This window comes from Cornus florida, unplaced genomic scaffold (assembly GCF_030987335.1).
Source record: "Cornus florida cultivar Cherokee Brave unplaced genomic scaffold, ASM3098733v1 CherokeeBrave_3.0.0_Hap2_Chr06, whole genome shotgun sequence".
Taxonomy (NCBI): Eukaryota; Viridiplantae; Streptophyta; class Magnoliopsida; order Cornales; family Cornaceae; genus Cornus; species Cornus florida.
The window spans coordinates 74,823,557-75,111,914 of NW_026775576.1; the positions used below are offsets into that span (position 1 = coordinate 74,823,557).

General features: G+C 35.5%; 15 protein-coding genes across 26 annotated transcripts; 9 read left to right on the forward strand and 6 right to left on the reverse strand.

The window, feature by feature from the left end:
• Positions 1-15,588: 15,588 nt before the first annotated feature.
• Positions 15,589-18,623, forward strand: LOC132312081 (tropinone reductase homolog At5g06060-like). Its single transcript, XM_059810324.1, has 5 exons — positions 15,589-15,758; positions 15,875-16,082; positions 16,336-16,552; positions 16,654-16,760; positions 17,877-18,623. The coding sequence occupies exons 1-5, from the start codon at positions 15,670-15,672 to the stop codon at positions 18,054-18,056; spliced, it is 801 nt and encodes a 266-aa protein (XP_059666307.1). The 5' UTR covers positions 15,589-15,669; the 3' UTR covers positions 18,057-18,623.
• Positions 18,624-91,151: 72,528 nt separating this feature from the next.
• LOC132314357 (protein IQ-domain 26-like) lies at positions 91,152-92,025 on the reverse strand. The gene is made up of 2 exons (XM_059813234.1): positions 91,793-92,025; positions 91,152-91,587 (listed from the first exon to the last, which is right to left on the reverse strand). Exons 1-2 carry the CDS (start codon positions 92,023-92,025, stop codon positions 91,152-91,154), a joined length of 669 nt encoding a protein of 222 aa, XP_059669217.1.
• A 448-nt stretch (positions 92,026-92,473) lies between these two features.
• Positions 92,474-99,574, forward strand: LOC132312085 (tropinone reductase homolog At5g06060-like). Its single transcript, XM_059810330.1, has 5 exons — positions 92,474-92,656; positions 92,772-92,979; positions 97,251-97,467; positions 97,569-97,675; positions 99,151-99,574. The coding sequence occupies exons 1-5, from the start codon at positions 92,508-92,510 to the stop codon at positions 99,328-99,330; spliced, it is 861 nt and encodes a 286-aa protein (XP_059666313.1). The 5' UTR covers positions 92,474-92,507; the 3' UTR covers positions 99,331-99,574.
• A 6,390-nt stretch (positions 99,575-105,964) lies between these two features.
• LOC132312082 (probable methyltransferase PMT11) lies at positions 105,965-119,704 on the reverse strand. Of its 2 annotated transcripts, none has more exons than XM_059810326.1 (9): positions 118,728-119,704; positions 118,345-118,494; positions 117,967-118,237; positions 117,221-117,331; positions 116,511-116,670; positions 115,070-115,327; positions 114,794-114,916; positions 114,285-114,362; positions 105,965-106,266 (listed from the first exon to the last, which is right to left on the reverse strand). In XM_059810326.1, the coding sequence occupies exons 1-9, from the start codon at positions 119,430-119,432 to the stop codon at positions 106,218-106,220; spliced, it is 1,905 nt and encodes a 634-aa protein (XP_059666309.1). In that variant the 5' UTR covers positions 119,433-119,704; the 3' UTR covers positions 105,965-106,217. The 2 variants fall into 2 exon arrangements, with proteins under 2 accessions (XP_059666309.1, XP_059666308.1); XM_059810325.1 differs by lacking the exon at positions 105,965-106,266 and adding an exon at positions 113,228-113,875 and having other exon boundaries at positions 118,728-119,702.
• Positions 107,492-112,713, forward strand: LOC132312086 (tropinone reductase homolog At5g06060-like). The gene is made up of 6 exons (XM_059810331.1): positions 107,492-107,564; positions 108,091-108,204; positions 108,324-108,531; positions 110,688-110,904; positions 111,015-111,121; positions 112,283-112,713. Exons 1-6 carry the CDS (start codon positions 107,551-107,553, stop codon positions 112,460-112,462), a joined length of 840 nt encoding a protein of 279 aa, XP_059666314.1. The 5' UTR covers positions 107,492-107,550; the 3' UTR covers positions 112,463-112,713.
• A 2,299-nt stretch (positions 119,705-122,003) lies between the features above and the next one.
• Positions 122,004-130,486, forward strand: LOC132312083 (BTB/POZ and MATH domain-containing protein 3). 3 transcript variants are annotated; one of them, XM_059810328.1, is made up of 5 exons: positions 122,004-122,821; positions 123,802-124,153; positions 124,814-125,084; positions 125,165-125,246; positions 130,087-130,290. In XM_059810328.1, the coding sequence occupies exons 1-5, from the start codon at positions 122,448-122,450 to the stop codon at positions 130,145-130,147; spliced, it is 1,140 nt and encodes a 379-aa protein (XP_059666311.1). In that variant the 5' UTR covers positions 122,004-122,447; the 3' UTR covers positions 130,148-130,290. The 3 variants fall into 3 exon arrangements, with proteins under 3 accessions (XP_059666311.1, XP_059666312.1, XP_059666310.1); XM_059810329.1 differs by lacking the exon at positions 125,165-125,246 and having other exon boundaries at positions 122,005-122,821; positions 124,814-125,125; positions 130,087-130,224; XM_059810327.1 differs by lacking the exon at positions 125,165-125,246 and having other exon boundaries at positions 122,006-122,821; positions 130,087-130,486.
• Positions 130,487-131,697: 1,211 nt separating this feature from the next.
• LOC132312087 (uncharacterized) lies at positions 131,698-165,962 on the reverse strand. Its single transcript, XM_059810332.1, has 31 exons — positions 165,662-165,962; positions 164,958-165,080; positions 163,115-163,272; positions 162,258-162,302; positions 161,322-161,400; positions 161,126-161,199; positions 157,996-158,102; positions 154,492-154,674; positions 153,278-153,481; positions 152,953-153,151; positions 152,765-152,839; positions 152,326-152,675; positions 151,708-151,900; positions 151,267-151,513; positions 150,842-151,181; positions 150,380-150,560; positions 150,116-150,256; positions 149,705-149,966; positions 149,158-149,595; positions 148,201-148,664; positions 146,208-146,344; positions 145,881-146,062; positions 145,396-145,755; positions 142,295-142,420; positions 141,890-141,955; positions 139,976-141,801; positions 139,617-139,896; positions 138,596-138,829; positions 133,495-134,019; positions 132,985-133,144; positions 131,698-132,512 (listed from the first exon to the last, which is right to left on the reverse strand). Exons 1-31 carry the CDS (start codon positions 165,728-165,730, stop codon positions 132,256-132,258), a joined length of 8,085 nt encoding a protein of 2,694 aa, XP_059666315.1. The 5' UTR covers positions 165,731-165,962; the 3' UTR covers positions 131,698-132,255.
• Positions 165,963-168,318: 2,356 nt separating this feature from the next.
• LOC132312088 (mannose-1-phosphate guanylyltransferase 1-like) lies at positions 168,319-172,470 on the forward strand. 2 transcript variants are annotated; one of them, XM_059810333.1, is made up of 5 exons: positions 168,319-168,553; positions 170,228-170,359; positions 170,935-170,997; positions 171,105-171,344; positions 171,465-172,470. In XM_059810333.1, the coding sequence occupies exons 2-5, from the start codon at positions 170,249-170,251 to the stop codon at positions 172,134-172,136; spliced, it is 1,086 nt and encodes a 361-aa protein (XP_059666316.1). In that variant the 5' UTR covers positions 168,319-168,553; positions 170,228-170,248; the 3' UTR covers positions 172,137-172,470. The 2 variants fall into 2 exon arrangements, with proteins under 2 accessions (XP_059666316.1, XP_059666317.1); XM_059810334.1 differs by lacking the exons at positions 168,319-168,553; positions 170,228-170,359 and having other exon boundaries at positions 171,094-171,344.
• A 3,587-nt stretch (positions 172,471-176,057) lies between these two features.
• Positions 176,058-178,813, forward strand: LOC132312089 (uncharacterized protein At2g39795, mitochondrial-like). The gene is made up of 3 exons (XM_059810335.1): positions 176,058-176,377; positions 177,933-178,270; positions 178,389-178,813. The coding sequence occupies exons 1-3, from the start codon at positions 176,114-176,116 to the stop codon at positions 178,546-178,548; spliced, it is 762 nt and encodes a 253-aa protein (XP_059666318.1). The 5' UTR covers positions 176,058-176,113; the 3' UTR covers positions 178,549-178,813.
• A 12,564-nt stretch (positions 178,814-191,377) lies between these two features.
• Positions 191,378-192,751, forward strand: LOC132312091 (probable glycosyltransferase At5g03795). The gene has a single exon (XM_059810336.1). It carries the CDS (start codon positions 191,555-191,557, stop codon positions 192,593-192,595), a length of 1,041 nt encoding a protein of 346 aa, XP_059666319.1. The 5' UTR covers positions 191,378-191,554; the 3' UTR covers positions 192,596-192,751.
• A 5,487-nt stretch (positions 192,752-198,238) lies between these two features.
• LOC132312093 (protein NRT1/ PTR FAMILY 5.6-like) lies at positions 198,239-202,012 on the forward strand. The gene is made up of 4 exons (XM_059810338.1): positions 198,239-198,619; positions 199,766-199,983; positions 200,097-200,641; positions 200,841-202,012. Exons 1-4 carry the CDS (start codon positions 198,469-198,471, stop codon positions 201,691-201,693), a joined length of 1,767 nt encoding a protein of 588 aa, XP_059666321.1. The 5' UTR covers positions 198,239-198,468; the 3' UTR covers positions 201,694-202,012.
• LOC132312092 (protein NEDD1-like) lies at positions 200,479-213,715 on the reverse strand. Its single transcript, XM_059810337.1, has 11 exons — positions 211,719-213,715; positions 211,459-211,568; positions 210,171-210,431; positions 209,942-210,046; positions 209,280-209,345; positions 208,850-209,071; positions 206,938-207,510; positions 204,248-204,874; positions 203,810-203,989; positions 203,625-203,728; positions 200,479-200,618 (listed from the first exon to the last, which is right to left on the reverse strand). The coding sequence occupies exons 1-11, from the start codon at positions 211,852-211,854 to the stop codon at positions 200,588-200,590; spliced, it is 2,415 nt and encodes an 804-aa protein (XP_059666320.1). The 5' UTR covers positions 211,855-213,715; the 3' UTR covers positions 200,479-200,587.
• Positions 213,716-216,793: 3,078 nt separating this feature from the next.
• Positions 216,794-222,705, reverse strand: LOC132312094 (serine/threonine-protein phosphatase PP1 isozyme 3). Its single transcript, XM_059810340.1, has 4 exons — positions 222,290-222,705; positions 218,951-219,519; positions 218,660-218,880; positions 216,794-217,193 (listed from the first exon to the last, which is right to left on the reverse strand). Exons 1-3 carry the CDS (start codon positions 222,465-222,467, stop codon positions 218,692-218,694), a joined length of 936 nt encoding a protein of 311 aa, XP_059666323.1. The 5' UTR covers positions 222,468-222,705; the 3' UTR covers positions 216,794-217,193; positions 218,660-218,691.
• Positions 222,706-232,863: 10,158 nt separating this feature from the next.
• Positions 232,864-241,950, forward strand: LOC132312095 (protein DA1-related 2-like). Of its 2 annotated transcripts, none has more exons than XM_059810341.1 (12): positions 232,864-233,302; positions 233,507-233,664; positions 235,303-235,390; positions 235,556-235,670; positions 236,409-236,529; positions 236,721-236,804; positions 239,685-239,804; positions 239,968-240,180; positions 240,259-240,321; positions 240,427-240,542; positions 241,128-241,186; positions 241,418-241,950. In XM_059810341.1, exons 1-12 carry the CDS (start codon positions 233,257-233,259, stop codon positions 241,741-241,743), a joined length of 1,509 nt encoding a protein of 502 aa, XP_059666324.1. In that variant the 5' UTR covers positions 232,864-233,256; the 3' UTR covers positions 241,744-241,950. The 2 variants fall into 2 exon arrangements, with proteins under 2 accessions (XP_059666324.1, XP_059666325.1); XM_059810342.1 differs by having other exon boundaries at positions 232,865-233,302; positions 241,408-241,583.
• Positions 241,951-242,197: 247 nt separating this feature from the next.
• On the reverse strand, positions 242,198-250,774 carry LOC132312096 (uncharacterized). 7 transcript variants are annotated; one of them, XR_009483183.1, is made up of 8 exons: positions 250,038-250,763; positions 248,374-248,550; positions 248,109-248,258; positions 245,478-245,579; positions 245,324-245,394; positions 245,045-245,112; positions 242,742-243,078; positions 242,198-242,415 (listed from the first exon to the last, which is right to left on the reverse strand). XR_009483183.1 is itself a non-coding variant. In XM_059810344.1 (7 exons), the coding sequence occupies exons 1-7, from the start codon at positions 250,269-250,271 to the stop codon at positions 242,840-242,842; spliced, it is 975 nt and encodes a 324-aa protein (XP_059666327.1). In that variant the 5' UTR covers positions 250,272-250,766; the 3' UTR covers positions 242,420-242,839. The 7 variants fall into 7 exon arrangements, 5 of the variants coding, with proteins under 5 accessions (XP_059666327.1, XP_059666326.1, XP_059666329.1 ...); XR_009483184.1 differs by lacking the exon at positions 242,198-242,415 and adding an exon at positions 244,273-244,381 and having other exon boundaries at positions 242,939-243,078; positions 250,038-250,773; XM_059810344.1 differs by lacking the exon at positions 242,198-242,415 and having other exon boundaries at positions 242,420-243,078; positions 248,440-248,550; positions 250,038-250,766.
• Positions 250,775-288,358: the final 37,584 nt, after the last annotated feature.

The window sequence follows — 288,358 nt, forward strand, 5'->3', positions numbered from 1 at the left end:
GTGGAGAGCAAATCGGTACAAGAAACACACCACTTCTAATCTTTTTACTAAGAGAACAATCCTCTCTTAGACTTCTGCTAGATCACACCAATCCTTACAATTGATTGTAGATACAAATTTGTTGTACAAGAATATATCTTTCAAATATTGATATGCAAATCAAAGCTCACAACTAGAGTATAAATTAATATAAATGAAGCTCAATACTCTATGAATGATATGTATGAGAGGATGAATAAGATGAAGAACAAAAACTCTCTGATACTCAAGAAAGTTTTTCTATTTCTCTCCAATACATCCCCACAATGTCCAAAACATTGTGTATTTATAACCCCTTGAAAAATATAGCCTTTAGGGGTAAATTAATTTTCCAAATTTGAAATTTTAGTCCATTTGATCAGTTACATGAGTTATATATCTATTGGTTTAAAGTGATCGGATATATGTTATATATGTTTGGGCAGTTGGAGCATCTGATCTGTTAGATTATAGAAGTGATCGGTAGGATCAGATTTTGTTTCATCGCGCTTCCTAAAATTTGATTCATCTAATTGGTTACATAAAGCATCTGATCGGCCACTTAGACACATCTGATCGGTCAATTGATAAACGATAAAAGATGCGAGTTCATTGGTTTTGGCATCCTATCAATCATCTGACTGATCTGATCGGTCAAATAAAAAATAAATAAATTTTCTGGTTTAGTCATCTAATAGACAGCATGGGCTGTTACTTCTACATACCTTATTTCCATTGAAAACATTTAAGTAAATAAATAAATACCCCCTATTTGAATTCAATAAAAAATATAAGAAAATTAAAATCTAACTAAATCAAAAAAATTCAGTTTTAGTACAAATTAGGGTTCCCGAAAGTTTTAGTAAAACTTGATCCTCCATGTAAGCCTATATAGAATTGATGAAAAATCCCATAAAATCAATTTAAGCTATTTAAAGTGTAAGAAGTAATTACTAAAAAAAATTATTTTTAAAATATCTTTATTTCAAAAAAATCATATTTTCCATACTCAGCCAAAAAACCAAGAAACAGTTTTTTATGAGAAATGTCCAGATTGTAAAGTCATTTACCAAGTCATGGTAACAAAGGCTTTGTGGATGAAAAAGAAAGTTCAATGCCTTAGACTCTACTTTCTAGAGACCAAAATAAAACATATGATCAATTGTTGTGCATGGTCTTAGCATTTCTAGCTCAAGCATCGACTTCTTTAATTCAAAACTTATGCAAACTTGAACTAACTTATTCTTGTAGCAATGACTTCATGTGTCTATTGCTAGTGGAAATAGGAACATGCATGTGAATAATGATATGATGTGCATAGTCTTATAAAGATGAGCTTCAAATGGATTCATAAATACTTTGACATTGAATCCTACACACTTACTATACTATCTACCCATTTCTTCAAGCTTTGTTCATATATGATTGTTTAGACTTTGAGGTATTCTTGCTTTTTTGTAATTTCTTTGAGTTGCTTGTTTGCTCATTAATTGTAGTCCAAGCTATTTTTAGATGGACTTGCATTTGGTTTCTTACAATTTAATTCACGTCTCTTTGTATCCATTCTTTTTCATTGATGTGATCGCTTCATTGAGGTCATTTTTTGAAGACGAATCATCTATAACACCCAATGTATATAATTAAACATTAGTCCACAAACACCATTAATAGTTTGTAATCACCAAAATCACTAGATTGTCCTTGGTTAAAGGCTTTGTGCCAACAAAATCCTATGTACTTCTAAGATCTTTTATTCCATTTAATTCCCAAATCACTAAATCTTTTATTTATACCCTTACTAAATATAAGTAAAATTTTGTATTTGTAAATTTATTCAAGATTTGATATATGATCTATATTTTTTATTATATTTTTAATTTTTAATTACTTATAAATATTGCATTATGGATTTATATATATATATATATATATATATATATATATGATTAATTTAAATTCAATATAAGAATGTTTGGTATAATTTTTTTTTTTTTAATCTTTTGTGTATGACAAGTACATGAGTGGTATTTAAAAAGGATCAAATTTAAAGGAAATGCCATTTTGAATTTTTATTAACAATTAATTAATTTGCTTAGGAATTCGGTATTCTAGGCCTCTTATTTAAGGAATTACAAAAACCAAATAAATAAATAAATAATAGTCAATAAAGAAATCCTAATTGCCACGAAAACAAATTTGTTGCAAAAATGGCATTTCACCACAAGAATTGAAAATTTGTGCAAAATAGTTCCTAATTGCCATGAAAACAAATTCGTTGTAAAAATGACATTTCGCCACAACGATTGGAAATTCGTGACAAAAGAGATTATTTGCCACGAATAAAGCATCGTTGTGAATAACTAATAGATTTGGCACGAAAATATATACGTGACAATAAAGCATATCATAGCCACAACTGATAACTCGTGGCAAGATCCATCTTTTAGCCATGAGAAAAAAACTTCGTGCCAAAAAATTATATTTGCCACGAGAATTACATCATGGCAAATTGTAAAGTGATTTGCCACGAAAATATATATGTGGCAAAAGAAACATACAATTACCACAAACAAAAAATCGTGGCACAAATAGCATTTTGCCACAACTTTGTATGTCGTCCCTAATTCATCGTGGCAAAATTGACATTTTACCACAAATTTTTAGGTCGTCCCTAATATTCGTGGCAAGAACTAGTATTTGTCACGAAAAATTTACTCTGTGGCAAACACTCATATATTAGCCACAAGAAGTTAATTTTGTGGCCAAAAGATACTTTTTGCCACAAAATTTTACGCGTGGCAAAAAATTTCGTGGCAAGAGCCCAAATTTGTTGTAGTGTTGAATTATACGCAGAATTCTACACTATAGACATTACTTAAGCTATCTTTTATGGTGGACTTGCAATTTTCACGATTCATTGTACAAAAAAACTTCTCCCTGACTTTGAATATTCTATTCCTTGCAGACGCTAGAAAACAAGGAGCTCCTAGAAAAAATTATATCTAAAACCCCTCTTATGCGGGTTGGAGAACCAAAGGAAGTCTCGTCCCTGGTGGCATTCCTTTATCTAGCTGCTTCTTCTTACATCACAGGGCAGGTCATCTCTGTGGATGGAGGAATGACTATGAATGGCTTTGAACTGTGAGTGGTTTCTTACCGAACTACTTTACTAGAAAAGAAGAGTGCAAATAAGCAAGCCATTTCCCCCCACTCCACGCACAGTGGAACAATCCTAAAACACTATACTTCGTTGTAAAATGTTCCTAGTGTTTTTAGTAAAATGTTATTTCAGTAATGCATTGTTCCTGACTGCTGAGTGGCAATGATGTATTTCAAAGTTCTAAGATTTTTTACTTTGAATATTGTCAGTAAACGAATAAAGATGCCCCGTTTTTCCTTTATTTTTTATGTGTTTGTGTGTGTGTGTGTTGGGGTTGGGGATGGGGGTTGAGGAATTGGCCTTTATTTTTTATGTGTGCGCATGTGTTGGGGTGAGAAATTAGAGGAAGTTTAGTTCAAATTTTCTGATTGATTGGATTATCTGGTTATAACTTATAAGGTTAGATTTGGTTATCATGGATTTTTATTTTTTATTCTTTTTACATATGTGTAACTCTGTTATTTTCTTTTTCATATCATTGAATATGATTTTTTTATAGTATATTTAATTGTATGAACTCAATTTTGAAATAACAATGAATAATCTAAAGAATTATTATGAATATACTGAATAGAAATATTGTAAATCAATGTTTTAATTTTTACATATATATATTGTTTTGGTTCAAATTATATATATATATATATATATATATATATATATATATATTATTGTTATTAAAGATGCCCCACAAAAGGAAATTCCCGGCTACGCCACTCGTCTCTTTCTTCCTTCCGTCCAATATTTTTTTTCGTACGGAACAAAGAGCTTTAGTTTTAGTCAATTAATTTTTTTGTTGATGTGTGCTTATTTTTTATTCGGTTTCTTAACCTACCTTGTTGGATTATTGCCTTGTTTGTAAATGATGTAGCTGACCTTTGTGCCCATATTTTCACTTTTATTCTTTTTTTTTTTTTTTAAAAAAAAAAAAACCTTTTATTTTGGAAAATTAAGCTTTTTTTACTATATAAAAAAAAAAAACTAGGAAAATTGAGCATATACTACTTAGATTCCTTTGCAACGATTAAAACATTTGAAAATTTCAATCAAATAATGTGATTTATGTTTTACTTCAATCATTTCATACCAAGATATTGGATATCGCAATTTATAATCTCTTTTATTTTTTATTTTTAATGGTCGCCATATATTTTATTGGACCAATTTTTATCTTTGCAAAATGCTCCCCTAAAGGTTACCGGAAGCTAATTTCTGATAAACCAAAAGAACAATTACTAATTTACCCTTACTTATTAGTTTATTATAATAAATCAAAATATCTGCTATCAAGAAAATGGCCACTTTGCCCTTATCTTTTTTCCCCTTTCCCTTTTTTTGTTTTTTTGTTTGTTTTTTTTTTTTTTTTCCTGCCTTTTTTTTTCAATCTCTCTGCTTGCTCTTTCTCTCTCTCTGTCTCTCTCTCTTTCACTTACTTTGCCACCCACCATTGCCACCACTCCTCTTCTCTCCTCTCCACTGATGACGCTGCCCATCATCTCCACCACCAATTCTCTCTCTCTGTTCTCCACCTCATCCATGTCCGTATGTGCCTTTGTATATGTATATGTATTTATATTTATATATAGGCGTGGACCATGACCAAATTTATCCCTTCGTCATTGAAATTTCTGTGTGATGGGAGAGAATAAGGATCACTGCTCTTAAAGTCCCTGACTACCAAGTGTTCCCCTTGCACAACAATCGATCACTTTTTAACAGCCCCAAAGGTTCTCCCATAGTCCACTCCTACAAAGGCATCAACTTCATAAATTAATAAGTAAGGGTAAATTAGTAATTATGCTTTTCTGTTGGTCGAAAATTAGCTTTCAGTGACCTTTAAGGAGACATTTTGCTTGCTTTTGATAGTTGAAGGTGGCAACTTGCTTCAAAAAATAATTCAGAGAGTATTATACAACATTGGTATAGTATAGGGAGATATTTTGCTCTTTTGCCTTAAAAAAAATTAAATAAATAAATAAACTTTTATTTAAATATTACACTTTGCTCTCTCTCTCTCTCTCTCTCTCTCTATATATATATATATATATATATATATCATTCTTCCACGCATTCCATTTGTCTCTATTAAAAAAGACCATAAAATCTCAAACATCTATCAATCACAAAATAAAACAATCATTCCCTATGGTAAAGTTAACACTATACTGTAAAACATAACCTTAATACCCTTTTCACTCCTAATAAACCAAACACACAACCTTGATCAAACTTATTTCCAACTTGGCCCAAATTCTCTCTGTCCAATAGGCCCAAATGGCGATGTGGATCTGGATGGGACTTATTTTGAACTTGAGTCCGGTCCAAATCCAGCCAGGTCCTAGTCTATTGACACTTCTGCAATGTACTTGTTTACTTACACTCACACACTATAATTGAATAAGTTGAATAACTAAAAAAGAGGAATTAAAAAAAAAATGAAAAATTGAGCCTATACTACTTATATTGTTCACACTCACAATCCGAAAAATTATTAAATGGTCCTAGTCCATAGATCAATTCAATTCAAATTCTCCGATTAAGAAAATTGTCCTACAAGAGCATATTAATATATTACAAAAAAAATTCAACAACAGTCTAGATTGAACTGGTCCACCACGTATCAAATGGACTAGAACCATCTAATATTTAGTCCATCCCACTTCGGAGGAAATAATTTTGGTAATTTAGTTACTAAATTTTATTTATTTTTAATTTTTAACAAACCAAAATCCTTTGAACCTAGTTACTTTTTAGCACACAAAGTTGCAAAACAACACAATTTTTACTTCTATATATGCAATCACTCCCAAGAGAGAGTATCTTGTAGTGCATCAGGTGAATCAAATGTCACCGATTTGGTACAGAGCTCAATATGTTATGGAGTCTAAAATGTGGAATGTATTGGGAAATTTTTTTACACGATTTTGGACTACATGATCCTGACAAATTACAATCGATTATATTAGAAAAAATACTAAATAAAATTGACACATTTATTTGCATGACATTATGTAATTAATCAAGGCCATATAATATTTTTTGGGTAAATTACACTTACCTCCCCTGAAGTTTGGACAAATCTCGCATGAGTGAAGATTTTGAGGTTTATTACTCTTACCTCTCTTAAGACTATAAAAAGTCAATTATACCCTTATATGTAATATAGTTTTATAATACAAAATATATTATAAAATCTAAAAAAAATAAAATCAATTTTTCATCTCATCTCTCTTATTACTTTCTCTTTCCTCTCAAACACCGTTACCCAAATAAAAAAATTTGAGTGTAAAGATAACTTGTTCATTTTATAATTTTTTTTTACAATTTTTGATGGAGAAAAGGAGTTGTTGAGTTAACACCCAAACTTCAAGCGAGGTCAAAACAATGAATTTACCCTACTTTACCGTTGTCATTTGGTGCATCGTATCCGACCTGGATTTCCTGGTCCCACCCCCACACATTTAACAGGTGTAATTAAAAGAAAATGTGGTGGGTTTGGTCATGGTAATCCAATCAATCAAAAAATGATAATCAAAAATCAATCAACAAAGCTGCGAATGCCACCAAAAGCCAAAAGCGTCACCTTCTAAAAAAATTCAATAACGTAACGTATTCTCCTACTTGCAGTTATAGAGAAGAGAGAGAAGAAGATGGTGAAGGTAGAGAGCAGCTGCGGATCTTCATGGTGGTCTCTCACCTAAATGAACGCTCTTATCACTGGTGGCACTCGTGGAATCGGGTCTCTCTCTTAATTTATAAATAATTTTTCAATCTGATTAATGATTCTTGATCTAATCGCTCTCGAAATTCTCTCTAGGGTTTTGATTAATTGATTTGATTTGATTTTGATGTGTCCAGGCGTGCGATTGTTGAGGAACTAGCTAAATTAGGGGCTATGGTACTGAAGATGCAAGAAATTCTCCTTCTGAAATTAGAAAGAACAATTCTACACTTCAAAAATTTTCAACCCCTTTTCCCTCTATTTTTAGTCTATTTATAAACTGTTACAAAACAGCTTTCGACGCCACTTTTGGTAGGTGTGGGGGAGGCTTGGTGCTTAGAAATGCAAAAGGAGATGCTATCAAGGTGGCATCCGTGTTTTTTGATACGGTTTTCAGTGCAGAGGCTGCGGAAGCTCTGGTCTTAAGAGAAGGTCTGCAGTTGTAATACCCCTAATTTTAAAAGGATAGTCTCGGTAGTCTATTTTATGGTTTTATTGTAATTTGTGCATTGATATATGTTTATTTGGCTATTTGCTTATTTGTTTTATTTATTGTTAATTAATTAATTAATTAAGTTAATTTCAGTTATTGTTTTATTTAATTGTTGTATTTCTTTGAATTGTTGTATTTAATTGGTTTTGTTTTTTTTTTTTTTCTTTAGTTGGATTAATTTAGTAATTATTAACTTTAATGTCAAATACGTTATATGAGTTTTAAATTACATTAATTAACTAGGGTCTCTAGGAAGTCAGTATATGTAGCTGATATGGATAAATTTTAGACTACACGGATGGGCCGACAAGGATTGGAAGTAAGGCTTAGTCTCTAATTATACATGGACTAGGGTTATTGTTAAAAACCTATAAATATAAACATTACGGTGGTTTAGGGTCGGAGAACAGTAAGCGTAATTCTGTAAAACAGAGAGACAGAGAGATACAGGGAGAAATAGAGAGAGATAAAGAAAGAAAGGTTAGGGTTTTGGCTTAGGCTAAGACTGAATCAAGGAAGGGAGTTTGGCGTGTGCTTGTGGGTTGAACTAGGAGCAGTAGAGGTTGATAAACAACAACCGACGTTGCCGGAGTTGTTATAGACGACAGTTTAAGATTTCTAACTGGAAATCAAAGGCAAGTTTCTGTTCTATTCTTTCTCATGAACCTGTGTTCTGTGCATGCTTAGGTGGACTCTAGGGATTTAATGAATGCTTTAGTAATCTGTTATGCATGCTTGATATGTATTTAATCTTGTTTACTAAAACTGTGTTGCAAATTCTTTAAGTTTCTGTTAATTGGTTCATTCTGTATGTGTTTAAGATTGCTTGTTTGAGAACAGCGATGCATATGGTTGCCTTGTAATTAATTTGGAATGTTAAATGAACACTAGAACAAGGATTTAGACACATTACAGAGGTCTGGAAATCACCGGAGTCGAAGAAGACAAAGGGAAAACGGACGACGGCATCTACGGGAGTGAGAGTAGGCTCCAACAGAGGAGGGAGCCGGCTCCCAAACCCTTAGAGCCGGCTCCCAAGGAAGGGGAGCCGGCTCTGGATGCTCTGGAGCCGGCCCTTAGAGCCCTAGAGCCGGCTCTAGTTGTAACAGAGCAGGCTCTCAATTTTGAAAGAGCTTGCTCTCTCCTTAAACTGCTACAGGGTTGGTTTTAGGGACTGTTTGGGCTATACTGGGTGTCTGCACTTCGTTTAAATTGTTTTAAGTGATGCTCAAGACTGTATCAGACTGGTATTATGATGGAAAAACATTAATTCATAATTGGACTAAGGATTGGAACAAGTTGAAGTTAAGGAAAAACTGTAGATTTCACACTGTATCAAATATTTCAATTACCTGCAGATACTTGCAACTTTTGATATATATAATCTATTACTATCTAATTATAATTAAACAGAGTTACAAGTATAGTAAATTAGTGAAATCATCTATGCTTGGTTTGGAACAAAATTGTTATGTATGTTGTATTAATTGTATCAATATATGGATTTTATGGAGGATTTAAATGCTATAACTCGTGGTAGCAATTTAGATAATTGGAATGTGATTTTTAGGATCTGTAATGATTGTCTAATATCATGATATATGTATTAAACTGTATGATACATATCCTGGATAGTAGTAGATAAATAACAATTATTGTTTTAACAATTATGTTATGTGGAGGTTTGTATGCACCAGTATGGGACGGTGGCATACTAGGAATGGCTTAGTTCAAAACACTAAAACCTACCTATTCTAGGGATGGATTAGTTCTAATACTAAGTCCTACCTATATTGGAACAAGATGGATTAACTACAAAAGTTAAGTTCTACTTATAACTAGATGTCAGGTCAATAAACCTTTTAAATGACACACCTGGAACGGACTTTATATATCTATGTTATGGTGCCATGGTATGAGCTTGAGTCTCAGGACCATGGTTAGGGTGCATATATCGCCTAGGATAGATAGCTGGACAGAGGTGTTATTCCCTCGTAGGTCTAAATACACATGACCACATTATGTGCGATTTGCATGGTATCTTTACTCAGGCTGAGACAGACCTATTGGATTAGTGAGCATCCTACAGTGTGTACTTATACATATATGGACTACTCTAGATATTGTTGAGTTTATTTAGGATGTATCTGCATATCGGGTTTATGTATGGATCGTAGTAGAATAGGACTTGCATGTGGGTCTGACCCACTTTCTTATTTTTCAGGTGCTCGTCAGTTCCAGGGTTAGAACTTGATCGTGCACAGCAAATACAGACATTCATTCTACCGACTACGTAGGACTATTTTCTTTATTTAGCTTTGGATTATGATTTCAGTTTGTTTACTTTACAGTTTGGGATATTGTTAGGGGTCCATTTGAGGGTCCATTTGAGGGATTCCCGAGTTTTTAACCTTATGAAGTTATTTTGGAGTTTTGGATTGTAATAATTATATTTTGAGGATTTTCAATTACAATTCGTTTCAACCATTTATTATTTATTTTTTATTATTTCAATTTGTATTATGTGTTCATTAAATATTAATTGTTTGATATTTCCCTCGAGTTTGGGCCTGGGCCTGATCAACCCATATCTCGAATTCGAGGGGTATTACAGCAGTTACTCTGTCAGTGGGGTTACGCTTATGTTGACGTTGAAGTGAATTGTCAATCCGTGACAAATTTGCAGCCATCTAACTCTTTTTGTATAGCTATTACTCAAGATATTGAGTCTTTGTTACTTAATAATTTGGGATTTAAGCTCTTGTGGTATTCTAGATTATGTAACAAAGTTGCTCATCAAGTGGGTAAGTGAGCTTTTCATCAAGGGGAGGAAGACTTGCATTGACAAGTTTGGCCGTCATCGCTTCTTTATGCACTTAATGAGGATTTTCCTCTCGTGCTTGAGGTTTAGTATTTGAAAGAGAAAGAGAAAGAGACAGAGAAAGAGAAAGAGCAAAAAAAAAAAACAAAAAGTCTTTGGTGGGACCCGCCACCATAATCACCATTATAATTTCTATCTTTACTCTTTTCTCATTCCTTCTGCCAGCTGCCCTTATGCTTATTTCCTTTATCTCACCAAATATATTATATATCATATATATATATATATAACAAATCAAAACTCATTTCTCTTGGTGGGGCCCACAGAAAAATCATCGCAATACCAATCCTCTTCCTCAAATTTTCGGCCGCCACCTGCTACTTCTTCTTCAACATATTACGTACGTACATACATACATACATATATAAATTGTAACTCTCTAATTAAATAATTAATAACCGAATCTCCAATTAAATAAATTTTCCATTTAAAATTTAAATATTCAATCTTAACAACCAAAAATCATGAAATGAAATGAAATTATATATTAAATCTTTAAATTTTGAATTGTCACACAAAAGTTATCTCTTTTGACAGGACTGGAAAAAAAAAATAATAATAAAAAAATAAATAGTGAACTTTGTTGAATAAATTATTTATTTTAATTGCACCAAAAAAAAGTCACTATTAAATAAATTATCTCTTTTAAGTGCCAAAAATAAAATAATCAATATGAAATAAATTATCTTCTTTGAGAGGATCTCCGAAAAGAAAAGAAAGTATAGAATGGAAAAAAAATAATAATAAAGGAACTAAAGAAGGTAAAAAAAAAAAAAAAATTAAGTTGTATAAAGAGTAGTTATTGCATAATAAAATAAGGCATAGTACATTAATAAATTCAAGAATCTTCTTGTCATTTTATATATATATATATATATATATATATATATATATAAATAAAGTATAATATAATATAATATAAGTTATATAAAGAGTAGTTATGACAAGTTTGGCCATCATGGCTTTTTTCTAGTACTCAATGAGGATTTTTCTTTTTGTACTTGAGGTTTAGGGTCAGTTTGGTGCAATGGAAAAGAGAGGAAAGGGAAGGAAAGGTGATGGAGGGAGATTAAAAATTTATGTTTGGCAAAAAATGATGGAAGGAAAGGGAAAGTTTTGGAAGGTTATGTCAAAACTTGAACAGTGTTTTGCTTATCCTCCCAAAAATGGAAGGAAATGGAAGGAAAGGGAAGGCTAGGATTGATGAATTAGTTCTGATTCCAAATTTATCCTTCACAAAATCAAAATTACACTTGATTTTAGGATTTAGTTTGCAAAACAAGAATTACAGACCTTGATTAATTGATTTAGAAAAAAAAAAAAAAAAAAGTTGAGAGACAGCGGCTGAAGCTTGCGAACGGCGAACCCGAACTGGAACAACGGGCAACGGAAACTGAAAGATATGGGTTTTGATTTTTTGAACATGGGTTTTGATTTTTTGAACAATCTGAAATGATATGCCGATATGAGTTTTGAACTTTTGATTCTTGATAGATAAACTGAAATATATGGATTTTGAACTTCTAATACTTATAGTGCAAAGAGAGAGAAAGATGGCAAGTTCAGAGTTAAGAACGAGAATAGAGATGGAGACAGAGAGATTGGGGAGGCTGAAATGATTTGCCCTAAATCTTGTGGCTATTTTACTTTTTATTATTATTTTTATTTTTGGTAGAAGTTGTTGAAATTTTGTTATTGCATTATTTTTAGTACTAAATACATAAATATAAAAAGGTATGTACCTATTTGTGTGTGTTAAATTTATAGGAGGCAATATATATATATATATATATATATATCTTTTAAAATGGAAAATGGTATAATAATAAATTTTCTTTCTTACCTTTCTTTTTCTAAACATAATTATTATACTTTCCTTTCTTTTCCTTCATTAATCAACCAAATATGATGGGGGCTAAAGTTATCCTTTCCTTTCCTTTTCCTTCCCTTATAATTAATGTTATCTTTTCATTCCCTTATAATTAATGTTATCTTTTCATTTCAAATTCAATGTCCCAAACATAATTTTAGTGTTTGCAAAAAAAAAAAACCAAATTTCTTTGGTGGGACCCGCTACCATAATCACCTTTACAATTTCTATCTTCACTCTTTTTCTCAATCCTTCTGCCAGCCGCCTCGTGCTTCTTTCCTTTATCTAACCAAATATATTATACATCACACACACACACACACACACACACACACACACACACACAACAAATCAAAACTCATTTCTCTTAGTGGGCCCACAGAAAAATCATCACAATATCAACCCTCTTCCTCAAATTTTCGGCCACCACCTGCTACTTTTGCTTCAACAGATCACACGCGCGCGCGCGCGCGTAACACAAAAAATGTAAACTGTAACTCTCTAGTTAAATAATCAATAATCGAATCTCCAATCGAGTAAATATCCTATTTAAAATTTAAATACCTAATTTTAACAACAAAAAATCATGAAATGAAATGAAATGAAATTATAAATTAAATCTTAAAAATCTGAATTGTCATAAAAAAGTTATCTCTTTTGACATGATTGAAAAAAAAGAATTAATTTTGTTGAATAAATTATTTATTTTAATTGTAACAAAAAAAAAAGTCATTATTGAATAAATTATTTCTTTTAAGTGTCAAAAATAAAATAATCAATATAGAATAAATTATTTCCTTTGAGAGGACTGACAAAAATTCCATTTGTATACAATAATCGGATTATATTGGGTATAGTTTAGTGGTAAAAGTGTGATTCGTTTTATTAACCCCCTTAATAGTTAAGGGGTTCTTTGGTTTGATTCCTATTCCGAACAAAAACTTTATTTCTTAAAAGAATTTAATCCTTTACCTCTCAATAAAAGATTCGAGGAAAAATCTAAATTCTCGTAATTTATATTCAAGGATCCATTAAAAATGGAAAAATTGGATTATGAAATTTCGAAACATAATTTTTGAATTGGATCAATACTTCCAATTGAATGAGTATAAGGAAAGGATCCATGGATGTGGTTCCTCTATGCCTAGAACACCAGAATATCGAACTATGAACAAAGAAAGGCATGAGAGAAAAGCATGTTGGCTAGTGATTGTGAGGCCCCAATTCTTGACTGGAGGGGACACCAAAGGCCTCTGCCCTTCCATCCCTTGGATAGATAGAGAGGGAGGGCAGAGCTTTTGGTTTTTTCATGTTGTCAAAGAGTTAAACAATGGTTTTTTCGTGTTGTCAAAGAGTTAAACAATGGTTTTTTCGTGTTGTCAAAGAGTGAACAATGAAAATAGATGGCGAGTGCCTGATCGAATTGATCAGTTTTAACTCAGTGGTAGAGTAATACCATGGTAAGGCGTAAGTCATCGGTTCAAATCCAATAAGGGGCTTTTACTTTTTTTCCATAAAAACCCAGTCGTCGTATTCATATTTGAAAGGGGAATGTCAATATTGTTTATATTTGTAATAAAAAAAGTAACCAACTGTAGAAAATAAGTTATTATTCTAATGAGTTATAGTATAGTATAGTAGTTATAAAGTTAAGCATTTGTTCAGTAAAAAAATACAATTATCATGAATAATGATAAGTCGTCTCTTGAATCGCCACCTATTTCGATTTTCCATTATGATAAAAAAAAAAAAAGAAAGTACATAATGAAAAAAAAAAATAGTAAAGAAACTAAAAAAGGTAAAAAAATAAAAATAAGTTGTATAAAGGGTAATTATGGTATAATAAAATAAGGCATGGTATATTAATAAATTCAAGAACCTTATTATTATTATTATTATTTTTTAAATAAGCATAATATAATTAGAGAAAAACATAATACAAATATCCCTCTAAATGAAAATTAATTTTTCATCTCATTTCTATTATTACTTTCTCTCAACACTCTAAGGCGGTTACCCGCCCCAAAAAAATATATATATATTGTGAATAAATAAAAAAATTGACTGTAAAGGCAATTTGGTTATTTTATCACATTTTTACAATTTTTGACTGAGGGGGAGTTGTTGAGCTGACAGCCTGACACCCAAACCTCAAAACAATGAATTTACCCTAATTTAGTGTTGTCAGTTGGTGCATCAGTCCGACTTGGACAGCCGGACACCCACACCTCAAAACAATGAATTTACCCTAATTTAGTGTTGTCAGTTGGTGCATCAGTCCGACTTGGACAGCCGGACACCCACACCTCAAAACAATGAATTTACCCTAATTTAGTGTTGTCAGTTGGTGCATCAATCCGACTTGGATTTCCTGGTCCCACCCTAAAAGAAAATGTGGTGGGTTTGGTAATGGTAATTTAATCAATCAGCACAATTGCTGTTACGAAATATGAATTGAGCAGGAGTTTACGCGAACCAAAAAAAAATAATAATAATAAAAATAATGTATATATAAATGATATAAAAATTTAGGTGATTCGGTTGTGTCTATATTTATAAGGAAAAGATAGAATAATATTTTATTATAAAAATAAAAAAATACAAAGTTAAATGACTCAAACCTAAAATTTAAATTACACCCAAACTCTCTCACTCTCCCATTGATATTACAAGCTCACTCTAAATTGATGATTTGAATGATCAAACATCGTGAGAGCAAGAGTATTTATAGCCAAAATATCACAAACTTGAGCTTGCTGATCACTCAAGTATATTTGTTATCGACGCATGCCAGAGCTTGTTGATCATGGTTCTTGGCTGCCAAGTTGTTGATGGAATGGATGATGTAAATGGGTGACCTCAATGCTGAGTTGGCAATTTGCTTTTGAGCCAGAATATTCAATAGTTGTGAATGCCGCCAAAAGCGTGAATCTTTTAAAATTCTCTCCCTTAATAGGACCTCCGAAAAGAAAAGAAAGTATAGAATGGAAAAAAGAATAGTAAAAAAACTAAAGAAGGTAAAAAATAAAAAAATAAAAATAAATTGTATAAAGAGTAATTATGGCATAATAAAATAAGGCATAGTGCATTAATAAATTTAAGAACCTTCTTATTATTATTTTTTTTTTAAAAAAAATAAGTATAGTATAATTAAAGAAAAATAAAATGCAAACATCCCACTAAAATAAAAATCAATTTTTCATCTCATCTCTATTAAAAAATATTGTAAATAAATAAAAAAATTCGGTTATTTTATTACATTTTTACAATTTTTGACTGAGGGGGAGTTGTTGAGCTGACAGCCTGACACCCAAACCTCAAAACAACGAATTTACCCTAATTTATTGTTGTCATTTGGTGCATCAATCCGACTTGGATTTCCTGGTCGCACCCCTAAAACAAAATGTGGTGGGTCTGGTAGCTAATCCAATCAATCAACAAAGCTGCGAATGCCGCCAAAAGCGTGAACCTTTTAAAAAATACACCCCTACTAGTGGTTGCAGCAGCAGAGAAGAGAGAGAAGAAGATGGCGAAGGTAGAGAGCAGCTGCGGATCTTCGCGATGGGCTCTCATCGGAATGAAGGCTCTTGTCACTGGTGGCACTCGTGGAATCGGGTCTCTCTCTCAATCTATATATATAAATTTTCAATCTGATTAATGATTCTTGATCTAATCGCTCTTGAAATTCTCTCTAGGGTTTTGATTGATTTGATTTGATTCGATGTGTTCAGGCATGCGATTGTGGAGGAACTAGCTGAATTAGGGGCTACGGTACACACCTGTTCTCGCAACGAAGCTGAGCTCAACCATTGCTTGCAAGAATGGACCGGTAAGGGTTTCGCAGTCACCGGTTCGCTCTGTGATGTATCGTCTCAAGACCAACGCCTACAGCTCATGGAAAAGGTGTCTTCTCTTTTCACTGGCAAGCTCAACATCCTTGTAAGTCACAACACAGTCTCCAGTTTTATACATACATTAGATTAGCCCCATTCAATTGTTACACACATATACGTTTATAACTTTTTTTATATACACACACAAGCTTTTTATTTGATACAATTTGCTTTTCATAGTCAATTTTCAAAATGTTCTCTACAGAGATCTTTGATAAATTTTCTATGCTCTAATCAGATAGCATCACTTTAAATCATATACTCAACCATTTTGAATGTCACCTATCTTCTGGCTGTAGATAAACAATGTTGGGACAAACATAATGAAGAAAACCGCTGAGTATACAGCTGAAGAATATTCGCAACTGATGGCTACCAACTTTGAATCTACTTACCATTTATGTCAACTTGCATATCCTCTTCTAAAAGCATCTGGAGTTGGAAGCATTGTCTTCATTTCCTCTGTTGCTGGTCTGGTGCACACTTCTTCTGGATCCATATATGGAGCAACTAAAGGTAACCATCGTGACTGGTCCCTTTCTGTTGCATTAGTATGGAAATGTGAACCTGGATGGATGTGAATTTACAGGCTTTCTGCTTCTCTTTGCTGCTTGCAGGTGCAATAAATCAACTGGCAAAGAATTTGGCTTGTGAGTGGGCTAAGGACAACATCCGATGTAATTCTGTTGCACCCTGGTATATCAGAACGTCACTCGTGGGGGATGTAATATTCTTTTATCTTGTGCATGGTCTCTTGAATTTTGTTAATTTTCTTTTCCAAATGAATTCATGTTCCAGATACTTTAGAAATTATACCTGGGAGGTTATCCCAGATAACTGCACTCTCCATGTTCATCGAAACCAATGCATTCTTGAATTAACACTAGTGTGTTCTCTGGAAAATAGACTGGTTTATGCATTTAAACAATAGCTTGTTGACCACCACAGTGACACAGCTCATATAACAATTAACAACTAATAGATGCATCTTTCTTCATTGTGTAATTTGAGACCTGGTATACATATAAGAGAACATCTCAATGATTATTATGCTCACGCTATTAGATAAATAAAACATATTTACGTCAATAATAAATCTAACTCAAATGATAATTAAAAATGAAATATGCCAATTGATGTATCATGACTATAGTTCAATGTAATCAGTCGATGAGTTACATCATTTCGAACCTTGCTATCTCTTTCTATTTGCAACAGATTCTTCAAATTACCTTATGAGTCGAGACAAAATAAATTCAGTTCTTTTGTTATGGAGTAGCATACTTAAGTTAATTATCTGGATTTTGTACAATACCTCAAGTTGATATCTCATGAGTTATAGGAGCCCACGGCTGACCTACCTGTACCCCATATCCGTGTGTGTGTGTTTGCTGCCACGGAACCGAGGAACCTTAGGATTGCATGTGTATCCAATTATGATATGGCAAGGCTTAGTTTTAAGATTGATGTTGCCCCTCATTAAATGAATGCCCGTAATCATGGGATGAGCTGTTTGACTAATTAATGATCTGTTTTATAAGAAGAAGGTAGTTTCTGTATTGGGAAACGGGGATGGTTTTTGGACAATTCCATTTGTAATGGGGTAGCATCACAAAATCCTGTGAATTATATGAGTCCAGAACTCGAGATCCTGTTGAAAAATTCTCAGGATTTTCCTATGGAAGAAAATACTGCAAAATTAACACTTCCTAATTGAATTATACGCAGAATTCTATGCTATAGACATTATTTAAGCTATCTTTTATGGTGGACTTAATATTTTCACGATTCATTGTACAGAAAAACTTCTCCCTGACTCTGAATATTCTATTCCTTGCAGACGCTAGATAACAAGGAGCTCCTAGAAAAAATTATATCTAAAACCCCTCTTATGCGGGTTGGAGAACCAAAGGAAGTCTCGTCCCTGGTGGCATTCCTTTGTCTACCTGCTGCTTCTTACATCACAGGGCAGGTCATTTCTGTGGATGGAGGAATGACTGTGAATGGCTTTGAACTGTGAGTGGTTTCTTACGGAACTACTTTACTAGAAAAGAAGAGTGCCAATAAGCAAGCCATTTCCCCCACTCCACGCACAGTGGAACAATCCTAAAACACTTTACTTTGTTGTAAAATGTTCCTAGTGTTTTTAGTAAAATGTTCCTAGTGTTTTTAGTAAAATTTTATTTCAGTAATGCACTGTTCCTGACTGGTGAGTGGCAATGATGCACTGTTTTTAGTGAAATGTTATTTCAGTAATGTGTGTGTGTGTTTTTAGTAAAATGTTATTTCAGTAATGCACTGTTCCTGACTGGTGAGTGGCAATGATGCACTGTTTTTAGTAAAATGTTATTTCAGTAATGTGTGTGTGTGTGGGGTTGGGGGTTGAGGAATTGGTCTTAGATTTGGTTATCATGGATTTTTATTTTTTATTTTTTTTAACATATGTAACTGTGTTATTTTCTTTTTCATATTATTGAATATGATTTTTTTTTTTAGTATATTTAATTATATGAACTCAATTTTGAAATAAGAATGAATAATCTAAAGAATTATTGTGAATATTCTATTTAGAATCAATTTTTTCCATATATATATTGTTTTGGTTCAAATTATATATATATACATATTATTGTTATTAAAGATGCCCCCCAAAAGGACTCTTCTCTTTCTTCCTTTTATCCAATTATTTTCTTTCATACGGAACAGAGAGCATTAGTCTTAGTCAATTAATTTTTTTTTGTTGATGTGTGCTTATTTTTTATCAGGTTTCTTAACCTGCCTTGTTGGATTATTGCCTTGTTTGTACCTTTGTGCCCATATTTTTACTTGTATTCTTTATTTTAAGAAAAAAAAAAAACTTTTATTTTAGAAAATTGAGCTTTTTTTACTTTAAAAAAAAAAAAGCACCCCAGGAAAATTGAGCATGTACTACTTAGATTCTATGCAACGATTAAAACATTTGAAAATTTCAATCAAATAATGTGATTTATGTTTTACTTCAATCATTTTATACCAAGATATTGGATATTGCAATTTATAATCTTTTTATTTTTAATTTTAATGGTCTTCACATATTTTATTAGAACAACTTTTATCTTTACAAAATGCTCCCCTAAAGATTACCGGAAGCTAATTTATGATAAATCGAAAAGCACAATTACTAACTTACCCTTACTTATTAATTTATTATAATAAATCAAAATATCTGCTATCAAGAAAATGACCACTTTGCCCCTATCTTTTTTTCCCTTTCCTTTTTTTTTTTTTTCTGCCTTTTTTTTCAATCTCTCAGCTTGCTCTCTTTCTCTCTCTCTCTCTCTCTCTCTTTCACTTACTTCGCCAACCACCATCGCCACCACTCCTCTTCTCTCTTCTCCACTGATGACGCTACCCATCATCTCCACCACCAATTCTCTCTCTCTGTTCTCCACCTCATCCATGTCCGTATGTGCATGCGTATATGTATGTGCATGTGTATATGAATATGTATTTATATTTATATATTGGCGTGGACCATGACCAAATTTATCCCTTCGTCATTGAAATTTCTGTGTGATGGGAGAGAATAAGGATCACTGCTCTTGAAGTCCCTGACTACCAATTTTTCCCCTTGCACAACAATCGATCACTTTTAACAGCCCCAAAGGTTCTCCCATAGTCCACTCCTACAAAGGCATCAACTTCATAAATAAATAAATTAATAAGTAAGGGCAAATTAATAATTGTGCTTTTCTGTTGGTCGGAAATTAGCTTTCGGTGACCTTTAAAGGGCATTTTGCTTGCTTTTGATAGTTGAATGTGGCAACTTGCTTCAAAAAATAATTCAGAGAGCATTATGCAACATTGGTATAATACGGGGAGATATTTTGCTCTTTTGCCTTAAAAAAAAAAAAAAAGTAAACTTTTATTTAAATATTACACTTTGCTCTCTCTCTCTCTCTCTCTCTCTCTCTCTCTCTCTCTCTGTGTGTGTATATAATAGATATCATTCTTCCACGCATTCCATTTGTCTCTATTAAAAAGACCATAAAATCTCGAACATCTATCAATCACAAAATAAAACAATCATTCCCTAAGGTAAAGTTAACACTATACTGTAAAACACAACCTTAACACCCTTTTCACTCCTAATAAACCAAACACACAACCTTGATCAAACTTATTTCCAACTTGGCCCAAATTCTCTCTGTCCAATAGGCCCAAATGGCGATGTGGATCTGGATGAGACTTATTTCGAACTTGAATCCGGTCCAAATCCAGCCAGGTCCTAGTCTATTGACACTCCCACACTGTAATTGTTTACTTACACTCACACACTATAATTGAATAAGTTAAGTAACTAAAAAAGAGGAAATAAAAAAAAAAATGAAAAATTGAGCCTATACTACTTATATTGTGCACACTCACAATCCGAGAAATTATTAAATGGTCCTAGTCCACAGATCAATTCAATTCAGATTCTCCGATTAAGAAAATTGTCCCACAAGAGCATATTAATATATTACAAAAAAAAATCAACAAGTCTTGATTGAATTGGTCCACTACGTTTCAAATGGACTAGAAACATCTAATATTTAGTCCATCCCACTTGGGAGGAAATAATTTTGGTAATTTATTTACTAAATTTTATTTATTTTAAATTTTTAACAAACCAAAATCCTTTGAACCTAGTTACCTTTTAGCACACAAAGTTGCAAAACAACACCATTTTTACTTCTATATATGCAATCACTCCCAAGAGAGAGTATCTTGTAGTGCATCTGGTGAATCAAATGTCACCGATTTGGTACAGAGCTCAATATGTTATCGAGTCTAAAATGTGAAATGTATTGGAAAATTTTTTTACATGATTTTGGACTACATGATCCCGACAAATTACAATCGATTATATTAGAAAAAATACTGAATAAAATTGACACATTTATTTGGATGACATTATGTAATTTATCAAGGCCATATAATAATTTTTGGGTAAATTACACTTACCTCCCTTGAAGTTTGGACAAATCTCGCATGAGTGGAGATTTTGTGGTTTATTACTCTTACCTCTCTTAAGACTATAAAAAGTCAATTATACCCATATATGTTATATAGTTTTATAATACAAAATATATTATAAAATCTAAAAAAAAAAAAAAATTAATTTTCCATCTCATCTCTCTTATTACTTTCTCTTTCTTCTCAAACGCCGTTACCCCTTCCTAAAAAACTTATTGTAAATAAATAAAAAAAATTTGAGTGTAAAGATAACTTGTTCATTTAATAAATTTTTTTTACAAATTTTGATGGAGAATAGGAGTTGTTGAGTTAACACCCAAACTTCAAAGGAGGTCAAAACAATGAATTTACCCTAATTTACCGTTGTCATTTGGTGCATCGTATCCGACCTGGATTTCCTGGTCCCACCCCCACACATTTAACACGTATAATTAAAAGAAAATGTGGTGGGTTTGGTCACGGTAATCCAATCAATCAACAAAGGAAAATCAAAAATCAATTAACAAAGCTGTGAATGCCGCCAAAAGCCAAAAGCGTCACCTTTTAAAAAAATTCAATAACGTAACGTATTCTCCTACTTGCAGTTGCAGTTACAGAGAAGAGAGAGAAGAAGATGGCGAAGGTAGAGAGCAGCTGTGGATCTTCACGGTGGTCTCTCACTGGAATGAACGCTCTTGTCACTGGTGGCACTCGTGGAATTGGGTCTCTCTCTCAATCTATAAATAATTTTTCAATCTGATTAATGATTCTTAATCTAATCGCTCTCGAAATTCTCTCTAGGGTTTTGATTAATTGATTTGATTTGATTTTGATATGTCTAGGCATGCGACTGTTGAGGAACTAACTGAATTAGGGGCTACGGTACTGAAGATGCAAGAAATTCTCCCTCTGAAATTAGAAAGAACAATTCTACACTTCAAAATTTTCCAACCCCTTTTCCCTCTATTTTTAGTTTATTTATAGACTGTTACAAACCTTCTAGATATTTTCTCACTAACTTCTTGAGCTGGGCTGTTCTTCTGGGTTTTTCTTCATTATGGGTTCAGTTCCTTTCATCAAAAACCGGGCCTCCAACCTAATTTCATAATCCTGGGCTTGATTAATGAAGACTCGGTCCAAAACGGTAGTCTTTATCCGACCCACTCACAACCACCTGGATTGTCCCCGGCCCAAGTTATTTTAGGTATCCTCATTTGCCCCCATAATCTATCCCTAATTAACTAGGGTGGGATTATCGAAAAGATATACTCATAACATGACGGCTCGAAGTGGTGACGTGGGGAATTGAACGGTCGGCTCAAAGATTGATGTTTTGAGATCTGTTGCACCATTTTCAACACAGCCCCTTGAAGGTTGAACCACTTTTACTTTAAAAAATCTTAACTCATTATTTCTTGTCTTTCTTCAACTCTTCTCACCTCTATCCTTTTCGATTATTTCTGTCGCCCACTTGCACTTTCCGGCGAGCTTTCGTGATTTGATTTTTTCTTTGCTACAAGGTATTTTGTAAATTCTCTTTACAAGGTTAGTCCCTTCCTCTTGCTGCTTTCCTTAAAAGAAAGGAATTTTATATTTAAAAACCTCTCCCTTTTATGGCTCCCCTCAATTTGGACGCCATTCGTTCGAGGAACATATTCCTAATGATGTCTTTCTTAGGGTTTACCCTGAGAGTCTGGATGAGAGTACCGGTGAGGGTCTCCTTCCTAGGGAAATTCTCCTCTCGGCACTTCATTTGAATGTACTCAGATTTCCTTTACACCCGTTCTTCTGCTTTGTCTTCAATAAATTAGGGCTTTCCCCTCTTCAGGTTAACCCTAACTTCCTTAGTGTAATATTAGTCCTTCTAATTTTGAATCGTGATAAGGGTCTCGAATTAGACATAATAGACCTTCTCATTTGCTATAGAATCGTCAAAAACAAAAGCAACGAAATGTATTTTCACTTCTATCCCATCGAGAAGCGATTTATCTGTATGGGCAAGCTCTCATTTGAAAAGGGGTGGAAGAAAAACTTGATTGGGGTTACTGGAAATTGGGGAACTCCACTTGCTCAAACCTTCCCTATCCCAACTACTTTTGGGGAGTGCTCTGTTTTCTAATATAAAAAATTTAGGACGCATCCCTTTAATTGCCATTGTGAATCATGTCTTCCTCATTTCTGTACTTTTCTTTGTAGTTGCCTTCAAATAAATCATGATGAGTTGGTTTACAGCATTTGCAGGATAAGGCTTGACATTTTGAAGGAGAGAATCCTGAATAACATCCCCTCAGCCACTGACTTGCTCACGTCTACCAACCTCTCTGACATATCCTTCCTTGGGTCCACCATGAATAATATCAGAATTCCTTTTTTCAGCAGGAACGGGCGTCTTGCCCCTACTCTTTCAGCTGTTCCAGCCACCACTGCAGCCACTTTACCAGTTCCAGTCGTAACCCAATCTAACGAGCATCTAAACGCTGGGCCCTCTATCTCAGCTGAAGTTCATCCTACTGCGCTGAACAATGACCCTTCTGACACCATAGCTGAAACTTCCCCACATGGTGCTCATAATGTTGGGGGTTCTTCTCCAATTGCTGAAGGGTCCTCTCCTGCCTGGGTTAATGCTTCAAAGAAAAGATTGGGAAAAAGGTCCATACATGAAGGTGGTTCTAACCAGAATGACCTCCCGTCGACCCGAAGGGCTCGAACTTCCTTCAGGGTCACCAATCCTGTCTTATCCCCTCGGCTGTCCATTCCAGAGGGTGAGTCAGCCAGAACCTCCAGCTCTTCTCCCAATTTGATTCCATGGCGTCTCTGGCTTAGCCATGAGGATAGGTCAGTCATTGCCCCCAAAGATTCCTTGTTCAAAGACCCACTCACATCATTTGCCTTCTACAAGGGCTTCTGGACCCCCAGAGACATTGAAATTTATAACAGAATGACCTTCACTGAAATGTATCAACGCTTTCCAGCAGTGTGATACTCCTCGGATCCGAGATACGGTTTGATCAGGCCCAAGCCCAAACCCGAGGGAAACATCAAACAATTAATATTTAAATACGAACACAGATTACAAAATGAAATAAAAAATAAATAATAAAGCTGAAAGAAATACTAGAATATAATCCTTTAGAATTTAATACTTAAATCTGGTAATCCAAAACCTTCAATAGTTTAAACAACTCGGGAATCCATCTCTAGTGGATCAATAATCCAAATTGAAATGAAACTACTCAAAGAACATCCAGAGAAAACCATGGAGAGAAATTCTACGTCGTCGGAAGAGTGAGTAGTAATCTCTGCTCAGCACAGTCAGGTCTAAGTCTGGAACTGACGAGTACCTAAAAAATAGAAGTGGGTCAGGCCCACGAATAAGTTCTATCCTACTACAATCCAAGCAGAGACTCGATACGCATATACATTCTAACCAACTCTACAATAGCCATATAATCCGTATATATATATCCACACTATGGAACTCTCACTGGACTATGATGAGGGTCTCAACCTGAGTAAAAGGCAACATGCAAAATGCACATGAGTGGGCATGACTACCTAAGCCTAACAGGGTATACCTCAACCAACATAGCTAGCTACGCATCCTATTGCATATACGCTCCCTAACCGTCGACTCTGAGATTGAAGCTCATATCGCGGTACCATAAAAATATATTTAAAGTCCTATCCTATCCATCAATAAGAAATCCAGTTAGTCATTCAGCTTGTGCAGCTTCTTTGACTTAACATAGATAACAAGCAATCTAGTTAGTCATTCAGCTTGTGCAGCTTCTTTGACTTAAGTATAAGTAGGATTTATTTTAGAATCTATTCCCTTATTCCGTGTAGGTAGGATTTAGTATTTTGAAACTAATCTAAACCTAGGCATGCCACCGTCCCATACCGGTGCATGTAATCCAACATCCAGTAGTTGATAATACTAATAACGAAAGTAAATACCAACTAGTCCATAACAGATATAACAAGAATCCATCATAAGTATGATAAGAATATACATATGACATGCTTGTTCTGTACTACTGATACATGATTCTCCAATAAGTTTAAAACACAGAGAATAGGTATACTCCATCCTATAATCCACCATGAGCATAATAATAACAATATCATAATTAACATGCTCACTTTAAACCATTCCAGATATCCAGTAAGTTGATAAGATACAATACTGTATAGTTAGCAACTAAGTTCCCATTAAGCATAACAGAGAATTATCATAATTGGCATGCTTATTTTTATAACACTGTAACATGATTTAAACCATGAATTCCTTAAGTCAATTGCTAATTTAAACATGAGCAACTTGAATCATTCACATCCAAGCCAACACTTAAACTTCCTATTGAATTTCCTACTGTTTTCTATATTAGCTTCCTATGGTATCTTACGTATTACCATGCCTTCTGAAGCTTTAGTAAGGGTTTAGACATCATTGTACTCCCCTAGAACAACTCTTTTATCAACCTGGAACTTTAAAAATCCAACCACAGTAGCCCAGAACTCGCAGAAAACCAAGAAAAACTGAAAAACCCTAAAGGAACAGGCTCCAACCAAGTTGGAGCCGCCTCCAAACAAGATGGAGCCGCCTCCAAGGCATTTAAAGCCAGCTCCATAATTCCATGGAGCTGCCTCTTTCCTCCTCTCTTCCTATCTGCTTGTTTTCTTCAACTGTGTCCTCTCCAGTGACGTCCAGTTCGTCCGTCTTAAATTGCTAAGGCTGCTACTAGTTTAAGTTATGTCCTAGTGTGATCTAGAAACAGTTTAATGCCTTAGTCATTCACCGGCAACAATCGAAACAAGAATTATGCAGCAAGAAGTTAGAACGAGCAATTTACCATTCAAGAACACGCACTGTTCTAAGTAAATCAATCATGCGAACCAGAGTAATATTAAGGCTTCCCAGAGTGTTATAAACTAATTTAACTCTTTATACATTAGTTTACATGAATATACATGAATATTAATGCATGGAAGAATTTAAAACAACATTATGAAATTTGTGAACACATTCAGTTTTAAACATCACAAACCACAACCGAGATTAATTTTTAAATCTTTCAACATTCCTGGAATTGTGTTAGACATGCAAAGAACACGAGACAAAGGAAAAGAGTTAGGATTAGAACTTGCCTGTAAGATCATGAATTAAAATATTTACGCTGTCTTCCTAGATTTTTCGGCGGTTCCTACAGTTCCCGACCCTTCTGTTGCCCTCTGTTTCTCTCAGTCTCACTATATACGTGAATAGGGTTTTGATGTGTAAAACCCTAAGCCAACGTCCAATGATATATTTATATAAGTTTAAGGAAACCCTAATTCTATTATATTAGGATATAGAGACCCTCAACTAAATATAACCCTAGTCAACTAAACCGTGAAACATAAAAACCCTAGAGTTATAATGAATACGAAAACCCTAAATAACAATTTAATAATTAATAAAACTAATTAAATCAATTAAAACAATCAAGACATTTAAATAAAAGAAAAACTATAATTCCCATGAAACAATTAAATCAAATTTCCACGCAAGGATATATTGAAGACAGAAAATAATCAAAACAAATACGCACTTAAATAATTCAAATAAATACCACAATTAAAACAAATAAACAACCAGCCAAATAAACACATAAAAATGCAAAAATTACATTAAAACCATAAGATAAACTACCGAGACTATCCTTTTAAAATTAGGGGTATTACATTCTTCCCCCCTAACAAAAGGAATTCCGTCCTCGGAATTCCGTCCTCGGAATTCACTCTTACCTTTTTCCAATATTTCAAGAAACTGCGAGCGAACTACCTTCTTCCATTCCCAAGTAGACTCAGCCTCATCGTGATGACTCCACCGAACACTAACCAAAGGAATAACCTTATTATGAAGGATTTGATCCCGACGATCGACAACACGACACGGTGGCTCCAAATATGTTGTATCCGGCTACAACCCAATCTCCCCAACATAGATATGTTGATATCAATCCTCATCTCGCAGAAATTCCTGCAACATGGAAACATGAAACACGTTGTGTACGCGATCCAAATTATCCGAAAGTGCCAACCGATAAGTAACAGCTCCAACTCGATCCGTAATCATGAATGGACCGAAAAACCGCGGAGACAACTTCCCTTTCTTCCCAAAGCGCATTACACCCTTCATAAGCAACACTTTGAGTAGAACCTGATCCCCAACCTGAAACTCCAGTGCTCGTGTGCGACGATCCGCATATCTCTTCTGCCTACTCTGGGCAGTGCGCATGCGATCCCTAATAAGAGCTATCTTCTCAGAAGTTTCCTTGATGAACTCAGGACCCAAGAATCTGCTCTGGCCAACCTCCATCCAACAAATAGGCGATCGACACGGTCGGCCGTATAACGCCTCAAATGGTGCCATCCTAATAGTTTTCTGGAAACTATTGTTATCAACAAACTCTACAAGCGGTAAATAATCCTCCCAGTGGCCCTTGAAATCAAAAAACACACGACCGAAGCATATCCCCCATAATCTGATTAACCCTCTAAGTCTGTCCATCAGTCTGAGGATGATAAGCAGTACTAAGGTGTAATCTGTACCCAAAGCTTGCGGAAAACTCTTCCAGAATCTTGACACAAAGCTCGAATCCCTGTCCGCTATAATAGACAATAGAATGCCATGCAGCTTTACGATCTCTGTAATGTAAAGTCTCGCTAACTGTTCCGAAGTGAAGGCAGTGCGAATAGGCAAGAAATGAGCTGATTTCGTTAATCTGTCCACAATGACCCAAATGGAATTGTGATCCTTGAAGGAATTTGGCAACCCTTCCACAAAATCCATATAAATGCTCTCCCATTTCCACTCCGATATTAGCAGTGGCTGTAGAGCTCTTGGCGGCCGCTGATGATCAATCTTGACCATCTGACAAGTACTACATCGAGAGACAAAAATAACAATGTCTTTCCTCATACCTGCCCACCAAAATTGCTACTTCATATCCTGATACATCTTGTCTTCTCCTGGATGAACAGAAAACTTAGAATGGTGAGTCTCCGTCGTCATATCCTTCCTCAACTCGTCAGCAGAAGGTACCACTAACCGTCCCTTGTACCTCACACCTCCATCAGTCCCAACATAATAAAATGGAACCTCCCCGGAAGCTATCTCTGCAACTTTGTCAATGCACTACTGATCCGTGAGTTGCACTTTCAAAACCTTGTGAATGATAGAAGGTGTAACTACCATGCAAGCCATGAAAACATTCGATAACTCATCCACCGTCCTTAAAGCATTCCACTCAGTGGTGAATAAAGCAAAAAGACTACCAACAGGTCGGCGATTAAGTACATCCGCCACCACATTCGTGTCCCTTGGATGGTACTGTATGGAAAAATGATAGTCTTTCACAAACCCCAACTATCTGCGCTGTCTCACATTCAGATCCCGCTGAGTGAACAGATACTGCAGACTCTTGTGATTGCTAAATAATCTGAAGGTCTCACCCAATAGATAATGCTGTCAAATACGTAAGGCAAAGACCACAACTGCCAATTCCAAATCATGTGTTGGATAATTAAGCTCGTAAGGTTTAAGCTTCCGAGATCCATACGAAATCGGTCGCTCCTCCTGTATCAAAACACAACTAAGCCCCTACAAAAAAGCATCTGTGTAGACAAGATACTCTATCCCACTCTGTGGGGTAGATAAAACCGGTGCAGATGTCAACTTAGTCTTCAACTCCTCAAAAGCTTTCTGACAATGTTCATCCCACACAAACCGTACACCCTTTTTAGTCAAATGAATGAGTGATCCGGCTATCTTTGAGAACCCCTAGATGAACCTATGATAATATCCTGCCAATCCGAGAAAACTCCGAATCTCGATAGGTGAAGTAGGCTGTCCCCACTCAACCACTACTGACACTTTGGCTGGATCCACCGCTATTCCTCTTTCTAACTCCACGTGACCCAGAAATTTCACCTCCCGCTACCAAAATTCACACTTCTCGAACTTGGCATATAACTGGTGTTCACGAAGTGTCTGTAAGACAATCCGTAGATGTCTAGCATGATCGTCCTCAGACCTAGAATAGATCAAGATATCATCAATGAAAATAATGACAAACTGATCCAAATAAGCCCTGAAGACTCTATTCATCAAATCCATGAAAATCGCTAGTGCATTAGTTAACCCAAAAGGCATCACCCGAAACTCATAAGATCCGTATCTTGTGAGAAGCGCCGTCCTCAGAACATCCTGCTCCCGAACCCGAAGTTGATGATATCCGGACCGCAGATCAATCTTAAAGAAGTACGTAACTCCCTTCAACTGATCAAAAAGATCATCGATCCTGGGTAACGGATACTTGTTACGAATAGTAACCTTGTTTAACTCCCTGTAATCTATACACAGACAAAATGAACTTTCCTTCTTCTTCATAAATAGTACTGGTGCTCCCCAGGGTGACGTACTCCTATGAATAAAACCCTGGCTGAGTAACTGCTGGATCTGATCCCTCAGCTCTCGCATCTCCACTGGTGTCATCCTGTATGGTGCCCTAGCAATATGAGTAGTGCTTGGAGCTAAGACTATCACAAAGTCGATCTCGCGACTAGGCGGCAACCCTGGAATCTCCTGAAATACATCCGGAAATCTCGTACAATTGGTATACTATCCAAATATACAGTAATCCCTTCATCCGTTTCCTCTTCCATATAGAACAAATAAGTGCTAGTGACCCCGTTAGAACGTGGCATAGCGACGACGTACATATCCTGACCAGGTATGGTAAAAACAACAGATATATCGTAACAATCAACTTGGGCATGGTAATGAAATAACCAACCTACCCTAAGTAACACAGCATAACTGTGTATGTCCAGGACCACTAGATTCGCTAGAAATCTAAGCCTGCAACATCTAGTGTCACCAACTAAACTATCCACCCCAGAATGTTGAATACTCCGTAGAGCAAAACACGTAAAGTAGCTAAAATACTCTGAAGCTACTCCCGTTTAGATTATTGTGCTATCCTAGGAATTCATCCTTCGGAAACAAACCTGCTATATTGATTTACACAAGTTCTATTATAAGCTTCTTGGTAATCACCCAGTCTCAACACAACGTCCATACAAGCAAATATTTGTTTGCCTGCCCAAAAACCAATCATTCCACTATGATAATCATTTATTATCATGACAATTACATTCCAAACCAGTTTCCTAAAACCATTAATATAACTATCACTAAAATGATCTCATGCAACATAAAAGAAACCAAAACCACCAGTTCACTTTATTAAGAACTTCTTTAAATCACTAACTTCCAAAAGAAAAAATTGTCAAATATCCTTTAAAATACTAATGTGTGTAGTTAAAATAGTACTATTCTTTAAATAATACTTCCACTCCTACTTGTACTAAATACCACTCTAAAAAGAGAGAATCATTCTTGTGATTCGGTACCCTTCTGCTAGGACGGCCCGATATCTCCTCGTCTACGACACTGCCTCCATGTGTGTCCAAACTCGCCACAAGTATAGCAAGTACCCATAAAAATACCAGTCGGCCTCCTCTGCTGGTTAGCCTGTAGCTGACCCTGTCCTGCCTGTGGTTCCCCATTCTGCTGTCTCTGAGCTAATCCAGGACATTGTCTGGCTATATGACCATAATCACCGCAGACAAAGCAATGTCCTTTAAACACATTCTACACCACCGGTACTGCTTTTAGTGTCTGTTGAACGTGTAGCTGATTCTGAAATGCAGTTGTTATGCCTGCTGCTACAGCTTGAACTATGGTCTAAACTAACTGAGGAGTATACTCTGGTTTCATGCCTTGATTGTAGCCTCGGTCCTAAGAATCCTGAGTCAGTCGTTCATCCTCTTACTCGATATGCAACTGACCACCTTCCTTCTGCTCCTCCTCCTAAAACCTAGGCAATTGCTGCTCTTCTTCCATTAGTTAACGCCGCAGGCGTTCCTGTTGCCTACGTGCCACTCTCCTCTGTCGACTGTTGTAATACCCCTAATTTTTAAAAGGATAGTCTCGGTAATTTGTTTAATTGTTTTCTGTTCATTAATTATTTTTGGTTCATTAATGGTCGGTAATTTGTTTAATTGTTTTCTGTTCATTAATTATTTTTGGTTCATTAATGGTTTTGAATTATATTTTAATTGACTTTTTAATGATTTGATTTAGTTGACTTATTTGTGTTATTTGAGTTAATGAGTTAGTTTATTTGTTTTCTTTGGGTTAATTAATTCTTTGAATTATTTACAGTAATTGTGATTATTTAAGTTAATTGTTTTAATTATTTATTTGGCTTTAATTCTCTGTAAATTGTATGTTATTTTCTGTTTTACGGTTAACTGGGAATTTTTATTTGTTTCGTTAATTGAATTAGTAGTTAACTTGGAATTTTTATTGTTGACTTAGTAATTACATGTTTTAATTTGTGACTAGGTATAAAAGTGTGGTTAGGGTTTTAGTTCTGTTTAGGTTTAGGTTTATTTAAGGAGCCGACAAGGTTTATAACCTAGGTTGAGTTATGGGCCTCGTTTCAGACTGTAGGTATAATTGGACTTAGGGTTTTGGTTGCCTATAAATATATAAGATAAGTCTGCTTAGGGAACAAAATAATACAACCAAAACACGTCTGTGGAATTAGAAACGAGGAACAGAGGAAGTTGCAGTAGGAGTCGCCGGCGAGTGTAGACGACAACGTAGAGATTTTAACAAAAATCTCACAAGGCAAGTTCTAACCTTACTCTCTCCCTTATACTCGTGTTCTTTGCATACTCAATGGTTCCAGGATGAATTACATGTTTAAAAATAAAACAAACGTTATCTGTTTCATGCTTAGAGTGTATCTGAAACTGAATTTGGTTTAAAACTTGTAAACTGTTTAATTTTGAACTGTCTTATTTAATTCATGGTTTAGTCCATATTAGTAGCATAATAAGGACTGAGTTAAGGACTGGAATCTTCTAGGATTAAGTGAAACTCTCTGTAAACCTCTACTGTGAAGTGTCGGAGGCGTAAACGGCGACCGGAGAGGAGAACACGAAGAAGAGGAGGGGGAGAGCCGGCGCCTATTGGATTGGAGCCGGCTCCCCTTGGACTGGAGGCGGCTCCAATGGTCTAGGAGCCGGCTCCAGGGCCATTGGAGGCGGCTCCAATATTCTGGAGCCGGCTCCCGGTTGTTTATGCGTGAGTTTTGATTCTGTGGGTTGTTTTTTCAAATTTTTTCAGTGATTAGGCTTCCTAGTGATTGTTTTAATGTGTTTATTGGTGAATGAATACTGTAATGGGTGATTTAGGAGTGGTCTAGGGTAAACATAAATATGCAAAGACCAGATTATATAAAATTGGACACAAAGCGTTAACCATTAGGATTACATGGAGTTAATTACGAAGGTCTTGTAGACTGTGTAGATTTGGAGTTTCTAATTTCTTAATTATATTAGAAATTTTCTGTGAGAGCTTGTCCACTCGAATTATATGTTCATGACAATAGAAACTATGCTAAAAATTTATATTTCACTGAAAATTAGTTGATGATTAAATTTAACGGTTGGTGCGGCAAGTTGTTGGACAGGAAACTATAAGTATAATAGATTACTTATATTTATTCTGCATGCTATGGATGTGAGTGGGAAAATATCTATTTAGGCTCTGTTAATTCTATGAAAACTGGGAATAGGTTATCATTATAAAGAAAGCCCTGTATGATCAAATTATGGATTCTGAATTGGCTTACTTAAGCATGTTTGTTAATCTGTTCTAACATGTTTAGTTTGGACTGTTGGTATTGACATTTATATGGTCATTATTTTGTCAACTGTGCATGTAAATAAGCATGTTGATTATCTATTTCAATATGCATAGTAAGGAGTAGTTGACATTGATATTTATATTTTCAATGTGAATCAATTATTGGTATTTTTAAGAATGGTTGCTAATGCATTCTATTATGTTTAGTATGGAATTGTTGATATTGTTGTTATAATTATCGATGCTTTATCAACTATTGGACGGATTGGATTGTATGTACCGGTATGGGACGGTGACATACTGGGTTGGATTAGCTCAAATTGCTAAGTCCTACCTATTTTGGAGTAAGGGCACGGGTTATAAACTACAATCCTCCTTATATATATAAGTCGGTACGGTTGACTACGCCGAGTGACTTACTGGATTTCTGGTGGATGGATAGAAACGGAGTTTAGATATATTTTTATGTTACCGTGTCATGAGCTTGAGTCTCAGGGTCGACGGTTAGGGTGCGTATATGCAGTTGGATGTGTAGCTGACTGTGAAGGTTGAGGTATACCCTGTTTAGGTTTAGGTACTCATACCCACTCAGGTGCGTATTGTGTGATGCCTTCTATCCAGGTTGAGACCCCCTTCATGGCCTAGCGAGAGTCCAGTAGTGTGGATATATTTATGTACGGATTATTAGTTATTGTTGAACTATTTAGTATGTACATGCGTATCGAGTCTCTGCTTGGATTGTAGTAGGTTAGAACTTGTTCGTGGGCCTAACCCACTCCTATTTTTCAGGTGTACGTCAGTTCCAGGCTTGAGCTTGTTCGTGCTGAGCAGAGATGATCTTCCATTCTACCGAGGATGTAGGGTTTCTTTCCAGATCTTGGATTTGGGTTTTATCTTTTATTTTACTTTCATTTAGTATGAGACTTTTATTAGGGGTCCACTAGAGATGGATTCCCGAGTTGTTCAAATTATGGATATTTAGTTTATCAAATTTAAGTATTTAATTATTTAAGGATTATCTTTTAGTTTCTTTTCAGCTTTAAACTTTCATTTCTTAATTCATTTTGTATTCTGTGTTCGCTATAAAATATTAATTGTTTGATACTCCCTCGGGTTTGGGCCTGGGCCTGATCAACCCGTGTCTCAGATCCGAGGGGTATCACAGTTGGTATCAGAGCACTCCAGGTTCAAGTGTCTCTAGGATGTTTTCATATTAAGTCTTCCGCATAGCGTTCTCTTGAATAGAGCTTAAGTTAGGATTCATTGTATTCCTTATGGTTCGTATAGAAATAGTACTGATGTCTGTCTTTTCGTGTTAACAGATGGTTAACGCTAGAAATGGACAGAACATGCAAGGAACTAGGAAGGAAAGGAGAGCGGCACGTAGGCAACAATATCTCCTACAGCGTCAGCAAATGGAAGAAGAGCAGCAAATGCCAGGGTTTCAGGAGGAGCAGGAGGAAGTTCAACAGACTCAGGGTCGGGACAGAGATCCAGAGATTCCTCCTCACCTCAATGACCTCGTTGCTCGGGCTATAGAGGCTGGGGTAACAGCTGCACTCCGAAACCAACCACAGGTTCAGCAGGCACCTGTACCAGCACCAGTGGTTCAGACGGATTCTTGGGGAAAGCCTAGGAGCGCTTTCACAAAGGGGAGTCCACCTGTGTTCTCAGGCTCAACCGATGCGAGAGCAGCTCACCAGTGGAAACAGGACATTGAGCGTCATCTTCGTTTGGTTCAGTGCACGGAGGTTCAGAAGCAGATGCTTGCTACTTTCAAGTTAGTTGGGGATGCACTACAGTGGTGGGAGTCAGTTACCACCTCAGATGAGAGGATGACATTGTCTTATGATGAGTTCAGTGCTCGCTTTGATGAGAAATATTTTCCCTATGCAGTCAGGGCAGCTATGAAGACCGAGTTTCTAAGTCTGCAGCAGGGAAACATGACAGTGGCGGAGTATGAGCAGCAATTCACACGCTTGTCTCTCTTTGCACCGGAGGAGGTGGATACAGAGGAAAAGAAGCGCAACAGTTTTGTCAAAGGACTGATGTGGTCTATCAAGAGAGCTATTACAGGTAGTCCAGCCTATACTACCTATGCTCAAGTGGTAGATGCTGCTCTACAACAGTATCAGTTGACTGTGGACATCAGACATGCTCGTGGTGAGAAGCGAGGAGATAAAGACTCTACTAATCAGTCAGCTGAAAAGGGGAATGGCAATGGTCACCGGCAGAATGACAAAGGCAAGTTCCAAGGGCAACAGCCTTGGAAGAAGCACAAGGGTGGTTCAGATGCTCATCGGAATGGGGCACCTATTTAGAGGCAACAGAATGGGGGACCACAGGCAGGACGGGGTCAGCCACAGGCTAATCGACAGAGGAGGCCATTTGGTACGTTCCAGGGTAGTTGTTACACTTGTAGAGAGTATGGTCATACCACCAGGCAGTGTCCTAAAGCAGGACAGGGACAGGGACAGGGACAGGGACAGTATGTGCAGCAGGGACAGAGGGCGCCAGTGCCTCTACCAGCTCCACAGGTTCCACGGATTCAGGGACAGACACATCTGGCTTTACCGGCACCGCCACAAACTCAGGGACAGGCGCCACAGCAGTTGCATTATGGCAGGGTGTATAACCCCAAGCCACAGGATGTTCAGGCACCTCAGATTATTGAGGGTAAGTTTCCTATTCATGGTTTACATGGACGTGTTTTATTTAATACGGGTGCTACACACTCATTTGTAGCTAGGACTTTTGTTGCTTTATCTAGGATAAGGACGAGGGTATGCACTAGACCTCAGGGTATTTCTACACCATTGGGTGATACAGCTATTATATATGAGAGTGATGGGCCTGTGACACTAGATATTGGCAGACTCAGATTTCTAGCCAATCTATTGGTCCTGGACATGCACACTTATGACGTGATACTTGGGATGGATTGGTTGTCTCACCACCATGCCCAAGTTGATTGTTTTGATAGATCTATTATTTTTACCATACCTGGTCAGGATATGTACGTAGTAGTTATGCCACGTTCTAAAGGAGGCGGTAGCACCTATTTGTTCCATGTGGAGGAGGAAAAGGATGAGGGGATTACTGTGTCATTGGATAACATACCAATTGTACAGGATTTCCCGGATGTATTTCAGGAGATTCCAGGGTTGCCACCTAGTCGCGAGATCAATTTTGTGATAGACCTAGCTCCAGGCACTGCGCCTATTGCTAGGGCACCCTATAGGATGGCACCGGTGGAGATGAGAGAGCTGAGGGATCAGATTCAGCAGTTACTCAGCCAGGGTTTTATTCGTAGGAGTACATCACCTTGGGGAGCATCGGTTCTGTTTGTAAAGAAGAAGGATGGTTCGCTTCGTCTATGTATAGATTACAGGGAGTTGAACAAGGTTACGATTCGTAACAAGTATCCTTTGCCAAGGATTGATGACTTATTTGATCAGTTAAAGGGAGCCACATACTTCTCCAAAATTGATCTGCGTTCTGGGTATCATCAGCTGAGGGTTAGGGAGCAAGATGTTCCTAAGACAGCGTTTCTCACGAGATATGGTTCTTATGAGTTTCGTGTTATGCCGTTTGGGACGACTAATGCACCTGCAGTGTTCATGGACTTAATGAATAGAGTCTTCCGGGCTTATTTGGATCAATTTGTTATTGTCTTTATTGATAACATCTTGATCTATTCTCGGTCGGAGGACGATCATGCTAGACATCTTCGCATAATCTTGCAGACGCTTCGTGAACACCAGTTGTATGCCAAGTTCGAGAAGTGTGAATTTTGGCAGCGGGAGGTGAAATTTCTGGGTCACGTGGTGTCAGAAAAGGGGATCGCAGTGGATCCGGCCAAGGTTTCGGCGGTGGTTGAGTGGGGACAGCCTACATCACCTACAGAGATTCGGAGTTTTCTCGGTCTGGCAGGATATTACAGGAGATTCATCCAGGGGTTCTCCAAGATAGCAGGACCACTCACTCATCTGACCAAGAAGGGTGTACAGTTCGTGTGGGATGAGCACTGTCAGCGGGCTTTTGATGAGCTGAAAAGGAAGTTGACTTCTGCACCGGTTCTGGCTACTCCGCAGAGCGGGATAGAGTATCTTGTTTACACGGATGCATCGTTACAGGGTCTTGGATGTGTATTGATGCAGGAGGAGCGACCGATTTCTTATGGATCTCGGAAACTTAAGCCTCATGAGCTTAATTATCCGACACATGATTTGGAATTGGCAGCAGTGGTCTTTGCCTTGCGTATTTGGAGGCATTATCTGTTGGGTGAGTCTTTCAGATTATTCAGTGATCACAAGAGTCTGCAGTACTTGTTCACTCAGCGGGAGCTGAATATGAGACAGCGCAGATGGTTGGAGTTTGTAAAAGACTATCATTTCTCTATACAGTACCATCCAGGGAAAGCGAATGTGGTGGCGGATGCACTCAGTCGCCGACCCGTTGGTAGTCTTTCTGCTCTATTCACTACTGAGTGGAATGCTTTGAAGAATGTAGATGAGTTGTCAGATGCTTTTATGGCTTACATGGTGGTTACACCTTCCATCATTCGCAAGATTTTACAAGCACAACTCACTGATCAGCAATGTGTCGACAAGGTCACAGAGATAGCTTCCGGAGAGGTTCCATTCTACCATGTTGGGGCTGATGGAGGTTTAAGGTACAAGGGACGGTTAGTGGTACCTTCTGCTGATAATTTGAGGAAGGATGTGATGACTGAGACTCATCACTCTGAGTTCTCTGTTCATCCAGGAGGCGATAAGATGTATCAAGATATGAAGCGGCAATTTTGGTGGGCAGGTATGAAGAGGGACATTGCTCTTTTTGTTTCTCAGTGTAGTACTTGTCAGATGGTTAAGATTGATCATCAGAGGCCGCCAGGAGCTCTACAGTCACTACCAATTCCGGAGTGGAAATGGGAGAGCATATCTATGGATTTTGTGGAAGGGTTGCCAAATTCTTTCAAGGGGCATAATTCCATATGGGTCATTGTGGATAGGTTGACCAAGTCAGCTCATTTCTTGCCTATTTGCACTGACTACACTTCGGAGCAGTTGGCGAGGCTTTACATTTCAGAGATTGTGAAGCTACATGGCATTCCATTGTCTATTATATCGGACAGGGATTCGAGCTTTGTATCTGGATTTTGGAAGAGTTTTCAGCAGGCTTTAGGTACGGAGTTACACCTTAGTACTGCTTATCATCCTCAGACTGACGGACAGACTGAGAGGGTGAATCAGATTATGGAAGATATGCTTCGGTCGTGTGTTCTGGATTTCAAGGGCCACTGGGAGGAATATTTGCCACTTGTGGAGTTTGCTTATAACAATAGTTTCCAGAAGACTATTGGGATGGCACCTTTTGAGGCGTTATACGGTAGACCGTGTCGATCACCTGTTTGTTGGATGGAGGTTGGAGAGAATCGATTCTTAGGTCTTGAGTTCATCGAGGATACCTCTGAAAAGATTGCTCTTATTCGAGATCGCATGCGTACTGCCCAAAGTAGGCAGAAGAGCTATGCTGATCGTCGCACTCGTGCTTTGGAGTTTCAGGTTGGGGATCAGGTTCTTCTTAAAGTATCTCCTATGAAGGGTGTTATGCGTTTTGGGAAGAAAGGGAAGTTGTCTCCGCGGTTTGTCGGTCCATTCATGATTATGGATCGCGTTGGAGCTGTCGCTTATCGGTTGGCACTTCCAGATACTTTGGATCGCGTTCACAACGTGTTTCATGTTTCCATGTTGCGGAAATTTCTGCGAGATGAGGATCGATATCAGCATATCGATGTTGGGGAAATTGAGTTGCAACCCGATGCAACTTATTTAGAGCCACCGTGTCGTATTGTCGACCGACGAGTTCAGATTCTTCGTAATAAGGTTATTCCTTTGGTTCGTGTTCAGTGGAGTCATCACAATGAGGCTGAGTCTACTTGGGAACGGGCAGATGTCATTCGCTCGCAGTTTCCTGAAATTTTGGAAGAAGGTAAGAGTGAATTCCGAGGACGGAATTCCTTTTGTTAGGGGGGAAGAATGTAATACCCCTAATTTTTAAAAGGATAGTCTCGGTAATTTGTTTAATTGTTTTCTGTTCATTAATTATTTTTGGTTCATTAATGGTCGGTAATTTGTTTAATTGTTTTCTGTTCATTAATTATTTTTGGTTCATTAATGGTTTTGAATTATATTTTAATTGACTTTTTAATGATTTGATTTTGTTGACTTATTTGTGTTATTTGAGTTAATGAGTTAGTTTATTTGTTTTCTTTGGGTTAATTAATTATTTGAATTATTTACAGTAATTGTGATTATTTAAGTTAATTGTTTTAATTATTTATTTGGCTTTAATTCTCTGTAAATTGTATGTTATTTTCTGTTTTACGGTTAACTTGGAATTTTTATTTGTTTCGTTAATTGAATTAGTAGTTAACTTGGAATTTTTATTGTTGACTTAGTAATTACATGTTTTAATTTGTGACTAGGTATAAAAGTGTGGTTAGGGTTTTAGTTCTGTTTAGGTTTAGGTTTATTTAAGGAGCCGACAAGGTTTATAACTTAGGTTGAGTTATGGGCCTCGTTTCAGACTGTAGGTATAATTGGACTTAGGGTTTTGGTTGCCTATAAATATATAAGATAAGTCTGCTTAGGGAACAAAATAATACAACCAAAACACGTCTGTGGAATTAGAAACGAGGAACAGAGGAAGTTGCAGTAGGAGTCGCCGGCGAGTGTAGACGACAACGTAGAGATTTTAACAAAAATCTCACAAGGCAAGTTCTAACCTTACTCTCTCCCTTATACTCGTGTTCTTTGCATACTCAATGGTTCCAGGATGAATTACATGTTTAAAAATAAAACAAACGTTATCTGTTTCATGCTTAGAGTGTATCTGAAACTGAATTTGGTTTAAAACTTGTAAACTGTTTAATTTTGAACTGTCTTATTTAATTCATGGTTTAGTCCATATTAGTAGCATAATAAGGACTGAGTTAAGGACTGGAATCTTCTAGGATTAAGTGAAACTCTCTGTAAACCTCTACTGTGAAGTGTCGGAGGCGTAAACGGCGACCGGAGAGGAGAACACGAAGAAGAGGAGGGGGAGAGCCGGCTCCTATTGGATTGGAGCCGGCTCCCCTTGGACTGGAGGCGGCTCCAATGGTCTAGGAGCCGGCTCCAGGGCCATTGGAGGCGGCTCCAATATTCTGGAGCCGGCTCCCGGTTGTTTATGCGTGAGTTTTGATTCTGTGGGTTGTTTTTTCAAATTTTTTCAGTGATTAGGCTTCCTAGTGATTGTTTTAATGTGTTTATTGGTGAATGAATACTGTAATGGGTGATTTAGGAGTGGTTTAGGGTAAACATAAATATGCAAAGACCAGATTATATAAAATTGGACACAAAGCGTTAACCATTAGGATTACATGGAGTTAATTACGAAGGTCTTGTAGACTGTGTAGATTTGGAGTTTCTAATTTCTTAATTATATTAGAAATTTTCTGTGAGAGCTTGTCCACTCGAATTATATGTTCATGACAATAGAAACTATGCTAAAAATTTATATTTCACTAAAAATTAGTTGATGATTAAATTTAACGGTTGGTGCGGCAAGTTGTTGGACAGGAAACTATAAGTATAATAGATTACTTATATTTATTCTGCATGCTATGGATGTGAGTGGGAAAATATCTATTTAGGCTCTGTTAATTCTATGGAAACTGGGAATAGGTTATCATTATAAAGAAAGCCCTGTATGATCAAATTATGGATTCTGAATTGGCTTACTTAAGCATGTTTGTTAATCTGTTCTAACATGTTTAGTTTGGACTGTTGGTATTGACATTTATATGGTCATTATTTTGTCAACTGTGCATGTAAATAAGCATGTTGATTATCTATTTCAATATGCATAGTAAGGAGTAGTTGACATTGATATTTATATTTTCAATGTGAATCAATTATTGGTATTTTTAAGAATAGTTGCTAATGCATTCTATTATGTTTAGTATGGAATTGTTGATATTGTTGTTATAATTATCGATGCTTTATCAACTATTGGACGGATTGGATTGTATATACCGGTATGGGACGGTGACATACTAGGTTGGATTAGCTCAAATTGCTAAGTCCTACCTATTTTGGAGTAAGGGCACGGGTTATAAACTACAATCCTCCTTATATATATAAGTCGGTACGGTTGACTACGCCGAGTGACTTACTGGATTTCTGGTGGATGGATAGAAACGGAGTTTAGATATATTTTTATGTTACCGTGTCATGAGCTTGAGTCTCAGGGTCGACGGTTAGGGTGCGTATATGCAGTTGGATGTGTAGCTGACTGTGAAGGTTGAGGTATACCCTGTTTAGGTTTAGGTACTTATACCCACTCAGGTGCGTATTGTGTGATGCCTTCTATCCAGGTTGAGACCCCCTTCATGGCCTAGCGAGAGTCCAGTAGTGTGGATATATTTATGTACGGATTATTAGTTATTGTTGAACTATTTAGTATGTACATGCGTATCGAGTCTCTGCTTGGATTGTAGTAGGTTAGAACTTGTTCGTGGGCCTGACCCACTCCTATTTTTCAGGTGTACGTCAGTTCCAGGCTTGAGCTTGTTCGTGCTGAGCAGAGATGATCTTCCATTCTACCGAGGATGTAGGGTTTCTTTCCAGATCTTGGATTTGGGTTTTATCTTTTATTTTACTTTCATTTAGTATGAGACTTTTATTAGGGGTCCACTAGAGATGGATTCCCCGAGTTGTTCAAATTATGGATATTTAGTTTATCAAATTTAAGTATTTAATTATTTAAGGATTATCTTTTAGTTTCTTTTCAGCTTTAAACTTTCATTTCTTAATTCATTTTGTATTCTGTGTTCGCTATAAAATATTAATTGTTTGATACTCCCTCGGGTTTGGGCCTGGGCCTGATCAACCCGTGTCTCGGATCCGAGGGGTATCACAACTGTTCATCTGTCCTCTTCTAGCGTTAACCATGCTATTAACATAGAATGACAGATATCAGTACTAGTTTAAATGACCTGTAAAGGAATACAATGAATCCTACACTTAAGCTCTAAACAATAGAGTACGCTACGCGGAAGTCTTATACGATAAAATCCTAGAGACACTTGAACCTATAGTGCTCTGATACCAACTGCGATACCCCTCGGATCCTAGACATGGGTTGATCAAGCCCAAGGCCAAACCCGAGGAAAATATTAAAGAATTAATATTTAAATACGAACACAGATTACAAAATGAAATAAGAAATAAACAATAAAGCTGAAAGAAATACTAGAATATAATCCTTTAGAAATTAATACTTAAATCTGGTAATCCAAAACCTTCAATAGTTTAAACAACTCGGGAATCCATCTCTAGTGGACCCCTAAAAACAATCCAAATTGAAATGAAACTACTCAAAGAACATCCAGAGTAAACCATGGAGAGAAGTTCTATGTCGTCGGAAGAGTGAGTAGTAATCTCTGCTCAGCACGGTCAGGTCTAAGTCTGGAACTGACGAGTACCTGAAAAATAGAAGTGGGTCAAGCCCACGAACAAGTTCTATCCTATTACAATCCAAACAGAGACTCGATACGCATATACATTCTAACCAACTCAACAATAGCTATATAATCCATATATATATATATATATATATATATATATATATCCATACTATGGAACTCTCACTGGACTATGATGAGGGTCTCAACCTAAATAGAAGGCAACATGCAAAATGCACTTGAGTGGGCATGACTACTTAAGCCTAACAGGGTATACCTCAACCAACATAGCCAGCTACGCATCCTACTGCATATAAGCTCCCTAACCGTCGACTCTGAGACTCAAGCTCATATCGCGGTACCATAAAAATATATTTAAAGTCATATCCTATCCATCCACAAGCAATCCAGTTAGTCATTCAGTTTATGCAGCTTCTTTGACTTAAGTATAAGTAGGATTTATTTTAGAATCCATTCCCTAGCTTATTCCGTGTAGGTAGGATTTAGTATTTTGAAACTAGTCCAAACCTAGGCATGCCACCGTCCCATATCGGTGAATGTAATCCAATATCCAGCAGTTGATAATACTAATAACGAAAGTAAATACCAACTAGTCCATAACAGATATAACAAGAATCATCACATGTATGATAAGAATATGCATATGACATGCTTGTTCTATACTACCGATACATGATTCTCCAATAAGTTTAAAACACAGAGAATATGTATACTCCATCCTATAATCCACCATGAACATAATAATAACAATATCAGAATTAACATGCTCACTTTAAACCATTCCAGATATCCAGTAAGTTGATAAGATACAATACTATATAGTTAGCAACTAAGTTCCCATTAAGCATAACAGAGAATTATCATAATTGGCATGCTTATTTTTATAACACTGTAACATAATTTAAACCATGAATTTTTAAGTCAATTGCTAATTTAAACATGTGCAACTTGAATCATTCACATCCAAGCCAACACTTAAACTTCCTGTTGAATTTCCTACTGTTTTCTATATTAGCTTCCTATGGTATCTTACGTATTACCATGCCTTCTGAAGCTTTAGTAAGGGTTTAGACATCACTGTACTCCCCTAGACTAACTCCTTTATCAACCTGGAACTTTAAAAATCCAACCACAGCAGCCCAGAACTCACAAAAAACCAAGAAAAACTGAAAAACCCTGAAGGAGCCAGTTCCAACCAAGTTGGAGCTGCCTCCAAACAAGATGGAGCCAGCTTTAAACATGTTAGAGCCGCCTCCAAGGCATTTCAAGCCGGCTCCATAATTCCATGGAGCCGCCTCTTTCCTCCTCTCTTCCTATCTGCTTATTTTCTTCAACTGTGTCCTCTCCGGTGACGTCCAGTTCATCCGTCCTAAATTGCTAAGGCTGCTACTAGTTTAAGTTATGTCCCAGTGTGATCCAGAAACAGTTTATTGCCTTAGTCATTCACCAGCAACAATCGAAACAAGAATTATGCAACAAGAAGTTAGAACGAGCAGTTTACCATTCAAGAATATGCATTGTTCTAAGTAAATCAATCATGCAAACTAGAGTAATATTAAGGCTTCCCAGAGTGTTATAAACTAATTCAACTCTTTATACATCAGTTTACATGAATATACATGAATATTAACGCAAGGAAGAATTTAAAACAACATTATGAAATTTGTGAACACATTCAGTTTTAAACATCACAGACCACAACCGAGATTAATTTTTAAATCTTTCGACATTCTTAGAATTGTGTTAGACATGCAAAGAACACGAGCCAATGGAAAAGAGTTAGGATTAGAACTTGCCTGTAAGATCGTGAATTAAAATCTTTACGCCGTCTTCCTAGATTTCCCGGTGGTTCCTACAGTTCCCGACCGTTCTGTTGCCCTCTGTTTCTCTCAGTCTCACTATATACGTGAATAGGGTTTTGATGTGTAAAACCCTAAGCCAACGTCCAATGATATATTTATATAAGTTTAAGGAAACCCTAATTCTATTATATTAGGATATAGAGACCCTCAACTAAATATAACCCTAGTCAACTAAACCGTGAAACATAAAAACCCTAGAGTTATAATGAATACGAAAACCCTAAATAACAATTTAATAATTAATAAAACTAATTAAATCAATTAAAACAATCAAGACATTTAAATAAAAGAAAAACTATAATTCCCATGAAACAATTAAATCAAATTTCCACGCAAGGATATATTGAAGACAGAAAATAATCAAAACAAATACGCACTTAAATAATTCAAATAAATACCACAATTAAAACAAATAAGCAACCAGCCAAATAAACACATAAAAATGCAAAAATTACATTAAAACCATAAGATAAACTACCGAGACTATCCTTTTAAAATTAGGGGTATTACATTCTTCCCCCCTAACAAAAGGAATTCCGTCCTCGGAATTCACTCTTACCTTTTTCTAATATTTCAAGAAACTGTGAGCGAACTACCTCCTTCCATTCCTAAGTAGACTCAGCCTCATCGTGATGACTCCACCGAACACTAACCAAAGGAATAACCTTATTATGAAACCCTAATCCAATGATATATTTATATAAGCTTAAGGAAACCCTAATTCTATTATATTAGGATACAAAACCCTCAACTAAATATAACCCTAGTCAACTAAACTGTGAAACATAAAAACCCTAGAGTTATAATGAATACGAAAACCCTAAATAACAATTTAATAATTAATAAAACTAATTAAATCAATTAAAACAATCAAGACATTTAAATAAAAGAAAAACTACAATTCCCATGAAACAATTAAATCAAATTTCCACGTAAGCACATATTTAAGACAGAAAATAATCAAAACAAATACGCACTTGAATAATTCAAATAAATACCATAATTAAAACAAATAGGCAACCAGCCAAATAAACACATAAAAATGCAAAAATTACAATAAAACCATAAAATAAACTACTGAGACTATCCTTTTAAAATTAGGGGTATTACAAGCAGCTGCCGTTAAGGTAACTCCTTCTTCCTCTCTTTACTTTACTATCTCTCCTATGATTATTTGATATTCGTACTTATCAGAACAACTTTAACTCTATGCAGACTCTATTTGGAATGTTTATTTTCCAGAAGAATATTGAGACTCTGAACAAGAAGCTGAGGTTCGTCTCTGAAGGTTTGAAGAATTCTGTTGAATCAGAGAGGGTAACCGAAGCCAAGAACTCAGAGTTGCTGGTGAAGCTGAATGAATCAGAGACGGAGATTGATGCTCTGAAGGTTGAAGGGACACTTTGAGAGCTGAGAGGGACACTTTAAGGGCTCAGATGGACACCTTGAAGGCTGAGTGGGACTCCCTTCAAGATGAAGTTGACGTTCTGAAGACAGAGAGGAATGTCGCCCAGATTGAAAGTGTGATACCCCTCGATTCTAGAGCCACGGGTGATGAAGTCCGAGTACAGATCCAAGGGATATCAAACAATTAATATTTAAACAAACATTTGAATACAAAAAGAATAATAAATAATTAAATAAATAATTAGCTGAATGAAAATAAATAATAAATCCTTATTTTAAAATCCTTAAATAAAAATAATTAAAAATCCCATACTAAAATCCTCCAATCCTCTGATACCAGTAATTAATTAAAACTACAACTCGGGAATCCATATTGTGGACCCCTAATAATCTCCTAACTGAAATAACTAAACTGAAATAAAACTAATAATTAAACCATGAAGAAGAGTCCTACGTAGAGTCGGAAGAGTGTATGACTGTTTCTGTTCAGCACGAACAATCTCTAAGAATGGAACTGACGAATACCTAAAAAATAATGGTGGGTCAGGCCCACATACAAGTTCTAAATCTACTACATCCCAAATAGAGACCCAATACACGTACACATCCTAATTAATTCAACAATAACTAAATAGTCCATATATAGATATACACACACTAAAGGAACCTCACCAGACTATAGAGTTGTCTCAACCTGAATAGTAGGCAACATGCAAAACGCACATATAGTGGGCATGAGTACCTAGACCTACCAGGGTACACAACTGCACTACATCTAGCTATACATCCCTGGCAATATATGCACCCTAACCACTGATCCTGAGACTGAAGCTCATATCATGACGTATAATTATATATGTAAAATCCGTCCTATCCAACCATCAAAATAAACTATCCAATTATTATTTTAATAATATGTCATCCAACTGTTCCGTTGACCTGACACGAATAAGTAGGACTTAACACTGTGGTTAATCCGTCCCTTTATTAAAAATAGGTAGGACTTAACTTTTAAGTTAATCCGTCCCTAATATACCCCCATCCCATAATGGTGCATTAATCCATATCAAAATCAAATAAAAGTTTCCAATCCAAGAATAATGTAAATAATATTTACATTTAATAATCCAAATAAACATGATATAAATCTTAAACACATCATTTGCATTTACTTGAGCAAAAATATCAATTCTAAGTAGCATGCATTTAATTTACATCATAAGAAATTAACATGCATCTCAATTAAATTGTACATCTCCAAGTTCTAATTAAATTACTTTAAATCTAAATAATTGATTAAAATAATTTAATCCAACAATATTTAATTAATTTAACCTTTTTAAATTAATTAAATTCCATACTTAGCATGTAAACTTAAATCATGCATTCTAATTCTTAATGAATCTATTTATTTTAATTAAATATTTAATATAGATCCATCAATCCAAAAATAACAAAATAATAATACTAATTTAATATTTCAGCATTAAACAGATTTACATACAAATTTATTCAATGCCAAACCCATTATGTACCAAACTGATGCATTCCTAAAACAATTGTCCTTTCTTCTCATATAGTGTGCACAATATATTGATTTTAATTACAATTGCATTACAAATTGATTCATTCAAATCAGTATGTTTCTATTCCTCGTTCGGCGTGCATTTATAAAGGAAACAATGGCAAAATTTGATTTCATATACATATGGTATACAAATTGATTCGGGCAAACATTAGCCTCGTTCGGCGTGCATTCATAAAGGAAACAAATTCAAATTTTGACTTCATATATTATACTATACAAACTGATTCATGTAAACCATCACTACCCTCGTTCGGCGCGCACCCAAACTGATTCATGCTATAACTAACTCATGTGTGAAAAAAAAATAGATAAATTAAAATAAAAACTAAGGCCATCAACAGTGTTAAGTTCGGCAGAAAAAGAAGAATTAAATCTCATTATTAAAACATGAATTTAAATTTTCAAATTAATCAATAAATTTGATTCAATTAATTCATTTAAAAAACCTATAATTAATCTAGCATGCATAGAGTACGAATCAAAGGAGAAGAGAAGAATTAAAACTTGCCTTTAGGGATTTGATAAAAACCCTAGCCTCCTTCTTCCTTTTTCTCTTCCTTCCTCTTTTTTCTTTCTCTCTCTAAACTATAGTACGTGATATATTTTCTAACCTCTTTCACAACTCTATAGTTATATATTTATAGGCAACTAAAATAGCCCTAATCCTTTTTCCATTCCAAGACAAACTAAAATAAAATAAAAAATAAAATAAAATAAAATTTAAATACTAAAAAGGTAACTTAAATATATGTTACGTATAATCTATGTGTACTCCTTTTTATATATAATATATAATATATAAATATATATCAGATTATTATTTAAGGACTTTCCTTATATATATATATTTATTTATTTATTTATTAAATATATATATACATGAGTAATTATCCGTACCCATTAAACCGCTTATCCAAGTAGTCCATGTCAGTCCAATTGATTGGTCAATTACTACTATCCCTATCCAATTCCTTAAAAATATAAAAATAAAATAAATAAAATAAAAATAAAAATAAACAATTAAATTCCTAAATAAATACACATCATCACATACAATTCAATTTAAACAAATAATTAAATTAACACATTTAAACAAATAATTAAATCAATTAAACCAATAAACAATTAGCCAAGAAATCAACTAAATAATTAAATGCAATTAAAATAATTTTAAAAAAAATACCGAGAATATCCTTTTAAAATTAGGGGTATTATAGAAAGAGATGCGCTAAGGGCTAACAAGGGGGACCTTCAGCGCACCCTGATTGCTGAAAGGTTAACCCATTCTAATTCTGAGGAGAGGTTCTTAAATGAACGTTTTGCTCTGCTGGACGTTATAGGCAGAGTTGATGGTGGCATGAAGGCTTTCCATGCTCGCTTCACCAGGATAGGGGCTCTTAGGTACGCTGAAGGGTACAGGGACGGTTTTACTAACCGTTCTCCCCCTGAAGGCGAGTCAAGTTCTTGTGCTGGTTCGGATGAGCTGGATGTCTCCTTGGACATCAATCCGCTAAACACCTACCAAGACCCAGACTTCACTCTTGCATAAAATATTTTTATTGAGTGCAAGGAGATTGCAGCTTCAAGGGTGGTCCCAACTATTCGCCCTACTCCTTTAAGTGTTCCTCCCATCACTGCTATTATTCCTTCAACCTCTGTTGCTGCCCCTGACAGAATTTTACTAACTGAGGAGATCATCCATCTTGACTCTCCCTCTAGAAATGGTGAGGGAGCCAATGACGGAGGGGAGAACAGTGGGCCAGCTGGTGATGATGGGGCAGGCAATGGATCTGGCACAGGAGAGGATGTTGCAGGATAACATTTTGCTAGCTTTTGTAATTCTTTTTTTTTTAAAATGAAAAAGAATCAACTCATGTACTTCAAGAACCTTTTTGTAATGAAATGACAGTTCTATTTTGCCATACTTTTATTCTTCAACTCGTCCTTGAATGATCTGATAATTTAATTTTTTCATTTTGGTTCTCATTTCGCCAAAGTGTCTGGCAATCGGCTAAAATGCCATTTGCCACTTAGCCTATCATTTTACGCAAGTGTTTGGCATTCGGTTCACAGTGCCAGATGCCACTTACTCTGCTAAGTGCTTGGCGCTCGGACTGGATGCCACTTGCCACTTGGTGTAATTTTGTGCGAGTTTTTAGTGTTCGGCTCATAGTGCCAGCTGCCACTTACTCTGCTAAGTGTCTGGCGCTCGGCTGTAGTGTCATTTGCCATATGGCAAAATTTTCTGGAGTGTTTGTCATTCGGCTCGTAGTGCTAGCTGCCACTTACTCTGTTAAGTGCATGGCGCTCGGCTATAGTGCCATTTGCCATTTGGCATAATTTAGTGCCCGTGTTTGGCGTTCGGCTTATAGTGCTAGCTGCCACTCACTCGGCTAAATGCCTGGCGCTCAGCTATAGTGCCATTTGCCACTTGGCATAATTTTGTGGAATGTTTGGCGTTTAGCTCGTAGTGCCAGCTGCCACTTACTCTGCTAAGTGTCTAACGCTCAGCTATAGTGCCATTTGCCACTTGGCATAATTTAGTGCGAGTGTTTGGCATTCGGCTTGTAGTGCCAGCTGCCACTTATTCTGCTAAGTGCCGGCGCTCGGCTACAGTGCCATTTGCCACTTGGCATAATTTTGTAAAGTGTTTGGCGTTTGGCTCGTAGTGCCAACTGCCACTTACTTTACTAAGTGTTTGGCACTCGGCTATAGTGCTATTTGCCACTTGGCATAATTTAGTGCGAGTGTTTAGCGTTCGGCTCGTAGTGCTATTTGCCACTTACTCTGCTAGAATGCCGCTTGCCACTTAGCACACATATTTTTTTTGCAAGTGTTTGGTTCAATCAAATTTTGAAACTTAATGAACTCTTCTTATAAATTTTTGAAAAGTTTGTACACTTGCAGGAACGTAACTTCAAATGAGTATTGCTCAAAATAAAATTCAATTTCTACTAATAGTACCTTTTTAGAGATGTGGCGTTCCATGGTTTACTGACCAATCTTCTAGCCATAGTCTCTAAAACATATGCCTCATTTTCTATGACTTCTGTCATTCTGTATGGACTTTCCCATGGGGACATCATTTTTTGGACAATCCCCACCTTCTTTTTCAGAACCAGGTCACCAAGTGCAAAGTCTCTGTACTTCACCCTTTTGTTGTGGCTATTCATAAGTGTCTGCTGATAAGACATAAGCCTTATTGCCGCTGCATCTCTTTTTTCTTCCAACAGATCAAGGTTGAACTTCAGCATGCTATCATTCTGCTTTTGATCCCATGCTAAACTTCGAACAGTGAACTAAGTGCTCGACCCGTATTACTGCCTCAGTGTCGTACGCCATAGCGAATGGACTTTCCCCGATCGGCCGTCTCGGGGTTGTTCTATAAGCCCACAAGACGTTTGAAAGCTCATCCAACCATTTTCCTTTTTCATCCTCAAGTTTCTTCTTAATACAAGCAAATATTATTCTGTTCGTGATCTTAGCTTGACCGTTTGCCTGCGGATGGCTGACTGCTGCCAACTTTTGATTAATTCCATACTCTTCAAACAACTCTCTCACTTGCTTGCTGTTAAGATTAGTCCCGTTGTCCATGATGATCGACGTACGCCAAAGCGGCAAATAATATTGCTCCAGATGAAGCGTCTTACATGAGTTTGGGTTACGCTAGGATACGGCTCTGCCTCTACTCATTTGATAAAGTAGTCTGTCGCTAGTAGAACATACTTATTCTACGACCTAGCAATCAGCAGAAGGCCAACCACATCCATCCCCCACTGCGCGAAAGGCCATGGTTTGGCCATTACGTGCAGGTCTTCAGGTGGTTGGTGGATCAAAGGTCCAAACCTCTGACACTTATCATATCTTCTAGAGAATTCTTCTGTATCTCACGACATGTTCGGCCAGAAATGTCCTTGTGCCATCGCTTTATGCGCTAGAGGTCTTCCTCCTGAGTGATTGCCACACACTCCTTCATGAATTGTGCGCAAGATATCTTTAGTTTCTGAGGGAGTAACACATTTCAAGTACGGACCTGAGAAAGACCATCTGTACAACTGATTATAAACAATAACATACTTAGCAGCATTTAACCTAATCTTCCTCGCTTTATCTTTTTGCTCGGGCAGCACACCGTCCCTTATAAAAATCAGAATTGGATCAATCCAGCTCGGCTCATATGGTATGACATTGATTTGCCGAGGGTCTGAGCCGAACGGTTCCTTAAAAATGGATGACTGTGACAACACATCAACCGGTATTACCTTAGCCAATGTCTTTCCAGAACTTGATGCACTACAAGCCAATCGATCGACATCTTCATTGAACTCCCTCGGCAACTGAACGAATTTAATCTGATTGAAGTTTTTTGCCTCACGCAGAACGGCAAATCAGTATGTTTCCATTGTCTCATCTTTGGTTTCATACTCTCCATTCACCTGCCGAATGATCAACTGTGAATCACTAAAAGTAGCTAGCCTTTTGATCTTCAATTCTTTGGCCAGCTTCGGCCCAACCAGTAACGCTTCGTATTCAGCCTCATTATTGGTTGTGTTGAACTCAAGTCTGATCGCTTGGCTCAACGTGGTGCCCTCCGGCGTTTGGAGTTTGATCCCAATCCCTGTTCCCATTTGATTTAAAGAGCCATCAACAAAGAACTTCCATGAAGAGTCTCCATAATCTTCTTCCAAGTCTTCTGCATCATATTCTAGCAGGAAATCAGCTACTACTTGATGATAGCCGTTTTGGGTTCGTATGCTATGTCAAATGAGCTCAACTCTATGGCCCACTTTGTCATTCTGCCCGACAGATCTAGCTTATGCAGAATCATCCTTATAGGAAAGGTGGTCAGAACAACAATAGGATAGGATTCAAAATAATGCCTAAGTTTCCTCTTTGCATTCACCAGTGACAGGATCATTCATTCGGCCTTTGAATACCTTCTTTCTGGCTCGGCCATAGTTTTGCTAACATAGAACACTGGGAATTACTTTCTTTCTTTACAATGGATCAAAATGGCACTTGTTGCAATACTGGACACACCAAGGTACATAAAAAAGCTTTTCACCTTGCTCAGGAGCAGATAAGACTGGAGGGTTCCACATATATTCTTTCAAGCTGGTCACTGCCTATCGTTGCTCATCCCCCCAGGCCTGCCTTCCATGGCTTCGTATTGTATCAAAAAACAGCTTACAGCTATCTGACAGCTTAGAAATGAACCGACTTAGTGCTACTATTCGACCTATGAGTGCTTGCACCTTTTTAACCATTTTTAGTTTTGCATTTTTTATCAGAGCATGTGCTTGGGCTGGGCTAGCCTCTATTCCTCTGTGATTGACCACGTGCCCCAAGAATTGACCCGAACGAGCATTTAGTTGGATTAAGCTTCATTCCATACTTCCTCAACACACCGAATACGTCTTGTAAGTGTTCTAAGTGATCATCCTTCTTCTTACTCTTTACCACCATGTCATCAATGTAAGCCTTTACAGTCTTCCCTATTTGATTTTTAAAAATCTTGCTTATCAGCCTCTGATAAGTTGCTCCAACATTCTTTAGCCCGAACGACATGACTTTGTAGTAGTAGGTTCCTCGCTCAGTGACAAAAGAGGTTTTCTCTTCATCAATCGGGTCCATAGGGATTTGATTGTATCTTGAGTAAGCATCCAGGAAGGTTAACCGTTCGTATCCAGTAGTAGCATCCACCATTTGATCAATCTTTGGCAGCGGGAAACTATCCTTCGGGCAGGCTTTGTTCAGATTAGTAAAGTCAAAACACACTCTCCATTTCCCATTTTTCTTTTGCACCACAACGACATTGGATAGCCAGAACGGGTACTGAACTTCTCTAATGAACCCTGCATCTAGCAAACGATCAATCTCCCCAGCTATGATTTGGTTGCACTTTGGGGTAAACCTTCTCTGCTTCTGCCTTACAGGTTTGGCGTTTGGGTCCACATTGAGGGAATGACAGGACACGGAAGGGCTGATTCTTGGCATGTCTGAATGGCTCCAAGCGAACACATCTTCGTTCTGAGTCAGGAAATCAATTAACCCTTGTTTCTCCCCTTCTGTAAGTATGGATCCCACTCGTGTAGTTCAGTCTGACTTCTCATGATCAATCTGCACGTCAACGAGAGGTTCTTCGATCGGGTCCAAAAGCTCATCCTCCCTATTCTTGTTAGGTGGAGGCCTCTGTAATTGTTATCTTAGACTAGCAGACCTGATGGGTGCTTTTCCCTTTCCAGCAGACCTTAAGGTTACAGAATATCAATCACTCTATTCCCATCTGGTCCCAAACATCTCATCACTTGATACAGAGTTGATGGAACACTTTGGACCATGTGGATCCACCCTCTTCCTATCAAAAGGTTGTAAGATGGATAGATCTCAACAACTACAAAGTTCTTTGTCAGAACTCTTTTAGCAACCTGCACTGTCAATTCCACCATACCAATGGGCTCCACCCGTTTCCAATCGAACCCCAGCAATGGATTTCCTGTAGGTTTTAACTTTTCCGGCTTGATCTCAAGCCGGTCGAATGTTACTCTAGGCATGACATTCACATTGCTCCCTGGATCAATCAGAACTCTTCGTACTGGGCACTCTGCAAAGTTAAATTGACAACCAATGGATCTTCGTGAGGGGTCTGAATGCGCAATAAGTCTGTTCTGTTAAACTTTATATGTACGGATGTGTTTTGCTGGTGCAGAGCGTGCACACTGCCAATCCTCTTCTTCATTTACGCTTGGCGGAGACGTATTCTGAGCAACTCAGGTCGGCCATGAATTGCATTAATAATCCGAACGGGCTGAGTGCTATGGTAACTCGACTTATGATTCTTCTTGACTTGCTCAGCCGGTCGGCTCTGCTCCTGTGCTGGCCCTTGAACATATCCTGCAAACTCTCCCCTTGCGATCAGTATCTCTACTTGCCTCCTTAAATTCCTGCATTCATTAGTCTGATGACCAAAGTCACTATAGAAAATACAATGTTTAGATTAATCTCTCTACTCGAAAGGTTGCCTAATTGGTAATGAAAGGCGAAACTTATCTCTGTTCTCTTGATACAGCCTTGCCAGAGTGACTTTAAGTGGAGTAACCAGCTCCTCCTCTTTAGGCCTCCCCTCTGCCTTCCAAGAGGTCTGACGCTGTGGTGGAACTTGTTTTTGCCGGATCTTGGTTTTGGACTTCTTTTCTGTTGAAATTATCGACGTCTTCTGTAATACCCTTAATTTTAAAAGGATAGTCCTGGTATTTAATTAATTATTTAATTGCGTTTTTAATTGTTTAATTGTGTATTTGCCTGTTTATTTGCCTATTTTTGTTTATTTAATTGATGACTTGTTTTATTTAAATGAATTATTTTATTTAATTGTCTTTTGATATTTCTTTAATTAAATTAATTGTAGGATTTTTATTTTCTTTCATTGACGTAATTTTTTTATTTATTTAACTAAGTTAATTGGATTAAATTGGGGTTTTATTTTTCTTTTATGATCCACGTTGTGGCTGACTAGATTTTAATTAGGGTTTTTCTATCTCCAGTTTTAAGTGGACTAAGATTTTATATTAGCCTTTATAAATACTTGTATAGTCTATTAAGGATTTTTAGATTTTCACGAATAGTGGAGGTAGAGAGAACAAAAAGATAAAAGTTAGGGTTTGGTTAGGGTCAAGGGCTGAACCAAGGAGGAGTATTTGACACATGCTCGTGGGTTGAACTAGGAGCAATAGAGGTCAGTAGAAGTAATTAAGGTTGCCGAAGTTACTAGAGAAGACAGTTTAAGATTTCTAAACTAAAATCAGAGGCAAGTCTCTATTCTAACTCCTTACCTTAAACCTGTGTTCTGTGCATGCCTAGTTAGACTCCAGGGATTTAATTGATGCTAAAACAGATATTTTATGCATGTTTAAACTATATCTAATCTCGTTGAATTAAACTGGTTTGTGAATTCTTAAAGTTCTTAACTGAATCCTACTGTCTTTAAGTTTGAGCTTGGTTTAATTGATATCGTTGATGCATGTCGATGTCTTATATATATTCTGGGACATTTATTAAACACTAGAACAAGTATTAAAAGAATTTCAGAGGCCCTGGGTATCACCGGAGGTGAAGAAGACAAAGTAGAAACGCAGAACGGCTTCAGGGAGTGAGAGAGTAGGCTCCCAAAAGGAGGGAGCCAGCTCCCTCATTAATGGAGCCAGCTCCCAAGGGTAGGGAGCTGGCTCCCATGTTAATGGAGCAGGCTCTCAATTTGTGAAAGCCTGCTCTCGCCCAAAATTACTATTAACTATTTTTAAGGCGTTTGGACTGTATAGGGTATTTTTATTCCGTTTAAACTGCTTTAAATGATGTATGGGATTGTTATAGAACTGTTACATTATGGGGAAACATTAATTCATAATTGGACTAAGGAATGGAGCAAGATGAATTTAAGGAAAAACCTGTAGGTTGCACACTGTTTTGGTTAATTAAATTACTTGCTGGAACTTGGAGCTTCTGTTATATATAATTTAATATTGTTTAATCATAATTCAACAGAGTTATAAGTTGCAAGTAACTATGCTTGGTTTGGAATAAATTAGTATTTAACTTGCTTTTAACTGTATCAATTTATGGATGATTTGGAGGATTTAAATGCTTTGATTTATTTTAGCAATTTAAATAGTTGGAACATGATTTTTACGTTCTATAATGAATGCCTAATATCGTTATATATGTATTAAACTATATTGATGCATATCGTTATTTAAGATTATCTTTTGGGGATTTTATAATTAGAATTTTTTTCAGCTTATCATTTTATTCTTATTTCATTTTTGTATTCTGTGCTTATTTACATATTAATTAGTTGGTATCCCTCGGATCTATACTCGGACTTGATCACCCATGGCTCTAGAATCGAGGGGTATCACAGTTGGTATCAAAGCACTCTAGGTTCAAGTGTCTCTAGGGTATTTCATATTAAGACTTCTGCTTAGCATTTTCTCTTGATTAGAGCTTAAGTTTAGGATTCATTGTATTCCTTTACAGTTCGGTTTAAATCGTACTGATGTCTGTCTTCCTATGTTAACAGAATGGTTAACGCTAGAACCAGATGGAACAATCAACGACGAAAGGAAGCGGCCTATAGGTAACTTCAGGAGGATGATGATCAGTTCTACGAGGAGCAGAGCAAACTCAGGATCAAGGAGGAGATCAAAAGTATCCTCCTCATATCAATGACCTCATTACTTAGGCTATAGAAGCAGGTGTGATAGCTGCACTTCGGAATCAACCACCAATTTAGCAGGCGCCTATACTAGCACCAGTTGTTCAGGTTGATACTTAGGAAAAGGCTAAAAGTTCTTGCACAAAAGAGAACCCACCTGAGTTCTCAGGCTCCACCGATGCGAAAGCAGCTCACCAATGGAAATAGGACATCGAGCGATATCTTCGTCTGGTTCAGTGCTCGGAAGTTCAGAAGCAGATGCTTGTTACCTTCAAACTGGTCGAAGATGCATTGCAGTGGTGGGAGTCAGTTACCACCACAGAGGAGAGGATGTCATTGACTTATGACCAGTTCAGTGCTTACTTTAATGAGAAGTACTTTCTTTATGCAGTCAGGGCAGCTATGAAGACAGAGTTCCTTAATCTGCTGCAGGGAAACACGACAGTGGTAGAGTACGAGCAGCAGTTCACGCGCTTATCTCTTTTTGCTCCAGAGGAGGTAGATACAGAGGAAAAGAAGCGAAATAGTTTCGTTAAGGGGCTTAGGTGGTGGACGCCGCTTTACAGCAGTATCAGTTGACCATGGATTTCAGACAGGTTAAGGGTGAGAAGTGGGGTAACAGAGACTCTGCTAATCAGTCAGCTGAGAAAGGAAATGGCAATGGACACCGACATAATGACAAAGGCAAATTTCAGGGACAGCAGTCTTGAAAAAAGCACAAGGGTGGGCACTATTCAGAGGCAACAAAATGGGGGACCACAGGCAGGACAAGGTCAGCCACCAGCTAACCGATAGAGAAGGCTATTTGGCACTTTCCAGGGTAGTTATTACACTTGTGGAGAGTATGGTCATACTTTTAAGCAGTGTCCTAAAGTAGGTCAGGGACAGGGATAGCATGTGCGGTAGGGACATAGGGCACTAGTACCTTTACCCGTTCCACAGTTTCCACGGATTCAGGGACAGACATATCTGGCTTTACCAGTACTACCACAGCCTCAGGAACAGGCACCGCAGCAGTTGCATTATGGCAAAATGTATAACCCTATGCTACAGGATATTTAGGCACCTCAGGCTGTTGAGGGTATGTTTCTAATTAATGGTTCATTGGGGCATATTTTATTTTATACGAGTGCTACACACTCATTTGTATCTAGATCTTTTGTTGTTTTATCTGGGATGACGACACGGGTATGCAGTAGACCTCAGGGTATTTCTACACCTTTAGGCAATACAGCCATTTTACATGAGAGTGATGGGCCTGTGACACTATATATTGGTAGACTCAGATTCCTAGCCAATTTATCGGTCCTGGACTTGCACACTTATGATATAATACTTGGGATGGATTGGTTATCGCACTACCATGCCCAAGTTAATTGTTATGACAGATCTGTTGTCTTTATCATACCTAGTCAGGATTTGTACGTCATCGCTATGCCACGTTCTAACGGGGTTACTAGCACTTATTTATTCTATATGGAGGAGGAAAAAGAGGAAAATGAGGAGGGGATTACTGTGTCATTGGATAGCATACCAATTGTACAGGATTTTTCGGATGTTTTTCAGGAGATTCAAGGGTTGCCACCTAGTCGTGAGATCGACTTTGTGATTAACTTAGCTCTAGGCACTACGCCTATTGCAAGGGCACCATACAGAATGGCACCAGTGGAGATGAGAGAACTGAGGGATCAGATTCAATAATTACTCAGCCAGGGTTTTATTCGTAGAAGTACTTCACCCTAAGGAGCACCAGTTCTATTTGTGAAGAAGAAGGATGGTTCGCTTCGCCTGTGTGTAGATTACAGGGAGTTGAACAAGGTTACTATTCGTAACAAGTACCCTTTGCCCAGGATTGATGATCTTTTTGATCAGTTGAAGAGAGCTACATACTTCTCTAAGATTGATCTGCGTTCTAGGTATCATCAACTTATGGTACGGGAGCAAGATGTTCCTAGGATAGCGTTTCTCACTAGATATGGTTCTTATGAGTTTCGTGTTATGCCGTTTGGACGGACTAACTCACCTGCAGTTTTTATGGACTTAATGAACAGAGTTTTTAAGGCTTACTTAGATCAATTTGTCATTGTCTTCATTGATGACATTTTGATTTATTCAAAATTAGAGGACGATCATGCTAGACATCTATGCATAGTCTTGCAGACGCTTTGTGAGCACCAGTTATATGCCAAGTTCAAGAAGTGTGAATTTTGGTAGCGAGAAGTGAAGTTTCTGGGTCACGTGGTGTCAGAAAGGGGAATAACAGTAGATCCAGCCAAGGTTTCAATAGTGGTTGAGTGGGGACAGCCTACCTCACCTACCGAGATTCAGAGTTTCCTCGGATTAACATGATATTATCGTAAGTTCATCCAGGGGTTCTCGAAGATAGTGGGACCGCTCACTCATCTGACTAAAAAGGGTGTACGGTTCATGTGGGATGAACATTGTCAGAAAGCTTTTGATGAGCTAAAGCGCAAGTTGGCTTCTGCACCGGTTTTGTCTACTCTACAGATCGGGATAGAGTATCTTGTCTACACAGATGCTTTTTTGCAAGGTTTTGGGTGTGTTTTGATGCAGGAGGAGGGACTAATTTCTTATGAATCTCAAAAGCTTAAGCCTCATAAGCTTAATTATCCAACACATGATTTGGAGTTAGCAGTTGTGGTCTTTGCCTTACGCATTTGGAGGCATTATCTGTTGGGAGAATCCTTCAGATTATTTAGCGATCACAAGAGTTTGTAGTATTTGTTCACTCAGCGGGAGCTGAATATGAGATAGTGCCGATGGTTAAAGTTTATGAAAGACTATCATTTCTCTATACAGTATCATCCCGGAAAAACGAATGTGGTGGTAGATGCACTCAGTCGCCTACCCGCTGCTAGTGTTTATGCTCTATTCACTACTGAGTGGAATGCTTTGAAGACAGTGGATGAGTTGTCAGATGCTTTTATGGCTTGCATGGTAGTTACACCTTCTACTATTCACAAAGTTTTGAAGGCGCAACTCACGAATCAGCAGTGCATTGACAAAATTACAGAGATAACTTCTGGGGAGGTCCCATTTTACTATGTTGGGACTGATAGAGGTTTGAGGTACAAGGGGCGGTTGGTGGTACCTTCTGTTGATGATTTGAGGAAAGATGTGATGACTGAGACTCACCACTCTGAGTTTTTTGTTCATCTAGGAGGAGACAAGATGTATCAGGATATGAATCGGCAGTTTTGGTGGGCAGGTATAAAAAAGGACATTGCTATTTTTGTCTCTTGGTGTAGTACTTGTCAGATGGTCAAGATTGATCATCAGCGGCAGTCATGAGCTCTACAGCCACTACCTATACCGAAGTGGAAATGGGAGAGCATTTCTATGGATTTCGTGGAGGGATTGCCTACTTCCTATAAGGATCATAATTCCATTTGGGTCATCGTGGATAGGTTGACTAAATCAGCTCATTTCTTGCCTATTCGCACTGACTCTACTTCGGAGCAATTGGCGAGACTTTACAATATAGAGATTGTGAAGTTGCATGGTATTCCGTTGTCTATTATATCGGACAGGGATTCGAGCTTTGTGTTAGGATTTTAGAAGAGTTTTCAGCAGGCTTTGGGTATAGAGTTACATCTTAGCATTGCTTATCATCCTCAGACTGATGGACAGACTAAAAGGGTTAATCAAATCATGGAGGATATGCTTCGTTCATGTGTTCTTGATTTCAAGCACCACTGGGAGAATTATTTGCCACTTGTGGAGTTTGCATATAACAATAGTTTCCAGAAGACTATTAGGATGGAACCATTTGAGGCATTGTATGGCTGACCATGTCGATCACCTGTTTGTTAGATGGAGGTTGGCAAAAGTAGATTTTTAGGTCCTGAGTTCATTAAGGATACCTCTGAGAAGATTGCTCTTATGAGGGATCCTACTACCCAGAGTCGGCAGAAGAGTTACGCAGATCGTCGTACTCGTACATTGGAGTTTCAGATTGGGGATCAAGTTTTACTCAAGGTATCTCCTATGAAAGGAGTAATGCGCTTTGGGAAGAAAGAGAAGTTATCACCGTGGTTTGTCGGTCCATTCATGATTACGGATCGAGTTGGCGCTGTAGCTTATCGATTAGCATTTCCAGATAATTTGGATCGGGTGCACAATGTGTTCCTTGTTTGCATGTTGTAAAAATTTCTACGAGATGAAGATCGGTTTCAGCATATCGATGTTGGGGAGATTGAGTTGCAGCCGGATGTAACATATTTGGAGCCACCGTGTCGTATTGTCGACCGTCGGGATCAAATCCTTTGTAATAAGGTTATCCCTTTGGTACGTGTTCAGTGGAGTCATCACAATGAGGCTGAGTCTACTTGGGAACGGAAGGATGTCATTCGCTCGCAGTTTCATCAAATATTAGAAAAAAGTAAGAGCGAATTCCGAGGACGGAATTCCTTTTGTTAGGGAAGGAGAATATAATACCCCTAATTTTAAAAGGATAGACCTAATATTTAATTAATTATTTAATTGCATTTTTTATTGTTTAATTGTGTATTTGCCTGTTTATTTGCCTATTTTTGTTTATTTAATTGATGACTTGTTTTCTTTAAATGAATTGTTTTATTTAATTGTCTTTTGATTTTTCTTTAATTAAATTAATTGTAGTATTTTTATTTTCTTTCATTGACGTAATTGTTTTATTTATTTAACTAAGTTAATTGGATTAAATTAGGGTTTTATTTTTCTTTTATGATCTACGTTGTGGCCGACTAGATTTTAATTAGGGTTTTTCTATCTCTAGTTTTAAGTGGACTAGGGTTTTATATTAGCCTTTATAAATACTTGTATAGTCTGCTAAAGGTTTTTAGAACCCTTTTCACGAACAGTGGAGGCAAAGAGAACAGAGAGATAAAAGTTAAGGTTTGGTTAGGGTCAAGGGCTGAACCAAGGAGGAGTATTTGACGCATGCTCGTGGGTTGAACTAGGAGCAATAGAGGTTAGTAGAAGTAATTAAGGTCGCCGGAGTTACTAGAGAAGACAGTTCAAGATTTCTACACTAAAATCAGAGGCAAGTCTCTATTCTAACTCCTTCCTTTAAACCTGTGTTCTGTGCATGCCTAGTTAGACTCCAAGGATTTAATTGATGCTAAAATAGATATTTTATGCATGTTTAAACTATATCTAATCTCGTTGAATTAAACTGGTTTGCGAATTCTTAAAGTTCTTAACTAAATCCTACTGTCTTTAAGTTTAAGCTTGGTTTAATTGACATCGTTGATGCATGTCGATGTCTTATATATTCTAGGACATTTATTAAACACTGGAACAAGTGTTAATAGAATTTTAGAGGCCCTGGGTATCACCGGAGGCGAGGAAGACGAAGTAGAAACGCAGAACGGCTTCAGGGAGTGAGAGAGCAGGCTCCCAAAAGGAGGGAGCCAGCTCCCTCATTAATGGAGCCGACTCCAAGGGGTGTGGAGCAGGCTCCCAAGGGTAGGGAGCCGGCTCTCATATTAATGGAGCAGGCTCTCAATTTGTAAGAGCCTGCTCTCGCCCAGAATTACTATTAACTATTTTTAGGGCATTGTTTAAACTGTACAGGGTATTTTTACTCCATTTAAACTGCTTTAAATGATTTATGGGATTATTATAAACCTGTAACATTATGGGGAAACATTAATTCATAATTTGACTAAGGAATGGAGCAAGATGAATTTAAGGAAAAACTTGTAGGTTAGGAGGATACAAATGCTTTGATTTATTTTAGCAATTTAAATAGTTGAAACATGATTTTTAGGTTCTCTAATGAATGCCTAATATCGTTATATATGTATTAAACTATATTGATGCATATTTTGGAGAATGGTTGATGAACTCCTAATGCTGTTTTATCAATTATGCTATTTGGAGGATTATATGCACCGGTATAGGACGATGGCATACTAGGTATAGATTAGTTCAAACACTAAGTCCTAACTAATCTGGATTGAGGTATGGATTAACCATAAGGTTAAGTCCTACTCATATTTGTGTCATGTCAACAAACAATTGAATGACCTACTTTGGTTTCTGGATGGATTGTTATACATATATCAGGCCACTACACCAAATGGATGATATATTGTATTAGACTTATACGGACTTTATATATTTATGTTATGGTGCCATAGTATGAGCTTGAGTCTCAGGACCATGGTTAGGGTGCGTATATCACCTAAGATGGATAACTAGACAATAGTTGCTATTCCCTGGTAGGTCTAGGTACACATGACCACATTATGTGCAATTTGCATGGTATCTCTACTCAAGCTAAGACAGGTCTATTGGGCTAGTGAACGTCCTATAGTGTGTCTTGATACATATATGGACTATTCTAGTTATTGTTGAGCTATCTAGGATGTATCTGCGTATTGGGTTTCGGTATAGATCGTAGTAGGATAGGACTTGCATGCGGGCCTGACCCACTCTCTTATTTTTCAGGTGTTCGTTAGTTCCAGGGTTAGAGCTTGGTCGTGCAGAGCAAATATAGTGACTCACTCCTCCGACTACGTATGACTGCTTTCTATGTTTAGCTTTGGATTTCTATTTCAGTTGTTTCTGTTTCTGTTTGGGATATTATTAGGGGTCTACTAGATGGATTCCCGAGTTGTTAATTAATGGAAAGTTTGGATTTTATTTAAGATTATCTTTTGGGGATTTTATAATTAGAATTCTTTTCAGCTTATCATTTTATTTTTATTTCATTTTTGTATTCTGTGCTTATTTACATATTAATTGGTTGGTATCCCTCGGATCTGTGCTCGGACTTGATCATCCGTGGCTCTATAATCGAGGGGTATCACATCTTCCTTGCATTAGCTGCTTCTTCTTCCTCCAAATGCACAAAACTGTCAACTCTCTCGTTCAGCTCGTCCATAGTCTTCGGCGTATCCACCACCAGGCTTGTATGGAACGGTGTCCCTAGGTTCATTGCAAGTTTGAACACTTGAACCACTGTGGATGGATGACATTCCATTACCATGCTCTTAACAAGGTTGAACCTGGTGAGAAAAGCTTGGAGTCATTCGTCTTCGTGCTGCTTCATTGTAAATAGGCTCGAAACATCTTTAGCTAGACGTTTTTTCCTATAATACTAGCTTATAAACTTGTCACATAAGTCTTGGAAGCTAGCGATTGAACCTTGAGCCAGATTCTTAAACCAGTTGAGGGCTGGCCCAGCCAAACTCTTAGGGAAGCACTTGCACATCAAAGGATCATTGTTTATGTTTAGAGCCATTTTCAACTGAATGTGATAAATGTGATCGATCGGGTCAATTGTTCCATCAAACAGAATGAAAATCGACATGTAAAACTTCTTCGGATTCGGAGCATTCAGGATTTCGTCAGTGAATAGAGATGCAACCGTTCTCGCTGATGAACGGAGTGCTTCATTCTCCCTTGAAAACCGTGGTGGAATTCTCTGATCTGTAGATCTCCTTTCTGAACTCCTATAGTCATACGTTGCCATTAAAGGCCTGTAGGGTGGATCAAACGATCTCTCATCCGTAAACTCTCTTTGCCACGGTGACGCAGCTCCATGATGACCAAACTCCATAGCTTTATCATGCCTCAATCTTCCCTAACTTAGGTCAAACGCTGTAGCTTCTTCTCGCACGATCCACTCGCAATGCAGTTCCAAGTGGATAGATCCCTCTTGATCCTCCATCTAACGGACATTTGGAGGTAAATCGCCTGACCCAATCTCCTCGCGATGAAGATCCACGCGATTGTTTCCTTTTGGATCTCCTTGATGAACAGCATTGAACTGTAAAGCTCCCTACCCCACTAAAGGTGGTCGTGGAATGGCCGAAGCCTCCCGATGCTCCATTCCAGCTTGCAATTCTGCATCCTTTTTTCTCAGGGCCTCTATCATGCTCATCAATTCATTGAGCTTCGACTGTTGGCCATTCTCCAGTGGATTTGAGATCTCTTCTCCGATCATCATTCCTAATTGGAACAAAGTCATTAACGGCAAATTTGTGATCAAATCCGAGCTTCGCTAATGCGAACGCACTAGATCTAGACACCAAGCTGAATTTCGATCTCAATTGGCTGGATTCGTACCGCTCCTGCAGCAAGCTTGTCCAATTCAGCAATCTAAATAAACTTCAACTGTGTAAATCAACTAAACAAGCACAGATCAGAACTGCGTAGATCGGACGCCAATTCCTCAAAATCAACTAGAATCAAAGCTCTGTAAAACGAATCATGACCTCTCCGATCTAGATTCGACTTTCAGTGATCAAGCTTCTTCTTCACGAACTATCCTTGATCGGATCAATCTTGATCAAATACAGATCAATCTTCATTATTCCCACGGACGGCGCCATTGAAGATGCAAGAAATTCACCTTCTGAAATTAGAAAGAACAATTCTACACTTTAAAATTTTTTAACCCCTTTTCCCTCTATTTTTAGTCTATTTATAGACTGTTACAAACCTTCTAGATATTTTCTCACTAACTTCTTGAGCTGGGCTGTTCTTCTAGGCTTTTCTTCATTATGGGTTCAGTTCCTTCCATCCAAAAATGGGCCTCCAACCTAATTTCATGATCCTAGGCTTGATTAATGAAGACTCAGTCCAAAACGGTAGCTTTATCCGACCCACTCACAACCACCTGGATTGTACCCGGCCCAAGTTATTTTAGGTGTCCTCAAGTACACACCTGTTCTCGCAACGAAGCTAAGCTCAACCATTGCTTGCAAGAATGGACCGGTAAAGGTTTTGCAGTCACCGGTTCGGTCTGTGATGCATCGTCTCAAGACCAACACCTACAGCTCATGGAAAAGGTCTCCTTTCTTTTCACTGGCAAGCTCAACATCCTTGTAAGTCACAATACAGTCTCCAATTTTATACATGCATTAGATTAGCCCCATTCAATTGTTACACACATATATGTTTAATTGTGTATAACTTTATATATATATGTGCACAATCTCTAGTTGATACCATTTGCTTTTCCCAGTCAATTTTTAAATTGTTCTCTACAGAGATCTTTGTTTCTATGAGGTGTCAAAGCTAATTCATTCCTATTTACTAAAGAGGGAAAAGAAGAAAAAAGCTAATTCATTCCTTCATTTGTTGCAAGTATTAGGATTTAGGGCCAATTTGAAATTGGTTTGTGGAGAAAAAAAAAAAAAAAAAAAAAGGTTACAATAATTAAAAAAGGGTGGCGCTTTCCAAAAATTGGACACCCTGATCATTCACATGGATTGAAGAAGAAAAACTTAAATTTATAGCAGAGATGAGTGTCCCATCTATGAGATAGATGAAAATCATTTCTTTTACGGCACCCCATACAATTTCAATTAAAAATCACTATTTTCTTATAAAATAACAACATTAAAACATATCTATGTATTTAAATGCATAGAGACCTAAATTTCCATTCAATGCATTCCTAAGCTTGCTTTGTTGTAGTAAGATGATCTGTCTGAAAGTCCTGGAGTTAATGGGTCTATATACCCGTATCAAACTTTTGGACACATATTCTCGTATTATAAGATTCGGAATTCGAGGAGGTCCAAAACACTTAGACACACCCACACACCTGATACAGTTACTGTAGTATTGGCAATTAAGTAGATCCAAACATTAATAAAATTCACTATGTTGAACGTGACACTATGCTTACTGTTGATGTTTCCACCTCCATCTTTTTTAGTGTTTTTATTAGGACCTGATTAAACCTGAGGAAAATTTATATTAACGAAAAAAAAAAAAACCCTAGTCCAAGGAAATGAATAGCTGTCTTCTTAGTGATATTGGTTTTCAGTTCTAGTTGGAGTACATCAATTTCAAAAAGCTTGTCTTTTTCTTTTTCTTTTTTGTTTTCCAATTTTGAATAGGTAATAGGTAAGGTATGTATCATTTCTTGCAAGTACAGGATACAAAAAGTTTATTGGCATGACCCTCTAACTCTTGGTAACTTTTCTATTCTCTAATCATATAGCATCACTTCAAATCATATGCTCAACCATTTTGAATGTCACCCCGCATGATCTTCTGGTTGTAGATAAACAATGTTGGGACAAACATAAGGAAGAAAACCATCGAGTATACAGCTGATTGAAGAATATTCGAAGCTGATGGCTACCAACTTTGAATCTAGCTACTTACTATTTATGTCAACTTGCATATCCTCTTCTAAAATCATCTGGAGTTGGAAGCATTGTCTTCATTTCCTCTGTTGTTGGTCTGGTGCACGCTTCTTCTAGATCCATATACGTACGGAACAACTAAAGGTGACCATCGTGACTCGTCCCTTTCTGTTACATTAGTATGGAAATGTGAACCTAGATGGATGTGAATTTACAGTTTTTTTGTTCCTCTTTGCTACTTGCAAGCGCAATAAATCAAATGACAAATATTTTGGCTTGTGAGTGGGCGAAGGACAACATCCGACGTAATTTTGTTGCACCTGGTATATCAGAACGTCACTCGTAGAGCATGTAATATTGTTTTATCTTGTGCAAGGTCTCTTGAATTCTTTTAATTTTCTTTTCTAAAGGAATTCATGTTTCAGATTGTAGAACCCTGTTTCTTGTTGGTCCTAGAAAAGTCAAAAGGGGTCTGGGAATATACCACTAAACAATATGAAGAATGCAGAAGGATGGAAGAAGGGAGAGAAAACCAGTCCAGTGAGAGAATTTGAGCAATGGTAGGGAAAAAGCTGCCGTCAGTTCTCTTTTTTGCCCTTTTATCCTTGCCTCATTTTATAGCTCTGGGTTATTTTAGGTGATACGCTGTTGGGCCTCCAGTTTGGAAACGGGTCAAGACCATACCTCTCTCTGGTCATGTTACCCTAATCCCTATATTTCTGGGGCTGTTGCCAAATGTACCATTGCTGTTAAATAATCCAAAAGTGGCAGGCTATAAAGGTGGTTGTACTATTCCAGCTGTTTTTTGCTCTTATCCTCAAATTGGGTCTTACCTTAGTGAGCAAGACATTACTAATCTTCTATCCTATATTCTAAAATCCCTTCTGCATCCCATCGACCTTGAAGAGTCCTACTATAACCCTTCATTACTTTTGCATAAGATAGATTCTCTCATTTGTGACTTCCAAGTCTTCCAATTGGTAAGCCAAGGTCATATCGATGTTCATGGCTCGCCGATCGATAGTTTATGGTCAGGTCGGATCGAGGTTCAAAGCCCGTCGATCAACAGTTTGTGGCCGGGTTGGATCAAGGTTCAAGGCCCGTCGATCGAAATTATACCAGCTGGGAGGTTATCCCAAATAACTGCACTTTTCTTGTGTAATATCCCTAATTTTAAAAGGATAGTCTTGGCATTTTAATTAATGGTTTATTTCATTTTTGTTTGTTTAATTGAATTATTTGCGCATTTGTTTTATTTGTTTAATTAAATTATTTGCGTATTTGTTTTATTTGTAATTTATGTGTTTATTTGAGTAATTGTTTCGTCTAACTATTTAATTGCTTTAATTGTTTTATTATTATATGCTTATGTGGAAATTTATGTAATTTTATATTAGAATTAAATGGTTTACATTCTTGTTATTAGTTTTTATGTGTAACTATAGGTTTAAGGTTTTTTATTGTTGTTTATGTAAGCACGTGGGTTAGGTTAGCCGACATAATTAATTTGGTATTAGAATTTGGTTTTCATAAAAGCCTATATATATATGAGTTATATGTCTGCAAGGGTTTTAAAACCCTATTCACGAACATTGGAGGCAGAGAGAAAGAAATGAGAGAGGTTTGAGAGGAAAACGGAGAGAGACTTGAGAGAAACCAGGGAGGCTCAAGGAGGAAGGAGGGGATTGCTTTTGGATTGAACCAAGAGCAACAGAGGCATTGAACTGCAGTCTAGGAATCTGTTGGAAAACTCAGAGACGGTGGTTTAAGGTTTCAAAACTGAAACCGAAGGCAAGTTTTATTCTAACTCCTTCTCTTAGACCTGTGTTCTATGCATGCTTAGATAGTCTCCAGGACTTAATCACACTTTAAAATGGATGATTTTATGCATGTTAATTTAGTCTGTGAACTGTTTTGTATCTTGTTTAAACTGAAATTATTTTATTGCATAAACTGTACCGATTATGTTTAATATTCTTGTTAGCAATTCGTACTGGAATTTGAAGAGTTTCTGGAACCTTTGGGACTTAGATTGAATCCTAAAAATCTTAATTAAATCAATACAGAGGGTTTTGATCATTGCCGGAGGCAAAGAAGATGAACATGAAAAAGTATACGGCTCTTAGGGAGAGAGAGCCAACTCCCTGAATGAGGGAGCCAGCTCCCTCAAGGACAGAGCCGGCTCCCACATGGAGGGAGCCGGCTCCCAGCCTTTTGAGAGCCGGCTCCTACATATGGGGAGCCGGCTCCCATGAGTAGAGAGCTTGAAAGCCTGTTCTTGCCCTGGAACGCGCATAAATTGATTTTTAGGGTTCTGTTTGGCCATCTGAGGTATTCTTAAGTTGTTTAAATTGGAAAAAATGATTTAAATAACTGTTATGGACCTATAAAAATAATGGGAAGCATTATTACATTAATATGCTAAGGAATGGAACATCATGAAGTTAAACAATAAATTTGCATGTGGAGTATTGGATAGTTGATTTAATTGCTTACTGAAATTTAACAATTCTTCTATATATGATTTAATAGCATTTAATCATGTTTCAGCAGTGTTATAAGTGTAGTTGATTATCTGGAAGTAACTATGCTTAGACTGGATTAATTGATGTTTTAATTTATTGTATATTGCATCAATTATTGGACTATTTGAAGGATTTAAATGTTTAGTCTTATTTTAACAATTTAAAGGACTGGAACATGTTTTCTAAATCTTGTAATGGATGCATAATATGGTCATATACATATTAAACTTTATTTATGCTTATTTTAGAGTATGGTTAGTGATTAAATTTATTATTTACTGCATCAATCATTTGATTTGTGAATTGTATGCACCGATATGGGACGGTGGCATACTAGGGACGGATTAGTTCAAAATACTAAATCCTACCTATTCTGAAATAAGTTGGATTAACTATAAAAGTTAAGTCCTACTTATATATGTATATGCACCGGTATGGGACGGTGGCATATTAGGGATGGATTAGTTCAAAACACAAAGTCCTACCTATTCTGGGGATGGATTAGTTCAAAACACAAAGTCCTACCTATTCTGGGGATGGATTAGTTCAAAATACTAAGTCCTACCTATTCTAAAATAAGTTGGATTAACTATAAAAGTTAAGTCCTACTTATATATATGTATATGCACCGGTATGGGACGGTGGCATATTAGGGATGGATTAGTTCAAAACACTAAGTCCTACCTATTCTGGGGATAGATTAGTTCAAAACACTAAGTCCTACCTATTCTGAAATAAGTTAGATTAACTATAAAAGTTAAGTCCTACTTATATTTATGTCAGGTCAATAAACAGTTGAATGACATACTTTGCTTTTGATAAATTATTTATATATATACTTATGGTACCGTGAAATGAGCTTGAGTCTCAAGATCATGGTTAGGGTGCGTATAACACCTAGGATGGATAACTGGACCTAGTTGTTGTTCCATGGAAGGTCTAGGTATACATGCCCACTGTGATGTGCGATTTGCATGTTACCTTCTACTCAAGCTGAGACAGACCTGTGGGCTAGTGAGCGTCTTATAGTGTGTATTTATATCTATATGGACTACTTTAGTTATTGCTGAGTTATCTAGGATGTATCTGCATATCGGGTCTCTGTATGGATTGTAGTAGAGTAGAACTTGCTAGTGGGCCTGATCCACTCTTATTTTTCAGGTGTTCGTCAGTTCCAGGCTTAGAGTTTGATCGTGCTGAGCAGATACAGTCATTCACTCCTCCGACTATGTAAGATTTTCTTCCATGTTTTAGTTTTGGATTTTGTTTCTGTATTTTACTTTCAATTTGGATTATTAGGGGTCCACTAGATGGATTTCCGAGTTGTACGGATATTGGAAAGTTTGAATTATATTAATCTATAATTTTTGAGGATTTTATATTTTAGAATTCTTTCACCCTTTAATTTATTTCTTAATTATTTTTGTATTCCTACTTGTTTACATATTAATTGTCTAATATCCCTCGAATCTATGCTCGGACTTGATCACCCGTGGCTCTAGAATCGAGCGGTATCACACCTTGTTCATCTAAACCAATGCATTCTTGACTTAACACTTGTGCATGTGTTCTTTGGAAAGTACACTTGGTTTATGCATTAATTAAAGGGAAAAATGCAAAAAAAAACCCTGAAGTATTGGGTTGTTGCAAGTAACCCCCCGGAACTACAAAAAACTCCCCTAAACTAAAAAATTATTGCATTTAACCCCATAAGTTTAACAATAGCTGCCGGAAAATCCAAAAGACAACATTACCCTTTAAGTAAAACGACGTAGTTTGAAGCTTGAATGTCAATGAAATCGCTTAGCTGTCAAATGAAATCCAATGGGCCTTCATCAGATAAAGTTATCTGTTATCCCTTCATTCGCGCCATTATCTAACCCATAACCAAGAGGCATCATTAACAAACTATTATCAGAGCTCTATAACTTGGTATTCTCTCAGTCGTAACCACTGATTTGTGCTGCTACAAAGACCCAATTATCTGTTTGATGCGAAACCTGGTACTTTGGATCAGTAAAGCTCTTACCCTTGTTTCATAATTTTTTCAATTTTATTGTAAATGATTTATATAGAGACAAATTTGTTGTGGTAAAGTGTAATACCCTAATGATTTGTGTTATTTTCTTACTTTTGACAAACAATTAGTCGTCATTTTCAAAAGATGGGACATACATGAGGCATATGTTGTGTTTTTTTTCATTTTTTTATGCTTTATTTGTGCATTTTATGTGTTGTACTTTAGTGTTGAAAGGTACTTTAGTGTTGCATTTTCATATGTAGTCTTTATCAGTAAATGTTGTCTCCTTTTGCTTCTGAAAAAAAAAAAAAAATGTTGTCGGCAGGAATCACTGTAAAGTGATTTATATCATTAGTTGTCCCTCTATTTTACTTAAAATTTGTCAAATGTTGTATGTTCTGTAGTGGTCCTATTATTTATTGAATCGTTAAATTGGTACTATGTCATAAAGTGATTTCTACAATATGTTTATTTGTAGTCTCCATCACCATCAGTAAACGTTGTCTCCTTTTGCTTCAGAAAAAAAAAAAAAAAAAAAAAAAAAAAAAAAAAAAAAATGTTGTCTGCAGAATCACTATAAAGTGATTTCTATCATTGGTGGTCCCTTTATTTTACTTAAATGTTGTCAAATGTTGTATGTTCTGTAGTGGTCCTATTATTTATTGAATTTTCAAATTGGTATTGTTGAATAATTGATTTTGTCTTTTTGTTCTTAAATTATATTGTCTCTGCATTATTTAATTACTGTAATGCTTGTTTCTACTGAATATTTGGTACTATTTTTAACTGTGACCATTGTTTGATTATTGCAATTTCTTGTTGTAGATGGATAGTTTGTACACAATTGAACTTCATCATGGGGGTGTTTTTGAGAAATCACCCCCTATGACATACCTAGGAGGAAATATCTTTCACTTTGATAAAGTTAACCCTGACAAGATGTCATTTATTGAGATTCAAGAGATGGCAACTAAGTTAGGCTATGGGGTGGTCACTGAAGTTTTCTACAAAGTACCCTATGAGTGGCAAAACTTTAAAGAAGTAAAATGTGACTTGGATGTATTTACAATGTTTTATGACCATGATGCCCATAAGGAAACCAACAAAGTGAAGTTGTACATTGTTGCACCTTTGTTAAACAGTGTAGGAAATAAGGAATGCTTAGATGATGATTTAGGTTGGGACTATGTTATACCTGAAACAGACCTTATTGCTCATGTGTCAAGTCCATATGGTCCCAATGATGAGTTAATAAGCTTGAATGGATCTGATGATGAAAGAATTGATAGTGGTTCTATATACCTAGATTATATTCCTTCAAGGGATTTAGGAGAAAAGGAAATAGAATTAGGCATGAGGTTTGGGTCAGCTCATAATTTTAGGTTGGCATTAAGAGAGACAGCATTGAGGGGAAAGTTCGATATAAAGTTCACAAGGAATGATGGAGATAGGGCAAGTGCAGTATGCAAAGCTGACTGTGTGTGGAAAATATATGCAAGCAAAGCAGAAAATGAAAACTGTTTGATAGTAAAGACTTTTGTGCAAGAACATAGAAACTGCTTTTGGTTTCACACCAATGCATAGGCCTCATCTTCCTACATTGCAAACAAATACATAGAACAATTTAGAATAAACCCAAAGATGCCTTTGAGTACACTTAAGAGCACTATTGCTTCTGATATGGACATTAATATGTCTAAACACAAAATGGCTATGGCTAAAAGGAAGGCTTTAGAAGTGATTGAGGGAAATGAAGCAGACCAATATGAGAAAATGAGAGATTATTGTATGTTTGATATTAAGAACCAACCCAGGCATTGTTGTCAAACTACAAACTGAGCCAAGTACTATTGAAAATGTTAGAAGGTTTCAAAAAGTCTTCATCTGTTATGCTACAATGAAAACTGGTTTTAAAGATGGGTGTAGGCCACTAATTGGCATGGATGGGTGCTTTCTAGAGGGATCATATGGTGGACACCTATTAAGTGCAGTTGCCAATGATGGGAATTGCCAAATGTTCCCAGTAGCATTTGCAGTGGTGGAGTCTAAGACAAGAGACTCTTGGGAATGGTTTATGGGAGAATTAATGGATGCAGTTGGACCTTACCATGGTAGAACCTTCATATCTGAAAGACAAAAGGTATAATTTCATAGTGTATTTAATTAATTAATTCATGCATTTAAGTATTAATTTTTTGTATTATTTACTTAATATTTGATTTACAATTTCATAGTGTATTTTATTAATTAATTCATACATTTAAGTATTAATTTTTTTGTATCATTTACTTAATATTTGCTTCTGTTATTTTGTCTCTTATATAGGGTTTAGTGGAAACCTTTGACAGTATGATGGAAGGGTCAGACCATAGATTTTGTGTCAGACATCTTTATGAGAATTTCAAGCTCAAGTTCAAAGGACAACATTTAAAAAATCTGTTATGGGAGGTAGTAAGAGCATATACAGAGGCTGATTTTGAGCAACATTTGAAGAAAATAAGGGAATTGAATGTTGAAGTTTATGAGTGGATGAAAAAGGTGCCAACTGAATTGTGGTCAAGGTCATCCTTCACACACACTTCAAGAAATGATGTAGTCATTAATAACATGTGTGAAAGTTGGAATGCAGTCATCCTTGAGGTAAGGGATAAGCCAATAATATACATGCTAGAATGGATTAGAAGGCATCTAATGCTAAGATTTAAATGTAAGAGAGAGTGGATGCTATCATAGGGTGGCTTGTTATGTCCGGAAATACAGAATAGTCTCAACAAAGTCAAGCACCAAGCTAGAATGTGTAAGGTGCATTATGCTGGTGATCAAAACTATGAGGTTAAATGTTATGGTATTAGTGAGGCAGTTGACATTGATAAAAAAACATGCAGCTGCAGAGTGTGGCAGTTAACTGGTATCCCTTGTAGGCATGTTGTAGCTTGCATATTTATCAAGAGAGACTCCCCTGAGGCATATGTTCACCCATATTATCACAGAGAGACCTACCTCATGGCTTATGCTGGTATAATCCGGCCCATTCCAATGGGAAGTTTGATGAAAACAGAACCCATCAACCCACTGCTGCCACCACACTTTAGGAAACCCACTGGTAGGCTAAAGAAGGCTAAGAATAAGAAGAATGATGACCCCAAGAGTGCAACCAAGCTTAGCAGGTCAAAAGACAGTTTAAAGTGTTCAATATGTAAGGAGAGTGGTCATAACTCAAAGACGTGCAAATTACCTAAGCCATTGGTAATTGAGAGACCTCCACCAAGAAGGGGAGGTAGACCACCCATCCTTGGAAGAGGGAAAGCAAGAGGACTTGATGAGATGACAGGTAGAGGAAGAGGAAGAACAGGAGGACTTGAGGTTCCAGCTGTAGTACCTTCAAACCAAGAGGTACTTTTAATTTAATGTAACTTATTCACAATCTTTTTCAAATTAGCTAACATGTTAATACTACATACAATCTTTTTCAAATTAGCTAACTTGTTGATACTCATTTTAGGTTCTAAATATACCATTTTCTCAATTATTACAGATACAAGCATCATCTTCTAGGTTGACACAAGCATCATCTTTTAGGTATGATGAAAACAGTCCCTTTTGTTTACTATATGTTAATAATGAGTGCAAATAACTAATGTATAATTGCTTGGATTATTGATAGGTCAATAATGGATAGTGAGTATGCAAGTATGCATGTTGGTAGTGAAGATAGCAGCTACTGTTGGTGGTTTTTTTTTTGGGTGGATGGCCAGTTATTACAACTTTTATTTTTTATTATGTTGGTAGATGGAAAATTATTACAGCTTCTGCTTTTGGTTTTGTTGGTTAATGGACACTTGTGTCTATGTACTTCCTGTAGTCAATTGTTGCTGTAATTTGGTGTAATGGCTAATGCTGACCTTAACTGAGCCCCCTTTTTGGTGATTGTTATGTTCATGGATACGAAAACTTTATTATAAAGTACCTATTATGGTGTTGGTGTTCAGAATGTTAAGTGAAATGTTATAATATGCTATGTTATTAATTCATATTGTTTTTCATTTAACAGGTTTAACATTTAGTGTCAAAGTGTCATAATTTGGTGTCATTTGTTAAACAGATTTTCATTTAACAGGTTAGGGTCCATGGCATATTATTAGACAAGTTTATCATTGAACAAGTTTTAAAAAAGTGGTCATTGGACAATTTTTGTCATTAAACAAGTTTTAAATAAGTGATCATTGGACAAGTTTTGATATTTAACAAGTTTTAAAGAAGTGGTTATTGGGAAAGTTTATCATTTCATAGGTTTTTATGTTTCTAGTGTAAGAGAATTGCAGGTCATATTGTATCAAAATGCAGTGGCTTTTGCTGTCAATGCAAGCAAGTGAATGTTGTTGTTGAGTAATGTGTAAAACACTACATTAAATCCACCACACTTCTGTGACATTACAATAACCACAATAGGACTTCAACTACAACTTAACTGCATTGACCACTAAATCACTTATCAATAGCACAAATATATAAACACTCAACATGACTCCAAAAAGTGTATTAATCAAAACATAGCATTTCATTTATCAACACCATTACTATAATTAGATACGCCCCATCTTCCTACATAGCATACAACCATACAACCTAAACTTCCAAAATATCATACAACAACCCCATACCTCTAAAACAGACCTAACTTCAACTGGATAGGCCTCATCTTCCTACATTGCTTCACTTAATAATAAGAGCAACAAAAAAATTTAGAACAGAGAACCCAAACAAAATAAGGCTTCCAATAAACATAACACTTGCAACTGAATTGAGAGCTGTTCAAAGAGTTTCTTCTGGTAAGGGATGAGTTACATGAGGCACAACATAAGCAGGTAGAGGAGCTGGAGCTTTAATGTTATTTTGGGTAGCAGGAGGAGTCCCCCATTCAAAGTATTTGCAAACCCTTCTACTGCACTTGAAATATAGCTTACGAGGATTGTTCGCAGACTTAGAAATAAATACCAAAGCTCTTTGGCCACACCAACACCTCTTATTCATGATTGCAAACCCAGCATTGTCCATTTCAAACACCTTCAAAAATTCATGACATACTGAGCAAAGTAAAAAATAGATCTACATTTACACAACCTCTGTAAGTATATATAAACTGATATGCAGAAATTTTACGAATACAAGTCCCTTAAAATTTTACTAATGACAACTTTTCTGTTTTCTCTCTCTTCGATTTTTAGAAATCGAATTGAGAGACTCCATGATTGAGGAACGACACCAGAGAGCAAGAAAGGAGGAGGAAGAAGAAAAGATAGAAGAAAGGAGAGAATGGACTACCTATCATTCTTCATATATATATATCAACACATACCACTATTGACCTAGTGACAGAGACGGGATTACCTTCATTGGAGTACGAACAGAGGGTTAGAAAGAAGAGTAGACCATGATAGAGACTGGATTTAACTTGATTCGATCACGAACAGAGGTGAGCGAGAGGGGATCTAACCACGAACAGATGTATAAGGTTGATATGGGGAATCAATTTAGTGTTTTTCTGAGTTTGGGTTAGCTAGGGTTTTAACAAATTGGGGGTGTTTATATAACAATTTGGGGTGTATATACTAGTATATACAAGGCTTGTTTGGCCCTAACGGTCACAAAAGGGTTATTTCATTTTTTCAAATTTCAAAGGGCATTATTGTCCATAAAATTCACTTTCTATTTCACGTGCTTCAAATAACGGTGAATTTTCGATGGACGGTGGTTGGAAGGGACAATTTGCAACAAAATTGCATAGTTCAGAGGGTTATTTGCATAATTGGTAACTTAGGAGTTTTTTGCAAGTTTACCGATAGATCAGGCGGAATTTTTTGCACTTTTCCCTTAATTAATTAAACAATATCTTGTAGACCACCACAATGACACGTACAGCTCATATAACAATTAACAACTCATAGATGCGTCTTTCTTCATTGTGTAATTTGAGACCGGTTACACATATAAGAGAACATCTCAGTGATTATTATATATGCTCACACTATTAGATAGCTAAAATATATATATACGTAAATAATAAATCTAACTCAAACGATAATTAAAAATGAAATGTGTCAATTGATGTATCATGGCTATAGTTCAATGTAATCAGTTGATGATGAATTACATCATTTCAAACCTTGCTATATATCTACAGAATCTTTAAATTACCTTAAGTGTCGAGACAAAATAAATTAAGTTCTTTTGTTATGGAGTGGCATACTTAATTATCTGGACTTTGTACAATACCTCATGTGGATGGATCAATGACTGTGAATGGCTTTGGACTGTGAGTGGTTTCTTACCCGACTACTTTACTAGAAAAGAAGAGTGCAAATAAGCCATTTCTCCCCCTCCACGCATAGTGGGACAATACTAAAACACTTTACTTTGTTGTAAAATGTTTCTTGTGTATCAATGGGTCAGTGACCTAGTGGTATCGGCTTCTTACCTCCCAAAGAGAGGTCAGGGGTTCAAGTCTCAGAAGAGACATTTGTGTGTGAGTCCAACTAGGAAAGAAAAAAAAAATGTTCCTTATGTTTTTAGTAAAATATTATTGAGTGGCAATGATACAACAACGAATAATCTAAATATTTGTTGTGAATATACTGAATAGAAATATTATAAACCAATGTTTTAATTTTTACATATATTGTTTTGGTTCAAATTATATATATATTATTGTTATTAAAGATTGCCCGTATAAAAGGAAATTTTTGACTATGTCACTATTCTCTTATTTTCCTTCCATCCAATTATTTTCTTTCATACCGAACAGAGAGCATTAGTCTTAGTCAATTAATTTGTTTTTGTTGATGTGTGTTTATTTTTTTATCAGGTTTCATAACCTGCCTAGTTGGATTATTGCCTTGTTTGTAAATGATGTAGCTGGCCTTTGTGCCTATATTTGTTCTTTTATTATTTTTATTTTGAAAAATTGAACTTTTTTAACTATAAAAAAAATCCAGGATAATTGAGTATATACTTAGATTCCTATGTAACGATTAAAACATTTGAAAATTTTAATCAAATAATGTGATTTCTGTTTTACTTCAATCATTTCATACCAGGATATTCGATATCGCAATTTATACTCTCTTTTTTCTCTTTTTTATGGTTAGTGACCAATTTTTTTCTTTATGTTTCTTTCTTTTTTTTTTAAATTCCTCTTTATGATTGAAGTGTCCAAATGTAATTTCGAAATAATGCTATTGTAGTTTCTCCTTAGTTATTCAACTTATTCAATTAAATAAAAGAGTTTTTTTTTTTTTTTTTAGTTTTACACTTTGCACACACACACACTCTCTCTATATATAATATTATATCATTCTTTTACACATTCTTAAAGTCTCAAACATCTATCAATCACAAAATAAAACAATCATTCACTAAGATTGTTATGTATATATAATTTAGTGGGGTCCACAATAAAGCATGTCATCCATGACATCAAGATGTGAAGCTTACAATGGAAGATTCCAATTAGTGGCGTGGGGTGAAAGGCTGCTTGTGTGGCGTATTTTGAAAGCTTCCTTTATGCCTATATATATATCTATTGCTCTGTATATATATGAGATAGTGAAAAAACAAAAACAAAAGCTTATCTCTCTCTCTGTTCGTTCTCTCTCTCTCTCTCTCTAAAGCTCTATTTTTATCTCTTTTATAATATTACTCTCTCTATATATATATATACACACATACACACATATTTATTATACGTTATCAGCACAAGCTCGATCCATCTGAAATTTGAAAGAAGAAGCTCTCTTTCCCTCTTTCTATCCCAACTATATATCTAGTTTTTTATATTAGTTTTGATAAATTGTTGGGTTGGTTTGCTTTATCAGAGAAAATAATATTTTTGACTCCAAAGGGTAAGAAAATTTTAATTATGAATTATTGTTAGTAAAATAAATTTGTTTACTTAAATGATATATGTGCTTACACTATGGGCCGGTTTTACCGCCTTTATTGTTTAATAATTTATTTACTATGGCTGGATTTACCACCTTTGTTATTTAAATAATTTATATTATGTTATTATCTCATTTAATGTCATTGTATTTTATATACTATGCTAAATTATATTTTTATATTGTTGTCATATTTAGTTATTCTGAAAATGTCAAATTTGACAAAGCTGGAATTCGTGGCCCTGGATATTTCTGGCAAAAATTATTTATCTTGGATTCTGGATGCTCAAATCCATTTGGATGCCATGGGCCTTGGAGACACAATCAAAGAAAAAAATGATGCATTGTAATGACCCGGATTTTCGGATAAATTTTTTTCCCGTTGTCTTTTCCCTTTTGAGTTTGGTTTCTTGTCGATTAGTGTCGTCTTGAGTGCTCTGGAATGATTTCTGAGACTCTTTTCTTTGGATTGACAACTTCCTTTGAGGACCAAGTCATTTCCATATTTTCACTTTTTAGACACTATTCATTTTTCGTCCTTTTCCCTATTTCGTCGTTTTCCCTATTTTGTCTTTTCCCCGTTTGTCACTTTGTTGGCGTAACCACACATCTTGTGTTCAGAGTTGGTTTTTGACTTAACATATCTTAATTTTGAGTAGTTTCCATGAAATACGTATTTTTACTTTTGCAAGAAAGTACTCTGGTTGCTCCCGGTATCCATAGGGGCATGGATGCACAGTTCTTTGGAATCTTTTTCTTTTCTTGGGGTGTTTTTCATAAATATCTTTTGAAGATATTTATTTCAGGGGTTTCTAAGAAAATATCTTTTTGGAAGATATTTTCATTCTGGGGCAGTTTCACATTTTTCACTTTTTGGAGGGGCCATTGTGCAATTAATGAAAGTTTTTGCTCAACTTCTTGTTTTGAGCTTGGATCCTCGTACCGAATTTATTTTCACTTTTCGTCGAGTCGTGTACTCTTGGAATTTCCTCCTGGTCGATGTTTTCCAGTTTCAGGGTTTTTGGCCCTAGTTTGCGCCAAATTCGTTTAGGGCATAACTTTCTACTCGGGACTCAATTTTTGACGTCGTTTCTTTTGTTGTACATCTTTTCTTATTTTGAATATTTTTCGTTCACGGAGTTTTTCCGTTTGAGCGCGTCTGCTCTTCCATTCCCCTCGCTGTGCTCTTCCATTCCCCCTTATTAGAACTCAGTTTTGGCCATTTCTTGAGTTTGGGTTTGAAGTCAAGATGTGTTTTTGATGGGGCTTTGACCAGATTCTTGTTCGTGGTATTGTCCCCGACAAAACTTAGGAGTTTCGTCGGATTCGGAGCATATTCATTTTGGTGGGGATTTGAGATTTCATCTCAAATGGAGGTAGGGAATGTTTTAGTATTTTTTTTGTGTGTTGTATTGTGTGTTTGCCATGATTATACAACATATATGTATGTCTTGTATCAAATCTAGAAAGTTAGAAAATTTTATTTCCTTGTCTAAGATTTAAAATCCATGATGATATATAACTTTGATTTGAATTGTGGCATGCTAGAAAATCTTGTTTTAATATGTTGGTTAACATATATTAAATTTGGATTAATTAAATAAGAATAACACTTTTTAATTAATATTTATCTTTTGTGAAAGATTAAAGTTCATGGCCATACCTTACATGAAATTGAGTTGTATTATACTTCTAAATTAAGTCTTGACATGTTGGTTAACATACCTTAATTTGAGAGCATTTGGTTGAGTATGAAAATCTAGAGGGTTTAATTCACTTGATTATGTTTTAAGCATTGAGTACCTTATTGTTAAAATTATATTCATGAGAACTTGTTTCCAATATTGGATATATGATTGACTTGTGTAATGAATTGTACACTTCGTGTTGACATTATGTATGTCATTTTAGAATTTGAATCCTAAGACATGGATTGTGTGGCTTCAACCTACTTGTGCATGGAAGGTGGTTTGTATGCCTTATTATATATATATAAGTTTTGAACTTGATATATATTTTAGAATCTCTTAGGACATTGTTACATGTGACATGGCTAAAGTTCGGCTTTAGTGCGGGAGGTATGAATTCTCCCCAATTGAGATAGTGCGCACTTAGGGTGGTTTTCCCTGCGGGTTAGTGCCCGGAACAACCATTTTGTTCTCGCCGGAACAACCATTTTGTTCTCGGCGGAAATCCGAGACGTGATGTCCAAGTCTTCCACTATTTGTTTTTGCATTCAATTCCAAGTTTACAATCATGTTTATATTGTGACTTGTGGTTTTGGCTATTGGCGAATTGATGTTGTTAAAGGCATCTATACTAAATTGTTATATTTAGTTGATTTCACACTTTTAGATTTCTACTTGATAGTCTAGAGAATCTATGTCTTGATGTATAGTATTAGATATTCTAATTATACTAAATTGTTATATTTAGTTGATTTCGCAATTTAGATTTTAAGTGATTACTTTGAAAATCTATATCTTGTTGCTTTGTGTAAGCATATTCCTATCTTGTTGCTTGGTTTAAGCATGTTCCTATATTAATGTTTGGTGTAAGCATGTTCTTATATTGTTGCTTTGCGTAAGGATGCTCCTATGTCGTTGAAATTGCATGAATGAGGTGATTGATGCTAGAACTGATCTAGGGTAGCTTAGGATGTTCCCTGAGTCTCACCTTGACATAGATGCTAGGTGGAATGAACCACAACGATTAAATCATGCAAAATTGTAAAACATAGGTCGATGCATGTTCATTCCCTACGAGTAGCTTCATGTTGCGCACCCCTACGTTACTGGGGCATATTTCAGGTACAATAATTAAAGTTGAGACTCTCATTATGCTTGGATGACTTGTGGGCTTGAAGATTTCCATTTAGTGAAGATTGGCTTGAAATGCCTTTGTAGCTTATTATGTCAAAAACATGTATATTTGATTCTAATAATGTAACGTGTACATGAGTACACTCCTTTCAATATATTTGATATGTATGACATGAGGCCAAAGGCCATAGACTTTAAATTTCAAGTGTATGCACTTAGATTCCAAGTTTTGCTTTTGAAACGTATTCTTTTCCAACTTTGAGGTTTGGTATGTGAATTTGGGCAAATGTCATGTAACGAGGCCATAGGCCATTGTAATACATTTCAATATGTAAATTATACTTGCTATCATGTTTATATAGCTTAAAATCATGTTTTTGGTTCATTACCATGTTGGGGTGTGAGACTTGAGTGATGTCTCATCAAATCTTGTTCATAGCAGGCCATTTTGCAGCATCTCATGGTGTTTTGGTCGACCGAAACTCCATTTCGGTTGACCGATGTCAATTGGAATTCTATTGAACTTCAAAACATGCATTTCCAGTAGCCTTTTTCACTGTTCATACCTATTTCGGTAGACCGATGGCTCATTTCGGTTTACCGAAGCAACCACACTTCAAAAACTTGTTTTCAGCTTGAATTTTGTTCATTCGGTCGTCCGATGGGTCATTTCGATCGACCAAAATAGCTAGATCCCAAGAGCAGCTTCAGTCTAGTTTCGGCACTGATCTTCTGACTTCAAATGACCATAATTCCTTCGTTTTAAATCCAAATGGGGTAATTCTTGAGCCTAAATTCATGAATTTTGAGTCAGCTTTCTAATGGTACTAATTCCATTCTCAGATTCCAATCATAGTGAGAGTTATTCAAGTTTTAATGAGAGGGTGTCGGTTTTCGCTTAAACCGGAAAGGGGCGTTTTGTGGGATTCTTGTCCAATGTTCCTAGAACCTCTTGGAAAGTCATGAAATGATTAAGTTAGGTTGTTTTCACCTTGTTTGACTTGTTTAGAGTTAAGTTTCTCTTGTTGGTTGTGAGTTGACCATTTTGCCCTTGGTTCACGATTTTTGACCGTTTTGGCCTTTGTTTCCGTTTTCATCCTCTTTGAGCTTCGTGACTTCATGGAAGGTCACATTGGTGTCTTAGAGATGGTTTATATCTCTAAAGACTTCGGTTTCATCTTTTGCTTCCGCATTCGGATCCGTTATCGGATCAACTTTTAGTTCATCACTGATGCACCGGGTTGAAAAACTTGGGCCGTCACATGCATCATTGCAAGATAAAGCAAAGGCCATGATTTTCCTCCGGCGCCATATTAGTGAGGAACTGAAAACTGAATACCTCACTGAAAGAGATCCACTTTGTTTGTGGAACAATTTGAAAAAAAGATATGATCATCAAAAAACAGTCATCCTCCCAAAGGCTAGGGCTGATTGGCTGCAACTAAGGTTGCAAGATTTTAAAACTGTGGCTGAATATAACTCTGCTCTGTTCAAAATTAGCTCTACATTGAAATTATGTGGTAATACTGTTACTGATGAACTTTTGCTAGAAAAAAGATTCACCACATTTCACGCCTCGAATGTACTCTTGCAACAACAATATCGAGAATGTAGATTTAAAAAATATTCAGAGCTGATATCATGTTTACTTGTGGTAGAGCAAAATAATGAACTTTTATTGAAAAACCACCAGTCCCGTCCAACTGGATCGACATCGATCCCTGAAACATATGTTGCCTCATCCCGTGGTCGTGGACGCGGACGTGGACGTGGTCGTGGTGGTAGAAATGAATATGGTCGTGGTAAAAATAACTACCACAATAATGAATATAGTCGTAGTAGAAATCATTCTTATTCCCGTGAAGGATATCAATCCTCACATTTTCGCAATCAGAGATCCACACCATATCCTCAAAAGAGAGATCATAATGAAATGAAATAGGGAAAAGGGAAGGATGTGGCTCAACCTTCCAAGGCACACGATAATACTTGTTATTGGTGTAGCATGACAGGGCATTGGCAAAGTATTTGTCGTACACCTAAGTATCTGGCTGAACTTTACCAAGCCTCAATGAAAGAAAAGGGAAAACAAAAGGAAATGAATTTCCTTGATCATGATGAGCCAGTTGACATCACAAATCTAGAAATGAATTTCATTGATCACAATAAGCCAGTTAACATCACAAATTTGGATGTATTAGATTTCTTTGAGGACTGTGATGAAAAGATAGACTTCCTGATTGGTGATAGAAATATCCACACCAATTAATCTTATTTTCTTTTCATATTCTGTCTACTATGTTTTTATTTTCCTTGTATTAAAGTTTTTATTTTCTAGTTTGTATTAAAGTTTTTTTTGTTATAAAAATTTCTTTTCTGATAAAGAAATTTGCATGAATAGGAATGGATTTGACTAGTTCCAAAATAAATGGTGAAGACATATGTCTTGCAGATAGTGGAATAACACATACAATCCTTAGAGATCAAAAATATTTTTCCCACTTAACTCTGACAAACGCCAGTGTCAGTACCATATCAGGTCCCACCGACTTGATTGAAGGCTCCGGACGAGCCAACATCATTTTACCACATGGAACAAGATTACAAATCAATGATGCCTTATATTCTACAAGATCTCGGAGAAATCTGTTGAGTTTTAAAGACTTGTGTTGTAATGGGTATCATATTGAGACCGCAAATGAAAGAAATGTGGAATATCTCTACATTACTTCCATTACCTCAGGCAAGAAGCTGATATTAGAAAAACTCCCTGTTTTCTCTTCTGGGTTATACTATACAACCATTAGGACAATTGAGTCAAATGCTGTGATCCATAAAAAATCTTGTGACCCAAAACTTTTTATGCTTTGGCATGATCAACTTGGTCACCCAGGGAGTACAATGATGTGTCGAATTATTGAAAATTCACATGGTCACCCACTAAAGGATCAAAAAATCATCTTATCAAATAATCATCTATGCACCGCCTGCTCACAAGGTAAGTTGATTACCAGACCATCCCCTTCAAAAGTCATTGTTGAGTCTCCCCCATTTGTATAACGAATTCATGGGGATATATGTGGGCCAATTTATCCACCCTGTGGAACATTTTGCTATTTTATGGTCTTAATTGATGCCTCAACAAAATGGTCGCATTTTTGTATGTTTTCTACCCGTAATGTTGCATTTGCTAGACTCCTTGCTCAAATCATCAAATTACGGGCACACTTTCCTGATTACCCAATTAAGACAATCCGTCTTGATAATACCGCTGAATTTTCTTTTCAAGCTTTTGATGATTATTGTATATCAGTTGGAATTAATGTTGAACACCCTGTTGCACACACTCATACTCAAAATGGTATGGCTGAATCTTTTATTAAAAGACTTCAGTTAATTGGTCGTCCTTTCCTTATGCGAACAAAATTACTTGTTTCTGCCTAGGGTCATACCATATTACACGCTGCATCATTAGTTCGTATATGACCAACTGCTTATCATAAGTACTCACCATTGCAACTTGTTTTTGGTCAACAACCAAATATCTCCCACATAAGAGTTTTTGGTTGTGTTGTATATATTCCAATTGCACCACCCCAACGCACTAAAATGGGTCCTCAACGTAGACTTGGAATTTATGTTGGTTTTGATTCTCCATCTATTATTAGATATTTTGAACCCCTGACAAGTGATGTCTTTAAAGCACGATTTGATGAGACTGTTTTCCAACCTTCAGGGGGAGAAAAGGCATAGCAGTAACGTGATCTTACTTGGAATGCCCTGGAATTGTCTCATTTTGATCCTCGTACAAACCAATGTGAACGAGAAGTTCAGAGGATCATTCGGTTGCAAATTGTTGCAAATCAATTACCTGATGCATTTACTAATATAAAGAAAGTGATAAAATTGCATATACCAGCTGTAAATATTCCAGCTCGAAATGCTGTCCCTGAGGGACCTTCTGTTAGTAATGCAGCAAATGCATCTAAAACAGGCTTGAAGCGTGGCAGACCAGTTAGTGCAAAAGATACCACTCCTCGTAAGAGGAAATCACAAAGAAAAGCTGGCACTCCTGAAGAGGCCACCAAAGGAGCAACAGATATTATTGATCAATCTGAGACAATAGCCTTTGATAAGGCAGAGGCTCTTGATGAGTCTCAGGTACCTAAACATGATGAAATAATAAATATTGATGAGGCAAAGACAACAAATGATGATGTAGCCCTTGATTAGGCACATGCCCTTGATGAGGCAAAGGTACCTGAAAATGATGAGATCTCACTAAATTATGAAACGAGATGGAATAGAAATGAAATTGTTGTCGACAACATATTCTCATATCTCGTTGCTCTTGATATTGATAATGAGGATCCGGAACCTCAAAACGTCGAAGAATGTCGACGAAGAAATGATTGGCCAAAATGGAAAGAAGTAATACAAGCAGAGCTAAATTCATTAGCTAAACATGAAGTATTTGGACCAGTAGTCCAGACACTTGAGGGTGTTAATCATGTTGGGTACAAATGGGTGTTTGTATGAAAACGTAAAGAGAAAAATGAAATCATGAGATACAAAGCTCGACTAGTAGCTCAAGGTTTCTCACAGAGACCTAGTATTGATTATGAGGAAACATACTCTCATGTGATTGATGCACCCACATTTAGATTCATAATACATTTGGCAATAACAGAAAGATTGCATATGCATCTAATGGACGTGGTTACAGTATATTTATATGGATCACTAGATAGTGATATTTATATGAAAATCCCAGAGGGATTTAAAATGTCTGAAACAAAACCACATAATATGCACTCGATAAATTTACAACAATCCTTGTATGGATTGAAGCAATCTGGACGCATGTGGTATAATCGCCTTAGCGATTACTTACTCAAAGAATGGTATGCGAACAGTCATATTTGTCCATGCATTTTTATTAACAAATCATAATCTGGTTTTGTTATTGTTGCAGTATATGTTGATGATCTGAATCTTGTGGGAACATTGGGTGAGATCGAAAAAACGGCCACTTATTTAAAGAAAGAATTCGAAATGAAAGATCTCGGAAAGACAAAATTCTGCCTTGGGCTGCAGGTTGAACATTTTTCGAGCGGTATTCTCATCCATCAATCAACATATACAGAAAAGATTCTGAAACATTTTCATATGGATAAAGCCTATCCATTAAGCTCTCCCATGATTGTCCGATCACTTGACATCAAGAAAGCTCATTTTCGTCCCCGAGAAGATGATGAAGAACTCCTTGGTCCTGAAGTGCCCTATCTCAGTGCGATTGGTGCACTTTTATATCTTGCAAATTGCACAAGACCTGATATAATTTTTCCAGTCAATTTATTAGCACAGTACAGTTCTGCACCAACTCGCAGACATTGGAATGGAATCAAACACATATTGCGATATCTTCGTGGTACAACTAATATGGGATTGTTTTATTCAAAAGCATCAAATTCTCAATTAGTTGGATATGCAGATGCCGGCTATCTCTCTGACCCACATAAAGCTTATTCACAAACAGGGTATGTGTTTATCTGTGGCGGTACAACTATATCATTGCTATCTATGAAACAGATAATGATTGCCACTTCTTCAAATCATTCTGAGATACTCGCAATTCATGAGGCAATCAGAGAATGTTTTTGGTTGAGATCAATGATCCAACATATTTGAACAACATGTGGTCTCTCATCAATCAAAGAAAGCCCAACAGTATTATATGAAGATAATGCGACATGCATTGCACAGATGAAGGAAGGGTATATTAAAAGTGACAGGACCAAGCACATCTCACCAAAATTCTTTTATGCACATGAACTCCAGAAAAATGGTGATATTGATATTCAGAAGATACGTTCATGTGAAAATCTAGCAGATCTATTCACTAAAACGCTTCCAACTACAGCATTCAAGAAGCTGGTGCACAACATTGGAATATGTCAACTAAAGGATCTTCAGGATTGATCTAATGAGGGGGAGCAAATGAACGAAGAGGTATTGGCATACTGTACTCTTTTTCCTTCATCCAGGTTTTATCCCACTGGGCTTTCCTGGCAAGGTTTTAATGAGGCAGTTTTAATCTATGCAATACCATTTTCTGATACATAAGAATACTGTACTCTTTTTCCTTTGCTAGGGTTTTGTCCCACTAGGTTTTCCTTAGCAAGGTTTTAATGAGGCATATTCTTAGTGTAGTATTGTGGACCCCAAGGGGGAGTGTTATGTATATAGAATTTAGTGGGGTCCACAATAAAGCATGTCATCCATGACATCAAGATGTGAAGCTTACAATGGAAGATTGCAATTAGTGGCGTGGGGTGAAAGGCTGCATGTGTGGCTTATTTTGAAAGCTTCCTTTATGCCTATATATATATCCATTGCTCTGTATATATATGAGATAGTGAAAAAAACAAAAACAAAAGCTTCTCTCTCTCTCTCTCTCTCTAAAGCTTTATTTTTATCTCTTTTATAATATTACTCTATATATATACATATATATACACACACACATATTTATTATAAAGATAAAATTGACACTATACTGATAAGACCCTTTTCACTCCTAATAAACCAAGCACAACCTTGATCAAACTTATTTCCAACTTGGCCCAAATTCTCTCTGTCCAATCGGCCCAAATGGTGATGTGGATCTGGATGAAAAACTTATTTCGAACTTGAGTCCGGTCCAAATCCAGCAAGGTCAAGAATATAACTGCACTTTGAAAGAATAAAAATTATTAGATAGTCTTAATCTATTGGCAATCACACACTATAATTGTTTTACTCACACTCACACATTATAACTGAATAAGTTGAATAACTAAAAAAGAGGAATTTAAAAAAAAAAAGAAAAAAAGAAAAACTGATCATATACTACTTAGATTGTGCACACTCACAATCCGAGAAATTATTAAATGGTCCTAGTCTATAGATCAATTCAATTCAAACTCTCCGAGTAAGAAAATTGTCCCACAAGAGTATATTAATATATCACAAAAAAAATTCAACAACGGTCTAAATTGAACTGGCCCATCAAGTGTCAAATGGTCTTGAATCATCTAATAATTTCTCAATCAATTATTAGATGGTTCTAGTCCATCCAACTTCGAAGGAAATAATTTTGGTAATTTATTTACTAAATTTTATTTATTTATTATTTTTTACAAATCAAAATCCTTTAAACCTTAGTTACCTCTAGCACACAAAGTTGCAAAACACCACCATTTTTACTTCTATATAATCACTCCCAAGAGCTCAATATATATGTTACCGAATGTAAAATGAGGAATGTATTGGGAAATTTTTTTTGACAAGATTTTAGATTACATGATCCCGACATATTACAATCAATCATCTGAGCAAAAATACTAAATAAAATTGACACATTTATTTGCATGACATTATGTAATTAATTAAGACCATGTAATAATTTTTGAATAAATTACATTTACCTTGGACAAATCTCACATGAGTGGAGATTTTAAGATTTATTACTCTGACCTATCTTAAGATTATAAAAAGTCAATTATACCCTTATATGTAATATAGTTTTATAACACAAAATATATTATAAAATCTAAAAAAAAATATTAGTTTTCCATCTCATTTCTCTTATTATTTTCTCCTCTCCTCTCCATCACCGTTACCCCATCCTAAAAAAACATATTGTATATAAATAATAAAAAATAAAAAAAAAATTGAGTGTAAGGGCAACTTGATTATTTTTAGAAAAAAAAAATAATAATAAAAAAAATTAAAAAAAAAATTACTAACTTTTAATGGAGAGGATAGTTGTTAAGCATACACCGAAACTTAAGAGATGTCGAAATAATAAATTCGAAATGCTTCACTTGTTTGAGATTTGCCAAAACCTCATGAGAGGTCATTTATCATTTTTTTTATTTTTTTTTTATTTTTATTTTTTTTGTCATTTGGTGCATCGACCTGGATTTTATGGTACCACCCTGAGCCTAAGGGTGGCAAATTATGACACGACAACACGACATGTGTTAAAAGGGTTTGGGTTTAGCATAAATGGGATTGAATCATAAAAGAGTTGACATGATTAACTCGTTTACTTAATCTTGTCGGGTTAGGGTTAGGGTTAAGGAGTTTAACCCGTGTAACCCGTTTATGACTCATTTAACTTAACATGTTATAAATCGTGAATAACTATGTAATATGTTATCTATTTAAACCCAATTACTATGGATAGTTAAGTCATTTCAATATAAACCTTATATATGCCTAGGGGTAACAATTCGTGTTAGCGTGTCATGTTCATGTCGACAAGATTACGATACGGACACGATTAGGGTTGATACGAACACGACACGATTATTATACATGTGACACGACACGACACGCATAACTTGTTTAATAAATGGGTTAAGAATTGACACGACATGAAAAGACACATTTAAATCATTTTTGACACGAATACGATATATTTATTCTACACGTTTTGCTAAATGGGTCATTTTTTATACGAAAACGACACGTTTATCTGACACATTTAGTTAATCGGGTTAATCGTGTCATAATCGTGTTTACAAGGTCAAACACGAATACGACACGTTTAGTTAGCGGGTCAATCCGTGTCGACACGATTATAACAAAAACACGATTAACTCAAACCCAAACCCGTTTATCTCGTATCGTGTTAGCGTGTCGTATCAAATATTGCCACCCCTATCTACGCCTTATGATTTTTCTTTTTATTTTGAATATTTGTGTTAATTATGATGATTTTTTTCTATTTTTTACTATTTGATTAAATATTAAATGTCTCGTTTTGATAAATAGGTCATTAAACGGGTTAATACATTTACTTGTTTAATAGACGGGTTAATATGTTTACCTGTTTAATAAACGGGTTACATTAATATTGAAGGTTCTTGACACGATTATTAAATGAGTTAGGTTTAATTTTACCTATTTACATCAAAACGACACGATTATAATTAAAAGAAGGGTAAAGTACATAGATACCCCCTGAGGTTTGGGGTAAGGACACCCAGGAAAAAGTTTGTCTATTTTTGGACAACAACACCCCCTTGTAAAATTTATCATCCAAATAAAGCCTTACATCATGTGAAAAGTCCACTTTACCCTTCACTATTTTATTAATTTTAATTATAAAATATCAAAAACTTAAATGACCAAATTACCCTTTTCATCTCTCTCTATATATAGATATATATATACACACACACAAACAACCAGTGACCACCACCCCCAACTGAAGACGCCGAAGAGGAGCTCTGCCACCGCTACCTCCTTGACCTCGCCGGAGCTCGGTCTCTAACCGCACTTAGGCTATTCTTGGACTCCATCATTCAGGTTTAGGCCTCTGCTTTGGAGCACTTTGGGACCTCAATTTGGCCTTGAATGATTGTGTACTGGCCATGTTATTTGGATAATTTATGTACTGCCGGAAATAAGTATCAACATAGACGTTCTTCACCGACGTCACCGGGGCATTAGACCCACCAGAATTTACAAACCGAGGGGTGCTTTCGGCCATAGAGAACCGGCATTCGTCGCCGGTTAGTCCCCAATCGATGTCTTGGGAGTTCCGGTGACCGATGATTGATAAACGGGTCAAAATTCGACATGGAAAGGGTGAGGAGAGTGTTTGGCCAAATAGGTCGTCGCCGAAATCTGACACCCAGGTTTTGGTTCTCTGGGATCTTGATTTGGGCTTGCCAGTGTCCACTTCCACAATCTTTGGACTGCCCTCAATGGTGTTTATGTCCAAAGATGTTGAACTGTATAATATACACACAAGCGGGTTTAGGTTCCGTTTACACTATGCTTTTTCACTACAACGTTTCGCCGTTACTACTGCGCCGGCAACGTTTCGGACCACCACGAGCCATCCGCATATTCTGATGACCCGAATAATTGATCCGAATGAACGAACAACCCGTCTAACGTAACGTACTCGCCGTTATTAATATTAATTATCACGACCAACAATTCTCAACCCCGAACGAGTTGTAACTCGGGATCTCATCATCAAACCCCCATAACTCGCCGAGTCCGACGGAACTCGGACCAACTCGGTCTCTTCGTTGTTCTCCGCCTCGCTTGACGACGCAGTCGACGGAGGGAAGCCAAGCTCGTCGTCGGAGGCTTCCAAGAGGTAGCCGAGCTCCGGTTAGGAATCTCCGACGTCTGACGTAAGATCTACAACATTCGCCCATGGAGCCGGCGACACTGAGATCTCTTCTTCTAAGCTTTTCATGAATGAGTCAAGGTCAAGACAACTGGTTTCGAGATCCAAGTCGTCGAGATTTAGGAGGTCATCCCTGAGTCTCTTTACCTCGGCTGAGTCCAGCTCTAACTCGTCCCATTCATCTCTGACTCGCTTCTCTCTACACCCACCATCGCAGCCACAACCACCATCTATCTCATCTCCCTTCTTCCTCTCTCTGTTCTCCCTCCTCCGGTGACCTGTATAATATACACACAAGCGGGTTTGGGTTCGGGTTTAAGATGGGTTTGGATTTAATCCAAAGGTATTTAAGTCAATTAAAATGTTAATTTAATTTCAAAGGATAATAAGGTCAATTTATCATTTTCAGGGTCTCTTTGTCCATTTTTCGAGTTATTGTCTAAAAATAGACAAATTTTTCTTTGGGTGTCGTTACCGCCTTGTAATTTTTTACCGTTAAAAGAAAATGTGATGGGACCGTTTGGTAATGGCCTACTAGTGGTTGCATTTGCAGAGAAGAGAGAGAAGAAGATGGCGAAGGTAGAGAGCAGCTGCGGATCTTCGCGATGGTCTCTCACCGGAATGAACGCTCTTGTCACTGGTGGCACTCGTGGAATCGGGTCTCTCTCTCAATCTATATATAATTTTTCAGTCTGATTAATGATTCTTGATCTAATCGCTCTTAAAATTCTCTCTAGGGATTTGATTTGATTTGATTTGATTTGATGTGTCCAGACATGCGATTGTGGAGGAACTAGCTGAATTAGGGGCTACGGTACACACCTGTTCTCGCAACGAAGCTGAGCTCAGCCATTGTTTGCAAGAATGGACCGGTAAGGGTTTCGCAGTCACCGGTTCGGTCTGTGATGCATCGTCTCAAGACCAACGCCTACAGCTCATGGAAAAGGTGTCTTCTCTTTTCACTGGCAAGCTCAACATCCTTGTAAGTCACAACACAGTCTCCAATTTTATACATACATTAGATTAGCCCCATTCAATTGTTACACGCATATACGTTTATAACTTTATATATATACACACACACATACGCTTTATTTGATACAGTTTGCTTTTCATAGTCAATTTTCAAAATGTTCTCTACAGAGATCTTTGTTTCTATGAGGTATCAAAGCTAATTCATTCCAATTCACTGAAGTAGGAAAAAAAGAAAAAGAAAAAAGCTAATTCATTCCTTCATTTCTTGCAAGTATTAGGGCCAATTTGAAATTGGGTTGTGGGGAAAAAATAGGTTACAACGAGTGAAAAGGGAAGTTGCTTTCCAAAATTGTACTCCCTTATCATTCATTCACATGAATAATTGAAGAAGAAAAACTCAAATTTATAGCAGAGGTGAGTTTCAGATCTATAAGATAGATGAAAACCCTTTCTTTTACGACACCCCATACAATTTCAGTTATAATTGACTATTTTCTTATAAAATAACAACATTAAAACATATCATGTATTTAAATGCATAGAGACCTAAATTTCCATAAGATGCATTCCTAAGCTTGCTTTGTTGCAGCAAGATGATCAGTCTGAGAGTCCTAGAGATAACGTGTCTATATACCCGTATCCAACTTTTGGACACATATTCTCTTATCATAAGATTTGGGATTCGAGGAAGTCCAACACTTATACACACCCACACCCTATACAATTAACGTCGTATTGCCGTATTGGTAAGTAGATCCAAACTTTATGAAACTCTAAAATTCACTATGTAAGTAGATCCAAACTTTATGAAACTCTAAAATTCACTATGTTGGACGGGACACTATTGTCACGCCCCGCCTATGGAGGTTGTGCCACGCAGGCGACACGCAGACGCTGAGGAGGACGCTGCATGGCAAGTGGAGTTTCTAGAGTCTTCCGGAGTAGTCTAGAGTTATGTGGAAGATTCTAGATATGTGTAGAAATATGTAGAAGTGTGTGGAAGGTTCTAGAGTTCTCCAGAGTTGTGTGGAGTAGTATGGAGAGTTCTAGAATGTTGTAGATATTTATGGATAAGTATGGAAGTGTGAAGAAGGTGGGAGAAGATTCTAGAGAATCGATCTCCACCATCGGTTAAAATGCATCCTAGCCGTCCATTGGGGATGGGGATGCCTATAAATAGAGGTAGGACTTCATTTTGTGGACAACAAGTCCTAGAGTGAGTCTTGGGAGCCTTGTAGAGAGCTTGAGTGCTAGCCTTGTACAAAGCATTCTTTGAAGTAATAGAAGTGTTCTTTCCTTGCCAACTTAAGTGTCTTAGTGTGTGTGAGTGTGCAAGCCAAGTGAGGAGAGGGCGAGTGCAACTACAACACTAGTAAGCGCACGAGGGGAGTGTGTTGGCTAAGGTGTGTACGGGAATTAGGCTGACCAAGTACTTGCGAGAGTGGAAGCAACATCTTGGTGCCGCACGGGAGCAGCTAGAGAGGTGCTGAAACTCTAAGCCCGTGACAGTTGGTATCAGAGCAGGTTCGTCAAGGGAGCTTTGTTGGAGTAGACATGGCTAGCGGAGGAGACCACCAAGTCCACATCTTAGAGCAGAGCTTGGAGGAGAAGCTTGCCACACACTTGGTCTACACGGAGACTAAGTTTAATAGGCTCGAGAGAAGGATGGCGGAGCTCTACGAGCTGATTGATGGCATCGCCAACAAGGCGCAAGAGAAAGAAAGGGACTTGCATGATCGGGTAGACGACTTGCGCATGGAGATTGCCGAGTGCAAGAAGGAGTTCTCTCAGGCGCGCGAGGTCGTGGTGAAGCCAAGGAAGAAGAAGGCGCCGGAGCCCAAGGAGTACGATGGGGCAAGGAATGCGCGCCAAATTGACAACTTCTTCTGGCACATGGAGCGGTACTTCGAGTGCATGGAGATCGAGGATGATGAGGAGAAGGTGCAGACAGGCACTATGTACCTCACGGACACTGCCGCTCTATGGTGGAGGCAGCGCTTCACCGGTAGAGGCGCAAGAGCAGTTGACACATGGGAGGAGTTTAAGAGGCAGCTTAAGAGGCAGTTTTATCCCGAGTGCGTTGAGGACCTTGCCATGATCAACCTAAGGCGCCTGAAGCAGAAGGGCAGCATAAGGGAGTATGTGAAGGAGTACTCCAACTTGATGCTGGAGATCCCAGAGATGCCGGAGCGGCAACGCGTGTGCTTGTTCATTGATGGGTTGCAGTCTTGGGTAGCCACAGAGCTGAGAAGGAGGGAGCCTAGAGACTTGGCATCCGCAATGGCTATAGCGGAGCGCCTTGAAGACTTTAGGCACGATGACAAGAGGGCCATGTCTCCCAGGAGGGACCACGGCAAAGGTGGGGGAGACCAGCGCTTTAAGAAACGTGGCTCGCCCAAGTCCAGTGATGATGAGCACAGCGATGAGGAGAGACGCCCACGCCATGATAAGGGCAAGGACCGTGGAGAGAGGTCCAAGGCTAGTGGCAAATGGGAGCACCGCGATAAGGGTAAGTGGGAGCCGAAGTGTTACTTGTGCGAAGGGCCGCACATATTGCGACACTGCCCCAACAAGAAGGCCATGAGCGCCCTTGTGAAGGATAAAGGCAAGGGCAAGGTGGACGATGCGGGCAGCGATGAAGATAGGTGCATGGGGGCTATGCAGATGTTGAGTAGCATGGCGCATGACACCAAGAAGAAGGGTAAGGCAAAGAAGGTAGCTGGGGTGCGCTATGTGGATGTGCAGGTTGGTGGCAAAGCCGTGCAAGCGTTGGTAGACACGGGCGCTACACACAACTTCATTACCCCGGAGGAGGCGCAACAACTTGGCTTGGAGATGCGCAAGACGGAGGGCTGGATCAAGGCCGTTAACTCCGAGGAGGCACGCGTGAGTAGAGTGTGCAAGGAGGTGGAGCTATACATGCAAGGATGGAAGGGCAAGGCTGACTTCCAGGTTGCGGAGATGGACGACCACGACATGGTGCTGGGGCTGGAGTTCATGGATAGGAACAACGCCGCGCCACTACCATGCCTTGGTGCGTTGATGATACTTGGAGGCGAGGAAGACAAGGCCGCATGCATGGTGCCGCTCGTGGGCAGGAAGGAGAGTCCAGAGGTGGCAATCAACACGATGGAGCTCGTGAGGACCTCACATCTCCCGAAGGGCGCTCGTACGTTTGGGCTAAGGACATATGCGCAAGTGCTGATGACCTGCGAGAGGCTGGGTCAGCTGAAGAAACCGTGACGAGGGCGTCACGGAAATGGGTGGGGGAGAATGTCACGCCCCGCCTATGGAGGTTGTGCCACGCAGGCGACACGCAGACGCTGAGGAGGATGCTGTATGGCAACTGCATGGCAAGTGGAGTTTCTAGAGTCTTCCGGAGTAGTCTAGAGTTGTGTGGAAGATTCTAGATATGTGTAGAAATATGTAGAAGTGTGTGGAAAGTTCTAGAGTTCTCCAGAGTTGTGTGGAGCAGTATGGAGAGTTCTAGAATGTTGTAGATATTTATGGATAAGTATGGAAGTGTGAAGAAGGTGGGAGAAGATTCTAGAGAATCGATCTCCACCATCGGTTAAAATGCATCCTAGCCGTCCATTGGGGATGGGGATGCCTATAAATAGAGGTAGGACTTCATTTTGTGGACAACAAGTCCTAGAGTGAGTCTTGAGAGCCTTGTAGAGAACTTGAGTGCTAGCCTTGTACAAAGCATTCTTTGAAGTAATAGAAGTGTTCTTTCCTTGCCAACTTAAGTGTCTTAGTGTGTGTGAGTGTGCAAGCCAAGTGAGGAGAGGGCGAGTGCAACTACAACACTAGTAAGCGCACGAGGGGAGTGTGTTGGCTAAGGTGTGCACGGGAATTAGGCTGACCAAGTACTTGCGAGAGTGGAAGCAACGTCTTGGTGCCGCACGGGAGCAGCTAGAGTGGTGCTGAAACTCTAAGCCTGTGACACTATGCTTAGATGGTTCCACCTCCATCTTTTTTACTGTTCTTTACCAGGACCTGATTAAACTTGAGGAAAATTTTATATTTAAGAAGAAGAAAAATCCCTAGTCCAAGGAAACGTCTTCTTAGTGAAACTTGTTTTTAGTTCTAGTTGGAGCACATCAATTTCAAAAAGCTCGTTTTTCTTTTTTGTTTTCTAGTTCCTTGGACCTTTGAAAAAAAAAATTATTGGCATGACCCTCTAGCTCTTGATAATTTTTCTATGCTCTAATCAGATAGCATCACTTTAAATCATATACTCAACCATTTTGAATGTCTCCTATCTTCTGGCTGTAGATAAACAATGTTGGGACAAACATAGGGAAGAAAACCACTGAGTATACAGCTGAAGAATATTCGAAACTGATGACTACCAACTTTGAATCTACTTACCATTTATGTCAACTTGCATATCCGCTTCTAAAAGCATCTGGAGTTGGAAGCATTGTCTTCATTTCCTCTGTTGCTGGTCTGGTGCACGTTTCTTCTGGATCCATATATGGAGCAACTAAAGGTAACCATCATGGCTCGTCCCTTTCTGTTGCATTAGTACGGAAATGTGAACCTGGATGGATGTATATTTACAGGTTTTTTGTTCCTCTTTGCTGCTTGCAGGTGCAATAAATCAACTGACAAAGAATTTGGCTTGTGAGTGGGCGAAGGACAACATCCGATGTAATTCCGTTGCACCCTGGTTTATCAGAACGTCACTCGTACAGCATGTAATATTCTTTTATCTTGCGCATGGTCTTTTTGAATTCTGTTAATTTTCTTTTCAGAATTACTTGTATCAGGGAATTCATGTTCCAGATACTATAGAAATTATACCTGGTAGGTAGGGCTGCAACTCGGGCGGGTCCAACCCGAAATAACCCGAGCCCAGCCCTGAAATTTTGTGGGCTTGGGCAATGTTTTTCTATTTTCGGTTTAGGCTTGGGCTATATAATTTGAGCCCGAACTCAATTCGGGCTGGGCTTAGGTTGATATGGATGAAGCCCGAAGCCCAACCCGAGTCCGAAAATATTATATATATTTATAATTATACTTAAGTCACAAGAGTGTAATAGCCAAGTTGATAGTGTGTTTGGGATTTATGCTTAAGTTTTTAGATTCAAGTCATGGGTATGGGTGCAGCATAAATTGATTTATTTTTTAGACAAATTTTCTGAGGTGGGCCTAGCCCGAGAAGAGTGCCAAGCCCGCCCAACCCGCCCATTGCAGCCCTACTACACTTTCCATGTTCATCGAAACCAATGCATAATGCATTCTTGACTTAACACTCGTGTGTTCTCTGGAAAGTAGACTTGGTTTATGCATTTAAACAATAGCTTGTTGACCACCACACTAATAGATGCATCTTTCTTCATTGTGTAATTTGAGACCTGGTATACATATAAGAGACCATCTCAGTGATAATTATGCTCACACTATTAGATAACTAAAATATATATACGTAAATAATAAATCTAACTGAAATGATAATTAAAAATGAAATATGTCAATTGATGTATCATGGCTATAGTTCAATGTAATCAGTTGATGAACTACATCACTTCAAACCTTGCTATCCATTTCTATTAACAACTGATTCTTCAAATTACCTTAAGAGTTGAGACAAAATAAATTCAGTTCAGTTGATATCTCATGATTTATAGGAGCCCACGGCTGACCTACCTGTACCCCATATCCGGCCGTGTTTGTGTGTGTTTGCTGCCAAGGAACTGAGGGACCTTGGGATTGCATGTGTATCCAATTATGATATGACATGGGTTAGTTTTACGATTGACGTTGCCCTCATTAAATGAATGCTGGTAATCATGGGATGAACTGTTTTACTAATTAATGATCTGTTTTATAAGAAGGAGGTAGTTTCTGTATTGGGAAACGGGGATGGTTTTTGGACAATTCCATTTGTAGTGGGGTAGCATCACAAAATCCTGTGAATTATACAAGTCCAGAACTCGAGATCCTGTTGAAAAATTCTCAGGATTTTCCTATGGAAGAAAATAGTGATATGTTGGGATTCATACATTTCTTCCTTTGAGTTCTGCAAAATTAACACTTCCTAATTGAATTATACTTAGAATTCTACACTTCAGACATTATTTAAGCTATTTTTTATGGTGGACTTAAAAAATTTCACTATTCATTGTACAGAAAAACTTCTCCCTGACTCTGAATATTCTATTCCTTGCAGATGCTAGATAACAAGGAGCTCCTAGAAAGGATCATATCTAAAACCCCTCTTATGCGGGTTGGAGAACCAAAGGAAGTCTCGTCCCTGGTGGCATTCCTTTGTCTACCTGCTTCTTCTTACATCACTGGGCAGGTCATTTCTGTGGATGGAGGAATGACTGTGAATGGCTTTGAACTGTGAGTGGTTTCTTACCTGAACTACTTTACTAGAAAAGAAGAGTGCAAATAAGCCATTTCCCCCACTCGACGCACGGTCGAACAATCCTAAAACACTTTACTTTGTTGTAAAATGTTCCTAGTGTTTTTAGTAAAATGTTATTTCAGTAATGCATTGTTCCTGACTGCTGAGTGGCAATGATGTATTTCAAAGTTCTAAGATTTTTTATTGTCAGTAAACGAGTAAAAGATGCCCCGCTTTTCCTTTATTTTTTATGTGGGGGTTGGGGTTAGGGATGGGGGTTGAGGAAGTTTAGTTCAAATTTTCTAATTGATTGGATTATCTGATTATAACTTACAAGATTAGATTTGGTTATAATGATTTTATTTTTTTTTTTTTATTTTTTTTTTTTTGTAACTATGTTATTTGATTCATTGAATATGATTTTTTTTTTTTTAGTATATTTACTTGTATGAACTCAATTTTGAATAACTATGAAGAATTGTTGTGAATATACTGAATAGAAATATTATGAATCAATGTTTTAATTTTTACATATATTTATTGTTTTGGTTCAAATTATATATATACTGATATACAGTGGCGTTCCATTGCTCCCGGAAGAGCATAGAGTAGTATACTCACTTTTAATCTTGACCTTAAAATCTAATCCTATGGTAATTAATTAATCAGGGTTTGTTTTTTATATTTAAGGCAATTGCTTCTTTTTTTTATTACCATTCTATATTATTAATAGGAAATGACAAAACTATACAAGTTTTTAATGGAAACAAAATTGGTAAAACTTTTCTTTTATATCTTTTATACAAATTCCTTCTCATCTGAATTCTCAAGCCATACCAATTAAAAATAAAAAAAAATTAATTATTTCTAATTTCTTCAACGATAGAAGGTTGAAGCATAGAAGGCAAATTAAAAAATTGAAATTTCCAATCCCTTCAACAATAAAAGGTTCATTCCCTTCGTTCCTATCTGTTCAGTCAGGGAATTCTCAAAGCATGACAATTAAATTTTTTTTTTTTTTTTTTTAATTGGTATGTTTTGAGAATTTCCTTGCCAAATGGATGGGAAGAATTTATTTATTTTTTTTATTTTTTATTTTTATTTTTTTGAGAATTTCTTAATTAGCTTGCTATACATAAGTTTGTTATTCATGTTGATTTCTATTTGTTATTCTTTCATCTCTCTAGCTACTTGAAGAGACTAAGAGAATTATTTTTTTTTTCATGTTAAATAGATTTATTAGAGTAAAACAATGTTCAAAGGACCATTTTTGCCTGTCTTTCTAACTACCTGGAGGATAAATTCACCTCACTCACTACTTATCAAAACAAAAAAATTACCTCATTCACTGTTTTAGTGAATCCAAATTTGAGATGAACAGTTCAAAAAAAATATTAAAAAAACTTAAATTCAATAATTATTTTACTTAGAATATTTAACTCAAAACCACATTCAATTCAGAGTTTCAAATTCTGCACCCACCTGTAAAGAAATTATTTCAAATTAAAATATGTATACTAGAATTGAATAATCTTCATTAGGGAAATTGAAGTTAAATGTTGCACCAAGTGACTAATATTTAACATTGTAAATTATGCTCAATTGAGTGATGTACAGGTCCCAAACAAAACGGTAGAGGTACACAATGAAATGAAATAATTTTAGAACATGATTGAATCCTTCCAATAAAAATTCTACATTGAATTCACGATAATGTCAACTTAATAAACAACCCAAACAACCTAGCAGAGTTGGTACAAGGCTTTTCTTCTTTACTGTATCTCCAACAAACACTTACAAAAAATGGAATTATGATTTTAACTAAGTAAACTCATAAAAAAAACTTTAAATAAAGCAAAAATAAATAAATAAATAAATGAAGACATACCTTGAAAATGATTCATTCACATCCACTATCGACATATTCTAACTCATTTGAAATATCATCATCATTTGCAGTTGACCTGTTTAAGAGAAAAGAATAAATGTTTCAACTATTTTAATAAAATTAAAGATAAAAAACAGTATGTAAGAAACTATTTTACCTATTATTAAGTATTGGACAATTTCTTTTATCATGGGTTTGTCCGAGTTTGCCACAATCATTACAACGCCTAGCTTTCGTCTTTATTTTTTCTTGCCATGACTTCAAACGTTTACCACACCCTTTTGCCCTAACTTGAAGGGGATCATTAAAACTTCGTTGTTGAGGAATGTCGAGTTGCTTCTCTTGCACATAACTACTATTCTCTTCAACTTTAATTGCTTTACTGCCTCTGACTTGTTCAAGAACTGTTTCCAATGCCCTTGTTAATACTTCACTCCATTCTTCCATGACTGCAACTTCATCAATGATGGTAGCTGCAAATTGAGATAATTTAGTGCGCCTTATCAAAATAGACTTATCCGGTGCATCTTTAATCTCCACACCATCTTGACCTACAATGCTTTCAACTCTTGCAAACTTCATCCATCTTTTCTTGATATAATATTTTGGCAAAAACATGATTTGTTTTATTTTGAAAAATGCAAGAATGTGCCTACATGGGATGCCTTCAAATTCAAATTTTCGACAATTGCAGTTGACCACATCAGTGCCTTTATCATGTAAAAGTCTTCGCACTTTAAATTTCCCTTTGCACACTTTGGTAACCTCATAAAAACTTTGATTTTCACCCTCTGATATAAAATTTATTACATAACCACTACTTTCGTAAAGCTTGACTTGGAACTTATGAAAGTATTGTTTTGTATACAAATCCATAATTTGCATCTCCATGGGCATCGCGGATCTTAACTTTGGCTGTTCATTGACGTCAACATGGTTGTCAGTCACCTCTTCATGCCTCAAATGACTAATTACCCTGTTGAATCTTATAATAAAATCCATTAATGAATTATTTTTATCGCATTATTTTTTGAAGAATGCATGTGAACTTTCTGCTCTTTGACTGCTTGACATTCCGGCAGAAAAATATTTATTGACAAATACAGGAACCCATCTATCACGTAGTGCGAACATTTTTTTTAGCCAATGATTATCAAGTTGCTTACTTGCTTCCAATGCATCATTCCAAGTTCTTTCAAATTCTTCTATAGTCTCTGAATTCCATATAGATGATTTGAAAAGGTCATAGTGATCTCGAAAAATCATTGAGTCTAACTTTTTAGGAAATATTTTCATGATGTGCCAAATGCAGTACCTGTGGAAGGTGTGTGGAAGTGCTTGAGCTATAGCCTTTTCCATTGTTGGATCTTGATCATTGATAATAATGTTCGGTTCACATTTTGGCATTGCCTTTAGCCAAGTCTCAAATAGCCAAATGAATGAATCAACTCTCTCACCACTTAAGAAACCACATCCAAAAATTGTTGTTTTCTCATAGTGATTAACACCTAATAGTGGAGCAAAAACCATACTATAACGATTGTATGCTTTTCTTGCAGTGGCGTCAACCCAAAAGCACCTAGTCATCCGACCATTTTCATCCGAGTCAAATTCGAAAAAGAAAGCAGGATTTTTTTCTCTCTGTGTTTGAAAGTACTCATACAACATATCGGCATCATGACCTTTGAATTTTTCTCCCACATCTCGCTTGTAGTTTCTGAGATCTCTTTCAGTACAACTAACAATTTGAATTCCACCGGCTTGTGTTTCTAAAATATCACACTATTGATATGTAGGCATATTTATATTTCCAAATTGTTGAGCCAGTGCTTTTTTTGCATTTGAAACCTTGCGATGTGACCTCAAAAGGTGTATTTTGCTGGGGGTTGCAAGCGGATGGCTATGACCTTCATCAAATTGACTGACTATATAATTTTCTCCACGTTGAACTACAATCAATCTTGCTTTGCACCCTTCACGTACTTTTCCTCGACGCCTTTCTAATTTCTTTGACCCAATTTCAACATTATCATTAATTTCTTTTTCTTTTTCTTTTTTTCTTTTGTAGGTTGTCTCATCTGTTTCTCCTTCTTTATAACAGACATATTGTCTCCAATATATTTCATGGCTATCCTTATTCTTTTTATTCTTATCAATCTGCACACTAAAACCCGCTTCACGTGCATACTTGTTATAAAAATTGTAAATCTCATCTAAAGACTTGAACTCCTAGCCTTCTTTTGGTTTTTTCTCATAAGCAACTTGAGGAATATATATTTTCTCATTTTCATTTTCCCACAATCTTATACCATCCATACCTGAATAAAAATAAACGTTTAGCAAATAAAAAAAATTTAAATAAAGTTCTCTATTAATTACCGAAAAAAAAAAAAAAAGCTATTTATTAAAATTTTGTAAATAAAGGACACTGGAAAAACTTAGAAATGGTACTGAAATGATATTTATACACCTTTTGGCATGCTCTCATAGTATTAACACTTTGAACATTCTAATTGGTATATATTAAACGTCACCATGCAATTTGAATCCAACTTTAATACTCAAAGCTTTTATTTGAGGTCAAAACCATGATTTATCCAAAAGATGGAAGTACCATGGTATTCCAATTACTAAGTATCCTTTATCAATCAACCAAAATAAAATAATAATAATAATAAATTTTGATCACACAGTCTGTAACAAATACCTTACAATGATACAAGTTATGGAAGATATGAAACAATCAACAAGAGATTTTAGAGAGATACCTTTTAATAAATTGACGAAAGGAAGTATTACTGGATGATGCAATCAACAAGAGTTGCAAAGAAGAGATGTGCCACGCTAACGCCTATGTCAGAATCTATGCGAATTTTTCAACTAGTATGTTTTGAAAATTCCCTGGCTAAACGGATAGAAACGAAGGGAATGAACCTTTTATCGTTGAAGAGATTAGAAATAATTAATTTTTTTATTTTTAATTGGTATGGTTTGAGAATTCGGATGGGAATGAATTCGTATAAAAGATATAAAAGAAAAGTTTTACCAATTTTGTTTTAATTTGTTTCCATTAAAAACTTGCGTAGTTTTGTCATTTTCTATTAATAGAATGGCAATAAAAAAAAAAAGGAAGCAATTGCCTTAAATATAAAAAACAAACACTGATTAATTAATTACCGTAGGATTAGATTTTAAGGTCAAGATTAAAAGTGAATATATTATTTTATACTCTCCAAAGAGCAATTGAACGCCAATGTATATATATATATATATATATATATATTATTGTTATTAAAAATGTCCCACAAAAGGAAATTCCTGACTACGCCACTTTTCTCTTTCTTCTTTCCATCCAATTATTTTCTTTCATACGGAACAGAGAGCATTAGTGTCAATTAATTTTTTTGTTGATGTGTGCTTATTTTTTATCAGGTTTCTTAACTTGCCTTGTTGTATTATTGCCTTGTTTGTAAATGATGTAGCTGACCTTTGTGCCCATATTTGTACTTTTATTTTTAGAAAAAAATATATATACTTTTTGTTTTGAAAATTTGAGTTTTTTTTACTAAAAAAAAAAAAACCAGGAAAATTGAGCATGTACTACTTAGATTCCTATGCAACGATTAAAACATTTGAAAATTTCAATCAAATAATGTGATTTCTTTTTTACTTTAATCATTTCATACCAAGATATTGGATATCGGAATTTATAATTTCTTTTTTCTCTTTTTAATGGTTTCTACATATTTTATTAGACCAATTTTTATCTTTACAAAATGCCCCCTTAAAGGTTATCGGAAGTTAATTTTCGACCAACCGAAGAACACAATTACTAATTTACCCTTACTTATTAATTTATTATAATAAATCAAAATATCTGCTATTAATAAAATGACTACTTTGCCCATGTCTTTTTTCCCCTTTCCTTGTTTTTGCCTTCTTTTTTTTTTTTTCTTCTCTCTCTCTCTCTTTCACTTACTTCGCCACCCACCATCACCATCACCCCTCTTCTCTCTTCCCCACTTATGACGCTACCCATCATCTCCACCACCCATTCTCTCTCTCTGTTCTCTACCTCATCCATGTCCGTATGTGTATGTGATTGTGTATGTGCATCTGTATGTGTATGTGTTTGTGTATCTGTATCTGTATTTATATTTATATATAGGCATGGACCATGACCAAATTTATCCCTTCATCATTGAAATTTCTGTGTGATGGGAGAGAATAAGGATCACATACACATACGGACATGGATGAGGTGGAGAAGAGAGAGAATGGGTGGTGGATGATGGGTAGCCACATTAGTGGAGAAGAGAGATGAGGGGTGGTGGCGGGGATGGTGGGTGGCGAAGAAAGTGAAAGAGAGAGAGAGCAGAGAGATTAAAAAATATAAAAAAAGGCAGAGAAAAAAAATGAGAAAAAAAATGAAAGGGGAAACAAGATAGGGAGTAAAGTGTTCATCTCATGATAGCAGATATTTTGATTTATTATAATAAATTAATAAATAAGAATAAATTAATAATTGTGTTCTTCTGTTGATCGAAAATTAGTTTTTGGTGACCTTTAAAGAGACATTTTGTTTGTTTTTGATAGTTAAAGGTAGCCACTTGTTTCAAAAAATAATTCAGGAGACATTATGCATCATTGGTACAGTATAGGGGAGTATTTTGCTCTTTTACCTTAAAAAAAAAAAAAAACTCTTTTATTTAAATATTACACTTTGCACTCTCTCTCTATATATATAATATAATATATATCATTCTTCCACACATTCCATTTGTCTCTATTAAAAGAACTTAAAATCTCAAACATCTATCAATCACAAAATAAAACAATCATTCCATAAGATAAAGTTAACACTATACCGTAAAACACAACCTTAATTCCCTTTTCAGTCCTAATAAACCAGACACAACCTTGATCAAACTTATTTCCATCTTGGCCCAAATTCTCTCGGTCCAATAGGCCCAAATGGCGATGTGGATCTGGATGAAACTTATTTCGAACTTGAGTCCGGTCCAAATCCAGCCAGGTCCAAAATATAACTGCACTTTGAAAGAATAAAAATTATTAAATGGTCCTAATCTATTGGCACTCCCATACTGTAATTGTTTACTCACACTCACACACTATAATTGAATAAGTTGAATAACTAAAAAAGAGGAATTAAAAAAAATTTGAAAAATTGAGCCTATACTAATTAGATTGTGCACACTCACAATCCGAGGAATTATTAAACGGTCCTAATCCATAAATCAATTCAATTCAAACTCTCCAATTAAGAAAATTGTCCCACAATAGCATATTAATATATTAAAAAAAAAATTCAACAACGATCTAGATTGAACTGGTCCACCACATGTCAAATGGATTATAACCATCTAATAATTAGTCCATCCCACTTCGGAGGAAATAATTTTGGTAATTTATTTACTAAATTTTATTTATTTTTTATTTTTACAAACCAAAATCCTTTGAACCTAGTTACCTTTTAGCACTCAAAGTTGCAAAACAACACCATTTTTACTTCTATATATGCAACCACTCCCAAGAGAGACTATCTTGTAGTGCAAATGGTGAATCAAGTGTCACCGATTTGGTACAGAGCTGAATATGTTACCGAGTCTAAAATGAGGAATGTATTGGGAAATTTTTTTACACGATTTTGGACTACATGATCCCGACAAATTATAATCAATTATATTAGAAAAAGTATTAAATAAAATTGACACATTTATTTACATGACATTATGTAATTAATCAAGGCTATGCAATAATTTTTGGGTAAATTACACTTACCTCTTCTAAAGTTTGGACAAATCTCACATGAGTGGAGATTTTGAGGTTTATTACTATTACCTCTCTTAAGACTATAAAAAGTTAATTATACCCTTATATATAATATGATTTTATAATACAAAATATATTATAAAATCTAGAAAAAAAAAAAAAAAAAAAAAATCAATTTTTCTTCTCATCTCTCTTATTACTTTCTCTTTCCTCTCAAACGCAGTTACCCCTTCTAAAAAATATATTGTAAATAAACAAATAAAAAATTGAATGTAAAGGTAACTTAGTCATTTTGTAAAAAAAGGTTTTACAAATTTTGAGGGAGGAAAAGGGTTGTTGAGTTGACACCCAAACTTGAGGTCAAAACAATGAATATACCCTAATTTACCGTAGTCATTTGGTGCATCGAATCCGACCTGGATTTCCTGGTCCCACCCCCATACATTTAACAGGTGTAATTAAAAGAAAATGTGGTGGGCTTCCTCGTGGTAATCCAATCAATCGACAAAGGAATAAAAAATCAATCAACAAAGCTGCGAATGCCGCCAAAAGCGTCACCTTTTAAAAAAAAGGAAAAATTACATATAAATGGAGTCAAAGTTTCATATTTACTTAGAGACTGAGTCAAAGTTTCATATTTCTCTAAAATGGATTGCTGAGGTGGCACATGATTTTTTACTGTTTAAAAAATTATGGTGCCTAAAATGCCCTTCCCTAATAAAAAAGTAGTACCTTCAGTTCAAAAAAGTAATACCTTCAGTTTAAAAAAGTAATACTTTCGGAGATAAAGTAGTACCTTCACGAGTGTTTAAAAAACATGGTACCTAGACGCCAAAAAGTAGTACCTTCAGTTCAAAAAAGTAATACCTTCGAAGAAAAAATAGTACCTTCGCGGAAGGGTATTTTAGGCATCACAATTTTTAAATAGTAAAAAACCATGTACCACCTCAGCAATTCATTTTAGAGAAATATGAAACTTTGACTCAGCCTCTAAGTAAATATGGAACTTTTAACTCCATTTATATGTAATTTTCCCTTTAAAAAAATTCAATAACGTAACGTATTCGCCTACTAGTAGTTCCAGTTGCAGAGAAGAGAGAGAAGATGGCGAAGGTAGAGAGCAGCTGCGGATCTTCACGGTGGTCTCTCACTGGAATGAACGCTCTTGTCACCGGTGGCACTCGTGGAATCGGGTCTCTCTCTCAATCTATATATAATTTTTCAATCTGATTAATGATTCTTGATCTAATCGCTCTCGAAATTATCTCTAGGGTTTTGATTGATTGATTTGATTTGATTTTGATGTGTCCAGGCATGCGATTGTTGAGGAACTAGCTGAATTAGGGGCTACGGTACACACGTGTTCTCGCAACGAAGCTGAGCTCAACCATTGCTTGCAAGAATGGACCGGTAAGGGTTTCGCAGTCACCGGTTCGGTCTGCGATGCATCTTCTCAAGACCAACGCCTACAACTCATGGAAAAGGTCTCTTCTCTTTTCACTGGCAACCTCAACATCCTTGTAAGTCACAACACAGTCTCCAATTTTATACATACATTCGATTATCCCCATTCAATTGTTATACACATATATGTTTATAACTTTACACACACACACACACGTTCTATTTGATACCATTTGCTTTTCATAGTCACTTTTCAAATTGTTCTCTACAGAGATCTCTGATTCTATGAGGTATCAATGCTAATTCATTCCTATTTACTGAAGAGGGAAAAAAAGAAAAAAGATAATTCATTCCTCCATTTCTTGCAAGTATTAAGGCCAATTTGAAATTGGTTTGTGGGAGAAAAAAATTTAGGATACAAGAAGTTAAAAAGGGAGACGCTTTCCAAATTTGGACACCCTGATCATTCACATGGATTGAAGAAGAAAAACTCAAACAGAGGAGTTTCCCATCTACGAGATGGATGAAAACCCTTTCTTTTACGACACCCTCATACAATTTCAGTTATAATTGACCATTTACTTATAAAAAAACAACATTAAAACATGTAATGTATTAAAATGTGTTTGGCCACAAAAATTTTGTCCGTTCCCAGTGGAAGGTGCAGGCATGCCAGGATTCACCCAGAATGCAATAGAAATGGAATAGCGTCAAACTATATTCCAAATCTGGCCTTGAGAGGCTTGAAGATCAGGCGATTGTGGAGAGCTTGGAATGATTGCTCTCGCTAGGTTCTTTTTGCCTTTGTGGAAAAAGACTTCGGAAATGGAAAGATGGAATGGAAGAAAGATGGAAATGTTTGGTGAAAGTGCTGCTGGAAGAATGAAATGGATTGAACTGAACTGAATTTCATTAAACTAAGAAATGAAGCACAAGTGCTGGAAATTGAAGGAATTGAAATACATGTGTGGGAAATTTAAATGCTTGAAAAGTAAATATTAAACTAGGAAAACATAGAGTGCATGAATTGTAATGACAAGTGTGTGAAAATAGGAGTTGTTTGATCTGTGTGGAGATGCCTTTTCATTCTGTCCAAGTCTTCTATTTATAGCCAGTGACAGTTCCATATGTTGTTTTCCAAGTGGAATGTCCGAATTGTGCCACGTGGAACGTCTAATTTGTGCCACGTGGAACGTCTGATTTGTGCCATGTGTTCCATGTCTCCCTTTCTCTTCTCATAATGTTGACATGTGTAAGGATATGCTCTCCCATGAATTGTAGGTTTGGAGGAATGGTTTGGTGGTTCAATGCCAATTGAAAGCTTCTAGTCACGTTCTGGAACTACCAAGTGGAATGGACCACGATCTCCTAACTGCCTGTAACGGACTCTAACTTGTAGGTACCTACTCCTTCATTAGCTGCCACATGTCCCATGACTTTTCAACTTGTAGGTAACTACCTCCCTCTTTGCTAACACATGTCCCTATGTAGTTAGTTGTACCAAATGGCTTTCTTTGATGAAGCCACGTGTCGCTTCATGATTGCATCCTTATTTGCATATCACCCTTCCAATTGGAAACGTTCACCCTTCCATTGGGATCGGCCATGACAACCTTTCCAATCTGGAAATGGCCGATAGGTATGGTATAAACGAAATGCATAGAGACCTAAATTTCCATTAGATGCAGTCCTAAGCTTGCTTTGTTGCAATAAGATGATCAATCTGAGAAACCTGGAGCTAACGTGTCTATATACCATCTCTAACTTTTGGACACATATTCTCGTATCATAAGATTCGGGATTCAAGGAGGTCCAACACTTAGACACACCCACACCCTATATAGTTATCCGTAGTATTGGTAAGGAGATCCAAACTTTTTGAACCTCTAAAGTTCACTATGTTGGACGTGACACTATGGCACTATGCTTACTATTGATGGTTCCACCTCTATCTTTTTTAGTGTTCTTTACCAGAACCTGATTAAACTTGAGGAAAATTTACATTAAAAAGAAAAAGAAAACCCTAGTCCAAGGAAATGAATAGCTGTCTTCTTAGTGATATTTGTTTTCAGTTCTAGTTAGAGTACATCAATTTCAAAAAGCTTGTTTTTTTCTTTTTCTTTTTTGTTTTCCAGTTCCTTGGACCTTTGAAAAAAAGTTTATTGGCATGACTAGCTCTTGATAAATTTTCTATGCTCTAATCATATAGCATCACTTCAAATCATATACTCAACCATTTTGAATGTCACCGTAAATGATCTACTGGCTGTAGATAAACAATGTTGGGACAAACATAAGGAAGAAGACTGCTGAGTATACAGCTGAAGAATATTCTAAGCTGATGGCTACCAACTTTGAATCTACTTACCATTTATGTCAGCTTGCATATCCTCTTCTAAAAGCATCTGGAGTTGGAAGCATTGTCTTCATTTCCTCTGTTGGTGGTCTGGTGAACATTTCTTCTGGATCCATATATGGAGCAACTAAAGGTAACGGTGGTAACCATCATGACTCGTCCCTTTCTGTTGCATTAGTATGGAAATGTGAACCTGGATGGATGTGAATTTACAGGTTTTTTGTTCCTCTTTGCTGCTTGCAGGTGCAATAAATCAACTGACAAAGAATTTGGCTTGTGAGTGGGCGAAGGACAACATCCGATGTAATTCTGTTGCACCCTGGTATATCAGAACGTCACTCGTAGAGCATGTAATATTCTTTTATCTCGCGCATGGTCTTTTTGAATTCTGTTAATTTTCTTTTCAGAACTACTTGTACCAGGGAATTTGTGTTCCAGACACTATAGAAATTATACCTGGGAGGTTATCCCAGATAACTGCACTTTCCATATTCATCGAAACCAATACATTCTTGAACTAACACTTGTATGTTCTCTGGAAAATATACTTGGTTTATGCATTTAAACAATAGCTTGTTGACCACCACAGTGACACAGCTCATATAACAATTAACAACTAATCTTTCATTGTGTAATTTGAGACCTGGTATGCATATAAGAGAACATCTCAGTGATTATTTTGCTCACGCTATTAGATAACTAAAACGTATTTACGTAAATAATAAATCTAACTCAAATGATAATTAAAAATGAAATACATCAATTGATGTATCATGACTATAGTTCGATGTAATCAGTTGATGAATTACATCATTTCAAACCCTGCTATCTATTTCTATTTACAACAGATTCTTCAAATTAGCTGAAGAGTCGAGACAAAATAAATTCAGTTCTTTTGTTATGGAGTAGCATACTTAAGTTAATTATCTGGACTTTGTACTATACCTCAAATTGATATCTCATGATTTATAGGAGCCCACGGCTGACCTACCTGTACCCCATATCCGTACGTGTGTGTGTGTGTGTGTTTGCTGCCAAGGAACTGAGGGACCTTAGGATTGCATGTGCATCCAATTATGATATGACATGGCTTAGTTTTACGATTGATGTTGCCCCTCATTAAATGAACGCTGGTAATCACGGGATGACCTGTTTGACTAATTAATGATCTGTTTTATAAGAAGATAGTTACTGTATTGGGAAATGGGGATATTTTTTGGACAATTCCATTTGTAATGGGGTAGCATCACAAAATCCTGTGAATTATTCGAGTCCAGAACTCAAGATCCTGTTGGAAAATTCTCAGGATTTTCCTATGGAAGAATATAGTGATATGTTGGGATTCATAAATTTCTTCCTTGGAGTTCTGCAAAATTAACACTTCCTAATTGAATTATACGCAGAATTCTACTAGACATTATTTAAGCTACCTTTTATGGTGGACTTAAAATTTTCACGATTCATTGTACAGAAAAACTTCTCCCTGACTCTGAATTTTCTATTCCTTGCAGTTGCTAGATAACAAAGAGTTCCTAGAAAGGATTATATCTAAAACCCCTCTTATGCGGGTTGGAGAACCAAAGGAAGTCTCGTCCCTGGTGGCATTCCTTTGTCTACCTGCTTCTTCTTACATCACTGGGCAGGTCATTTCTGTGGATGGAGGAATGACTGTGAATGGCTTTGGACTGTGAGTGATTTCTTAACCAACTACTTTACTAGAAAAAGAGAGTGCAAATAAGCCATTTCCCCCACTCGACGCACGGTGGAACAATCCTAAAACAGTTTACTTTGTTGTAAAATGTTCCTAGTGTTTTTAGTAAAATGTTGTTTCAGTAATGCATTGTTCATGACTGCTGAGAGGCAATGATGTATTTCAAAGTTCTAAGATTTTTTGCTTTGAATATTGTCAGTAAACGAGTAAGATGCCCCGCTTTTCCCTTTATTTTGTGTGTGCGCGCGCTGGGGTTTGGGGATTGGGGGTGAGGAATTGGAGGTAGTTTAGTTCGAAATTCAAACTAACGGTGCTCCGAAATACAACATAATTGTTTTCGCAGACAGGCACTTGGTTTTCCATTCTCAGAACTTCTCTCTTTATGATGCAATTTGACAGTTGACATATTAACAGCGACCTGGCTCAAAATGTGCCAATTTTGCTAAAGATTTTGGTTAGTGTTTACCATTGAAACTAAAATTTTAACGCCATATTTGTATATTACATGCCTTTCTGGTTGATGAGGAGTGACATGGCCTCGAGTGTTGAATGCAATAGTGCCTCGTGTGAACACTAAAATCTCTTATTGGTACAAAATCTCAGTTTATTAACCAAAATTATTATCCCTTCAAGCTGTGTAGTTCGTTCTGACAATCAAAATGATAGATCAATCACTGTGCATGCAACCATTAGTAAAAGCATATAACAGGAATAGGATTCACTCTGGGATGCAAAAGTGCATTAATGGATGAAACAAAACAAAGATGGATTAGAACTAGAGAATGATTAATCATTGTCAATTACACCCTAAATATGGTGGTGGTAAAAACAATTTATACGCACCCGAGGCACTAGAACAGAACATTTGCAAGTTCTCTGATCAATTTGGGTAGGAAAAAAAAAAAATTTAACTATTTCGAATGTCTCGTATCATCTTCTTTTACTGGATATGACACAAATGGTTCTTGTGATCTTTTACTATACATGAAGAGCCGCCATGTTAAGCTACAAGTTGGAAAAGTTGTCAAGAATTAAACACGTAACTGTCCATACCACTGCACCATCATCAAATTCCAACAAGAATCCCCTCTCCCTAACACTGTCTAATAGACTTCAACTGCAGTTTTAGTCTTGGTTCCACAGCTGCAAGCACCATAATGCAATCCAGCCCTGGATCCCGTATCTTCAAGCCCGCAACAAGCGTTTATCGCCTGTCAAGATCCTGTAACTTGCATGAGGACCCTCAGATGTGTCTCGCAATGATACATGCCAACCCATGGCTTTCCCAATCTCTTGAAGTTCATCCATGACGGCAAGAGAATCACGGATGTATACACGTCCTCCAGGTCTCAGCAACCGATCCATTTCAAGCATGATGCTAGAGATGTTGCATCTGATGCAAGGAAATCAAATAAATGAATGGGCCATAGATGGTGAGTGAGTCTGGTACCAACAATTACACCCTACCCAAAGAAATCTCTTCCCTCATCATGAAAAAAATTCTTAAGACTACAATCCTGGTGAATTGAACATATTCATCCCTCGTACAACATGTTCCACCTAAAATGAGAAAATACTTCTAACTAACTGTGATAACACAAAGTTGTTCACCAAATTCTACCATGTGTTTCCTTTATAGCATGCTTCACTCTCTTTAATTCTGAATTATTATTAAACTGAATAATTCCTGAATCCTGAATTTGTCATTAGTGCGCGACACACACAAAGGAAAAAAAAAAAAAAAAAAGTGCTTATATGCAAATAACCAACTTCAAAGCAAAAATGCAGAGAATAGAGTGTACCTTTTTCGTTCGATAGAGAAGAGTCCAGCCGCATGCAATAAATCATAGGTTCGTGGGTATGTGTCAAGTGGCTCACACCTGATAGGCATAATAATATGTTATACTTAATTGAGTGAAATTCAGATCGATTAATGGCAAAAACCACTAATCGATTTCTAGAAAACTACAAAATAGCATCAGATGCATATTCAATTTTATGAAATATGTACATCCTGCCCCATAATGGTTCAAAACATTAACGAAAATTACTGAATCTTGCTTTTGTTTTTATTTTTATTTTTATTTTGGGGAAGGGAATTTTTGAGGATATAAAATATGAGCCACTTAAGCACAAGCTTTTGGATACTCAATGACAAAAGAAAAGAAAAAAAATCAGTAGTACAAGCCAAGTAAGTGATGCTATGGTACCTAGTTGGCCAGAAGGGGCAAGGAAAATAAATAAAAGCTACCTTGTAAGATAGCAGTTAAGAAAAACTTGGTAAAGAAAACAAATGATGCTTAGTTCGTACCAATCGTGCATGACTCCTAGAAGTCCACGGTCATATATTACGGGCAAGGTGTTAGGTCCACTAATAGGAACAACATTCAGAACCCAGCAATCAAGTTGATGTTGAATTAATGCTGCTGCAAATCTGTAATAATAAAAAATATAAAATATAAAAAATAGTGCTAAAATTAGCAAATTTCACATAAAAACTTGGGGAACAATGTAAATGGCCAAAATTGTAAGAAACTGGTTTGATGTAATCAAAGGAAAATATACAAGAGGAAGATAAATATAATACCCTCCAAAGCCAGCTCTCATGTCCAAAACATTTCTTAGTTTGAACTTCTTCCAGTGTAAAGCACGGATATAGCTTTCTATTATTTCACTCCAATATTTTGATTCTGCCCTAAAGAGCTCTTTTCTAGATATGTAGGCATCCATTTGTATACTCTGTAGCCTGTCAGGGGGATTCTGCAGGCGTGCAGGCCATGTGGAAACATTCGCTCCATTCCCATCCTCAGGTAGTCGAGTAATACATGCTTTCAAATCAACATACCTAAAGTAATTGTGCAAACAAAATAAGCACTGATGGCAGGAAAGCTCTTAAAAACATGAAGCATAATAACACATATGCAGGGAAAGATCTTGCAACAAGTTCAATCATTACTCAATCCATTACTACATAATATAACGGTAAAGGAACCAGTACAACAATATTTTATAATTTCCAACGTGCCTTCACAGATGTTGCTAATTCTCAAATGGAAACAGGCATGGCTTTGTTGCAATTAAAATAGATACAAATATGAATAATTCCAATATCATGGCAGGAGGAATCAACCCCACCCAGAACAACAAGGTTCAGCCCCAAGAGAGGGCAAACCTCACTCAAAAGAAGGCAAACCATCACTCTGAAAGAAGAAACCTAAAAATAGTTGCACTAAGGTAGCAGAAAGAACAGAAAGAATCTAATCAACTCCATGTCAATATAGCAGAAAGAAACTCTCTTTATTTCTGCCTTTTGTACAGGGAGCTTCCGAAAATTTTGAATGGAAATCAATAAGTAAAGAAAACAGAGTCAATGACATTTACTACTTGGCAGTTCAAAAGCACTATGTAATGTTATCAGTATAATTCAATTAACATCTATAATCTGATACTTAAAGTTTGTAAACAGCAATATCCTAGACAAGCTTCAAGTCATGAATGAATCCTTGATGTACAACGGTACATATAGCCAACAAAAATATCTACAAAGTGATTTAATCAAGAATGTAGCATAACAAACTAAGGCATAGTGACTTTACATATTTAACATTATTTCTGGACTTCTCGGTGTTGCCTGAACTTGTACCATATAAGATAACAATTACCATCTTGTAAGAGGGAAAAATTTTGTGCATACAACCCACATGGTCCGGCCTAATCTGTTAAAATGGCATGTGAATGATGGAACATGGTTTGGTTCACAGATGGCAGAAGTTCAACACTGTCTCAGACTTTTGGCATTATGTTGATTAAATTGAACAGACAAAAAATTAAGATTAGAAAAGAACTGAAAATGATTGTATCTTTCTGTGTCCATCTCTATACTGTCTAAAACGAAGTACCCGTTCACTTAGAAATTGCATGAAAAACCCTACTGTATGAGAGAGAGAGAGAAAAATTCCAGAACCAAGGGTGCTAATTTGATGAACAATTCATATCATCAATAGAACCAGAAAAGCTAGTAGATATACCAAACTTTGTCTGGGTCATCATCTGGATCACACAATGGAGGCTGGGTTCCTGCCTCACGGCCTAAATAGCAACTGTTGTTAAAGGGCTTCTGCCATATTGCAATATATCCCTCCTTCTTCACGAGTTCCCAGCAAAGCCGAGTGGTAAGGTTAACCATTTCTGAGAAAAAAGAAAAGAAAATCGAGAATCATTTACAACAAACTAATAGGTGCCAAGCAGAAAGTACATTTGACAGTTCAATCTAATCAACTCCATTTCAAGGAATTCTCTCTCTCTCTCCCCCCACCCCCCCCCCCTTCTCCTTCCTCTTCCCAAAAGTAGGCTTACATTGTTTCAGGAATTAATTTCTCTTATCAGCTTGGTCGAATTATACAGCTTAACATTGATCTGTGACTCAAGTTTTGACCATTCATGTATAAGAAAAATAATTGGTTTGCCAATTTTTTATTAGATAAGTCACCACTCATGATCAGCTTCAATTATGAAGAACTTATCAATTGAATTAGTATAGTAGTCCACCAGTAAGCAATTGACAGAAAATAAAATATCGGATAGCGACTTCTGGTGAAAAGTTTCTCACAGAAACGATAACAGAACAAAGAATGCAAAATTTTGAAATTCTGACTCTCAAGTGTGACATGTCTAATGAGTTACTAAAAAGAGTACTGATTCAGCATTCAATTTATACACAGTTTCCAAGTAATAATACCTTCCCACTGTTCTTCAAGGAGTGCTTCATGCTTATAAACAGGCTGTGCTGCCCAAACAAAGTATCCCCCTGCACGTAGCATCCTGTTGACCTCCAGAAGTAAAATTCCATCTTCATCACAATGAATGAAATTATAGTGGCACAATTAGAGTTTGTTCCACAGGTGAGTTCAACAACAGCATTAAAACACTTAAATAATCCAAATGAACTTCAATAGCAGATTTTCAAAATAGTAATGATTTGCCATGTAGTTTTTTTTTTTTTAATGACCACTGTGTGGACATCGAAGAACTTGATTGTTAATTTTAATGCAAATAATCCAGAATCAATGTGAATTGGCAATACGAACTTGCATGAATGATCAACTAAAATGTTTAAATGACTTCAAAAGGACTAATTTTTTTTTCTCAAAAAGTATCAAAAATCAAAGAATCTGGCTAAAACTGGAAATACATGAAGAGATTGTCTTGCTAATATTCTTTGTAGACCAAAAGCCAAAGTTAGGGGAAACTTTCAGAAGAGAGAAGATCTTGTTGTTAGCAGTGGATTGGATCATAAAGACATGGAATTAAAGTTATAAATTCAATGAAATTCCATAAACTATGTTTCTTGTCCTATAAATGTCCTATAAAGCAGATGGAAAATCTATTGTGTTATAGATTCACTTGCTATATAAAAGCTTCAAGACTCTTTTTATCCAATACAAAGAAAAATATTAAGTAAAATTATGAGATAAGAAGACATACCATCACGAGTCCAATTGATTCTACATCTTGAACAATGTATCAATTCAAAAGCCTGGCTTGGATACAATAAACGCTTTGTTGCAAATGCTGCCACCATGGCTGGCACACCACGCTCTAGTGCAAACTGAATCTGGTTCTCATGAACATCTTTTGGAGCTATAGACATAGTGAGCACCTGCCGTGATAATAAGTAGGCACCAAAACTTGCCACACCACACCCAACATCCAAAACAACTCGCGTATGCCGACCAAATGCAATATCAGGGAGCATCTATAAATAAAGATAAGAAAATGACTATCAGAAAGACAAAACACAAAACACTCGGATCCAAGCATTTATTTCCCAGACTAAGTGTTGAAGTTTATAAATCTAACAACCTTTGAGATCTGATCCAAGTACTGGTCTGCCCCATGTATAAACTGTGTACCACCTCCTGGAAACTTGAACTTATCCTTGTCTACAGTAATCCAATTTTGACCCCCTTTATCTTCAACCAGCCGTGCATGAGGAACATTGCTGAACCATACCTGCATTGGAGTGCCACGGAATTACTTCCTAATGCCTATGTCCAATAGTGATTTAATCAAACTGAAGAAACGGATTCGTATTGAATTTCTAGTAATTTGATATAATTGACTTGAATTTTTAAATGTAAAACAACCTAAATCACGTTGAAATTATTCTCACTATGTACCAATCATTTCACTACAAATAGAGATCAACTTGTAACAATATAATAAAAAATACAAGATAGAAGTACCTCATCCCGGCTTCTTGGCCATGGAATTGGGGCTCTGTAACCTTTGGGCGGTGGAACCAAGCAGTTCAAGCCCTTGCCATTTTCCGGACAATGCCGCTCGAACCTCTCCCCTTTCTCCGTCGACTTCAACTTCCGAATCGCCTCAACATTGTCCAAACACGGTATATACTCTCTCATACTCACAGGACACATCCCAAACTTCTTAACCCTAACCCTAGACCCCCCTCCATCACTTCCCACAACCTCCGTCTCATTCCCATTCCCCCAATTCTCCACCACATCCGGATCAAATTCGCCTATCTCGAACTCATCGGCCATCGTCCCATTCTCATCCACAACCCCAAATCTCTGCACCGACGGTGGTGGTGGCGGCGGCAGCAAGGGAGGCGGAGGCGGTGGAGATTGAGGAAGTTGTTGTGGATCCGAAACAGGGGAAACTGGAGCTAGGGTTTTGTCCTTCACGATTTCAGTTTGATTGGCGTTTATGAGAGATGATATATCGAAGGTTTTGTTGTGATTGGGAGAGAGAGAGACTGAAGGGGTTTTGAAAGAGTCGAGAGGGGTTTGGCCGAAGTTGAAGAAGATGAGCCGTTGATAGCCATCGGACCAGTGCTTTCCTAAGTAGAAGAAAGCGACTGTTACGAAGACGAAAACTGAGATCTTTATCAATGATTTGATATGATCTCCATTGTTGAGGCCTTTCATGCTTCAAATCTTCTTCCACACTTTCTAGATCTGATCTTTCTCTATCTCTCTCTCTATATATCTATAAATGCATATATGTCTCTATATATTACATATGCATTGCATTTGTATGTATATTTGCACATACTATCTTCTTCGCCGATCACAGGACGGAAAGAATAAGCTTTTACTGCGTGAGTGAAGTGTCTTATACGTCGTCCCTCTACACACAGTGACGCACTCTCTCTCTCTCTCTCTCTCTCTCTCTCTGATCGAATAATTTAAACAGTAGAAGATTAGCTGAAAATAAGACGATTGTGTGATCTGGATCCGAGCTGGAAAAGCAATGGATGGATGAGCTATTATTACTAGAAGGTGAATGGAAAGGATGATACGCCTACGATCTTGGTTCACTAGCTAGACACGTGTAGATCCTACGATTAAGAGGTACAAAAATGAGGTGAGACCTTGGTAGGTATAATGACAATGTAATAGGTAACTAATTATTTACGGCGCCAATAATTATTAGTATATTATTGATCTGGGAAATTAAAGATTGGGGCGGGAACTACAATGGAGATTATTGTAGTATTAACGTGGGTGACTAGTGCCAGCACAGAGTTTCACACACGGAAGAAGAGTTATGCCAGAACAGAGTTTCGAATAAATTCTACCATGCTGTAATTATGTAATAATGACGTGAATAATCACAGAACGTTAGGACAGCACATTTTTAAGTCCCACAATTTTTCATAATAGGTGCGACTTTTAGGCTCCAAGCGCGCTTTCGCTTTTATGCTTGGCGCGCGTTCTACCTCAAATTCTCACTATTTATGACTTAATTTTGCCGCTCTCACATTCCCGCTCTCAAATTCGCTCACTCCCGTTCCCGTTTTATATAACTTAGATAACAACAAATTACATCCAATATTGATCTAATTTTACTAAATAGTAGTATATTACACAAATGTGGGGATTGTGAGATGGTCGAGAGGTAAGAGGAGAAGTAAACTAAAGAATGAGAGATTTTCTTGTGAAGGTAAAAAATGTTTGGTTTTGTATAAGAGTGTGTGATTGCACTGGTCTTAATGTTTGCTCTAATCATCGTATTTATTGGATAGTATCCCGTGGTCCTTGATGAGTTTGGTCTTTATCCAAGACCTATCTCCATAAGCCATGGTCAAATCTCTCCTTAAGCCATCCTCTTGTTGTTAATGCGTTATAATTTTAACATAAACATTAAATGCATTCAGTGCTAAGCACTTGCGATCGTTGAATGTATAATGACTCTCATTATAGCATTAATTATGATTGAAAGGATTTGTCGAGGCCTATTATATATGCTAAGAAAATTATAACTTCTCATCCTCGAGTTCAAATTACTTCCAAGTGTCCCAATAATTAGTTTGTGAATGCTCGAGGACATCTACCCGTATGTCATTCCATACTCAACAACTCAAGATTCAATAACTTAGCAAGGTACCAGGTTTTAGTTAAACTCGAAGATTGAAATCTCGAGGTTTGATGACCTAATGTGGTTTTGCTTAGGCTTGAGTATTGTAAACTTGAGGCTTAATGACCTAGTAGTTGCCAAGGTTTTTTGGTTTGATAACTTGGTGAAAGCTAGACTTTTTCTTTTGACTTTTCAAAGCGCCGTGTTAGTGTCCTCGTGCACTATAGCTGAGTTTTATGTAAACTATGATTTGATTTTTTCAGGCGATTAGCACTAAACGACACCTACAATAAATACATAAAAATGTACTTACTATTGTACTAATGCTTTGTCGCAATTGGGCTAAACAATTTGTTGAAAACGAAGATGGATTAAAATGAAAAATGATACTTTTATATGATTCGGATTCATATGTGTTATTTGATAAAACTAATAATTAATAATTAAAATTTTCAATACTTGAATTTTAAGTATTATTTTGTAATTTTTTATTTCTTTAATCCTTCTTAGTTATATATAGCTTAGAGAGGTAGAAGAAAAATATGTTTACTTGCATCAAGCTTTCAAGGGTCTAATTCAAGACTTGAACTGTTTTGGCCAATAGAGAGGTACCCGAATAATAAAGTCTTCGCCTCCTGTTATCGAGAAAAATGGGGAGTTTTTATGGCTGGAGTCTTGCATAGTATATACTCTGGGAATAAAAAAATTTCTCCTTCAGTTTAATTGAATAGTAAGAACTAAGAATTTAAAATTATTGACAACTATAAGCTTAGTTTGAGGAATGAAATAAGAATGGTGCTTTTATGGTTTGGTTGTAAATATGGAATGTTGTAAATATAAAATGATAGTCACTATTCTAAGCGGTGGTAGTGAAAAATGGGATGGTGATAGAAGGTGGAAGACGGCGTCTGAGAGTGACTGTAGAAGGCGATGGCAACGACATCAGCAGAAGACAGCGATAACAAAAAGCGGTACTGGTGCCAATAATTTCAACCCTTGAAATAATTTTTATTTCATCAATTTAGGCTTGAAATGAAATAAATTTTCATTCAAAAGAGAATAATCATTCTTATTTTAAATATCATAAAAGAATAATTGAAATGGGGATTTCATTCCTTGGTATTAAGTTATAAAACCACACCTCACCACATTTTGCTGGAACACCTATTATCGACATGGTTCCTCCCGCCGCCAAACAGTCCACCAATCCGACCAGCGTAGACCGCCAAAGAAAGAAAAGCCTAAACCCTTCTATCCACTGACACTTGTCATTAAAACCGAAAAAACTGGTAAAACAACCAATCACCACTCATCATTTCCTCTCTAAACATACTTTCTTCCTTCATTCGCTTCCTCCTCTTTCATTTACCTACCCGGCGCCAAACACCCCCAAAACTCCCACCTCCATTCCACCCGTCTCCGCCCACAACCTCCTCCGTCCACCTCCATCACTTTCCCAAATCCCCAGCTAGGGCTAGCCATTCGTATCACAAACCCTAATTCCATCCCAATTCCCATTCTAGGGTTTGGAATTTATATACATATTGAGAGATTGAGCTTTGATTGATTGAGTCCATGAAATCATGCTTGTTTCCGATCAAAACGATTCGTGTTCCAAGTCCATAAACGAGACGGTGAATGGGTCGCACCATTTCACGATAAAGGGGTATTCGCTGGCCAAGGGGATGGGTCCGGGCAAGTACATAGCGAGCGATGTGTTTACGGTGGGGGGTTACGATTGGGCAATTTACTTCTACCCTGATGGGAAGAACGTGGAAGATAGTTCCATGTACGTGTCGGTGTTCATCGCCTTGGCCAGCGAAGGTACCGATGTTAGGGCTTTGTTTGAGCTCACTTTGTTGGATCAAAGTGGGAAAGGGAAGCACAAAGTTCATAGTCACTTTGATCGGGCGTTGGAGAGCGGTCCTTATACTTTGAAGTACAGAGGAAGCATGTGGTATGTATATGCTCATCTAGTTAATGTTCATTTGTGCTCAATTAGGGTTTGGAAAAGGGGCTTTCGAGGGAATGACGTTTTTTTTGTGAAAAAATAATAATTGTGTTTATATATATGCATGTATGTATTCCCTTGCATTGGAAGAGGTGGTGGGTTAACACGAACCTTTTTATTCTATGATTTGATTTATGTTACTTGGATAGAAAGTATCCTTCTTTGTAAGAAGAAATTGCATAGCTTCATCGAAAATTAAGTAACTAATTGAATTCTCGGAATGCAGCTACATTGACTGACTGAAATCACAGAGATATATGTATATTTTATGCATCTAGGTAAAAGCACATGCACAAATTTCTCGTCTTTATTGCCACATTTATTCCCCTATCTTCGAAGAATGGGTTATTTTACTCTATGTAGAGGGAGGGGGGTTTCAAGAGTCAAATACTCATATTGAAATTACAGGACCAGTTTCATATTGGTATAGTAGTGCATTTAATTATACTTCTTCACATTTGTACATCCAGAATATAATATGTTCCTAAATGGCATCCCCTTGAAAATTGACCAACCAAAAAGTTGTAATAGCCTTGATAAGCAGGGTGACAATATGGGAAATTAATCTGTAGCTTTCTAACAGAATTTCCCACAATGTATTTATTTTAGCATATGGGACTATCCTAATTCTTATCTACCACGTTCAAAATGAAATTGAATGAAAACTTTATGTAGAAATTTGCATTTTATATACACTTTTAGCAGTTAGTTCAAATCTGGGATGAGTATAATGTGACTGCATGTTTGGACATTAAATATATATCTTTTTTTAAATTTACATGACGATTTTATGAAAATTCCATGCCTGAATTATGAAAATTTTACCACTCTCTAGTATTGGCAATTATTGCTCTCTTCTTTTAGATAAGAGGAAAAAAAAAAATTATTGTATTAGCCCTCTTACAACTTTTTTACATCCATTTCAGGGGTTACAAACGTTTTTTCAGAAGAATGTCTTTAGAAACTTCGGATTATATCAAGGATGATTGTCTTTCCATGCATTGCACTGTAGGAGTCGTCAGAAACCGTGTTGAGGGACCCAAACAATATAGCATTTCTGTACCACCATCAGACATGGGCCAGCGTCTTAAGGACTTTCTGGAATCTGAAGTTGGTTATGATGTAGTTTTTCAGGTTGGCGATGAGACGTTCAAAGCTCATAAGTTGATACTTGCTGCTCGCTCTCCTGTATTTAAAGCCCAATTTTATGGACTTGTTGGAGATCCTACTAACATGGATAAAGTAGTGTTGGAGGATCTTGAACCCTCTATCTTTAAGGTAATGACCCTTGAATCATTTGTCTCCCCACTAATCACTCCCTGAAGAAAAAGAAAAGAGAGAGTGAATGCACAGGCTAATGAAAGGTCTTACTTTTATTGTTGTTATCGAAGTTTTCCCTTAGTTCACAAAAGTTCCACTTCTTCCTTATGTTAGAATGCTAAAACTTGAGAATGCATCATGTATTGGTAATACCGCTTGCCACTCATCTAATAATCTCATTTGCACAAGTGTTACTGGTATTACTAGTAGGCACTAGATTTGTAATAGTTTGAAATTCTGCTGTTTGGTTTCAAAAATTTATTGATACATTGGACTATTCCGGATACCAGCACTCTTAGATTAGTCCACGTGGTAGTGTTGAAGACTAAAAAGCTAGCACTTTGTGCTGTACTTTTGGGAGCTAACAGCATAATACACTGTTTCTTATCAATTATACCAAATAACAACTAGATCAAACTTTTAAGCAACTAGATGCTATGCACATTTTTAGGCATGGTTTGATGTTAGCTTACGTCCGTGCTCCAAGAGATGAAGTTTATGTTGGCTAGTTGAGTTTTCTTGCCTAATTATGACTATTGCCTCTTATCTTTCTGGCTAATATACTTTTATGTACTATCAGACTCAGATGACTTAGGTGGCCTTTCATCTGTTTTGCAGGCTATGCTCCTGTTTATTTACTCAGATAAGCTTCCCGATGTACATGAAATTACAAGCTCAACATCTATGTGCACATCTACAATCATGGTGCAGCATCTTTTGGCTGCTGCTGACCGCTTTGGTTTAGATCGGCTGAAACTATTATGTGAAGCGAAATTGTGTGAAGAAGTCAGTGTCGATGCAGTGGCAACAACCCTTTCCCTTGCTGAGCAGCACCGGTGTCCACAACTCAAGGCTGTTTGTTTGAAATTTGCGGCAGCAAACTTGGGAGGTGCGTGTTGTCCGTAGAATCTGAGCGGTGCAATGTTTCAGGTTATGTCAATTTTAGTGTTTTATCTGTTTAATCTGCAGAAGTACTCTTCATGCTTTTGCATGCCTACCAATCACATTGGAGATGTCAAAACTATTCCAACTCTGCATTATATTATATATAGTAAGTTCAAGAAAATATAGCTGAAGCAAATTTTTTATTTTATTTCATTTTTTGTTGTAAAAATCATTATTGCACTATGGTTATATTTTTGTATAATTTATCAAGTTATTGAAAGAATTATGAAATTGCATTAATTTTGATTAGATCATGGTTTTATATTGAAAAATTGCCGGATAAATAGGGAGCAGAAGTGTTGATTTTATTAGGAGGAATGCTAAGGACAGTCGCTCTCCTCATTGGCTACTTTAAGTCTCATTAATTACTCTTTCTCTATTCTCAAGGAATGTGAAAAATATAACATACTTTAAAACAAAACTAACCTTTTAAAGACAAAACTACCCTTTAAATCATTTTTCGTCACCTTTCTTGTATCTCCTCCCTCAATCCATATACGTGTAGTATATATATATTTTTTACTGCCTTTATTTCTTTCCTTCTTATTTCTATTGTCGCCACTAGTTATTTTTTTCCTTCATTTTTTTTTCTTTATTTCCCTTTTTTTTTTCTTTTTTTCTTTTTTTTCTAAATTGTTGCCATTAGCCTTTTTTCCCGTCGTTCCTTTCATTTTTATTTTATTTTATTATTATTTTTTTTTTTCAGTTTTCGCCATTAGCCCCTTTTAATATATATAAACTGAAAAAAAAAAAAAATGAAAGGAAGGGCGGGCGGGAAAAAAGGCTAATGGCAACAATTAAAAAAAAAAAGGGAAATAAAGAAAAAAAGGAAGGAAAAAAATAACTATTGGCAACAATTGAAATAAAAAGGAAAGAAATAAAGGCAGTAAAAAATATATATATACCACACGTATATGGATTGAGGGAGAAGATACAAGAAAGGTAATGAAAAAGGATTTAAAGGGTAGTTTTGTCTTTAAAAGATTAGTTTTGTTTTAAAGTATGTTATATTTTTCACGTTCCTTGAGAATAGAGAAAGAGTAATTGATGAGACTTAAAGTAGCCAATGAGGAGAGCAACTGTGAAAGGATAGTCGCTTAAGCGACTGTCCTTAGCATTCCTCTTTTATTAGACCAAAATTATAAAAATCATCGTGGATAAAAACAAAAAAATAATTATGGTCTGACCTAATTCAACTTGTAAATCTTGATTAAAGAATGTTTTGAGTTTTCTCACTTATAAAACATTCCATCACTGTAAATTCTTCAAGTTTGATGGCTAATCTACCTAAATGCATTTGACATCTTTTACTTGAAAGTTGAATTATGCATATTTATTTTGACTCGTTGTTTGGGCATCAGAGTTCAAATCTTGTAACTCAGGTCAAATAAATTCAACAGAGCCTTCTTCCAGCTATTTGGAATTGGATATATGTTCATATGCTATTTGGAATTGAAGGTCATAATCTCAATTGAACCATATGCTATTGTATATGTCCTTGCTATCTCAGCTCATTTTTTTAGACTTTGTCCCCCTCCACCTCAAGTAGAATCCTTAATATGGACCACATCAGTCTTCTTTACCGATACAATTTATTTTCAGTCTTTGTTGCGTGTGGTCAGACTGTCTAAATTTATTTTCATTTTATCTCTAACAAGTGCTACTTCAACCATTCATGGGTTTATTCATGTATCTTTTGTTTCTCATTACACATCTATCTCATTCACATAATTGGCCACCCTCGTATATGAGATTTTTTTTTTTTGAGTGCGCCAACATTTGTTCCCATAAAGTTGATTGGTCTAATAACAATATGTTGGATTCAAACATGTACGTCAATTGCGCAATGTGTCAGAAGTTCTCATCTATGTCATGTTACTTTAATTGTATGATTAACATCATCTCTGATTTCTCACTCTGTGAGTATTTGAGTAGGCAGTAAAAAAGTGGTCACTTCTTGAAATCTGTTGACTCCTGATCTTCACTACATTTCTGCTTGTATTTTTAGTTTTGCTAAGGACTTTAATTCCTATGAGAGAAAATTTTGTTATAGTTATTAGATGTTATTTGGTTTCACCATTTAAACCAATAAATTGGCTGGCTTGTATTTCAATAAAGTAAAGAAAGAAGCTGATAATATTTTGGAGGCCATTTTAGTTGGAGTTGAGGTGACTATTGTTATTTGGGGTTCAAACTTCAGTGGTCATATAATTTTCAGACTTGAGGTGTTTTAGCCATTTGAATCAATAAGCGTATGGGTTGGTTTTCAGCAAATTTAAGTGTTTTCAGGGATAGGTCAGAATGTGAACTTGTTGAGAATCATTGAAACTGGATATTTTAAGGGTGGGATGAGGCTAGACAGTTGAATGGGATTTTTGTGAAGGCATAGAACTGATAAGCTGGTCGGCTGGTATTTCAGCCCAATTGAGTTTTAATGGGACCAGTCAGGATATGAACCTGTTTTGAATTGTTAAGCTAGATACTTAGGGTGAAACAGAATTAGATGGTTCAATGGTATGCGAGGAAACCCAGTTTTCTGAAGGTGTTGAAATAATTGAGGTTGTTGATGCTTTAAGTAAAATTATGATCTTGGACTTCAGCTTAAGATTCTTACTCTGTTTTTCTCTGTAAGTGACCTTTAACATCTTACTGTCGTACATATTGTACATTCATGTATCAAGGACAACGAGTGAATGCATCAATAATTTCAAGGTTGAAGGCAGTAGGAGAAGAGGAATGTTAGATGAACGTGATTGAGGCAGTGAGGAAAGAGCATGGCATGATTTAATGGATATAATGATATACCCAGCCCCAAGTTGTTGGGATCTGAGGCTTTTTTGAGTTGATTGTGCGTGCATATAACATTAAATTCATACATGTGTCTCGGAATAATTATATTTGGTAACTAATACTTTCTTTAAGACAAAGGAGATTTCGGAACGAAAAATTTGGTAAGGCATGCATACACAAACACTAATCAAAAAAAAAAAGGCATGCATACACAAACATATCAAAATACATATATTTATACACTATATATTCAAATGAAATTTGTTAATACATGAATTATTGATCGCTATATTAGTATATACTTGTTAGGTCATATGGTTCGACTGATTGACAAGTGCACTATCTCCCCTCTTTAACAAGTCAATGTCTGGCAGAAATAGGAGATCCTTTGAAGGAAAGGAGAATCCTATTGGAACGTTGAAGTTCTCCATTATTAGCACTCTTTATTGTTGGGTTCTAGGGAGAAATTGTAAATCCATATAGGAGTTTGTAGATCTTTTGGGTTCTTTCAGGGTTTAGAGGTCCTATTTGGCCTTTTGTATCTTTTGAGGATTGCATTCCCCTTTTGATCGCTCTTTATTACAATCTTTACTTATCAAAAAAAAAAGTCAATGTCTGGTATTCTTTGTTGGGCATGCCTGTTTCATGAGGATTGCATTTGCTGTGGTATACTTTCAAGCTAAATTTTAAGCAGTTTTTCCTTGTGAATTTTGGTTGTTTAGGTATTGAGGCATTTGGGGAGACTACACTCTGAATGTTGTTTATAGTATTTACTGGACAGGCAGGTAGGGAAGGTCCTTGCAGGGCAGAATTGTGTTTCTTTGAAGTCTAGGATATTAAAGAAGCTTTTTAGGATCATAATGTAAGGGGATTTATGGTTGTTTTGCAGTCAAACTAATAGCATAGATACTGTCACGTTTCCATGAAGAACCATTTCTGGTGCTGCAACCAGTCAACAGGAATGCCGATCACATGGGTAACTTGTAAGAGAGATACCATCTCCTTTAGATTGATTTACAATCTCACTGGGCACAGGGGTTTGGATTGAGTTGACGGTTTTGCTGTTTTCTCCTTTTTTCTTTTGTTTTCCACCCCCGCTGGGGAGCGGAGAGGGGGCAAAGAGGATTACTAGAAGTTGAGGTGTGATCCTTGAGAACTATTACATCCTTTTGGTATTTAGTCCAAATTTGCATATGTGGTGTGATTCCGCAATATTTGCAAATATTAGAAGCAATATGCTCCTAAGTGATTATTTCAATAGTGTACTTTAAATTACTAAGTTCTTAAACTAATATCTTAATAGTGATCTTCCCAATAACTGCTTAATGTTTATTGTGGGGTTTGCTGATGGATTTAGTAGATGAAGAAATCGTAGAATATTGGGTGGTCTGGACTCTAGCATTCTAGAATTTGGGGAAGTTTGGCTTTTAAACTTGATTTTACCTTCTTGTTATCGTGCTATGAAAACAAAGTGATAGCAGTTGTCAAGATGGGATATTTTGCAGAATGTGAATTATGATATGGTTTCGAATTTGATATAACCTTAACGAAAGGTTCCCTTACACTGCATCTGGTAGGAGGGAAGGAAGTGGGAGGGAGGAAAGAGAGGACAGATGGAGCAAGCCTCATTGTTTGGTGTAAGGGAGAGTTGAGGGAAAAGGATACATGGATTAGGAATCCCACCTGGCCCACTATTTTTCATCCCCCCAAAATTAGATAGAACGATATTCTATATATCACGTAAAGTAACATTATTACCCTTCATCATTTTTTACTGAATTATATAATTAAGGCTATGATGGTAAAAGAATATAAAACCTCTCTTTTCCTTCTTACTCACTTCTACTCATCTTCTACCCTCCCTTCCACACATTTTTCCATCCTTCGTACGAAAAGAAGTACTAGTGTAGGACAACTGGTTTTATGTTTCTCAATTCTAACGAGGAATTAATCTGGTAAACTATGTGATGGGAGTTGGAAAATTATTTGATATGGTAACTAAGAAGCTTTTATTTTTATTTTTTATTTTTGTTTATTTTTGTCAGAGAATGGTATCTCAGCAAACTGTTTTCAGTTCTCAGTCCTGGAAGACCTTTTCTTTAGGTTTATCTGGAGTGTGTTGAAATCCTAAAACAGTTTTCCTTTATGTTTTACAGTGGTCATGCAGTCAGAAGGGTTCAGGTACTTAGAAGAGAGCTGTCCTTCATTGTTATCTGAGCTGCTGGAGACAATTGCATCAGCGGATGAGAATTCGAGTCTACTGTTGACTAGGAAGAGAAGTGGCAGCAGCATCTTCGGGTTAGATCTAGCAGACGGGGCTGCAGCTGAATCTGTGAATCCTAATGTCAGGCGTGTGCGGAGGCGGCTCTAGTCCTTTAATTGCCCTTTTAGTGGGACAAAAGCTGAAACAATGATGTTATAGACAAAAACCTAGCTATGCATAGCATGTTTATAGTAGTTAGTCCTGTTTCTTTGTGTTACTTGGTGGTTGATTTAGTTTTGGTGTTTTCCTGAAGGATGAATTTTTGCATGGAATTCATGCCGTATTAGGACTCATCTCTCATCTTTGTTTTCAAAACATGCATTCTTTGATTTTCATATAAGACACTTTTTATGCCTTGGCTTAGAAGAAATGAATTCACTGCATTTGAAGGAAATAACATTGCTAATGGAAGTTGTTTCATTGTTTCTGAAAATGTTTTGAAACATCTTCATAACATGTTTAACAGCTTATTCCACTCTCTCTAGTTTCGAACTTTTATCAGTATATTCAATATATTACTGGTGTCCCATCTCTTCTCCCTAAAACACTCTTAATAGGAAAGACAGGAAAAAAATAAAAATAAAATATGCTTTACAGAAAACGTATGCTTTGCTGTTGGTTATTGTAAAAGAATTAACTTTGGTTGATCACTGGAAACAGTTTCTCTCTCCTTTTATCACTGTAATATACATATTTTCTTGTTCTGCACTTCCAAGGCTCCGTTCTTAAGGCAATGTGTTCCGAATTGGGATATTTGCCCCTTCTGGTTTCCATTTTATTCTGTGTTTATTTGTCCTGACCTATCATTATCAACTACAACAGTGCGTTGAGAAAGCTTTAGCCTTCTTTTCTTTTTTAAATTTAATTTTATTATTATTATTATTATTATGAAAACTGTTAATGTCAAGCTTGTTTGTATTCTCAATTATGCAACTTATGATGCTTGTATTATATATATATATATATATATATATATATATATAGCCCAAATACATTCATCTGAGAGTTCCTACCTCAGTAGGATAGCTTGAATTCTTCATTAAATATTCTTAGGGGAAGTGGATGCTATACCAATATAAATTTTCATTCTACTAAGCTGTTTTAGTAGCAGCAACTTCCCACAAATTCATGTCAGTATTGAAACTGGTTCCCACTCATATAAGTCCATATCACTATATAATTATATATACTCGGGTGAACTGGATTAGCAGAATCTAGGGCACAAGGATTGCTCCATATTGGATCTAACAATAATCCTTCAAATATTAAATCTAGTCCTTTTGTCCTGAGTTCTTGACATGTTTTGTAAACAAAGCGTCAGTGGAGAAAAAGGAGCTCTCTTGAGAGTTGCAATATAAACATGACCATCTTACATTGTAAAATCTTATTAAAGGAAAGCAAAGCTTCGAGAATTTAAGACCGACTTGCAGCACCAGCCCTCTTTGTGGAGGAGAAAAAACATGGCATCAACTATCAACTAATCAGATACTTACACGTAGTGATAGGACTCACTAAAATAAAACACTTTTACTAATGTGACATGATACAATTAGTTGATGGCACAGATCAGATAACAAAGTATTAAAAGTGAAGGGAAGTCTTTTGTTGAACGTTATTGGAGAGATGCTTGAAGAAACCTCTATTATATCACAAGATAGATCGATTACGAAAATTGATTTTTAAACAATTGAAGTATGAAGGTCTATATTACATTTCTCGCAATTTACATTACACTAGGAATTAAATTTACTCCCTGGGTCACATTCACCATGTAATCTTTGAGAATGTTGGTATCTCCTTCAGCCTCACACGATGTCTTGTACGCCGGTTTCCAATCAGCCAACTGTGCTTCACATCAATTCTTGCGCTGCTGCTAGAGGAAGAGCAACATTTGGAGACTTGCTTCAGAGAAGGCATCCCAAAATATGGAGACAGAACGACGTAAGGGCCTTGGGCAGTTGATGATCATAGCAGAACACTCCGCCAAGAAAAGGCATTGTTTTCCTTTCTTCAGGAAAAGGGTGGGTGGAACCCATTTGGAACTATTTGCATCTCTTGATTTTTACTGCATCCATCTCCCCATCTTCATTGTCATTATCTTCCTTTTCTTGTTGGCTTGATGCTTGGCTGCAATTCTCAACTTCCTCTTGGCATGTCGCATTGGATTGATCACAGCCATGACCTTTTGCTCTTGTTTCCTCTTATCTCTCTTTGCCTTGAGGGTCTTCCTGATCTCACTGTAAACTTGTACAAAATTATGCATTCCCATTGTCTTTTTTATACTTTCGCAAACCTCTTGTGCTAATTGCTTCACATCATCTGAAATAGAATCAAATTGGTGAGTGCGAGATCATTATAATAAATTTAGTAAGCAAATCACTATGTTCCAAGGGGAGAAGATACAATGGTGAGAAAAATAAAACAAGAAAGATGCACTAAACCATTAACTTTACAATGGTAATAATGTTTGTTTTTGTTTTATCATAGTGATGACATACCAGGCCAAGGAAATCTTGCAATTTTAAGACAAATAATTTTTTTTTCTCGGGTAATTACGCTGATGCTGATATGAAAAATATTGATAGTCATCTTATTTTCAGTTCATGAAGTCTCTAGAATATCCATATAGAATCTTTCATCTGAATGAATTATTAAAACATTTCTTTTCAGTTCTGATGTTTTTATGCTTGCTCCTCTTCACCAGCCCCAACCTCACATGCACATACAGACAAACATGCACGCATTAAATAAAAAAGAAGTTTTCATTGGATATTCAAATGACAGAACTCACCTGGAATAACTTTTCCAGCAAATCCTTCACAAACTTTGTACAAAGGTAGCAGCATTTGGTATGCATAATGTCGGCTCTCATTGTCACAAGTTTGTGATTCTCCTTTTAGGTCAATAATTCTTGATGAAACTGATCTGAAACTATCAAAAACAATCTTCATCTGCACACACAATTTCGATATAATATTAGCAATAGGAAGAGATGGAAAAGGGAAAAAGAAAATAAATCATATTTTGCACGGGTTTCAAAATGTTCTTGCGAAAATTATGGATAAAAAAATCTCAGAAAGGAAAGAGAAATTGCAGGAAATTATCAAATATCTTCAGCAAGCTTAGCAAATCAAGGACAGTGTTGCCAACAGGCCAGTGGCCTAGCGGTATCAGACCCTTACTTTCAAAAGGGAAGTCAGGGGTTCAAGCCTCAGTGGAGGCATGTGTATGAGTACCAACTAAGAAAAAAAAAAAAAAATTCAAGGACAGTGTTCAGATACCCACTGCCCACTAGACCCACCTGCATAGCCTCTCCCTGAAGGGCAATTTTTCCCATTCTCTTAAGCAAATAAGAGACAAGGAAATATTGACGATGCTCAATATTCTCCACATCATTTTGATCATCAACACCAGATGTAAGAGATGCCAACATGCTTCTCCCTTTTCTTGAATCAAGCAACTGAAAAGCTTTCAGAAAAAGGCCTTGTTCATCATGTTCAAGCTTGGACCAAAACCCTTTAGGATCTATGCATTCGTTTTTTACCATCAAGGAATGCACAGCACAGATAACAAACACAAGATTTTGTGTAATTAGGTTGCAGGTCATATTATCAGTGACTCGAGCCTTCAGTTGACAGCAGAAATAAACAGCATTAAGATAAAGTCTACTCGGTCTCATCAGCAAAAATGATCCTAGTGGTTTTTCATGTTTTTGTCTGTGAGCCTCGGTTACTGTGGCGAAGTATACAGCCACAAGGCGGTTTGATATGTTGCGTAACCACATGTGCGGATGTAACAAGAACTCACAGATTGCTTCCCATATACCCTGAAAATTAGGAAAAAGGGTAGAAAAATTAATTTAAAAAGAAAAGGAAAAAAAACAAGGCCAAATGACCTAACAAAATCTATTAGTAAAAAGTTCAACCCACAAAATGACCTTTCTGAAAAAATGCTTCAATGAAATACTAGAGGAGTCAAGTAAGAAAAAGAAAAACAAGCTGGAAAGAAAATTTGCAACTAAATAAGACCTCACCCCAACCACTTAGGACAGAAAAAAACATAATAATTCAGTAGCAAACAGATTATCGTGAAATAAAATGAACTTCCAATGTGAATAATAAGCAGAAGAAATTCACTTCACAGCTAAAGAAATCATACCAAGGATTATCGTTACTTTAAAGAAGAGAGAAATATAGTCTACAATTAATAATTAACCAAAAAAAATCCAACAGCAAGGCTCAACCAATTCTCAGACCAAAAGAAAAGAAAAAGAAATCCTTTACCTAACTAATTTAAGATAATTTGTTAGATAGTCAAACTCTGATATCTAAGTTCTGAAAGAATATTCCAGTTTTACAGACATTAAGATAACAATCTCACATCCTGCATGCGAAAATATTTTTCATAAAGTTCATTCCTCCTTTCAGCCACCCAGATGACTAATGACAAGCTATACATGGTCCTTAGATTAAACAAATCTCAACCTGTATATCAGCAAAAGAAACCCAAAAGGAAGAAAAACACTTGCAATAGTGTGAACTTCATTACACTACATTTTACGGTCATTAAAGCAACTACAAATAATTGATATAAAGTATCACTACAGTGTTGCATTATAGTAACCACTGCTGAGAACGTAACACACTCGTTAGGTAATTACTTGGTGTAAACACACACTTCTTAAAGGTATAGGTTGATTAGAGCAGTAGGGTAGAGTACTGGAAACGAAATATGACTACAAACTGTAGCTCATGTACAGTAAACTGAGTGACTTTGGGTTGTTGGAGTGGAAGCTTTCATGGATTGAAGGATTGCGCTAGTTGAAGGGGGGTTTTTTGGGTTGAAAAGAAAGGTTGTAAGGTCTAGTTGCGGTTAACAGTGCATAAAACTAATGTCTTCTTAACTTTATATCCTGTTATTACTAAACAATTTAAAAATCCTGTTATTACTAAACACTTTAAAAATCCTGTTATTACTAAAGAAGGTTCCACTCCTCAGTCCCTCACTCAGACAAGTCAATTTAAAGGCAAAGGTGTTTTTTAAGGGCAAGGCCTTCACATGAACAGTAGCTCATGGGAGGGGTCTGATTACTTACTCAAGAAAAGCTCCATGACTTGCTAAAAAACAAGCCCCAAAAATGCCTCTTAATATCTGCCTTGCGTGTAGAGATAGTTAAAATTCAATAGATAATTCTCCACCTAGATCCTCTGGAAATAATTTTTTGAAACAGTTGCTGAGAGTAGATTGGTCCCGTTACAATGATAATAGAAATTGCTTTGGAAGAAAAGGCATAAGAATAAGAGAAGGTAAAGGTCCATTCGAGTGTGCGCTCTTTGCAATGATGACAAATTTAAGGTAATTTATTTTTAAAGAAGCGCTAATTTTGGAATATGGTATAGGGCGACTTTCTTGGCTTCCTCCTGTTATGTTGATTATAAGAAATTGGATTGTGGATTTTCCAATACTAGTTGTAATGCAGATCATGCTGACAAGAAAAGTGATGGAATTTCATACGGCTCAGTAATGGTTTTGTCTAATCAAGTTTTGGTTCACTTTGAATCTTTAATGATGTGTATTTATTATTATTAGTATGCTGATGATACAGGTTTATTTACGACTCACAGATATCTTGGTAATTCTCACTTTGCTAGACATAGACTATGGCTGGGGTCCATAAGTCATAATTTGGGTCAAGTTATGTTATCCAAGTCTATTTTGTAATTTTGAATATGTACAGAACAATCTCAATTTCAAACTTCCAACATTCTTATTTTGGAGTTTAGTAATGGTATAGAAGTCAGTAGCCTATAAATATTTGTGTGAACTTTATACTGAATTAAGCGTCAGTGTTTCAGAGAATTGAAGATTGATTGACATGTGATGTAACTTTATCTTAGGTGTTGATTCCTAAGAAATTCTAGGTAAGAATCCTATATTCTTCTTCTTACTCTTCTCCTTCACTTCTTATCTTCCAAGTGTTCAAGAATCATCATTTACAGTCGGAGAACAACCCCATATCACTCCAAATTCCGACATAAAATCCATCAACCCCAATCCTTTTCCTTTCCTTTAGTCCTCCATTTTAACATCCAAAACCCTTTTCTATTTGCTATGTAGAATTTTTTTTCCATCTAACTCTTCTCCTTCCCTTCTTATCTGCTAAGTTAGTATTTGAGAATCACTATTCAAAGTCCTTGAACAACCCTCGTATCATTCCAAAATCCTACCATATTAAGCATCATCAACCCTTCACTTTACTTTTTGGCCTCCATTTTTACACCCAGGTCCCTTCTTAGTAACTCTCCAGAAATTTCCAATTACTAATTCCTCTACCATTCCTGCAAGCAGTCATTTTCTAAATCAAGCCATAACCAACCCTCTACATTTAAAAACCTAATACTTTTTATACCTCTTAAGACCCTAACCCCACAAGCTTTCCACAAACCTAAGCCTACCACTAAACCATTTGTCGGCAGCACTCAAAATTTTCTAACCCTGCCAAAATCAGTTTGTACCAGAGCTATATCTTATTTGTGTGCTTGATGTTCTGAACCAGGGAGACATGAGTAAGACAAGTTGCGTGTTGTCATCAAGAGTTTTAGGCAACATCTAGTTGTCATGAAGAATATGTTCAACAATAAGTATGATGCAGTCTATTCAAAAATGGAATCCTTGAAGACTAGGCTTCAATTCTTTAAGCCTTCAGTTCATGTTTTCCTTTCATTAACATAAAGGGAATGGATATGGATAGCTATATAACAAAGTTAAAGCCTTTGCAATTCAATAAGGACGCTGCATCCATGCCCACCATGTTTACTATTCTCATCCAATTAAAGCGTAATACCAATCAACAATTTGATGCAAGAGAGCCAAATGTTTTTAATTGCTAAGACAGTGACACTTGAAGAGAGCACAAAGAAATGGAATAATCCTAATGATAGAGCCAAAGAAGTCAAAATTGTAAATAAGAGTATGGTTGAAATGTTTGAGTTGATCAATCTAATGGCATATACTCCCTCAGATCCAAAATAGATGTCCATCCTTACCTTTTGGGCTGTCCCAAAATACTTGTCCGACTTAAAAAGTTCAAACAAGATATTTCACATCTTTCCATGAATGCCTTGAAGTTTTAAAAAATTTCAAACTTGATTATATATTTATATATATATATATATATATATATATATATATTCAAACTTCAAAGGGTAACATAGTAATTTTAAAAGGGGACAATGCATTAATTGCACGTCCCCTTAAAAAAAATTTCCCAAAATGGACACTTATTTTGGGACGGAGGGAGTACAAGCTGTCTGAACACCGTTTTTATTACTCCAGGCAAATTGAAATGGTACAATAAAAAGACAGTTGGCGTCATCCTATTTGCTTCCAAAAGAGAAATTCAAGTCAATCAACATAGAAATGTCAAGCATCCAAGGATGAAAGCATGGAGCTCATGTTTCGTCATTATTAATTTGAGGTCAATTTTTCATCAATACGAGGGAGAACAATGCAAAGGACGCTTGTAATAAAGGAAAATGAAAATTTCATATACAACACTATTGGAGCTTTGTTTGATCACAATTTGGTTCAATATGGACTTAATTTTAAGTTATTTAATATAAACTACTATGTTGCTATCTTCTATTATATTTGATTTCAGAAGTCATGGATTTTTGGTGAGCTCAAGTTTACTTAACATGGAACGTAGCAACGATCTGTAGGTTGCAATTTGGGTCAAGAAAAGTTACTAGGGTCTTGTTGATCATTATTAATAAGAATACTCTTACCACCCTTCTTGAAGAATGTAAATATGCCGTAACCCCCAACCCCCAAAAAAAGGAGAAAGAAAAAAAGTTTTAACAACAATTATATGCATAACTAAAAATTATCATATGTCAATTATTACCCTACACTCCTCAAAAGACCAGCTATTTGTTGTATCCCCTATCTCCCCCTCCAAGAAAAAGAAAAAGAATGATGCTGATGATGCATAAAAAAATTTGATATGTCAACTTCCGGGACCCAAAAAAAAAAAAAAATTGATATGTCAATTCTTACCATGCACTCCTTGAGAACCATCAATTTAACGCAAACCCCCCATCCCAGAGAAACAAAATGCTTAAATAAATCAATGAAATAAAACTTATTTGAGGAGTTCTAAATTTCCATTTGGCCTTCAATTGGCAGTACTATTACATCTCTTTCATGAATTGATGATTTCGCTTTTGCCACAGCTCCACAACCCACCGCAACTAGAGCCTAATGCTAGCAATTGTCCTGTCTGGTTATGTAGAGAAATGCTACATTGCATATGTTATACACATTCAAATATAATAGTTTGCACACATAAATCAAATAATAAGCATTGCACACATATAAAACATGTAGAGAATAGGGTGTACCTCGAGATCCTTTTCCAAGCACATCTCATGGAACTGTTGTAGTATCTTTTCAAACATAACTAGCGAATAATATGCTTCCTTCCAAAAGGGAACTGTTGCTTCGCTAGAAAGATCTAGCTGCCCCTTTGTAAGAACATTAACAGCTTCCCTCAGAATGCTTCTCGTCTTTGGCAATACATCATTGATACGTCTTTGAAACCCATTCTTCATGGCTTCCACCAGTAATCCCAATACCTACACAATCATGGTTTAAAACTATTGAAGTAGGTACAACATCTAAAACAAATTGAAAAAAGAAATAAAAGGAGAGTCTTTGCATTCCAATCATTCAAAAACAATGAAACAAAAGAAATTAAATCAAGGATTTCAGGTGATAGTGTTGCCCTAACATCCCATGCATTTACTTATGGGTTCCAACTTTAAGGACCACAAACTCGAATGACCCTCGAAATTTTTAAAACTTGCTGTTCAAATATTCAAAACAGGTCTATTGACATGATTGAACTAACAAAAAAATTACAACGAGCCCCTTTTGAGAAGAGCTTGCATGAGATCTCCCCCCATTTCCAGGTTGATCATGCACGTATAATGATGCATATACCAACCATTGCAAAGAGGACTGATGAGGTCCTGGGTGCAACTACCAGAATTTATAGACTCTAGGTACTGGTCAATGTGTCATCCTTCTCTCCATGGTTGGTATTTAGCCAATGTAAAATTATCAACTTCGACGGCACTATGATAAATTACATGTGTTTGGAGCAAATTTTTACAGGAGGACTAATTCTGAGTGACCAAAACGCTGATGGGACATTCTCTGGACAGAAATCACATTAACCATTTCAATGCTTTGTTTTAATTAAGCAATCAGATTCCCTGCCATTGTGCATCAAGTCCCATACCAGAATCATGCCATATAAAAAAATGGAGTTCATAGGAAGACCATGAAGGCCTTGTCATATTTGTATTTTAGTAAATGCTCTAAGAATAAATTACTGTAGTACATACTGGAAGACTTTACCTGAGCAGCAGCACTCCACAAATGCTGCTCTCCATGAATATACCAAGAGCGACTGCACTCGAAAATGGTATTAAGTGAATTCGGACTCACACGTCGAATCAGAAGCTTTATAGCTGCACCGGTCATGGATCGTACTTTGTTGTCATGATCATTAGCCAAGCAAAGCACCAAAATCGTAAATATTGACTGGGACTGCTCATCCACAACGTTTATTGAAAGCTTCATTATAATTGCATGAAGCATTTCAAGCACAGCTTCTCTTCCAGTTGAATGCTCATAGCTGAACGAAGATAAATCAGTGTAAGAAAGATTGAAAATACAATCAACATGAACATTGAGCAAGGTGTTTATATCCTTGCCTTAGATTTGCAAGCAGGAAATCAAGATGTTCTTGCAAGCGTTTCCCCGAGAGATGATAATCAAGTAAGAATTGTAAGAAAATTTGACTGCATTTCCTGCGAATTGGTTCTACTTGACTTGTTACCATCAACTCTGCAACCCGAGTAACAACATCATATATCTCGTGGACTACTAGTTTGCGCTTCACAATAGCCTTTAAAAGTGACAGCGCAACAAATGAGGGATTTCTTTCAAGATCAACAAAAAGTGGAAATTGTATCAACATGTGCAATTGATCTGTGGAAAGGGTAATCCTAGTGTTCCTCAGAAGTGCTGTTAACAATGTTAGACATGATTGCATTAGAGGACTGCTAGCATTTGCTGAACCATGAGCAAGCACCAGTAGCGATGTCTTTATCTTGTCAGCATGGTATTCAAGAGATGGCAAAGGAAGCCTCACCAAAGAAGTAAAGCACCTAAGCGCTGAAGATATAACATCTTCGTACTTGGAACTCAAGCAATCACCCAGCAACTTAACAAAAGGGTCCAACATCGATAAAAGTTGTTCATCCTTCTTCTGAAGTTTCATATTCTTCGCACGATTGTGCAATACCCCAAGAGCAAAGACCGTAATAAGATGTGAACATTGTGAGTCTTTGCCAATGACCCTGCCTGAGGTTACTATTTTGTTCCTCACCATATTTGAACAGTGTTTATCTGCCTTCGTATTGGAGAAATTTTCAGGCTCCGGATTTTCATCAGTAATGCCATCTTCAATGAGGCCATACGTAAAAATAAAGAGATCAGTCTGACATACAGATGGATTGCATTCAATACCGGCAGCTATATGATTTAACATAGCTTCCAATTTTGATTTCAATTTTGGAGTCAAATGCTTCTGCAGATGAGCAGTAACAGGTGAAAGCAGCTTCACGGCATGGGTTTTAAATGTGACACTTTGGGCAATCAATTTAAGAGTTTCAAAGGACTTATGTTTTCTGGTTTCTTTCATTTTTGAAGCAATCTTTTCCACCTCTTTTTCCTCAGAAACATCTCCCATAATATCACTCTCGACCACTGAAAGAAGATCAACTAAGCAATAATCCAACTTTCCGCTGATGGGATTCAAAAGGCACTTCGATAAAATGAAATTGAGAGTATAACCTAACACATGCAGCTCATATCCTCTCTTCAAGGTGGCTCTCAAGACTTTGACAATGAACTGCAAGTACTCCAGCCCTAACTCCTTCAAACAGGCAGCCAAAGCAGACCTAGCTTCATCACGAGTGCTTTCCAGACGACCCTTTAGGAAGTTTGAAATGCGATGGATAATACTAGGAAGCTGTGAATCCATGATGTCACCAGGAAGCAGTTTTAGGAGTTTGAGTGCGACTAAACTGATGTTGACATTGACATTATCAGAATCAGATGTCAACAATTTCTGTATCTTGGGCAGAAAGATATTCTTTAGGCTCGTCTGTATCTCAGAAACTTTAGCAGAGCTAGTACATTTGGGCAACAAAGTCAAGGAAGAAGTTTCAATCATGCCAGGTTTTGAAACATCCCCTGCAGACTCTTTGACTTCTTGACCGGAATGAGTATCCAAGAAATGGAAATGGTCCAAAATGGAGCAGATTAGTCGCAATAAGACTTTTTGCTTGTCTGGTTTCAGAGTCATCTCTCGGAAGCATCTGTCCAATAACACATAGTATGACTTCCACTCCATGTGAGCGGAAATGGATGCAAGAGCCTCCGAACATGCACCTCTGACATGTTCTCCCTTTCCATCTTGTACATCAAATAACATACTAAAAAAGAGTGGGACGAATATTTTATTTGTAATAACCTGGACATCAAAAACAGAATTTCAAGAGACCAAGTAATTCAAGAGAACAAATTGTTAAGTGAAATTAATTAGATAATAAAAGCATTACCTCTGACAAATTGCCTGTATGGGCAAGATTCCTAAAGCGTGACAGTGCCTTGGCTCTTCTGTGCTTCTGCAAGAATGATACAAAATTGTGAGAGAAATGGCTAGTACATTGTCTCCGTATTTTGTGGGCCCTACTTGTATAATAGGATGATAAAACAAAAGCCTACTTCCTTGGTTTTGACAAAATGAATGCAATGAAGCCAGTTAAAAATACATCAGACTCTTCATAGTGGGCACAACATTGAAACATTTTTTATTCTTTAAGAAAAACATTTCCACAAAAAAATGAACAAGCGGCTTATGACAAATTAATTAATAGCTAATCAGTTGTGACATAAAGATATTATGAAAGAAAATTTTAATTAAGAAACTCATTTTCACATCAAGAAACACACAAGGAACTCACCTGTAAGTGAATAATATTGTTAAAGAAATCCTGTTCTGCATCATCACTGCACAGAGCCCTAAATGAATTAAGGTTCTGCACCTTTGGAAGCTTCAACACCATTTCTCGCAGTAAATCAATCCATACCTGAAATTAAACCATTCAACAATTGAAACCATTTGAATTCTCATAGTCAAAGGTAACCATATTTGATAAATCAGTCAAAAAAATATAAGTAATAAAATTTCAATAAATTAAAAAATATATATACAGCATCCTTGAAGTTCCATTTAGGATATCCGACACATATAATAGGTACAAGCACACACCATGATTTGTTGAGAAGCCATGTTTCTCGGGGTCTTAAGGCAATAAGCCAAATGGCACTTAAAATTCAAGATTCTACGTCTAGAAAATGGCCATAGAATTAAGGGTAAAGTGCAAAAACCCCCCCTCAACTATATCTAAATTTGCAAATAACCCCCCTGAACTATGTTTTGTGCATAAAACCCCCTAAACTATCACATTTAGTTGCAAAATGCCCCATTGTCTTACCTATTTTTCATTAAATGACCATAATACCCTAATACCCTTTCTTATTGAATTACACTTGATATATTTTTCTTGTTAAAATAAATTATGAAAAAAATTCATACTAATTTGATGAAATATTCTCCATTAAATTTGCATAACTTTGCCTTTAATTTTTAAATTAATTATTTAAATAAAAATCTTAAATAGAAAATTTTGAAACAATTTAAGTAATTTCTTAATTTTCATGAATATATTGCATTAAAAAGAAGATATTTTTTATTTACGTAATTTATTAATTTTTTTAAAGTGAGTATAATAAGCTTTATTATAATAAGCTAATCATATTAGAAAATGATAGCTACAAATTTATTTATTTTTTTCCATTTTTATAATCAATTGATACTAATTATAAAATTAAGGTAAATGGTATAATTAATATTTAAATAAGAGAAAATATAATAAAAAAACAATTTAATAAGAAATGATAAATTTAATAACAGAGGGTAAAATAGTCTTTTGTAATGGGTTTGTCCTTAATTGCAACAAATCAATACTTTAGGGGGGCAATCTTTAGTTCAGGGGGATTAGTTGCAAAAAGCTAATAATTCAGGGGGGTTTTTTGCACTTTACCCTAGAATTAGTTTGACAGATCTTTGAGAAGTCCTTTCTGGGATCTTTAAAGCCTTAAAAGGACTAGATATTAAATAAGAGATCTGATCGTTACCCCCCTAAGTCCCCCTCGGGAGAGATAGTAGGATAGGTCGACCCTGACTCCATTAGTTCCTAATGACAGGACAGATAGCTCCTTAAACAGAATTGGAGTTATAGGTCACTTGCTGCCTTTAGTTACTAGGAAGGAAGGTTAGATAGTATATTGTGTCGAGTGTTGACAATTGACAAAGGTCGTGTACTAATATTGTAGAAGTAAGAAATTGTATTGAATCACAAAAACTTTTGGTTTCGATTAAATAAGAAATTATTGATAGATTGAAGAACAAATTAAAAAAATGGCCATTCATGAGTAATGTTGAAGTTTTTTTGGTGGCAAGAGAAGGCTCAAAGTAACAACCAGATCGAGCAGGTCAGGGCTTTGGGAGCACAATCAGCCAATTAAGGCTTTCACCAGCTGCAAGAAAAAGTTATTTGTGGTTTTAAGTGAGAACATGTGACGAGTTCATCACTTCCCCCCCCCCCCCCCCCCCCCCCCCCCCCTTTCCTCCTCCTCCTCCTCCTCCTCCTCCTCCCCTCTCTCTCTCTCTGTATCTCTCTCAGTAAAAATATAAAAAGAAAAAAAATGAGAGAATTGCGTAAAGGCTTGAATGAGATTTATAATATGTAAAGGCTTGAATGATATCAATCACTCATTCACAGCTTTAATATTTATAGATAAAAAAAGAGCACATGCTCATATTAAAAGAAAAGAAACAAAATAAAATCATTGCATATTCTATGCCTAGACATATTCATAAATAAAGTAAAATCCATTATTTGTGACTATCATATCTCAAATAATATGGTAAGTCACATCCCATGATTTGCGCCTATCATATCTCGGATAACACTCCGCCTTAAGTTGGTGTGTGGATGTCTGAGACGCCCAACTTGGACAATGCATCCTTAAACACAGTCTTGCTAACACGTGTAAATTTGATTAGCGAAGCTTTTCTGTCAAATTAAGTGCCGATCAACAAATCAAAGTGTCTCCTCAGACCATAAACTTTTGACAATGTCTCCTCAGACCATAAACAATCAATCATGTCTCCTCAGACCGTAAACAACCAACAATGTCTCCTCAGACCATTTCTCCTCATACACATGTTTAAAACATGTAGATGGAAGAATCAACAATGTCTCCTCAGACCATTCCCTTTCATACATATGTTTAAACAGTGTAGATGAAGGAATCAACAATGTCTCCTCAGACCATAAAAAGAAACAACTATGTCTCCTCAAACCATTCACCTTCATACATATGTTTAAACAATGTAGTTGAAAGATTCAACAATGTCTCCTCAGACCATTTTTGAATAGGTGGTGCCAAACTCGCAACACCCTCATTAAGGTCGGAACACCCTACCTACTTGACACCTCCTCGATGGTTGATGTAACCTTAGACCATTCCCAAATGGCTGGTACCGAACTCGCAATGCCCTCATTGCAGTTGGACCGCCTTGGCTTCGATACCAAGAAGAAATATAATATAGAAGAAAGACAAGAGAAATATGTAAAAGGTTTGAATAAAGAGCACATGTTAATATTACAATAAAGGAAACTAAATAAAATCATTGCATATTCTATGCCTAGACATATGCGTATATAAAGTAAAATCCATTATTTGTGGCTATCATGTCTCAGATAATATGGTAAGTCACATTCCATGATTTGCGCCTATCATATCTCAGCTAACACTGTCCCTTGAGTTACCTTTCTATTGGTTCCAACATTCAGACACTTGAAACGGAGAGAAAGGAAACCCAAAAAAAATAAAAAGGAAGATGAAGATGAAGAAGAAGAAGAAGAAGAAGAAATGAAAGAGAAAAAACAGACAAAAGCAAACTATAAAAGACAGTTGTTTTGAAACTTGATACCTTTTGAACAGAAGCTACTTTGTTTACTGCATCCCCAATATGTTTTAGAAAGAAGTTGTTTATTATGCACTGAATGCGTGCTCCAGACCAATAACCTTCATCGGACTTCACTTCTAGATCAAGAATTCCAGCAGAGAATTCAACAAACGTAAGCAATAACCTATAGGCACTGTGCCTCAAAATCAATTCATCAGAAGACATGTCATGCACAGAATGTGACAGAATGAGCAATGCTTGCTTCTCTTGGACAGTGTAGAAGAAATCTTTGTTGATCTTTCCATAAGCACTGACAATAGTGTCATAATCAAGTTCACCCATCTCGATAACAGATGTTGAATTCAATTCCCGAACAATTTTTGCCTGCACTCAGATTAAGAAATAAATTGAAGAACCAGTTACTGATTTTAGAAATTGAAAAAAATCCTCAAAATTAATAGTCAACGGGAAGGAAGAAAAACAAAAAGAAAACAGAAGGGCATTGTTACCACAGGGAGTAAAGAAGTATCATTTTCACCAAGAGTGTCAAGAAGATCACAAATAGACACCCGGACATCCAGACCAGCAGAAATAAGAAGTGGAGAAACAGCATTCACAATTTTTGCAGTATTTTCATTCCCTAATACTGGTACTATATTTCGAATGACCTGCAAAACTTCCGCCTGTGCCTCTGCTGAATTAACAATAATGAATTTTAATTCTTATAGATGCAGCAAGAAGCTGAAGCAACATAAAAAATATATATATATATATATATATATATATATATATATATATATAACGAGTTTCAGTATCAAAAGTTATGAGACACTCGCCAGAATTTTGAGCTCTCTTTGCTAAAAACGGGAGTAAGATATCAACAAACTTCGTAGCTGCCGAAGGATCACCTATATACTTCGATAATAGTTTAAAAATACTAAGCTCTCTTTCCCCAGGACATTTGACCAATTTCCTAGCACAGCAAAAATAATCAGTCATAAAGAGGGTACATTTAATGCCAAGTTGTCAATCTGCATACATATTTGATATATGAGTCTTTGCAGCCGCAGACAACAAAAATGCCTTTTCACACTAAACAGCCATGTGATCAACTTAAAAGGTAATACATATATATAAAAGAAAAATTACATCAAACATTCCTTCATCGAGCCACCTAAAGTAAATAACCAAAATGTGAGTGTTTTGTATTTTCTTTATTTCACCCCAATATCCTTATTAAAGGAATCATGAAGATGCCCCACCACAATCCCCCAAAAGAGAGGAGCTTAACCCCTCTCACTGTGCATCCACATATCAAAGGAAAGCTGCCTTGATCTCTTTCTGCTTATACACTTCAATAAAGAAGAAAACAAATGAGATTAAGGACGGAAACTAAGGGCAAGAATTCTAATCAAATAGATGGACAGGATCAAAAAGACCACAATGTGGAAGAGCCAACAAGATGAGACTCAATACACATCACAGTGAGATGTTTTAGCTTAAAATGCAATAATGGAGGTTCATCTCATGGCGAAGCTTTAATAGATAGGGGATAAAACTACCAACATGTAGAACTCAGAGGCACTCCATCTCTCCTATAATTTGATGTTTGTGATGGAGTAACCCATCAACGATTTCTTTTGACATGAAATGATTGTAATCAATGGAATTTTAAAGCGTTTGAACAAGAAATGGTTAAATTGCAAAGCTTTAGTGAAAGAAATTGAGAACCTTTCACTATTTCAGACACGTTTCATTAGTATTTTTTGCTTTGCTTGGTATGAAAGAAGAAAGAGGTGTCGAGGGAAGATAGGAACGAACAAACTTCATTCGTTCGGTAGAGAGGAGATAAGTAGAGAAAGAATAATAGGAGGGATGAGTCATCCTTCTCCTTTATAAATTTTTATCCCTTCAAATATGGGCGGAAGAAAGGAGGGAAGACGAGTGGAGTTATTATAGAAGTTTTAAATTACTACTATCCTAAATTAAAACTTTCTCTGCCCTTCTCTCCTAACGAACATAATAAATTATGAGCTTATTCTCTTCTATCCCATCCAACCGAACAAAAAGTTCTCATCCATCCCTTCTCTCCCTTCCATCCAAATTTTATTTTTCCTACTGAACGAACCATTAATGTTTCTCCTTTCATTTTCTCTATTTCTATTATCCATCAGCCATATCGGCACTAGAGATCAAAGGGTCCAGTTCCTGGGTTCCAGGGGGCTGGGATGGGGTATAGCAGTCTAACTCTCAATTATATTTTGCACAAGGAGGCTGATGCCAGTTCTGATTGTTGTTCATTTTTTTTTTTTTTTTGGAGGGGGGTATTTTTTTATTGATGTTTCAAATGGCCTTCAATTCCAACCATACATCATATGACACTGTACAGGCATCCAATCAAAACATATAAAAAATATATATATCTAACTTCCCCAAATATACCCTAATATTTTTGTCAAATGATGAAATCCTAAAACCCGCATATTTTAGCCAAACCTACAGATTCCCATATGCAACAAGTAGTTCCACCATTTTCCAAATTTCTGGAATAATTGTGCACGATCTTGGAACAAAAACTCCTCTTCTAATTTCCTCAACACATGATGTGTCTTTTGTTTAAACCTTTTAGCTTACATGTTTCACAAAGCATTCCTGATATTTTCTTAATCAATTCCTAACCTATGAATCATATAGATGATAAATAACTTTTTAATGCCAGATTATTATTAATGCCTTCATGCACACAAGAAGTTTAGAATCAGAAAAGATAATCCAAGTTGGTATAAAACAATTTACAACATTTAGTATGGAAAGGACAGTATTTGTCACCTCTTTTTCACATTATCACACTTGAAGAGACAATGCAAGCTGCAGACAAGTGTGTCAAGGTTAAGAAGTACTATTCCTCTGACGATATTGTTTTCGGTATCAAGCTCACTGTCAAGTTCCAGTAGGTTCTCAATAAACTTAAGAACGCATGATACAATAGCTCCAGATGCCGTAGTAACAGTAAGAATCGAGAAGATATCATGAACGAGTTTCCTTTCCCTATCCAATAATGACACAAGTTTGTAGCTTCTACTCATAGCAAGAAAACAAGAGAACAGTGAACTTGGCCTCTCACTACTAGCACCTTCTTGCTTGAAGCCATCAACTAAAGGCTTCACAGATGTAAAGAAAAGCTCCCAAAATTCACAACTGAAGTCATGATCATCATATTTGTTGAGAACCAAAGAAATGATCTTCAGGCATAAAGATCTCAAATCCTTAAACTGCTTCAAAGCTATGCCAGTCTGCACATTAACCAAGACTTCTGTTAGAAAGTTCCACTTTAATCAACGACTCTGTAGTAATGATGAAGACTACAGTAATTTTCATTGCATTAAATTTACTTGTTTTCCTGGTAGTTGAAATTTTTTTCAAAATTCTACCAAGAATCCAGTAAATTTAACAAGCTAGTGGCTAAAACATCTAAAGTAAATGAGAGAGTACAGATCTAGTTTTGCACATAATACTGTCAAAAATCCCCTTTCTAAGCAGTTGCAATAAGACAAAGTATGGTATCCAATTAAGTTCATCTAAGTTACAAACTTCTTCATAGGCATCTATATTAAAGTTGAGACAATAATCGCAGTCAAATGTCCTTTCTTAATCCTCTTTTGTCCTCTCTCTTTCAGAACAATATCAGTCAATTTCAAGAATGAAAGCTTTTGATAATATAAATCAATCAAATTTAAGAACGAAAGCTTTTGATAATATGAATATTTTCAAATAATCAAAGGTTACCAGGATCTGATTTTCTTCTCCACTGTCTTTCTCATTTCCCCCCAAAGATGACCCAGTATTCCTCCTCGCACATTCAAGACTTGATGTACAACTCTGTAATACTCGTACAACACATCCGATTAACAGATCAAGGAAAGGTGTAATACGCAGTTCATCAAAAACTCCAAGAATATCTTCAACTACATGCAGAAAACCATATCTCTTCTTCAAAGAAAGGGCTGCTATGTTTTCAATGGTGAAAAACTTCAAAACGCTAAATGATTCAAATCCGCCCTTACAACTTTCAGGTGAACTCCAAAACCAATTAGTGATCCCATCAGCTCCTTGTGGAACATTGAGAAGGGGCTTTACTAACAAAGTAAAGAAAAGAGGTAGCTCCTCAACATCAAGTTGAGCCAAGAACCCAATAACTGCCTTTCGGTGATGCACACTTGCATGCTGACAAGAAGAAGAACACATTTCGTTTTAGTAAACGATGAAGAAAAGAAAATACTGAGGAAACCCTATCAGTTAAAAGAAAAAAAATTCTGTATCAAATTAGTTATACCTTCCGAGAGGCAAGCGTCTTCAAGTTTCTTACTTTTGGTATCAGAATTCGGACAATTAAAGGCACAAGACTAGTTCTATGCCCTGCTTCAATAAGATTAGATTCTTTTGATAGAGTCCATGTTGTGAGTTCCTCCCTCATGTTCTTTGAACTGATTAGGTTTTTAAGATGCAGATCATATGGAAGTAAGAAATCGTCTTTCCAATTCAACAAGCAATCAAGAACTTTCATCTGTATTTCAGCGTCATTTTCATCAAGAAGCCTGGCAAAGCACCCAAACAAAAACTCAATTAATAAGCTTTGGATCAACTAGTATGTTGAGTTTCAATTTTCCAACCAAACCATAAAAAAACATAGAAGTGGAGAAGCATTCAATGAGCTGTTAGAATGTAACGTGCAGATTTTACCAACCTATATTGCAGAACTTCTTTAAGAAACTGACTCTGATAGAAAGACTTGGGATTTCGCATCAATTTCAACAAGTTTAACCATTCTGTAAGGACACTCTTCCATTCTTTTCCTTTACAAGCCTCTGAGTTGTACGATATCACACTGCAATTCCCAAATAAATAGTTAAACCACAATTGAATCAGAGTGTGACTGAAACTCCAACATAACTTCCACATAATCAGAAAAGATTGAATTAATCCTATTAACGGCACAAGATAAAATTACCTCAAGATATCATCACTATGGTAGCCCAAAAACTTCAAGAACAAAGGTATAATCTGCCTAGAGTGGGACTCTGCAATTGTTGGAACTTTTTGCAAAGACTGAATCAACAAGGACAAAACTGTGATGCATGGAGTGCTATCAGGTGCAGGAGTAACAAACGAATTGAAACGTTTAACCAAATCTGAAGATGAAAACCAAGCTAGAAGTTAGATTTCTGCAGAGTTCGTATCCAAGTAATAATAATGAAGTATAGCAATTTAGAATTCATCATTTGCATTCTCATTTCTGTTCCAAAACAAAATAAAAGCATTTCATTACAAAGTGGAGAACAGAAAAAATAGCAATGTTAAACATTTTAATGATAAGCATGAGGATAATTGCAAAAAAGTTGAGATAACGATATTTAAGTTATCAGTTATACATAGTTTTAGAGGATAGAGCATTAATGAACTTGGAATTTACCACCGGGCCTGTTAAATGATTCAGTATTGCCCCTGTCAGACTGATTATGAACTGTCAGAAAGATGGACTCGCACTGTTCAAGATACTGAACATATCTGTCCCATACAAGTCCAAAATACTTGCTAACCAGGACCGCAAGGCATTCTAAGGCTGGATTCCATAGATAGCTAAATCGATTATGTAAGATTCCAATAATCCCATTTAGTACAGACGGTAAATATATTTCAGATATCCTTGCAGAAGAGAGGTCCATCTGTATTCTAGAGATCAATAGGATAACTCTCCTGCTGGTAGTAACTGATAAAGGAGTTGCTTCAATCGAAAGGAAGAGCTGAAGAACCTGATATTTGGAAGAAAAATCAACCTTAAATGAAATACACAAAACATAATGGCATAATGAAAGAGCAATGAGAAAAAGTACATACATTACTGCCCTGGTTGTCAGCAAGGCAAGTTTCTAAAACTTCAGTTCCCATTTTCTTCTCAACAGGCTGATCCTTTGCAAAATATTCAGAATTCAGAGTCTCATAATGGCACAATACTCTTAGGGTGGAAAGACGGATCCCTTTGTCTGAATGGCACAAATTTTCGGCGAATATGTTTAGTGATTCCGTAGTCTTCTCCGCTTTAAGCTCTGGATGAAATGCCTTATGTCTGGTGTCAGCTTGAGACCTTCATTTGCATTATTGTAAAAGGTTAACAAAGGCTTAACATTTCTTCTTCTTTTGCACTTATTATAATAATAATTATTATTATTATTATTATTTTTAGAATAAGGAGAGAAGTGTCAGCCTTAGGAAAACATTTGAAAATAAATGAGAAAAAGGTTTCAAATTAACTAATCACGTAGCCAAAGACAAACTTACCAGTCCAAGGAATCCAAAAAATCAGCTACAGTAGTCAATATTTGTGAAGATGACTTGTATCTTTTTGCAAGATCCAAATATTTGCCAACTTCCTCATGTCCAGTTTTGTTAGCAAAATGTAATTTATGGAAGGAAGTCAAAGCAGCACCAATTAGACTTTGCCAGGTGTGCTTATGAATCCCTGCAACATTGTCTGAAAGAACTTCACATAAATCACTTGCTATACATGAGGAGCGTTCTAGAAGCTTGTACAACTAAATATAAGGAACCAAAATTACACTAAAAGCTCGTACAACTAAATATGAGGAACCAAAATTACAAACTTCTATAAACAAGCAACGCTATAGGCATACGACCCTATCAAAGTAAATCAAGGATTCAAAAATATGTGTGTGATGTGTGTAAATATCTGAAAATTATCGATTCAGGCATTAAGTTCCAATATCTAAAACAGAATTCACTTCCCAGGGATACAATTAAATGATGGATCCTAAGAACTGTATGGTCATATAGATATAAGTTATTCATGTTGGATATTATTGATTAAAATAGAACATGACATTGGAATTCTCAGAAAGTACATACTGCATCAGCCTGAAACTAAATGACATGCCTTACCAGATTCAGTCATCAGAAGCCGATCAATTGCATCTACCAAGTTCAATAATAAGTATGGATTTTCCTGGACGTCTACCACATAAGGGTAGCAGCTAATGACTCCCCAAAGCATAGCCAACTTTGTCTCCTGAAGCTGAATAGATGATTGATCCCCATGTACAATATCATTGATCAACCCAATCCAATAGTTAATACTCTCATGCAAGAAACGGCAAATCCTTGAAACTGCCTCTTTAGATGTGCCATCTAAGAAGCCAGAGCTTTGCAATTTAATTTGCAATCCCTCGCAGAAAATAAGAATCAAATATATAACTTCTTCCTCTGACTTCTCAATGAGATCACTCAGTGCACTGGAACCAAATGGAAAAGCTAACAAAAAGTTAGGGGGGAATCAATCACAAGCATTCCACATAAAATATAATGACATAATCAATGTTACCTTATAATATTAATTCTAAATGGATGGAGTATGAAAGGGTCCTTCAGTAGCAGTTGCTTAATAAAAGTCAGCAAACTGAAATTTAAGCCACATACATGTCAAATAAATAATAATTGTGCGCGTGGGTTGGGGGGGGAATAAAAAATATATTTATAGAACCACACCAACCATTACATGGAAAGATATACCTCGAATTCCTCAACTCGAACACCGGAGCCCATTGAAATGAAACACTGGAGAGATCTGACTTATTATCAGCAATGTGAACAATTAACTGCAGAACCTTGTCAACAACTTCAGATGGTTGGTCCTCTGCCTCCACCATTCTAGAAGGCATGATGAATGTCCGGACAAGTAAACCGACAAGCTGAAGCATCGGCTGTAAATCTGTACAACAAACAGAAACCTCTTCAGATGTCAGTACAAAAGGCAAACCAATTTCAATGTTATTAATCTAAAGCAATTAGAAAGCAGAATAAGGAACCAACAATTCAAAATTACTTTAAAGCCTACCACAAATTTTCCGAACATAATCATTTTGTACGGTAGAAATAAGCAGGGACAACAGGTGACTGAGGTGCAAATTGCAACCATTAGTTACATGATGAGTAATTTCCTCGTATAAGCAAATCCACATCAAACTTAATTCTGTAGGCTCTAACTCCTCACACAAACTTTTGAAGGCAGAAATCACAACTTCAAGAACGGTGTCTGAACCTGCACACACACACACACACACGAAAACACTCAGAACCAAAGCAAGTAGCAGTTCAAAGTATGTACAGAACTTCCAAAAACTTTTGGCATAATAAAAAGATCAAGTTGTCAACCTACAGATTCCAATAGACCATATAACCAAGCTGTTTCAGAGCACCAATTAAGGGGCGGGGCGGAGAGAACAGATCCCTATTGAACGTCAACTTTAAGCTCAAATCATGTAACGCCGTTATTTTTATTAAGTTTCAACTTTCAGCCCACAACCTTCTTTTTCTTATTTATTACTGCCATCTGCTAGTCAGCTACCAGAGATGTCTAGAAACGATTACTTCATGATTAACATAAAACGGACTATGCTGTGAAAATAATTTGGGACCATACAAATAGGAATTTATTCAGGGAAAAAAAGAAGTGGAATTTGTGCTTCAAGAAATTATCAAGTAACAGGAAATGAAAAAGAACAACCAAAATTTTGTGAACTATACTGAGGAAGAGTCCAAACCATTTTCCTGGGAGTTTGAATGATAAGTCTAACAAACAAATGTTTAATTTTGTCTTTAAAACTGTTAAGATCCAGCAGTCTTTCTTTTCTGCCTCACTAACATACTGCGTTGTGGCCATTATTTGATGTTGCTAATTCTGGCCCCGCTCCCTAATGTACAAAAATATGCTATTTATTAAAGTTTAAAATATGAAACAAACGGTTTTTAGATAAAGGAAACTGACTGGTGGAGATTATTCCAGAAAAGTAATTAGATTGGATTTAAGACTAAATGAATCTAAAACGACAAAAGATACCAAAGCATAGAACAGCAGCAACGTATACAAATGAGTAACATCTTAAAAGAACATATAAATACCAAGTCTTGCGGCCCAGTTGTATTTTCTCCTTCCAAAGTGAAAGGTAGAGGGCTCAAGCCTCCCAAAGAGCATTGTGGGAGTTATTTGCCAGGATATAAAAAATTAAAAATAAAAGTAAAACAGCATTGTTGACTCAGGAAAGAGCTTGCCTTGGGCGAATTTATCGCCAATACTAAATATTGACTTGTCCATCAATAACCGAAGCACTTGCTCTGCTCTTGAATGCAACCGTGACGAAGTTCCTCTCATAACATACCATAATAGAGCACTGACACCAGACTTTCTCATCTCAATTGGTTTCTTCACAACTTCAAACATGACTTTTCTAATACCTGTTGAATTTCAGTGATTGTTAACTTTTGAAAGTCATGTAACAGGAATTAAACTCGATGAATTTACCACCAATATTAAACTTTTGCATGCTTCAACATATATACTTACATAAGATGGAATTCAGTATGATTAATATCAACCAATAAAGATGAACACGAGAGAGAGAGAGAGAGAATAGAAGAAAAACATGGACGTGCTAAATAAATGCGAACTTAGTACCAATATGGTACACATACATCTATTTTTCATGGCTCGTGTATACAACACTTTTAATTGTATATCCAATTAGATGGCCCAGAGGCAAAAAAACTGACACTTCTAGACATATGTTTTTGCTCATATCCTGGTGCATGCTTCTACATATGTACTTACCCAAGGATTTGATTCTGCATGATTAATGCATACCGATACCAATGAGCACAATAGAAAAGGGACGGAATAGAAAAAAACAAGGACATGCTATATAAATGCGAACTCCGTACCAATATAGTACACATGCACTCACTTGCATTGCAAAAAAGTAAGACAACATGAAATCAGTTGAACATGCTGAAACTGCTTTTGATATATTAAGGACATTGATGCAAGCAACTTGATCTAGCGAATGTCAAACAGTTGACTACATTTCATCAGAGTTAGCATCATCACAGGTCTGCCACTGAGACAATTGCATTACTCCTTCATGAGACATTTTGGTCTCTTCCATCTAGCAAATCTAGCACTAGGTGGAATCCTTTTTGAATCTGTTCACTTTTTTTGCATGTCCTTAGGCTTTGAGATACAAGGAGAAGTGCTACGGAAATTTGGAAGCCTTGATGCCAACATTTCAATCGGGAAAGAATGGAATAGGAGGGTTTTCTGACAACAGCTATTTTAATATTCATTCAACAAGCCAAATAGATGTTCAACTTCTAAGCTCTCCCATGTTTTAATCATCCCTTGAGTTTGTCAGCATATGTCGTAGCAACATCATCGGCTATTGAGTGACCACTTCAGCCTTCTCAACTCATCACCGATTCCAGCCTTTTGGAAGCCCCCTCCTCCAATAGCTATCAAGATGAATTTGAACTAGGGATTGACAGTTCAGATCAAGATTATAATGCCCAAGAAGAATTCTGCTTCCGTGCCACAAAAAATGACAGGCCTCATGCTTAGTAGAAACTCCTTTCTTTTGGTGGATGGTCAACTGCAAGAAGCCCACATCCTTCGCCTTTGGTGTAAGACTCATCTGCTTGGGTAGATGGATATCTTGAACAATGAAAAGGACATTAACATTGCATGGTTCCTAAATCAGTAAACCAAAGGTAGACGACGTCTAGCTCAAGGAGAATTACATATAGGGTCATTATATAGGTAACATGATAAGGAGGAGGTTTCTGGAGGTGTTGGCTTGATTCGCTTTGCATTTCAGCCTTAAGGGAAGTCTCTTTAATTTTGAATTTCAGCACTCTTATAAAATAAATAATTGTTTCTATTTCTTGTTCCTATTTGACTCTCTCAAATAAATTGTGTGTGTGTTTTGGGAGGGGTGGCAAAGAACTAAATGAAATTCCCATGCACCGCAATCATGAAATATGATGCAACACATATAGGAATGTGTCAATATTGTTAGGGAGGCAACGTTGCTTGTATAGTGGGCGTCTTTACACTTTGCCCTTGTGTAGTTTCTTGGGATGCGCTCCCCTCTTGAGTACTTATAATGAAATTTTACTTGTCAAAAAATAAATAAATAAATTGTTAGGGAGGCCTAATAACAAGCAAGTTTACTGATTAAGAATGAGATTGCCTTGTTTCTTGGATCCAGGTAATTCCTTTTACACAGTTAAAGTGGGCCCCCTCTCTCATTTGAATAACTTTTGAACATGGAGAGAGAGAGAGAGAGAGAGAGAGAGAGAGAGAGAGAGAGAGAGAGTGATATCAATCAAAGGTGTCAAAATTGCCCATTAAGGTGGAATTTACTACTAAGTTTTATAGCAACAGTATTTCGTTCTTGATTTTCAGACAAATCAAAAGCGAAAAAAAAAAAATATATCGGAGATGTTTTATATTCATGTAATTAAAACACTAGTCCTGACTCGCTGAGTTAACATATTTCAAATTGCACAGATATAAACATCGTGAACAGTCGGCTTAAACACTGAATTACTTGAGAGAGCCTCGTTAAATTTGGCATAAATGCTTCAAGTATCAACAAGTTTACAAAGATACCATAAACCCCCAATAGTTTCCTATCCTACTGATTGAACACCTCATACAATTACAAACATAACATTCTTTTACAATGGAAACATGTCAGTTTTAATAACCAAATTCCTGAGCAGAAATGTCCCAACTTTATCCGACCCGCATTATTTGAAGACCTTTAACTTCAAAAATGAGTCTCGACACCTCAACTCAGAAAATTAGAAACTGTGATTTACTAAGGTCATTTTGTAGCCATCAAAGCATATCTGTCAGGATGAGATGTGGTCACAATATAAAGGGTGTTTAAAGGAAGTAATTGAAAACGATTTTAAAAAATTAAATCTAAGAGAGGATGTGGTATACAATAGGAAAGAATTAAAAAGGAGAATTCATGTAGCCTACCTCATCCATATGGGAATAAGGCAAAAATGATGATGATTATGATGATTAAAGTACCAGATGAGTAACCTAGGAGAGTTTTTCTCAGTACAGGAACAAGAAAAATGGTTGATGCTCTTCATTCAAAGCAGTTGCCATGGGTGGAAAGAGGGTAACTGTAATTTATTTTCACTCCAAATTTTCAAGACCAATAGGTCCCAAATCCGAAATCAAAACCTCCGCATTTCAAATTGACAAACCCAATTCAAAAGCAAATGTTTCAGTTTGACTATAATTACAAGCATGTCGAGATCTACAATATGCTTGTCTTACCGTCGCTCCTTTTTTTTCTCCCCTACCATCCACTTCCAGGCCACAAAAAAAATAGTAACTATTACACAGTAAACAAAACAAAGTTCTCACCATGGACTTCTTGAGAAATTACAACACTTCGGCCGTCCTCGAACAGGATGACACAAATCCTATGGCGAAGTTCATAATTCTACTTGACAAATTCATGCTAAAAAAATATAAAGCTAGTAAAGGCAGACAGAAAAACCAGCACAAGACTTGAGATCCAATATATACGTAGCAGAAAGTCACCACATTTAATGGGAATATATATATATAACATAATTAGTCAAATAATGCTTAATAGATGAAAGAAAAATGAATAAAAAAATTTCAATAAGGTACAAAAATGAAAACACAAAAGGTTAAAATACCTTTTCTAAGCTATTTATAAAAAATAAAAATACCTTTTATAAGCTGCTTTACTGGTGCATTCCTTAACAAGAATGACACTGCCTCTGCCATAAATTCTTGGACATATTCTTTGGGGTAGTATCTTAGCCTTGCTGTAACTCTTCAAGAAAGCGCAAAAATTGACATATTAGCAATCTAAAACACCAAAGTTAAATTGATAGACATTCATGCACATGCAAACAAAGCATAGTTCAAGGTCGCAGTTGCCAATGCGGACATAACACCCGAAATGCACAAGTATGCTACTTTTTACAACATAATTTCAATAAAATCGGATTTATAGTGAATTTTATTGAATTTTTGAAGATCATTTAACACAATTAGTGACCTATTTATAAATTCTGTCATCGTCGTCCTTATTAAAATGCTTAGTAATAATTTTTTATACTAAATGAATGAATACTAACAGATTTAAGCACAAAATAAATGAAATGTCATACCATAATTGAGACGGTAAAATAAAAAATAAAAAAAATATATATATATATATATATATATATATAATACAAATCAAAGCAAATAGTGCAGAAAAGTGGTAGAAGAATCCTTTCCATACTTTACAAGCTTTTAACTTTCAGAGAATTTCAATAATGCACTCTCAAATGATTCTAAATGCTAAGAGACAATTGTATATAAAATGTGTAGCAATTATGAACAACAGAGGTCTTTCTATAGAGTTTAGAATCATAAAAACACTAGAATTTTAATTGATTTAACTTGAAAAGGAAACTTAGAGATCACGTAGCACAATCGATCAATTGACACTAGGTTAGTTGTCTTCAACTGATCCTTCAATCGATCAAAGTGTCATGTCCTTCTTCAAATAGGATATTAATTTTAAGAAGTTTCCAGAAACACTTTAATACATATCAAAAAGGGAATTTTCTGGAGCAAACATGGAAAACATGAAAGTCTAATTGATGGATGCATGAATCCTGATTGGTGAGTGCATGTAAGAGTGATAATTTACCTTTTTCCCTTGAATATAGGTTTGAATTCCAAATTTACCCTTGGACAAGAGGTAGCCAACTAACTCTAACTTAAATTCAAAAGGCTACCTTTTTTTTTTTTGATAAGTAATAATAACATAAATAGGCATTCAAAAGGGGAATGCGTCCCTTATACAAAAGTGGAACCGGGGCTATCTAAATAAAATAAAATAAAAAATTCAGACTTAAAATCGTTAGACACCAAAATTTGTCAACCTAAGTCCTACTAATATAACAGGGACCATAAAATCCAACTGACATTTCAGGTCATCAAGCTTCAAAATACCTTTAAGAAACATTTTCCATGAACCAAGGTCCATATTATGATGCAGAACAACAACATAATTAAATTATTATAATTAGGATAAAGGAAATCAAAATATGTTCCCATTAGATTCCTAAAGGTGGAACAATAGCAAGCAAAGGGATGCAACAGATTTTGCAGTTTATTATAAGCCAAAATTAACACGAGGTGCACCTCATGTTATATCCATATTCTGTGGTTTTTGTGATTGAGTGAGGTAAATAAACCTGCACAAGTATGTCCATTTGTGAATTTGTTACATAATTTACATTATATGCATAACTATATATTTGAGCTTGTGTGCAAATCAACAACCTGCAGGTTAGAGTAGGAAAGAAAGTACAACTTTGACAATGGTTATGTAATGGCAAGGCATCATCTAATTGTCATCCAGTACTTTCTGCAGTTGGTAACCTCTATCCGAACGAAATGCTGACGGGCAATGGATCATGGAGTGAGGCTATGGTTGATAACTCTTGGTACAAATATTGAAATTGAAAGCGGTGAAAACAGAGGTGGATATATACAAATAGGTATCCGACACAACATAGAGTCAATTTTACATTTATAAGGATCTGAGATGCCAATTATTGACAGCGGGAATTACCTACATGACATAAGACAATTGTGGGGTAGAAGCTCACAGTATCTTGATAAAGAGTTCTTTACAGAAGAAGCCTCAGCCTCTTCAAGAGCAATTTGTTAGACCATTTCATGATTTTAGGGAATAATGCACTTCTTGTAAATTCCCTCTTATTGATAAAATAAAAAATAAAATAAAAAAATAAAAATAAAAGAAAAATAAAATTACCATCCTTAAGTCTATTGTTGTTCCTCATCATTTTCAGAACACATTCAAGGTTACTGAAGTCCTTGGATTTCGCACATTGTTCTTGTTGGAGAATATTATTATAGGAACCTTAAATTACTCCACAGAATATTGCTCTGAGAATATTGTGGGAGTGATTTTAGTATATGATAAAATATGATTGGAGTGATTTATGGGATTGATTTTAGAAATCCTTCATTGATGTATTTTCCGTATTTATCGCTTTGTTCTTTCACCTATAAATAGAGGCGTTCATTGTAAACAATCTTAAGAGAGAATATAATAACGGTGATGTAGCCCTTTGGGCTTTGTGTGTCTTTCCTTGTATTCCTCATGTTTAATTTCTCTCTTCAATTTTTATATCTTTCAACATGGTATCCGAGCAGGTTTATCATACCATACTCTATACTCTACTCGTCTCAGATCTACGGATCAACTCGTCTCGGATCTTCGGATCAACTCGTCTCGGATCTTTGCAACTCCTTTCGGACTCTCAACAACTTCGTACTTCGTTTCAAGTTGGACACTTGAGTTAAAATCTCCGTGTACCAACTTGAGGGAGGCTGTTGGAGAATATTATTATAGGAACCTTAAATTACTCCACAGAATATTGCTCTGAGAATATTGTGGAAGTGATTTTAGTATATGATAAAATATGATTGGAGTGATTTGTGGGATTAATTTTATGAATCCTTCATTAATGTATTTTCCACATTTATCGCTTTGTTCTTTCACCTATAAATAGAGGTGCTCATTGTAAACAATCTTAAGAGAGAATATAATAAGGGTGATGTAGCCCTTTGGGTTTTGTGTGTCTTTCCTTGTGTTCCTCGTGTTTAATTTCTTTCTTCAATTTTTATATCTTTCAACAGTTCTCCATCAATTCTCCACCTCTTTAATAAATACCTATAAGATTCTTGGATATTGCACAAACAATTTCACATACTTTCTGCATGTTGTCTAAAGATAAAATAACAATAATATAAATGAAATTTACTCACTTGAGAACAAAAACGATGTCTCGTACAAGATATTTCTGCAAATACATCATAATATAGGACCATGATGTAAAAACCTGTATAAAAAAGGTAACAGTTTCAGAAATCACATCAATTATGTCAAACAAGAAAATGAAAACAACAAAATTCCTAGAATGTTGACAACTGGACAACTTCAGGCAATCATTATTACTTAGACCTGCTCGATTATTTCTGGTTCCCTATCAGCACCACTTTTGAGAAGACATACGAAAGAATTGGCAATCTCCTGCAGAAAGCTGGCAACATTCAAGTATACAAAAAGAGTTAACCAAACAGAAAACTACATTCAACATTTCTACAAAAATAATAAATAATAAGTAATAAATACTAATAATAATTACAAAGAATATTTATATTTAAATAACTTTTTTTTTTTTTTTGATAAGTAAAAATGTATTAGAAAGCGTTCAAAAGGGGAACGCGACCCAAGAGCATTTATATTTAAATAACTTATTTTATAACTTATTGGGAAAGGAGTTCCAACTCAACAATCTAGGCATCCAACACAGCCACTCGACGGTTCAGCCCCTCGGGAGCCTCCTAGACTAGCCAGGGACAGACACAACGTCATAATTTTTAAAAATCATAAAGTCTAACTCCCATGCCTCCAAACCATCTTGAAGACTATTAAGAAAGTTAGGATTGGAAAAATGTAAGTTGAAATCATTTCTGGGGCCAAGAGATGGTTCAAAATCCAGATGCCTAGACCAACGACCATGAACGAACAATTTGCTGAGAGGCATCCATGATTGTAGGTCTCAGCATTTGTGAATTTAATTCTCAATCTCTACAATCTACATTCTAATGATAGGCCCATCCATGTAAAACTTAGTACATATTTGTAATCCCATATGAACATGAAACTAGACACAGACTTGCAGCGCATGAGATAGCCAAACATCTTTAAAGAAGGCAAAAAATTATAAGAACTCCCCCCACCCGCAACAACGACGACGACGACAGCAAAAAACAAAACAAAACAAAACAAAACAAACAAAAAAAGCAACTATGTAGAAAACTAGAGATGACGACGGAATAAAACTTAAAGCCTAACAGCCTTAAGTATGATCAATATAATGAAGAAGGAACTCACGGGATGAAATCCTCCAGGAGATCTCTAGATAATGCTGGAATCAACCTGTCGATACAAAATATTTTACCATTAAAAAAAGGTATAATGAAAAGGAATAGGTCAAAATAAGAAGCATATATTTTAATGTAAGACTCAAATTACTTGTAAAAAACTGTCCTCTTGACATGTAACAAGACATTCTCTATTAAAGATGAGAAAAACTCCATTAGCAGATGGAGCAACTTGATAAATGAGCTTACTACACTATCAAAACTTGTTGATCAAATTCAGATATCAACACAGTGCTATAGTGTCGCATGGCTATACAGCATGTACAAGGCCACTACAATGAGACATCAGCAGTAAATTTCTTACAATCAAGACAACAATACCACGAAGAGAAAGCCTATGCACACATGTATTTAAGTGTGTCTATATATGTAGATATGTATGTATCATGTATGTGTATTTTTATGCATTTGTAATTCATCTCTTCTTATCCAAGCACCTACTGGATGTAACCTTCACGTATAGTGCTTCCATTCCTAAATATAATTAGATTTTTTTACTGTTGCCACTTCATTTGAATTTTTTTCACTATTATACCTTTTTTTTCCATGCTGAAGAAAGTTGTACCTACGGCTACAGGCTATCAATTTCTTCTGTTGTTGTTAACTGATGGCATTCATTGGTCATTGTGGCAGCATAAATTCAGAAAAAGGATGGGTAATATTTTCAGTATTCAGTTGCAGTCATTGAAAAAAAATATGGTAAACAATATTACAAATATGAAACTAACATATTCTCATACATGCTTTTTTCATATGGCATCATCAATTCCAGCACCCCATAAAACAATGCAGAATATGCTGAAATACCTGAGTATGGGCTCAAGCGACAATCTTCCTTTCAGCTGCAATCTAGAAAGAAGCTTTGAGATAATCAATTCCTTGTGCAATATCACTTGCGGTAATGTTTGTACAGAAGGCATTATTTCCTCATAAAACGAAATAAAATCCTCTGCCGTATTCAATTCCTGGAGTAAATACAGAAAAAGAAATGAAAAGGTTCCATCGAGAATAAATATCAAAAATCTTTTGCAAGAGGGTTTGTTCAGACTTCCAACAATAATTGACTCAATCCATTGTGCTATAGATAGCCTAGAAGCCCCTAAATTGCTAGGGTAGCCACACATAACCAGAACCTAACATCACAGGGTGGGGGTGGAGAGAGAGAGAGAGAGGGAGACAGGAGGGTTGTGAATGAAGTTAACAGATAAACAAGAAAATGTAACAATAACAATAATTAAATTCATTGAACTTTCACTTTACCAAATAAAATAGAGTTACTGAAACCCTAGCAATGAAATATATAGGACCGTTAAGGCGTTAACCAAGGCACTTATATGTAAGTACACAATGCCCAATTAGACTAGGAAGTGAATAGGTCTTACTTAACAATCAACGAACTTTAACCTATATTTCAAATTTCAACTATCACAATTTACTGAAGTTTAATTATTATCAATAAGCATGCAAAAATAAGCATCATGCAGAAGTATAGAGCACAAAACATCTACACAAAAATACCGACTTTTACATGGAAAACCCTAATGGAAAAAATCACGAGACCTAGCACAGGCAAATTAAAACCACTATGAGAAAGAGATTATACAACTCGTTCTTTTTTTCCGGAATTTATTATACATCTTGGTTACAATTTCCCAAATCCTAAGGAACCCCTAATTACCTTCACATGATTCGCTTTTTCACAACCACATTGATCTCCATAACTAGTAATCCAGGCTTTTGTTTTATATGTGGATGTCGTGGTTAATCAATCTTCAAACATTTAATGAACCTCCTTGCTTTAGAACTCAATCACACAATATAATAGAGTATTCTAAGAAAAACCTCACTTGTGACTGAAAAATAAAGCTCTCAATCTCTTATTATTGTGAAGTTCTGTCTCTTATGTATCTCTTATGTTTTGAGAACCCTAGGACACCTTGATTAGGAATGTTTTGGAAAGTTCATAAACCAATTCAGAGAGATGTGTACTTTGCCGACTCCAACATCGGTTCGATAAATCAATCTTTCAATCGAGCCATTCTGAAATAATTTTGATCGATTCTACTGCAACTGAACCTGAATGCACATAACATAACTAAAGATACTTTTGAGTGAGGGGTCAAACGGACTTGAAATTAGCCATATATTATCTGAAAGTTTATCGAGTCTAGTTTCTGAATATATAAATTTCATCACAAACTTCCACATATTTTGTTTTTAATGATTTTCTGAAAACACAGATATCAGTTTTCACTAAACGAAATCCTTATTAAAAATCAACTTTTCATTGGTTTTCAACTTAAACTCAAAATCTAAGCTTTCTAACCAAGATTAAAGTTTCTTGAATCCTGATTCATTCCTAGTTAAATAATATTTAATCTTTTAAGTTTAAAAAATATATTAAAATCTAATTAATAACTAATTTTAAATTAAAGTCCACCTAATTGAAGTTTCGTATTTAACATCTATTGCTGCACAAGATTAAATTAACATCTATTGCTGCACAAGTTTCATCCTATTATGACCAATTACAACAACCTACTATGAAATCAATATGCGTGTGTGTGTGTATCTGAGGCATAGGATATAAAAATAAAAAATAAAATAAAAATAAAAATAAAAAATCAAATAGATGCATAATATGGCATACCCTCCATTGAACAAGGCAGTCGCGAAAAAACGAGGAGCCTTTAGAGGGGTCAGCTTTTAGAGGATCAAGACTTCGAAAGACATCAATTTCAATTTCTTCAATCTTCTGCGATAATGTCTTGAACTGCACATATAACCCAATACCAAACACTTCAAGACCAACTGATAATTTAAAATAAAATAAAATAAAATAAAGTGGGGGGGGGGGGGGGGGGGGGGGGGGGGCGGGGGGAATTATTGTTTAGTAAGAATTGAAGAAAAACATCCTGGCAAGGAGCGGTACCGCCTCAGCGGTTATACATGGGTTGCCGGGTGCTTTCTAGAGAGCCCTTACTAGTTGCCCCAAATGCCTAGATTCTTGTGGTCTCTTGGGTCTCCTCTCTGCTCCACACTTTCTAGAACCTTGGGATTTCCCAAGAAGATCAAAGAATACCGTCTTTTGGGAATTCGTCTCCCCATAAATGAAAAGTTGTCTGGTACGGACAGGGCGGTGACACATAAATTGGCTAGCCAGCCAATCCAGCACCACATGTTTTTCACCCAGTTCCTCTATTGAGTACTCCTAGGGATGACCCGAGTACTGATAGAGAGGAAACAATACGCGAGGACGGGGATTTGACCCTCACGCCCATTTTCCATCCACTTATTTTCCTAAATTTTCTATGAAACCAAACAAAGGCCTAGGGTTTTAGTGAGAGAGCTTACAACAAAGCGCCTGCGGCCGAAACTTTGGTTGAGAGACTTGACGGCATGAGCGTCCGACGATGTCGCCATTGGCAAGTGTGGACTTCAGAAGGTTTGAAGATAAATATCTACATGTGTATATGTCACGGTGTGTGTGTGTATAATGAGTGTGTGCTGCTTCTTCCCTGTATGTTCAGAATTTCGCCGCGCACCTGTAACACCTAGGTTTTATATATATTCAGTTGAAGAAGAAGGGTTTAACAAAACCCGCTTTGTTTTTTTTTTTTTTTCGTTTTTTATCAATACCCGCTTTGGTTAATAAGACGTGGGCTTACTTCTGTCCAAACTCAAACTAAGCGGTTGGTTCTTAACCCACCTCCGTAATCCAAAACACAAGGCCTAACTCTTTCTTTAAGCCCAACAACCCTTTCATGCTCCACGGATGGATGGACATTCGGGCCCATTGCATCCGAGTTCAGATCCAATAGTAAATATATATATATATATTAAAAAAAATTTATTATATAGTTTGCTTAGGTAAGCTGTGTAGGCTTGGTAGTGGCTAGAAAGAAGAAAAGAACTAACAAGAAAAGAAAATAAACCAAAAATTAAAAGAAAAGTAAAGTCCAATAAAAAGAAAATTAAATTCCTAGAATGTTTACCATTAATTTTTTTTTTCAAAAAAAATTATAAGAAAATGTCATTTTATAATTTGGAAAACATGAAAGTTGTTATAAATTATTTCTACTCATCTGTGGCGATCTTGTGGGCGTGTGTGAGTGTGTGCAAATAGAACCAATAGGCTATTACATTGGGCGAGCTATAGATGTACAATTTTATATCGTCTAAGCGTAGATAAGACAAATGCTACGTTTTAAAGCCGTGATAGCCGTGAACCTACCAAAATTTAACTTAGAGTAATATTAGATGGGTGACCCCTGGGAAATCTCTGGTCCAAGGGAGCCAAAAGCGAATAATATTATGTCCGACTGTAGTGAGGGTTGTTACAAATAGTATGAGAGCCTGACCCAGTCAGAAGTATGGTCATTGAGGATGTTAGGCTCCAAAGGGAGGTGATTGTGATTATCTTGTGGGCGAATGTGTGTGAACATGTGCAGGTGGTGCCAGTAGACTACTACACTGAGCGAGCTACATGTGCACAATCTTACATCGCCTAGGTATGGATGGGGCAAGTGTTATATGTAAATTTAACACCCTTCTATAATATAATGCGAATTTACCAGAACTATGAAAACACTGAACGTGTTTAACCTGAAATAGTATGAGGATGAGTGACTCTGAGAAGTCTCTTGTTCGGAAGAACAAAAAACAGACAATATTATATCTGGCTAAGGTAATGATTGTTACATTATTTAAATTACTTTTATTATAATTCTATACCCAATTGTATAGCCTATTGTTAATTTCTTATTTTTAGGGTTTTTTGACCCGTCATGGAGTACATGAATATAAATTTATACAAGTTAAGAGAAATTTTATACTTCAGTGATTTTGTAAGTAAATGAATTTAAGTATAGTGCTATCACTAAGTAAAGAAATAATCAATAGTAATATTTATATAAAATAATAAAATTTTCAAGTTAATTTGGACCTATAAACCAGTATTTATTTAATTTTCATATCTTATAAAAAACAATATAAGGAAATGAAGTCCTTATTAATTGGGACAGTAAAAGACAGCGGAGTTCTTCTTCTTCTTCCCTAATTTTTTAAGTACAAAATAAAAAACATCATACAAACATTGTTAAGAAGCTAATTAATGCTCGAGCATATGCCCCGGCCCTGTCTATTATATATATACTAAATTTATTTATTTTTATGTATATATATAAAAAAAATCATATAATGCCTTCCTAAAATTTTATTTTTTAAGATTATTTTTTATTTCTTTAAAAAAAAGTTAAATTTTCTTTTTGAAACCAATTTTTTAATTTTTTTTCCTTTCAAAGTTCTCTCATTATTATTATTATTATTATTATTATTTTTTTTTTTTTGTCAATTATTTATCTTTCTTATGCTATATATTATTTTGCAACTAATTTTTTTCTATTTATATTTGCTATCATGTTTATGGAAATTTTTTTTTTTTTTTACACCACCCCTTTAGATTTAATTCCTAACTCCCCCCTCTAACCGCTATATAAAAATTATAAAAAATCTCAAACCTACCAACACAAACCTCAAAAATCTCAACGTACAGACATTTGAAACTCGGTAAAAAAAAATGATGCAGTTGTTTTTCGTCTGCCTTCCTTTGGACCCAGTAGAAAAAACGCTGAAATTGTTGTTAGTCGGCAAAATTGTTTGGTTTACAGTTGTTTGAAACCCAGTTGAAAAATAATGAGAAAATTGTTAGTATATACTCCGTAGTTATATGGAACACCTAGAGAAAAAATGAACTAGTTATTGCCATTGTGAATTATTAGTTTGTAGTTGTTTGAAGTCCAAAAGTATAATTATTAGTTTAGTTTTTCACGCTAACTAAATTTCTAATTTTTAAAAATATTTTCTGTTTCTTTTTTGTTCTAGTTACTCTAGACTAACCAAACGGACCTATTATAAATTTTGAAGGAAAAAAAAAAAATCAGAAAATGACAATAAATTATGATTTAAATAAAAATATTTAAAAATAATAATAATAATAAAAAGTTTGTCATCATTTGAAATATGTAGGTTGAATCCTGTTGAAGGTCAAATTAGATTAGATGACGAAAAAGCTTTACCCTGTTTGGACGTGAATCGATTTCTTCGAATCTGTAAAGGGAAGTCTAATTAATTTTTGGAATCAGCCAAACTACGCGTTAATCTGTTTTTATGGGTGTATATATTGTTCCACCGACGTCCTTGCTACGTCTCCACGGTCTCTGAAGAAACTGTTAAGGGTTGATAAAGGTAAATTCTCTTGTTATTGATCTTGGTATGATTTTAGTCAAAGAGATATATTAGTTATTTTTTTTTTTTATTATTATTTTTATTTGATTGATGTTTGTGTGTGTATATATATATATATATATATATTGAAGTTTATTAGTTACAGTCAAACGATTGATGTTTGTGTATATATATCCTTCGATGTTTTTCCAATGCTTTCTTTTCTTGTAGATCTTCAGAGAACTTTGACAACGTAATTAGGATATGATAGTAATTTTGACTGTAATCACTAAGTTGTCTTATTCTGAACATCTGATATATACAACATGGGACAATTTCAATGCATGTTTGGATTCTTCTAAGAATTTTGACCTTTTATCCTCAATTTCAGTGTAATCGTTTGATTGTGTATTGCATATGTTGTTAGATTTTGCAGTTATTAAGCTTTTTCCTAGTTGTTGCTAGTGATGTGTTTATGAGGCAACTTAAGAGAGGGAATCGATTTAAGAGAGAGAAAATTTATGAAATTCCATTCTTATGATCCAATTAAATCACTCATTTGATCTTTAACATTACCCATTTTCCAGTAGTTGAAATCGGTGACTATTGCTTTGAATTGTATTCAGGTAATATGATGTGTGGCAAAACAAATTTCACACACCCTTTGTAGGCTGTAGTTATATGGTTTTGTTAAGTTTCATGGTGACTGTGTCTTGCTGCTTTCGGAGACGTGCTTTCATTGGAAACTACGGACCAGAAGTTTTAGCTAGGAAGTTGCTGCTTTCAAACAATTATGATTTTCATGTTTACTGCTACTTAATCTTTTAGTTATGTGTCTGGGAGAATCAGATAGTAGACCCCCTTGAACTGTTTGTGCTTTCTGAACGGCCCGATACCAATTCAAATTTTGTCTGTCAAGTGATTTCGGTGGCTTCTTAGGAAGAAGAAAAAGGGGGAAACAAAAATTTGAAAGGAAAAATGATGGTAGCTAGTGCTTATCTTGGAAATGTGTGGATCTCAGAAGCAAGATTTGCTTAGCCGAATCCACATAATAGTAACGAGGCTTTGATAAGTTTTGCTCTTTTGGGGGTAAAGATGCTTCAGCAGTTTTACTGATAATTTTGATATTCATTGCAAATCTTTTGGCTTTATGCAAGAAAGGAGAAGTATCTTTACATTGAAATTAGATTAAACCATCTGCGATTTGAAGTAATAGTTAACTTGCCACTAGATTCTGGTGTTTTATATAGAATAAACCATATTAAAATTAAATGAATTGTTGGAATTTGTTTCCTTATACCAGCTAAACCATTTGGACGGATTTCATTGACTGTGTTCAGCATTATGATTAATCGTATGACACCTGTTCATATCTTTTGGCCGTTTCCTTCAAGTGGCATTAATTTTCTTGGTCCTTTCTTTCTGCTCACTCCTGTATAGACTGTCGTTCCTCCCTCTTCCTTGCATCTGGTGGATTTAAGTCTTTCTCAATCTAACACCAGTCCTTTCTTTTTCAACTTGTTTATTATTTTTTCAATCTATAAATTTCAACGTGGAGTCCCATTGGAGTGCATCCTTCTACCTTTTGGCATGAAAAAATATGAAGGTGGTGGAAATATATTAGCTAACCGTATTTAGTTGCATTTCTGTTTGTTTGTGATAAAATTGCTTAGATTCTGATTGTTTAATCAACAGGATAAGCAAGGGCATCTCACTATGAAGGCACTTATTCTCGTTGGAGGGTTTGGAACTCGGTTGAGGCCATTGACACTGAGTGTCCCAAAGCCACTTGTTGATTTTGCTAACAAACCCATGATCCTGCATCAGGTATAATTTTGTCACCATTTCCATTTTCTTAGTTCAATTTCTATATTGATAAACTTGAAGCACACTTATTGTTTGTCTGCTTCTCTTTTAGGTGTTTTAATATTATAATTCTGTTTTCTTTTCAAAAGTTGGCGTTTCTTCATTATTTCTTAAGGTCTATGATCATGAAACAAGTGGTTTCTGCAAAATTTAAACGTCTTAAATGGACATGTTTTTTTTTGTTTGTTAATCTAGTAAGTGAATTTTAGAATTCAAATTTTAAAATCAGTATGAGGGGTAGTTTTTTTTGATTTTGCATATCAAAATATTTTGTATAGTATTGTGAACATTTCCATTTATGATGTATCTTATTATTAGTTGTATTTCAAGTTCTTTTGGAAAAGATGAACAACATCTAAGGAGAAATTATTACAATACATTATGACTATTACTACAGGAAGCGCTGTTCTGATTCTTATATTATGACTATTAATATAGTAATCCCTGCTCTGATTCTAGTACAGTTTATGCTTCCATCCTGTTTGTGTGTGTGTGTGAACCATGTATTGATAATATGTGTTTATGATTTATATCAGATTGAGGCTCTCAAGGCTATTGGAGTGACTGAAGTGGTTCTGGCTATCAATTACCAACCGGAGGTAAAAAGTTGGTGCCTTTTGTGTTCGGCAAAGTTTATTTGCTGTTCAGAGATGTTTGATGTAGTTGTATATTTGTGAATCACTTGTGGATAAAAGCATTTCTGCAGGTGATGCTGAACTTTTTAAAGGAATTTGAGACAAAGGTTGGGATCAAGATCACGTGTTCACAAGAGACTGAACCACTCGGTACTGCAGGCCCTTTGGCTCTGGCCAGGGACAAATTGATAGATGATTCTGGTCAGCCATTTTTTGTTCTTAACAGTGATGTTATCAGTGAGTACCCCCTTAAAGAAATGATTGACTTCCATAAATCCCATGGAGGCGAGGCTTCCATAATGGTAACCAAGGTAGATCTGAATCCTAATATTTCATGTTATCAGATTATTCCCGGATCTGTCTTCTTTGGAGACATTTTGAATTTTCGTGTCAAGCATGGTGATTGAATCCTTTTTGTTGATTTAATATAGGTGGATGAACCATCAAAATACGGTGTGGTTGTTATGGAAGAATCAACGGGGGAAGTTGAGAAATTCGTAGAAAAGCCAAAATTATTTGTGGGTAACAAGATCAATGCTGGGATTTACCTGCTGAATCCATCTGTTCTTGATCGAATTGAATTGAGGCCCACTTCAATTGAGAAGGAAGTATTTCCAAAAATTGCAGCAGAGAAAAAGCTTTATGGTATGGTTCTACCAGGGTTTTGGATGGACATTGGACAACCAAGGGATTACATCTCCGGCCTGAGACTCTACCTGGACTCCTTGAGAAAGAAGTCTTCGTCTAAATTGGCTACCGGACTCCATATTCTAGGAAATGTTCTCGTGGATGAGAGTGCCAAAATTGGGGAAGGATGTTTGATTGGTCCTGATGTTGCAATAGGCCCAGGATGTGTGGTAGAGTCAGGAGTTAGACTCTCCCGTTGCACAGTAATGCGCGGAGTCCGCATCAAGAAACATGCATGCGTTTCTGGTAGCATCATAGGTTGGCACTCCACTGTGGGGCAGTGGGCTCGCGTAGAGAACATGACCATTCTCGGAGAAGATGTTCATCTCTGTGATGAAATATACAGCAATGGAGGTGTTGTTCTACCCCACAAGGAGATCAAATCCAACATTTTGAAGCCCGAGATAGTAATGTGAAGGTATGGTGTCACAATATCCACAGCAGGTGGTAAGTTATTGCGTTTGAATTCGGGATGTGATTGTCTTCACCTCTCTGTCTCTCTTTTTTGTGTTTTTTTTAGTTTTTCCTCTTTTACAAGTGTGAAAATCAGTCTCGGGAACTTCCTAAATGATGTGTGCTAGTGTGAGATGTGTAATCTTTAGTGTATATAGAATAAAATTATCATTCGGTTTTCTCTTTGGTTTCGTGTAATTGTCGAAGATGAATTTTTTTTCTTTGTAATTTCAAAATTAACAACTTTTAAGTGGATGGATGGTGTTTTGATTTCAATGTCATTCTGAGTTGGGACTGTGTCATGTTGTTTTTCTTTGTTGTACCTATCTGAGCATCTCTATATTGACTATGATCTGGAATATATATATATATATATATATATATATATATATATATATTTGATGAATGTGGTTCTCTCTTAGGACACACTAGTGGCCTCTTAAAGAAATTTGTGATGTATTCATACACATATTTACAGCCACAGCATGCGCCTCAGAGAGATAGCAAGCAATATGTGTGTGTGTGTTCATGTCTGGTCCTTATTTGTTTTGGCTCTTGCATACAAGGTCTGAGAAAGAATATGATCTGCTATGGCAAGATGTTTTGATAAAATGTGTTCGATCCCGAGACCAGATAAGGTCTTGGACCAATAAGAGAGGATAGACGACAACGTTCAACAATTTTAAGTTTTTGGGTCTTAGAAGCAACGTTGAATGCTAATTTACATGGTAATGTTTTGGTGAACATACGGTACATACCTTATACAATATCATTAAAGATTTCACCAATTGTTTTTTTTTCCACATATCTCTGTGTATAGTTGTTTAAGGAATCTTTGAAACTATATTTCACGATGAAAACACATGTTTGGATGGGCCATATTTTTCTACACGTACCATTAAAGATGATTTTCTTTTTAAAAATGCAATTAAGAAACTGAATTACACAACGACCAATGGAATTGGACTGGACATAAAATGATATTTTTGTTTCACCAACAAAAGGATTGGTTTTTTTTTGAGGGTAGAGAAATGTCTAAACTAGTGTGTTTTATTTGGGTAAAGTGCAAAAAAAAAAAAAAAAAAAAAAAAAAAAAAAAAAAAAATCCCTGTTATATAAAAAATTGTCGAGAAAACGCAAGATTTTTTTTTTTGAAAACATTCATACAATTTAGTATGTGCATATAAATCCATAACATTTGAAATTATGTGCAAATTGCCCCCTAACATTTATGGACTGTCAATTTAAAATGCCACTAAAAATTGAAAGGGAGACAATATATATATATATATATTTAACACTGTCAAAAATGGCCATACAGAGACAAACAAATCATGAAGCAGCAAAAGAAAAAAAACTGAAGAACAGACTCTAGATTTGTTAAGAAACAAGCCAACACACGAAAACCACCCAGGGGAGAAGAGCAGCAAGCGGAAGTGACCTAAAAGTCATGCCATCATCAAGGCAACAACCCCAAGGCTGCATCCACAAGGTGCCGACGACTGGGGAAAAACCACCCAACCCTGCACAAGAAGGTGGGAATAACAAAACCCGACATAGATCAGAGATCTAGCTGGAGACAAAATAATAGATCCACCCTGTCGAGCCAGAAAACCAGCTAAATAGGATAAGATCTAGCAGAAAAACAGTAAAACGGCGCGAAACCACCCACTGAGCAAACTTTTTACAACACACCCGAATTTATTAAGTAGTGGGGAGCAAACAGAAAGGAGAGAACGAAAGGGTGGGCGGCAAGGATTAGCACCTCCCCACTCCCTCCCAACAACTCCAAGGCTGCATCCACAAGGTGCCGACGATTGGGAAAAAACCAACCAACCCTGCACAAGAAGGTGGGAACAATAAAACCTGACATAGATCAGAGATTTAGCCGGAGACAAAATAATAGATCCACCCCGTCGAACTAGAAAACCAGCTAAATAGGATAAGATTTAGCAAAAAATAGCAAAACGACATGAAACCACACACTGAGCAAACTTTTTACAACACGCCCGAGTTTATTAAATAGTGGGGAGCAGACACAAGGGAGAGAACCAAGGGGCGGGCGGCAAGGATTAGCACCTCCCCACTCTCATGGGAGGGAGTGGGGAGCAGACAAAAGGAAGAGAACGAAGGGGCGGGCGGCAAGGATCAGCACTCCCCACTCCTATGGGAGGGAGTGGGGAGCAGACAAAAGGGAGAGAATGAAGGGCAACTGAAGGGTTAGAGATAGGCAAAAAAAAAAAAAAAAAAAAAAAAGGGAGACAACATTGGGACTTCACTATTCTACAATTGCACTACGTTCTTGAAAAAAAAAAATAACACTTCTATCCCTAATTTATAAATAAGTAATTAGTTTTTTTCAAATACCACAATTACCCTTGCAGTTATTGAAATATATCTTTGTCTCGCACACCCTCCCTAATTTAACATTTTATGTCACTTACAACCTCTCTCAATTATTTATCTATTTTGTATTAATATATGTTCTCTTTCTGTTAGAGTTTTATGTTAATCTTGTAACAATGAAAGATTAACACAAGAAGCATGTAAGAATCATCAAAACTTCACTAGACATTCAACACCATCGATGCTAATGGTGATCGTAATTTTATTTTATTTTATTTTATTTTATTTTTTTTTCCGTATTGTGTGTTTTGAGTTTAATTTCATATAATTTTTAAGAATTAATTTGGAATACATTTAAACATTGAAGTTTTTCTTGTTGATGAGGAAAACCCTAACTATTTTGACAATTTTTTTTAAGAACATGGATTTTATGAAAAAAAGAAAAAAGAAAAAGAAAAAAAGAGAGATATGGGTATTATGTCAAAACTTACGAATTCACCTTCCAAATATTTTCTCCCCCCCCTTTTTTTTTTCTTGTGCTATAAATATTATTTTTTTGAATGATTAACAAGATATAATATTAATTAATTGATAAAAGCTTTAAAAAAAAAATCACTGCAATAGAGTTCTTCAACAAAAGTATTTTATAGAAAGAAAGAACTTTCAGCCAAAATAATACTGTAGAGAGGAATAACTGATAAAGAAAGAAAAATGGTGAAAAAAGATGATGATGAAATGGTAATTTTATCTAAAATTAGTCAGTGCATTTAATACGTCAATTGGTTTATTGATACGTTAAACTATAATTTTGGAATAAGTAAAGAAGGTAAAAATAGGAAGTTGATAGTACAAAGGATAGTTGTGGTATAATAAAATAAGAGATGATACATTAATTAGCTTCTGAACTTTTTTGTCATTCACATTATAGAAAAAAGAAAAGTGGACCAAATGTATAAAAGTGGAGTGCAATATCGCCTCCCAAATTAAAATGGATATTATTTTATCTTCTCGAACATTTTAAGTATTTTAGCCTTCAATTTTATTTATTTATTTTTAACATAATCTTCAAATTGAGAAAAGGTCTATATTTGCTCAATTTGAAAAATGTAGGAATTTTTTTAAAACACCTGAGAAATATTTTCAAATTCTGTATATAAAAAGTTTTTCTTTTTTCACCATTATTTTTAAAGGACCAACTAACAAATTGGCTTTTATGTAAATATCAATTGGTTATTTATTTATTTATTTTGAGAGAGCTTAAACTTAAAGTGCTTAAGTGACTAATTGGATCCATTAACATACACGTTTGAATTTATTTTATTTTACTTACTACAAAAAGAATTTATTTTATTTTGTATAATTATATTTATTAAATATGCATAATTTTTCTCCAACTGTTCATTATTTTGTTAAAGAACATTTATCTTATTAGTCTTGAGTTTGGACTCTTGAAGGTCGCACAAACGCCAATCTAGGACGGAAAGCACCAGATGATACCCAAACCCCAAGTATCACTATATAAACAACATAAACCCTAAAACCCCTAAACTAAAGCCTCTCGTCTTGAAAAACCCCAAATCTCTCTATCCTCCAAATGGCTGCTCTCTCTTCCATCATTCGCAAGTCAGCCTCCTCCGTTGTTCCTCTCGCCATTCGGTTGGCCGGAAGTCAAAGGCACCACCACTGTGCTGCTCTCTTCTCCGCCGTCAAGCACTGCGATATCTCTCAGAAACTCCGTCCAAATTCATTTCCTTCCGTCCTTCACTACTCTAACGTCACTAAGCGGTCCGACGATTCTCTTGTACGAGTTATTGAATCGGAGATCAAATGTGCCGAGGAGTCCGAAGAGTCTAATTCTGTAAGTTCTTGCTGATTTTCTTTTATTCTCTGTTTACCTTAGAATCGGTGGAAATGGAAATAATCAAAATACTTTTAGGAGTTCTTTATCCCTTGTTTTGTTTTGTTTTTGTTTTTAATTCAAGAACTAGTTCTATTTTCTAGTTATTTATCGCACACCAAAATGATTTTGAAGGGCAAAAACATGTCTTTTATTTTTATTTTTAAATAGTGTGCGAGTAAGTGTCTGATTTTAGAGACTCTTGTTGTATGATTTTTCTTGGGTGTTCTGATGAATATAAATCTCAAAGTTATAAACTGGAATTTTTTTAAGGCTTTGTAGTTCATAGAACAGTTTTTTTTTTTTTTTGGTGTGTGTGTGTATGTGTGCGCAAAATTACTCAATATAGCTAGGAACAGTTGATTTAGTATTATGTGACCGATTTCTCTTAATCTTAATTGTATCATTACCTGAGAATTATTTGCAAGCATGGGTTTGATTTGGATTTTAATTGAGCTATGTGTTTTTGTTCAGCTGAAACTAAATTAGTTATGGGGATGAGCACTTTTCTAGAAGCATAGTTTTGTTGAGGAACATAAAGAAGTAAAGTTGGGATTTCAGGACACGTATATATGCCTTACACATTTGCAGTATTTGATGATTTTAAAATTGAAAGATCTTGAAAGCTCAGAATAATGAATTATTAATTTAACTTAAAATGGTATTGAATTTAAATCTGTTACAGGAGTGAAAATTTTCGGTGTACTGTAAGAGCTTCTATGTAATATAGTTGGATGGTTTCTGCTGGTTATTCTCTGAAGAGAGACCACAGGGTGTAGCAGCTGTGTGCGTGTGCGTGGGACACTAGTGTTCTTCGACTCTCTTGATTTAGCTGGTTTTTGTAAAATTCCCTTCTGGGAATTGTTTATTGGTATTGTAGAGGGTGTTTACTTTTATGTAGCAGCAATACAATAAGAACATGACGCACACACAGCACCCACCTGCACTGGACTAGCTATGCATAATGGCATTATGGCATTTAGTAAGAACATGAATAGTAGTAGAAATATTGATTTGCTGGCTCTGAAAAATTGTAACTTTTTGGACTTTGAATTTGAGATGCATAGTTTTCTACTAATATATGAATTAAAATCCATTTTTTGGTGAGGGATAATATTTGGTAATGTTTTGGTAACTTGGATGCCTGTGCTGAATATAAAGCTATAAACTGTCATTGGTTTTCTCGGATTTAGTTGTGGACTGCATTATGGTATTCTAAATTTGATAAAAACATCTGATACTTGTCAAAAATTCTTTTTGATGAAAAGCATCCTGCACCATTATTATTTTGTAACCATTTGTTGAGGTGTTCTGTGTTTGGGATTGATGCTGTTTGGATGTTGAAAGACATTTGCCGCCATGGCTTCATTGAAATAGATACAGTTATTAGTCAAATTTGCCCAAAGATTTGCTTCACTTAGTTACTACTTTAGATCTTATATAAAAAGATTGCATTGAATGTTAAAAAACATGATTTCATTGCTTTAGCAAGTTGATAGTTGTTACTCATTTGTAGGTTGAAGAGACTCCAGAAGGCTTCCCTTTCAAGATTGAGGATAACCCTGGCCAGCAAACTATATCACTTTCCAGAGAGTATCAGGGTGAACTTATCAAAGTCGAAGTTCACATGCCTGATCTTGTTACAGGTGAGAATGATGACGGTAATGATGACGATGATGACGAGAAGGCCAATCAGTCTAGCATCCCACTTGTTGTAACTGTTGCGAAGGCGGGTGGACCGTGTTTGGAGTTTAACTGTACTGCTTACCCAGATGAGATTTCAATAGATAGCATGTCAGTTAAGGATCCAGAAAATTCTGACGATCAAATTGCCTATGAGGGGCCTGACTTCTCGTGAGTATCAGTCGTGATTATTTCCTTGATACTTATTTCGATAATTCTCACACATTTTGTTTCACTAATTCGTGATCTCTCTCTCTTTCCCCCCTTTTTGTCTTGTTCCTTTTCTAAGGGATTTGGATGAGAATCTGCAAAAGGCTTTCCACAAGTATCTGGAGATTCGGGGAATTAAGCCCAGCACAACCAATTTCTTGCATGAGTACATGATCAACAAAGACAGCAGAGAGTACGTGATGTGGCTGAAGAACGTGAAGAAGTTCGTCCAGGCATAAGTTTTCAGTAAAATAATTTTTGGGTGGCTTTATATTATTAGATTTGGATTTTGAACTACTGCTATTATCATTTAATATGCACCAAAGGTCTTAAGTTATCTATAGTTAATAATTTAGAGAACACTTATTGTGTGGGCCATTTGGATGAGCTCGAGGGAGTTTCTTATGCTCCACTCTTTTATCTGTAATGTTTGTGGCCGTTAATGGATAACTGGAATAGATGTATGATTTTAATGTTGAATCAAGTTGTAGATGTATGGTCCAATTCTGCTCTTTCTTATTGCATTTTATTGCTAATATTCTTGGGGTTATACTGGCATTTTAACGTGCGAGTGATTATATAAGCCGGTATAACCTTGTCAATTGTTTTTGCATTGCACAGTTTTTATGAACATAGGGTTTTATGCTACAGTTATTTCATGTTAATGTTTCTAAACATTTGCTTTTACTCATTCAGATGGTTGTCAATTGTAATCTACTTACATATATGGTTGGCTTTCGCATCTCGTCTCATTGAGAGCTACTCTTGCATTGCTTGGCTATGTCTACATTTGCTTTGATATCTAAGAGTGTTCTCCTATTTTTGAGATTCCATAAAATCGTTTATTGGAAAATAATTGAATAGATGAATGTAGTTGTCCATCTCGATAACCTTGTGTTTTAATAAATTCAGCAAATTAAAATATATTAAATAGTTGTATTTGATACGACATGTGTTCGTCACGAGATAAAAGGGTTTAGACTAATCGTGTTAGTGTCGTAATCGTGTCGATACGAATTGACCCGTTAACTAAACATGTCGTTTTCGTGCTTGACTCTACTGTGATATAAACTTGTCGTATTCGTATAAAAAATGATCTATTTAGTTAAACGTTAAATGTGAAGATACAAGGCCCGCCATTCATTCTTGATCCAATGCGCAAAGAATGAATTGAGAACAAAGCTTCAATTAACGTGTTTTTTCGTGTCATTTCATATCAATCATGTCAGGTTTTGACCCATTTATTAAATGAGTTACATGTGTCGTGTAATATATATAATAATTGTGTCGTGTTCGCGTCAACTCTAATCGTGTTGGTGTCGTAATCATGTTGACACGAACACGATCCGTGAACACGAATTGCAACCCTTACACCACATGAATCATTTAGCCAGGATAGGGTAGGGAAACAATATACAAATATCAGTCGAGACACTTGTCATATGGGGAAAGAAAAATTAGATGCAAGTAGGTAAATGTAACATAAAGCTTGTTACAGTGATGAGTTTTCCAGTATCATGAAATTAGCTCGGAGAACAGTATATTTCAGTTACAGGGTAACTGAATTTTCTACCTGTAGAGAACACCATCATTAATGATAACCCATTCACTTCGGGGCACGTAAACTCTCCAAACTTTGAACAACTTCCACCATTGTTGGAGAGACTTCTAACCTAAACCTTCGCACACAGCTCATCGCCAGCTCAGTAATTTTATATCCATCATACTGACTGAAGCCCAAATCTTCTTCAAGGCTTTTGTGCACGAGAGAGGCCTTCTTCGAGTGGCCAAAGCCAAAGAACGATTTCTTCGGCTTCCTCCGATTGTATTCGACCGTGGCCCAACGGTATATAGGAAATGGACGTTCATCTTTCTTCCTCTGCCTCTCCCTCACGTACTGTTTTGGATATGAGCTCCAAAAGCACAGCGCCAAATGAGAAGATGTCTTGTCCCGTCCCCCATACACCTGTTGAATTTAAAGAAGCAAACATGTTTCTAGAAGACAACTCACAGTTCATTATCAAAACAGTTCATAGACAACCACTGAAAGTTTTCAGTTTTAAGCACTAAATAAAGGTGTTTGCCAAAAAGCCCTTTATGTCGACAAACTTAAGTAGGCCCAAGAGACTGGAGGGACCACACCTCAAAATTAGCAAAAGTAATCAAAAGATTAAAATAAAACTACCTATATTACGAAACAAAGAAGCACAAACATCAGCTTGAAGAAAATTAATTACTTCTTCCTTCTTTTTTTTTTCTTCAAGGATCAACATGCAAATCCAAATCCACTTCAAAACTACCTGCCAAAAAACTTGTCTCTATTATGACTTAAAAGTTAAAATTTAAATCCCTTTCTAATTGGCAAACATTTTATTAAAAGACAACTCACACAGTCCATTATCAGAACACTTCAAAGAAAACCACTGAGTTTTCAGTTTTAAACACTTGATAGGGGTGTCACCAAACCTTTATGTTGACAAACATAAGTAAGAGATTTCACAAGAAAAGGCCCAAGAGACTGGAGGGACCACACCTCAAAATCAGATAAAGAGATCAAAAGATTAAAAAAACTACCTATATTACAAAGCAAGGTAGCAAAATCATCAGCTCGAAGAAAATTAATTACTCCTTTTTTCCTTAATATATAAATTAATTACTTCAAGTATTCCTCAAATAGTTACTCTTACAAAAGACCAAATTGGAGTCGAGTAACCAATCATGTGATGTCGGACTCTAGATTGGAATAAATGAATCAGCTAAGCATGAAGTGCGAATCATGTGATGTTGGACTCTAGATTTCCCCGACTAATCCACAGGGCCCGTGCAAGGCGAACTCCCACATGGATCGGGTAAGACTCGGACTATGTCCGCGGTTGTGGCCCCAAGGAATTGTTCGCACCTAAGGAGAATCGAGTTTGAGAACTAAAGCTTAATGAGGTTCCAGGGCCCAAGCCTTTTCCACTAGGCCAACCCCTTGGGATTCAATATTCCTTATTTTGATATTGAGAAGTATGTGTTGCATAGTTCAATTATTCTTAATAAACACTGTAACCACACACACGCACCTTGTGCAAAATATCTCTTAAAAAAAGGAATATATATATATAAAAGTACCACATATATCTAGGGATAAGCCGATAAGCTCATACACATATCTAAGACAATGTAGCTCAAGAGGTAGAGCCTGATTGAAGCAAAACAATTTTTTTTTTAACTACTATAATTATTTTCTTATTTTTCTTTGCTAGTTAAAATATGGTTGGCTTGCATATTACTAATTATAAACCCTACCTCATAATATAGAAATTGCCAATATATAAAGAGCGTATATGTAAAAAAATTTAGTTCTGACATCCGTCGCTGACTTCTCTGGGGTGCAATTGCTAAATCAGCCAAGATCAGAGATCAACGATAGGTGGCAACTTCTCTCATCTTCTCAATTAAGATGAGACAAGTTTAGGCATCTCTCATCGATTTCTCTGGGGTGCGATTGGTAAATCAGCCAAGACTAGAGATCAACGATCGGTGGCAACAAGTAGGTTGCACCCAGAATGAAGAAGATTGTCTTTTAGAGCAAAAACCACATAACACCATCTTTACCTCTCTCTCTCACACACTCTCTCTCTCTCTTTCTCTCTCTCTCACTCTCTCTCAACCAAGGGGGCACTCTCTCTGTCGATTGCTTTCAATAATTTTCCCTTTTTTTCCACCTCTTACTTCTATCTTCACTATTGTGACACGTGTGAAACAAGGGAGGTTTTGATACTATGTCATTTGATTCATAAGCAGAAACACATGATTTTGACAATCAATACCATTCAGTATTTATAGCATGCTACTATAGTGGGTCCTTATTTTTTCTTTAAGAGGTATCCTTCATATGGAAAACCACCTGAGAATGACTACCTCAAAAGCTGATCACACCCACACACCCAAAAGCCAAATATTGCCCAAGGGGGAAAATAGACCTTTAGGCTTACTGATTACTATAAGCCATTTTTTTTTTGTCAGACTCGGATCATTTGCTTCATTTTGAAATCTTAGAGCCAACAGAAACTCCAGTCTAGTTGGTAGAGAAAGATTTAAAATTCCATACCTATTCTCATAACACTATGGTCTCCTAGCCCAACCCCATTTACAATTGTACTGAGGTACACCTTAAGAATAGACTAGCTCAAGCTGGTCATTTCGACCTTTTTAGGGGAAAATGCTTGGCATAGTTGAAAAAATTCTCAAAGTCAGCACATTGGATAACAAGTTTGAATCGTCAGAGCAGCAACTTTGTGCACATGATGCCAAAGGTTAAGCTGGTATCCGTTTCACCTTCCCCAGCACCCTTGATTAATGGGGACCACACTCAGTAATGATCCCTTTAAGACCCTCTAATTATTTTAATTTTTTAGGTTTCTTTTACATGGTTAAATCACAACTAACAATAGTTTGATATTAGGACTATGTTTGTTTTTATGCACAAGTTTCCTCCCGCTTTAAACACCATGGATTCCCAAAAAAATAGAGATCAAGGACGCGTTTATGAGTATTCATAATTGTTTACTGATCTGTTAGGTTGACATCTTCACTTGGCTTTCCTCATTTCCCCACAATTCATAGAGTATTATATGACATGTACTGGTTGAAAAAATTCCAAAGTTAAGAGGTGCAATGGTGACGCAGGCAATGAACTATAGTCTTGAAATAAATTTTAAATACAACATCAACTTGACATACCGACACATGCAACGATGGGATCAGTATAGCCTGGACATCCATGCACGTACATACTTGGGATTCGTTGATCATCACCCAAAACCCCACCAACTAGCAAACCAAAGTCAAATAGTACTGGATTGTAATCCTGAGTTTCAGAAAGAAGTTACTGAAAAGCCAAGTGCAATAAGTATATGGACACCAGATCCGACCTGATCAAGCATTATATGTGCAGGACTAATATTGCGAACTAGGTATTGCGGTTTATGGCTGTGCAAAAACTCAAGCAGACGTACAAGACCAATTGCCACTTTGAAAAATATTTAAATACTTTTCTTACTCAAATAAGAAAATAATTACAGAAAAAAGAGATATTATGCAACACGGGAGAAAAGGAAAAACTAAACTAATAAATTACTAAAATAATCAGTTTCGAAGCAGGTTTAAGATTCAATTTCTGTTCTGGACTGCAAGCCAAAGTACTAAATTTTTGTCACAGATCACTAATATGGCAAATCAGTTGGTCTTGCAATTATATATTACAGATTGTCACTTTGTATGCTTTCTCTTGCCTTCTCTCTCCGCAATATATATTGAAAATATGGCATACATGCTCAACAAATTGATGTATGAATCTATGATTAGAGAAGTCAAGTTGTAACGGATTAATCAAATGGGGAAAATATGTAATACCTTTAACAATGAGGTTGCGTACTGTATCCACAGGTTCAAGGTCATAAACAACACCCAATAGACTATCTTCGCAGCAATATCCAATCAGTTTGACCAGGTTTGGACGATGGCTGACACTTGGCTCTTTCATTCTGGGAAGATGGAAACACATCATTGAAGATCAACAAGGACAAATAATGTAACCTTCAAAATTCAAAACTGACATTATACAAAGTTTAAACCTAAGGAAGTATTACTACCGTCAATTGGGAAAGGTGTTCATCCTGGCCTACAGGAAAGCGTTCTACATCTTCCCAAATCTTCACAGTCACATTCTGACCTTGCTGAGTCTTTCCTCGATACACTTTGCCAAACTGGATCTCTTCAATCAGGTTTACTTCACTAAAGTTATTGGTCAAATCTTCCAACTCCTCAGGGGAGCATCTTCTGTGATTCAACCCTCTGACCACTTCCATTGCTGGACCTCTTAGCTTAAGTATGTTGGTATATATGGTCAGATACAGTTGTCATTTTCATATGAAACAATTAGAATAGGCATATATGTCCTACAATTGTATGTAGATAGCATCATTTTAAGTGAAACTATTTAATTTTCTTTTTCTTTCTTTCTTTCTTACTACAGGTTGTCAGAAGCAAGTGGTGATACCAACAGAGAACTTGAGAGAAATGGGCGTCTAGAATAATTCAACCAATGTTCACTCAAATCAACTTAAAAGCATTAATAATGTGCCTTAAATTTGGAATTGAAATTGGAAGACAATATCAATCCAAACTATAAACTCAAATTCTTGTAATTTCAAGATTTGAGAGACAGATTTCATCCTGTGAAACATTCAGCAAGATGGTTCACATTGAAAATTCACTGCACGCACAAAGAAAAAGAGGAAAAATACAAAACTAACCAACATGCGTGTGGGCTAGCGGTACAAGACTTCTACTTCCCAAAAGGAGGTCAGGGGTTTGAACTTCAGTGGAAGCGGTTTGTATGAGTCCCAACTAGAAAAAAAAAAAAATACAAGACCAAATTAGACAGTTTCTTTTTGAGAATGAAAAAATAAATAAAAATTCAAACAAGAAAAACGACGATTGAGAAACTTAGATGATCAATCATCAAAACAAGATTCCGTAAACAATAGAAAGTCCAGTAGAACAAGGTGACCGCAATATACCAGTTCAACATACAATTGAAGTTTCCATTAAAGAAAAGGAATAATAATCAAAAAAGGCAAAAATAAATTTAAAAAATATAAATCGAAAATACATCAATTTTTTTAAAAAATAATATATATATATATATATATATATATATATATATATATATTCACACTGATCGAAATTTCCATATATCACACCACGAACTTTTACATTTTAAATGAATATCAAAGGTTTCTCACCAGTGATTAGGGTTAGGTTTTCCTTCTCTCTAGACTAGCTTCAATTAATTTTATAGCTCTAATAAAACCAACACGTCTTCATGTATATAATAGGGGTGGGACTTGGGTGGGCCTAACCCGAGCAACCCGATTCCCGATATTTATACAGAAATGGGCAAGGTCATTGAGATCCATAAGATGAGACTGAGTTTAAATCTTTAAACCCTAATTTATTTTGGGCAGGATTTGGGCAAATATTTTAGTAACTGAGGAATCCAAAGAACCCAAAATATAAGAATGATTTATAACTTTTATATAAACTAAATAAAATAAAGTTAAATTTAGATTATTTAAAGTATCATCAATCATGGATTCATCCTATTCACCTAACTTTGTTTCTTTGACAAGTTTATTTTGTATAAAGTAAAAACCTATAATAATTGAATTACAAGTTTATTTTTTATAAAGTAAAAATCTATAATAATTGAATTTTAGTTAAGGAAACAAAATATTAAAGAATATCAACTATTAAGTTTTTTGTAAATTTTTATTATGAGAACTTTTTAGACTACTTGCAAAAGACACGTGCACGTGGTGATATTATTTTTAATAAAAAGAAGGCCACATTTTCCTGATTGAATTGAACAAAATATCTTTAGGGAGCACAAGATGACTATTCTTAGGATGTAATAAAGTTTATTCAATCAAAGCATAACAATGTGTCACATACAATCTCATGACAAGCAATCTTCCCACAATGTTGTTTCCATAAACAATAATAATACCATCACAAGATTGAACTTGGATCAAATAAAAAGCCTCAAAAGGGAATGAAATTCTAACTACTTAAAAGGGAAAATGAATAAATAAGAGAATTATTATTAAATGTGAAAAATCAATAAAAAAAGCCGCTTTAGTCAATATAAGTTATATTCTCATCTTCTATGCTATTCAAAAGTACCTAAGATAAATAAACAATAAGAAAGCAAAAACCATAATTTATAAACAATTCCAAACTAGAAACTATAATTTATAATTTATAAACTACAATTATGTCTACTCCTTCTGTATCATAATTTAAAATAATATTTCATATTGGATCTATTGAAATATAACACAAGAATATGACATTTACCTAAAGTATTTAATTCACAAACGCAAATTGATTAACTTAAACAATGAAAAGAGTCCAAAGGGAAAGCTAAATCAAAATCATATCATATAATTAAAAGAGAATTTAAGAATAAGTGGGCAAATCATGACTCATGTAACTTTCCAGAAAAAAAACCAATTCAATGTAAATCACTTCTTGGATAGCCATCCCAATTTGATTAACTAAAGAAAATATTAAAATTAAACTTAAAATAGTTATATTAACCTTCATCAACCCTCAACTCGACTATGGCAGACATGACATTTACAGTATTTTACACTAATAGATAAATAAAATTTACTTCCAAAGGTCAATATTGACACAACCCCAAATCTTGATTGACTGCTAATTAACAGAGGAATTAAGAAAATGTTTATTTATTTATTTATTATTTATTTTTTATGGTAAGGGGGATCCAATTTCTTTTGTTAGGGTGTGAATAAAGAGAGAAAACTGTTCCCATCAAGAAGAAAGAAAGAAAAAATAAGAAATATAATAAAAGGTAACAAAATCAAATGTCAAGAAGATGCTCCATCTTTAAGTGAGAGCACAACACCAATTTCACAATGTCTTTACTGGAGGTGATTCAGTTCTCTCCTTCTAATTTTATTCTTAAATGGTTTTCTTATTGACAATTCTACAACTACGCTTCTAGGATCACTGAAGAGCTGATGTACTATCCTCTTCTCAGAGAGTATTTTGACAGAAAAATGGACTGAAGTAATTAGCTAAAGCAATCTCCAGAAATCTACAAATATTCAAATTTAGTTTAGATATTGTTAAGAAATGAAAATCATACAAAACAATCGTAAGGATTAATCATGCTGCAGCAAGAAATAAAAACTATGTTCATGTTAATTTTTTTTTTTTGATAAGTAAATTTATTGAAGAATCGCTCAAAAGGGAAGCAGGTTCCAAGTACAAAAAACAAGGCCAACACGCCTCAAGCCTTCAAAGAGATCAAAAAAAACAACCAACTCTTCTACAGATCCAAAATCCCTCCCTGAAACTCAACAAAAAAGAGTGGAAAGAATAGAAAACTTAAGCATAGAGATAGGCTTTTCCTTTCCATCGAAGACAAAGATGATGCCAATAAATAAATTTAATAAATTTGCAAGACAAAGATGATGCCAATAAATAAAATCAAATTGTGTTTGGTTATTGGCATACCCATTCCTAGAGAAGAAAGCTCGAATTCCTTGTGTGCTTAATATACCTCTGCCAGGTATAAATAGAATATAAGAAAACCAATTAAGAATAAAATTAAAAGGAGAGAACTGAAGAAACAAATTCAATTACTCATGTAACTTTCCAGAAAAATCAATTCAATGTAAAATCTATATAATCCCATAGTAAAGAAATATCAAACCCATTACTCTATTTGCATGTGAAAATTATTATAATAATTTAAGAGTATTTTAATAATATGATGTGAAAATTATTATAATAATTTAAGAGTATTTTAATAACTTTTGTTTTAATAATGGTAACTATCTTTGTATTTTAATTAGTAACTGTTAATTTTTAATTGATAATTTATTTTATTAAAATTATTATTTATTGGTAGTGTGAAACTTTTGACAACCTTGTACGATGTGTTAGTTGTCCTGAAACTTGGAATGATTGATATAATTTTTAATAGAAATTATAAATTATTGCTATAACATCATATTACATACTGTGGTTGTTCTTTTCATTGTGATATGTGACATGAGAGGTTTTATTTTATGTTAAGTTTATGTCGTTATATGCTTTAATATTTTATTTTTTATAAATTTATTTATTTATAAGTTATTAAAATTTGGGACAACCTGAGATAGCTGAAAAATCCGTATGGGTTGAGATATAATGAGTTTCTCTAGATATGGACTTAGTGCGGGCCAAGATGTTAGAACTTTGAAGTTGGCATGGTCTCACTCTTGGCCCGCCCAAATCCTACCCCTAATATATAATAGTAGTAATTGTTTTGAGGTGGTGAACGAACAATCTCGGCCCAAGCTTTGAAATAATCGGTCCAGTTCAGACACAGAACAACTTGGGCCCATGACATTCTACTCAAAAACTCGGTTCTGGTTTGTGCTAAAAATTGTGGTCGGCCCTGCCCAATAAGAGCCTGAGCTACTCCTCAAGGTTTTATAAAGGAATGGCTTAAAACGTTTTAGGGCAAAGTACAGTCACACCCCTTGAGATTTAATAAAAGGATATTCAAATAAAACTTACTATTTTTTGGACAAAGACACCCCTGAAGGTTCAAAAATGGATAAAGACACCCCTTTACATGACAAATTGACCAAATTACCCTTTGACAGTTTAGGAGACTTTTTTAACTTTACAATTTAATAAATTGAACCAATTTACCCTCATGAACAATTTACGCATAAAAAAAAAAAAGTAACAAAAAAAAAAAAACTTTATATTGTTCACTTTAATTATTTATTTATTTATTTATTATTATTAACTTTATAAATGTCCTAACTCTTACAAATGTAGACTGTCTAAAATGATTTTTTGATCCAATACATATATTTCAAATAAATTATATTATGTTATTACTTCTTTTCTTTTTCTTTTTTATTTTTAAATTATGATGCTTAATTCTATCATCTAATAATATTAAACCAATCTCTTTTCCTTAAAAATAAAAAATATGGTACCAATATAACTTTATGCATCTTAAATTATATATCAAATATTATGCATTTTTCAACATAAAAGGGAAAAAAATAATAAAAAAACAAAGAAAAAAAAAACAAAAAACAAAACAAAGGCATGTTTAAAGTTAAGATGCATAAAGCTACACTGGTACCTATTTTTTTTCAAATTGGGAAATGCATAATATTTGATATATAATTTAAGATGCATAAAGTTATACTGATACCATATTTTTTAATTTTAAGGAAAAGAAATTGGTTTAATTTTTTTAGATGAAAGAATTAAGCATCTTAATTTAAAAATAAAAAAGAAAATGAAAAGAAGTACTAACAAAATATAATTTATTTGAAATATATGTATTGAATCAAAAAATCATTTTAGACGTCTATATTTTTAAGAAGTTGGGACATTTATAAAGTAAAAAAAAAAAAAAAAAAAAAAAAAAAAAAAAGAAAAAAAAACAAAGTGAACAATATAATTTTTTTTTTTTTACTTTTTTTTATGTATAAATTATTCATGAGGGTAGATTGGTCCAATTCATTAAATTGTAAAGTTAAAAAAGTCTCCTAAACGGGTCAAATGATAATTTGGTCAATTTTCATGCAAAGGGGGTGTCTTTGTTCATTTTTGAACTTCAGGAGGTGTTTTTGTCAAAAAAACAAGTAAGTTTCTTCTGAGTGTCCTTTTACCAAACCTTAGGGGGTGTGGCTGTACTTTACCCAAGGTTTTATATAGGACTGGGTTAAAAGGTTAAAAAAAAAAAAAAAGGTAATAGAATCTTTCCATTTGGCAATTTTTTAAATTAAATAAAAAATATAAAAGGCATTTCACACTTTTGGAAGAAATTAAAATAATAAATGTTATTCCCTCCGTCCCATAATAAGTGTCATGTTTGGAGAACGATGACTCACAACCGGTAGACTGCTATTTTTATTCTGAACCAGATCCTAGAAAAGCTTACACTTAGCTATTTTGTCTAATCAGATTCTAGGGTTTGTTCCGATAGTCTTCTCATCAAAACGGATTACTGAACACATGGAGTAAATCATGGACACAGAAGGGTATTAGGATTTAAATGGAATAAAAATGGAATAAGGACTTAAATGTAAATTTAATCCATTTGATTTAGATTAGATATAAAAGAGTAAGAAAGTAACTTGATTATTATTATTTTCTTTCTTTTCTCTCTTTTGTTTTATTCATTCCTTTTTTTTTGTCCCCTGTCTATCTAAACATAAATATAAATTAAAACTATTTTTCGTTTCTTTCCTTTCTTTTCTCTCTCGTGAATTGTATCATTTTTTTTCTTTTCTCTCTTTTGTTTTATTCATTCCTTTCTTTTGTCTCCTATCTATCTAAATATGAATATAAATTATAATTATTTTCCGTTTCTTTTTTTTCTTTTCTCTTTTGTGTATTGTATCCAAACGAAGCCTTCAACCCAAGGCTTGGTCAAATAGGGTAAAAACATACACTGTTGTTTTTCATATGAGCAACTTTGAACCTATTCAGGTCATCAAAAAAAACTTTGAACCTATTCAGTGATTAGGTGGTGTGGATTATGGTTGTGCACAGTTGTAGTATGGCAAATACTATTTAAGTACTGTTTAATAAAATTGAAAATTTTAAATACTAAATTTTAAGCAATACTATATTAAAATATAAACACATATGAAATAGTGAATTTTATCAAAAAAATATGTCAATTTAATATTGAATATTAATGTCAAAATTGATCATAAAAATTTCAAAATCAAAAATAAAAATGAATAACTTGTGAAAATGAAATATTTATGAAAAGGAGATTAGAATGTCTTGAATATTTTTTACACACAATATTATTATAAAAGATATTGTATTAAAAATATAAACACACATATAAAATAGTGAATTTTACCAAAGAAATATACTCCGTATCAATTTAATAATGAAAATTAATATCAAAACTGATCATAAAAATTCTCAAATCAAAATAAAAAATGATATAAAAATGAAATATTTACGCAAACGAGATTAGAATTCATGCACAAATCATTTTATATATATATATATATATTTTTTTTATATATATTACGTAGTAGTTTTGCATTATAACAATAGTGTGAGGGGTTGCATTGCATGACTATTTATAATGGATGGAATTGCAAATGGCAAATAGAAACCCAATCAATATGTTTAATTTGAGAAAGGTAAAATTATCATTAGTAAAATATTTTAAAATTTAAAACTGCTAAATGTTATCAAACACACTAATTTTAAAAAATCACTAAATAACAATATCAAACAGTCCTTAATTATTATTAGTTGGTTGAATACATATTGAAACATGGAAACATTTTCACTTGATTTCTCTTTCGTTACAAACACGTCAAAAACTTAAAAGTTTTTTCAAATACATTAAAATTTAAAAATAGAAAAAATGTTCATCGTTGGTTAAAACATCTTATTCAAAAATATTCTAAATCGAAATAAAAGCGTAAGAAAAATAGTTTATATTTGGTCATAATGTTCATATGACCAAAACACGTTACAGCACGTCGCCTACCGAAAATATAGAAAAACCAGAGCTAGTTTGACCTTTGCAAGAAAACCCCAACCAACCCTCCCAAAACCACCACCACCATCATCATCTTCAACCAAAACCTGCAACACTCATTCCTTCCTCCAATGGCGATCATCACTTCTCTCTCTATCCTCCTCATCCTCTTCTTCTCTCTCTCTACACCTTCTCTTTCCCTCACTTCACCGTACCTCTCTCCCACAACCCTCTTCCCAGATTACCAAAAAATGCTCAACTCTTTCAGAATTTACATTTACACCCCTCCCAAGCCCTTCACCTTCACCACACCATCCGAGTCTCTCTTCCACTCTTCTCTCCTCAACAGCTCCTTCCTCACCCAAAACCCCAATCAAGCTCACCTTTTCTTCGTCCCCTTCCCCTCCGATCAATCCAAACGCTCCCTCTCCCGCCACCTCAGGGACCTCAGGATCAACCTCCCGTACTGGAACCGCACTCTCGGCGCCGACCATTTCTTCGTCTCACGCGCCGGCGTCGCCTTCGAATCGGATCGGAACCTCGTCGAGCTGAAGAAAAACTCCGTCCAAATCTCGTGTTTTCCGACCACCTCCGGCAACTTCATCCCTCACAAGGATATAACTTTGCCTCCGATGAGCCCTTCCTTACTCTCACTCCCCCACGCGCCGGTCAACGAAACGGCGAGGTTTGTAGGGTTTTATTACAAGCGGAGTGGGGAAAATGAGTCCATTTTGGTCAACGAATTGAACGGTGATCCTGAGTTTCTGGTTGGATCAGAGCCGTCTGATTATGTGGAGGGCCTAAGGAGGAGCAAGTTCTGTTTGTTCGTGTACGGTGACGATGTGGTCTTGATTGGGGAGGCGTTGACTTTTGGGTGTGTGCCGGTGGTGATCACGGACCGTCCAATTCAGGACCTGCCGTTGATGGACGTGGTGAGGTGGTCGGACATCGCGGTGTTTGTGGGGACAGGTGGAGGGGTTGAGAGAGTGAAGGAGGTGCTGAGTCGGATCGGTGGGGATCAGTACGAGCGAATGCGGGAATCAGGTGTGACGGCGAGTCAGCATTTTATATGGAACGCGTCGCCGTTGCCGTACGATGCGTTTCATATGGTGATGTATCAGCTGTGGCTGAGACGGCATACGATCAGATACGCCCGGAGCGAAGTGGTTTGATAAGGGGATAGGATCGGATCATTTGTCCTATGGCCTTTGCCATTACAACTATTTTTGTTATTTGTTGATTAATCATTTGCGATTGTGTACATTAGTCAATATTTAAATGTGTACGATGTTAAAACCATGTTAATGTCTGAAGGGTGAATTTAGATATAGTTGTATGTTGTTGAACGTGGATTCCCTGCCCATTCGGAAGGATTCTCTTTTTCAGCATGAAAACGATTTTATATATCATTTTAAAGGCACGAAAATCAAGCCAACGACTAGAGGTGTAACGACTAGAGGTGTAACTTGAGTTGGGTACCCTAAACTCAACTTGAGCCAGTCTAATTTTTTATGGACTTGGACAATCATTTTTATAATTAGGGTTGGATTTCAATTCGAATTTAATTAGGGTTGGGTTTGGATTGGAGTGCTAGCAATCCAAACCCAAATTTTAATATTATTTTCATATATATTTTTACTTTTAAATACATTAAATATAATATTTAAATTATGATTATTTATTATTATTATTTTTTTCCAAAATTTTGATTACTTTTTTTTTTTCTTTTCAACTTATTGTATGTTAACATTTATGAGAATTAATTTTCTAAAAATTTGTTTGCAATTCATTAAAATTCTACAAAAGTTTTTAAACTTTTTCTTATTTAAGAGTAATTTAATCTAAAACTAATTCAAGATCATATTAAATTTTTGGTGTAAGGATTAATCATATGAGTAATCTGAATTAACTCGAAATTTTTACCTGGAATCTAAGACTGAGTTGCAAGTCCGAATTTTAAAATAGAAGGATGGGTTGGGTTTTGGTTGAGCAGTTAAGGTTGAAAATAGGGATAGGGTTGGACTTGGGTTTAGCATTTCATTTAGTGGGTTGGGCTCAAGTTGTACCTTAAACTTGCCCAACCTGCTCGAATTGTAGCCCTACCAACGATAGTATAGAAACATAAAGCCAAGTCAGAAAAGACATACAAATCATGAAGTAAAACAATAAAATGAAGAACAGATTCCAAATATGTGGAGAAAACAGAGTAAAACTCTGTAACAGAACCACCATGGGAGAAACGCAACAAACTGGAGAAACGCAGAAAATTTGGGTGATCCAAAAGTCAGGCCATCATCAAAGCAACAACTCCAAAGGTACAGCCACAAGGCGTTCCAACACCCAAGAAACCCCGCAAAAGATCAAATCAAGGAGAAAAAGATCAAATCGAGACGAGGAAAACCAAAACCGACCTAGATCAAAGATCTAGTAGGAGAAAACAACAGCGAACCCAACATAAACAGATCTAGCCGAGGAAAACAAAAAAATGGTGTAAAAAAATACCCACGAAGCGCAATTATTAAAACACACCGAGTTTATTACAGCCGTGGGAGGTAGCTATCATCTCCCCACTCCCATGGAAGGGAGCAGGGAGGCAGAGTGAACAAGGCGAAAGGGTTAGAGAGAGAAAGTTAGAGAAAGTTGGGGCATTCGGAAGGATTTACAGGCATTCTTTTTGTGTGTCAAAATTATTATTCTTAGAGCACGTGTATCGGCCTCACAATATATGCACCATTTAAGTCAAAAGTATTATTCAAAAGCAAGATTTCAAAAACTTACCTCCTGAATCCCTGCCAACGCTGTTATGTCCTTAAAATTTGTGTATAAATTCAAAATTAGAATTTTGTATAGTTTTTATTGGTCATTTTGTAGGAAATTATTGTAAAAAATATCATAGGCAAGGTCTGCCTTCACTGCCCCTATTATGCTTAAATGGAATTATTAATTTGCACTTGGTAAAAGTAATTTTGGATTTCAAGTCTGTAAATTTGAAAGTTTGATATTGCAAAGTTACATACTATATAAAAATCAAAAAAGATTATATGAGATTCAAGATCTTGAAATCATTGGATGTTACAAGCACCTTTGACCAAAGAAAGTTCTACCTTGACGCGCATGAACGGCTCGTTTTGTTTTTCATGCTGATTCATAGGTTTTGGCTTAGTTATAATGAGACATGTAATGAATCAAAATGAGTGTGCTAAAACCTACCATGAGATATTCTTGTACCATAATAATAATAATAATAATAGGCCTAACCTAAGAAATAACAAGAGTCTTTTGCTCAATTCGATTGTAATTGGTTGATACCCTATTCAATTTTTATTTGAATTATTTTAAACAATTGTACTGTACTAATCTATTCAGGTAAATCTGTATTAATAATGGAACTACTACTTCTCTCACACATGTTTTTTTATTAACTTAGAATTCTTCGTGCTTAATAACAAAAGTTATAAATCTATCCAAATTATTTAAATTAAAAAAAAAACCTTTAATTCTCGAATTTAACTTTGTTTTAGGATACCAAAAAAAAAAATTATCATTTCAATCACCAAAAAGACGAAGTGATGTGCAAATAACTTGAATAGGAGCTCTTTGAAATTGTTGGAAGTATCCAAAGAAATAAAAAATGGTGATGAAGTTGATAATGAATGTTGTGGTGTTTGGAGCTTTGTTTAAATTTTTTGTCTTAGGTCTGCAATTGTGCCCAACCACCGATCCTTATACACCATTGTTAGAGAATGGCTCAAAATTATTGTTCCATGGAAGAGTTGGACCAGTCCAACATGCCTATTAGGGTAGGGGAGGAGAGAGAAGAAATATGTAAAGGGTTTAAGAATAAGTGTTTTGAAAGGAGGGAAAAATATATATAATACATGAGTATTATAAAGATATAGCATTAAGAGATCGTGAGTGAGTAAGTGATTGAGTGAAGTTTTGACATCTGATTATATATTATATTCTTTAATAGATAATAGTGAAGTCTCTCTTTCCATCCATGTAATCTTATAATTGAGTGAAGTAAAATATTGTATTGTGCGTGAATATGTATATGTTTCGCACATAAGCTTGTGTGACGATGTGATGACAATATTTCCACTATATGAAATTGAGAAAGCTATGCTTTAACTTTTAACAACCAACTATTGAGGGAATGGAAGAGAGTTAACGTCCATAGCATGAATTTAGTGCGATGGGACTCTTCTATTTTCTTTATCTTCCTATCATTGTACTAAGTCTCCAACTTTTATATAGTGCTGAATTTGCAGTTTCATGATTACATATGAAAGTCATAACCATGAAAGAAGTCTAAGAGAAAAGGTTTCCCGCAATCCAAACACCCTCCAAACTTTTTTTTGATCATTCCATTCCCTTTTCCACTCTGTCTCACACAATGTCCTCTCAACTCTTTGAACCCAAAGATAACATCAATCAAATAGATCCCTAATAGCTTTCATAGAAATTAAACCACTAACAAATTAAGGACAAATATGAGACAACGTAAAGAGTTGTCCCATTCACTCTGGCATAGCATTTGCTTGCCTCTCACATTCTGAAAGTGTGTTTTAATGGACTCAACTTGTTTAAGATTCCAAAGTAGCCCATTTCAACTAGAAAACTCTCCCACTAATGCTACTCCTATTTCTTTCGGTGCTAATATATGGCGACTTTATGGGCGGGTATGAAACACTGGCAAGTTACGGGTACACAATCTCATATCACTTGGGTAAGGAAAAAGTGAAGTGCTTATATGTAGGTGTGTCATTCTAATTGGTATGAGGTCTTTTGAGATAAAGCTCAATAACAAAACCATGCAAGTTCAGGTCCAAAGTGAACAATATCATACCATGTGGTAGACCACCTCGTGGATAAATGTGTCTAGAACAGGTGAGAGACACTAACAAACTATCGCTGCCCACATAAACTACTTAGAAAGTGATTTTATCTTAAAAGAGCATCTATGGAGTCAAGGAGGGGAATAAAAACTTTCCACCGAGTCTATCCATTCTTCAACAAATCAATTCCATACAGCTGACCCCAAATAAGTAGAAAACATATATATTCAAGTCTATCCATTCTTCAACAAATCAATTCCATACAGCTGACCCCAAATAAATAGAAAATATATATATTTATATATATAGATATATTCTCTCAATCTATAGATAAGGGTTAATATTATAACGAACACAATGATGGTTCTTGCAGCATTTTGCTTATGCTCCCTACTTTGAATGTATGCCACAAAATTTAACTTTGAATGTAAACTTTAAATTTAACATCAATGAATAGCAGAAGTTTTTTCTCCACCTAAGCCTAGCTATGGCAAAAACATTTATGGGCTATAATGCCACATACAATTGTTGAGATCCATACAAACTTTCTAAATCAGAAATCACATGGCTTCTACATGCTCGTTTTCATTGTGGACCCCTCATTTAATCTATTGATTGCAAGAAAGAATCCTATGAGCACAATAATAATTGCAACAATAATTAATTTTAATCTACTGCTTGCCTTGAGTAACATCCATAATCTAAAAAGTCAAACTACACCTAGATACTCTGGAAGTTTCCGGCCATTAATTGTGATGATGGGACTCACTTGATAGACGATCCAACGACTGAAAAGTCTCGGTAGTACGATACTCTGGAATTTTGTAAACTTTCTTTAAAAATAGGTTAAAGTCTACAATATCCTATACCATACCTCTGAAGCTCTTAGCCGTTAGATGTGATGATGAGACCTACTTGATGGATGATCCAACAGCTAAGAAGTCCCAGGGGTACGGTACCCCAGGATTTTGTAGACTTTCTTCAAAAATAGGTGAAAACCATATCTTGGAAGTACCATACTCCTGAAGTTCCTAGTTGTTGATGTGGTGATGGAGTACCATAATTTAGCTGGAGAACCATGTTTTATTATCATAATAGTCACAACAACTAATAATATTGCTTATTGACATAAAACAAATAATATACACACACACAAAAAATAAAAATAAAAAAACCATCTAGTAGTACTAGTACTTGCCAAAGAGTAGTAGTAAAAAGAAGCCAAAAAATTGGAACCCAATAACCCTTTTCATTTGATCACTAAATTAAGAAGATACTCCAAATTCAAAGCGGATATTAGAAAGGAATCTTCTTCTTCTTGAGGTTCCTTGAGTGTACTACTTTATTTTGATCATAATCTTGATGCCATGCCACCACCTGTAGTTCTGTCATGCAAGATTCTTCTCAAAATAGTTAAAAAGCAGTGAAGTTCAAACAATTCCCCCTACTTTAATGTTAATATGGATGTTTCTTTTACATAATTGATGTGATGTTTTAATTTTGGTCTCATGAAAATAATAAATTATTCCAATATTCTTGGCTTTAAACATCTTACCATTAAACCCTATGAACTGGAAAGAATTGGTCCGGTTGAAGGAGTGAACTACAATTTGCTTTGTGTGTGTGTGAGAGAGATGTCCCTTTCACTATATATATATATATATATATATTGAATGGTAAAGCCCACATCCGAATTGGACACCAATTCTTACACACAAAAATTTTTAAGTATTCAAATCGTGTTACGTGTCACTCTTATATGCAGAAAGTATTTAGAATTCAGAGTGCATAATCAATATACTTAAAATAAAAAATAAAAAATAAAAAATAAAAATAATGATAAATAAGATAACCTACACGTACACTTATGTCATGGTTGCTTTTCTCACCTACATTACGCCTAACAATCCAAAGACATGTAATGTAAACCATACGTAGAAAAAGTTGAATTATATCATCTCACGATAGCGAACTTACAAAAAAAAAAAAAAAAAATTCATATAGACAACAAATTCCACTTTATTAGTAATTAAAGATCTCTTTTTAATAATCCCAAGATAAAGGGGAACATACTACTGTAGAAAGACATAATTAACCAAGAATCCTCACACTATAAATTAGCTAGCCAATACCCAACGCTCATCACCATCCTCTGCATCTTCTCTGAGTTAATTTGTTCACATAGCTTTCTTTCTAAGTTCATAAAGATGGAGCAAGAAATAAAAAAGAGAAACGATGGTGATGAAACAAGTGAACACGATGATGAGAAGTGGGTGTTTGATTCATCATTGGATCATAAAGGAAGGGTTCCTCTCCGAGCATCGACCGGTGTCTGGAAAGCATCTCTCCTCATCATAAGTAAGGTTTTATATAGATATAGTTCATATAATTTATACGTTACCATGTGTGTGTGTATATATATATATATATATGATTCGTTGAAGTTTTTCTGAATCTTGTTCATGCTTGAGCTTAGTGTTTTGTATGTAATTTTTTTCCAGCAATTTGATAGTGACTGTTCATGTTGCAAGTTTGATTCCATTTTCAGTTGGTTTAGACAAAGTAAGGCAACATACTAAGCTAGCTTCATGTAAAGATTTTTACCCTTTATTTCTTTTTCATGGCTTGGCATGTGAGGTCATTTTAGTAACAGAAATGTCTTCTGGTGATTCAAAACTGGTTTAGTTTAATTAGTTACTAAGATTTATGATCTTTAAATGTGTAGTGTTAGAGATAGAGTCCATCTTTCTTCTTTTTTTTTTCTTTTTTTATTTTATTTTATTTTATCTACATGCTAGCTTGCATTTTTTAGATTTATATATGTTGGTATTTTTTCCCTCGCTTCAAAATCAGGGATCATAAGTACTGTGGAGATATTTGGTTATGGTAAATGCACATGTCATATTAAAGGAGGGCTCCACAACATCACATTGTGTCATGTTGAATGGAAAATAAAAGTAACTTTGAGAGAAGTGAGCAGATATTTATTGGTGGGCATGTTTATTTTTCTTTGAATAATGCCCTATTATGGACCACAGTTTCGGAAAAATTATTATATAGTTCGGGATGATATAATTTCAACTAATCATAATTTATCACGCAAATAAATATAATAGTTTTATTTAATTTTTTGGCGGATTGTGATTAAATTGTTCCATATAATTTCTAACCATATAATAATTTCTCCATTACCGACTCTCCCCTTCCTAGTAAGTGTCGGAGGGAGTCAGGTCATATGTTGATTCAAACTAGGTTATCTATTGATTCGAGCCAAGCCGACACGCACATGAGATCATATGGGACCCACCACAGTTGGTCCCACATATTTTTTGGTGAATAAAAATGATTAATATGAATGGATGATTTTAGTGTTTCAATTGATATACTTAGTTTTTATTTTTATTATTATTATTATTTTTTTTAATCAAAATTTTAGAATAATTGTTAATTTAGTTCTATTGCTATCTAATTTTGTTCTGTTACTATATTTTCCTCTCGGTATAGCAATTGAGTTCAGTGAGAGGCTGGCCTACTTTGGAATAGCTACAAATCTCATCACATACCTCACCGGAGTGATGAAACAGGATCTCAAAACAGCAGCAAAGAATGTCAATTACTGGTCAGGAGTGACGACGGTGTTGCCACTGGTCGGAGGGTTCATTGCTGATGCCTACACTGGTCGATTTTCTTTAATCTTGCTATCCTCCATCATCTACCTTATGGTAAATCTCATATTATTATCATCTTTCAAACTAGAAAATGATCAAATGTTGTGCATTTGAAGTACTAATGTAAATGAAACATGTCTACAATGGTTGCTGTGGTACATACATAGGGTTTGTCCTTCTTGACAATTTCTGAATTCATCCCAAGCTTAAAGCCATGTGATACAGAAGTGTGTTCCCATCCGAGGAAGGTTCATGAAGTGGTCTTCTTCTCCGCAATGTACTTCATCTCTTTAGGAACTGGAGGACATAAACCATGCTTGGAAAGCTTCGGAGCTGATCAGTTCGATGATGATCATTTGGAAGAAAGGAAGCAGAAGATGTCTTTCTTCAACTGGTGGAACTTTGCTCTTTGTTGTGGGCTGTTGCTTGGTGTAACATTGATTGTTTATGTTGAAGACAGTGCGAGCTGGGGTGTTGCAGATCTTATTCTCACTGTTACTATGGCCATTTCAGTCATAATCTTCTATTCTGGGAAGCCGTTTTACCGATATAGGGTGCCAGAGGGCAGCCCTTTAACACCCATGTTGCAGGTTTTGGTTGCAGCCATGACCAAGAGAAATCTAACCTATCCTTCTAGCCCTGCTTTGTTACATGAAGCTCAGAAGTCGGAGAAGTCCCAAGGGAGGTTCCTGTGTCATACAAATAATTTCAAGTAAGAAAGTATGCATAATGAATACACTTCTCATAGATGGTTTCATATTGTCACATTCATTTGAATCCAAATACAGTAAACATTTTGTGATAGCATGAAATCATGTTAATGACACTTTCTTTACTACTTTTCTCCCTAAATGGTAGCTCGGTTACTCTATTCTAGTTTTGCATTAATTCTGGCGGATTTTGATCTACAGATTTCTTGACAAAGCTGCAATAATTGAAGACGACGAGAATTCATCTGTGAAGAAGAAACAAAGTCCACGGAGACTAGCAACAGTGACAAGAGTTGAGGAATTGAAACTTGTACTAAACATGATCCCCATATGGTTAACTTCCTTAACATTTGGAGTTTGTGTGGCACAAGCCTCAACATTTTTCATCAAACAAAGCAGCACAATGAACAGAAAGATAGGTAACAATTTCGAGATCCCACCTGCTAGTGTTTATTCTCTCGCGGCCATTGGAATGATATTCTCAGTCACCGTCTATGAGAAGATCCTAGTTCCGATACTAAGAAGAGCCACCGGCAATGAAAGAGGCATTGAAATACTCCAGAGGATTGGTATCGGCATGATATTCCCAGTTGCATCGATGGCTACTGCAGCTTTGGTTGAAAGCAAGAGGCTAAGAATCACAAACAAAGAATCCATGAGTGTGTTTTGGCTAGCTCCCCAGTTCATAATTCTTGGTATAGGAGATGGGTTCACTCTGGTTGGCTTGCAAGAATATTTTTATGATCAAGTTCCAGATTCAATGAGAAGCTTAGGTATAGCTTTCTATCTCAGTGTGATCGGAGTTGGGAATTTCTTGAGCAGTTTTCTGATAACTATTGTGGATCATATCACTGAGAAAGGTGGGACTAGTTGGTTTGGTAAGGATTTGAATAGAAGCCGATTGGACTATTTCTACTGGTTATTGGCAGCCATGAATGGGTTGAATTTATGTATATACGTGCTCTTGGCAAGGAAGTATACTTACAAGAATGTGCAGAAAAGTGTGGTTATGACTGATTTCTATGTGGGTGATAGGACTGGGTCAATGGCTTGAGTTTCTTATTTTTGGGAAGTTAATGGCTAGACTCTTTTCTACTTCATAAGGGGGTGATGTTGCTTGCTTTCCCATGATCTTGAGAATTCACAAAGCAATTTAAAGCTTTGTAGATTATGTTGTGTACCAGCAAACTCTTGCACTACCAAGGAGCCAAGAGGGGGATCTCTCTCTCTCTCTCTCACACACACACAAACACAGCTCCACCTTACTGGGATTACTCGTTTTCTTATTAACCATTCACTACTATTATGTATTGTTCCTCAGTTGGAAAAAACATGGATTCAATGCACTTCTATATCATGCCAATGATGCCAAACCTTCATGAAGTGAAAGTTAGGAAAAGGAAATTTTTTAAATGAATCCTTCACAAGAATTTTTGCTGGTTACTGATTACATGCTATTAGACATTAAAACAAATTAAATTGGTTGGTATAGATCAAAAGAAGTAAGGAGGTCCTGAGCATTATAACCCATGACATATCCAAGTCCATCAGTGGTTGTAATTTAGTTGTATCTCTTATACCCCCTAAAGTCAAATACTAAGGGTGCATAGGGACACAGTGCATCTATGAATAAATTACATATCCAAGCTTATTTATCCTTTCTAATCACTTGTCTATTTCGCTAGGCTCATCCATACACAATAGCATTTGCATGTAACAAGCGCTATTCTATTTTTCAAACCAACATATACCACTTTACAACCAACCATAATTATCGATGAACCAGTAATGAACGTCCCAAAGCTTCCACCAACCTTACTTTTGGCTTAATTTTCTTCCGCGTGTTCTTAGCACATCCCTAATGATAAAAGAAACTGAATAACGGGAACACAAGAGACTGGGTCATCACTGGACAATCATGAAAATTAATAGGATCGGTCATTGATCTATGAGTTAAAATTCTTTTATAGCCTCACTAGTATGAACAAAGGTCTTGTACATAAAGAGACCAAAAATACATAAACAATTTGTGCATGTGATTACCAACGGGCCAGTGGCCTAGCGGTATCAGCCTTTTACTTCCCAAAGAGAGGTCAGGGGTTTAAGTCTTAGAAGAGACAAGTGTGTGTGAGTACCAACTAGGAAAAAAAAAATTGTGCATGTGATTCATTCTTTTGGTGCATCCCAGGCAGAAAAACTGAAGCATTCATTTGTTTCCATATAGTACCTTAATTTTTAGGATTCTCATACAACTCTCTTTAATATGAATTAGCTAAGAACAATTCGTGTTGTGCAATTAGACTTGTATATCTATTTTCATTAGCCAAAGAGTTCATGCAAAATGTCTTCAGAATCAGCAAATAGAATATGTTTATCTCCTTTATCCTCGCTGTTCATCACTTTAATATCAATATTACCAAGATAGTTGTAAGTTTTCCATGCAACCAGACTGATTGCTAAAGAGGCAACTAGGCAAGTCAAATGAATCAACTGAACCATTAAAATTTTCCGGAGAAACACCAGAACTTAAAGATGATATTACAACATGAAGAGAAGCTCAAAAAATGATGTTGGCACCATGAAAAATGAAGCTTTCAGAGCTAGGAATGAGTGGTACTTAAATTTCAAAACAACATCCAACACAAATTACACAATCTATACACAACTCTCCCAAAGCAAAAGATATTGTTCAGCTAAATTAATCAACCTATACAAGCTCCACATCCACCTGACAATGTCTCTTTTTTTCCCTTTTAAGTATTTTTCTCACACTTTTTACCCTCTCCCCTTACCTATAATAGCTACCACTAGCCACCGAGCTAGAGCACTAGTACTAAAACCCCTCTTTGCTACATGACAACAAAGCCACAAATGAAAAACAAATTCAGAAAATAAAATAGCATGCAGCCAAAAACAATCTACTCAAATGAAAAATGAAAATTGAAAAAGAAAATAATGAAAAGAGTAAGCTCTGCTAACGCTCACAGTGATTGACGGAGCTGCTGGGTTTCTCTGCGAAGAGACTGAACTTCTTTCATAAGTTCAACTTGGTTTTCCAGAATTGAGCTCATTGCGCTTGACATTTCCATCTGTGCAAATGATTCCATGAGCGAATCAAGGGAAAGAACACCAAAAGAGTATATAACCGCAGGATTGTACCAGATATATACCTCCTGCATATGAAATTGCCTTAAGATTTCTATATGAAGATTCCTCATATCTTCGTGAATGGATTTCTGAAAGGAAGTAAGAGTTTCTTCTAGAGTGCGTTGAAACAGCTTAAGTGTAAAAGAAGTTCCCTGCTGTGACTCAGGCTCACACGGGATTTGGTGCGGTTGGGTAGCTCCACCCTGTGACAATATCACACATCAATTAAAGGGCTGAACCATATTAAACTAACAAACTATCATCAAGAACAACTTCACCACTTAGAGTGAAAGGCAGCAGACAATCCTTTGTCTCTGAAAAGGTTGCATGGTCAAAGAGTATTACGACATATAAACACAATATGAAAAGTTCACATCTTTCTTAATCAAAAAACGTTCCTCGTAGGATGCAGGCAAAGGCAAAATAAAAAAATGAATTGCACCCATATAATAAATTCATACATTCATAGCTGGAAGAATCTCTGTGTCCGTGGTAGATGATGTGTCAGACCTAGCCAATAAACTATGCAAAAGTTCTTCCATTGTTTCAGCTCCTGTTTTCTTGGTTTTTGGTGAACCCCCTAAAGGGGATGTTCCGCCACTGAAAGATGGAGTAGCACTTATTCTTTCTGCATAAGTGGAAAATCTCCGTGGGAGGGTCAATGCCGGTCCTAGAGATTCAAGGTTAGCCTGCCCTGTAATGCCTTTTGTACCTAGAGAGAGAGATGTGGTAGTGGCACTAAAGGGAACGTGTTCTGAAAATACTAATGAAGTCTCTTGACTTGAGGAAGTGCCTTTGGTGTGCAAATTCGACAAGCTCAGGTTCGAACTGGTTAGGGAGCTTGTATTCATCTGGCTTGTTGACAAAGTATGATCCTGTAATCCAGAAATCACTGATCCTGATGTCAGACTATTAGATGTCAACATCGCAAAACGAGATGGCAAATTGACTGATTGATGATGGTGGGTGAATTTATCAGATAACCTCTCACCACCCCAAGCTTCTGGAGGAGTGATATAAGATGAGTCATCACTGTTGGAAGACGCAGTAGGAGTAGATCCCAACTGCGAAATAGAACGGATGTCATCCTGCACAAAGTTCTGATAAATTAAAGACTATTTGGGAAAATAACCTAGTGCCTCTTTAAATGAGTAATGTAGAGAAAAAAACTTCCTGCAGAAAATCCACTGAGACCATTAAATTGCTTTCAAACTAATATATACAATCACTGAGATCATTAACAAAAGAACCAGATTTTACTATTTCTCCAGAATCCATTATTATTACTGTATCTATGAGAAATGAGATAAATTTAAATCTATGCAGGTTGGTTATAGATATGAGTGACATATTACACTGAAATCAAGGATATATTTCATAGCTTGTGCTATGGACCAAACATATATAAACTCAGAAAAATTCTTTCATTTTCTTTTGGTTTTACCTTATTCTGCTACAGCCATGACATCCATTAAACGCCTCTCATTCATAAAATAATTGATTTTTATTTTTTTTTCTCACATCTTTCAGATTTATAGCAGCTCAACTTTTTGGTTGACTTGCATCATTACGGCAAAGTATTGCAAAAAGTAACATTGAAAAAATAGAATTGAGGGCTTTTAGTATTTAACTTGTTAGTTCAAATTATTACATCCTAAACATAATCATCACACACACACACACCATATTGCATGTTTACTATTATTTGAAGATAAATTTGTTAGATGCAGCTGGTTTTGTTTTGCTGCTAGATTAGAACATAAACAGATGCAAGTAAAATTTAAAATTGAAGGAGTAATGGAAATGTTTGGCCTTATTATGCAATCATCTTCAAGCATCAACCACTTCCATATATGCTGAAAGTCAAGATGAAACATACAGTTATGCAGCACACTACAAACTGTTATTTTCATTTTACTTAATGCAGCTTCATCAGGCTCACTTTCTAAGGATGATTATAGATGTTTGATATCCAAATCTGATATATTAATTTAGTACAGTAGAGTACCAGTGCCTTGATGAATTGGAACATACTGTATGTAGCAAAATTTTCTTTTTGATAAATCACATGTAGCAATGTCATTTTACACAATCTTTCTGTGTGCTTTTCACTACAATTTTTCACAAAATTTTCTATTGTTTCTTTTCTTTTCTTTTCTTTTTTCTTTCTTCTTTTTCATATTTCATGTTATCTGAACATTTTGACTACGGGTATTTCTTAAATGGAATTGTTGTGAAATTTATTTATAAATGAGGGAAAACTCCGACTGAAAGAAAAAGTAGCTAGTCTAAAAGAATCCAAACAATTTACTAAGAACTAGAGGCACTAGGATTCTACAAAAATTAGGCATCACCAAGGAAGCACGGACACGCCTCAAAGGTCAAAAAATTTGTGCCGGACACATATCGGACGCCAACACACATCAGACACAGCCCAACGCATGTTGGACATGCCAAAATACGTGTATAGAATTTATTTTATTTTTTAAATTCTTGGACTCGATGCAGACACGACATGAACACGTGTCTCGCATTGTTAGGGAATTTTAAGAAGTTTTAAAAAGAATGATGGGCAAAAGTGTAAATATGATGAGTTCTTGAACATTTTTTAATATCGGTCATAAAATAAGATAATTCAAATTTTTGGTTTAAGAAACAATTATTATAATTGTTGTGGAATAGATTCCCTTGTGCAGTTCGTTAAACAATAAAAAAAAGGCCAAACCCAGTACGAGGCTCCCTCCATTGCGCGGCCTAAGAAGGGCCAAATGTATGTAGCCTTATCTCCATATGTGGAGAGGCTATTTCCTTATTTTGATATGTAAATTTTTCTTTTTTAGGTTAATGAAAAATAATATTACTCGTAAAATATAGGATCATGAATATAAAAGATATACTTATTAGTAGTTGTGTCCCCGATGTGTCCGTATCTAAAATTTTTAACCATGTTGTTGTGTCCGTGTTGTATCCATGCCCCATATCCGCATCCACGCTTCTTAGGGCATCACTGACTAAAAGTTCATATATGATCCTTAAGAAGTCACATGAAAGACATGATGTTATAATGTACATTCTTCATCCAAATTACTAATATCATGTAACAAGCAAATAATATGTGCCCTTCAAATTCATCAAAGAGAGAATAGCAAACCTGCTTCGATTGTGAACTAGATTTCCAGTCAAAAATTGGATGAAGATCATTTGCCCCTTCATCCGAAAGAGGGAATCTCCTACTCGAAGGAAACAGCATAGAAGGTTTCTTATCCATGGTAAGATTATCTTTCTTTGCTACCCCATGCTGATCCCACAGCTTATCAAAAGAGGGTGTAATCGGCTGAACTTCTACAAGCGGGGAGAACACCTCCATATCATCCTTGAAGTTATAATTACGAGGAGCATGTAATCTTCCCAAAGTTCCACCAGTCCACGAAGTGCTTCGAAGTGGTGAATTCTCAGCTATAGATGAATTGAGCATGCTTGATATAGATCCACTGCCGGTTGCTAAATAGGACAATGAATCTACAGAGGGACCTGCACGACCAGAATTTCGAGAACCAGATACTGTGGTGGATATTGAAAGGCTTGATGGTGTCACAGAAGGGAGCGGATCAGGCATAAGGATTGAATCTTCAACGGCACCTCCTAGAAGAGCAGTTTCAGATGTGCAATTGCTTTCATTTACAATTACAGGTTTTGATCTTTGCCAGCATAAGCCTATGACAGCCTGAGGAGAATCATAATTTATTATTTATAAACCTGAGGATAATTAAGGTAATTTGAATCACTTATAGCTGTAGTATCAAGATAAACCATTTGTTAAGATTCGAAACTCTTGGATGGACCAGTGACAAACAGAAGATTACGTAACCACCCGTAAAATAAGATCATCAATTTTTTCATATATAATTATAGCACCTACTGGTTCTTTGTATTGATTAAAACTAAAAAATTATCAAAGTATAGTACTAGTTAACTTCTGGGTCAAAAGCCATCCTATAAGTGGAACACCTACTGAATCACCTAGATGGGCAAAAATGGGCATTACAAGTACAGTAGCAGGTTAAAAGGACCTTCCTCCTTGATTCCTTGAAAGCATTATTTATTTTCTCCCTAAATAAATAGTTGTTGAATCAGATGACCTTGGAATTTACAAAAAAAAACAAGGTTTCTATTGCCTCAAGGAATTCCAATAGGTTTCCAAACACAATATGATGATATTGTTGTTGTAGATTTTTGATATTAAATGTTACTTAAAACTGTCACACTAACCTCCTATATCTAAAAGTGTTACAAGCATGCATAGAGGTTTAAAAATGAACTTTTGACCACTAAATTTATATGTAGTATACACAACGGCGATATTCTAAAGAATGTATCATAATTGCAAATTCAAAATAATATAAAGGTAAAAGAAAATTCGTTTGATGTCAGAAGAAAGGTTTTGGCAAAAATGCAACTCTACTCCCTCGAGGCTCAAAGTGTTGAAAATTTGGGCATCAGAAAGCACCCAGGTTAGATTAATTGAGATAGAGAAACACTTAAAAAATGGAAAATGGAAAGAAATGATATTAAAAATACAGAATACAAATATTGGTATATTGCATCTCCTTAGACAGAAACATAGAATCACTGCATCCAATCTTCATCAAGATAATATCTGGCTAGGTAAGTATTTTCTTTTTTTAAACATTGACAAACTTTCTCTGACAAGTAAAACTTTTGGCATAAATTTGGGGGGTAGGGTGGGGGGGAGTGGTTGTGAGGAAAAAATAATTAATTTAATTTGATATTTGTTAAAAGATGCAATAATAAGGTATTATAATAGTTACACACTAAGTCGCACAGAACGGAAGCGGGAGTACGAAAGCGGCAAAATCCAAGTCATACAAAGTGGGAATGGGAGCAAGAGCACAGGGAGCGTGATAGTGGCACCAGTTTAGAAGAATTGTGTGACACAGGTTACACATGTTTATATGCTACTGCAAGCAAGATTAGACGAAAAGGTAAGCAAGTAAATGAAGAACAAACTATATTCAAACAACATGTTGACAAAACAAATCCACCTCAGAATTTCCATAAGCACGAAGAACAGTGAAAGGTTGTGGTTTTCCACGAACATCATAGAATACCACCCGGCCACTACTTGTTCCAGCTGCAAGTATCCAACCATCATCTCTGAATGCCAATGAAGAGAAAGGTGCCTCGTAAGGAATGCAAAAGGAAGGTCTCCTAGTCCCCGAGTCAAAAGTGTATAGCTTTTTATCCAAACCGATACTAGCAATTACCTGCCAAGGTGCCATGTGAATAAAAGATAAGAAAAGACAGAATGGTATCCCCACTTTAAAATGCTAAGAAACTTCAGTCAAATGCATCTAAAAGATTCAGTTTCTTTTTTCAGTAAGTAAACTCAAAGTTTGTTTTTTTCTCAAAGTTTTAGTTTCCTTTTCCATATAAATATGAAACAAGGCATAATACATATAATAAATACGATACCTTATCATTTGATGGGGAGAAACTAACACCAGCAGTTGGTGCAGAATGCTGCTTCAACCAAGAAACCTGTGAGGTGCAAAAGGTAACCACTTTAAAGGTCAAAACATCTTACGTTGACAAAAAAAAATGACACAGGGAACTAAAAGAAACAAATCCAATATCCTATATCAAAGTATCAAAAGGGGGTCCCATTCACAAATTCAAGAAACATGAATCAATGCTGTTAAAGGTAAATAGCATTTTTAGGAGTTATACCCAAGGAGGGAAAAAGAAACAAGAAAAAAAGATTTTGAAATCTTCCATTATCCTGGTTGGATAAGAAGGCGATTAGAAAAGTCAAGTAGCAAAGTGGCCATTATTTGATGAAGTGATAGAAGCTCATTTTGCCAAGCATGAGAAAGCAGTCTGAGACTAATGGCAAACAATTTGTTTAAGTAATATCAAATGTTAGGTCTGTATCAAGTCCATCCCTCCAGTATCTTCTATTAAGGAAGACCATACTAGGTAATGACTTTTAAAAGTTTTTTCTTACTTAAAAGTCGCAAACACAACCTAAACATTGTCAAGATACATAAAATAAATTTCCATTTTAGTAACTCATGTGGTGAAATTCGGGTTCCTCATCTAATCAGTTAAAGCATTAAATATATTGTATTACAAACCTTTGGGCTTCGACCAGTTGTATCCCACAGATGTACAGATCCATCGTCACCAGCAGTCACCAAAAGGTGTCTGCTAATCCGAGAATAATCAAGAACTCTCAGCACCTGATCACAGTAACCATCTGACATATATTTAGCATATCAAAAAAACAAAAGTAAAATACAAACACCAGGAAGCATTATCCAGAAGCTTAGTGGTTTCACACCAGAGATGGAACGGAATAACAACCTGATTATTAGGATCCTTCAGTTCAGCAGCCCTGGAACCAGAAGCAAGGTTGTGAAGAATAAGATCCCCATTAAGACTGATGGAAGCCAAGTGCTCGTCTTTGCAATTGTACATTGCACCTGTTATTGTATCAGTATGACCCTTCAACCATTTGATACATCGTTTCCTTTGCAAATCCCATATTCTTACAACTTGACCAGTTCCCCCAGAACATATGTATCTAGATCCCTTGTTGCTAAAGCTAATGACCATTATAGACTCCTTCAGATGAAAATTTGTTGATAAATAAATAAGAATTGAACCAGAACTGACAAACCAGATTGTAAAATATTAGTCAAAGGCATTAACAAATATCTCACATGAAAATAGTAAACAAGTATGTGGGCAAGCAAACGAGTAGCAGTACATGTGGACTGTATATTTGTTATGCAGTTATGTATTCAACTTAATAGTTTTCAATGACGGCAAAATTTGGCAGGAAATGCTTCGCTATTGTGAAGTGGGGACTTCAGTGGGCAAGAGCAACATACAGAAAACAGAAAGCTATTGATGTTTGTATAAATGTGACCATCTAGATCCAAATTAAAATCTCACTAGGAATCCTTTTGTTTTGACAACAACTGGCACCTAAATATGTTTTCCAGAAAATTTTCTTCAAGGCTTTCGTTATCTTGATGAAAAATATTTATATTTTGTTAGATTTATTAATATATGTCTAATTACACAAATTTTCTCAAGGTCACAAGATTTTTGAAAAAAAAAATTGCCAAGGGAAATTTTAGTGAAAATTTAAAGTTAAGGAAAAAAGAGTTTTTTGAAAGATAAACAGAGAGTTGATAATCACTCCCCAAGCTTTAGAATGAATTATTCATCAAAATAAATGGAACAATAAATAAAATAATGTCAAGTCAGATAACTTCAAAACAAAATATTATCCAGTAAAACAAGCAGAGCAAGCAAAAAATTCCCCTCAAATATTTCTTTTGAAAAAAAAAAAATATTAGAGACTTATAGATTAACATTATCACTCCTGCAGCTAATGCATGACATTAATGCATTTCTTTTTATCCTCATGGATGACTTTTTTTTTTTTTGAATTCCAAAAAAATATAAACAATCATACGCATAAACATGAAGAAATACACAAATGAATGCAAATAAGGTGGGTCTCACCCTAACTTAATTTCAAAGTCTGTTCACTAATCGAGTTCTCAACCATACTTCATTTTATTTTATTTTTTTGGAACAAAATATAGCCATTGAAGCGTTGGATGAGAGTAAAAGTCACCTCAATGTTAACACTGTCAGAGCCGGCAACGGGAATGGTCCCCATGCTCTGCCCCTTTTTCTGCCACAGCGATATCTTCTTATCGTTCCCCGCACTTGCCACAACCAAATCTGCAACAGTTGCACCAATTTGGTCACCCAATTCAGATATAATTGAGAAAAATAAACATACAAATCAAAACCCTTACATATTTGTTTGTCTTTAAAGAACAAATAGAAATGAATCAAATAATTCAGGACGAATTGGTTATTTTGACTCACTCGTATGGTTCCACTTGACCGAGTTCACTTGGAAACCCGGAGAGGGTGTGTAGCTCAATGTGCAAGGATCCCCGGGCTCGACGGAGACGTCAAAGAGCTTCACAGTGTCGCCGCCACTCGCCGCCAGTAAAGCCATTGATGGATCCGTGAAATTCGTGATCCTTCTCTTCAACTGATTTAGAGAGAGAAAGTGTGTGCGTGTGTTCCAGATGGAAAGAGGTTTTGGTTAGCAGTATTGTCGCACAAAAATTCGACGTTTTGTTAAACATCAGATTGTGAGATTGTTGGAATGAATTGTGACTGACTGCATTTGATCATTTCTGATTCTGATGTTTGAAAACCCTACCTCTGTGTGTGCGTCGGTGTGTGTGTGTGAGAGAGAGAGGGGGGAGAGGGACGGAAATTCAAAAAAATGTAGAAAGTGGGCCGAGGTATTCCTTGTAATACCTCATAATGGCAAAACCGTTAACCATCGTTTCTTTTCGTTCCATTTCCTTTCCTTCTCCCTTCCCTTGTAATACCTCATAATGGCAAAACCGTTAACCATCGTTTCTTTTCGTTCCATTTCCTTTCCTTCTCCCTTCATTTCCTTTTCTTTACACTTTAATCTAAAAAGCATTTTTGCACTTGAAATGTGTGCTTTTGACAACAAAAATTTAAAATTTAAAAAGAAAAAGAAAATAAACCCATTACAAGTAGTCTTTTTTTTTTTTTCAATTTTTTTTGTTGTTGTTTTTTTTTTTAGGCAAATTACACAAATGACCCATCGGGTTTTCAACTTATACATGTAGATAGAAAATGGCCACAATATTACAGAAAGGCCTAAATTAACTATTTATGGTTAGTGGACTGATATGAATTTACATTTTTATTAGAGTTAAACTATTTGTTTAATGAAAAAATATAAAAAATATTTGTGTATTGTTAAAGTTACGGTTTTGCCCCTAACCCATCACCAAGCAGGGATTTTGGGTTTGTGGTTGCCGACAAAAATGGATTTGCAATGGCAATCCTATCGAACCTCGTCGGAGAGAGACGCCAACTGACCGTCGAGATAAACTGAACCACCAAACCTTCAAATCTAACCTTTTATCACCTACCTTCACGCCGCTTGGGTTTGAATCAAAACTTGGTATGGGTGGTGCCAGAGATTGTAACATCACTACAACCACCGGTCTTGATTTGCAGGTGGCGACCATGGGATTACCAAATCATCATCAATAAATCGATTTGCAGCAATGGCGGCGGCGACATAATTTCATGCCTTCAACGCGCGCTAGTAACTGCAAATACCCTCATGCCACGGTAATCGTCTTCTTCCTCAGATTGCCAATTTTTTCCTCCACATCTCTCCATCAAAAACCCCAATTTTTCAACCCAAGAAGGCTAAGGATGATTCTTGACTTCCATTCCCACCAAGATTAGAGTACGATCCTGTCTTTTTCCATCAGCGGCGCGTTGTTGGTGGTGAGAGTTAGGATTGGGTGATGGATGAGCAGAGGGGCATTGCAGCGTTAGAGAAGAGAGTTAGGGTTACAGTGTTGGTGTGGTGGGATTTGGGTGATGGATGCGCATGACTAACGGGTGGAGTTGAGAAGGGGTGAATTGGGGATGATGATGATGATCTGCCATTGCCAAAGCCGGATCCTTCTCGCCGTGCACTTCCGCAGTTCATCTACAGCCGCAGCGGCCGCGAGTCATCCATGGCGATTCAGTTCTACTGTCGTTCCGAGCCATCGCTGTATTTCACTGCCGAGAGTCTTTTTGCTCGGCGGTGTTGTCGTTGTTCGCAATCGTGTGGTCGACCTACTTACCACAGCCTATACCCGATAAGGGCATTGAACATGCCAGGGCAACAGAAACACACCAGTCCGATAAGACCCATGGGGTGAATTGTACCGAAACATGGATGATTTTCCAGCAATTTGGCTTGGCGTCGTCCCAACTTCTTCGTCTCCTTGGAAACGCATAATTCGATTGATGTGTTCAGAGAGACAAAAGAGGAGTGATGTGGTAGGGAAGCCATGGGGTGTACACAGGGGTAAAAATGAAACTTCCCAATCTACAATGTCTTTTAATTTTTTTTATTAAAGATAAATATTTTAATTTTAAGGTCAGGAATGTAAATTTATATTAATTTTTTGTTGTCAAACAGTCAATATGCACCTTTTTGTAATATTGTTATAACTTCAATCTACATACATAATATAGAAACCTCGTGGATAGTTTGTATAATTTGCCCTTTTTTTACTAACGTATCCCAAAATGGGGGTGATTGCTCCGTCCCCACTAATATTTTCTCCTCTTTTAAATTTCGTTGGATGGCATCTTTAAAATATTTTGTAATTCTCATATATTTAAATTATTGCAAAATAAAAAAAGATTTAACAAAATCACACAAGTAGTATTAATATATGTGTTTGTATGTCCCCTATTAGCCTACTGTCACGTGCCTAGAGATTTGGCGCAGCGGCACGGCCCGTGCGGTATCAAGGCTTTGCTTCAGCTCGCGCAAGCGCCCTGGTCAGCCACCACGACCTGCCCTCCCAAGGATACATGCTGACTGGTTTTGACCTGTCTTGGTCTCATCAAGGGAACGGCTCTAGCTCCCAACCAGTTTGTGCAGGGATAGCCAACTCCCTTCTTCATAGTCAAGTCTACGATTAGCGACAAGCACCTCGAACTGAACCGAGTCGACCTGCCTGAACTCTGAAGAGGTACCATCTTGTGGTCCTACACGCCCCTTCCCTGGAACCATTCCCAGTCAATGAATGTTCTTAGCCAACCAGCATGTGTGTCTTCTATGCTCATGGCGTCGTTAGGAATCACAACGTGACATTCTCCCCCACCCAAATCCTGTAACACCCTCGTCGCAGTGCGGCGCTGACTCCACTGCGTCCAACATTCCAAAGTCTCTATCCTCCAAGTGGTATGCTCGTCTGCCCACCATCGATTCCTTGTACAACCCCGGTTGCACTCGCCTAATGATAGGGTTTCAGGCTAAAGGGACGCCCACTTCTTCAGGACGCAACCTCACGTTATGCCACCTCCGCGACACCCCGAGCAAACAAGGGCCCTCCGACTGACTTGATACCCGCCCTTCGCAACGGTTTGCATGCCTCTTGAACTTGTAAGAACTTTGGTGGGCGCGGTCCTCCGGCCATCCGATGCGTGCGGCCCTTCGACTTCAAAGGACGCATCTTCCTGGGGAGATGGAGGCTCTCCTCCAACAACATTGATTACCCACCGACGCTTTAGTGCACCCACTTCATTCTCAAGACCCCCGGATCGACAAGGGGGCATACCTCTGTGCTTTACCCCAAGTCCTGCTCTGATACCATTTGTCACGGGCTTAGAGATTTGGCGCAGCGGCACGGCCCGTGCGACACCAAGGCGTTGCTTCAACTCGCGCAAGCACCCTGGTCAGCCACCACGACCTGCCCTCCCAAGGATACATGCTGATTGGTTTCGACCTGCCTTGGTCTCATCAGGGGAACGGCTCTAGCTCCCAACCAGTTTATGCAGGGATGGCCAACTCCTTCTTCATAGTCAAGTCCACGACTAGCGATAAGCACCTCGAACTGAACCGAGTCGACCTGCCTGAACTCTGAAGAGGTACCATCTTGTGGTCCTGCACGCCCCTTCCCTAGAATCATTCCCAGTCAATGAATGTTCTTAGCCAACCAGTTTGCGTGTCTTCTATACTCATGGCGTCGTTAGAAATCACAACGTGACACTATGCTAGTTTACGTTGTCCTCACCGAGAAAGATGTTGCACGATGCAACAGCGGCAAAAAAGTTTTTCTCGTCCTCATCACTGAAATAACTCTGATCGAAAATGATCCGAGTCTCTCTCTTTCCTTTTTCTCTTTAGGATTATATAATGTTTTGCATGGTAGACAAACTCCTTAATCATCTTGAAACAACAACCAATTGAGGTCATTATTTCATTTTAAAATATTTTAACTATTAATAAAATTCAAGAAAAAAGGTATTATTGGTAAAACAATTTAAAGACTACAACTAAAGGTGCTGGAAAGCTGAAGTGCAAAATTGAGTGACATCAACTCTTTAGAAAATAAAGTATTACAATTATTAATAAAATTCAAGAAAAAGGTATTATTGGTAAAACAATTTAAAGACTACAACTATACAACTATAGGTGTCGGAAAGTTGAAGTACAGAATTGAGTGACATCAACTCTTTAGAAAATAAAGGAGACGAGTGACTAATTTGGTTCTTGGTACGTCTAATCAATGAAAATTCAATTTTTATTACATGGTGGGATCAATTTGATGAATTTTGGCATATACATGGGCTCACCCAATATCTAAGTTGTAACTGCCTAAAGGGGGCTGCTAGAACCCAAATTTTGCTCTAAATATGGCTACTTTAAAGTGAAGTTAATTTATCCTCCTACTGTTAATAAAATGAAATAAATAAAATATTTTTGCTCCTAGAACAACTAATATGGTAATCAGTTAAGGTACGCTGTGAGAAGCAAAAGTAATTTGATCTTGTAACGATATCACTAAGTGGGCTGAGAGAAGCAAAAGAAAATTTGATCTTGAAAAAAACATACTATTGCAAAAGCTGATATTTATATATACTTCTTGTGTTTATATATATATATATATATACATACATACATATAATCCTTCTTGCTACTCTATATATATATACACACACACATATGTATATAGCAGTCATAGTTGAGGAGAATAATTAGTTTTCTTCCCAAATTTGATATTTTAATTCATTCCTTTCACGTGAGAAAATTAATTTACTTTGTAGGAAACCATGCCCTTACTTAATTCAAGTAGCATCTCTTCCTGTTCAAGCCTCCATTGGAACATCTCAAGTGTGTACCGAGTTGCATGTGCTCCTCTAAACTTTGATAACATGATTGGCACACATGCTTGTAGCATTCACAGCCAGAAGCATCCCCGTTCCATGGCCAACAAAAATTTTGCACTCAGTCTGATGCACCTCAAATGGCTTCGAACCAAAGATATTCAACGTAACTGGTGAATAGTTATTGCCCTAGCAGACAGAATATAATCACATAAAAGCAGTTGAAAAATTCGACCCATTATGCATTAGTCACCGATGATACCAACAAGGCATCATAAAGCAAACACGGCTGTAACAAAGGCTGTAAAAGTCTAGCACAATAAAGGAGTCCTTAGAAGTCAACGGGCGTATTTTGGTGTCTACAATCCAAAATCACAACTACCTGCTACCAAACAATATGTATGTACATCAACCTGTCTTAGTGCTACTAGGAAAGAAGTAAAAAGAGGATGATTAAATATATGGGTTCTGCAACTCTCCAAATAGAATTTCCCTCGCAATCTGCGACTGTGAAACTCTTTGATTTGTGTTGAATTAACAGGATGTACTAAGCATGATACGGGGCTCACCGGTCCTATAAGACGAAAGGAAATTCTGAGACTGGCAACTTCACTTTAGCCTCTGCAAAAGAGAAATATAGGGTTGTCATTTGTCAATGAAATAGAAATGTATGCTTGAATGGTTCAGTGCAGCACTGCAACCATTCAATCAATGACCAAAGCAAGTCAAGGAAATCTAGCAAAATTAACAAAGGGGTTAATAAACCCTAATTATCTCCGCGCCCCACCCCGTCCGTCCTCCTCCTTCGCTTCTTCCTCTTATGTATATGGATATGTGCCTGTGTTTATGAGCCCAACTGATCTAAATAGTAGGGTACTTAAGCCTAGTATTGCTAGAATAGTGATCTAAGACCAAGGGTTGACCTCAAGCATATTTGACTAGTGAATGAGCGGCAGCCTGAACAATATCAAGCCAAAAAGAAGATGTTCATGAATAGCTAAATCAATATGCAGCCCTAACAAGTAAAAACACAAAAAAACAGCTGTAATGTCACCTAACATAAAGACGAACACCCACACCTATTTCTTGTTCAAAGAATCCATAATCCAAGAAAAACCAGATTCACCGCCATGCGAAATCCTGGTCTGATCCTTCCAAACATGGGAAATAGGCACAATGATTGTTTGTGTATAACAAGACCTGCTTCAAGGCACCTGAAGATTTTTGGTTAATTGTTGTTATTGGACGAGGATGAGGTTATACCATGTTTTTCTTTTTCCTTTTTTCTTGGAAAAGGAGTTCTACAAAACCAAAAAATGCAACACCAAAGACCATTGATTCCCTAGTTTGCAATTCATGTCAAACGAGGAATTAGCAAGCCCGACAAACACGATCTTGAACCATAATCTATGCAGGTACATCAACCAACAAAGTAAGAAACCATTTAGTTGGTAAAGACACACAAGTCTTAGTTTATTTTTTGCTGTGCAGCACATAAGTGGCTCGAACCCATTTGATTCAATCCACTCATATTCATTTTGAACCAAGTTAATAGCATGGTGCGTGTGTAGCAAGAACAATGAATAACATGATATGTAAATCATTGACAAAATTCTTCAACTTCTTTCAACAAATTTAAATTTATTCAGATATTTAGAAATTTATTCTCATTATAAGACAACTAATGATACCCCAAGTTCTCATATTGCTGGACAAATATGGTGCAAGTGGTTTCTTGCAAAGAGAAACAATATGAAGTTTAACAGTCACAGCTACCCACCAAGAATTGGTTCTCACAGAACAAATGGATCATTTATGTGAAAACTCAACCCAGCCAATAGAAACCACTAACTACTTGAAAACAAGACCCACTCTCAATATCTTTTCATGAAAGACGAGAAGACCATGTTGCTGAGAATATTCGCTGCAACTGTACATGCCAAATGAGGGTACAATTTTTCAAGGCATTCAATAACTAATTAATTGTTGTTATATGCCTGTATTAATGATTTAACAGAAGGGAAGTAAAATTAAAAGTTCAAACAAGATCACCAAGATAATGAAGTTAATCAACATATTGAGCTGACCTTGGTGAAGTAGAGAGGAGTAGATGCACCAATCACATCTTGTTGGACATCATAAACTTGGATTTTTTTTCTGCTGGCTTAAGAATTTGGAACGAGCACATCAAGTTTTCATCCACAATCATCATAGCACCAGCATTATCGAACTCACCACAGTAATTGGGGGCTGAGAATATGGTTACAAGTTGTCTATCAGCAAAGAATTCATAACCGTCTTCGACAACCTAAAACAAAAGAAGTATGTCAGCAACCAGAATGGGATTCAGAACAACACAAAAGAAAGGAGTCAATAACCTGATGGGCTCGACAAACAAGGTCTAAATCATGCTTGGTTAGGAACTCTGTCACCTTATCAGCGCCAAATGTGAATGAAACTCCTCTGTCATTCATTCCCCATCCCTTGACATCTTTGACATCTTTACCAGGATCCGACCAGAGTAAATCACATAGCAAACCAGTATCAGGAATAGCAGTTGGACGGGGTAAGTTTCTAATCTGATCTAAGTTTGAAAGATCAGGGGAAAGGCCACCATGCATGCACAATATTTTGTCATCAATGAGAGCCGCAACAGGAAGACAATTAAAACAGTCAGTGAAGGCTTTCCATAATTTCACATTAAACCGGCGCTTACATTCATCATAAAATCCATAAATGCGATTAATAGAAGCACATTCATGGTTCCCTCTGAGAAGAAAAAAGTTCTCTGGATATTTAATTTTATAGGCAAGCAAGAGACATATTGTTTCCAAACTCTGCTTGCCACGATCTACATAATCGCCTAGAAATAGATAATTAGCTTGAGGAGGAAAACTCCCATATTCAAAAAGTCTTAATAGATCACTGTATTGCCCATGAATGTCACCTGAAATGATAAAGTAACAATTACAAGGTCAGAAATCATAATAATCACAAGACACTTAAAAGAATAATCATCATAGACCCATCTAACCTATGTGCAGCAGAGAGCAAGATAGCCCCTTATTCCAAAGTGATACAGACCTTAAATCAAATCCTTAACACACTCTCTGATCATTTTTAAGTGTAATCTGTGGCTAATAACCTCAGGATGATGTGCTTACTGGAACAAAGTCTACTCAGTTTAGTCATGACTACATTGACCTTGAACCTTCAACCAAAACTTGTCTTGCCCGAATTTGTTTCATGTTAATCAGAAAAGGTGACTTACAAGGTTTATAAGCACAAGTTACTCGTGAGCGGGCATCAATATCATAACACAGCTTTCAAAACCATTATCCATAACTAACTGTGTGAAAAGCCTGTGAACTTCTCAAAAATTGTAAGGCCCTCAACGACTAGCTCCTCACCTGCTCCTTGTCCCATTTTCATTTATTTATTTATTCTGTAACAATAGATTCTCGAAAAATCCAACAGACAACGTTTTCAAGAAGAAATTAATCTCCATAAACATTTTCAGAGAACAAAATTTATAACTATTTTCATTAGTATGACAACAAACTGGACAATGGGCTTAAAGCAGGAAATACGAGCACAGGGATCTTTAAAAAATAACTACGAAACTGAAAATTTATCATTAAATGGACACTAAAAGCATGCAAGTAGATGCATGAATGCAACCAAAATGAATCACAATTCAAAATCAAATATCATGTGGATCTCGGGAAAAATCATCCTTAGTTGATTTAAGTTAAACACACACATATATAAACACTAGTACATCCCCCAAATCTAATGAATTAAATCAATTCTGAAGACCCTTTTATCCCCAGATGCTCCACTATACGTTCCCACTACTACTATATTCTGATTCTGTGAAAAAAAATATTCCCCACAAAATGGACTCATTCATGTGTTCTGGATGCTGCTGTGTCTATAAACACTGAGTTCAGTAAAATCTCCAAACCAAATGTTGGTTAGCTAAGAAGCATGGACACGTACGACACGGACATATGCCGACACATCAAATTCTAAAAAAAGTAAGACACGGACGAGGTGGAAACACGACAAATAAAAATAAAATTTTTTATTTATACATCTACTGAATGAGACAATTAGAGAACTTTAATTAATTTATAATTTCTATACTAAAGTTACATAAGTAATAAGATGAAGCTATTCGAATATCAAAACAATATACCATGTTATATATGATATTACTATCATATCTTATCAATATTAATTTTTGTTCATTACATACTGTGACATGTGTTTAATGTCAATTTTTAAAGGAAAAAAGGTTGGACACTTATATGTATGTTCATAATGTTGTATCCATTGTCATGTGATTATTTTATATAAGATGAAAAGTGTGGAATGTGTCGGTCGAGTGTCTTGAATGTGTTGACAAAGTGTTGAGATGCATCAACCAAGTGTCCGAAATATTAAAAATTATTTTAAAATTATTTACACGGCTATGTCCAGGAGTGTCCATGAAGGATCGGTGTCCAATACGGTGTCTGACACGGACACGGCACTTCATAGAAGTGTTTGTGACTCTTAGCTGGTTGGAATGACTTCTATTATTTTTTATGGAAAATCATGTTATCGGGTAAATTATATTGTTTAAAATCACACTTCGCTTGTTTTGATATAATGACATTGGAATAGGAACATACTTATCAAAAAAAAAAAAAAAATCGTAATAGGAACATAATAAACTTGAATCATCAAAAATACTTGTTAGGTGCATGTCTGACTAGACATGCCATAACATAATATCCCATAACTATACCTATACTCTGTACTTCATCCCTCCTTCATTAGCGTGCTAAAAATCCAAAGTAAAATAAGATGAAATGGATGGCACAAGATCATTTAATATTCTACAATGGCCAAATGTGCCACCAAACCAATAATCAAATAATACGCAGTTGCTCCATATATCCCATAATCCAGTTTTATATAGGGCTCATTCATCTATTAAAGGTGGTAATGATCTATAAGTAGCATTTTGTTAAGTGTGTGCAGATTGCTTTGAAAGTTGAAACCGTGTTTCCCAATTTAGTGACACCATTTGCCAGTGGCGTAAAATCCTACATTTGTCAATCAAACAAGTTTGAAAAAAAAAAAAAAAAATGGTTTACCCATCATTAACACAAGAAGTCACAAAAATGAGTTCAAATGTCAACATGCTGCTACAAACTCCAAAACCATACACAGTATACACCCAACCCGAGCTGTATAGGTTTCCAATCTCTCACTTTTATTGCAGCATTTCTATGTGTTCTCAACAATAGAACCCTATAATATGCAACTGTAGCAGACCACAAGCTACTGGTCTTCTATATCTCATGTCTACATTGCAACTTCATTATTTTTTACAGAAAAATATGTAATGCTTTGAGAAATCAGACTCAATAAAGGACTGAAAACATAAAGAAAAAACACACACTCGCACTGTCGTTGAAAAAAAAGTAAAATCAATGATAAACCAACTCAAGTCTCAAGCAACAATTACCAATGGTAACTTTTCTTGGGAACCCAACTGCTATTATCTCCAAAATCATATTCCAACACAAACCCACCAATATATACGTGTGTGTGTGTTCTGCTGAAAGCTACAGCCAAATTCCGAATGAATTCGTGAGTTTTGTTAACATAACGACAATCCAAAATATAAACAGTAACAACACCAGAGATCTAGTAAAGTGTACCACAAATCTTAATGGGGGCTTCGAGCTCGAGGAGGTTGGGCTGTTTCATGAAGATGTCCCGAGAGGCGACACAGAGCTGCTTGATCTCCGACTCGGAGAGCTGGACCAGCTTGCCTGGCTTGGCCAATCGGATTTCTATTAGCCGTTCGATTATCTTGTCGAGAACTGCAGGGTCCATTGGTCCCTGCCCTTGTTTGGTAGATCCTCCGATCGGCCCTCTCACTCCGTTGAATCAGATGAAATGAAACCCTAGATATCAAAAAAGGAGTAAGATTTTTCTCTTTTCTTTTTCCTCTTCTTCTTGGTCTCTTATGTTTCCTTTGTTGGTCGGCTTCTTTTGTTCAAACGAGAGAGTGTAGAGAGCGTGTCATATCGTAATTAATTTACAAAATGATTTTATAGATTTCAAAGCATGAAAGTGGGCTGCATTCTCTTTCTCTATAAACATATAGTACTAGTACCATACGGGTCAAACCTAAAAAACAACCCCTTAATATTTTAATTTTGAACAAATAATACTCATATTTTTTATTTTAGTTATATAAAACTATTAAGTTTTAAAAATTGAACAAATAAGAACTTATGTTGTGTGTATATAAGTCTGTTAAGTTTAAAAAATAAACAAAAATGAATTGAAGTCACTAATAAAATATAAAATTCCAAACACACCATTCTGTCTTCCGATAATGCCCGCAAAGGGAAAAAAAATCCCTATAATATTTATATTTTGGGCAAATAACACTCATATTATTTATTTTGAGTATATAAGTCCATTAAGTTTTAAAAAATGTGACAAAGAATAGTTTGAGGTCATTGTTTCATTAAAAACTTAGTTATGTGCATCGCACATGACATTTTTAAAATATAAAATTTTAAAAATACCTTGGCTTCTTATGGATGCACACTTGTCACATTTAATTAATTTTTTAACTTATTTTTTATTAAGTTATAGAGGGATATTTTAGTCTTTTCAACATTTAGGTCCTTATTTGCACTAAAATTGATTGTTAAGGAGGTTTTAGAATGTATAAAAGGTTATATACTCTATATGTATGTCATAAGAGTATTTTTTGTCCGCAATCCTACATTATATATATATATATATATAAAGGGGTAATTTAGTTATTTCATATTTAAAAAAAAATTACTTATTTTTTTATTAAGTTATAGAATGACATTTTAGTCTTTTGAGCATTCAAGTCCTTATTTACTCCTAAATTGAATGTTATAGATTTTTTAGAACATAAAGGTTATACACTCTATATGTATACCACATGAGTGTTTTTTGCTCTCGACCTTACTATATATAATACGTATATACACAAATATATACCATATATATACATATAATAAATTTGTTGTTTACTCATATAATTTAGATTTGAAATTGTTGGTGAAAATATATTTACCGTTAATAAGTTGAAATAAGAGATATTCAGTACATGATAAAACGTGTTTGGTAAAGTTGGTAAACATGCTTTTACCCTAAAAGAACAACTAGTTAGGTTATTTTTCTTGTTTCGAAACATTGTATAACAAAATTAATTTAATTTTATTTATTTATTGACAGGTGCAACAAATTCAAAATATGTTTATATTTGAGAATAAATTACAATACAACAAAACATTATTTTTCCTTTGCATTAAACTGAAATTGAAAAAGCAGAAATAATTGCCCTTAATAAATGAATATGAATTGAGATTTTAGGTGTTTTTTTGCAACCGCTTTTGTTTTGAATTTTTGTTTTGATCCGAAATAAAAAAAATAACGTTCCATTTTGGAGTGAGCTAAATAATAATTAAAAACGTGTTTGGTAACCGTATATTTCTGCAAGATTTTTGGAACCAAAAATATAAAAACATAATTGATAAAAAAGTGTTACAAATGTGTAATGATATCATTCATTGCTACTGAGTTTTTGTTATACTACAGTAGTAACAAAAAACACTAATTTAGTTTCTTTTTTAATTTTGTCTTTTTCTTTCAAAAACGTTTCAACACTATTTAAATTATAATAAATGTTATCAAACATGTTTTACTTCTACTTCGTAACTTACACAAATATAATACTATATTATGTTTGAATGATGCCTCCCAACATGTGAACTTGAATTGAATTCACGCGTGGACATGAACTCTGTATGGTCAATGAGTTCGACTGTACCTAAGCACATTTCTTTTGTCATTCACACCGTTCAGGGGATTATTAGATGCCAATAAAGTAATACCTTTGGTATTCATTTCTAATGTAAATCAATTAAAGTCATATCTATCCAAATCTTCCTCGCACTAGTGATGTGAAACCATGCCATTTGTAAATAAATATGAAAAAGAAAGTAGTTGTTTGAAAGTTCAAACTAAGATCACATTTTTAACTAACATTAATTAATTAACTTAATTTTTTTATTTGGTGAAGCATTGATTAGTTCAAAGTTCAAGCGAAGAAAGTAGTTGTTTGAAAGTATCAAATGAATAATTCACAATTTCACACTCAAAATAAGCGTATGGGAGGAAGGGATTGGTTTGAAATAGTCCGATTCTGAATAAGAGTGAGAATACAAAATATAATATGAATAATTTGAATAATAATTACAATAATAAAGAAAACATACTTTTTTCCATGTGAATACTTGATTAAACTTCATATAATTAAGTCAACATTGATCTCCATAGAAATTAAAATTATGCTACGTGAATTGATATTTAACTAACCGATTATTTATATGCGATCTCAAGTGTCAAGTGCAAATGTTGGGATGACTCTATATGACGTTTAAGAAGCATGAAAATAGACACAGGATATGAATACCATACAAGACGAATATGCTGATATGCCAATTTTTTAAAAAATAAGACATGGCAACGGACACGATATAAACACAAATAGATTTTCATTTTTAAATCTATAGAATGAGGCAATCATAGAACTTTGATTAATTTAGGGTAAGGTAAGAAAATACACCCTTAATGTTTTAATTTTGGATAAATAACACCCTCATTATTTATTTTGGATATACAACTCTGTTAAGTTTGAAAAAATGAGTAAAGAACTGCTTATGTTGTGTAAATATGTCCATTAAGTTTGAAAATTGAGCAAAAAAGGGTTTGAAGTCACAATTAAGATATAAAATTCTGAAAACACCATTTTTTCTTCCTATAATGCCCTTATAAGGGCAAACTGAGAAAAACACCCCTAATGTTCACATTTTGGACAAATAACGCCCCCGTCTTTTATTAATTTGAGTATATAAGTTACTTAATTTTGATAAAATGTGGCAAAGAATGTCTTAAAGTCATTGTTTCGTTAAAAATTTATTCATGTGCATTGCACATAACATTTTTAAGGTATAAAATTTTAAAAATACCCTTGTCTTTTTTGATAATATCCTTATATATATACACACATTTGTCACATTTAATTAATTTTTTTACCTATTTTTTATTAAGTTGCGAGGGATACTTTATTCTTTTCAGCATTTAGGTCCTTACTTGCACCAAAATTGAATATTAAGGAGGTTTAGAACGTATACGGCATTATATACTCGATATACATGCCATAAGGATGTTTTTTGCTCACAACCCTATACTATATATATAAAAATAAGGACAATTTAGTTATTTCGCATTTAATTAGTTTTTTTTTTTTTAAAATCTATATTTGTATTCAGTTATATAAGAACACTTTAGTCTTTTCAGCATTATAGTCCTTGTTTGCTCTAAAATTGAATGTTAAGAACTTTTTAGAATGTACAGGGGGTTATACACTCCATATGCATATTACATGGTTATTTTTTGCTTGTGACCCATTAATTTATAAATACATTATAGTAAAGTTACATAAGTTAAAAGATGACTTGCTTCGAATATTAAAAAAGACATGTTATATTATATATGATATTATTATCTTATCAATATAGTTATGTTTTTTCTCTTTAGAGATTGAAATATATATATATATATACATATATATATATATATATAAATATAATGCATGTTCATATTGTTGTATTTGTTTTGTATAAAACAAAAAGTGTAAGATGTCTCGGTCTAAGTGGCCGGAATGTGCTGGACCGTGATGTATTGACTAATAATGGTCACCGTCATAAAGTGTCTTACACGTATTTATAGAGTGTCACTGCTGAACTCAGACACATCACCTTACAGGAGTGTTCAAACTTCATGACGTCTGCGTGATATATGTGGGGAGTTGGTTTAGACTAAGTCTGTACATGACATATGTGGAGAGTTAGATTATGAAGTATTTCATACTTGTATTGAAATTATTGAGTTTTTGTAGGGTAGGAAACATTGTATAGTTTATAAAAGTAATAGATTGAAGGACATTTTAAGAAGATTATATGAAGAGTAGAGATTTTTACGGAGAAAGTTTGTAAATATTTATAATATTTTGAATTAAAACTTCTAGGGGATAGACCTTAACATTAGAAAGAGATGATGTCTATAAAGGGTAAGAGTCTCATTTTGAATCATTAATTTGCTTAGAGTTCAGAGTGAGTGTTAACTTGCTAAATAATTTGTCCAGTATATAACTCTCCTTTTTGAATTCCATAGATTAAGAATTATAAAATAGATAATCCATACTCTTAATCTAAGTATCACAAAAATGATTTATTTAAGAATAATGAAATAGGCAATCGACACTCTTAATCAACCAACCACCTACGTTTCCATTTGTTTGGTTGCCCTGGATATCAAAATCATAGGCATAAGTAATCCAGTCATTTGTAACATATTGGAAAGAAAGGGTTTTTGTTTATGAGGAATACAAAATAGCCGCTAAATGGAGAATTCAAATATAAAAAATAAAAATTTGACAAGCAACTGTATACTAATTTTTTTGTTTATAAAATGTAAATAAAGTATTTATTTTTTAACTCTCTCTATATATAGCAACTTAAAAAAATTCATAAAATTTAATCTCTCAAGAGAATTCTAAATTTTTATGTATTTTTTTCCCTCGTGTAAGTAAAGTTAATTCTAAATTATTTATTCGATATGGAACATTTAAAAAAATTGAGAAGAGAGAACACGAATATAAAGTTGCCTAGAGTGCTACAATCCTACAAGGTTCGATGAACAAGTAGAAGAGGAGTCCATTAAAATGATGGGATTGGTGGACAAATCAAATTATAATAGAGCTTTTAGCCAAAAATGCTTTAACTTTGTCATATATATGACTAGCAAGCAATTGCAATCCCAGTAGTTGTGTCCACGTATTTGGCAACTTTCTAATGTCTCCCACTGCCTTTCTTTCTCAGGATTATTAATTCGATTCCTTTGTTACCACTATCACTAAAAAAAAAATAAACTCTGTTGCCTCCGGAGGCGTAGCTGTGATGGTTGGAACTTGGAGGCAGGTTTGAAATAGCTGGTGTTGGACTCTTCCCAAGCCATCTATTCTTCTCGATTGATTGCTGTGCGTGTTGAGGGGCCGGTGCACGTGGCACAGATTTGTAACTTGGGATGGATCCTTAAGGGGCCCTGCCTAAGGGAGTTCCTGTTTTCAAAAAAATAAATAAATAAATAAAAATAAAAATAAACTCTGTTGGATACTCAACTGGAGTCTATATATATATATATATCTAACCAATAGTATTTGGATTAACTTCAATACAAATTTTATTTTATTACAAGAATTTCATTACAATTTGCAAGATATGGTCTCACAGCACTAACAAATGAAACAAGTGCTAGTGGATAGAGCTAGTCCTCAATGTTACCTTTCTAATGTTTCCATTATCTGGTGGACAAAATTAATGTGATCCTGTTGGATTTCAAAATGGCTCTTACCTATTTATTCATCAAATTTAGTCCTGCTTTTCTATGGTGTGTGAGAAAAGTCATTGTGTGTATCTGACTTGCTGTGAATTATTCTAGAAAGGCCTGTGGAAGATAGCAAACATTTAACCTTGGGGGGGATTATATAAATTAATAAAAATAATTCAGGTCCTAGCTACTAGTACTAATATGCACATAGAGAACATTTTTTTAATGTATTAAAGGCTTCGTTTGTTTTGACATAGAGAATATTTTTTTAATGTATTAAAGGCTTCGTTTGTTTCGACATAGAAAATATTTTTTTAATGTATTAAAGATTTCGTTTGTTTCGACGTTAAAATATTTTTCTTAAATATATATATATATATATATATATATATATATATAAAATATAGGGTTGCGTGAAAAAAAAAATCCTTATGGTATGCAATATGCATATAGAGTATATATATATAGATAAAACATATATACATATATTCAGCATTTGACGAAAGTCAACTAATTAAATGTGAAATAATTAAACTGTCATTCTTTTGATATATATATATATATATATAAAATATAGGGTTGCGTGAAAAAAAAAATCCTTATGGTATGCAATATGCATATAGAGTATTCAACCCTATTTATTTTAAACCACCTTAACATTCAATTTTGGTATAAACAAGGACCTGAATACTGAAAAGACTAAAGAATCCCTTTAAATTTGAATAAAAAACAGGTAAAAAAAAACTAATTTAATGTGACAAATGTGTTTATATATATATATATATATATATATATATATATATATATACATATATTCAGCATTTGACGAAAGTCAACTAATTAAATGTGAAATAATTAAACTGTCATTCTTTTGATATATATATATATATAGGGTTGCGGGAAAAAAAAAAATCCTTATGGTATGCAATATGCATATAGAGTATTCAATCCTATTTATTTTAAACCACCTTAACATTCAATTTTGGTATAAACAAGGACCTGAATACTGAAAAGACTAAAGAATCCCTTTAAATTTGAATAAAAAACAAGTAAAAAAAAAACTAATTTAATGTGACAAATGTGTTTATATATATATATATATATGTATGTATATATAAGAACATTAATTATCTGAAAAGACAAGGCTATTTTAAAATTTTATATCTTAAAAATATTATGTGCAATGCACATTAACAAATTTTTAACGAAACAATGATATCAAGCCATTCTTTACCATATTTTTTCAAACTTAACGGACTTTTTTGCCTATTTTTTTATTCAGTTATAGAGAGACAATTTAATCTTTTCAGCATTCAGGTCTTTATTTGCTCCAAAATTGAATATTATGAATTTTTTAGAACGTATAAAGGGATTATACACCCTATACGCATACCATAAAGGTCTTTTTCGTTAGACGCTTTCTTAAAACTTCCCTAAATTCTATTGAATAAAATGAAAAACATATGAACACTTAGATTTATTTATTTATTATTTTTTAAAAAATTTACAGAAATGTGTCTTCTAATTACGGGTGTGAAAGTAACTTATATAAAGATGATATTCATTCGAATTATATTATTATTATTATAAATGTTGAGTTTTGGATTGACGGTTATGATCCAATGGTAAGATTATTGTATTGTGTCATTTCTTTGAGCAGAAAAAAGTTTTTCCTATGAAAAAGTAAAATTTGCCACATGTTTAAGTTTTGGGCGATAATCGATATACTCAAAATAAAGGGTGTTATTTACCCAAAATGTAAATATTCTAAGTGTTTTCTCACTTTGCCCTTATAAGAGGATTATAGGAAGAGATAAGGGTGTTTTCGAAATTTTATATTTTAACAGTGGCTTTTTAAGTCCTTTATTGTTTAATTTTCAAACTTAACCGACTTATATACGCAACATAAGCCCTTATTTGCTAAAATTTTTAAAACTTAATTAATGAAATTATATACCCAAAATAAAAGATATGAGAATTATTTATCCAAAATTAAAATATTAAAGAGTGTTTTTTTCATTTTACCCTTAAGAAATTCAAATGTTTTTTTTGGAAGTTAAGAAATTCAAATGTTAAGAAATAAACCTCATATCAAAAGTTCCATGTGCAGAAAGCACAACTGTTTTAAAGTAACCTTTTAAACTAATGCCAAGGCTTTTGTGGTGTTGCATCAAAATGCATAGACACATGAATGTTGGGAGTAATGTGTGTTGTATTGGATCAATCAAATCAGGCTGAAACTAACCTTTAATGACAACCTAAAAGCAGAGAGTTGTTATTCCAGTGACCTTTCAGGCTGCTAGCTTTTGTGAGCACAAATTGGTCACAGATTTAGTGGAAAAGTGTAGCCCACAATTATTATATTCCAAGGCCTTGACAATGACCTATTATTATTATTATTTTATGCCACTTTCAGCTTTCTCCAAACGCTAGGTAACATCTGGTAATGTCTGATACCAAAAACCAGCCTGTAGGTTCGCTGATTCTATATATATATATATATATACACACACTACTATATTGAAATATAAAAATCTGCACGCCCCTCCTTTACTTTTATCAAATCTGATGTTACAACAATAGGCTTTATCTCGTGTAGGTATTCTTGTTGGTGTTTACTCTATATCCTAATTTTATTATTCAAAACATGAGCTTATTTGGTTCAATATTGTTTCAACAGAACTGAAAATAAAAAAAATTGTATATATTGATTCATTTATAAAAAAATGTTTTGTGAAAATCCAGTTAAAAAAATTACAGAGAACTATAAAACAATTTGTTTGGTTTGTTAGAAAATAATTCTAAAAAAAAAAATATTACAGAAAAACTATTTTCAAAGCTATAAAAGACAGTTTTAAGAAAAAACATGCTATTTGTTGTTCGCGATTTCGACGGGTGCATTGTCAAAGCTGCCATCTGTTCCTTGCCACACATGACTTTTGCTCTAATGGCTGAAGCTGCAACAGCTCGAAAGGCTATCGAATGGAGTTTGGAGGGGGGCTTTACTGATTTAATTGTTGAAGGTGATTGCAAAGTTCTTCTTGATTCAAAGAGTCCTCAGAGTTGCGTAGCTGCTATTTGGGACGATATTAACTTTTTGCTTACCAAGTTTCAAAGCATATCTTTGAAGTGGGTTGGTAGAAAAGCTAATTCAGTAGCTCATCTATTGAGTCATCTGAGTTTGAAAGAGAAACGTGATATAATGTTTGATCTTGCTATTCCCAGAGTGATTCAAGACGCCGCCTTTGTGGATTGTCATCAGTGGTAATGTGTTTGTTTTTTTGAATCAATGACATCTTCTTTCTTGCCTTGAAAAAAATAAAATAAAAATGCTATTATTATTATTATTATTATTTTTAAAAAAATTAAGTTTTCAAAAACTGTCAACCAATCAGATTAATAGACAAGACCCTTTTGGTTTTCTAAATTTTTAAAAACTGTTTTTGAGTGACAAATAAAACAAACATGTTTTGAATTTTTTATTTATATTAAATTAGTAATCTTAAAATAGTTTTCAATTTTTTGAGTTTTTGAGAATTTGCTTTATCTTTATAAAAAAAGAAGAATAAGAAGAAAAGAAAGGAAAAATAATTTTAGTAATTAAATGGTTTGACAATGTGTAATTTTTTTGTTACTTTCTTTTTCTTCTATGTCGTGCATTGATAGTCTACATTTGATGTTGTTTGGCCTTTCAATTTCATTCAAAATAAAATGTGTTTTTATGAGGATGTTTTACAGCAACATTTTATAATTTATTTATTGGGAAAGGAAGAAACAGGGGAGAGGTAAGTCCTTGGTGCTTTTAAGATTGTGATATGGATACCATCCGTAATACTTCGATATTAAGATTTTTTCTTTCATCGCACGTCACGAAAATGTATTTTTAAGTAATCTAGTCTTATTAATTGTATTTTATGCATTGATATCACTGAATTTCATTTGATTTTATAAAATAGATTTCAAACAGTGTAATTAAGTGCATAGGTAAAAATAGTCCAACACTTTGAAATCATATAAATATTGATGCAACCTTGTCCTAATAAGCATGCAAAATAATAAAACAAAACCTAATAAAACAAAACCTAAGTCAATGATTGATTTATTTGCCGATAAGTTATATATGTGTATATATATCTCAATTCATAACAAAGTGAATCGACCTATATGTTACAATTATTTCTAATAATGTTTTTTTTCACCTTATTTTCTCATTTTATTTAAAACTCGCTCCTTGATTTTTACATGTATGGTGTTCTTGTGTATAAGATCTTATGAATCAAATTGTTGCTAAACCAAAAAATGGTGTGTTCAAACTTTATTTTAATGGTTGGAGTGATGTTGATGGCATGGATTAAGATTGTTGACAATGACAGAATAGCATCCGATGGGATTACAAAGCTTCTACATCTTGTCAATAATTAGCTGGTTCATGTTGATTTAAAAAAAATTAAACTACTTAAAGATAGTTAATTATTATGTTTATTGATAGCAATTTTTATTTTTTCTAACAGAAAAAGAGAGGGTGCAAGATTTGAATACCGACTTTAGGCACAGGAAGCAATCCAACTCCTCCGAGACACTTGCTTCATGGTAGTACTTAGCGAAGCCGATAAAAAAATAGAAATTTTCTAGGAGGTAGTTGACAAAAAAAATTACAAAAAATGTGGCAGTTATGTAATTCACGACAATATGAGGGTCACTTTCAAATTTTAGTGCCCTTTACCCGGCAAAATTCTCTTCAGAATTTCAAAATCAGAAATTCCCCATGCTTGAGAGTTGACCATATAGCTACTGGACCGTCTCTCTCTCTCTCCAATTCTCAGCCGTCCAACGGTTACTTTTCTCTTCTTCTTCTTCTTCCGCCTCAACAGATTCTCATCTTTCCGATCTCTCCCACTTTTTCTTCATTGCTTTCCCAAGCCAAGAATCTCTTCCACCTGTTTCTTTCTCTCTCCAACACTTTCTCTCTCTCTACAACTCTTCCTTTCTCCCCCGAGAGATTCCTTCTTTCTTTCTCAGCTTAACTTTTAATGATGCCATTTTTCTTCCTCTCCCTCTGTTCTATTCCCTTTACCTCCAAACCCTTTCCTCTTCTTCTCTCTCCCTGTCATTTTCAATTCGCTTCTCCTTTTCTCCCTTCTCGAATTTCTGGCAACACTATACGTACATTTCGATCCCCATGTCTTCTTCGGGTGTCAATCATATCTCTCAGCCTTGTATACACGGTACCTTCTGTTTTACAATCAATCCCAATTCTATTAATTACTGGCTCATACATGTCACACACTTGTTTGACAAAATGCTTCACTGATATTTGCATTTCATTTCTTTTGATTTCATCAATTGTGCCATATCGATGCGTTATTGCTTTTGTACATGAAAAAATAGGATGAGTTGATTAATGATATTTTTGTATGGGGTTTAAGCAGGTCACTTTGTTTCTTCACACGCAGAGAGGAAGTCTCGGTTCATGAAATGGTTGAGTAAACTATTTAAGAGTGGGTCAGGTCGTGGAGAAACGAGTGGACGACATCCACAGTTTCTGGGAGAGGAAAATATGGTTTTGCGCGCTCCGGCTAGATCATTGGTAAATAGTACACTGTGTTATCTATTCACGGGTTCATGCTATTACAATGTCAATGGTTTAGTAGATATGTGTTTCTTTCAGATTATCTAATAGATATGTTTTGTTACTATATCATTCAGCTACAGATTTATGTTTTCTAAGGAAAATCGTACTATTAAAATGTGAATTATAGAGTTTAATATATGTATATATATATATATATAAATTTTTTTTTTAGTGAACAGGAGTTCATGCTAATGCATGCAGTATAACTTTATTCTTTTTCATCTACCAGTGATGTTATGAATATGGTTATGACTTATGAGAATCAACCTCTAACTCGATTATGGCATTGCTGGGCCTGGTACTACTAGATGTTACTGATACTATTCAAAATTCGCTGATACACAGTGATTTGCTGAAGCAATAAGTTTAAACTTAAAAAGGAAAAATAAAAAAAGTTGTCTTCAAGGACCTATCAGGTCAGTTTAATGGTTATTACATGTAGTTTAATATACATTGTATGACCAGAAATTTATTGCATGTGCTCTTTAGGAGGTTTGTTAGACAAACAAGTATAGTTTTCTTTTTTCCTTTTCCTCATAAACAAAAACTTGTTTAATGAAACTCAAAAGATAATTTTTTTTTTTTTTTTTTTTTTTCTCTCTCCCTTCCTTCATTATATATATTTATATTGACAATTAAATCAATAAATGTACATGACTTTGATTTTTTCTTTTTGGGCAAGAGCTGTTTAAAAAAAAAAATCAGTTCAATGCACATATTTTTTCTTTTTGGACAGTTCTTCCACAAATTAACATAATGGCCTTGGTCAAGCTAATGGGACCAGACTTTAGATTATTGATAGTAGCGTGGAGATAACACTAGAACTGAAACTTCCTCAAGTCTGTCCCGGAAGTTGGCAAGAATCTGCATTCAATGTCCTCTGCCTTTATCTTTTTGTTGTAATCATGGAAACTTCAGTGGCTCTAATCTGAAAAGCAAACCTCTGAGATTTGTAACATAGACAACAATCCCATCTGAAATTTGTTTAAATGAGGATGCTGCATTGCAACTTATCTTAGCCATCCTGACAGAATAAGTGCTCCATCTGGAACAAAATAGAATGAAAATATCGATCTCTTCAACACATGAGGTTTTTTTTCTCCCTCAATCATTCTTGGAAGTAACTAAGCAACTTAATGGCTCATCATTTATTGCTCATTCTGATTCTGTAACGCTATGTCTTATCATGACTTGCTCAATAAGTATCAGTAATTCCCTAACTAGTGTCATCATTGGCAATTCTTTAAGGTTTTGTTGCCAAATAGTTGAGATTGACTGTCTGAAAAGATAAATTTGCAGGAGAATAAATCACAATGAGTCCTTTATCATATATGATATGTCCCAGGAAATACATTTATGTATCAACTGATACATAGAACTGTTGTTTGCACTTGTCATTAGAAGTCATGTATTGTCCAAAGAATGATTCTGGAATTCTGTGCTATCACTACTTAGAAAAATTGCAAATAGTATATTTCTCGGCCACATGTTAATTTATAGTTTCTCAAATGGTTATCCTATTATTGCATAACTAAATTTCTTATGTGCTTCTTAACATGGAGTTGTTTTGTTAAAAGTTTATTAAATTTGCAGGATGATCGCTCTAGAGCAGGGAAAGAGAAGGAGGAATTAGACCGTTCAATTGCACTTTCTCTGGCAGAAGATTTGAACAGACCAAATGGTAGGTTTGTAGTTTGCAAAGATCAAGCTCCTGTTACCTTCAATCATCCCTCCCATCCCACGCTCTCTCCTCTCTCTTTCTCTCTTGCTCTCTCTCTAATAATACCCACACGAGCTTTATATTTTCCCCGTTCATATCCTAAATTTAGAGTTCGGATTTTTTCAGGATACAGATGGAAAACAGATAATGATGAAGAAATTTCAAGGGCACTTCAGGAAAGCCTCGATTTATCTTCTTATCCTCCTTATGCCCCTCCAGCATATTATCCCGGATGTTATAGGTAGTCGTTTATTTATACTTGCAATTTGTAAACATGGGCTGCTTGGTTGCACCTGAATTTTAGGTGTGCAATGTCAATTATCATAAGTTTTTGTGTAGTTTAGGATTTATTAGCATAGTTGAAAAGAGTTTGTGATTGGCTACTACTGACCTATTTGTCCCACTTCTCTTGTCTGCTTAGTAAAAGGTCAATTGAATTGGCTAGGCATGAAAAATGCACTGCTTAAATAATTTGTATGACTAACTAATTGATTAATCCAAGGCTGTAATGACCTCAAATTATGCAATTCAATCCTAGCCAACACTTCCATTTGAAAGTATGGATTAGTTTAGTGTTTGCTAGATTTCTTTTCCGAGTATGAAGCATGTGTGCATTTTATGAGAAAAAGCAAAATTGAGATTGTCATAATTCACATTTTATAAGCAGCGCACTTACTAGTATGGCTCATTTGACTTAGTTGATGGTATGAAGAAGCTATCCGTTAGCTTCTGGTAATGAAATTTTTTGCTTTCCAGCCAATAGTTTTGGACATTTATCAAGAATACTCGACTATGATCTAGCCCACCTGTAATAATGTGCTTGTAAGGCCTTCTTATGATTAGACTGATATAGTAGCTTCATTTTCTTACTTCACCCAGTTTTACTATTCATGAATAGAATCATTTGCTACCACAGAAGTCGTGAGTTTTCAAATATTGAATTTGTCTGATCATGTATGCATGTGTCTATAACTTGCAGAGTATGTGGTGGCTGCAACCGTGACATTGGCTATGGTAATTATTTGGGATGCATGGGAACTTTTTTCCATCCAGAGTGCTTTTGTTGTCGATCTTGTGGTTTCCCGATCACTGAGCATGAGGTAGTTTGTTCTTCTTGGGTCTAAAAATGTCTTTTGATCCAAACACCACCTAGCCCATCCACACAGGGAAAAACAGACACAGGCTCAAAGAAAAAGAGAAAAACCAGCAGAGACTATCTTTTATGTTAGGACGTGTAATGCTATTGGATTTTTCTTGTATGTTCTTATTTGGTTTTTTCTTTTGAATCAAGTTTTCTTTGTCCGGGAGGGATGCATACCACAAGTCTTGCTTCAAGGAGTTGAACCATCCCAGATGTGAAGTTTGCCACCAATTTGTAAGGAAGCAGTACTTGGCACATTTGAACTGTTTTTCATGCTGTAATTTGTTCTCCAATAGCGATGTTTTATTATTTGTATTCATTTTGAGTGCGCTTTGTTAACTTGTGCCTCACTAGTTAGCCATTGTGCCCCTTCGTGGAATTGAACCCTCAACCTTCTACTTTGAAAGGTGGGGAGATACCACTAGGCTAGACCCTTGGTCTTTGGAAATACAACAATTGCCCTGGTAGCACTTCAACTTGTGGTAGTTGCAGATGTGGTTTAGCCATATGTCTAACATTTGGTTAATTAGACTTGGAGAAATATCTCATTGAGACCTTTCCTTTGAACTTGGGTAGCCTACTTGGGCTGAACATATTGACATTCCTGCAAGATTGTTCTTGGCATTTTGGTTATACCTTATATTGAAATAAGTTTCTTATATTTGAAAATCTGTTCAAAAATTTATTCATGTGGTTCAACCTTCTGCATAATATTTGTCAAAATTGATAGTGAACTATCTTGATTTGAACATGTACAGTGAAATTCTTAGATTTAATACCTCACAGACGACTATTACTGAAATAATATAGGCACTAAACACCATTAGAGTTACCCTACGTGACACTCTTATGATCATCTCAAACACCCTTTACAGATGGCCTCAATGAGGACATTTCTCTAGCTTATATGCAGTCCAACATATTCATGACACCTGTCCTCCTGCCATTCTAGCCACCCTCTCAGGGTGCATCATGTGAGTCCCTTGAGAGATCATTTCACACGGTGCCTTGGCCTTGAACCTCGACAGGGAGGGCAATGCTGAGGTACTCCTGTACTTGCTTGGTTTGGCCCCTATTGAAGATTTTACTCCACTGATTTCTCCATTAAATCTTCAATAGCCCCTATGGTTAGGTTGTTTCAATCACTGCAGATCCATCACCTTCGCCCCCAGTGAAGCCATCTCAAAGTGATGCATCCTGACACATCACATCCTGCCTCCGGAAGTTCTTTGAGCTTGATGTACAATCATGTTGTGACTTCAAGGTATGGCTCCAAGTGGCCACAGTGTGACCTTAGAACTGCATTTTACTATCTGGAATCCTTGGAGTTATGTGACTTGATAGCCAAATTCCAAGGCTACCAAGGCGTATTCTCGACTCTCAACTGTAGATTTTGGTTGGTCTGAGCAAGAAAAATGCCACAACTCCTCCAGAATATTCATCACATATTGTGTTTAGTGTTGTTAAAGGCGCGCTTAGGCATGTGCCTAGGCTCAGGGCGCAGGTCTAGCACCTGTTGTCATCTCAGGCTCATTGATGTTTACTAGGCACGCATCGGTTGCGTGTCGTCCTATTTGTCAGGCGCGCCTCACTGCTTTTTTTTTTTTAATTTTAAAAAATGATTATTCTATTTCTTAAGCCAAAAAGGGTACTTCTGGCAACTTAATAAACTAATAAGAAAGCCTAAGCTTATGAGAGAAGGAACTTTTGTTCAAAAGAATAAACAAATAAGAAAGCCCAAGAGTCAAAGTGTCAACCGAACATAGAAAGAGTGAGATTGTGAGACCAACGACGTAGCCCTAGTTGTAGAGACAAACAATGAAGCCATATCAGTTATTTCTTCTTCTTCTCTCTCTTCTCCTCTACTCTCTCCTCTCATCTTTGGTTATTTCTCTCTTCATATAGTTCTCCTCTCTCTGTCTTTTTCTTTTTCTTGGGCTCCGTTTGTTCTCTTTTTTCTTCACACTCTCTCTCTATTCTCATCTACTTCTCTCTCTTCATCTACTTCTTTTGTCTCTACGTCTATTTTTTGGGGCTTTGGTGTTTTTCCTTGTTAACAGTTTTTTTTTTTTTTTTTTTTCTGTTTTGTTAATAGATTTATTTCTTTTTGTGCTCTGTTTTTCCATTCAAAAAAAACAAATTCTATTTTGCCTTTCAAGAAAACAAATTTGTGTTGTATTTTATGGTTAAATGCTTATATAGTTGATGGATTCATTTTTTTATAGTTGATATTAATTTTTAGAATATTGATACGACTTATGAGATATGAATGCTTTTATGGTAGTTTAAAATTTCGATTGTGCGCCTCACTTCACTTAGGCGCGCGCCTAGCGCCTAGGCTCCAAAGGACCTCTAGTGCCTTGGTGCGTCTTGACCCTTTAATAACATTGTGTTCACGTGTATTCTCCTCCTCAACTACATATTCTCTTGCGGAGATTGCAAATGCTGGCCCTAGCTATTTTTCTCCAACTGGCTAATTTGGCTCAGGATATACGTCGGTTTTGACCAGCTTTCCTCTCCCTACTCATTTCATATAAAGAAACTGTGGCATAGTTAGGATTCTCCCTCTAGTTTCCTTTGGTTGGAAGTCACAATCATTGTTCCTTAGACTGCCATCTGCTCTCTCTGTCTCTCTATTGCTGTATGTGCACACACACACACACACACACACATATCTCCCCTCCAAGGCTGCCTCTATTTCCATGCTCAGTCACTTTGGATTCCATTATCATATGTGTAATATCTTCCCCTCTGAAACCCGACTGCACACCATAAAATGGTAATGCGTCCAGAAAACTATAAGAAGTTAATAACCAAGTACTATGAAGCATATATACTATGTAAATTTCAAATTATATACTCCGTTATGTATTTATGTGAATTTGGAGAAAGCAGAGAGCTGCTTATTCTTTATCATTATATTAGTGTAAATATAAGAAAATGAATATACATTTCTATTCTCTTAATTGGAATAGAAATAGTAAGAAAGATCGAAAAAGAATCATCCTACTTCTTTTAGCTGAAACCATGCATCTTTGGACCTGATATTGAGCCAATGTGAATTATTGGCATTGTCATAATGATGATTATGTTTTTGCTTTTACATATATTCAGATCCCAACAAACGAGGCTGGTTTAATTGAGTATAGGTGCCACCCGTTTTGGTCCCAGAAATATTGTCCTTCTCACGAGCACGATAATACTGCCCGTTGCTGTAGTTGTGAACGTTTGGAGGTACAGACGTGTTACTGCAATTTATTTTTTATTTTTAAATATAAATAACTTTTTATCTCGAAAATGTTGTTTTTTCAATATAGTTAGGCTCTATGACATAAGATCGGTAGTTCCACTTATAGTATTTATTGTTGACATTGTCTCCCTTTGCTGCTTACTGAAGTCTTGGAATGCAAGATACATTTCTTTGGGCGATGGACGGAGTTTATGTTTAGAGTGCATGGAATCTGCTATCATGGATACTGGTGACTGTCAACCACTTTACCATGCCATTAGAGATTACTATGAAGGAATGAACATGAAACTTGATCAGCAAATTCCCATGCTTCTAGTTGAAAGACAAGCCCTGAATGAAGCTATTGTAGGGGAGAAAAACGTAATTTATGCTATTTCCCTCTGTTTCATATTTTCCTGATTTCTTTAACTTCTCTGACTCAGAATTTGTTTTTTCTAGGGATTCCATCACATGCCTGAAACAAGGGGTTTATGCCTGTCTGAAGAACAGACTGTTAGCAGTGTAAGACATTGGCCCCATTTGCTGTTGCTTATTTTACTAAATTTTGAAAGAACTTGTGCTACTGTGCCAAATATTTATTTCCTCACTGTGTTTTGAAATGTGTAGATACTTAAAAGGCCAAGAATTGGGGGTCGCCGACTAGTAGGAATGAGAACACAACCTCAGAAGCTGACTCGAAAATGTGAAGTTACTGCCATTCTTGTTTTGTATGGCCTTCCAAGGTAAAGCTCAGTGGACTTCTCACGTAGTTTTACATATTTTAAAAAAAAAAATGGAAAAATATATTTATTTTTCTTTAGGGGGTAAAAACCAAACCCTATTGATTAAAGGGCCATTTTCAAAAGTGATATATGTGGAGTAAATAGAGCTAATATCTAATTATCATTTGATGTTTGTGGCATTTACATTAAATTAGGTTTGAATCACATTTATGGGGCTGGCTCCACCTTTAGGCAATAATTGCCTAAGGCGTCAAATTGTATCTAACGGCCCTCCACATATAGCCTACACTGGCGGTGGCTTCCTCCATAAATTTTCTCAGTGCAGAACATTTTCGAAAGGCAGTATCAGACCATTTGAAGTTTAATTTAAACAAAATTTATTTTTATTTTCATTTTCTAATTAACACTAGTATTAAGAATAAATCTTGTCAGATTATCTAGTCCTTGAAAATCAACCAGTTCTAATTATGCTGCACTTTGTTTACATTCTTTTACAATTATCAGTCGCCTACTCTGTCTGAAAAGTGCCAAACCTGGCAAAAGTTTCTGAACCTTAACAGATTCCGTCATCATTGTTTGATACAGATTACTAACAGGTGCAATTCTTGCTCATGAATTGATGCATGGCTGGTTACGCCTTAAAGGTAATATACGTGTTATCTTTCATTAGAATGAAGGCAATAGAAAATATATTGATTGATTAGGATAACATATGCTGGAAAAGAAAAACTTAGCTCCTGGCACCTTTTCATCAGAACTACGCAAAGCTCTATTTAGTAACCTTCCGATGCCATGCGTTCAGTTTTTCTCTGTGAGTTAAAGTTTTCAGGCAACGCTTTCCCTTCCCCTTACATCTTCCTTAAAGAATTATGCAGGCTACCGCAACCTGAATCCTGAGGTAGAGGAAGGAATCTGCCAAATGCTTTCATACATGTGGCTCGAATCAGAGGTAATGCCCGGACTCAAAAGTATGCCATCCACATCAGCAGCTTCGTCGTCGTCGTCGTCGTCATCATCATCCAAGAAAGGTGGAAAGTCGGGTGTTGAAAATAAGCTGGGTGAGTTTTTTTTGCATCAAATTGCCCATGATGCTTCACCTGCATATGGGGTAGGATTCAGGACTGCCAATGCAGCTGTCAATAAATATGGTTTACGCTGCACTCTGGACCATATTCGCCTGACCGGAAGTTTTCCTCTCTAGGTTTTATTACAGTTTGTATGGCTTCTTCTTCCTTATAGATTTCTTGGCTTTGCATCTGTGGGTGATTATTGAATAGCTTCTCAAAAGGATTGAGTTGATCATAGAAGTTTGGATTAGCTCTCCCTAGGTTTTTTTTGGGGACCTTTTGAGAATACATGTGTAAAAACGACTCGAAACTTGATAATAATAAGCTTCTGCTGTCTACTTGATTCATTTGGAATGAACTCTTCTGAATTTTTGTTAAAAAATAAAAAAAATAAAATAAGAATTTTCATGAAAAGATCAACATTGTGTATTTTGGTGGCCCGGAGAGCTTTTACTTAAATTCATCATCCCTTTCTTGTATCTATTGATTTGTTTGATTTTTTAACTTCTCTAAATCTATACCATTTCTTTACTCTCTTTAATCTTGTTCAATTCCATCATTAAAAGATGACCACCCAATCACGCAGCATGAATAAAATATGAAAAATGATAAAAATAATTTTTATATACACAAACATTTTTATATATGAAAAATGAAATTATAAACATTATTTTAGCCTCAAATACAAATTAAAAAAAAAATAGAAGAAGAAGAAGGAAACAAGCTTTGGAACTGTAGTCCAAACAGCAGCAGCAGCAGCTACTTTGGAGGAAAACTCCAACACCAACTTCCAAAGCCATATGGTCCTGCTTGAGAAAAAGTACATTCTTCAATGCATTAAAAATTATAGAGCACAAGAACATTTAAGAATTCAGAACTAACGACTACTCGATACATTAACATTGACACTTGATGGGCTCTATGTGTCTCTAGAATAAAGCAAAAAAAGGTACATTAAGATCATCAAATAAAAACAGCCCTTGAATGTAATCAATGCTGTCAAAACTACTCAAAGTGTGTGAAGAACACCAGTGTTTGGTACACTTGTGATGTAAATGGGTGTTTCTCTCCAATCTATACAAGGAAAAATATGGTTTCTCACGGCAGCAATCACAAAATCTACCACAATAACCTGAAAAAATCCGCACATAATAAGCCTTCTCTAACTGCTTCAACCAATCACATCCAGTCGACACCAGCATGATCTTTAGAGATGGAGGTGGCAATCAATCAATTGGCAGGTATATCTGATAAAATCTGCTTCAGTTTCTCGTAAGTCATAAAAGCAATACCAACGCTAGGCACAACCTTATAGTATTCAGGCAGAATCCCTCGGTACAAACCACGTAGTCCTTCAGCCTGGAATATGTGCCGAAATGTACCAAACAGACCAGTATTATAAACACGGGCTTGGCCACCCGCTCCTTCCAACTGCTTCCGTCGCCTCACAAGATCTAGAGGGAATGTTGCTACAATGCATACAAGTTAACAAAATAAGAAGAGCTCTACAAAGTTGTTATGTAATGAACTGCATTCTTAATCAGTAATCTCAGGCTGTGACAATTCACAATGAAATCATTTTTAACTTGCGTTTTTCTTTCTTACCTGGATATAAACACATTGCTGAACAAGTAACTCAAAACTACCAGCAACATACTATATAAAATGCCAACAAATTACCATATTATAATCTACCGGAAATTTGTCTCAAATATTCATGTAACCATTATGATACATGTAAAGTGAGTTAGCTGCATTCACGTATGAACAGAAGCACAATGCAACTGAGCACTAAAAGTGAATCATATACTACCGCTGCTACCAATTACTACTTGAAAGGTTTGTTTTGGGATTGGCTTTGAATGGCCACATTCACATTCACATTCACATTCACATTTCATTTTAATGTAGAAATTGATCATCTTGAATAAAGCAGTCTAGGAAAATAGGGGACTTCACCATGTTTCTTCACATGTGATTTAGATTTTCTTTAAATGACATTCAAATTTATACACATTCATTTTGAGATGATTGACTTTCTCAAATGACTCCATTCAAGATGGTAAATTTATATACTGAATCCTACACAAAAAGTGAACAGGGCCATTTAAGTTTAGGGGATCATTTAAATAGGCCCTTAAATAGTTAAACGAATACATCAACAAAATGATATGTAACATTAACATGAACTCGGTAGTAGGTTCTAGTAAGATATGCATGGCAGCAATATTCAAACTAGGATAACCTTCTGAAAAAAAATATATATATTCAAACTAGGATAAAGATGCATACCTTTTCTAACATGCCAAATCCCTCTTATATTGCAATAAAGGTATCTGAGGAACTGTGGGCGACACTGTGGTTTAATTCATATAGCTTATAGCCAAAGAGTTCATAACAACCCCCCGACAAAAAAGAAGACACAATTTAAAGAAGAGCATTAATCTGGTGAGGAGTTTTTCGGTGGTCTCCTCTTGACACAAATTATGTTGGTATGTATGTATATATGTATTTGACAGTTAAAACCAAGTGCAATGTTTGTAGAACCAAGTTATTGAATAAGTAGAACAACTTAAGTTGATTCAAGCAAGATTCTTACATAAAAAAATATGGAAGTTTGCAAATGACAATATAAAATGTATTTTTATTGATGATTTCCTTACTAAAATTCTCAAATGCCAGATAAAAACCGATTACTTGTCTGGGTCTCTGGCTCTAGAGGGTCAGTCTGGTTAGATAATTAGTGCAGAGCCTGCCCCTCAACCTGCTTCTCTGCACCAAAAGCATTGAAGACAGCTACAGGAATTAACTTCTTTCATAGATGCTAGCAATGTCTAATAACACAATCTCAGATAAACAAATCTACTTAAAAGGATATTCGCTATACAAGTCCAAGTTGAGGATGATTCAACAAGAACCTGCGACAGATGCCCAGAGACAAGAAAATTATACAACCTCCGAAGTTTTCACTCTACTCTTCAGTATTTACTATGCACATGAAAATAGATCAAGAAGGCAACTGGTCAAAGATTGTGCAATTACCATTATATGAGATGGAACATGAAAATATTGTGGTAGTTTTGTATGGAACCAAGACTTCTAATTATGTAGTAAAGGGCATGCAGAATTAAGGGCTTGTTCAGTTTTCAAATACAATTGGAAGTACAAGAAAATGCCATTTCTTGTAGTTACATTTTCTCTTAAATGAAATTTAACAATTAAAAAGGTGTGGAAGCAGTATTATTGGATCACCAAATATGGAGTCATGTTTAGAGAATATTTTGGGAATAAGAAACAAACACCCAAACATATTTTGTCACCAATTTCTGTTTTCCTCTGGCTCAAAAATGGAAATCCTTTTGCAGAACAGAACTAAGCAAGGCCTACCCCAAGTTCTAAGGGGCTTCCTCTGTAGAAGATTTATTAATTACTCACCAGTTGATGATGCAATGCCTGAAAGGCTGCCACAAGCTAGGCTAACCAGGGCAGGAGAGTCATCAGGCCTGATGTCAACCCAGAAAAAGAAAAAAAAAAAAAAAAAAGAAAAAGAAAAAGAAGAAGATAATTAATCATTGTATCTTAAAATAGATGCATGAATTCTTTGGCATAAAAGAATAAAATCTAAGATAATGGTAAGAAGATAGGCACAGAACGTAGTGCATACAGCAACTCATTTTAGAAAAAATATCAGATGAATCCATGCGGAGGGATTACCGCTGTGACTGCCAATAAGATCTCAAGGTGTCATAAACTGAAAAGCTAATTGCTAAACTAGGCCCAACACCCTGCATTAGTGTAAATCTACAGTCAGCTAAACGAAAGAGAGATCATAAAGCGAACTGGAATTACAATAACAGCAGAACAGTACCAACAGAGTTGCCCCAAGTCCTTTGTAGAGGCCGAAGATACCCTCTTCCCTGCTAATCGTACTCAGAGCATGCCCTATACCTCTATAATAGATTACATTCGTCTGCAAAGGTTAACACCAGTTAAGAAAATAAATGCAAGCAAAACAAAATGCACATTGAAAAGAATAACCAATCCAGCAATACTTCCATCTTCCAAGTTGCAAATATAAAACTAGAAAAATCAGGCAAAAGACCACTTGTTAGGACAGTAGATCTGTTTCAAATTGCAAACCATCTGGAATTTATACACGAAATAACATAGCAAAAGAGACTGTCTGTGAAGATAGTTTTAATGTTTCTTTAGTGTGTGCTCCCTCAGCCCTCTGACCGTGCATTCTTGCTTCCCTAAATAATAATTAATATAGGGTCGTATTGTTAAGTAAGCCTTATAAACATATATGAAAACTTTTCCACTTAGACATAAGGCCACAATAACTCAGTCTTCAGAAAATATTACATCTATAATTGGTTCAGTACCAACGAAAGTAACGTAAAAGTTTATAAATGAAAGCAAGAACGGACTAGAGAGTATGCGTAACTTTTCAATCATTCTGATAGAGAGTTGTGCAAGGTCCACTGATCTATACCCAGAGGGTGAGGGGTGAATTAGAACTGATTAACTGTCTTAAATAATCTTTAAATCAATACAGAATTAACAGAAATATAACTTAAGAATCTAGCAGATAGTAAAAATTATATGCAATCCACAACGATTTAATGCAATAAAAGCAATAAACGATAGACACCAGATTTTTACGTGGAGAACGAAACGCACGGGGCCTAATCCAGGCAAACCAAATCCACTATCAGACTATAACCCAAGAATCCTCTAATAACCTCCTTGACACAGAAGACAAACTCAGAAAAGTCTCCAGATAGGTTTCCGCTCATCAATAGTGTCCGCTCCCCACGAATCTGGTTCTCTAGTGAATCGGGTCTAAGCCACTAGTCGTCCAAGCGTTAATCTGGTTGTGAATTGAACCTTAGTGTTGAATTGATCTTTGAGTATGCAGCGACATCTGACAAATGAATACGCTCACCAACTAATGCAGACGATGAATGTCAAAGAAAAAGAGTGATACACTCATAAACTCACAAAGAAATCTGCTCTCCATATGGTGTCCTTTTTCTCTATAGGTCAGCCCTAGTGTCATGTATTTATAGGGAGCCAAGTAATGAAAACAAATTAGGTTTTTGTACAGTTTAAAACCAACTCGGAAACTTCTGTTTCGAACAGCTTGATCGATCAAAATTGATATTGATAGATCGACATCACTCCAGAAAACTTCGATCGATACCTTGATCAATCAAATACTAAGGCAAATTTAACGTAGAAAAAAATTCAATAGAAGGAGTTGTTAAAACATATTTCATGCAAGTTATAATCATTTTATGGTATCAAAATAAGTTAGAAACTTGGAAATTTAGAAACCCCAGACATGCAAATATGCAATGCATGAACCCTAATTGGTGAGTGCATTAGAGTGTCAAATTACCTTTTTATCCTTGTAGACGAAGATTACAGAAATACCCATGGTTGTAGCATACATTCCATCTTCGACTTTGGGAGGTAACTGACACTAAATAACTTTTGAGCAATCTCTAAACTAGATAGAAATTAAAATAAAAGTACAAACTCAATTTTGTTCTACGAAATTTGCCAACATGTCCTATTGAACTAACACATTCTAATGTGGCATTACTAAAGGTTAAGAACTAGATCAATTTCCAATCCTATTGTGGTTGTTAAAATCACGATTTCGATCATAGGATCCTACAATCCGAATTGCCAAATCGATTCGAACCACATTAAAAATTGATCGGCGTCAGGATTGCAATAGGATCAATTTGATTGCAGTGGGATTGATAGGATAGTAGGATTGTACAATCCCATTGATCCTACGAAATGGGTTTGTTTTACTTTTCTATTCAAAATTTTATTCCTGCAACCCATTCTAAATAAAGAAACCTCAGGTTTAAAGTATAAAGCCCAAGTGCCCAACTCTTTTAAGCCCACTTTCAATTAAAAATAAACAAAAATGATGACAACCGTGTTAAAAGTCAATTATTGGAAGTTAGGTCTCAACATTGATCCCTATTTGCCTCGTGAATCTAGGCGTCTTACTTTCCTTATCATATAGATAGGGATTCAAGTAGTGTCAAGAATATTACAACATTGCTCTCTCTATATATATTTTTTTCTATTTATGAAAATATAAATTACAGTTCTTCAAAGGCAAGTGGGCTATACTGCAAGGTGACCCAATCAAAGAAGAAAAAGGGTAAGATTAAATTGCACAAAAATATAGAAGCATATCTAGTAAAATTGCAAAAATTTCCACTAGATAAGTAATAATCGGATGATGAATAAAAACTCTATCCATGTATCAAATTTGTCTAAGGATTAACTTGGAAGTTGTTGCTCAGATGCACAACAGAAACATATATAATGTTGCAGAGAGCAGACAAGCAGTAATCCTATGTCAGTTAATGCTTTAACAACATGATCAATTAGTACAAGAAACTCAAACCAAATATATGTATATGCTCATGGGACATAGCGCACAAAGGGTATGAGTCTCTATTATTACCTGAGCAGCAAGACGTGTCCTTATAAGATCCAGAGGATATGTAACGGATGCAGCAGTTATTCCAGCTAAACCACCACCTACAAGTCGTATGCAAAGATCTGTACTTAGATTCTCACTATGACCTTCCAGTCCCAGAATCAGCTGTAGTAACTGCGATTTGTAAAAAATCAATTGAATCAAATATAGGCCACTGCTACAAAAAGGCTGACCTACCAATGCAATTTTATCTATAAAATGGAGTTTTCCATAGAACGTCTGTACCAACATTCTTGTAGCGTTCAAATGAATAAAAGCTGACAGACGAATAAGGAAGACGGTGAGCAATCATAACCAGATTTCCTTTCCAAAATGCCCGGAATCCTTCTTCACCAACAATACGAGAAGCCTCACGCCATATACTTGTCTTTTTCAGGGTAGCAACATCAGAGTGCATTCCTTGCACCTGCAGAGATAAGAGATGGCAGAGATCAGGAGTGAGTCCAGTTTAGCGGAGGAAATGATTTCAGCATTATTAACACTTGAATTCTCCTTTGGCAAGGAACCACTTGATTTATTCTGTCATCACCACATTGCAGTTTCAGAACTGCACCATGGATCATGGTAGTGAGGATGCATGAGGCCTCTGGGGGAATTCCTGTGAGATGCCAATGAATACAATACCCAAAACCACCTTCCAAGGAGGCATTTAACATTGATATACACCCAGGATAATGGGTAGGCAGACTCGAATCTAAAAGCAGCCACTTTGTTTAAAATAGTGCTAAAGATTAGGCTTATTCTAGTAATTTCTTCTTAGCACCCCACACGGACGAAACCAACGGTGAGTTATACCATACAGTAAATGCTTTATCATTACAAGAGGTTCTCCGCACAAGTCCGAAAGTATTCCAGCAGGGAATAAATTGATTAAGGAAAGTTATCAACTTCTAGTGTTTTGTGCATTTGTTTGTTATTGTTTTACTACATTATTTTGGAAGAAGAAAACCACTTCATTTACATATTTGTATAAAAGAAAAATCTAATTGTTATAGACCAAAATTGTTTTCTTATAGAATATTTTGAAAAACCAGAGTCAAAAGATGTCCATGGATTAGTGTCAATGAATTAAAAGTAACAACATGATTTGAAATTTTGAATGCAATAGCAAAAGATAAGTGGCATGACACATGAAATCAATAATCTAAAAGTAGAATAGGGCTAAAGCCACTGCAAAAGGTCTGGATTCATTAAATTGAGAGAAAAAAAAAAATTGCCACCACAAGTGGTAGACTGGGTGTAGACCTAGGTCCCTTGGTATTACTTTGTTTAATATTATATATATACATATATATCACCAACTGTACAACTTTCAGAAACCCTTGATGAAAATATGGACAAGAAATAAGTGCATGGCAGCATAGGTAGACTTATTTTAAGTAGCTTCCTCAAAATGCTTTAACTTGACAAGTGCCACTCATATTCTCTCTTTAAGAGTCCCACATGACAGCAGGTTTCACCTCAGGAAAGCTGTTAAACTATTTACAATAATTTGTTCCCCATAACCTTACCACTTAGGTCCTAAGCTTGTTCTATACTCTTTCTATTTTTCTGGGTGAAACTCAAATTCAATTTATTCTCTCATAATGGTATCAGTTGTCCTGATATCCATGCCAGTATTCATCACTGTAATAAATCATTCCTCAATGTATAAATACACACATATATTTGTGTAAAGAAAAAGCTTCTTCTACCTCAAAATTCACCCAATTTTCTGATTTCAGTTTTGGTTTTTTAAGCAAAGACTCTCTGCCCACCGAAGTCTAATATCCAACTGCATGGACTTTTATAGTTTATCTTGTTACATAATGCATCGAATTCAATCCGTATCAGTTCCAGAAAGCCTTAGAAATTTAAACAGAAACGACCACAAACAGAAATCGAGCAACGAACCTGAAAGAGTATGGTAAGGCGAGCGAGCGGCGCCGTACAGGTCTTGCTTACGGCGCCAGCAACGCCGCCGGCAAGAAGCTGCGGAATCGTTCCAATCTGCGAATTCCGTTGCAGTGACCTCTGTTGCGCCACCAATTTATGCGCAGCACCGCCTTCTAAGACGGCGCTCCCATGGCCCGAACTGAGAGCTCTCTGCCCTCCTCCTTCAACCACCACACCCACTCTAGCTTCCATTTCTATATCTCTCTGACTCCAAAACACACAATCTCTTTCTATATATATACACTTCAGATAGATTGCGTGGAACTATAGAAATACAGAGACAGTTTACTACTTGTGATCGTGAGATGAGAGCCTAAAAGCATAAGTATTCGAAAACCTAACACAAAATGAATGAATGAACAAACGAAACCCTAAAATTGGGAAATGCTTCTCGAATCACGAGGCATAGCGCTAGGGTAAAAAAAGGCAAAGCTTTGTTCTGTTCGTCTTCTCTGCGTGTTTTGGACGAACAGGTTTGGTTATACGACGTCGCGGCCAACCGTAAAAAGCATCACATTAACGTTCCGAGTGATTTGGTGGTGTGCCGTTACTTAGGGATTTATAGACTTGCGTGAGATCAGAACCGTTGGTTCAACAGGATAGAATACCACAATTTGTTGATTAATAAAAAATAACACACATGATTAATGTGTTTATTGTAGCATTTGGGTTTAAAGAGTATTATCGAGCATATGATCTTTTCTCCATTGCAGGATATCTGATAATTTGATTTTGGAATATTCTTCATAGTCGAGGTTGCACAGCCAGGAGCCAGCTGACACATGTATAGTTAGGCAACCATGCTCCCATATTTTTCAGCACCACACATCGACCGGGTGCAGGAGGCGGACGCGAAAGTCCCAAAACCTAAGTGACACAAGACATACCACGTTATTGTATATATACACTTTATGCTTATCTTTGGTATGCATAAATAAAATAAAATATAGATAGAAATGAAATGAGAATGAGAGTGGAATGAGAATGAGAGTGGAATGAAATAGTCATTTTGATTCTATTATTTGGTTGTAAATATGAAATGTGTAGAAATATAATGATAATAATCATTCTATTATTTGGTTGGACCAATTTAAAATTTAAAATAGAATAAATTTCTAATTGAATTATCCAAAATATCCCCCTTAGTAACAAAAAAATCAAATTAACAAAATGACATTCTCTAATAATTTTTAAAAATAAATGGTGGCGGTAGTGGATGGTGGAAAGCGATAGTGGTGTAGGTGGTGGTATTAGAAGGTGGCGGTGGTGGTGGAAGGTGGCAGTGCTGTTGGTGGAAGGCGGTGACACTAGTGTGGTGGTTATGATGGAAGGAGATAGTGGTGTGACTATGGTGGTGGTGGTGGAAGGCAATGGAGGTGGCGGTGGCGGTGGTGGAAGGCGGTAGCGGTGGTGGAAGACAGTGGTGGCGATGGTGGTGATGGAAGGCGATGGCGGTGGTAGAAGGCGGCGGCGGTGGTGGTGGTGTAAGGCGGTGATGGTGGCGGCGGCGGCGGCGGGGGTGAAAGGCGATGGCAGCGGTGAAAGGCGATGGCAGCGGTGAAAGGCGATGACAGCGGTGGTAGTGGAAGGTGGTGAAAAGCAACGGCAGTAGTGGTGGTAGTGGAAGGTGGTGGCAGTAGTGGTGGTGAAAGCGGTAACGGTGGTGGTTGTGGCAAACGGTGGTGGTAACGGTGGTGAAAGGCGGTGGCGGTGGTGGAAGACGGTTGTAGTGGTGGTGGTGAGTAAGGCGGATGTGGTTGTGGTGGAAGATAATGGTGGTTTTTGGACTTGAAACATGATGATTTTTTGAGAAGTTGATTTTTTAAAAAAAATTACTTGGGAATGGAATGGTCATTCAATAGGTTTAGTTGTGGAATTGATTTTTATTCTCAAGAATGGATTTTCATTTCAATGGAATGGCCATTCCATTTCAGTCATGCACACCAAACAAAGGAATGGTTGGAATGGACATTCCATTCCTGCACACCAAACGTAGCATTAGATAGAATAAAATAAAAAATTCTTTCAACTATGAAATGATGTATTTTGATCTATGAAGCATGGATGCAAACACGAAAGAACGATACGATACGACATGGATACGGCGATACGACAAATTTTAAAAAAATAGGACACATACACGGCAATGATACGACAATAAAATAATATATATATTTTTATTATATATAAATTTTTATTTTTATTTAATTTTTTATTTATATTTAAATTAGGCTAACCAAATAATCTCTACTAGTCTTAAAAAACATAAAAATCATAAGTTTAAATTTTATTAAAATATAAGTTTATATCCAACAGTTGAATAAGCTATCTTTGTAACCAAACATATATGTTTTTTTTAATTAATTTATTTTTTTAACACACCTTTTAAGATGATAAGGTAACAACCTCCATCATATCCCATTTTTCTCCACACGTGCTTCGCTTATTTCTTCATACTTCGCCTCTATCCCTTTCTCTGTCATTTAGTCAAGCCAAAAGTTTTGATGAAGCGTTGGATGGAAAATAAGAGGTTGTTCCTTTTTTTCGACGGTAAAACCCAACACTCATAGAAGATCTTACTCTTTATTCCTTTTTTTTCCCTATAGTTGCTTTGTAATTCCCTCAATCTCTTCATCTCTTTTAGATTTCTACATCAGTCGTCTCACTAAATAGATCTCAGTGAATGAATTCACATGCATATATACACACACACACACACATACACACACAAACCTTCATTTTCTTTTCAAAAAAAAAAAAAAAATTAAATAAATCGAATAGGCGTGTCTTCGGCGTGTCCTCAGCGTGTGTCTGGCGTATCCTTTGCTATGTCCGACCTTGAAAAAAATAATAAAAAATTAGACGTGTCGGACACTGGCACGTCACCACTTATAGGTGTGTCCGTGCTTCATAGATTTTGATTAAGTAGACATACCACTTACTCACCCATTATTCTCCTATTTTTTAACATTTCAATTTGATTCTTCATTGCTAAAAAAAGAAAAAAGATTGAACCATTCAGGAAAAACACTGGAACTATATGATATTAAACCATTGGGGAAAAAAACACGGGAACACTAATAGAATCGGCACAAGCAACCCTTGTCTAGCAACTCTTTTAAATTATTTCCTACATGCTTATTTAATAAAATTAATTTATGAAGAGGTCATTTATATTAAATAAATTATAATTAAAAAATATAAATTATATAAATTAATAGGAAGACTTTCATGCGGTTCAAAACAACGGACTTTTCAGCGGACCAAAACTCAATTAGTCAATTACAATTTATTATTTTGTCAAATTTAACCATAGTTAATAATGCTAACTTTAACGGTCAATTTACAATAGTTAGCTAATACCAAAAAAATTATTTTTGCTGTAATTTTGATAGTTGGGTTATTTATAGAGGCACGAGCTCTATATTCCTAATTATATTCAAATTCTAAGACTTTTTTTTATTGGCCTTCATTATATAAAAATAAAAAATAATAAGAAAAGTCTTAAATAAATTTTGTATGAAAATAAGAGTACTACTTGATTTTATGTAATTTAATAAATATAGTAAAATACTCAAATATATATGTTATCCATATTTGATTTGATTGATAATATAATTTTATTAACTATAATTAAGTCTGATAAAATAATAAAGTGTAATTGACTAATTGAGTTTTGGTCTGTTGAAAAGTCCATTGTTTTAGACTGCATGAGAGCCTTCCTGTATAAATTAAATTTTTACTAACGTGCAAAGCACGTGCAATTTTACCTGAATATCCTTCTTTAACTATTTTAAATTAGGTAAATTGTTTAGGTAAATAGAGTATTCCAAAAAAACTCTAGTTAGAGAAGGATATATAAAATTTATTTCAATAAACATATAGCTAACAATTCTTTATCAAAATTAAAATACCATCTCACAACTTGTTCTTACACACATACAACTTCTAACTAAAATACTCATTTGAAACATATCATATAGTTTTCAAATAAATGCTTAAATAATATATTAAGTTGGGGTATATTTTTGTTATACCATTGGAAAAAAACACTGGGACACTTATAGATTCGGTACAAGTAGCCCTTGTCTAGCATTGGGCTCAAGAAAGTTGCAGTGACAGGCACTTGCGTTAACTGTAGAAACGTATGGAAGACGTTTTGTTTGCACATCACCTTCTAAAATGATAAAACTAGCCCCCTCACCTGACCAATAAGGAAAATCATATTTAGCTGTTTTCCTTCATAATTTGCTTTGATAGCTTTGTGGGCTAGTCTCTGCCCATATAAAAAAATGTGAAAAACTTCTTTCCAAAGCTTTGTGTGTGCTTTACCCAATTGATATATCAGCTACAAAAAAGCCATACAAAAATTGATGAATTAAAAGTACAGAAAAAAGTATATACCAACTTAAGAATATGTTATAAATTAGATTCATAGGCACACTTAAAATACTTATATTAGAATTTTGTTACAATAACTGGATCTAACATCCAATTGCAGGATAATTTTCTTTTTTCTTAAAATTATATTCATTTAAATTCTTTATACATATTTGTTTAATAAAATTAATTTACGAAGAGCTTGTTGGTATTAAATAAATTATAATTAAAAATATAAATAATAAAGAAAAAAAAATAATATTTACTATAAATTGATTTTTACTAACGTGCCATGCACGTGCAATTTTACTAAATATAAATTTATCCAAATGTCTTTCTTTAATTATTTTAAATTAGGTAAACTGTTTAAATAAATACAATATTTTTTTAAAAAAAAAACTCTAGTTAAAGAAGGATATATAAAATTTATTTAAATAAACACATTATTAACAATTCTTTATCAAAATTAAAATACTATTTCACACTGGGTTCTTACACACGTGCAACTTCTAAATAAATTAAAATTTTAAAACATATCACATTGTTTTCAAATAAAAGCTTAAATAATATGAATTTTTACATATAAATGTATTTATTGGCTTATATTTACCCTATTATGTAGTCAAAGTCTGATAGTTACAAAAATGAAATTGACTCAAATGCTGACATGGACATGAACTTTTACTGTTCATTTTAATTTGTTACCTAAAATACCCTTTTTACTTTTTGAACCAAATTATTTTTTTGCCCCCTTTCTCCTTTCCTTTCTTCTCCTCGTTCTCTTTCTACTCTCATCAGACTAAAGAAACCCAAAAATTCACAGAGCTCTCCTAGAAGGCAAAAGTTTCATACTAGACTGTTGCCAATCATTCCTCTTCTCCATTACCTCGTTCCCCATCAGCTCTTGAATCTTACCTCAAATGAGAAAAACATGAGAAAAAATATATTTTTCTTTTCTCCCAATCAGATATTGGAATCAAGTAACCATTCAAAATTTCAGAGTAAAAATTTTAGTGGCAGCCCATATAGGAAAAAAAAAAAAAAAATCAATTAACAATTTCAAGCAGGTTGTGAATTCACCATTAAATCAAGAAAAGCCCAAGTCCAAGAAAAACAGAAACATATTTGCACAAACTGTTGGTAAAATATATATGCTTCATGTGACATTTAAGATATAAAAAACCTTATACTAATATGTCATGAGATAATTAACAATATGCTAAGCAATCATTAATTAAATATATAACTCTATATTTAATTAAATATGCAAAATAAAGTAATAAAATAATAATAATAAATAAAGAACCTGGACCAAGGCTAGTATTGGATGCTATGTCCTTAAGACAGATTCGCCCGCTATGGTGCTTACGGACTTAGTGGCGTCTATCTCCCAGGATACAACGGTCTACATCCACCAGTAGCAGCACTTCAAACTCGTGGATTCGGCGAACTTCCTCCGTGTAATACTCTCTCTCTGACTTAAAAATGCATCTATACTATATAAATGCTGAATTGGGTGCAATTCGAATCAAATGGTTCGGACCAATCTTAATATGGCTCGATAAAATTGAATTAGGATTTAAGTGATTCGGACCACTTAACCTATGGTTTGAACCCACTTGGGTTGGGTTCAAGTCTAGAGAGGGAGATAGAAGAAATTGAAAAATGAAATAACCTGCAAATGATCGAAATGGGGGTATTTATAGAAACAGAAATGCCTTTTCGGATTGGATGTATCTCTTCATTATTGGACACAACCATTGCAATAGGTTGTAATGGTTCACATGGTGTCTGTTTACCACTAGACACATCTATTCCAATAGGTTGCAATGGTTCACATGGTGTCTGTTCACCAATAGACACATCCATTCCAATAGGTTGCAATGGTTCACATGGTGTCTGTTCACCAATAGACACATCCATTCCAATAGGTTGCAATGTGCCTTTTCGAGTGGGTGCAACCACGGGTTATGATGGTTCGGAAAAAGGTGTAACCCTTTGAAAAAACTAAAAAGTGGTTTTTTAATTTAAAAGGTGTAACCCTATAGAAAAACTAAAATATGGTTTTTTTAATTTAAAAGGTGTAACCTTTTAGAAAAACTAAAAAATAGTTTTTTAATTCAAAAAACCAACCACCCAAAAAACCCACCCATTTGTGAAACCCATTTAAATAAGCCCAGCCCAAAATTAGGCCCAATCCAAATTTCCAAAAAAGAATAATCTGGACTTTACAATTAGGCCAAAGCCCAAGCCCAAATCCTAAACTCAGCTTATTAAAATTTCAATTTGTTTCAACATTTTTTCCATGTGAGACAAACACTTCCCACATTTTGCATACCCATTTAGGCTTATCAAAACACCATACTTTGGAGCTAATTTCTCATTCACCCGGAAACGAATTTGAGAAAGTAAATATACCACGTTCATCTCTTTGTAGAAAGAAACGCGTTCGTCTATAGATCCGTAAAAAATTATTAGCGGAATCTATTCCAAATCTCATCCAAAGTTTATGTTTTTAATGCCTCGTTTCCAACATAAACACCTATCATGTAAATCACACACATAATAACAATAGGATATCGGTATTAAAAAAAGCCAAAAAATAATGAGCAATTTCTGGTCGCAGTTCGGCAGTGGGTAACAGCGTCAAAAAGTTGGTGATGCTGCGAGGAATTAACGACACTGGAAAAACGTTGTTGAAGGAGCGCATGGGCGCGTTCGACGCGAGTTAAATATACTCGCAGGAATGTGGGCGCGTTCGGCGCGAGTCAGACAATGACGGTGATGAATTGCGAGGATGTCGCGGTTCCGGCGGTGAAGGGTTATGATTGCAGACACAGTGAAGAGCTTATGGTTGCCGACGATTAAGGGTGCCGACAGTGAAGAAGATGGCTAAGGCAGAAAGCCGGCGAGTATGCTGTCGTCGATAATGGAGAAGTCAGCGACGACGATGGACCGGGTTTGGAGGTCGCCTCCGCCCCTTTTTCGTTTTTGGTCGAGCTTTCTCATCCCTCTGTCTCTGATATGATGATGAGGGCGATAGAGGAGAAAAGGGTTAGGGTATATTTTGTGAGAGGGCAGCAAGGTAGTTTTGTTCAAAAAGTGAAAGGTATTTTAGGTAACAAATTAAAATGAACAGTAAAAATTCATGTTCACGTCAGCATTTGAGTCAAATTCATTTTTGTGAAACTATCAAACTTTGACTACACAATAATGTAAATATGAACCCATAAGTACATTTATGTATAAAAATCCCTAAATAATATATTTGAGTTGGGGTATATTTGGACATGGGTTTATTTTTCTACTTTATTAAATAAAAAGAAAAAAAATAGTATACGATACTAAACCATTGGGAAAAAAACACTGGGACACAGACAGATTCAGCACAAGTAGCCATTGTCTAGGGTTGGGCTCAGGTTTGCCTTACAACCTCTTGTCCAATTAATGTCAGTATTAGGTTTGTCTTGTCCCAGTTCTCCATCAATAATGTCTTTACGCCTGCTTTAGCCACAGTTCTTGGTTGGCAAACAAACCCTCAGATTTGACTTCCTAAAGCCCATTCCCCCTATCTTTCTGACCCTTAAGCTACAAATAGAATACTCTTACCACGCGATCCCTAAACATGTATAGTACAGTAATACAGTTTTGTGATTTTTTTTATAGATGCTAAGATATAATATTCTACCTAGCGGTTCAAACCAATAATTTTTAAATTTTTCAAAAGGTCTCAACTTAATTAGATCATGGAGAAATAATATATTACTTAACAATATATTGGCATGTCTTACAGTTTTTAAATTTTCTAAAAGGTCTCAACTCAACTAGATTGTGGAGAAATAATATATTGCTTAACTATATATTGGCATGTCTTTAAAGATAAATTATTCATAACAAATAAAAATAAAAACTTTAATTTTCAAGCAATTGTACAAGTTTTTTTTAACCTTTCTGGTAAGGTACAAAATTAATTTGTAAATTACTCTTTTTTTATTAGTATAAAAAGTTAATTAATTATTATGTTCAAGTAGTTTACTTTGATTTACTTACCATTTTGGACAACCAATTTAAATCATATTCCAACTGTTTTCCTTCACAATTTGCTTTGATAGCTTTGTGGGCCAGTCTCTGGCCACATGAAAAAAATATGAAAAACTCCTTTCTTAAACTTTGTGTATACTTTACCAATTAATATATCAGCCAAAAAAAGTCATACGAAAATTGATGAATTAAAAGTACAGAAGAAAGTATATACTAACTTAAGAAGATGTTATAGATTAGACTTATAGGCACACTTAAAATACTTATGTTAGAATTTTGTTACAATAATTGGATCCAGCATTCAATTGCAGGACAATTTTCTTTTTTCTTATAATTATATTTTCTTTCAAATTCTTTCCTACATATTTGTTTAATAAAGTGAATTTATGAAGAACTCATTTATATTAAACAAATTATAATTAAAAATTTAAATTATAAAGAAAAAAAATATAAATTAAATTTTACTAACGTGCAATGCACGTGCAATTTTATTGAATATAAGTTTACCTGAACGTCATTCTTTAATTATTTTAAATTAGGTAAATTTTCTAAATAAATACAGTATTCCAAAAAACTCTAATTAAAAAAGGATATATAAAATTTATTTAAATAAACACATAACTAACAATCAAAATTAAAATACTATTTCACATTGGGTTCTTACACACGTACAACTTCTAAATAAAATACCTTTTAAAACATATCATATAGTTTTCAAATAAAAGCTTAAATTATATATTTATAAATAATAGGGTTAACTTTAGTGACACCCCCTCAGGTTTGGCCATTTTTTACTCTCAAATATCTTTCGAAAGTAATTATCAGTCAGGTCTATTTTCACATTTCCGTCACAGGTTTTGTTAAAAATATGTAAAAGATAATTTTACCTATAATTTTTTAATCTCATTTATTTCCAAATATCAAATTACTTAAAGGCAAAAGTGCAAACAACCCCCCTGAACTATCACAAGTCGGCATTTTATACATATAGACTACAAAAATGAACAAATCAGTACCACAACTATTCAAATCTGTGCAAGTTAACCCCTGAAGCTCAATTCCGGCCACTTTTCGGCCGATTTCATTATAAATTTACAAAACTACCCATTGTAATTAAGAAAAAAAAATATGAAAATAAATAATCAGGGTGAATCTGGTGAAGAATGATGATGGCGATGACAAGACTGAATTGGCGGCAAGGACTGAATCGGCGATGTGCAATTTTAGGTAAGGATTCCTGGTACGGTCGGCTGGTGTAGCAATGGCGATGGCGGCATGGGGTGGAGAGGACTGGTTTGGCTGGCTGGTTCGCCAGCGCCCATGGCCGTGATTGAATTTGGCAGAAACACAGCGGTGAGTGGAGCAGCGGAATCGGTCTCGATCGGATTGGTATTAGCGATCAAGATGGTGCGAAACTCGTTTGCGAGTCGAGCCATGGCCATCTGGATCGCCGTGTTGGCTTTGTTCTGGTCGTCAGTGATCGTCACCGACTCTATAGAACGCTAAATCTTGTCAACGGCCTGCAAGTAGCGATTGATCTCGTGGCAGTCATTGTTGAAGATCATGCGTTCTCTGGCGTCCCGGATGCCGTAGAGTCCCACCGGAGTATGATCTTCTCAGCCGATTCAAACTCAACGGCGAGGTTCTCCAGCGATTCCATAACCGGAAATATAGGGATTCAATCAATGACAGCTTTGAAAATTCAGAATCTAGAAAGGGAAATGTGATTTTTATTTTCTTGTTTTTTTCTTTATCTAATATCTCTATCTCTCTCTCTGTGTGTGTGTCTGAGATAATAGCTAGTAATTTTTGTGCTTTGTGGCAGTGGACCTTTGACTTGTTAGAATTATGGTTTCTCTGAATTGAGAGACGTATGAAAATTAAACAAACCAAATTTGACCACAGGACCACTGTATCATCAAAGTCTACTCCTATCTTTTACTATGAGCACAGTGACGATCTTTCGAGTTTGCCGGCGACCATGGCTGTGATTGAATTTGGCAGAAACTCGACGGTAAGGTGGAGCAGCGGAATCGATAATGGAATGAACTGATAAGCTTTTTCTTTCCTTTTCCTTTTTGATTGCTATTTGTTATTACCCTCTGCAAGTCTCCCTTGATTTGTCTTATTATACGGCGTAATTGGATTATTCATTTGCTTTTTCTTTCTTGCATTCCTTGATTGAACCAATACTGGTCATCAGAGGCTTAAGGCAATGAGGGTAATAACAAATAAATAATAGTATTAATGAGTATTCCAAGTTATTTTTGGAATTAAAAGAAAATGACTGCACTTGTGGGCCGGAAAGTGGCCGGAATTGAGCTTCAGGGGTTAACTTGCATGGATTTGGATAGTTATGGTACTGATTTATTCATTTTTGTAGTCTAGGGGGGTAAGATGCCGATTTGTGATAGTTCAGGGGGGTTGTTTGCACTTTTACCTTACTTAAATGACCATTATACCCCCTCTCTACCTACCACCACTCTCTCTCTTCTCTTTTCTTCTATCTGCCTCCACAAACTGCTGCCAAACTCCACCGATCAATCATTTAAGACTAAAACCCCATCATCGTTTGTGTTTGTTTCTTCAATTCATTAATCTTCTTCTTAATCAATCCTCTTAATCATAATTTTGTTAATCTTTTGGGAAGAACTCAAATTTCATCGATCATCTGTTAATCCAAAAATCGTTTCTTGTTTATTACTGGCCATGACAATTTGGAATTGAAATTGACTGACAAAATGCCCCAAAGATTGAAAAAATGAATCTTTTCTATTTTTTTACTACATATGAATATTTGAATCTGACATTGTATTGGATGTAAGAAATATGGGTTCGTTACATATGGTGTGTGTGTGTGTATATATATATATATATATATTATATAGAAGTTATCCATTTCTAATGGAGACTTTGATAGACGTAGTGTATATATATGCATATGACTTGTATACATATATATATATATATACATGTACAGAGAACAACTTTCAAGTTCTCTGTGTTGATTTGAAGAGAGAGAATAGAGGGCTTTGGTGGTGGTCCAGTGGAGAGAGAATAGAGGGCTTTGGCAGTAGAGAGAGAAAGGAATAGGAGGAACAAAGAAGACAATCATTGGAATGGGGGTGTGGGTGGGTATGGTGGTGGTGGTGGTTGTGGGGTGGGGGTGAGAATGGTGGTGGTGGTGGTTGTGGGGTGGGGGTGAGAATGGTGGTGGCATGGTGCTTGTCTGTGTGTGTGTATATATATATAGGTGTATATATATATGTGTCTGTGTATATACATATATGTCCGGATATTTTAGTCTTTTAATCTAATTCTTTAGGGTACATGGTTGTTTTAATAAATTCAAAGGGTGTTTAAGTCATTTTACATTGTGTCAAAACTGTTCAAGTAACGATTGGGGTGTTAGTGAAAAACGGAATAAAAGTTTGTAATATGAATGATAGTTATTTTTGAAAGATATTTAAGGGTGATATATGGTCAAATCTGAGGGGGTGTTAGTGAAATTAACCCTAAATAATATATTGAGTTGGGATATTTTTTTTGGTATATTTGGACGTGGGTTTGTTTTTCTACTTTAATAGATAAAAAGAAAAAAAAAATACTACCTGATACTAAACCATTGGGGAAAAAACACTGGGACACTAACAGATTTGGCACAAACAGCCTCTATCTAGGGTTGGGCTTAAGAAAGTTGCATTGACAGGCACTTGCGTCAGCTGTAGAAATGTAGAAAAGACGTTTTGTTTGCATATCACTTTCTGAAATTATAAAACTAGCCCCTCATATGACCAATAGGGAATATCATATCGCAACTGTTTTCCTTCACTATTTAGATTGATAGCTTTGTGGGTTAGTCTTTGCACACATGAAAAAATGTGTAAAACTCCTTCTTTGTGGGTTAATTTATGAAGAGGTCATTAATATTAAATAAAATATAATTAAAAAAATATAAATTATATAAATTAAATTTACAAACGTGCAATGTACGTGCAATTTAAGAAATAAATATATATTTATGTATATATATTTACCGGTATATCATTCTTTAACTATTTTAAATTAGGTAAACTATTTAAGTAAATACAGTATTCCTAGCTGATAGTTGGAATGTGGTTTTGGTAAGTTATACTTTAGTCACGAATGACAAAATTTAATAAGTGAATATTAAAGTGGGAGTTGGTATTGCGTGTTTTTGGATTCTACTTTTCCTTTTATACATGTATTTCTTAGTTATGGCAAAGATTATGGTTATTTGTAAATTTTCTCATGTTGTTAGTTGCTATTATGTCTACATTTAGCTGAGTATTATAATTCAATTTTTTTATTTGATCGAATTTATGTTTCAAAATCCACTTTTATGGTTACAAGCTCATTAACTTATCATTTTTATTAAAATTGATCCATTTTTGTTGATATTTGTACTAAATTGATAGTAGTTATATCTTAAGTCACATAATTCACTCAACAGTGGCCGTTCCCAAGCTCCGCGTGCGAATCAGTAACTTGAGACCGAATCGCCTTGGATTCATGAATTTAAATTTTAGAATTCGCAATTTCAGTTTGGTGATCCATGTCATGCGCAAATTGTTTCACACGCATGGGGAAGGAATGGAACGCGTGAGTAGTTGTAGGAAATAAAAAATACTTGCCACTTAGCTGCTTTATTGCCCCTTTACTACTTGTCACAATTAAAAAAATATAACTATTTCATATACTTATTTAATAAATGAGATTATAGATAAATATTTAATTATTTTTAAATAATATTATATTATAAGAATGAACAAAAAAATAATATAAAATAAAGTAAAATAATAATTTGTTAAGCATAATTACTCATATAAATAAGGCAAAAGTGCAAAAAACCCCCTGAACTAACCACTTTGTTGCAAATCCCCCCTTAAAGTACCGAAGTGTGCAAATACCCCCCTAGGAGTCACCTGATCAGCTTTCTGGCAACTGTTGATTTAAAATGACCGAAATAACCTTACTTATTAAATTATATGAAAAAGAAAAAAAAAAGGCTAATTGTGAAATACCAATTTTACCCTACTAAGTTAAGTTGCCCTAAAATCTCATTTAACTGATTATGTTAGAGAGAGAGACGCACAGAGAGTTAGAGAGAGATAGAGGCGCATATACGAACTTAAGGTTTCATATTGTGGGATCAAAGTCTGAAGACTTTGATCGTATTCTTGTTCTGTTGAATTGCGCGCGACATCGTGTTGTTGTTCTCTTTAATTGTGCGTTACATCGTGTGGTATTTCCTGTTGGGTCTATCGTTTTCATGAACTTTGGTTCGATTTTACAAGTTCTCCAAATTTGTAAGTGTAGATTCTATTCTATGTCTTTATGTCGATTTTAAATGAATGTTATTTTACATTTTGTATGTTAATGGTTATATTTTTGGGTTAATTAGTACGAATCGAATATTCGATTTTTAGGGGTTGTGAAAATTTGTTTTGACCTAGTATAAAGATCTCTTTTTTGTATATATAATACACATGCATGTAGTCAATTATATGCAATTTTTTAGAACTTGGGAAATGTTTGGTGTAGGCTTTATGTTGATTAAAGAAGATAGACCCCACTGACAATAGAGTTTATAGTTAATGACAGTGGTCCATGTCCCATTTTTTTTTACCTTTATGTCTTCGTATAGTGATACATAATGGTCCATGTTTTGTATTTGATGTCAGTTTGTTTCCTGCATTTTTAAACTGATGTCTTGTGGGAAATGTTTGATGTCTTGTGGTCCATGTCTTGTGTTTAATGTCAGTTTGTTTCCATGTGATCATTACTGCATTTTTGTATCTTCGTATGCTCCATTATTGCATATTTAATAACAGTGAAAAAAAAAATTAAAATGCTCCATTACTCTATTAGGGTTTATGCATATTGTTATTTTATTACTTAGGTATAGGTATTGTTATTTGCTTAATTTTTTATTTTTTGTGCTTAGGGATTGTCTTTTGATTATTTTTTTTATTTTTTATACTTAGGGTTTATGCATATTGTTATTTTATTGCTTAGATATTGTTATTTGCTTAAATTTTTATTTTTTGTGCTTAGGGATTGTCATTTGATTATTTTTTCATTTTTTGTGCTTAGGGTTTGTGCAAATTGTTATTTTATTACTTAGATATTGTTATTTGCTTAATTTTTTTTATTTTTTGTGCTTAGGAATTGTCATTTGATTTTGATTTTGATTTATTATTTATTATTTATTTTGTGCTTAGGGTTTGTGCAAATTGTTATTTTATTACTTAGGTATTTTTATTTGCTTAATTTTTATTTTATTTTATTTTATTTATTTATTTATTTATTTTTTTGTGCTTAGGGATTCTCATTTGATTAATTTTCTATTTTTTGTGCTTAGGACTTGTGCTTATTGTTACTTTATTGGTTAGGGATTGTTATTTGTTGAATTTTTTTATTGACCATTGACTTATGTGTTTTGGTTTGTTTGATTGAACAAAGAATGAATACTATCAGACTGATTACACTGGAAGTACATTTTGGAGGTTATTTCCAATACACACCACTTAAGCCATATATTGGTGGTGAGGTAAACCTACTTGACAATGTTGATGTGGATTTTTTTATCACATTTTCATTTAAAAAAGGTGGCCAACTGGCTTGGGTTTGAAAAAAATTATGAGTTGTATTATAGGAATCCAATGATGGGCAGTGATGAAGGAGTTAAGAAAATTGAAAAAGATGAAGATGTATTGGAATGCATTAATGCTCATAGCAGGTTCAAGTTGATGAAAATCTTTATAATTTCAAAAGGCAGTGTTGAGGGTGAACATGCTGAAAATGTAGAGGAAAGTTATGAATGTATGGAGGATGGAGTACAACAAACTGAAGTTGACATGCAATTTGATGATTTTAATTGGGATGATGAAATACTAGAATGGGCAACTCAGACTGAAAATGAGCTGAATGATGAATTGGAGCATGAATATGCTAATGTGGATGTAGATGTGAATGCTGATGTAGTTGAAGATGTGAATGCTGATGTAGTTGAAGATGTGAATGCTAATGTGGATGAAGATGTGAATATCGATGTTGATAAAGATGTGCATAGTGATGTGGATGAAGATGTGAATACTGATGTGGATGAAGATGTGAATGGTGGCATGGGTCAATACTCAAATATTAAATTCATATATTCACCAAGTGATGAGTTAGAAAGCTTATGCAAATCATCCTCAGAAGAAGATGGCAGTGACAGTGAAGTGGATATGGTTCCAAGAAGGCATAAATTTAAGAATAATGTCATAGAACTTGACAACAAATTTTCTTCACCTGACATTTAAAGTGGCCTTAAGGGATGATGCTATTAAAGGAAAGTATGATATTAGGTTTGTGAAGAATGAAAGGAATATAGTTACTGCTAGATGTTCAAAAAATTGTGGGTGGAGAATTCATACATCATTTAACTCAGAGGATGACAGCTTCCAAATAAAGATTTTTAATTCAAAACAGACTTGCAGTTACAATAAGCTTAATAGTCAAGCATCAGCCAGTTATTTGGCAACCAAATACATGGACACAATTAGGGATGAACCCACATGGAAACCATCTGCAATGAAGAAGGCAGTTTTAAGAGAATTGGATGTTATTGTTTCCAAATACAAGGTTTATTGGGTAAGGAAGAAGGCTATCACATATTAATGATGACTATAGACTGCATTTCTCAAGGGCTAGGGAATACTGCCACCTCATTTAGACCACCAACCCTGGTAGTATTGCAATGACTACTGTTGATAGAGCAACACTTGATAACCCTACCAGATTTGAAGGGCTATTTATTTGCTTTGAAGCAATGAAGAGAGGTTTCTTGGAAGAATGTAGGCCATTCATTGGATTGGATGGTTGCTTCTTAAAGGGTCCTTACAAAAAGCAGTTGTTAAGTGCAATTGGGAAGGATGGAGATAATGGAATATTCCCTATAGCCATAGGTGTGGTTAGGTCTGAAACAAAACAATCCTGAGAATGGTTTTTGAACCAATTAGAAAGTGCTTTGGGTCCTCTAAACAGATTTATATTTATGTCCGATAAACAAAAGGTATAAATGTTTAAATAATTTATTTTATGTCATTTATTTTACGTTTATGAAATTTTTATATTAATATTTTCTTTATTGTTGGTTAATATGGTTTAGTTGAAATCTTTGAAAACAAGTTGCATGGCACTTACCACAGATTTTGTGTGAAGCATATGTATGAGAATTTTAAGAAGAAGTTTAAGGGTGCAAAGTTAATGGTTGAGATGTGGAATGTAGCACGTGCTTTGACTGAAAATACATTTAAAAATCACATGCATCTCATAAGTCAGATTGATAAGGAAGCACATTAGTGGCTGTCAAAGGTGCCAGCTAGGTTATGGTCAAAGTCTAGGTTCAATGATAATTCAAGATGTGATTTGCTTGTTAACAACCTTTGTGAGACGTTGAATGACAACATTGGTGATGCTAGGGATAAGCCACTAATTACTATGTTGGAGTGGATTAGAGGGCACTTGATGTATCGGTTTCAGTTGAAAAGGGAATGGATTCAAACCTAAAAGGGGTTGTCGTGCCCTACAATTGCTGACAAATTGACCAAGCTAATAGATGATTCAAGGCATTGCACTACAAAGAAAACATGTGATTGTTGTGGTTTTGTGGAGTCTGATTAGGTAATTATTTTTTAGGAAGATTTAATTATATGGAAATTTTAAGAGTACTGAATTTTAGGGAAAATTCAGTTTCCTGATCTGGTTCAACTTCCTTATTGGTTTAGGGAAAATTCAGTTTCCTGATCTGATTTTCCTTATTGATTTAAGAAAAATTCAGTTTCCTGATCTAATTTAACTTCCTTATTGGTTTTGGATTCTACAAAAGGCAAGTTCTTGTAGAACAAATTTGGGGACTCTATAAATATCAACTCTAATAAGATTTTAAAGTGTGTGAAAATTAGAGATAAATTTGTGCTAATACAAGAAAGACCAATTGAGAGAGATTGAGAGAAAATTCTCCATTGTAATTCTTCATTTTTTTCATAGTGAATTTGTTTGGTGTGCTCTATGGACGTAGCCCTAAGATTTGGGTGACCCATGTATATCTTGTGTTCTTGTGTGTGATTTTTTTATTCTTCGTGATTGCTTGTTTATTCCTTGAACAGTGTTATTTATTTTGCGTTTCTGCATAACTGGTATCAAATCCGGTTGATTGTATAGTGCAACTTTAACAACTGGGATCAGAGCCTTTGGTTGTGAACCTAAGACACAGAAAGTGTTTGACGAAATTGCGAAAGTCTTTCGATCAGATCTGTCCGTCCGAGTGGGAGTAATGACATCAGAAGATAAGATATGCACATTTATGATCGAGAAGTTTGATGGCACAAACTTCAGTTTATGGAAGATGCAAATTGAAGACCTCTTATTTCAGAAAAATCTGTATTAACCTTTGGGAGAGAAGTCAGAGGATACAAAGGATACAGAATGGGAATTACTTGATAGGAAGGCTTTTGGCACCATCAGATTGACGTTGTCAAAATCAGTCGCCTTCAACATCAAGAATGAAAAGATGACGATGTCTCTCATGACAGCCTTTCTAGTATGTATGAACAACCTTCTGCAACGAAAAAGATGCACTTGATCAAGAAGTTGTTTAATATGAAGATGGTCAAAATTGGTAAGTTCAACGGATATCTAAATGCGTTCAACGAGATAGTTGGGAAATTAGAATCTGTTGATATCGACTTCAAAGACGAGGTCCGAGCACTGCTAATTCTAGGGCAGTTACTCGAGAGTTGGAGTGGCACAGTTACAACGATCAGTAGCTCTGCAGGGAAGACCAAGTTGAAGTTTGATGAAGTTGTGAGCAAGATTTTGACTGAAGAAATTAGAAAACAAATAGCAGGGGTTTCCACCAGTGGTTCGGCATTGAATGTTGAAAGTAGAGGCAAGGGTTCAAATAAGAAGAAGGGCAACGGTAATAGAAATAGAGGCAAATCCAAGTCAAGGAATGAAAGGACACAGTCTCAAAATTTTAGGAATTCCACAGATCTCAGTGATGTTGAGTGTTGGAATTGTAGAAAGAAAGGACATTACCGTGTTAATTGCAGACTTCCAAAGAAGGGAACCGAAAGAAAAACTGAAGCAAACGTTGTCTCAAAAGAATCAGATAATGCATTGATATGTTCTTTGGAGAGCAAGACGGAGTCATTGGTTTTAGATTCTGGCATATTATTTCATGGCACCTCAAGCAAAGAGCTATTTAATAGCTATGAACTGGGTAACCTTGGCAAGGTGTATCTTGGTGATGATCAACCTTGCAGCGTTGTTGGCAAGGGTGAAGTGCAAATCAAGTTAAATGGGTCAGCTTGGAAGTTAAAGGATATGAGACACATCCCTGACTTGAGGAAGAATCTGATTTCGGTGGGATAATTATCAGATGAAGGTTTTGTTACAACCTTCAATAGAAACTCATGGAAAGTTTCCAGAGAGGCTATGACCATTACACGTGGTAAGAAATCTGGCACTCTCTACACAACTACCAGTGTTTGTGGGTCTATAATAGTTGCAAAAAACAGAGAAGATCACAACCTTTGGCACCAAAGACTAGGTCATATGAGTGAAAAGGGACTCAAGATTATGCACTCAAAAGGGAAACTACCAGGCATACGGGCAATTAATATTGACTTCTGTGAGAGTTGCGTGATAAGCAAGCAGAAAAGGGTCGGTTTCAAGAAGAGTAGCAGAGATCTCAGAAAGGAGAAACTTGAGCTACTTCACATAGATGTTTGGGGGCCAGCCACTGTTTCATCCATTGGTAGAAAATCCTACTTCGTGACTTTCATTGATGATCACACGAGGAAGGTATGGGTTTATTTTTTGAAGCACAAATCTGATGTATTTGATGTGTTCAAGAAGTGGAAGGCCATGGTAGAGAATGAGATAGGTTTGAAGATTAAGGGGTTGAGGTCAGACAATGGTAGTAAGTATGAAGACACCGGATTCAAGAAGTTCTATTTTGATAATGGAATCAGATTAGAGAGGACTGTGCAATGAACCCCACAGCAGAATGGGGTGGCAGAATGGTTGAACAGAACATTAACAGAGAGAGCCAGAAGCATGCGCATACATTCAGGTCTACCCAAACATTTATGGGCAGAAGCAGTCAATACAACATCATACCTAATTAATCGTGGACCATCGGTGCCTTTGGAGCATCAAATACCAGAAGAGGTATGGAGTGGCAAAGAGGTAAATCTTTCATGGTTGAAAGTTTTTGGTTGTATTGCATATGCGCATATTAGTGACCATGCCAGGGGAAAGCTCGACCCCAAGTCACTAAAATGTATCTTTGTTGGGTATGGCGGAGATGAGTTTGGTTATCGACTGTAGGATAATAAGAACAAGAAAATCATCAGAAGTAGAGATGTGTTTTTTAACAAGAAGGTGATGTACAAGGATAGAGAGCACAATTAATGTAATAACCCTAATTTTTAAAAGGATAGTCCTGGTAGTTATCTATTTATTTGCTGGTTTATATGTTTGATTATTTGAATTCTTAATGGGTTAAATGGTTATTGGCTAACTTATTGAGTTATTGTTTTATTTAGTTATCTGAATTATTGAATTATTTGTATTATTTGAATTATTTAATTTTATTACTTTAAATGACGTGTAACTGGTTGACTATTTGTATTAATTACATTAATGGTTCTAATTATTTTAAATAGGTGTTTTTAATTATTTTATTTTAACTGTTTAATTATTTAGGGTTTTAGGTTTCACGTTGTGCCGACAAGAATTGAGTTTGGGTTTGTATTCTCTAATTCTAAGTGGACTAGGATTTAGAGACATCTGTTTATATATACCATCGTAGGGGTTATATCTAGGGTTTTACGACTAAAAACCACAAAAAGAGACTATCGAGAGACAGAGAGAGTTTTGAGAGAAAAACAGAGGAGGGAAGGCTAAGGTTTGGTTTAGACCAAGGTTGGACCAAGGAAGAGGAAGGAGTGGTTGTTCATTGGTGAAACCAAGAGCAACAAAGGTGGAACAGCAGTCTAGGATGTTGACGGAAAATTCAGAGCCGGTGGTTTAGAGTTTCAAAACTGAAACTCAAGGCAAGTCTCTGTTCTCACTCTTTCTCCTAAACCCGTGTTCTGTGCATGCCTAGGTAGACTCCAGGGGGTTTAAATAATGTTAAAATAGTCTTTTATACATGTTTGAGTTATATTTAATCTCGATGAATTAAACTGGATTACAAATCTTTAGAGTTTCTGTTATTTGGTTCCTACTGTAATTGCGTTTAAGCTTTGCTTATTTGAAATCATTGATGCATATGGATGCCCTATAATTAATTTGGGATGTTAAATGAACATTAGAATTAGTACATAAAACATTACAGAGGCCATAGGAATCGCCGAAGGCGAAGAAGATGAAGCAAAAACGCATAAGGGCTTCAGAGGGTGAGAGAGCAGGCTCCCGGAAGGAGGGGGCTAGCTCCCTCATTGTTGGAGCCAGCTCCAAGGAGTGTGGAGCCGGGTCCCCACTTCAAAGAGCCTTCTCTCCCATGTGGGGAGGTGGCTCTTGTTTCTTTGGAGCAGGCTCTCAACTTGTGAGAGCCTGCTCTCACCCGGAAACGCACAGTTTGGTTGTTTTGGGACTGTTTGGGCTGTGCAGAGTTTTCTAAAGTGGTTTAAATGATATTATTTGATGTAATTAACTGCTAGGGACTTCTAAAATTATTGGGAAACATTAGTACAGTATGGTATTAAGGAATGGAGCAACATAAAGTTTAAGAAAAACCTATACGTTGCACACTGTTTTGCTAACTAATTTCATTACCAGAACTTAGCAAAACTCTGATATATGAGTTAATTATATTTAATCATGTGTTCACAGTATTATTAAGTATAGTGGATTATCTGGAAGTTTAACTATGCTTGATTTGAGGTAAAGTGATAATTAATTTTCAGGAATTTATATCAAATTATGGATGGTTTGGAGGTTTTAAATGCTTAGACTTATTTCAGCAATTTAAAGGATTTGAAACATGATTTGTAGGTCTTTTAATGAAAGCCTAATATCATCATATATGTATTAAACTTTATCTATGCATATATTAGAGAATGGTTGATGAATACCTATTATTGTCTTATCAATTATGTGGATTGGAGGACTGTATGCACCGGTATGGGACGGTGGCATACTAAGGATGGATTAGTTTAAATACTAAGTCCTACTTAATCTGGATTAAGGTGTGGATTAACCATAAAGGTTAAGTCTGATTCCTATTGGTGTCAGGTCAGTAAATATCTGAATGACATAATTTGGTTTTCTGGGATGGATTGTTATACATATATCAAGCCACTATACCAGATGGATGATATTTTGTATTAGGAGGACACAGACTTTATATATTTATGATATGGTGCCATGGTATGAGCTTGAGTCTCAGGACTATGGTTAGGGTGCGTATATTGCCTATGATGGATAACTGGACAGAGGTGTTGTTCCCTGGTAGGTCTAGGTACACATGACCACATTATGTGCGATTTGCATAGTATTTCTACTCAGGCTGAGACAGACCTTTTGGACTAGTAAACGTCCTATAGTGTGTGTACTATTACATATATGGACTATTATAGGTATTGTTGAGCTATCTAGGATGTATTTGCGTATCAGGTTTCTGTATGGATCGTAGTAGAATAAGACTTGCATGTGGGCCTGACCCACTTTCTTATTTTTCAGGTGCTCGTCAGCTCCAGGGTTAGAGCTTGGTCGTGTAGAGCAGATACAAACTTCTATTCCACCGACTATATAGGACTGCTTCCTTATTAGCTTTGAATTTTGATTACAGTTATTTTATTTTACAGTTGGGATTTTTATTAGGGGTCCACTAGATGGATTCCCGAGTTGTTAAATAATTGGAGGTTTTGGATTAATGGATTTAAACAATTATATTTTGAGAATTTTCAATTAGAATTCTTTTCAGCCATTTATTATTTATTTCTTAATAATCCATTTTGTATTCTGTGTTCGTTAAATATTAATTGGTTGATATTTCCTCAGGTTTGGGCCTGGGCTTGATTAACTCATGTCTCGGATCCGAGGGGTATCATAGTTGGTATCAGAGCACCCCAGGTTCTAGTGTCTCTAGGATTCTATCATATAAGACTTCCGCGTAGCGTACTCTATTGTTTAGCGCGTAAATTTAGGATTCGTTGTATTCCTTTACGGTTCGGTTTAATCGTACTGATGTCTGTCTTTTTGTGTTGACAGAATGGTTAACGTTAGAACCAGACGGAACAATTAGCGATGAAGGGAAGCGGCCCGCAGGTAGCTTCAGGAGGATGATGGTCAGTTTTATGAGGAGCAGGAAGAAGTTCAGCAGACTCGGGATCAGGGAGGAGATCCAGAGTATCCTCCTTACATCAACGACCTTATTGCTTGGGCTATAGAAATAGGGGTAACAGTTGCATTTCGGAATCAGCCTCAGGTACAACCAGCACCGTTACCAGCACCGGTTGTTCAGACTGATACTTGGGAGAAGGCTAGGAGTTCTTTCACAAAGGGGAGCCCACCTGAGTTCACAGTCTCCACCGATGTGAAAGCAGCTCACTAGTGGAAAAAGGACATCGAGCGACATCTTCGCTTGGTTCATTGCACGGAGGTTCAGAAGCAGATGCATGTTACTTTCAAGCTGGTCAGAGTCAGTTACCACCGCAGAGGAGAGGATGGCATTGACTTACGATCAGTTCAGTGCACGCTTTGATAAGAAGTATTTCCCTTATGTAGTCAGGGCAGCCATGAAAACTTAGTTTCTTAATTTGCAGCAGGGGAACATGATAGTGGCAGAGTATGAGCAGCAGTTCACGCTCTTATCTCTTTTTACTCTAGAGGAGGTGGATACAAAGGAGAAGAAGTGCAACAGTTTCGTTAAGGGACTGATGTGGTTTATCAAGAAAGCTATTACAGGTAGTCCAGTCTATACTACCTATGCTCAGGTGGTAGATGCCGCTCTATAGCAGTATCAGTTGACCGTGGACTTCAGACAGGCCAAATGTGAGAAGCGGGGTGACAGAGACTCTGCTAATCAGTCAGCTGAGAAAGGGAATGGGAATGGACACCGACAAAATGACAAGGGCAAATTCCAAGGACAACAGCCTTGGAAGAAGCACAAGGGTGGTTCTGATGCTCACAGGGATGTGGCACCTATTCAGTGATAACAGAATGGGGGAACGCAGGCAAGACAGGGTCAGCCACAGGCTAACCGACAGAGGAAGCCATTTGATACTTTCTAGGGTAGTTGCTACACTTATGGAGAATATGGTCATACTTCTAGGTAGTGTCCTAAAGTAAGACAGGGACAGGGACAGGGACAGGGACAACATGGGCAGCAGGGGCAGAGGGCGTCAGTGCCTTTACCAGCTCCACAGGTTCCACAGATTCAGGGACAGACATATCCGGCTTTACCCGTACCGTCGCAGCCTCAGGGACAGGCACCGCAGCTGCTACATTATGGTAGGGTGTACAATCCCATGCCACAGGATATGCAGGCACCTCAGGCTATTGAGGGTAAGTTTCTTATTCATGGTTTACATGGACGTGTATTATTTGACACAGGTGCTACACACTCATTTGTAGTTAGATCTTTTGTTGTTTTGTCTGGGATGACGACTCGGGTATGCAGTGGACCACAGGGTATTTCTATACCGTTAGGCGATACAACCATTCTTTATAAGAGTGATGGGCCTGTGACACTAGATATTGGTAAACTCAGATTTTTAGCCAATCTTTTGGTCTTGGGCATGCACACCATAGGTGCAGGGTGGGTGCCCGCAGATGCACGAAGCTACTGGCCCTTTTGGTGGGCGCCTGCGGGTTTCTCGCGGGCGCCCGCGGGTCATCCTCAACTTTGTGCACTTTTGGTAAAAAGGCCATAACTTCCTACTATGAACTCTAAATGATAAACTGTTTGATGATTTGGAAAGCTAACTCAAAGATCTAAGTATGCCATGTTTTAATGGAAGTCTAGTTCTCAAGTTTGGTGGGTCTAAAATGAAGAGCAAAGTTGAACTTCACTGTTGTCAGGCTGTTCTGCGTACCTTTGGTAAAAAGGCCATAACTCTCTGCTAAAAACTCCAAATGAAGAACCGTTTGATGATTTAGAAAGCTAATTCAAATCTCTAAGTATGACATGTTTTAATAGAAGTCCAATTCTTAAGTTTATTAGGTCAAAACTGATGAGCAAAGTCAAACTCCACTGCTGCCAGGCTGTAAACTTCAGTATTGCACACTTTGATATTCAAGAACTCATTAAAACATTATTTTTATTCCTTTTTGGGAAACAAACCTGAAAATATATAAAAACATGCAAATGAAGATAATTTATATAAAATAATCAAATAATGGACTTAACTAATGCAAATAAGAGCGCTTGAATATGTAATATTCGGCGCTTATCATACGCGGAACGCAAATCATCTAACGTAACTTTATAAAGCAACTTAAAAGTCACAACCTAATCCCCATACTCTCCGAAATATGATATGAAATCAGTGCTTCATTCTTATAAGAACTCCATCCGATTCCTAAACTCCTGAAAAGTACTTTTTTTTTTTTTTTTTTACCTACCTCTTTTAAAGGTAATACGAAAGTTTAATAATATGTAGGTGGATCCACACCAACTCTACTAGTATCATTCACTATACTACTAGTGAATAAGATCACCCTCGGGCGATCCTTCATCTTCAAGATTCAGTATCTTTTTTCTTGGATACGTTATAATCTCCTCCATTTGAATCTCTTTCAGGCCCATCCTCTTCGATTTTCTACTTTTTGAGAAAACTAAAATCGTGTAGGCCCAAGATGCGGTGACTTATCACACACACCTAAATCCTTCATTGGCTTACACTTTTAAAAGTAGCGCCAATCGGAATTAAACCGTCAATTCCTAAGTTTTGAGAAACATACTCCTTCACTCATTTGGGTCTTTATCGCTTTCGCCTCGGACCCAATCGTCCTCCCAGGTGTCAACCATTCTGCGATACAGAATATAATTGACACCCACTCCTCCTAACGAACCGTAAAAGAGTAAAATGAATCCTAACATGGCTTTAAGTTTTAAGAGATGCAACGCGGAAGTCATATAGCGAAAGACATTCCTAAGGACACTAGAACCTGGAGTGCTCTAATACCAACTGTGATACCTCTCAATTCTAGAGCCACAGGTGATCAAGTCCGAGCATAGATCCGAGTAATATCAGACAATTAATATGTAAACAAGCAGGAATACAAAAGAATTAAGAAACAAATTTAAAGCTAAAAGAATTCTAAATTAAAAATCCTCAAAAGATTATACATTAATATAATTTAAACTTTCCAAATCCGTACAACTCGGGAATCTATCTAGTGGACCCCTAATAATTCCAATCGAAAGTAAAATACAGAACCATAATCCAAAACCTAAAATATGAAAGGAAATCCTACGTAGTAGGAGGAGTGAGTGATTGTATCTGCTCAATACGATCAATCTCTAAGCCTGGAACCGACGAACACCTAAAAAATAAGAGTGGGTTAGGCCCACATGCAAGTTCTATCATACTATAATCCATACAGAAACCCGATACGAAAATATATCCTAGATAGCTCGGCAATAACTAAAATAGTCCATATAGATATAAATACACACTATAGGACCCTCATTAGCCTATAATGTAGTTCAGCCTGAATAGGTAGTAACATGTAAATCACACATTACGGTGTGCGTGTGCACCTAGACCTACCATGGAATATCAGCTATATCTAGTTACTCATCCTTGGCGATATGCACACCTTCACCATGTTCATAAGACTCAAGCTCATATCAAGGTACCATAAGTATATATATAAATCATTCCTAATACAAAAAAATAAAACAAAACATCCGATATGTCATTCAACTGTTTTAGTTGACAAGACATGTATCCATGTAGGATTTAACTATTTTAGTTAATCCATTCCGTATGTATGAACAGGTAGGCATTAGCGTTTTGATCTAATCCATCCCTAATATGCCATCGTCCCATACCGGTGCATATAATGCATATGATCCATAAATGATGCAACACTCATTTAAACCTTAAATGTATCCAGAAACAATCATAATAAAAATCAGACATATGTAAGATCCTATTATGTATCCAGTATATGTTTATAATCATATATCCTCCGTTTAAATTGCTAGAACAAAATAAACAATTTAAATCCTCCATATCCATATAATTGACAGAACATAATTTAACTGTTCAACAATTGACATCCAGAATAATATTCACATAATTGACAATTTAAATAATTAGATTTAAATTTCAATTAATCCACAAGCCAGTCCAATAATTGACAAAATAATAATCAATAGTGCGCCAATTAAAATCTAGGGAATGATATATTATACATCATATAACCAACTAGGCATATTATATCGATTATGCTTAGATATAACCATTCACAACCAGTTATCTTGCTAGAACAACAAGTAGAAAATAAATAGTCCGCATCCACTTACAGCATGCAAATATTTACTTAAATTTCATGACGTCCAATAATATTAGCACACTAGAATATACTAACTGTTTTAAGGTTTTAACAAGTTAATTTAAAACATTTAAAACCCCCCATTAATTTCTAAAAATTACCCTTAAGCCCCCCTGGAATCAAAAAAATATCAGAAAACCACCCCGTAGGGGTGTTCCAGCAAATGAGGAGCCGGCTCTCACCCTTTTGGAGCCGGCTCTCCCTCATGCAGAGCCTGCTCTCTCACCTAGGGAGCCAACTCTCTCCCTGAGAGCCCTTCTCCGCTTCCTCTGTTTGTCTTCTTCGCTTCAGGCGAAGTTCAACCCTCTGTTCCAATTTTTTTTTCAATTCTTAGGGTTCAATCTAAGTCCCAACAGTCCTTGAAACTCCTCAAATTCCAATATGAATTGATTGACAAAAATTTAAAACATAATCGAAACAGTTTGTGCAAGAAAAAATGATTTCAGTTAATTAATCATAAAGACAGTTTACAACTTGGTATAACATGCATCAAACATCCGTTTTAAAGTTTGAATTAATTCCTGGAGACTATATAGCATGTGCAGAACACAAGTTTAAGGGAAGGAGTTAGGATAAAACTTGCCTTTAGGTTTCGGTTTAAAACCTTTCAACGCCGTCTCTGAATTCTTCGACGACTGCTGACTACCGGTAAACCTCCTACTACTCGGGTTCAATCCCACAAGCCATCCATTCCTTCCTCCTTGGTCCGACCTTTAGTCCACGGCCGAAATCCTAACTGGTTCTCACAATTTTCTCTCAAGTTGTTCTCTATTTGTGAAAAAAAGTTTTGTTGGTTTCTAAACCCTAAGCCGACGTCTAATGTTATATTTATAAAGGCTCAAGGAAAACCTAAATTCTTTAATTCCAAGAGAAGACGTAAAAGAAAATAAAATAACCTACACTAAGTCGGCTAACCCGTGAGAATATACGAAACCCTAGAATTATATTACACATTATATAACGAATAAAAATATAATTCAATTATTAATATATACTAATAATTAAACTAATTCACATATACATATATACCCATATATACATGTATAAACATTATTGGGTATTAACTGTATCCATTTACTCCCTTAACCAAGTAATCCATGTAACCCAAACCATTGGTCCATTTCTACTGTCTCAGTCCATCCTTAATAAAATAAAATAAACATTTAAATCATTTATTTCCTAACAAATAAGCCACACAAACACACACATAAGCAGTTACCAATAACTCAATTAAAAAATGTAAATTCAAATAAACCAACCACATACATTTAACCCAATAATTAAAGGTAAACAAGTAATTCAATTAACCACATAACAAAAAGCCAAATAATCAATTAAAAAAAATAACATGCATATGAAATAAAATAAGTAAATTCCAATTATATCCTTTTAAAAATTAGGGGTATTATAGAAGTGAACAAGAAAAGTGGTGCAGTTAACACAAAAAAACAACTGCTCAACTGTAGAAAGTGTTGGGCAAAAGGACATGATGTCAGAACTTGCAAAGCTGCTAAAGTAACACCTCAAGTTGCCAAAAAAGGTACACCTGGTAGACCTAGACTGCCAGTTACTTTTGGGCTACCTGGTGGACTACCAGACACTGATAGAGTTGCATCAACAATGGCAAGAGGTATTGTAACTGTAAGAAAAACTACAAGAGGGAGAGGCATTGGAAGGGGAAGAGGGGTTGCAAGTGGTATTGGAAAGGTTAGCACTACAAGTGGAGGGACTGCAAATGGTATAGGAGAGTTTGGCACTGCAAGTGGAGGAACTGCAAGTGGTATAGGAGAGGTTGGCACTGCAAGAGTAAGAGGTATTGGAAAGGGAAGAGGGGCTGCAAGAACTAATGCAAGGCAACTGCAAGAGGTTATTGTTTTAAACCATCATAATCAATTAATTTGAATGTTTACTGTCATATTATTATTTTTTAATATTTTATCATTTTGTTTCATAGGTGATGACAATACAATCAAGATATGGAAATTTGTTGAATAATTTGTCTCAACCATCATCATCAATTAATTTCAACGTCTTGTGGAGCAGTCAAGCATCCTCATCATCTAGGTATGTGAGAGTTTTTTTTAAAAAAAATTCAGGAGCAGTCAAGAATAGTTTATAAATGTCTTTGATCATTTTTTATTTTTTTTATTCACAGGCCCACTGCAATTGACCCAGGAGTTTAAGGAAATTTGGTGGTTTTGTGTTTTTTGGAGTTCATGGTATATCTTTTTGTAAGTTTTGGTGCACAGATATTGGTTTTCATCTTTTGGCATGTTGGTGGTGCACATATATGGTTTAGATTTTTTTGGTATGTTGGTGCACAGATTATGGTTTAGTTTTTTTGTATGTTGGTGGTGCACATATGTTTGGTTTTTTGAAATGTTGGTGCACAAATGTTGTTTGGTTTTTTGGAATGTTGGTGCACAGATTGTAGTTTTGGTTTTTTGGAATGTTGGTGTAGAACTTATGATTTTGTATGGTTACGACTATAGTTGTGGCTGATACTACTATAATTTGTATAGTTATGGTTATGGTTATTGCTATGTTTTTTTGGTATGTTGGTGGTGCATAGATTTTGTTTTTGTATGGTTATGGTTATATATTTTGCTATATTGTGGTGCACATATTTTGTTTTTATATTTTTTTTGCTATGTTGGTGGTGCAAAGATTACCACAGATTATAATTTATTTTTTTATTTTTTTGTGGTTGTACGCATGTTCCAACACAGTATATTATATGAAAAAAATAATACATTAATTAATTATAAAGTCCATTACAATTATATTTTACTAAATAACCACACAATAACCATTAATATAGCACATGCTATAAATCCCAACATGAAAATAACCAAATTTGTGATTACATGATTCTCGATATTGCTTGGTACAGGTTGTCAGGGGCGGATCAATACAATTTGAGGCCTTAGGCAAAAAAAATAAAGTAACCTTTTAATTAAATCTATCCATATATTTATACCAGCTAATTATTTGTTTAGTGATTTTTAGACTTATCACTAAAATTTTTCCAAACTCTAATTCCATCATTAATTAATTGGCTATGTGCTTTCTAATAGTCATATTTAGCAATATAAATAAAATTTATAATTTTATGATAACAAAAATTAATAAAACTATAAACTAATTTAAGTTATAAAATAATAAAAACTAATTTCGAATAATTTGGTCTAATGGTCCAATAAATTCTTTAATAGAATATAAGTGTATTCAAAATCTTCTTCCGGAGTGAGATTGTGAGATTGTAAATTGTAACCGTGGAGAAGATGAAAAAACAAAATTTATAATGAGAGGGGAGAAAAAATATGTGAGGATTAAGAAAAAAAGAGAAAATAAAAATTAATAGGAGTCTTTGACTTAAATATATATTTTCACTTAAATATATATTTAATATTTAATTTTTATGTGTGTGTATATACGCTGATGTAATGAGGATGAGAGAGAGAGAGAGAGAAAAAAAAAAGATAATACGAGGATAGAAATATTTTGCACACTATTAAATTTTGTATTTGTTGAGGTTTAATGATATAAGAAAATAAAATTTTTAGGTAAGTTATAATATATAAAAAAAAAAAATTTTGGGGGCCCTAAAAAAAAAAGATAAAGAATAGAAATTTTTTAGGTCAACTGTCAAATTTCTCTATACGTTGAAGTTTAAAATTAAAGGAAATATTATAATTATGTTTAGGAAAGTTATAATATATAAAGGAATAAAAAAATATGGGGTCTTCTTGTTAGCTGGGGCCTTAGGCAACCGCCTAACTCGCCTAAGACTCGAACTGGCCTTGCAGGTTGTGCACCTATAAAGTTGACACTCCCATCAATAGGCAATGCTTCATCTTCCAAATGGTTCTTATAGCTAGTTCTCATAGCAATTTGGCCTTTCAAAGATGATATGGTTCTCATAGCCAGTTCTCTTTCCATATGGTTCCAGTTCTCAGGATCCACCCATTTATGGAACCTACAAAACATCATGGGATACGTTCCATATTCATAGAACCTCCGACCTAGATTATTTTGTGTAGTGGCTCTTCTCAAAGGAGATTTTACTCCAAAACAGCAATACAATCCTTCATACATTGTATACCGATTTAATGAATTGCTTGAGGGCTCCATATCAGTACTACAATAGATATTGCAAGCACGTCAATTAAAAAAAAAAAAATTACTCCTAACTACTAAATACTACTATGCATATGAAGAAAAAAAAAACTAACACAAAAAAGTAAATATATATATATATATCAAGCTAAAAACTGAATGTGGTGAATTTAAAAATATATCAAGCTAAAAACTAAACTAAATGTGGTGATTTTAAAAAATATATCAAACTAAAAACTAATATATATATATATATATTCAAATCTAATATATATGTATTATAAATAAATTTAATTTGTCCAAAGCCCCTTCCAGTTGTTACAGAGAGATAATATACAGAATTTGGCAAAATGACATACAAATGGGTTATATAGGCCACAAGGCTATAACGGTCACAAAAAGGGTATTTTCGGCATTATGATACTTTGAACAGGCGCGTGACATTACACACGCTCGGGAAGCTGATCTGGTGACTCCCAGGGGGGTATTTGCACACTTTGGTACTTTATGGAGGGATTTGTAACAAATTGGATAGTTCAGGGAGTTTTTTGCACTTTTGCCTATAAATAAATGTATAGATGCTCTCGAGGTGCTCTCGTTCTCAAAATTTTTAGACTTTGACGCTTTCGCTCCCGCTTCTACTCTCGCTCCCGCTTTATGTGACATAGGTTATACATAATTAAATTTAGACTAAATCTAATATATTTATATTTTTAAGTGATTATATTTTAAGTAATTAAAATTAGTTCATTATGTTTCAAATAAAATCTAATTGGAGAAGGATATATAAACAATAATATTATATTAAAATTAAAATATTATCCTCACACCAGGTTATTACATACGTGCAAGTTCTAAATAGGTTATAAATTAAATTTTACTCTTGTGCAACGTACTTGCAATTTTACTGGTATATATAAATTTAGGGTTAATTTTATTTGCACCCCTTTAGATTTGGCCAAAAATCATTGTCACGCTCGGATTTTTCCTCACCCTCTCTAAGGGGTTATACTAAACTCATGAGAGGTTTAATTTGGGCTCTAACGTATTTGACATCCACTTAGTTTACAAAAACTAGATTAATGGACTCGGGGTTTGGTTGTGCAGCGAAAGGTGTTAGGCACTCCACGATACCTGCGGAACACAGTTACCTTATTTCTATATTGAATTTTTGAATTATGAGTTTAAAACGTTTTTTGAACATACGAGTTCTTAACAAAGGATGATTTTAGAATGAATATTATTGACAAATGATGATTTAAAAAATATTGTGACCAAACCTAGGAATTAGCTAGGCTGGCCACATACCTCATAACATAAATAGTAAGAATCAGGTAAAATGTAGTTTAATATGATAAATGTAATTTTTTTTTGGTTGTCTTAAGAATGGGAACATACGAGTTTAATGAAAATAGAGGAATATTTTGAAGAATTATGATTGATTTGAAAGAGTGAACTTTAAGAGTTCACTTGGGAAAGTGATAACTTTAAAAGACTGCCGTTTAGGAAGAATGTTACTATGAAAACTTTTATAATTTAAGGCTCCGTTTGGTTAGATGGAAATAAGTTAGAAAAAAAAAGAAATAGAAAGTGAAAGAAAAGTGAAGTGAATGAAAAGAAAAAAGATTTTCTAGTATACATTTGGTTAGTATGAAAATTTATCCCAATGGAATTCATAGGTATAGGAAGAAGCCCTATCAAATAGAGATTTTTTCTTTCGACAAAGAAAATTGTAAAAAAATATTAGTTTGTTAGTTTGGGTAGTATGAAAATGAAAAGAAAATGATTATGCATATCAAAACTACCCTTATGAATTAAAATGATAAATTATTAAATTCAAATATATAATTTTTTATATTTATTTTTATTATTTATATTTAGAATAAGGCTTCATAATATTTTCTAGGTAAAACTAATTATTAGTTTAAGATAAACAAATTAAAAAAAAAAAATTAGAGACTACTGTTTGGGAGAAAAATTAAATATTTCACCATATAAAAGATATATATATATATATATATATATATATATATATATATATATATATATATATATCCATACCGGATTATGAGTAGCTAGAATTGCAACATAGAACAGAGGATTAAAAAAAATAAAATATTAAAGTCTTTCGAGAAAGTTATGATAAAATATTTACTTATCAAAAAAAAAAAAAAAAGTTATGATAAAATATGATTTTATTAATTTGGGTAGGATGAAAATGAAAAAAAAATAATTCTACTTACCAAAATTACTTTTATATCAGTTAAAATTTAAAAAATAAATATTGTTCAATAGATGATAAAAATAAATAAATAAATAAAAATATAAAAAATAAAAAATAATAAAAAAATTATAATAAAATAAGGCAAACTAAGTTTTAAACGCTGGATTACACATAATTAGATAGCAAAGGCTCAACTAAATATTAATATTTTTTTTCTTTTATTTTTGAAACTTCGCATTAGATACGTGGATTGTAGTAAAAAGGATGCACCTATCCTATTTTATTGAAAGAAAAAAAAAAATTATTGCTTCATAAAAATAGTTGTTGAAAACTCACAAAGTTACAAAAGAGAGAATTACTCGACAACAAATACAAATAAGTTAGTTGAATAAAATAGGAAAGTCAAATAAAAGGGACTCCTTCCACTGGAAGTGAAAATTTTTGGGGACAAATAGACCGATGTGGGAAACTAGATTTTCTCTTTCTTTTCTTTTTCCTTCTATCCAAACTCCAAAAAAGTTTAAAAATTTTCTCTTTCCTTTCTTTTCTAGTTGATTCCACCTAACCAAACGAAGCCTAAAGGAAATTTGTATCTTTAAAGTGTTTCTAAGGAAAATTTGGAATTTAAGAAACTATATATTTTTTCAATGGAATTTGTATTTTAAAAATATTTCTTAGGAAACTTTATAATTTAAGAAAGTATATATATATATATATATATATATTCCTAAGGGAATTTATCTTTTAATAAAGTATATTTCTATGGAAAGTTCATATATATTATATTTGCATTTTAAAAATATTTTCAAGAAAAATTATAATTTAAGAAAATATATATTTCTAAGAGAATTTGAATTTTTAAACTGCTTTTAAGGAAAAGCTTTATTTTAAGAGCGTTAGCTTTTATAGAGAAAATAGTTTTTAGTAAAACTTTCTTCTAAGATGAAGAGCTTTTAGAAAAGCTTTATTTTAAGAATTTTGTCTTTTAGAAATAAATGATTTTAACAAAATATTACTTTTGAAAAATATATGATTTTAGTATTATTTTTTAAATAGATACGACCTTTTGGAAACTTTTGATTTTAAGAAATTTTAGTTTTTGAAAAATAAATATGATTTTAGTAAACTTTTATTTTAATAAAATATTATTTTTGGATAAAAAGATATGATTGGAAAACAAAAAACGTAATTTTAGGAATTTTGGTTCTAAATACTTAAGAAGATATGCTTTCTAAAGAAAACTGTGATCTTAGAAAAAACAATTTCTATAAAAGGTCTCTGCATCTTCTTCATGTCTGGGGTATAGTCATGTCTGGGGTATAGGGATGTGGTGGTCGAAGGCGACCGCCAATCTGTAATGTCCTTGAAGGCTCAGTGGAAGGTTTAACTGTTATCTTTAATGATGTTATGTCTCTTCTTAAGGTGTGTGTGGGTTCTTTCCTTTCTTTGATTCCTTAGAAGTGAAGGGAAATTTTGTAACTCATTTGTTGAGCAAGAAGACTTTTGTAGCTGAATGTAGTAATGTCGAGTGAAGCATTTGCCCCAGTAATTGTTAGATGCTCTTCTTCCTGATTGTATTTTTTTCATTTCTTAATCTAATCGGTTTGTTGGTGTTAAAAAAAAAAAAAAAAATCTATAAAAGGTGGTTTTTCTTTTCTTAAAAAAAAATGATTTCCTTAATAAAAATATAACTTTAAGAAAGTATGATTTTAACTATTTTTATATTATCTATATATTAACTTTTGGCAGTAGCTAAATCAATTATTACTACAACCACTTAATTTTAAAACTAATTCAAACAAAAATTCGGCAGTGGGTCACTGGCCAACATGTATGTTTATTAGCTTATTAGCAAAAAAAAAAAAAAAAAAAAAAAATCGTATCCCAACTGTTCATACGATTTAGATTGCTGCCATAGTTATATGTGGTGAGAAAAGTAACCAAATATGAGCAGGCACATAGATGTCAACAAGAAGAAATTGAAAGATGGTTGCGTACATGACTATGTTACATATTATTCAATGAATTAAAGTACATAAATAGATAAATAAATAAATAATTATAGAACAGTATATCAATGCTTTAACCAATGGCCCGAGTCAGCATATTTGAGTTTTGTTATTGATTGCGGTACTTCCTGCTACCAGTATATATCAATATAATAGTATATAGAAAATTCTTTTCCTAATTTTTATTTTATTTTAGGGTAAAATATATAAACATCTTTCGAGGTTTGAAATAAGAATAAATAAATAAAAATTAATTTATTTTTGGATAACGACACTTCTTCAAGTTTAAAAAATAGACAAAGAGACTTAAAAATGGTGAATTGATGTTATTACCCTTTGAAATAAAATTAATATTTTAATTGATTTAAATATCTTTGGATTAAACCCAAACCCATCTCAAACCCTAACCCGAACCCGAACCACTCTCTCTTCTTCTTCTTCTTCTTCTTCTTCTTCACACTCCGTTTTCTCTCTCTTCGCTTGCACATCCAGGTCTCGGTTCGCTATCTACAACTATTGTCTGCTTCTTTGATTACATCATTTGTTTCCTCATCCATTTTATTTACATAATTCCTTACAATATATACACTCACAAACACACACCTATGTATACTTAAATAAATTATGGTATATACATAACAATCTACTGTTTCTGGAGAAATTTCAGGCCCAAAATGTCTTCTCAGGCTTCCATTGAATCCACGCCGTCTCTTTCTCCTCCCCCTGATAATCACATCGTGGTGCGTTCCCCCCCCCGCCCCCCCCCCCCCCCCCCCACTCTCTCTCTCTCTCTCTCTATATATATATATATATCTCTAAAACTATTTGATGCATGCGTTTATTGATTTTGGAGCAATATGAGATTCAGATTTGATGTTTTGAAATTTTTGGGCGCATGTTAGCATGATACTTAATTTATATGTAACGCTTCGGATGTGGAATTGGGATTGAATTTTCCATTAGTTTTAAGCTAATTTTGCTTTGATTTCGATTCAAAGGCACAGTTATAATTTATGTGATATATGTGATTAATTGGAGGCGTATGTTAGTAGCTGGGTGTTTGTTGGTAGACATCTTGGCGGCATACAGACTCTCCGGCCACGGCCTTCCACCTTAGTGTGGCGGTCCTTCGACGCTCTCTGCTTCGATGATAGCGGGCTCGAGGAGCCACCGAATGGTCTCGCCGTCGAACTTGTGGCCGAGCTCTCTGGTCAATTGGAAGATTATGGCGGCACACGCCGCCGGCATGCGGACTCTTCGGCCACGACCTTCCATCTTAGTGTGGCGGTCCTTCGACGCCCTCTTTGGTAGCGCAACCATCGATGATGTTGATTAGTTGGGTGGGCGGTGGAGGGGAAGATGGGCAGTGACGGTGTAGGGGAAGATGTGGGGTTATATATATATATAAAAAGATGAAAAAGGGTAATTTGGTCTTTTAAATATTTTGATATTTTATAATTAAAATGATTAAAATGGTGAGGGGTAAAATTGACTATTTATAAGTTTTAAGGCTCTGTTTGGCTTGCAAAATTTATAAGGGGTGTCATTATCCCAAAATAAGGTAACTTGCATCTGAGTGTCCTTTTAGCAAACCTCATGAGGGTGTTATTGTACTTTACCCTTTATTTTATTACTATTGCATTTTATTTTGTTATTATTTATTTATTAACTTTTACTCGTACTCGGGGGTTGCAAGCTATACTTGTGACCCCTTTAGCTTGTTTGACCAGAACCATTAATGTTATAGGCAAACAATCATCCTGTAAAGTGACGGACCCAGAAAATTATGTCAGGGGGGCGACAAAATAAACACATTCAGAAATTGCATATTATAACAGATTGTGCACCTACGTTGTTGTACATTGTAATAATAATAAAAAAAAGAAATTAAATATTCAGAAATTGCATATGCATTCTTATTAGAAAAAACAAATCAAATGGCGTACTTGTACAAAAGAACTTAATCTTACAAGTTGCAACACTGAACACTCCTAGACTCCCAATATCAGTTGCATTTTTCAGGTGATTAAATGAGCATAGAGTTAAGCATCCCCAGCAACTAAAGTGTCCAATTCTTTAGATCAATTTGAATCAAAGAGATTTGAAAAGAAAATAAACTGACCTTATCAAATCCCTAATCTAAAAAAAAGAAGTAAAACAATAATAGATAAATAATATCTGAGAGGAAAAATAAACCACATAGAACACAACAGATCTTTGATTCTTCATCATATATATTTCTTTGTTGTTGTATAGCAATTAAAACACAAAGGGGGGCATGGTATATATTTTGGGAACTTATATAGTGGGGACTGGGGGGTGAAGATACAAGATTTAGTTTCATCTCTCTCTCTCTCTCTCTAGCCTTCCTCCTCACTTTCCACCCGTCATGGTCTATTTATAGGCTATGACCTTTTTTGCAGTTAACTAATTACATTGGGCTTATATCCGAAAGCTCTCTTCCTTCTGGGCTGGGTCTTGCAATGGGCTTGACCTTCCTCGGTGGACCCCCCACGTTCGGCCCATTCCAGGGTGCTTTGGCATGGATCCTACTTCAATCATTCGACCCGATCTCGTTTCCGCGATCCATATCCGGCCCATGCCACTTGCCGCATCCTCAACTGCCCCCATAATTACCCCTTATTGATTAGGGGGTAATTATTAGAGGCTGCTAATGATGACCTGACGGCTCGAGGAGATCGTGTGGGAGAATGGACGGTTAGATCTAGGAGTTGGCGCTTTGAGATTCAAAAAGACAACCCATCGCTTTCCTGACTCCTCAGCTCTTGGGCTCATCTCGTCTTTATAAGCTCCATTGATTCTCCATCGATCCTCTTTACCGTCTCCATCTCACCATTTGCTGCTTGAATCCTCTCCGGCGATCTCTTACGAAAGATTTTCCTTCCAGTGGCTTTGCA

Bases quoted from the DNA above. Each gene is read 5' to 3' on its own strand.
- LOC132312081 (XM_059810324.1), top strand. From the start codon at position 15,670: ATGGCGAAGGTAGAGAGCAGCTGCGGATCTTCGCGATGGGCTCTCATC. The intron at 16,553-16,653 runs GTAACCATCGTG...TGCTGCTTGCAG, and splicing joins CATATATGGAGCAACTAAAG to GTGCAATAAATCAACTGGCA. The intron at 16,761-17,876 runs GTAATATTCTTT...TATTCCTTGCAG, and splicing joins GAACGTCACTCGTGGGGGAT to ACGCTAGATAACAAGGAGCT.
- LOC132314357 (XM_059813234.1), bottom strand. From the start codon at position 92,025: ATGGGCGAATGTTGTAGATCTTACGTCAGACGTCGGAGATTCCTAACC. The intron at 91,588-91,792 runs GTCGTGATAATT...TATATTATACAG, and splicing joins TTCGGGGTTGAGAATTGTTG to TTCAACATCTTTGGACATAA.
- LOC132312085 (XM_059810330.1), top strand. From the start codon at position 92,508: ATGGGACCGTTTGGTAATGGCCTACTAGTGGTTGCATTTGCAGAGAAG. The intron at 92,657-92,771 runs GTCTCTCTCTCA...TGATGTGTCCAG, and splicing joins GGTGGCACTCGTGGAATCGG to ACATGCGATTGTGGAGGAAC. The intron at 97,468-97,568 runs GTAACCATCATG...TGCTGCTTGCAG, and splicing joins CATATATGGAGCAACTAAAG to GTGCAATAAATCAACTGACA.
- LOC132312086 (XM_059810331.1), top strand. The intron at 108,532-110,687 runs GTAAGTCACAAC...TACTGGCTGTAG, and splicing joins CTGGCAACCTCAACATCCTT to ATAAACAATGTTGGGACAAA. The intron at 110,905-111,014 runs GTAACGGTGGTA...TGCTGCTTGCAG, and splicing joins CATATATGGAGCAACTAAAG to GTGCAATAAATCAACTGACA.
- LOC132312082 (XM_059810325.1), bottom strand. From the start codon at position 119,432: ATGAAAGGCCTCAACAATGGAGATCATATCAAATCATTGATAAAGATC. The intron at 116,671-117,220 runs GTATTATTACTT...CTTTTTTCTCAG, and splicing joins CCTTGAAGAACAGTGGGAAG to AAATGGTTAACCTTACCACT. The intron at 114,363-114,793 runs GTACGAACTAAG...TATGCCTATCAG, and splicing joins CTAGGAGTCATGCACGATTG to GTGTGAGCCACTTGACACAT.
- LOC132312083 (XM_059810327.1), top strand. From the start codon at position 122,448: ATGCTTGTTTCCGATCAAAACGATTCGTGTTCCAAGTCCATAAACGAG. The intron at 122,822-123,801 runs GTATGTATATGC...CATCCATTTCAG, and splicing joins AAGTACAGAGGAAGCATGTG to GGGTTACAAACGTTTTTTCA. The intron at 124,154-124,813 runs GTAATGACCCTT...TCTGTTTTGCAG, and splicing joins TTGAACCCTCTATCTTTAAG to GCTATGCTCCTGTTTATTTA.
- LOC132312087 (XM_059810332.1), bottom strand. From the start codon at position 165,730: ATGGCGACATCGTCGGACGCTCATGCCGTCAAGTCTCTCAACCAAAGT. The intron at 153,152-153,277 runs GTAGGCTTTAAA...TTTGTTGTACAG, and splicing joins TTATGTTCGGAAAATTTGTG to ATTTACAGCCGATGCTTCAG. The intron at 146,063-146,207 runs GCGAGTGTCTCA...TTAATTCAGCAG, and splicing joins AAAGAGAGCTCAAAATTCTG to AGGCACAGGCGGAAGTTTTG.
- LOC132312088 (XM_059810333.1), top strand. From the start codon at position 170,249: ATGAAGGCACTTATTCTCGTTGGAGGGTTTGGAACTCGGTTGAGGCCA. The intron at 170,360-170,934 runs GTATAATTTTGT...GATTTATATCAG, and splicing joins AACCCATGATCCTGCATCAG to ATTGAGGCTCTCAAGGCTAT. The intron at 170,998-171,104 runs GTAAAAAGTTGG...GCATTTCTGCAG, and splicing joins CTATCAATTACCAACCGGAG to GTGATGCTGAACTTTTTAAA.
- LOC132312089 (XM_059810335.1), top strand. From the start codon at position 176,114: ATGGCTGCTCTCTCTTCCATCATTCGCAAGTCAGCCTCCTCCGTTGTT. The intron at 176,378-177,932 runs GTAAGTTCTTGC...ACTCATTTGTAG, and splicing joins AGTCCGAAGAGTCTAATTCT to GTTGAAGAGACTCCAGAAGG. The intron at 178,271-178,388 runs GTGAGTATCAGT...TCCTTTTCTAAG, and splicing joins TATGAGGGGCCTGACTTCTC to GGATTTGGATGAGAATCTGC.
- LOC132312091 (XM_059810336.1), top strand. From the start codon at position 191,555: ATGGCGATCATCACTTCTCTCTCTATCCTCCTCATCCTCTTCTTCTCT.
- LOC132312093 (XM_059810338.1), top strand. From the start codon at position 198,469: ATGGAGCAAGAAATAAAAAAGAGAAACGATGGTGATGAAACAAGTGAA. The intron at 198,620-199,765 runs GTAAGGTTTTAT...CTCTCGGTATAG, and splicing joins AGCATCTCTCCTCATCATAA to CAATTGAGTTCAGTGAGAGG. The intron at 200,642-200,840 runs GTAAGAAAGTAT...TTTGATCTACAG, and splicing joins TGTCATACAAATAATTTCAA to ATTTCTTGACAAAGCTGCAA.
- LOC132312092 (XM_059810337.1), bottom strand. From the start codon at position 211,854: ATGGCTTTACTGGCGGCGAGTGGCGGCGACACTGTGAAGCTCTTTGAC. The intron at 207,511-208,849 runs GTGGATTTGTTT...GATTCTCCTCAG, and splicing joins GTGCTTATGGAAATTCTGAG to GCTGTCATAGGCTTATGCTG. The intron at 204,875-206,937 runs GTTTGCTATTCT...AACTTTGTGCAG, and splicing joins CTAGTTCACAATCGAAGCAG to GATGACATCCGTTCTATTTC.
- LOC132312094 (XM_059810340.1), bottom strand. From the start codon at position 222,467: ATGGACCCTGCAGTTCTCGACAAGATAATCGAACGGCTAATAGAAATC. The intron at 219,520-222,289 runs GTACACTTTACT...TTATCATTTCAG, and splicing joins AGCCCCCATTAAGATTTGTG to GTGACATTCATGGGCAATAC. The intron at 218,881-218,950 runs GTTATTGACTCC...CTTTTGTTTTAG, and splicing joins TTGTTTGTCGAGCCCATCAG to GTTGTCGAAGACGGTTATGA.
- LOC132312095 (XM_059810341.1), top strand. From the start codon at position 233,257: ATGTCTTCTTCGGGTGTCAATCATATCTCTCAGCCTTGTATACACG. The intron at 240,543-241,127 runs GTAAAGCTCAGT...TGTTTGATACAG, and splicing joins GTTTTGTATGGCCTTCCAAG to ATTACTAACAGGTGCAATTC. The intron at 241,187-241,417 runs GTAATATACGTG...AGAATTATGCAG, and splicing joins TGGCTGGTTACGCCTTAAAG to GCTACCGCAACCTGAATCCT.
- LOC132312096 (XM_059810343.1), bottom strand. From the start codon at position 250,271: ATGGAAGCTAGAGTGGGTGTGGTGGTTGAAGGAGGAGGGCAGAGAGCT. The intron at 248,259-248,373 runs GTTGGTACAGAC...TACAAATCGCAG, and splicing joins CATTTGAACGCTACAAGAAT to TTACTACAGCTGATTCTGGG. The intron at 243,079-245,044 runs GTGAGTAATTAA...TATGCATTGTAG, and splicing joins AGGCATTGCATCATCAACTG to CAACATTCCCTCTAGATCTT.